This window comes from Pongo abelii, chromosome 19, assembly GCF_028885655.2.
Source record: "Pongo abelii isolate AG06213 chromosome 19, NHGRI_mPonAbe1-v2.0_pri, whole genome shotgun sequence".
NCBI lineage: Eukaryota > Metazoa > Chordata > Mammalia > Primates > Hominidae > Pongo > Pongo abelii.
In genome coordinates, this window is record NC_072004.2 from 20,407,584 (window position 1) to 20,685,000 (window position 277,417).

The 277,417-nt window shown below is 49.2% G+C and overlaps 6 protein-coding genes, 2 long non-coding RNA genes, 1 other non-coding gene and 1 pseudogene across 42 annotated transcripts in view; 6 read left to right on the forward strand and 4 right to left on the reverse strand.

Moving 5' to 3' along the window:
• Positions 1-652, forward strand: part of GRAPL (GRB2 related adaptor protein like) — a 29,685-nt gene extending 29,033 nt beyond the window's left edge. For both annotated transcript variants that reach the window (XM_054535529.2, XM_054535527.1), the window contains exon 4: positions 518-652. In XM_054535529.2, coding sequence (XP_054391504.1) covers positions 518-644 — 127 coding nt within the window. In that variant the 3' untranslated portion in view covers positions 645-652. The remainder of the gene's footprint in view (positions 1-517) is intronic.
• Positions 653-4,113: 3,461 nt separating this feature from the next.
• LOC112131446 (small nucleolar RNA U3) lies at positions 4,114-4,329 on the reverse strand. The gene has a single exon (XR_002913516.2). It is a non-coding gene; the product is annotated as a small nucleolar RNA U3 (small nucleolar RNA).
• A 16,822-nt stretch (positions 4,330-21,151) lies between these two features.
• LOC112131428 (kynureninase-like) lies at positions 21,152-23,931 on the forward strand (annotated as a pseudogene).
• Positions 23,932-28,897: 4,966 nt separating this feature from the next.
• LOC134760521 (uncharacterized) lies at positions 28,898-36,863 on the forward strand. Its single transcript, XR_010138082.1, has 4 exons — positions 28,898-29,073; positions 32,655-32,748; positions 32,907-33,067; positions 35,511-36,863. It is a non-coding gene; the product is annotated as an uncharacterized LOC134760521 (long non-coding RNA).
• A 12,934-nt stretch (positions 36,864-49,797) lies between these two features.
• On the forward strand, positions 49,798-149,244 carry EPN2 (epsin 2). 13 transcript variants are annotated; one of them, XM_054535118.2, is made up of 12 exons: positions 49,844-49,963; positions 86,291-86,558; positions 94,237-94,359; positions 95,234-95,998; positions 97,917-98,087; positions 122,421-122,533; positions 124,582-124,674; positions 125,628-125,802; positions 141,278-141,454; positions 142,124-142,210; positions 144,403-144,618; positions 146,473-149,244. In XM_054535118.2, the coding sequence occupies exons 4-12, from the start codon at positions 95,404-95,406 to the stop codon at positions 146,769-146,771; spliced, it is 1,926 nt and encodes a 641-aa protein (XP_054391093.1). In that variant the 5' UTR covers positions 49,844-49,963; positions 86,291-86,558; positions 94,237-94,359; positions 95,234-95,403; the 3' UTR covers positions 146,772-149,244. The 13 variants fall into 13 exon arrangements, with proteins under 13 accessions (XP_024097250.1, XP_054391093.1, XP_063573909.1 ...); XM_054535120.2 differs by lacking the exon at positions 49,844-49,963 and adding an exon at positions 85,373-85,515 and having other exon boundaries at positions 86,291-86,670; XM_063717836.1 differs by lacking the exon at positions 49,844-49,963 and adding an exon at positions 85,373-85,515.
• Positions 149,245-150,201: 957 nt separating this feature from the next.
• On the reverse strand, positions 150,202-175,371 carry B9D1 (B9 domain containing 1). 6 transcript variants are annotated; one of them, XM_054535546.2, is made up of 8 exons: positions 174,965-175,371; positions 172,748-172,816; positions 170,268-170,379; positions 160,321-160,417; positions 159,807-159,869; positions 157,262-157,321; positions 156,302-156,369; positions 155,680-155,971 (listed from the first exon to the last, which is right to left on the reverse strand). In XM_054535546.2, the coding sequence occupies exons 1-8, from the start codon at positions 175,025-175,027 to the stop codon at positions 155,829-155,831; spliced, it is 675 nt and encodes a 224-aa protein (XP_054391521.1). In that variant the 5' UTR covers positions 175,028-175,371; the 3' UTR covers positions 155,680-155,828. The 6 variants fall into 6 exon arrangements, with proteins under 6 accessions (XP_024097290.1, XP_054391521.1, XP_054391522.1 ...); XM_054535547.2 differs by having other exon boundaries at positions 155,680-155,951; positions 174,965-175,135; XM_024241520.3 differs by lacking the exon at positions 157,262-157,321 and having other exon boundaries at positions 155,680-155,951.
• A 14,803-nt stretch (positions 175,372-190,174) lies between these two features.
• Positions 190,175-224,408, forward strand: MAPK7 (mitogen-activated protein kinase 7). 12 transcript variants are annotated; one of them, XR_010138083.1, is made up of 9 exons: positions 190,965-191,435; positions 191,701-191,937; positions 192,583-192,748; positions 193,288-193,305; positions 193,412-194,490; positions 194,585-195,264; positions 195,611-195,744; positions 195,876-196,118; positions 224,285-224,408. XR_010138083.1 is itself a non-coding variant. In XM_063718426.1 (8 exons), exons 2-8 carry the CDS (start codon positions 191,706-191,708, stop codon positions 196,027-196,029), a joined length of 2,463 nt encoding a protein of 820 aa, XP_063574496.1. In that variant the 5' UTR covers positions 190,175-190,906; positions 191,701-191,705; the 3' UTR covers positions 196,030-196,339. The 12 variants fall into 12 exon arrangements, 11 of the variants coding, with proteins under 11 accessions (XP_063574496.1, XP_054391505.1, XP_002827175.1 ...); XM_063718426.1 differs by lacking the exons at positions 190,965-191,435; positions 224,285-224,408 and adding an exon at positions 190,175-190,906 and having other exon boundaries at positions 195,876-196,339; XM_063718427.1 differs by lacking the exon at positions 224,285-224,408 and having other exon boundaries at positions 191,605-191,937; positions 195,876-196,339.
• On the reverse strand, positions 196,243-202,652 carry MFAP4 (microfibril associated protein 4). 2 transcript variants are annotated; one of them, XM_002827131.6, is made up of 6 exons: positions 199,968-202,652; positions 199,576-199,654; positions 199,126-199,280; positions 198,152-198,248; positions 197,893-198,075; positions 196,243-197,503 (listed from the first exon to the last, which is right to left on the reverse strand). In XM_002827131.6, exons 1-6 carry the CDS (start codon positions 199,971-199,973, stop codon positions 197,256-197,258), a joined length of 768 nt encoding a protein of 255 aa, XP_002827177.1. In that variant the 5' UTR covers positions 199,974-202,652; the 3' UTR covers positions 196,243-197,255. The 2 variants fall into 2 exon arrangements, with proteins under 2 accessions (XP_002827177.1, XP_009249662.1); XM_009251387.4 differs by having other exon boundaries at positions 199,576-199,597; positions 199,968-199,988.
• LOC129051038 (uncharacterized) lies at positions 218,281-224,112 on the reverse strand. Of its 2 annotated transcripts, XR_008514985.1 has the most exons (4): positions 223,921-224,112; positions 222,515-222,680; positions 219,532-219,628; positions 218,281-219,370 (listed from the first exon to the last, which is right to left on the reverse strand). It is a non-coding gene; the product is annotated as an uncharacterized LOC129051038 (long non-coding RNA). The 2 variants fall into 2 exon arrangements; XR_010138084.1 differs by having other exon boundaries at positions 218,281-219,628; positions 222,515-222,792; positions 223,921-224,093.
• On the forward strand, positions 224,385-237,883 carry RNF112 (ring finger protein 112). 3 transcript variants are annotated; one of them, XM_054535534.2, is made up of 16 exons: positions 224,385-224,500; positions 224,668-224,708; positions 225,534-225,819; positions 225,979-226,185; positions 226,321-226,452; positions 226,618-226,722; positions 227,135-227,185; positions 227,495-227,551; positions 227,632-227,706; positions 227,816-227,933; positions 228,084-228,253; positions 228,332-228,385; positions 228,565-228,639; positions 228,750-231,908; positions 231,984-232,085; positions 237,065-237,883. In XM_054535534.2, exons 1-14 carry the CDS (start codon positions 224,447-224,449, stop codon positions 229,218-229,220), a joined length of 1,896 nt encoding a protein of 631 aa, XP_054391509.1. In that variant the 5' UTR covers positions 224,385-224,446; the 3' UTR covers positions 229,221-231,908; positions 231,984-232,085; positions 237,065-237,883. The 3 variants fall into 3 exon arrangements, with proteins under 3 accessions (XP_054391509.1, XP_054391510.1, XP_054391511.1); XM_054535535.2 differs by lacking the exon at positions 237,065-237,883 and having other exon boundaries at positions 225,982-226,185; positions 231,984-233,337; XM_054535536.2 differs by lacking the exons at positions 225,979-226,185; positions 237,065-237,883 and having other exon boundaries at positions 231,984-233,337.
• Positions 237,884-277,417: the final 39,534 nt, after the last annotated feature.

Genomic DNA, 277,417 nt, shown 5'->3' on the forward strand with positions numbered 1-277,417 from the left:
GGCGTGAGCCACCACGCCCGGCCAGAAGTATTTTTTTAAGGAACGGGGGTGGGGGGGGGGTTCTCTATTCCCCAGGCTGGTCTCAAAGTCTTGGCCTCAAGTGATCCTCCCATCTCAGCCTCCCGAGTAGCTGGACTACGGTCATGCACCACCCAGCCTGATTTATTTTTTGACTTTAAAGAATCTACCATCTCAAAGGGAAAGTTAGACTGAGGTTGGCTGGGTTGTGGCTCACTGGAGTGTGACTTTTCTGTTTCCATAAGGGTGTGTGTTTGCTGGCATGGTAGGAGAGGCTGGCCTCAGGAGCTAAAATGCTGGGATTGTGTTCCAGCTCCTGCCTGCCTCTGCTGTGTGACTGCGGGTGTATTGCTTCACGTCTCTGTGCCTCAGTTTTCCCATCTGTAAAATGGGTGCAATCACATCTCTCTTGTCTCAGACCTTGAACACCTGGCACCGGGTGGGAGGCTGGCTGAAAGCCTGGTCTCACACTGCCTTCACCAGCTCCCTCTCTCCACAGGTGGTACTCGGGCAGGATTTCCCGGCAGCTGGCCGAAGAGATTCTGATGAAGCGGAACCATCTGGGAGCCTTCCTGATCCGGGAGAGCGAGAGCTCCCCAGGGGAGTTCTCTGTCTCTGTGAAGTGAGCTCTGGCCCTTGGGGGTGTGTGCAGAGGAGGGTGGGTGGGGGGTGGGCAGCATTTGAGCTGAGCCTTGGGGCCCGGGAGGGGCTCACAGAGTGAGGGTGGAAGAATGGCATCCCTGCAGAGGGAGCAGTCCGGGCAGAGGCCTGGACACAGGCGGTGGTCTGGGCACCCCAGGGTGCAGCCCAGAGCAGTGGGGTGTGTTGGGAAAGCAGGCTCAGGCCAGCTGTGCAAGGCCTCGAATGCCAGGCTGAAGGTCCAGGCTTCTATGAACACAGGAGCCATCATAGGTTCTTCATCAAGAGAGGGCGGTGTCCAGGGTGGTGATGTGGCAAGGGACTGAGGGCAGGAGAGTGCTGAAATGCCCAGGGCGGGTGTCCAGGATGTGCTCCGCACAGGGTCCCACTCTATGTGATATAGTTGGGAAGATGCACCCTGAGGCCAGGCTGCCTGGGCTCAAATGCTGGTTCTGCCACTTCCTGGCTGTGACCTCGGGCAAGTCACTTACCTTCTCTGTGCCTGTTTCTTCACATGTAAAATAGGCTATTGCATGGAAGAAACAAGTTGGTATATTTAAAGCAATTAGAATAGTCCCTGGCATGGAGGCAGGATGACCGTGCTGGGGAACATTTGGCATTGTATTAGGGTGGCCCTCACCTGTGGTGTGGCAGCCGCTGGGCAGCACAGAATCCAATCCTAAAGGGCCACCCTGGGGTGATTGAGGAATCCAGGCTGGAAGGTAGCAGCAGGAATGGGTGGGGATAGACAGGGTCAGGCTCCTAGTTGGTCTCCGTCCTTCCTACTCTTAGGCCCTGGTAGAATCTAGACGCATTAATTCAAGGAATATTTATTGACTATGTGCCATGTGCCAGGATGCTCTAGGGGCTGGGGAAACCAAATGGGAAAAAAAAACAAAGTTGCTGCTGTCGTGGGTTTCAGTCTTTGTGAGTGAACAAGAAAACATGTTAACACAGAATGAACCAACGTGGTCAGGAAAGGGCTCTCTGAGGAGGTGGCATTGCAGCAAAGATCTGAACTAGGAGGTGGAGGCTTCCCAGGTGCCCAGGAATGAGGAGGACCTGGGAGGAGAGGCTTCTAGGCAGAGGGAATAGCATTTGCAAAGACCCTGAGGTGGGAATGCGCTTGGGGCGTGTAGGAACCCGGAGGAGGTGATGTGGCTGGAGCAGAGTAAGCGAAGGGCAGGGGCTGGAGTTCCACCCACATCCAGTGATCACAGAGGGCCTGAAAGGAGGTCGGGTTTTCTCTCAGAGCAGTAGGGAGCCATGGAGGGTCTTGAGCAGGGGAGAGATGTAACTGGACTCCATTTTTAGCAGATGACTCTGAGTGCTGTGAGGAGAAAGAACTGTTGGGGGAGAGCATGGTGGCAGGGAGGCCTGTGGGGAGCCAGGAGGTAGATGATGGCCTCTGGGACTGTACGGGTAGGGGCTGATGAGGGGACACAGAGAAATGGCTGGGCCCAGGCGTGGAGGTGTGCGGGGGGACCACCAGCAGTACCAGCTCTCAGGGCTGCTGTGGGCACAGAGCCCGGAATGGAGGAGGCGCTTACCATGCTAGCTCTTACTGCCACCAGCGGAGCTAGCACTGGGGTGGTAAAGAGGCCAGCTGGGAGGAAGGGATGAAGGAAGGGGTGGCCCCAGAGGAGGGCAGAGTGGCCTCTCATGATCTCCTAAAGGATGAAGAAGGCCAGGTGTGGTGGCTCACGCCTGTAATCCCAGCCCTTCGGGAGGCCAAGGCGGGTGGATCACTTGAGGTCAGGAGTTTGAGACCAGCCTGGCCATCATGCTGAAACCCCGTCTCTACTAAAAATACAAAAATCAGCCAGGCATGGTGGCGCATGCCTGTAATCTCAGCTACTCGGGAGGTTGAGACATGAGAATCATTTGAACCCGGGAGGCAGAGGCTGCAGTGAGCCGAGATTGTGCCACTGCACTCCAGCCTGGGTGATGGAGTAAGACTCTGTCTCAAAAAATAAAAATAAAAATAAAGGACAAAGAAATACAGGCCTGTGTCAAGAGCTAACACTGGGGCCGGGTGTGGAGATGCAAGCTTGATGGGGCTTGGAGTCAGGGGATCCCAAAGAAGCAGACAAAGGCAGACTCAGACAGGCTGGGCCAGGAGCCCATGAGGGCTCCTGCTGGGGGAAAAGCATTCCCACCCACCTGATGCCTTCCAGGCTCCGACGGGTCAACAAGAGCAAAACTCCATCTCAAAAAAATAATAAAATTAAATGAAAAATATGTCTTCACTGGCCGAGCGCCGCGGTGGCTCACCACTGTAATCCCAGCACTTTCGGAGGCCAAGGCGGGTGGATCATGAGGTCAGGAATTCAAGAACAACCTGGCCAAGATAGTGAAACCTCATCTCTACTAAAAATAAAAAAACTCGCCGGCTGTGGTGGAAAAAGGTCAGGCGCGGTGGCTCACGCCTTTACGTAATCCCAGGACTTTGGGAGGCCGAGGCAGGAGGATCGCTGGAGTCCAGGAGTTCGAGACCAGCCTTGGTAAGGGCGAAAATCCATCTCTACTAAAAACACAAATAATTAACCAGACATGGTGGTGGGCACCTGTAGTCCGAGCTACTCTGGAGGCCGAGGTGGGTCAGGATTGCTTGAGCCTGGGAGGTCGAGGCTGCAGTGAGCTGTGATTGTGGAGGCTGAGGCAGGAGAATCACTTGAACCCCGGAGGCGGAGGTTGCGGCGAGTTGAGATTGCGCCCTTGCACTCCAGCCTGGGCAACAAGAGGGGAAACTCTGCCTCAAAAATTAAAATAAAATAAATAGTGTGTCTTCACTGGCCGAGCGCGGTGGCTCACGCCTGTAATCCCAGCACTTCTGGAGGCCGAGGCGGGCGAATCACCTGAGATCAGGAGTTCGAGACCAACCTGGCTAACATGGTGACACCCCGTTTCTACAAACAAAACAAAACAAACAAACAACCTGGCTAACATGGTGACACCCCGTTTCTACAAACAATTAAAACAAAACAAACAAACAACAAAAAAAAGCAGCCGGGCGTGGCGTGCGTAGCCCCGGCCACTCGGGAGGGCTTAGGCAGAAGACTCGCTTGAGCCCGGGAGGCAGATGTTGCTATGATCCTCCAGATCGCGCCATCGCACTCCAGGCTCCCTGGGAGCCAGGCAGAACAAATGATCCCGAGACCCCGCCTGGGGGTAGGGGTGGCGGGCGGGAAACGACGACGAAAGACGCAGCGAAAAGCACAGAATGCGAAGTGCAAAAAGAGACAACAGGAGGTACACACGGCCTCCCCACGCCAAGACTAAAATTTGGAAAACCCCCCGAACGAAAAAAAGACAAGAGCCACCGCTGACAGTGCGGAAAACGAAAAAGTTTCTTGGGGACACGCCAGCCCGCCAGCCGTAGCAAGGAAACCCCAGCAGAAAGCATCCGAGATTCACACACCCTGTTGCCTGCTATTGAACTGTCAAGAAAGAAAAACCACTCAGACCGCGTTCTCTCCCTCTTACTCTCCAATAAGAAGAGAAGAACGATCATCAATGGCTGACGGCAGTCGCAACGAAGCGACACCAAAAGCCGGCTTCACGCTCAGGAGAAAACGCTACGTCTCTTCCTCATGGTTTTCGGTGCTCTACACGTTCAGAGAAACTTCTCTAGTAACGAACTATAGAAATGATCCCTGAAAGTATAGTCTTAACGGCCTCCTCGCAGCCTCTGCTGGGTCTACATCAGCCGCACACTTTTAACTGATGGCGAGATACTTTCGCTATTTCCGATGCCATTAGGAAACAAATAGGAAAATAGTTTGGCAATAACATCTTTTAGAATATTATCACTTGACAAATTTTGACGTTTTAGGTGGAAACGTAATTTTAAAAATTGTTTTAAGACGTTTAAAAGCAGGCATGCTTAATTAGCATAATACTGAATGACAGCCAATCACAAACTGAATTTTTGAAGCAGGAAGTGTTTGCTTCTGGTGCGGTGCGCCCGCCTGTAATCCGGGAATCCCAGCGTTTTGCGAGCCCACGCCCAGGCCCAGGAGGGAGGATCCTTTGTTCTATGAGTTCGACACCAGCCTAGGCAATATAGCGGAATCCCGTCTCTACCAAGCGCGGGGGAAAAAAATCAACAATGACCTGGGCGTGATGGCAGCGTCTGTAATCCCAGCTACTCGGTAGGCTGAAGCGGGATGATCGTTTGAGTCAGGGAAGCTGGCTGAGTTCAAAGCTGCAGTGAGCTCTGATCAGTCACCCCACTGCCCCCCAGCCTGGGAGACAGAGTGAGATCTTGACTCTTAAGAACAATTTTTTTTAGGGGGGATGGTATAAAATAGATACAAAATTTACCATTTTAACCATTTTTCACATATACAACTCAGTGGCATTAAGTACATTCATGTAGCCATTGGCATGTAACCATCACCGTTATTTATCTCCAGTACTTTTTCGACATCCCAAACTGAAACTCTACCCATAAAACAAACTTCCCTTTCCTCCCTCTGCCCAGACCCTTTTAACCACTATTCTACTTTCTGTCTCTATGAATTTGATTCTTGTAGGTACCTCTAAAAGTGGAAACATGCAATATTGTCCTTTTGTGTCTGGCTTATTTCACTTAGAATGACGTTTTCCAGGTTCATTCATGTTGTAACATGTTGCAGAATTTCACTCCTTTTTCAGGCTGGAGTGCAACGATGCATGACGTGACAGCTCACTGCAGCCGTGACCTCCAGGGCTCAGGTGATCCTCCCACGTCAGCCGCCTGAGTAGCTGGGATTATAGGCACATGCCATCACGCTCGGCTAATTTTTTGTATTTTTTGTAGGGAGGGGGTTTCACCACATTGCCCAGGATGGTCTTGAACTCTTGGGCTCAAGGGATCCACCCGCCTCGGCCTCTCAAAAGTGTGGGACTACAGGCGTGAGCCACCACGCCCAGCGGTTTTCTTAATTACATTTTTGAATTGTTCCTTGCTAGTGTATAAAAACACAACTGGACCAGGCGCAGTGGCTCACGCCTGTCATCCTAGCACTTTGGGAGGCCGAGGCGGGTGGATCACCAGGTCAGGAGATCAAGACCAACCTGGTCAACATGGTGAAACCTCGTCTCTACTAAAAATACAAAGATTGGCCGGGCGTGGTGGCGCGCGCGCCTGTAATCCCAGCTACTGGGGAGGCTGAGGCAGGAGAATTGCTTGAACCCTGGAGGCAGAGGCTGCAGTGAGCCAAGATCGCGCCACTGCACTCCAGCCTGGGTGACAGAGCAAGACTCCGTCTCAAAACAAAACAAAAAAAACACATTGACTAGCAGACTAGCAGACTAGCAGTGGTAAAAGTGAACCTCTGCGTCTTGTTCCTGAACTTAGGGGGAAAGCTTTTAGTCTTTCGCCCTTAAGTGTGATGGTAACTGTGGGTTTTTCACAAATACCTTTTATAATGTTGAGGCAAATCCCCTTGTTTCATAGTTTTCTCTATGTTTTAATGATGAAATGTCAGAATTTCTTGGACGCTTTTTCTGTGTCAGCTGGAATGACTGTTTTTTTCCCTTTGTTCTAGTAATGCGGTATATTACATTAACGGATTTTCTTATGTTGAACCACCCCCTGCGTTCCTGGGATAAATCCCTCCCATCCCCTCAGCTGTAGCACCTGGTTAACGCCTTCTTCCTTGGCAATAATCGTTGTTTTATGGTATGAGGCCACCACTTCTCCTGTTGTCCTTCCCAGTTTCTCCCCAACCTCCCCTTTTCCCTAGTTTATAAGACAGGAGAAAATGGAGAAAGCAAAAAGTTGAAAAGAAACAGAAGTAAGATAAATAGCTAGACGACCTTGGCGCCACCACCTGGCCCTGGTGGTTAAAATAATAATAATATTAACCCCTGACCAAAACTACTGGTGTTATCTGTGCATTCCAGACATTGTATGAGAAAGCACTGTAAAACTTTTTGTACTGTTAGCTGATGTATGTAGCCCCCAGTCACGTTCCTCACGCTTACTTGATCTATTATGACTTTTTCACGTAGACCCCTTAGAGTTGTAAGCCCTTACAAGGGCTAGGAATTTCTTTTTCGGGGAGCTCGGCTCTTAAGACACGAGTCTGCCGACACTCCCGGCCGAATAAAAAAACCTCTTCCTTCTTTAATCCGGTGTCTGAGGAGTTTTGTCTGCGACTCGTCCTGCTACAGTTTCAGTGATTGGCTTTCTGTGAGGTGAGCAGCAGGCCCTAGATGGAACCCCTGGTGTTTGAGTAACACCAGGATGGCCAGTAGCCTACAGATGCTGGAGGAGTCAAGGAAGGATCCCCCTTCGAGGCTTCAACAGTTTGATTCCTGACTTTGAGCCTTCATAACTGCGAGAGAATAATTTCTGTTTTGACAGAGTTTCACTTCATCACCCAGGCTGGAGCGCAGTGGCATGATCTGGGCTCACTGCAACCTCTGCCTCCTGAGTTCAAGTGATTGTCGTGCCTCAGCCTCCTGAGTAGCTGGGATTACAGGCACGCGCCACCACGCCTGGCTAATTTTTGTATTTTTAGTAGAGACGGGGTTTCGCCATGTTGGCCAGGATGGTCTGGATCTCCTGACCTCAAGTGATCTGCCCGCCTTGGCTTCCCAAAGTGCTGGGATTACAGGTGTGAGCCACCGCCTGTGGCCTTGGGAGATGATTTTTTTTTTTTTTTTTGAGATGGAGTATCGCTCTTGTTGCCCAGGCTGGAATGCAGCTCTTGGTGTCTACCCAAATGAGTTGAAAACGTATGTCCACACAAGCCTGCACAATATGTTTATAGCAGCTTTACCCATAATTGCCAAAACTTGGAACTAAGATGTTCCTAAATAGAGCCGGGGGCGGTGGCTTGTGACTGTAATCCCTGCTACTTGGGCAGCTGAGGCAGGCAGTCACTTGAGATCAGGGGTTTAGGAGCTGCCTGGGCAACAGAGGGAGACCCTTGTCTCTAACAAAATAAAATAAAATACAATACAATAAAATAAAATAAAAAATATGTCTTTACTTTGGGAGGCCGAGGCAGGTGGATCTCCTGAGATCAGGAGCTCAAGACCAGCCTGGCCAACATGGCGAAACCCCACCTCTGCTAAAAATACAAAAATTAGGCTGGGCTCAATGGCTCACACCTGTAATCCCAGCACTTTGGGAGGCTGAGGTGGGCAGATCACGAGGTCAGGAGATCGAGATCATCCTGGCTAACATGGTGAAACGCCGTCTCTACTAAAAAAAAAAAAAAAATACAAAATATTAGCCGTTCATGATGGCAGGTGCCTGTAGTCCCAGCTACTCAGGAGGCTGAGGCAGGAGAATGGTGTGAACCCTCTAAGTGGAGCTTGCAGTGAGCCGAGATCGCGCCACTGCACTCTAGCCTGGGCGACAGAACGAAACTCCATCTCAAAAAAAGGAAAACAACAACAACAACAACAAAAATTAGCTGGGTGTGGTGGCACACGCCTGTAATCGCAGCTACTCAGGAGGCTGAGGTAGGAGAATCGCTTGAACCTGGGAGGCAGAGGTTGCAGTGAGCTGAGGTCGCCTCACTGCACTGCAGCCTGGGAGACAGAGCAGAGTGAGACTCCATCTCAAAAAAAAAAAAAAAAAAAAAAAAAGGTCCTACATAGGTGAATGGACAAATAAACTGTGGTACATTCAGAGACTTAGATATTATTCAGTGCTAAAAACAAATGAGTTATCAAGCCATAAGAAACATTCAAGAACCTTAAATGCGTATTAACTAAGAAAAAGAAGCCAATGTGAAAAGGCCATATACTGTATGATTCCATACACATGACATTCTGGAAAAGCAAAACTATGGAGACAGTAAAAGGCTCAGTGGTTGGCAGGGGTTGGGGGAGGGAGGGATGAACAGGCAGAGCACAGGGGACTTTCAGGGCCACAAAACTACTCTGTATGACATGACAATGGTGGATATGGCATTACACATTTGTCCAAACCCACAGAATGTACGACACCAGGAATGAGCTGTAATGTGAACTATGGACCTTATTTAATAATTCCATATGCATATTGGTACATCAGTTGTAACAGAAGTATCACGCTATAATGCAAAATGTTACTAATAGGGAAATGAGTGTAGGGGTTTGAGAGAGAGGATGTATGGGGATTCTGTTCTTTGTGCTCAATTCTTCTGTAAACCTATAACCGCTCCTCCCAGAAAAGTCTACTAATTAATTCTTTTTTTTTTAAGACGGAGTCTTGCTCTGTGTCCCAGCTGGAGTGCAGTGGTGCGATCTTGTCTCACTGAATCAAGAGATTCTCCTGCCTCAGGCTCCCAAGTAGCTGGGATTACAGACATGCATCACCATGCCTAGCTAATTTTTGTATTTTTAGTAGAGATGGGGTTTCACCGTGTTGGCCAGGTTGGTCTTGAACTCCTGATTTTAAGTGATCTGTCCACCTCAGCCTCCCAAAGTGCTGGGATTACAGGCATGAGCCACTGTGCCTGCCCTCTACTAATTAATTTTTTAAAACACACAGGCATACATACATAATGACAAGTCACTGGCTGTACACACACAAACAAAATAGCATGGATTATGATCCCAGTCTTAAAAAACTTCACCTGTCAGCTGGACGTGGTGGTTCACGCCTATAATCCCAGCACTTTGGGAGGCCAAGTTAGGAGGATCTCTTGTGCTCAGTAGTTCAAGACCAGCTAGGGCAACAGGGTGAAACCCCGTCTCTACAAAAAATACAAAACAATTAGTCAGGCATGGTGGCACGCATCTGTAGTCCCAGCTACTTGGGAGGCTGAGGTGGGAAAACGGCTTGAGCCCCGGAGGTGGAGGTTGCAGTGAGCCAAGATCATACCACTGCCCCCCAGCCTGGATAACAAAGCCAGACCCTGTCTCAAAAAAACAAAAAACTTGCCTGTCCATCCATTCGTTCATCTTATATAGATAGATTGAGGCTGTGTGGAGAGAATTCTATGATGATATTCATGAAATATAAAACCCCACAGATAGGGGGAGATTTGTTGCTTTTTTTCTGTATACTTTCTAAGTGGCTTGGATTTTTTCTGTTGAGCATGTTTATAAAACAAGTACTTAAAATTTTTTTTAATTTAATGAAGTAGTGTGACATTTCTTGCACCTTTGAGTTTGTGAGCAAATATTCATAAATTTATATTTGGATGTATGAGTTTGTTGTGAGAAAAAGACCACAAATCCATGTATGAAGACCCAAAAACCCAATATGGTTATTGATGAAGGGTAGGATAATAGATAGTTTGTTTGTTTGTTCATTTGTTTGTTTATTTTTTCAGAGATAAGAGTCTTGCTCTGTCACCCAGGCTGGAGTGCAGTGGCATGATCACTGCTCACTGCAGCCTCAAACTCCTGGGCTCAAGTCATCCTCCCACCTCAGCCTCCCAAGTAGCTGAGACCAGAGGTGCTCGCCACCATACCTGACTTATTTATTTATTTACTTATTTATTTATTGTAGAGACAAGATTTCACTATGTTGCCCAGGCTGGTCTTGATCTCCTGGCTTCAAGTAATCCCTTCCACTTCAGCATCCCGAAGTGCTGGAATTACAGGTGTGAGCCACCATGTCTGGCCCCTGGATTTTTTTTTTAAGTGCATTTTATCATATTCTTTTTCCTCTTCCCCCTCCTCTTCCACTCCCCCTCCTCCTTTTCCTTCTATTTCATTTTCTAATCATGTCATTCCCTTGCTCACTGCTTTCAGTACCAGGCACTAGGGAAATAAAAATTCCTTAAATTGTATGACTTATTAAAAGGTCCCAGCCCCTGTGGGAGGTCCACAGTTCCCCAACCAAACGGGAAAAATAGGTTCACAAACTAGGTACCTTATATTCACATTATTTAATGCTTACAGTAACCCATTTTACTGGTGGCAGGATTAAGAGCCTTAACCTAGGAATGGAGGAGCCCGGGTTCGAACCCGCATCTGGGGCGCTGGGAGTGTGGTTCCTCCCAGGGCTGCCGGGTTTCTTAGTCGCATCTCAAGGCAGCCCCAACGGGCAGCGCCCCATCCTATGGCCGCCTCTGCCCTCTTGCGGCGGCTTCCGGAACTACAGGTCGCATTCCGGTCCCAGAAGTGAATGAGGGGTCCCCCGGGGGCTGTGCTAAGGACGGCCTGTGGCAGGGCCACTCCACACCCCTCAGCGTCCAGGCCACACAGACACAGAATGCAAGAGAGAGACTGACCCACCCACGCACCGGTACTCATAGACGCAGAGACCGAGGCAGAAATGACGGGATTGCCGCAGACCGGCCAGGAGCAGGGGCAGACCGGCCAGGAGCAGGGACAGACAGCGGCTCCGCAGACTCTGGTGGGACTGGGCTGACGCCACTCTCGTGTTTTCACCACACCCTCTCTCAACTATAACTACCTAATAAAACTTAAAATTGTTCTATAAATAGATGGGGGGGCGTGTTTGTTCGTTTGTTTGTTGAGATAGGGTCTCGCTCTGTCCCCAGGCTGGAGTGCAGTGGCGCAATCTCGGTTCATTGCAACTTCCCCCCTCCCGGGCTCAAGCAGTCCTCCCACCTCAGCCTCCCAAGTAGCTGGGACTACAGGCTTGTGACACCACTCCCAGCTAATTGATGTATTTTTTGCAGAGACGAGGTCTTGCTATGTTGCGGAGGCTGGTCTTAAACTTTTGGGCTCAAGCCGTCCTCCTGCCTCAGCCTCCCAAAATTCCTGGGATTACAGGCGTGAGCCACCACACCTGGTCAATACATGTACTCAAAGGGGGACTTTATCTATTGCTACTCTTAAGTGGAAAATTTGTGTCACTTTCATAGGCAATAACAATGAAAGTGAATAGGATAAAAACAAAACAATGTTATTAAATGGTGTTGGATGCTTCCCCACAGAGGCTGTGCAGGCTGAGTGCTCTGTTCAAAAACGAGTTTTAGCAAAGTGTGAGGACAGTTTTGCAACCATGTTTCATATTCCAACTCAGTAGACACAATTTTTCACAAAGTAACATTCTTCCTTTTCTGATATTTTCTATTGTATGTTATTCCATCTATTTCGTTTTATTTTTTAAAGCACTCAAAGGTGGGTAGAGGCAAGAAGTACAGAAACAGGTGGGGGTCGAGGCTGAGTGGCGGTAGTGAGGGCTCATACCTTCCACTTTAGTGCATGTTCAGATTTAATTTGCAAATTAAAAAGAAGTTGTGTTTTTTTCGTTTGTTTGGTTTTTTTTGAGACGGAGTTTCGCTCTGTCGCTCAGGCTGGGGTGCAGTGACGCGATCTTGGGTCACTGCAAGCTCCGCCTCCCGGGTTCACGCCATTCTCCTGCCTCAGCCTCCCGAGTAGCTGGGACTACAGGCGCCCGCGACCACGCCCCGCTAATTTTCTGTGCTTTTAGTAGCGACGGGGTTTCACCGTGTTAGCCAGGATGGTCTTGATTTCCTGACCTCGTGATCCGCCCGCCTCGGCCTCCCAAAGTGCTGGGATTACAGGCGTGAGCCACCGCACCTGGCCTTAAAAAGAAGTTTTAAAAAAACTAGTTTGGATTCAGTATACTAACTTTATAGCTCACTAAGCGGTCACACCCCATAATTGGAAAAACTGTGTGCAAAATACATAAAGCCCTAATAACACTGTGCAGAGATTTTACCTGGGCATAATCAGCAGATTGAAAGTGAATGAAGAAGGAAATTGCCTTCCCACTGTAGTTGATTATCTACTGAGGTGGCCACCAAGAACTTCTCCCCGCCCTGTGCACTCCGCCACACCCACATCCAAAGCTGAAGTCTATTTCCCCTCCCCTTGCATCTGGCCTGGCCTTGTGGCTGTTTTCACCCCTAGAATGCACCCCCACTAGAATGCACCAGAAGCAATGTTCTGGGACTTCCGAGTTAAGACCTCAGGAGGACTAGCAGCTTCTGATTGTTATCATTTGGGATGCTCCTTCTGGAAATGAGCCACCACATTGTGAGGAAGCCCAAGAAGCAACACAGAAAGACCCATGCAGAGAACTGAGGCCCTGGGCTAACAGCTCTAGCTGGCAGCCAGCAGCAACTGCCAGCCACATACTTCCTATCCACGCCTATGGCTTCAAACCACGAAAACACAGGATGACCGGGCGCGGTGGCTCACGCCTGTAATCCCAGCACTTTGGGAGGCTGAGGTGGGCGGATCACGAGGTCAGGAGATCGAGACTATCCTGGCTAACACGGTGAAACCCCATCTCTACCAAAAATACAAAAAATTAGCCGGGCGTGGTGGCGGGCGCCTGTAGTCCCAGCTACTCCGGAGGCTGAAGCAGAAAAATGGCGTGAACCCGGGAGGCAGAGCTTTCAGTGAACCCAGATTGCGCCACTGCACTCCAGCCTGGGCGACACAGCGAGACTCTGCCTCAAAACAAACAAACAAAAACAGGATTCCCAGTTAAAACTGATTTTTGAAAAAATAGTGAAAAATTATTATCACTATTATTTTTATTTTTTTTGAGATGGAGTCTGGCTCTGTCACCCTGGCTGGAGTACAGTAGCATGATCTTGGCTCACTGCTACCTCCGCCTCCCAGGTTCAAGCGAGTCTCCTGCCTGAGCCTCCCAAGTAGCTGGGACTACAGGCAAGCGCCACCACTCCTGGCTAATTTTTATATTTTTAGTAGAGACGGGGTTTCACCATATTGGCCAGGCTGGTCTCGAACCCCTGACCTTGTGATCTGCCCACCTCAGCCTCCCAAAGTGCTAGGATTACAGGCGTGAGCCACTGCGCCTGGCCTGAAAAATTATTTAGTATAAGTATGCCCCAAATAACATGGGACATTCTCATACCAAAAAAAAAAAAAAAAAAAATCATTCATTGTTTTCTAATTTAACTGGGAGTCCTGTATTTTTATTTGATATATTCAACAACCCTGCGGACTTTCTCTGGCTTCAAGAGAATGCTCAGCCTGGGCGAAGGGCAAAGGAGCAATGAGGACAAGTGCCACCCTCTCCAGCCCTTGTTGGGACACTTCCGAGCTGTGCTCGCCCAGGAGCACTGAGCCTCTGCTGCCTGCAGCGGTGACCTGCTCCTTCTTGGTTTTCACCCCTTAATCTCACTTCTCCACACGCCTGCTGGTGCCTCCTAGGGTTACCTCCCAAAGAAACTCCCAGTACCAAAATTCTTGTCTCAGGGTCTTTTTTTTGAGACGGAGTCTCGTCCTGTCGCCCAGGCTGGAGTGTAGTGGTGCAATCTTGACTCACTGCAACCTCCACCTCCTGGGTTCAAGCAATTCTCCTGCCTCAGCCTCCTGAGTAGCTGGGAATAACAAGCGTGTGCCACCACGCCTGGCTAATTTTTTGTATTTTTTAGTAGAAACAGGGTTTCACTATGTTGGCCAGGACAGTCTCGATCTCCTGACCTCATGATCCACCCGCTTCGGCCTCCCAAAGTACTGGGATTACAGGGGTGAGCCACCGCGCCCGGTCTATTTTAGAACTCAAACCAAGACAGGAAGAGCTGGGTAAATGCTAAGTTTAATGATGGCCATTATTCCAATTATTCACTCGCATCTCCTCTTACTGTAGAGGAAAATAAACAGGAATGTAATAATCACAGCTAACATTAATTAAGCCCCTACTGGATATGATACATGTTCCAGATGTACTAACTCACTTCTCACCAACAACCGTCTGAAATATCTTTAAGTCCATTTTCCACACAGGGAAACCAAGGCATAGAGAGCCTAAGCAACTTAACATCTCATTGCCAGCAAGCAACAGCAGCAGAATTCACACCTAGAAAGTGGAGCTTAATAAAATGTAAAATTGTTCTATAAATAGATAAAGTGTTATTAAAAAGAAAAATAGAATGAATTTTGAAATGTCAATTAATGTACTTATTTATTTATTTATTTATTTATTTGAGATGGAGTCTCGCTTTGCTGCCCAGGCTGGAGTGCAGTGGCGCAATCTCGGCTCACTGCAAGCTCCGCCTCCCAGGTTCACGCCATTCTCCTGTCTCAGCCTCCTGAGTAGCTGGGACTACAGGTGCCCACCACCATGCCCAGCTAATTTTTTTGTATTTTTAGTAGAGATGGGATTTCACTGTATTAGCCAGGATGGTCTCGATCTCCTGACCTTGTGATCCGCCCGCCTTGGCCTCCCAAAGTGCTGGGATTACAGGCGTGAGCCACCGCACCTGGCCTATTCATTTTATTTTTAAGACAGGGTGTCACTCTGTTACCCAGACTGGAGTGCAGTGGTACAATCATGGCTCACTTCAACCTCAAACTCCTGGGCTCAAGTGATCCTCTCACCTCAGCCTCCTGAGTAGCAGGTGGGCACCACTCAGGGCCCATGTGTTCACATTAGCTTAGGCCACAGTGCCTCTCCAACCCCCAGAATGAAATCCAAGCCCCTTGGCCTGGTCCTCAAGTCTTTCTCTGACCTGGTCATCCCTGCCACCTGCCCTCTCTTCTCCAGCTACCTTGAATCACTTGAAGAATCTCCATGCCTCACACCTTTCATTGCTGTTACTTTTGCCTTGAACACCCTTCCTCCTTGTCATTCCCACTTTTCAAGTCTCACATCAGCGTGCACTGCCTCCTCCAGGAAGCCTCTCAGCACTCACCCCAGAGTCTGTCAGGCTCCTCTAGGTTCCCATGGCCTCCCAGCTGTCCCCTATTTGATCACAAATGCTGGCTCTGGAAGAGTTGATAGAGGAGCAGGCAGCTGAGTGACAGGCACCATGAGGAGTGGGCGGCTGAGTGAGAGGCACCGTCCTGCCCCATGGTTAGCTAAAAAATCGATAAACCAGCATCCAATGGGCACCTACTGTGTGCAAGGCACTGTTCTCAGTGCTGGGGCTACCCATGGAAGTAGACAGACAAAAATCCCCGCACTAACAGGCCGACTTTCTCCTGGGCAGGCAGACAATAAACACAGTAAGTAGGATGGAGAGCTGGGAGGTGGCCCAAGGAGAGCACACAAGGGAGGATGCTGGGCGTTCGTGTCATTTGCATGGCTACGACAGCGTGCTGCGGGGGCATCGATGTTCCCACCTTCCCATGAGGCCTCCCCTCGCATCCTCCGATACACACTGGCCACTCCAGCTTCACTTCTTTTTTTTTTTTTTTTTTTTTTTTTGAGATGAAGTCTTGCTCTGTCGCCCAGGCTGGAGTGCAGTGGCCCAATCTCGACTCACTGCAACCTCTGCCTCTCGGGTTCAAGCGATTCTCCTGCCTCAGCCTTCCAAGTAGCTGGGACTACAGGCGCCCACCACCATGCCCGGCTGATTTCTGTATTTTCAGTAGAGACCGGTTTTCACCGTGTTGGCCTGGCTGGTCTCCAACTCCTGACCTCAGGTGATCCTCCCGCCTCAGCCTCCCAAAGTGCTGGGATGACAGACGTGAGCCACCACGCCCGGCTTTTCTTTTTTTTTTTAAGACTGAGTTTCGCTCTTGTTGCCCAGGCTGGAGTGCAATGGCATGATCTCAGCTCACTGCAACCTCTGCCTCCCAGGTGCAAGTGATTCTCCTGCTTCAGCCTCCTGAGTAGCTGGGACTGCAGGCATGCCCCACCATACCTGACTCATTTTTTATTTTTGGTAGAGACGGGGTTTCTCAATGTTGGTCAGGCTGGTCTCAAACTCCTGACCTCAGGTGATCCGCCCGCCTCGACCTCCCAAAGTGCTAGGATTACAGGCGTGAGCCACCGCGCCCGGTCCGGCTTCACTTCTTTAAGCACTCACCCTGTGCTAGACAACTGACATTCCGTGTTATGTTTATTGTTTATTGCCTGTCCCCTCTGTGTCAGCTTCCTGAGGCAGTGACTTTGCTCATCCTTGTCCCTGCGGTATCTCCGGTGCCCAACTCAGTATCTAGCACACGGTAAGTACTCAGGGAAGAGTTGTGAAGGATACATTTTGCGGAAGGGGAAACTGAATCTCAGGGAAGGAAGATGATTTGCTCGAGGCCACATGAAAATTAGAAGGCAGGAGAGGGATTTGAGCAGGGTCTGTGGCTCCGAGACCGAGGCTCCTCTCCGGGTGACTCTTCCCGGGATTCTGGCCTCATTTGGACCTCCAGGGCCCCCGACCTGAGCCTGGGGCAGAGCTGGGACCCAGGCGGCGGGCGAGGCTGAGCGGCTAGCTGAGAGTCGCCAGCAGAGGGCGCTGTCTACACGTGTCCGGGCGCAAGGAGGCGCCAGTAGGGCTGAGCCGGGGGAGAAAGAGGGAGCGGCGGGTTGTGGGGTGGTGGGGCAGTGGGGCGACAGGATGGGGAGGAGACTGAGGCAGGGGGGGCTGTGGGAACCTGCAGGAGAACTTTACCAGCTGGATAAAGGCAGATTTCCCAGGAGTTTATTTTTTAACTGTATGCGGAAAAATAAATGGGAGGTGGCGTTTGAGAAAGCGAAATGTGTTCAGGTGGAGAGAACAGCATGTGTGAAGGCCCAGAGCCGGCCTCCGGATCTTTTCAGTATGCATCTTGGTCAGGGGAGGATGCTCGGCCAGGACACATGCATGGCTCCCTGGAGTCGTGCAGCGCTGGCCTTGGTGAGTCTTCAGGCACAGATTGAGGCGTAAAGGAGGTGCTCCTGCCGAAATTTAATTACGCCCAGGCATGGTATCCCAGCACCTTGGGAGGCCAAGGTGAGAGGATTGCTTGAGGCCAGGGGTTCGAGACCAGCCTGGGCAACATAGTGAGATGTGATCTCTACAAAATTTTTAAAAATTAGCCAGGTGTGGTGGCATACACTTGTAGTCCCAGCTACTCTGGAGGCTGAGGTGGATGGATCACTTGAGCACAAGAAATGGAGGCTGCAGTGAGCTGAAGGGGCCACTGCACTCCAGCCTGGGTGACAGAGCAAGACCCTGTCTAAAAAACAAACAAAGAAGTAAATCCCCTAGTCTCAGGTATTCTGTTAGAGCAACACCAAACACACTAAGACAGGGAAGAAGGGGCTGGGTGGGCTCCCACAGTCCTGTCCAGCCACTGGGCCCGTGCAGCACAGCACTTCCTGGGTGCATCAGCATTGAGCCTTTCCTGAGTGCTGCTGCCATCTGTCCTCCAGTTATGAAGGGAACAAGAGACCCAGAAAGGGGTGGGGCTGGCCCATGGTCTCCCTTGCTCACAGCCCTGGGCTGGAGCCCTTGTACAGAGCTGCCTCCTGGTCAGCCAGGAAAGGCTCACTGGAGGAGGAGGGGTAGGTCAGGCCTCTTCCTGGCCTCAGAACAGGATATGGGTGAGGGATGTTGGTGTCTCCTACACTGGGGCCTGCCCACCTTCTTCCCCCAATGTTCCTCCATCCTGCTCTGAGTGTTGTGCAGAGGACCCTGGACTATGGGGTTCATCCTTTCCTAGGGAGCTTTCAAGAGCCCACACGGCCTGCTCCCCGCACCCCATGGAGGCGCAATGATAGCAGAATTACTGGCACTGTTAACCTGCTGGAGTTGGAACCTGGAGTCCTGGAAGGTCAGAGGTCAAGCTGGGGGGCTGGGGGGACTGCTTGCACTGGCCACTGCAGTGCAGAGAAGCTGAGGTGACCTCATTCTGAGAGACTGGAGACCAGGGCTGGGTGAGGGTGCATGGGAAATGGGTGGATGGGGACTGGGTGAATGGGTACTGGGTGGATGGGGACTGGGTGGATGGATACTGGGTGGATGGGGACTGAGTGGATGGGTACTGGGTGGATGGGGACTGGGTAGATGGATACTGGGTGGATGGGGACTGAGTGGATGGGTGTTAGGTGGATGGGGACTGGGTGGATGGATACTGGGTGGATGGGGACTGAGTGGATGGGTACTGGGTGGATGGGGACTGGGTGGATGGGGATTGGTAGATGGGGACTGGGTGGATGGGGATTGGTGGATGGGGACTGGGTGGATGGGGACTGGGTAGACAGATACTGGGTGGATGGGGACTGGGTGGGTGGGGACTGGGTAGATGGGGATTGGTAGATGGGTACTGGGTGGATGGGGATTTGTGGGTGGGGACTGGGTGGATGGGGATTGGTGGATGGGGACTGGGTGGATGGGAACTGGGTGGATGGATACTGGGTGGATTGGGACTGGTGGATGGGGACTGACTGGATGGAAGGAGGGCAGGGGGGCCAGGTGTGGCCAGGCAGCCTGCCTGCTCTGCTGAGCGGCCTGGACCCAGGGGCTGCCTCTCCCAGGCCTCAGTCTCATCGTCTATAGAATGGAGTTTCCAGAGATGGTCTGAGGCCCCTTCCAACTGCCTGCAATGTGCTGGGTCCCAGGTCCACAGGAAGGACTGGTTCCTAGGGTCTTCCTTCCCAGCAAATTGTCCCTCCTGCTTCTGGCAGCAAAAGCTTCCCAGGATAATATTATCAATAATAATATTGTCCCCCCCCCTCCTCCTCTGCCTCTTCTTCTTGTGTTTCTATATTCCAGGAACTTTCCTAAATGATTCATTTATTTATCAAATAATTCAATCCCCCACAATCCCATGAGTAAGAGACATTTACTGATCCCTTTTTATAGAGGAGGAAACAGACTCAGGGAGGGGAGGTGACTTGCCAGAGCCACACAGCTGGCAATCTGGCTCCTGTACCTCCGCGTCCCTGAGGTCACTTTAGTGCCCCCGCCGCATGCCAGGGATAAAGAGACCCAAGACCTTACCGCAACTCACAGAGACCTATGTGGCTGCATGTGTCACCCCCAGGCAGAGTGACTTGAAGGGCCCAGGGAGGGGCCTGTTTTCATCCTGGGGACAGCCAAGCCCTGGAGTCCAGCTGGGAATGGGCAGTCAGTCCGGGCTGGGGGATGGTGCCTGGCTGCTAGGGTGCTGGTCCTAGCATGGCAGACATGGTTTAAAATCCCAGCTGTGCCACTTTCTGGTGTGTGATTCCAGGCACGTGACCTTTCTGCTTTGTGCCTCAGTTTCCCCTTCTGTGGAACGGGGATAATAGCAACACCTCTTTTATAAGGCAAGGTGGTTGTGAGGATTCAATGAAGCAATACAGGAAAGCACTTGCCTGCTTTGTCCCATGGGTTCTCCATGGGATAGGGAACCCATGGAAGCCACGCCCAGCTAATTTTTTTCTATTTTTTTTTTAGTAGAGACAGGGTTTCACCATGTTGGCCAGGCTGGTTCCAAACTCCTGACCTTGAGTGATCCACCCACTTCAGCCTCCCAAAGTGCTAGGATTACAGGCCTGAGCCACAGCTTCTGGCTGTTTGTTTTTTGAGACAGGGTCTCACTCTGTCGCCCAGGCTTGAGGGCAGTGGTGCTATCATAGCTCATTGCAGCCTTGATCTCCTGGGCTCCAGTGATCCTCCCCCTTCAGCCTCCTGAGTAGCTGGGACTACACGTCCACACTACCATGCCTGGCTAGTTTTTTATTTTGTAGAGGTGGGATTTCATCATGTTACCATGGTCTTGAACTCCTAAGCTCAAGTGATCCACCCATCTTGGCCTCCCAAAGTGCCGGGATTTATAGGCATGAGCCGCCATGCCCAGCCTGAATGGCCGCTTTTGATGGAGCGCTTACTATGTGTCGCTAAACCCCTCTGAGCCTCAGTTTCCTCCTTTGTAGTGTGGGACTTGCTCGAGGACTCACTGCTGGCCTTGGGGAGCAGAGAACTCAGGTCTTTGTGATTCCGAAGTCCAGGTTCTTCCACCTGCAACTGCAGTTTCCAGAATTGGTCCCACCCCAGGAGGATCAGCCAGGTGATATGAGATCCTGCTCGGGGCTGTGAAAAGGGAATGGGAAGTCAGGGCACCCTGCCTGGTCCCACGCTGATCCACCTGGGGTACCCATCTGAGAAATAGGGGTGGAGACCAGACTGGGTGATGCAAATGGCATGTGGCATTGATCACTGGCCCCCTCACCCTGGCCACGGCCTCCAGATGGGCAGAGTGCACTCCCTGTCTCTTGACTCTGGGCTCAGCCACGTAACTTGCTTTGGTCAATGGGATGGCAGTGACTATAACAAGACCAAAGGCTTGAGGTGCACTTCCACAGTAGGGCTGTCTTCTTGTGCTTCTGCTGTGAGAAGATTGTCCCCCTGAATGGCTGCTGGCCCTTCAGCCTTGCCCCGCCAAGAGACACATGGAACAGCCAGAGCCCAGCCTAGAGCCTGTATCCCAGACTAGCCTGAGGCAGAGCCGCCCAGCCAAGACCAACTGACCTTCAGCTAACCTGCAGATGCATCGGGGGAATTAAATGATTGTTCTAAGCCACTGAGTTTTGGGGTGGTTTGTTATGTGGCATTATTGCAGTGATAGCTAATACAAGCCTGGTATCACTCTACAACTCTTGGACTCTGAGCTGCATTTACGTCCTGAATCCATCACTTACTGCGAATCAGGTCTTTATGATTATTATTATTAATTTTACTCCATCAATTTCAAGTTTTCCATAAGAGACATAGATAATGTAAAGGTCAAAGATTTTGGGTGACAAAACAGAGATAACTACAAAATCTCTGGTAAACAACAGTTGCTACCTTTGCACCAAGCTGAGCTCTGAGCTTCCTGACAGGCATGGCAAAGAGAGGAAGAAGATGCACTACTCATATGCTGGGGAGCGTTAAGGTCCTACGGGCTGCATCCCATGGGCTGGCGACCTCCCACTGGGGCCCTCTTCACATTGCTGTGGGATCCCAGCATTTTCCCCAGCTTTCCGCCTTCCAGACCCTGCTCCAGTATCACCCCAACTTGAAGCCTTCCTGGCTGTTAGAATTTCTTACAGCAGATTGCCTCCGTCACTCATTAGTTCATCCCGTATCTGCTGGCATCAACCTATGTTGTGCTTAGAAAAGACTTATAGAGGCCGGGCGTGGTGGCTCACGCCTGTAATCCCAGCACTTTGGGAAGCCGAGGTGGGCAGATCACGAGGTCAGGAGATCGAGACCATCCTGGCTAACACGGTGAAACCCCATCTCTACTAAAAATACAAAAAATTAGCCGGGCGTGTTGGCGGGTGCCTGTAGTCCCAGCTACTCGGGAGGCTGAGGCAGGAGAATGGCGTGAACCCAGGAGGTGGAGCTTGCAGTGAACTGAGATCGCACCACTGCACTCCAGCCTGGGCGACAGGAAGAGACTCTGTCTCAAAAAAAAAAAAAAAAAAAAAGAAAAGACTTATCGAGTGAATAATGAATAAATGAATGAATGAGGAAATGAATTTACAGATGGGGAAGTGACTTAATGAAGTTAAAAGCAAGTACATGGAAGAAAGTGTTTGTTTACCTGATTCTGATTAGGAGAAGGAGCCCTGAGTGGAGGCACTGTCGTTTGAGGTGGTCTTGCCTATACATTTGTAAAGAATGCTTGAGAAGTTTCTTGAGGGGTTCTGGGAGCTGAGGATCACATCAGAATTCTAGCTGAGAACAATTTGTGAGCTGTCACAGTGCAGAGCATGGTGGTTGAACTCAAATGCCACCAAGCAGATGACAGGGACACTTTCCACCTAGTTCAGGAACATAAGCTAAGGCACTTCAGGGAGGTTTTTTTTGTCTGTTTTTAATTTTTTTGAGACAGGGCCTCACTCCATCACCCAGGCTGACTGCAGTGGTGCGGTCTTGATTCACTGCAGCCTGGAACTCTTGGGCTCAAGGGATTCTCCCACCTCAGCCTCCTCAGTAGCTGGGATCACAGGCTTGCACCACTATGCCTGGCTGATTTTTAAATTTTTTTCCAGAGAGGGGGTCTCACTTTGTTGCCCAGGCTGCTCTCAAACTCCTGGCCTCAAGTGGTGCTTCCACCTCGGCCTCCTAAAGTGCTCAGATTATAGGCATGAGCCACTGTGCCCAGCTGGGGAGTATTTTTATGTCCCCAAAATGCAGGATCTGCCTTCAGTTGATTTATCTTTAGTGAATAAGGATGAAAATGCCATCTATTTCCTGGAAAATTCTCTTGGCCTTCAACCAAAAATGGTTAAAACAGATCTTGAAGAAGAGCTAGTTGAGTGGGGCAAAATGGGAGCCTATGGTCACGAAGAAGGCAGCATCCTTGGGATACAGAGATGAGAGTATTGTAGGCCTACAGAAGGACTATAGGAGCCTATGAGAAAGAAATAGCCCTAGTGAATGCGCTGACTGTTAATCTACATCTTCTACTGTTATCCAGGGTCTCGCTCTGTTGTCCAGGCTGGAGTGCAGTGGCACAATCACAGCTCACTGCAGCCTCAACTTCCCAGGCTCAGGTGATCCTCCCATCTTAGCCTCCCAGGTAGCTGGGACTACAGGCACACACCACCACGCCAGACTAATTTTTGTATTTTTTTGTAGAGATGGGGTCTTACCATGTTGCACAGGCTGGTCTCAAACTCCTTGGATTATAGGTGTGAGCCACCGAGCCCAGCCTTAGTCCAGTTATTGTTTAAGCCTATACCAAATGGTATAAAATTCTTATAGAAGCCAAAGCTTTCTCTTTTAATCATTATACTCTTGAGTCACAGCTACAACTCCATGGAGTTAACATTGAGGAAAGTGGGGATTATAAAGCCGAGAGGGGGGAAGAAACCTTAAGAATAAAGGATATTGGCCGGGTGCGGTGGCTCATGCCTGTAATCCCAGCACTTTGAGAGGCCGAGGCCGGTGGATCACCAGAGGTCAGGAGTTTGAGACCAGCCTGGCCAACATGGTGAAACCCCATCTCTACTAAAAATACAAAAATTAGCCGGGCATGGTGGCAGGTGCCTGTAATCCCAGCTACTCTGGAGGCTGAGGCAAGAGAATCGCTTGAACCCGGGAGGTGGAGGTTGCAGTGAGCTGAGATCGCGCCATTGCACTCCAGCCTGGGGGACAAGAGAGAGACTTCGTCTCAAAAAAAAAAAAAAAAAAAAAAAAAATTAGCTGGGTGTGGTGATGCATGCCTGTAATCCCAGCTACTCAGGAGGCTGAGACAGGAGAATCACTTGAACCCAGGAGATGGAGGTTGCAGTGAGTCAAGATAGCGTCACTGCACTCCAGCCTGGGTGACAGAGCAAGACTCCATCTCAGAAAAAAAAGATAAATAAATAAAATAAATAAAGGATATCCCTGAAGCAATTGAGAAGGGAGGAGGCTCGATTACAGCAATCCTGTTTAGTGGGCTGCATTTTTATATTGGGCAGCTCTTTAATATACCTGCTACCACTAAAGCTGGACAAGTGAAGAGATGTTTTGCTGGCTTGATCTAGCATGTACAGTTGGAAATGCTGAACTCCACTTACATGACCGAAGAGTTGACTTTGCCCACTGGTGTTCCCGCAATAATTTGAATGCAGGAGCAGGAGGTCTGGCAGGTGCTTTTTCTATGAAAAGCAGCCCGTATGATTAAAGCTGTGCTGGTGGGTGGTTTGGCTGTGAACTCAGCACCAGATTTGAGATGGATAACCAACTGCAGTTAATCCCTGGGGTTAGTGGATTCCAAATTTCAAATCCTTCCATTTTGTTGGTCTATTTCTTACACACTAGTTTAGAGATCTTTAGGCAGGCAGCGATTAAAGCATTGTGGAGAAAATCTATTTTGCTGACTGGTTATCTGGAATACCTGATCTAGCACTGCTATGGCAAAAATAAAGCAGAATCTAATAAGCCAATGGTGACCATTACTGCATCCCATATGGAGGATCAGGGCTGCCAGCTGACACTAACATTTTTCTGTTCCAAAGAAAGATGTTTTCCAAGAGGTAGAAAACAGAGGAGTGGTTTATGACAAGTGGAATCCAAATGTCATTCAAGTGGCTCCAGTTCCTTTCTATCATTATTTCCATGATGTTTATACATTTATCAATCTGGGCTGCGTGCGGTGGCTCACACCTGTAATCTCACCACTTTGGGAGGCCGAGGCCGAGGCCAGAGGATCACTTGAGCCTAGGAGTTTGAGAACAGCATGGACAACATAGTGAGACCCTGTTTCTACAAAAAAACAAACAAAAAAAAAGTATTTTTAACTAGCCAGGCATGGTGGCACACACCTATAGTCCCTGCTACCCAGAAGGCTGAGGCAGGAGGATCACTTGATCCCAGGAGATCAAGGCTGAAGTGAGCTGTGATGGCACCACTGCACTCCAGCCGGGCCAGAAAGTGAGACCCTGTCTCCAAAAAAAAAAAAAAATTATCAATCTGCTCACTTCTGTACTTCACTCTGCAAAAACAAAAAATTAGCAGTGTTTTCTAGAACAATTTAAGCAAATTATACTGAAAGCTGATGTGTTTTTTTTTTTTTACCATTATTCAATTTTTAGTTATTGAAAGTATTTTACAATTGATTGCATGCACCTGGCAGTAAGTAATATACTTTACAGAAAAGAAAAATAAGTAAATGAAACAACAAGTAAGACTAAGGAGTGATGGGTGAGCTAAGGAAATTGCTTTTATTTTATACAAGTTTATTGAAAACCTCCTGTACTTATCCCTGAGAGAGGATGCAGATATGGCCCCTGCTTATTAGAAGCACAGGTCTGAGTGGGGGAGGCAGATCCAGACCCAGCCAATCATGGCTGAAGGTGATCAGTGCTGTGACAAAGGAGTCCCAGGGACTGAAGGGCCCAAGAAAGCCCCAGTCCATCCTGGAGGTCAGGGAAAGCTCCCTGGGGATGGAAAGAAATGGGTTGTATAGGAATTTGCCAGGGGAAGAGGTGGGAGAAGATGGAGCAACATGAGCAAAGGGTGAGGAATGAGAAGAACTAAGCAAATGTGCAGGAGAAATAAATGGAGCTTCTAGACATTTAACACCTAGTAACATATTAAAAACTCAATGGAGAGTTTAAATGACAGTTTAGACAAAGCTGAATAGAGAATTCATGATCTGGAAGATGGATTTGAAGAAATTATCCAGAATTCAACCCAGAAAGAAAAATAAATGGAAAATGGGGGGGGGGAGGAATTCAACCTGAGAAACTGGAGGAGGAGGAGGAGGAAGAGAAGGAGGAGGAGGAGGAGGAGGAGGAGGAGGAGGAGGCGGCGGCAGTAGCAAGGAGAAGGAGAAGGAGAAGAAGGAGGAGGAGGAGAAGGAGAAGGATGAGGAGGAGGGGGAGAAGGAGAAGAAGAAGAAGAGGAGGAGGAGAAAACAAAGAAAAAAAGTGGTTAGGAGCCAGGGAGAATACAACAGGAAGATCTAACATAGGTAGCAGTTCCAGACAGAAAAGGGAAAACGAGACAAATGGAATATTTGAAAACATAAAGTCTGACTTTTTTTTTCATATCTAATAAGCACCACCAAATACATAGATTCTAGAGAGCCAACGAATCCCAAGCAAGATAGGTAGGAAGAAATTCATGTCTGGACATATTGTAGTGAAAATATAGAACACTAAAGTCAAAGAGGAGATCCTAGAAGCAACCAGAGAGAAAGCAGAGGAGATTCTTTAAGTGTTTCAGTGTTGCAACAGTGACATATTCAAAGGCAGGGAGTATAGGGAAATGGGGCTCCAGTAGAGCCAATTATTAAGGGTGATTTTGAGCCAGAGGAGTGATACGATGAGATCTGTGTTTCAGAATCTGAGTATGGAAAGCCAGGTGTGCTGCTCAAACCTGTAATCTCAGCACTTTGGGGGGCCAAGGTGTGTGGATTGCTTGAGACCAGGAGTTTGAGACCAGCCTGGGCAACAGAGTAAGAGACCCTGTTTCTTTTTCTTTTCTTTTTTTTTTTTTGAGACAAGAGTTTCACTCTGTCACCCAGGCTGGAATGCAGTGGCGTGATCTCAGCTCGCTGCAACCTCCGCCTCCCGGGTTCAAACGATTCTCCTGTCTCAGCCTCCCAAGTAGCTGGGACTACAGGTGCCCACCACCAGACCTGGCTAATTTTTGTATTTTTAGTAGAGACAGGGTTTCATATTGGCCGGGCTGGTCTCGAACTCCTGACCTTGTGATCCACCTGCCTTGGCCTCCCAAAGTGCTGGAATTACAGGCGTGAGCCACCGTGCCTGGCGAGACACTGTTTCTACAAAAAAAAAACAAAAAAAATTAGCTGAGCATGGTGGCATGCACCTATAGTCCCAGCCATTTGGGAGGCTGAGGTAGGAGGATCACTTGGGCCCAGGGCGTCGAGGCTACAGTGTTCGCACCACTGCACTCCAGCCTAGTGTGCAGACTGGAGTGATGGAGTGAGACTCTGTCTCAAAAAAAAAAAAAAAAGAAAGATGCAGTTCTACTCAGCGTCATCTGATTGCTACCCTGTAGAAGTGCAGCCCCAGAGTTCTGAGCTTCTGATATCCCGAAAGAAATGGAAACAGGTGGCCCCTAGATGAAGGAGGAGGTCAGGGGTGGCTGGAAGGCAGGTCCTGGGGAGTGGAGGGGCTGGAAGAAGACGGAGGGGGAAGGTGTGGTAGACACTATTATAATAGCTGACTGACCCTTGTGTACCTTTCCCAATTCCCCTCTTCCCTGCTGCTTTCCACTGTGGAGGCTGGAAAAGAGAAACTACTTACCTTCTCTGCCTTTGTTGCAGCTAGGAGTGACCATGTGACACAGTTTTGGCCAATGACATCTAAGGAGTCTCATTAGATCTCATTGTGTGTGTGTGGCAGGGGTGGGGGTGGGGGGTGAGGGGGTGGGGTGCCTGGGAAATTATTGACAAAAGTGACAAATGCTTTCAATTAACCCTGAAAGTAACCATTCGTTTTCCTTTCTGTCTTAAATGCGGAGGCAGATGCAATGCCAGGAGCAGCATCAGCCACGCTGTAAACAAGGGGGAAACGCCAAGCGCATTACAGAGGACGTCAGCCCTGCCATCACTGGGCTGGGGAAACAATGCCAACCATGGCTGGTCTCCAGGTTCACAGTGATGGGGGAAATAAACGCTTATTTGTCTAAGCCATTGTGATCTGTTTTCCTTTTTTTTTTTCCAGCCACTTTACAGAAGAGGGATATTTGTTAAAATTCAGAAGGGGAGGGAAAAGGAGAGACTGCGCAGGTTGAAACGGTGGTGGGTAAATGTCAAAGAGAGACTTTGTTTGCAGGTGGCAGGGGCCTGAGCACGATTTTGTCACAATAGCAGATTGAGCACAGGATGTGCCAGGCACAGCGCTTTATACTGATCGACGCGTTTTAAAAAATATTTTGTAGGCCGGGCGCGGTGGTTCATGCCTGTTGTAATCCCAGCACTTTGGGAGGCTCAGGCGGGCGGATCACGAGGTCAGGAAATTGTGACCATCCTGGCTAACACGGTGAAACCCCGTCTCTACCAAAAATACAAAAAATTAACCAGGCGTGGTGGCACGCGCCTGTAGTCCCAGCTACTCGAGAGGATGAGGCAAGAAAATCGCTTGAACTCGGGAGACGGAGGTTGCAGTGAGCTGAGATCGCTCACTTGAGATCGCGCCACTGCACTCCAGCCTGGGCGACAGAGCGAGACTCCGGCTAAAAAAACAAACAAAAAAAACCACAACTTTGTAGAGACGGGGGGGGTCTCACAATGTTGACCAGGCTAGTCTCGAACTCCTGACCTCAAGCCGTCCTCAGGCCCGGGCCTCCCAAAGTGCTAGGATTAAGGCCTGAGCCACCGCGCCCCGCAGAACGCATTCAGTTCTCACTGCAACTTTCTGAGGCAGGCTGTGCTGTTATCCCCACCACACAGGGAACTGCGGCTTAGACAAGAAAAGCGCCAGCCAGCAGGTGGTGAGGCAGGATTTGAACTCGAGCACACGGAACCCATCCAGTCCCGATGGACTGACTCCTCCGTCAGCGGAAGAGGGAGCGAGTCGTTTGGTGAAACAATGAGTGTCTCAGGGTCCTGAGTGTGAGGTGGGGCGCCTGGTGTGTCGCGGGGTCCTGCCTGGCCGTGTCCGGGCCTCCGGGAGGGCCGACGCAGGGGAGGACGGTCCGGGGCAAGGCGGCCAAAACTGCTCTCCCTGAGGGCCGGGGCTGTGAGCGCTGCGCGGTCTGTGCGCGGGATACGCCGGGCCCCGCCTCGCCTTCCCGCCCCGTCTCCCAGTCCTCCGCCCTGGCCCTGCAATAGGGAGCCCGGCCCGGGGGTTCTGCGGCTGCCGCAGCCCTGACAGGGGCCGGGGACGTGGAGGGAGCGGGCCGGCGCTGGCGCAGCCGCAGAACTGTGCAGGAGAGACTGTGACCCCGGTGGCCCTCTCTTGAGTCTTGGTTTCTTCCTCCGTGAAATGGGGCTTGAGCAGCGCCTCCTCGACGGGGAAGAGGGCCGGCAGAGACAGCGCGCCAGAGTCCAGGACAGCGCTGGGAAGGAGCCTGTGCCTCCCTCCCAGGCCCATCCCACCGCCGATCCAGCCCAGGGGCGGCCCCGAGCATTTCCTGAAGGGCCTCAGGAAATACCAGGCCCCCGCCCCCAACCCTCCCGCCGCCCCCGCCCGTCCGCTAGCGTCCAGCTCCCTGGCCGCCCCTCCCCCGCCTCCTTCCGGCCGGGCCCCTGCTTGCATCTTGGCTTGCTGAGGCTGCGGGTCTTGGCCCGGCCTTCGAGAATCCCCCGCCGCCTCCCCTTCTAGATGTATCTGCGCCGCCTCCTTTCTCCCTCCCCTTCCTTCCAGCCCTTCATTCCCTCGGGGCGGGCAGGCCGGCAGGCCCCGCGCAAACCTGGGGAAAGGTAGGTTGAGGGGGTGGGGTCCGATAACTGGCAGCCACACCCAGTAGTCCAGGCAGCTGCAGGAAAGAGGTTAAAGGAGTTGGAAGAAATTCTGGGAACCCAGGAAAGGAATCAGGGAAAGCTGCCTGGAGGAGGCGACATTTAAGTTTGGACTGGAAGAGCAAGGCGGGTCAGACAATAATTCATGTATTTACCAAGCATTTATCGAGCACTTATTGTGTTCAAGACCCTGGGGTTGGGGCAGGAGGCAAGATAACTGTGTCCTTATGGGTTTTGCAGTAGGGAAAACAGTGGAGGCAACCATCCACAAACTGCTGGAGCTGAGACCACCAGAGGGGACAATAGAACGTTAGTTCCATTTGATCAATGAGACCAGAGAGGACTGGGGTGAAATTACTTTCCCATAGTCACAAGTGGTAGAACTGGGATTCGAACCTATGCTACTGTAACATGAGCCCCTAACCACAGGAGTCTCTGTGGCTTTTCAAAGCAGACACGCTGCTGCACACAGGAGCAGCTGCCAGCCTGCCCTGCAGCAGCCATGGCCATGCTGCAGGGCCCACCCGGGGCAGGTGCTGGCAGAGGGGACAGCCAGCCACTGGTGGGAGATCTTGTCCTGGGAGAGGCAGCAGCGGAAATTGCTGTGGGATGGTGGAGGCTGTGGTGGCCATGATGTGGTTGCTTCAGGGCCCCTGTGGTTCCAACCGGGGCACTGTGCCTGCCTTCTGTGGCTTCTTCACCCACAGAGAACCCTCATTGGGGCCATGTCCTGCTTCCTGGAGCTGAGATGGAGTCTGGGAGCCCAGTTGGAACCCTTCTCACTCTCTGGGGACCTCCCACCCTTTATCTCCTGGGAGGCTGGGCTAGCATTCCTGCTTTACAGAAGAGGAAACCAGGGTCAGAGAGGCATGATGGCTGGTCCAGGGCCACACAGCAGGAGACCTGTGTCTGCTCAATGACTGAAGATACGCGGCTCTTTTCTTGATACTCCATTCATTCGTTCATTCACTCACTCACTGGAACATATGCACATATCCTCTGGGTACTCACTATTCCATTGCACAGCAACCTGAAGGCTTCCAGCTAAGCTTGAGCACCTGAGGACCAGCGACTCTGCCTGGGGGCTTCATCCAGCAGCTGCAGCTTGCTGGCTCCTGCCCCAGAAGGCCACCGTAGTGCTAGAGTAGGCTGTAAAGTGCTATCCCCCCAGTAGCCTTGATGCACGACTGACCTGGTGAGAGTTAGTGATAAACAGTTCTGCATCATCGCCCAAGGTTCCCCAGCTGTCCATAGTGTTATGTGCTCATTCCCATACCCTTTGTTGTCTCCTTCCCTTCCCTGTGTCATTTCCCTGACATCCTAAAGGTAATTCTTGGGATCTCATTCAAGCCAAAAACCTTGCACTGGAATTTTTGTTCCAGACTGAGCTTCTGAGGGTAGCAAATGAAGACATTCATTTATTCAGTCTTCAAACATGATTGACCTAACCTGAGCCCGCCCCATGCTGGGCTCTGGGGATGTGGGCATGATTCATAGGCATTTTCTGGCCTCCAGAGCCCCTTGCTTGATGGAAGAGGCAGGAACAGCTTCTGATGATTCTAACCCAGTGTGGTTAATGACGTGACTACATCTCCAGGGAGAGTGACCCCTTCGGCCTGGGAGGTCAAGCGGCATCTCCAAAGATGTTCCCTTCCAGCTTGGCTTTGAAGGATGAGGAGGCGTTCCCCAGCGGGACCAGGGGGCTGGGTAAATGGCATTCTTGGCAAAGAGAACAGCATGTGCAGACCAGGAGCAGGAGCAAGGAGGGGCTAACAGATGGTGGCACTAGCGATGTTGGCAAGGCTGACCGTGCCAGCCTTGAAGGCCAGGGGAGACCCTGGGACTGTGGTGTGGTCATGGGAAACCGCCACTGAAAGTTTTGGAGCAAGGGCAGGATTTGGTTTTAGGAAACGCACTTTCTCTGGAAAGACCTACAAGTTTAATGGTCTTTCCTTCCTCATTGTAACTCCCAGCAAGTCAAGGGAGTCCACCCTGGTGCAGCTGAACAGCAGCATTGCTATACGTGGAGCTCTTATTAACACTTAATTCACTGGGTCTTCACACCCGTGAGTGAGGCATCCTTTTTAGTAACCTTTTTATAAGTGGGGAAACTGAGGCATGGTACAGGAACTCAATCAAGGTCCCATAGCTAGGAAGTGGGAGCATTGGGATTAGAACCCATGTTTCTTGGCCAGGCATGGTGGCTCACGCCTGTAATCTCAGCACTTTGGGAGGACGAGGTGAGCGGATCACCTGAAGTCAGGAGTTCGAGACTGGCCTGGTCAAGATGGCAAAACCCTGTCTCTACTAAACATACAAAAATTAGCCAGGCGTGGTGGCACACGCCTGTAATCCAAGCTACTCGAGAAGCTGAGGCAGGAGAATTGCTTGAACCCAGGAGGTGGAGGTTGCAGTGAGCTGAGATCGTGCCACTGCATCCAGCCTGGGCAACAGAGCAAGACTCTGTCTTAAAAAAAAAAAAAAAAAAAAAGACTGGGCGCGGTGGCTCATGCCTGTAATCCCAGCACTTTGGGAGGCCGAGGTGGGTGGATCATGAGGTCAGGAGATCGAGACCATCCTGGCTAACACGGTGAAACCCTGTCTCTACTAAAAATACAAAAAATTAGCTGGGCATGGTGGCAGGTGCCTGTAGTCTCAGCTACTCGGGAGGCTGAGGCAGGAGAATGGCGTGAACCCAGGAGGCAGAGCTTGCAGTGAGCCGAGATCAGGCCACTGCACTCTCGGGACGGAGGGAGACTCTGTCTCAAAACAAAACAAAAACAAAAACCCATACAACAACAACAAAAAAAGAAGAAGCTGTGTTTCTTTGGCTTTAAGCCCATCCTCAACGTTGTGCCACTGCTATGCTTTTCAGAGGCTAGAGGGCTCCAGGAACCACCTTCTCTCCCCAGCACAGCCCTGGGGGGCGGGGGTGGGTGGGCAGAGAAGGGACAAGCAGCCCAAGTCACAGCCAGGGATGGAGACAGCATGGCTTCTTTCAGAGAAATGAAGAAGCAGGAGTGTTACTTTTGGCCAGGATGGGAAACGGGATGGAATCTTGGCTCCTATGCTCACTAGCCATGTGGTCTGTGGCAAGCCACATCCTCTCTCTGTGTCTTGACTTACCCATCTGTAAAATGGTGGCTCCTCATAACCCCCACCTCATAGGGCTGTTGTGAAGATTGAACGTACTGAAGACTCAAATTGTTAGTACACTGCCAGGCACGTAGGAAGAGCTCTTAGAGTGTTATTTTATAGCCCTCATTTGAGAGAGTGTGGGCAGGAGCACAGCCTCTGGGCTCCAATCCACAAACTGCCATCTACTAGTCCATTTGTGAGCTGGCTGGTAAATTCACCTTCCTGTGCCTCAGTTTCTTCATCAGTAAAATGGGATAATGATGGTGCCTTCCTAGTTGGGTGGTTGTGAAGGTTAAATGAGATGCCATGTGGAAGTGCAGAGGAGAAGGGCTGCCATAAGGGGCTCCATGTGGGTGCTGCTGTTATTATTGGGCACCTACTGCATGCTGTGTCCCTGCATACAGGAGTCGACCTTTGAGACCTGCTTGTTCATGGCTGTTTCACGGATGTCAAAGTGGAGGCTCAGCAAGGTTGGAGGTTCCTGGAGTCTCCCAGCTGGTAAGGGCGGTGTCAGGACTGGAACCCCAGCCAGGCTGACTCAGACATCCCTGGGGCCTGCGCCCAGCAGGGCAGCTGTGACTCAAGTTTGCAGGAAGAGGAGGAGGAGGGTGGGGTAAATGGGTGCTTGACGGAAGCCACGACCTCTCTTCCCTCAGAAATGGAAGTGCTTGCTGAGGTTTGGTGTGTCCGAGCCAAAGAGCAGCCAATGACAGGCCTGAGGATCATCTGGCACAGCCCACTTGACAAGGCCTTGGAAACTTTTGGTCTCTGCAGCAGCAACCGGATTTCAGCCTGGGCCTCGGACACCTAGGCCTGGGTACAGATGCAACTTGGATGCAGTCCTTCCCTGGCAGTGGAGGGGATGCCCAGGCTGGCACAGGAGTCTCGGGTCCCCTCTGGCTCTACTCCAATCTGCTGTGTGATTTTGGCCCAGGCAGGGACCCCTCTGGGCTCTGTTACTGGAGAAAAGGCAAGTGGCTGGGACAGGCCGGTCCCCAACCCTCCTTGCCTGGAGGTCTGCGAGTTGGAAGGCTCTGGGGTAAAGCCAGAGCCAGGCCCGGGGAGAGCCTAGGCTCATCTCTGGTGAACAGGGTACCCTCTAGCCAAAGCAGGGGCAAGGTAAGACACATGCCCCTCATATGGGAGCTGGGGCTGACCCCCTCTCCTAGCCCTGCACACCTTGAGCACATGGCCTTGGCCCATCTGCCCTGTGGGTGGACACTTTCCAGCCCTGGGTCCTGGACTCCACCAATCAGCAGGAACCTAGATTCCTGAGGGGTGCAGCCTGGACGGGAGGTCAGGGAACTGGGTTCCTGAGGCGTCTCTGTGCCATTCATCTCTCCATTGGTTTCCCAAATGTGGACTGAGCACACACTGTGAGTCAGGCCTGAGCTAGGTTCTAGGGATGCTACTGTCAACAAGACAGATGGAGGTTCCTGCCCTCATGGAGGGGAGGGAGACAATAAGCAAAGAAATAAATGCATGATGTAATGTCAGCCAGGGAGCGATGCTGCAAAGCAGGGCAGGCGTGGGGAGTGATGCAGGCCGGGGTTGGGGAGGCACCGTTGTAGTGGTCAGGAGGACTGCTCCGAGAGGCAAACTGAGGGAAGGAGGATGGACATCTAGATGTCTGAGGAAAGGGCCATTTGGGCAGAGGGAAGAGCACAGGGCTCAGTGTGTGTGGGGGGGAGGTTGGAGGGGGCTCCGTGTGTAAGGGGGCCAGTGGGGAAGGGAGGCAGGCTGCGAGTGGACAGGGCTATAGACTTCATTCTAACTGTGACACAAAGGTCTTGCAGGGTTTGGGAGGGGGACATGATCTCATTTGGTCTTCCCAATAACTCCCTGCCAGAAAGAGGCAGAGCCCCAAATTGCAGTGAGGAAGCTGAGGCTCAGAGGACATCCCTGCACATGTCTGGGGTGTCATATCATCATCGGAGGAGCTGGGACTCAAACCTGGCTCTGGAACCTGCTCTGTCCTCAGCTCCATGATAACATTGTGTGAGGTGCTGGGTGCAGCTCCCAACTCCTCCCTGCTCAACCATGCTCTGTTAGCCTGTGATCTACAGAGTGACTTCCACCAGGGATGTCTTGCCCTTTTTTTTTTTTTTTTTTTTTTTTGAGACAGGGTGTTGCTCCATTGCCCAGGCTGAAGTGCAGTGGTGGGATGATAACTCACTGCAGCCTCAACCTCCTGGGCTTAACTGATCCTCCCACCTCAGCCTCTCAGGTAGCTGAGATTACAGGCGCACACCAATACGCCTGGCTAATTAAAAAACAAAAAACAAACAAACAAACAAAAATATATTTTTTTTGTAGAGATGGGGTCTCATTGGGTTGCCCAGGCTGGTCTGAAACTCTTGCCCTCAAGTGATCCTCCCGTCTCAGACTCTCCAAATGCTAGGATTGAGCCACCACGCCCATCTGGGATGCCTTGTCTTTTATACCTTTACTCCACAAATATGTGCTTAGGCATTGCTCGCTGTGGCCAGAACCTTGCAGGGGTGAGAGACACAGGTAAATGAGAGCTGGTCCCAGCCCTCCCTCAGAAAGCTGCTGGACCACAGGGTGACAAAACTGAAGCTGTCTGTCACATCCGGGAGCAGGTGCTATGAGGATAAACAGCCAGAGAAGACCCCTAACTTGATCTGTGGCCATCAATGAAGGCACCCAAGGCAGGATGCCTCCCTGAATCCTAAAGCCAATTAGCAGTCAGCCAGGACAGCTGCTAGAGGGGGTCTAAGGGGGAGTGGAGAGGATGTTCCAGGCAGAGGGAACAGCAGACAGGAAGGCTCAGAGGTGAGTGTGAGCAGGCAGTCTCAGGGACCCCAGACAGTTGGTGAGGCTGCAGTGCTCAGGGGAGGTGTGCCGACAGGTAAGCTGGCAGGGCCAGGTCCCTGGGGGCTGGCTTGTCCTTTCTGCCATTGTCTGAGAGAGTCGGTGGCTGGTATCTAGTGGCCCAGATGAAGATAATGGAGATGCAATTGTATTCTTCTTTCTGCTCAGTGCCTCTCAGTTAAGGGCATTTGCAAAAATTAATAACAGCATATGCTTTTACGTCCTCCACTTAAATTTCCTTTGGATTAAAGAAAGTAATGGAGGGAAAGGAAGAAAAGCAGGACGGAGCAAGAGAGGGAGGGGAGAAAGAGACAAAAGAAGGAAAATAATTTGGGGAAAAAAAATTTGTCCTTTTCTGGGCTAAGATAGCCCCAGCCTTTGCATTTGCTCACCCACTGAGTCACCAGCCTCCTGCCCTCTTTCAGGACTGTACATCTTGGCCTCTTACCTACTATGTCTGCGTCAGCCTCCTTCACAGCCTGATGGCCCCTGCGGCAGCCCCAACCCAGTTTCAGGGGCTAAGAAAACTACAGTTGCATGAATGAGTGGAGGTGAGTGGGAGGCAGAAGCAGCGGGGCAGAACCAGTCTGTTCCGAGATCTCTGGACCAACCAGTGGATCCTGATGGTCAGCCTTGTCTAGAGCCCCTTCCAGCACGGAGGCCAGTCCTCCTGGCATTCTTCTAATTACACTGAGCTGTGAGTTATGTGTGCCAAGTATGTGCTGGATTTTGTACCAAGTGCTTTCAATTCATCAGTTCAGGGTAGTGATGCAGGTAGCTCCAGGCTCAGAGAGGAACAGTGACTTGTCCCAGGTGACACAGCTGGAAAGTGGCTATGTCTGGATTCAAACCCAGACTTCCTTGTTGCTAGGACCTGTACTTTCAACCACTGCCTATGCCTCTATAAGGAGCCAGCTTATGGCTATGTTCACGCAAAGAGAAAAGCATCCAAATGGGAAGGCTGGAGAATTCAAGCAATTTTCCCACATGTCAGACAGTCCTGTTTCCCTCTCCCTTCAAAAAATGTCCTGGATTCTCTCTGTCTCTCTCTGTCTCTTTCTTTTTCCTTTTCCTTTTCCTTTTTGTCTTCTTTTCTTTGTTTTTTCTTTTTTTTTTTTTTTAAACAGGGTATTACTCTGTTACTCAGGCTGGAGTGCAGTGGTGTGATCACAGCCCACTGCAGCCTTGATGTCCCTGTGTCCCTGGCCTCAGGTGATCCTCCCACCTCAGCCTCCCAAGTAGCTGTGACTATCCCGAGAAGCTGAGACTACAGGTGTGCGCATGCCATCACGCCTCACTAATTATTTTACTTTTTGTAAAGACAGGTTTTTTTCGCCATATTACTCAGACTGGTCTTGAACTCCTGGGCTTGAGTGATCCACTGGCTCCCAAAGTGTTGGGATTACAGGCATGAGCCACTGCACCTGGCCTCACATCTCAGTCTTGATTTGCACTTTTTGCCCAAAATAATCGAGTATAAGGCAGGCCAGAAGTGGTCAGGGGGCAGGGACAGTCCCCAGCAGGGTGGCAAGTCTTTCTGCAACATTTTTGGAATACAAGCAGAAAGTGATTTGCTATTCCACACAAAACATGATTGGGAGGGCACTGGATGAATACAACTAAGATTTAAGCATTACTTCAACAAATATATACACAGAGCTAAATCAGTATCAGGAAGTAGTGGAGAAGCACTCAGAATAGGCACAGATCTCTACAGCTGTAAGAGTCTTGTTACTTTTTTTTTCTTTTTTGGGATGGATTCTTGCTCTGTCGCCCAGGCTGGAGTGCAGTGGCGCGATCTCGGCTCACTGCAACCTCCGCCTCCCGGGTTCAAGTGATTCTCCTGCCTCAGCCTCCCAAGTAGCTTGCCTTAAGGAGCGTAGACACAAAGCAAGGGAAGGGTCCCCAGAGAGATCCTGGCCCACAGGGTCAGTGCCTCATCCCCACATAACATAAAAAACAGCCTGGGACAGGCGCCCACCACTACGCCCGGCTAATTTTTGTATTTTTTAGTAGAGACAGGGTTTCACCAAATTGGCCAGGCTGGTCTCGAGCTCCTGACCTGGTGATCCACCTGCCTTGGCCTCCCAAAGTGCTGGGATTACAGGCGTGAGCCACCGCGCCCGGCCACATTCTTTTTTTTTTTGAGATGGAGTCTCCGTCTGTCGCCCAGGCTGGAGTGCAGTGGCATGATCTCAGCTCACTGCAATCTCGGGCTCCCGGGTTCAAGCAATTCTCCTGCCTTAGCCTCCCGAGTAGCTAGGATTACAGGCGCACACCGCCACGCCCAGCTAATTTTTGTATTTTTTAAGTAGAGACGGGGTTTCACCATGGTGGTCAGTCTGGACTCGAACTCCTGATCTTGTGATCCGCCCACCTCTGCCTCCGAAAGTGCTGGGATTACAGGCGTGAGCCACTGTGCTCGGTCAGCTGTTTATTGATTTTGAGTATGTTATTGATTTTGTGAATGGAGAAGGGATCATCGGGTGGGGTTCTTTGATCTGGAGCAAAAGAAATGGATTCTGATTAACCAAGGGGGAAAAAAGAGGGGGGTGGATTTAGTGGAAAGAAGTGGAGTAGTTCAGAGAATCAAAGGCAAGCCAGCATGGTGGCTCATGCCTATAATCCCAAATACTTGGGAGGCTGAGGTGGGAGGATCGCTTGAGCCCAGGAGTTTGAGGTTGCGGTGAGCCATGATCACGCCACTGCACTCCAGCCTGGGTAACAGAACAAGACTGTCTCAAAACAAATAAACAAAACAAAACAAAGGCCAGGCTTGGACAGGCCACCACCCAAGGTAGCTCCAGGATCTCAGAAATGAGAATTAACAGGCAAGTTTTTTGTTTGTTTGTTTGTTTTTGAGATGGAGTCTCGCTCTATCGCCCAGGCTGGAGTGCAGTGGCACGATCTCGGCTCACTGCAAACTCCGCCTGCCAGATTCATGCCATTCTCCTGCCTTAGCCTCCTGAGTAGCTGGGACTACAGGTGCCCGCCACCACACCCGGCTAATTTTTTGTATTTTTAGTAGAGACGGGGTTTCACTGTGTTAGCCAGGATGGTCTCGATCTGACCTCGTGATCCACCCACCTTGGCCTCCCAAAGTTCTGGGATTACAGGCGTGAGCCACCGCGCCCAGCCTGTTTGTTTTTTGAGGTGGATTCTCGCTCTGTCACCCAGGCTGGAGTACAGTGGCGTTATCTTGGCGCACTGCAACCTCTGCCTCCCACGTTCAAGGGATTCTCCTGCCTCAGCGTCCCAAGTAGCTGGGACTACAGGCGTGTACCACCATGCCCTGCTAATTTTTGTACTTTTAGTAGAGACAAGGTTTCACCATGTTGGCCAGGCTAGTCTTGAACTGCTGACCTCATGTGATCCGCCTGCCTCGGCCTCCCAAAGTGCTGGGATTACAGGCATGAGCTACTGTGCCTGACCAGCAGGCAAGTTTTTGAAGGCAACACTGCTGTGGGTGGTCCACAGGGTGGACAGATGCTGGGCAGTTAATTCAACAGAGGACCTCTCCAGGTGGCTAGGGTGTTGGCTGACAGCATGCAAATCCCCAGAGCTCTCACCTGCAGCTGGCATGTGAAACCCCACTGAACATGAAGCAGTTTTGTTCTTTAAAGCCTACCTTTGGATCTGAGAACCAAATATAGGTTGAGATACCTGGCCTACCAGTAACCTTTAGTCTAGACTATGGAATTTCCCTTCTAGAAACTTACCTTGCGGATAAATTTGCGCAAGAACATATATGAGAAACAGAATGCAGGATATAATGTACGTCATCTGCTGGGGACTGGTTACATATAGGAAGGCTTTAAGAATGAGGTTGGGCACGGGGGCTTACGCCTGTAATCCCACCATTTTGGGAGACCAAGGTGGGTGGATCACCTGAGGTCAGAAGTTCCAGACCAGCCTGGCCAATGTGGTGAAACCCCATCTCTACTAAAAATACAAAAATTAGGGGCCGGGAGTGGTGGCTGACGCCTGTAATCCCAACAATTTGGGAGGCCAAGGTGGGTGGATCACTTGAGGTCAGGAGTTTGAGACCAGCCTGGCCAATACGGTGAAACCCGATCTCCACTAAAAATACAAAAAAGTAGCTGGGCATGGTGGCACATGCCTGTAATCCCAGCTACTTGGAAGCTGAGGCAGGAGAATCGCTGAACCTGGGAGGTAGAGGTTGCAGTGAGCCAAGATCACACCACTGCACTCCAGCCTGGGCAACAGAGTGAGACCCCGTCTGAGAAAAAAAAAAAAAAAATTTGGGCCGAGTGCAGTGGGTCACCCGAGGTCAGGAGTTCAAGACCAGCCTGGTCAACATGGTGAAACCCCGTCTCTCCTAAAAATACAAAAATTATTTGGGCATGGTGGTGCATGCCTGTAGTCCCAGCTACTCGGGAGGCTGAGGCAGGATAATCATTTGAACCTGGGACGCGGAGGTTGCAGTGAGCTGAGATTGTGCCACTGCACTCCAGCCTGGGGACAGAGCAAGACTCCGACTCAAAAAAAAAAAAAAAGAGCCTGGGTGCGGGGGCTCACACCTGTAATCCTAGCACTTTGGGAGGCCGAGGCAGGTGGATCACCTGAGGTCAGGAGTTCAAGGCCAGCCTGGCCAATATGGTGAAACCCAGTCTCTACTAAAAATACAAAAGAATTAGCTGGGCATGGTGGTGCATACCTGTAATCCCAGCTACTCGGGAGGCTGAGGCAGGAGAATCGCTGAACCTGGGAGGTAGAGGTTGCAGTGAGCCAAGATCACACCACTGCACTCCAGCCTGGGCAGCACAGTGAGACTCCGTCTGAGAAAAAAAAAAAAAAAATTTGGGCCGGGTGCAGTGGGTCACCTGAGGTCAGAAGTTCAAGACCAGCCTGGTCAATATGGTGAAACCCCGTCTCTCCTAAAAATACAAAAATTATTTGGCATGGTGGTGCATGCCTGTAGTCCCAGCTACTCGGGAGGCTGAGGTAGGACAATCATTTGAACGTGGGACGCGGAGGTTGCAGTGAGCTGAGATTGTGCCACTGCACTCCAGTCTGGGTGACAGAGCAAGACTCTGACTCAAAAAAAAAAAGAATCAGGGTGCGGTGGCTCACGCCTGTAATCCTAGCACTTTGGGAGGCCGAGGCAGGTGGATCACCTGAGGTCAGGAGTTCAAGACCAACCTGGCCAATATGGTGAAACTCAGTCTCTACTAAAAATACAAAAGAATTAGCTGGGCATGGTGGTGCATGCCTGTAATCCCAGCTGCTTGGGAGCCTGAGGCAGGAGAATTGCTTGAATCCGGGAGGCGTAGGTTGCAGTGAGCCGAGATCTTGCCACTGCACTCCAGCCTGGGCGACAGAGACTCCGTCTCAAAACAAACAAACAAACAAACAGAATAAGGCAGTTCTCTCTTGGTGAATGTGCAACAATCTCCAAGAGTTAACACTGTTAATGATATAAGCATGAGGTAGTGTGTGGAGGGAGTTACTGTTTGCATGTGTGGGGGTGAAGGAGATACATACAATAAGATTGTGTCAGAATCTCTGTTACACTGTAACAGTGATTGCCATTAGGGAGGGGAACTGCAGATCGGGGAAACAGTAGGAGGGAGACTTGTTGCATATGTCCTTATGCACTGATTGAACTTTTTTTCTGTGCCTGTATTTTTTTTTTTTCTTTTTCTTTTTCTTCGAGATGGAGTATTGCTCTGTCACCCAGGCTGGAGTGCAGTGATGTGATGTCAGCTCACTGCAAACTCCGCCTCCCGGGTTCAAGCAATTCTCCTGCCTCAGCCTCCTGAGTAGCTGAGATTACAGGCATGTGCCACCACGTCTGGCTAATTTTTGTACTTTTTTTTTTTTTTTAGAGATGGGGTTTCCCTATGTTGCCCAGGCTGGTCAAATGCTACTCGTTTGAGCAGACTTCTTTGTATTACAGTTTGGAGTGGTTATGTTTTAACTCTCAAGCCAAGCTGAAAGTTTTAAGGGTGTGAAACTTGTCTGTAAATTTTCTGAAGAAGCAAGCACCGTGCCCTTCTGAGGCAGGAGAGGAGCTACGGCTTTCTCAGACCACACCAAGAGTCTGTTGTAGAAAGGCACTATGCACATTTCCAAAGAAGGGGCGCTCTGAGAGAGGACAGCAGAGAATAGTGGATAGATGTTGGTCCCTGGCTCTGACTGACATGTGAAAATCTCAGCCTATCAGCTGGGCCACCAGCTATTGCCCCTCTCTGCACCTCAGTTTACTTTGCTCATCTGTTAAACAGTGATAAGTGTGCCTGTCCTACCCTGTTGCAACGATCTGTCAAAAAACAAGCCAAGACCGGGTGCCGTGGCTCACGCCTGTAATCTTAGCACTTTGGGAAGCTGAGGCAGGCAGATCACTTGAGGCCAGGAGTTCAAGACCAGCCTGGCCAACATGGTAAAACTGTGTCTCTACTAAAAATACAAAAATTAGCTGGGCATGGTGGCCTGCACCTGTAATTCCAGCTACTCTGGAGGCTGAGGCAGGAGAATCACTTGAACCTGGGAGGTGGAGGTTGCAGTGAGCCGAGATCTCACCACTGCACTCCAGCCTGGGCGACAGAAAACAAAAAAGACCTGAAGCCAAGGTTGTATCTGTTTACTAAAACAATGCATGTGAAATGTTTAGTCCATGTAGTTACCATTTCTTTTTCTTTGGGTGGGGGAGGGGTGTTGTTTGCTTTTTGTTGTTGTGTTTTTGTGTTTTGTTGGTTTCATTTGTTTTTGAGACAAGGTCTCGCTACTGGACTCAAGCGATTCTCCCACCTCAGTCTCCCAAAGTGCTGGGATTACAGGTGTGAACCACCAGGCTCAGCTTATGATAACTATTTCGAGTCAGCATTTGACAATTTGAAGAAAACTTTTTTTTTTTTTTGAGACGGAGTCTTGCTCTGTTGCCCAGGCTGGAGTGCAGTGGCATGATCTTGGCTCACTGCAACCTCTGCCTCCCGGGTTCATGGGATTCTCCTGCCTCAGCCTCCAAAGTAGCTGGGATTACAGGTGTGCGCCACCATGCCTGGCTAATTTTTGTATTTTTAGTAGAGATGGGGTTTCGCCATGTTGGCCAGGCTGGTCTCGAACTCCTGACCTCGTAATCACGCCTGTAATCCCAGCACTTTGGGAAGCCAAGGCGGGTGGATCACGAGGTCAGGAGATCGAGACCATCCTGGCTAACACGGTGAAACCCTGTCTCTACTAAAAATGTAAAAAATGAGCCGGGCATGGTGGCGGGCGCCTGTAGTCCCAGCTACTCAGGAGGCTGAGGCAGGAGAATGGCGTGAACCCAGGAGGTGGAGCTTGCCGTGAGCCGAGATCACGCCACTGCACTCCAGCCTGGGCTACAGAGCGAGACTCCGTCTCAAAAAAAAAAGAAAAGAAAATGCAAGTGGACTGGCCAAAGGAGAAAAGGGAATTCATTAGTGTGGTGGGCACTCCTGGTCAGCATTTGTTCTTCTTGCAACTCCGGGAGTGAGCCCTGATTTGACTATGCCAATTATCATAATTCCCCACATCACCCTCCCGTGATCCAAGCTCTTCCATTCAGAGCAAGCCTAGGATTTTAGTTTGCTGAGCTGGGAGAAAGAGATGCTCTCTCTTCCTTCCTTCCTTCCTCTCTCTCTCTCTCTTTCTTTCTCTCTCTCTCTCTCTTTCTCTCTCTCTCTTTCTCTCTTTCTTTCTGTCTTGCTCTGTCATCCAGGCTGGAGTGCAGTGGCGTGATCTCGGCTTACTGCAACCTCCGCCTCCCGGGTTCAAGCGATTCTTTTGCCTCAGTCTCCCGAGTAGCTGGGACTACAGGCGCATGTCACTACGCCCAGCTAATTTTTGTATTTTTAGTAGAGATGGGGTTTCACCATATTGGCCAGGCTGGTCTCGAACTCCTGACCTCATGATCTGCCCACCTCGGCTTCCCAAAGTGCTGGGATTACAGGCGTGAACCACTGCACCCAGCCTGCTCTCTGTTTTCCATGGCGTGGCCACAGATCTGAGACATGGATGTGCCACAGCCAATTTGCAGCTAGTCAAGACACCAGCCAAGGAAAATGGCCACATGTCCAAGAGGCATATGTCAAAGAATGGAGCCAGAGCCTTGATCACACTGCACTTGAACCCTAGCTCTGGAAATTTTGGTTAAATGAGTCAATTGATTTCAATTATCATTTAAGCCAGTTTGAGTGGGGTTTTTCTCTTTCTTTCTTTTTTTTTTTTTGAGGTAGGGTCTTGCTCTGTTGTCCAGGCTGGAATACAGTGGCACAGTCATGGCTCATTGCAGCCTCAACCTGCTAGGCTTAAGGGATCCTCCTGCCTCAGCCTCCCAAGTAGCTGGGACTACAGGTGAGCACCACCATGTCCAACTAAATAAAAAAAATTTTTTTTTTTTTTAGAGACAAGGTCCCACTATGTTGCCCAGGCTAGCCTCTTACTCCTAAACTTAAGTGATCCTCCCATGTGGAGCACCAGTAGGATTATAGGTGTGAGCCACCTCACCTGGCCTGGGTTGGGTTTTCTTTTTTCTTTTTTTTTTTGAGAAGGAGTCTCACTCTGTTGCTGGAGTGCAGTGGTGCAATCTGGGCTCACTACAACCTCTGACTCCCTGGTTCAAGCAATTCTCCTGCCTCAGCATCCCGAGTAGCTGGGATTACAGGCACGCGCCAACATGCCCAACTAATTTTTTGTATTTTTAGTAGAGACAGGGTTTCACCATTTTGGCCAGGATGGTCTCGATCTCCTGACATCCTGATTGGCCTGCCTTGGTCTCCCAAAGTGCTGGGATTACAGGCGTGAGCCACTGCTCCTGGCCTGAGTTGGGTTTTCTATCACAATAGTTCCAACAAATGTATTGGCTTGTGTGCTGCAAAGTCTATGATTAAAGCTTCAGGCATGGCTGGTTGGCTGGTTCAAGGTGCTTAATATCAGCAGGAATCTATCTTTTCTCTCATCTCTGTTCCCATCTGTGTTGGCTTCATTCTTAGGCTGGCTCTCCATTATGGAGCTACTCCAGGCTTATGTCCCACTAGCTCAGTAGCCTGATAGGAAGAGAAGCTTCTTTTTTTCTTTTTTTTGAGACGGAATTTCACTCTTGTTGCCCAGGCTGGAGTGCAATGGCACAATCTTGGCTCACTGCAACCTCTGCCTCCCGGGTTTGAGTGATTCTCCTGCCTCAGCCTCCCAACCAAGTAGCTGGGATTACATGTGCCACCATGCCTGGCTAATTTTTTTTTTTTTTGAGACGGAGTCTTGCTCTGTTGCCCAGGCTGGAGTGCAGTGGCGCAATCTCGGCTCACTGCAAACTCCGCCTCCTGGGTTCACGCCATTCTCCTGCCTCAGCCTTCCGAGTAGCTGGGACTACAGGCGCCCGCCACCAGGCCGGCTACTTTTTGTATTTTTAGTGGAGACGGGGTTTCACCGTGTTAGCCAGGATGGTCTCGATCTCCTGACCTCGTGATCCGCCCATCTTGGCCTCCCAAAGTGCTGGGATTACAGGCATGAGCCATCGCGCCTGGCCAATTTTTTTTTTTTTTTTTTTTTTGAGATGAAGTTTTGCTCTTGTTCCCCAGGCTGGAGTGCAGTGGCATGATTTCGGCTCACTGTAGCCTCCTCCTCCCAGGTTCAAGCGATTCTCCTGTCTAAGCCTCCTGAGTAGCTGGGATTACAGGTGCATGCCACCACACCCAGCTAATTTTGTATTTTTAGTAAAGACAGGGTTTCACCATATTGGCCAGGCTGGTCTCAAACTCCTGACCTCAGGTGATCTGCCCACCTCAGCCTCCCAAAGTGCTGGGATTACAGGCATGAGCCACTGCACCCTGGCCCCTAGAAGCTTCTATTTTCAATGATTTCTGTAGAAGTCCTGGGCTTGGCTTGAGACTCGTTGGTCTGCTATGAGTCAGGTGCCCATTCCTGAACCAATCACTGACCAGAGAGAGAAAGCTTTGATTGACTCAGGCTCAGAGCTGGAAGGGAGAAGGAGTCGCTCCCTTCAGCCTATTCATATTCTTCCCAAGAGTTTAGTTTTAGGCATGGTGGCTCATCCCTATAATCTCAGCACTTTGAGTGGGTGGCTGCGGCAGGGGGATCAACTCCAGGAGTTTGAGACCAGCCTGGGCAACATTATGTGACCCTGTCTCTACAAAAAAATTAGAAAAAATAGCCAGGTGTGGTGTAGTCCCAGCTACTTGGGAGGCTGAGGTAGGAGGATTGTTTGAGCCTAGGAGATTGAGGATGCAGTGAACCATGATTGTGCCACTGCACTCTAGCCTGGTTGACAGAACAAGACCCTGTCACACACACACACACAAAAGGCTGGGCATGGTGGCTCACTCCTGTAATCCCAGCACTTTGGGAGGCCAAGGTGGACAGATCACCTGAGTTCAGGTGTTCAAGACCAGCCTGGCCAACATGGTGAAACCCTGTCTCTATTTAAAAAAATAGAAGGGCCAGGTGCAGTGGCTCATGCCTGTAATCCCATCACTTTGGGAGGCCAAGGCAGGCGGATCATCTGAGGTCAGGAGTTCGAGACCAGGCTGACCAACATGGTAAAAAAATACCAAAATTAGCTGGGCATGGTGGCACATGCCTGTAATCCCAGCTACTCAGGAGAATCGCTTGAACCTGGGAGGCGGAGGGTGCAATGAGCCGAGACTGCACCACTGCACTCCAGCCTGGGCGACAGAGTGAGACTCCATCTCAAATAAATAAATAAATAAATAAATAAATTTAAAAATACAAAAGTTAGCCAGGTGTGGTGGCACATGTCTGTAATTCCAGCTACTTGGGAGGCTGAGGTAGGAAAATTGCTTGAACCTGGGAGGCGGAGGCTGTGGTGAGCTCCGCGCCACTGCACTCCAGCCTGGGCAACAAGAACGAAACTTCGTCTAAAAAAAAAAACAAAAAACTTTAGCTTTGGAGTTTAGGCTTGGGTTTTCCAGGGTTACTACTTTTTAGCTGTGTTATCTTAGGCAAATAATGGAAGCTTTCTGAACCTCATCTGTAAAATGAGGATAACGGTAGTCTCAACCTCTTAGGGTTTTTATGAGGAGGAAATGAGGTACTCCATGCAAAACATTTGCACAATGCTCACTACTTTGTTGTCATTGTTATTATTACTATTTCCTTCCTCCAGCAGCTGCACTTCCAGGATGTTGGCACAGGCCCTTCCTTCCCCATGAGCTAGAAGGAAACTTCCTCCTGTGAGAGCTGTCATAGCCCTTTCTCTTGATTGTCTATGTGGCATTTGGTTTCTGCTCATGTTCATGCTGCCCAAACTCATAACTTCTCTGTCCTTCTAGACTTCCAACCCCTAGAAGGGAAAGGATGGCTCCATTCCTTTCAATGTCCTTAATAAGAGAACTGCCATCAACACCCATCCAGTGCATTTACAGTTTCCAAAGCATCTCCTCCTCTGCCTTTTCACCTGAGCCAGAATGCAATCCTAGGGGGTGGGAGGAGTTATTATTCCCACTTCACAGATGGAGAAACTGAGGTCCAGGGAGGGGCAGTGACGTCATGGTCAAGCAGCAAGTCGGTGGACAAGAAATTAGGTGTTTCTGGATTGCCAACACAAGTTTCTTTTTGTGGGACAAATAGTTTTGAATATAGAGTTCAAGCCTTTGGTGAAGATCCCGGGGAGCCTGTTCTGCACCTGTGCTAAGTGATTCTTTTCATTCAGCATGCAGTCTGTCCCTGTCTGCTGCCTGCCAGTCTTTCCCCCAAAGTCCCTTCCTGCTTGAAACCCTCCTTCCCTAACCCCAGAGACACCCCTGTCCTGCACTGCCAGCTCTTTCTTCTGAAATACACCTCTCCAACCAGCCCCCATCAGTCTGCCCCATTATCCACCTGGAACCAACCTCCAGACCTCTGCAAGGGCAGATGAGAGTGTCTCCTCCAGCCCTGTTTTCCATGGACTGCTTTGGGCACAGATGAAATTGTTCAGCGTATCCTGCAAGTTCCTCTGCAAGACTGCTTATGTGCTCTAGACTCATAGAACCTGGAATTGAATCCTAGCCCTGCCACATGCTGCCTCAGTTTCCACATCTAAAATAGGAATAGGGCTGCTGACATCAAAGGATCATCATGAGGATGAATTGAGAGAGGAATGCTAGGGGGCTGATACGCTTCAAGGAGGGGGTCCAGGAAAGAGAAATGACTTCGAGGAATGCAAGAATGTCCCCTCTGACCTTGCACGTCGGTGGTGGTCTTCCGGCCTCAGGACACCCTCCCCCACTTCCCAAGCCTGGCCTAATCTAGTATTCTCCAACTCACTTCCTGTCCTGTAGGTTAGCTCATCATCTCATTATCTGTATCCAGTTCTCTTTCCAGGCTTGCATATTATCTGTGCGGCTACACACACTTGCTAGGTGGGTGGTGAAGGGAGTATTAGGCTCTGCATACGGAAAAGTGGGCCTGGGTGGCCAAGCCCCAGCATCTTTCCAAACCTCAATTTCTTGTCTGTAAAATGTGAACAGCAAGAATGTGCACCTTGCTGGGCACGGTGGCTCACGCCTGTAATCTCAACACTTTGGGAGGCCGAGGCGGGAGTATCACGAGGTCAGGAGTTCGAGACCAGCCTGGCCAACATGGTGAAACCCTGTCTGTACTAAAAATATAAAAATTAGCTGGGTGTGGTGGTGGGTGCCTGTAATCCCAGCTACGCGGGAGGCTGAGGCAGGAGAATCACTTGAACCTGGGAGGTGGAGGTTGCAGTGAGCTGAGATTGTGCCACTGCATTCCAGCCCGGGCAATAGAGTGAGACTCCGTCTCAAAACAAATAAATAAAAAAAGAATGTGCACTTGTGGAATTGTGGTAAGGTTTTAGGCCAGCACTGGTCAGCATGGTAGCATCTAGCCACATGTGGCTATTTACATTTAAATTAATAAAAGTTTAATGAAGTTTAAAAAATTCAGCCCCTCAGTCTCACTAGCCACATTTCAAGTGCTCGCTGGCCTCCTGTGACTCGTAGCTATCCTACAGACAGCACGCAGAAAAAACATTTCCATCGTGGAGGGAAATTCTGCTGAACAGTGCTGATTTAGAAGCATCACGCCTGTGCTGTGCATCAGCTATGTGTTATAACTCATCTGACATTGTAAACTCAGGGCAGAAGCATGATTGCAGTGTAAAGTTCTGCTTTCCTTGGAGATGGGGTAAAGAGGTGAGGCTCACAAGGAATGTTGGACTGGTTGAAGGCATTCTCTTGGATGAGGGTGGACCAAGTTCAAAACGGGGAGCTCCGACTTCTGCTGCAAGGCAGGCACATAGGGCATAATTCCCTCTGCTGGTGGAGAAGGGACACCAAGCAGTGGGAAGGGTGGTTAACTGGAGAGTGTTTCTGGCATCTAGAACTACCAGTGTTTGATTTTTCAAAGGAAAAGTGGCCATGTGGTTTTGCAAACGTGTTACAAACTCTCTCCACTTTTATTGTATTTATTGTATCACTAGCTAGACAAATAAAAAAGAGAGAGAAGATACAAGTAAACATAATCAGAAAGGGCAAAGAGGACATTACCACCGACCCCATAGAAACACAAAAAAGCCCTCAGAGACTATTATGAACACGCCTATGCACACACACTAGAAAACTTACAAGAAATAGATGAATTCCTGGAAAGATACAACCTTTTTTTTTTGCCAGAGAATGGAATTCCAGATCCCGGGTGGTTAGAACCTTAAAGGATACTTTCATTCCCTGGTTCCTGTATAGGGAGGAGGAATCTGAGGCTCAGAGAAGTACAGTGACTTGTTTAAGGTCCCTCAGTGGGTTAGGGCAGAGGAAGACTTCTGGCCACAGCTTCCCTGAAGCCAGGGCTAGGCACAGTGTTGATGTCACCCAGGTAACAGGGATGGTGCCCTCTGCCCACCTAGCAAGGCCTGACTCATGCTCCGCGCCCCTGCTGTGAGAGGTCTCTGCTGACTCCCACCCTGATTGGAGCAGGTTAGTCAGCTTTGAGGTGCAGCCTCCAGTTCTGGCCCCTCCAGTTCCGGGACTCTCATTGGAGGCATTTGGGGCTGTCTCATTTCTGTGCCCAGCACAGGGCTTGGCACAGAGGAGGTGCCTTGTGGGTGCCCGCCAGTCAAGGGTTTCCGTTTTCGTGCCCTTAGGTAACCCCTTGAGTAGCCTAAAGAAGCCTATAGACTTCTCCGAGTCGTTTTTGAGTATATTTTATTGACGTGAAATACACGCACGAAAAAGCGCACAAATCCAAAGTGTACTTCCGCGCATCTTCATAAAGTGAACACACTTGTAGCTTAAGAACCCAACCCTACCAGCGCCCGGCAGGCCCTGGCCCCCTTCCAGTCTCTCCTACTGAACAAGGTTTTTGAGTGAAACCGGCGGGCCGGAACGTGAGTGTCTGCTTGACGGGTCGGGGCCTGCGCGTGCTGCCCGGCCGTGAGTGTGGGGGGCCGTGAGTGTGCACGGGGTGGAGTGGCCTGAAGGGGATCAGAGTGCGCGCGTTCGGGTATTAATTTGGCAGGGTTTGTGTGGCGCTCGGAATTGGGGTTTGTTTGGGGGCTCGGGGGTCGACTGTGGGGCGCTGCGAAAAGGTGGGCCGTCCGCGTGGGGTCCTGGAGCGCAGGAGGCGGAGGGGAAGCCGCGCATGGGCCACAAGGGCGGGGCTCGGGCGGGGCTCTGGCGGGGTCGCAGGGGCGTGGCCTGCGGGAGTGGGGGCGGGGCCTAGGCGGGCTCGGGGGCGGGGCCTGCGGGCGCGCGCACGCGTCCGGCGCGCCCCCTCCCGGCCGCCATGTTGTCTGGTGTGTGGGTGTCAAACGGAGCCAGACGCGGCGGTGGCGGCGGCTCTGCTGGCTCCGGTCGCTCCCGCCTCCCCAGCGCTGCCGGCGGCCGCAGCGGCGCACCCCCGCCGGCCCGGAGGAGCAGAGGTGAGCCAGAGCCCGTGGGGCTCCAAGGCCAGAGCGAGTCCCCCAGGCGAGGACCCTCCCCCTCTCCAGGGCGCGGACGCCCCCAGAGCACAGGCTCCCCTACCTCACCAGCCCCGCCAGGGCATGCGCCCCTGCCGCCCCGCTGGTCGCTACGCCAGGCTCTGGGGCATCACCTTCTTTCCAACCAGGCCCCGCCCCACGGACTGGAGCATGGCCCCTTTCCCATCTGGATCCAGCTTTCCGCTGCAAGGATCTCCCCCCTTACCCGTCCCTATCATCGAGCATCTCCTTTTATGTCCCCAGAGTCCAGGGCGCCCCTTACTCCTACCTCGGATCCTGGAGCCCCGTTCATCTTCGAACAACCCCGCCCCCCTCCCCAGAGCACGTTCCTCCCCTCCCTGGGCCCGGCGCCCCTTCCTCCTGAGCCCAGCCTGGTCTCCCGCCCGCCCCCGTGCAGAGCCCGGTCCGGGCGCTCTCCGGGAATCGCGGGAGGGGTCCTTTTCTCTGTCCCGGATCCCGCCCGTCTCACCTTTCCTGGGGACTGTAGCAGGGCCCCCTTCCGTCCTCGGGGACCGGGCTCCCCACTCCCCAGCCCCCACTCCCACGGAACAGCGGGGACGGGGGCGGAAGAGCCAGGCTCCAGCTGCCTTTTGTTCCGCGTGGGATGGCAGAGACCCACCCCGCCCGGCGGTCCTGCTCGGCTGATCCGGGTGGGTGAATGGGTGCGTGGGGTCTGGCCTCTTCCAGGAGAGATTTCTTCTCTCCCTATGGGGCGGCTCCCCGAGAGCCGAGCGCGTTGGGAGGCTGGCCTTTGCTAGAGGAGTCGGTGCCAACAGGTTTTTGTTTGCGACCTGAAGTTTGCCCAGTGGCTTTGCCTGGGGCAGCTTGAGCTCCTTGTGAATCCCCCCGCAGGAGCTTGTGGAAGGCCATTTCTCCGCCCAAGGACTCCGTCTGAGCGACTCCTTCACAGTTGTGCTGCCCTGGGGACGTATCTAAAATCTGTGCTTTAAGAGCGGAGAGGGCTTAACCATCATTAGGGTTCAGATGAGGGAAACTGAGGCCCAGAACTACAGTAATTTGCCCAAGGTCACGCAGTGATACTGTGTCAGTGCAGAACTGGAAGCTAGGTCTCCAGGCTCTGTTTACCACATTTAATAACTTTTTTATTTTTTAGGGAGATGTTCAGGACCCTATCTTCCCCTTTATTTTTAATATTTATGCAACAAAGTGGGCAGGAAAATATGAGAAGTAATGAGTTATTCCTTTTCACCTCCAGAAAATACCCTGTGAAAGAAGGGATTGGAACAGGGTGTTAAAATGATGGGAAAAGGTGAATTTTAAGAATCCAAGCTTCCTCTCATTATGTAATATAATGAAGATTTGGCAGAAAACGTGTCTCTTGTAGCTCTAGATACAGAATTTTAGGTGCTGACAAAATCTTACGCTGAATCTGGCATAGCAGTGATCGAGTTAGCACTGATAATTAAGTTTTCATCTGTATTTAAATGAACATCAAAAGGGACTACAATTTGCTTCTGAATGGTACTTGTTCGGTGCTTGTTTTTGGGACAAGTGATTGTTTTGGGGAAGCGCACCTAGACTTTTAAATCTTTTATTTATTTATTTTTTTGAGACGGAGTCTCTCACCCAGGCTAGAGTGCAGTGGCACGATCTCGGCTCACCGCAACCTCCGCCTCCTGGGTTCAAGCGATTCTCCTGCCTCAGCCTGCGGAGTAGCTGGGATTACAGGCGCACGCCATCCACCATGCCCGGCTAATCTTTGTAGGCTGGTCTCGAACTCCTGACCTCATGTGATCCGCCCACCTCGGCCTCCCAAAGTGCTGGGATTACAGGCGTGAGCCAACACTCCCGGCCTAAATCTTTTATTTGTCTGTATTTTTACTTTTACATTTTAAAAGCTTATTTATTTCCCTAGTTTTAAAATTGGGCTAGTAATCTTTACCAGTCTCACTGGGCTATTTTGTAAGCAGGGAATGAGATACTGGTTATTAAAGATTTTGGTAAAGTGTAAGTTACTTTAAGGCATGATTCAGGACTGCTTCCCACAAGTCCCTGGACCAGGAGCCAGTTCGGATTGTCTTGTGGGATGTACCAAGTTCCCCTGGTTTACAGAGGCTTTTTGCCTGTCAGAAGCCTGAGCTGGCCAGATGGAGAGCTCTGTGGAAAACTCTTCCAGCAGTGTGTGTTGGGCCAAGCACTCGAGGTGTGAAGAAATGTAAAACTTTCAAGTGATAATATCTAGCATCGTGTATGCAGCCTTGAAAAATGACCCAACCTTTGTAGAAATTCTCTGTTATCACTAACCCTCTTCCATAATGAGCGGAGGATTTCCCAAGAATTGGGATTCTGATAAGAGTCCTGCAAAAGTTGAAAAGTTTGGGGACTTTTTTTTTTTTTTTTTAACTTTAATTAGGAGGAGCGGCAACTTTCAGTTGTGAACTGAAGTACTAAGAGATTTTTATGCATGGAATTGTCCTTGTCATACTTTTGGAAAGTGCATTAAAATTTTCTAAGTTCTCTGGCAGTTCTCACTGTTCCCCATAACCTTTCTCTCTGGCTTATAGCGTGTGAAGGACCACGATTGTTGTCATTTTATGGCGTGTATACCTGGTGACCCTGACCTTGGAGAAGTCAAAGGGCTTGGATTTGGGGAATTTTTTTTTTTTTTTGAGACGGAGTCTCACGTTGTTACCCAGGCTGGAGTGCAGTGGCGCAATCTTGGCTCACTGCAAACCTCTGCCTCCTGGGTTCAAGCGATTCTCCTGCCTAACCTCCCGAGTAGCTGGGACTACAGACGTGTGCCACCATGCCCAGCTAATTTTTGTATTTTTAGTAGAGATAGGGTTTTGCCATGCTGGCCAGGCTGATCTCGAACTCCTGACTTCAAGTGATCCACCTATCTTGGCCTCCCAAAGTGCTGGGATTACAGGCGTGAGCCACCATGGCCAGCCTTGGATTCGGGGAAGTTGAGGCTGGAAAAGATGTGAGGAATTATGTAGTTTGTATCCCTTTTTTGTCTGCTGGACTTTTAACTTATGTATTCGGTGTAAACAGACCTCTTCTGTCAATACTTTGCCGGCTAGCTCGCCCGATGTTTGGCCCGTTTTTCTCCGCTATCCTGCCTTCACCACCCCACACAGTTTGCTGGTGCACTTACGACATTGTCCGTGTGTCTGGGGCTCTTGTGACACTGTGACGTCTTTGAGGCCAGTGGTCAGCCTGTCTTTACTTCTCCAGTACCAGGTTCAGTCTCTGATAGATGGTAGGTGCTCAGTAAAGGTCTGTCACCAGTATTCCTCGAGGCAGGGGAGCACATTTTTATGGCTCCATTACTGCAGCCTCTACTGTTCTGTTGCACTGTTGCTGAAATCACTACTGTTGGTCCAGCAATTGTGTGTCAGTTGCATAGGTTTATCCACCTCATCTGCAGGTGAGGAGACTGAGGCCTAGGGAGCTTAAGTTACATGCTCGAGGTCGCACAGCCAGTAAGTGATTTGAACAGATCTGTTGGACTCCAAAATATTATTATACCTGTTACCTACTTCGAGGACCAAGTCTCGTGGGGATGAAGAGACACACTGCAAGTTAACAGTGGACTGAGGGAGGTGGGGTGATATGATTAAGGTGGTTGAGGATGGGAAGAGCGCATTTGTTTTTTGTCAGATGCATTGTGAAATGAATGTTTAAGTCCATCTGTTGAGTTTTTGAAAATTGACAAACTTGCTGGGCGTGGTGGCTCATGCCTGTAATTCCAGCACTTTGGGAGGCCAAGGCGGCTGGATCACCCTGAGGTCAAGGGATTGAGACCATTCTGGCCAACATGGTGAAACCCCATCTCTACTAAAAATACAAAAATTAGCTGGGCGTGGTGGCGCACACCTGTAGTCCCAGCTACTCGGGAGGCTGAGGCAGGAGAATCACTTGAACCTGGGAGACAGAGGTTGCAGTGAGCCGAGATCGCGCCACTGCACTCCAGCTTGGTGACAGAGCAAGACTCCGTCTCAAAAAAAAAAAATTGACAAACTTTTTCTGATAAGTTCGTCAATGGAATTTTATTGCATAACTAGTTCATTCAAGTTAACTAAAAATAGAAACTTAGAAAAACAAATACAGTGAAATAAATACATGTTGAAAGCCATTTCAGCAGCCTTTTTTTTAAACCACCGTAATTTCACATCAATATTTAACATAGGGATTACCACCAATTTGTGAGTAGAAAAACTGAGGCCCAGAGAGGTTAAGTAAGCTGTGAGGAACTGGCACAGCCAGGATTCAAAGTGAATCTGTGTAATTCCCAGGCCTGGGGCCCTTCTGCTCCACCGGCCTCTGTGGAAGGCCCCAGAAAATGATAGGTATTCATTTAAATAATAGGATAAATTTGTTGTCTGAAAAATCACCACCAAGTTTATTTAGAAGGTTGGGAATTGCGAATAACGAGATTTCTTCTGGCTCTTTCCTAACCTTAGAACCTTTGAAAACACTGTGGTTTGAATGTCAATAATTAATGGATCATTTTAGCTGAGAGACACTAGATTTGGTGTTTGATTTGAAAAAAAAAAAAAAGCCTAGGCCAGCCACGGTGGCTCATGCCTGTAATCCCAGCATTTTGGGAGGCTGAGGTGGGCGGATCACTTGAGGCCTAGAGTTTTTGAGACCAGCTTGGCCAGTGTGGCAAAACCCCGTCTCGACCAAAAAAATACAAAAATTAGCTGGGCATTGTGGCATGCACCTGTAGTCCCAGCTACTCAGGAGGCTGAGGCAGGAAAATCACTTGAACCTGGGAAGGGGAGGTTGCAGTGAGCTTCCAGCCTGGGTGACAGAGCAAGACTCTGTCTCAAAAAACAAAAACAAAAAACCTGCCTTCTTTTGAACCAGATCCGCAACATTGTTAAAATGCTGCCTATCCATGCATTGGATTCTTTCTGTGACTCATTCCCCTAGTACCTTAGGTGCTGGAGCCTGCTTTGTTCCTGGGCATAGAAAGTCCTTTTCCTGGTTCTGTTTCCTGTTGGTCCTGGTCTAGGCAGAGTGTGCTTCACTTTCAAGCCCTCTAGAGACAGAACAGGTAACTTAATTCTCTTTCCGTTCAAAGCAATACAAGGAATTGGACATGCAAAGGGCTGTAAATAAAGGGACTCCCCATCTTCTCTTCATGGTAACCCTGCTGATACATAGAACAGGGAAAAGTAGGCTCATCCTGGGGGATGGCTGATCGTTTAGGGCTAATGCATGATGTGGATTTAAAAGCATTTATAATTAATCACTTCTGAGTGCAGGCTTCATTTTTCCTCTTGGTCCCACCCCTCTTAGGTAGTTGCACGTTGCAGCAGCTCGATAGCTGAGAACACCAAGTGGTACAGTTAATTTGGCTTCAAAGGCCATGTGGCAGATAGCTTTGGAATGAGGTGTGGGTACTAATGGGCCTCCTGGCTGGGTGGCTTTGGGCACTTTAATCACTGAGCTTTGGTTTCCTCATCTCTAAAGGTGGGCTCATAATCACTACTTCATGGAATAGACTAACCTTGTTTCTCAAACTCCTGTGTGCAGCAGAAGCACCCAGAGGGCTTGCTGAACACGTGGCCGGGGCTCTACCCCATTGTTTCTCATTAGGGAGGGGAGGCCTGAGAATGTGTCTTTTTTTTTTAAGACAGAGTCTTGTTCTGTTGCCCAGGCTGGAGTGCAGTGGCGTGATCTTGGTTCATTGCACTCCACCTCCCATGTTAAAGCGATTTTTCTGCCTCAGCTTCCTGAGTAGCTGGGATTACAGGCGCGTGCTACCATGCCCGGCTAATTTTTTTTTTTTTTTTTGAGACGGAGTCTTGCTGTCTCCCAACCTGGAGTGCAGTGGCGCAGTCTCGGCTCACTGCAAGCTCCGCTTCCCGGGTTCACGCCATTCTCCTGCCTCAGCCTCCCGAGTAGCTGGGACTACAGATGCCTGCCACCACGCCCGGCTAATTTTTTTGTATTTTTAGTAGAGACGGGGTTTCACCGTGTTAGCCAGGATGGTCTGGATCTCCTGACCTTGTGATCCACCCACCTCAGCCTCCCAAAGTGCTGGGATTACAGGCGTGAGCCGCTGCGCCCGGCTATGCCCGGCTAATTTTTTGTATTTTTAGTAGAGATGGGGTTTTACCATGTTGGCCAGACTGGTCTCAAACTCCTGACCTCAAGTGATCCACTTGTCTTGGCCTCCCAAAGCGCTGGGATTACAGGTGTGAGCCACCGTGGCTGGCAGAGAATGTGTATTTTTAGCCAGCTTCCAAGTGCTGTTGATGCTGCCGGTCTAGGGACCAAATTTGGGAACCTTGGCCCAGAGGACTGCATGAGAAGGTGTGTAAGATGTCTAGCACCTGCTGGCTGTGCAGTAGAAACTCAAAAATGACACTGAAATGTTTCTAAATATTGGTCTGAAGATGATGGATGGCGTGACATTTGGAAAGGAAATGTGGGTTCTCAAAGAGCGTTTTCACTTCATTCTTTTGTGATTGTAAGTTAGACTGTGGTCACAGGGATTATCACTATTGGGTTAATTGAGATGCTTTCCTTAATGAAGGGGACAGAAGATGTCATTGTCCTTCAAAAAGGCTGTAAATCTTGGAATCTGTTGAAAAGGCATGTTCATCATTCTCACACATCATGTAAGAAGTTTGCTGTCTAGGCCTTTTAGAATTGTAACTTGGGGGCTGGGTGCGGTGGCTCATGCTTGTAATCCCAGCACTTTGGGAGGCTGAGGCTGGTGGATCACTTGAGGCCAGGAGTTGGAGACCAGCATGGCCAACATGGTGAAACCCCATTTCTACTAAAAATACAAAAATGAGCCAGGTGTGGTGGCGTGGGCCTATAGTCCCAACTACTCGAGAGGCTGAGGCACGAGAATTGCTTGAACCTGGGAGGTGGAGGTTGCAGTGAGCTGAGATTGTGCCACTACACTCCAGCCTGTGTGAGGGAGTGTGACTCTTCTCAAAAAAAAAAAAAAGAATTGTAACTTGGAAAGGTTGAGGGAGTAGTGTTGTTGGGTCCTCGATTCCCACGGGGCCACTTGGCATGGACCACTGGTGTTAATGGAAGTTGCTTCTCCTCCCTGCAGCAATTCAGATTTAATATTCTTTCATGTTTACAGTTCGAATTTTTTTCTTCAGTGGTAATTATCAACTTGTCCATCAAAACTGAATGTGCAGGGAGGTGTGTGTGAGCCCTGATGGTTTTTGAATATTTCCTGTGTGCCAGGCCTTATATTACTAATTTTATGCACTCTGTTTAATTTTCATGGTGGTCCTGCAAGCCCTATCACCATTTCTCATTTTGCATTTTAAAAAACTAAGAGGGGTTCAGTAACCTGCCCCAGGCCATACAGCTTGTATGAACTGCTGCTGGTATGCCCCAGCTGGTATTTGCTGCCACCTGTGTCAAACTCAGAACTGCTTTATTTCCACGACCTCATTTGCAGCTGTGCCAGGTGCGCCCATTACCTCACTGTACCCTCACAACAGCCCCAAGAGGTAGGCTGAGCAAGCTGAGGCTCGGAAGAGGCAAGCTTGGTCATGGGGACCTGGCCAGTGGCTGGCTGGACCTGAATTCAGTCCCATGCCTGTCTGATTTTGGAGCTTTATGAAGTTGTTTCTATGACAACAGTTTACCTGTCAGGTGACCCTAAGCTGCCTGGATGTGTACAGCAGGGACCTAGGGCTACCCTAGCTGGCTTGACTCCAAGGAAGTCTGTGTGGGCTGGTAAGGATTTTTGTGTTTGCAGAGCTGTGTTAAAATAATTGGCCAAATTTTTCCTTGAGCGAAGGGGATATTTCTTTTTACTTTGTGATCCTGCAGCTCTGCACACTGGTGTGGGTACTAAGGACTGAAAACCCTCTACTAATGCTACTTTGTTAAAAGGGGGTCAAATATGGAATTTGGTAGTTTTTTTTTTTTTTTTTTGAGTCGGAGTCTCTGTCGCCAGGCTGGAGTGCAGTGGCGGGATCTCAGCTCACTGCAACCTCTGCCTCCCAGGTTCAAGCAATCCTCCTGCCTCAGCCTCCTGAGTAGCTGGGACTATAGGCATGTGCCACCACGCCCAGCTAATTTTTGTATTTTTAGTAGAGAGAGAGTTTCGCCATGTTGGCCAGGATGGTCTTGATCTCTCTCTTTTTTTTTTTTTAAAGACGGAGTTTCGCTCTTGTCGCCTAAGCTGGAGTGCAATGGCGCGATCTCGGCTCACTGCAACCTCCATCTCCTGGTCTCAAGTGATTCTCCTGTCTCAGCCTCCTGAGTAGCTGGGACTACAGGCACGCGCCACCACGCCTGGCTAATTTTTTTGTATTTTTAGTAGAGACCAGGTTTTACCATGTTGGCCAGGCTGGTCTCGAACTCCTGACCTCAGGTGATCTGCCCGCCTCGACCTCTCAAAGTGCTGGGATTACAGGTGTGAGCCACCATGCCCTGCCCTTCTTCATCTCTTGACCTTGTGATCCTCCCGCCTCGGCCTCCCCAAGTGCTGGGATTACAGGCGTGAGCTATCGCACCCAGCTGGAATTTGGTAGTCTTAAAAAGTTACATGTGGCCAGGCGTGGTGGCTCATACCTGTAATCCCAGCACTTTGGGAAGCCGAGGCAGGTGAATCATGAGGTCAAGAGATCAAGACCATCCTGGCCAAATGGTGAAACCCCATCTCTACTAAAATACAAAAATTAGCTGGGCGTGGTGGCGCATACCTATAGTCCCAGCTACTTGGAAGGCTGAGGCAGGATGATCGCTTAAACTGGGAGGCGGAGGTTGCAGTGAGCTGAGATCGTGCCACTGCACTCCAGCCTGGCGACAGAGCGAGACTGTCTCAAAAAAAAAAAAATAATTCCATGTGAAGTATCTCCTTCCCCGGTAGGCAATTAACACCTGGGTTCTAGCCAATGGGTAATTTTCGCTCTGGTCTTAAAATGTCCTGGGGAGGCTGGGGTGTGAGCATTTTCCCAGGGTTTGAGCACTCCTCGCAGCTCCCCAGCCAAGGAATGGTAAACAGCTATGTGCTGGTGCCTGTCCTGCACTTGTGGGAGGCCCTGGAGGCTTGGACTTGAGTTTGTTTTGTGAACTCTTTAAGACTCTGAGGTGAATAAATCAATGTGAGCAAAAAGTTGTATTAAAAGGCCCCTTCCCCCCACCAAAAAAAAATCCTAGCAATAAAGGGATTTTTTTTTTCCCCTGAAAGCAAGTCCTCCCTGTGTGCCTTTTTTTTTTTTTTTTGAGGCGGAGTCTCGCTCTGTCACCCAGGCTGGAGTGCAGTGTCACGAGATCTCAGCTCACTGCAGTCTCCGCCCCCGGGTTCACGCCATTCTCCTGCCTCAGCCTCCCAAGTAGCTGGGACTACAGGCGCCTGCCACCATGCCTGGCTGATTTCTTTTTGTATTTATGGTAGAGACAGGGTTTCACCGTATTAACCAGGATGGTCTTGATCTCCTGATCTCGTGATCCACCCACCTCAGCTTCCCAGAGTACTGGGATTACAGGTGTGAGCCACCGCGCCCGGCCCCCTGTGTGCCTTTTTGATACTCAGAGCTGTCCTGGGATATAATGACTATACTATAGATGACAAAATTTGGGAAACATCTGATTGGAGAAAGAATTTGTATGTCACTTTATGAGAAGCAGCTAGGAGATGTAGAAGTATGGGCATTTCAAGGACAGTTTCATGACTGAGGCCAGTGTCAACCTGAAAAATATGGAACACGTGATCTAGAGGCAAATATTGGTTATAAATGAAATGCCACCAAGAACTTAATCTAATTGAGAAGACAAAGTTACTGTTTGTGAGACAGAAGCTAGCAGTTTGTTGAGCCATGATTTTGATTCTTTGTCATGGGGTCAAGAATGGAGAAAAAATTTAGAAGAGTCAGGGAAGGCATCAGGAGAAGGTAGGATTTGAGCTGGACCTTGAAGAACAAGAAATAGTATCCCTAAGTGGAAGGCAGATGGGAAGGTATTTTGGATCTCAGGAACAGCAGGAGTTAAAGCTTGAGATGGGATGGAGTAGGTGCTTGAGTGTGTGCCGGCTCCTGCAGCTGGTGACGGGTGGATGCCTGCTGGGAGCAGTGAGCTCCCAGGTGGCCAGATGGCCACTGGCTCTGATGAGGCAGCAGCCTTGGGGTTTGGTTTTCTGGGTAGTAGGGAGCAGGGTAGGTCTTGAGGAGTGCGTGCCACCTCAAGGGTTTGAGAAGGGGGCCCGGCGGAGTAATCTCTGTGGGTGGGGGCCTGGCCCAGACTGGCTTCCTGAGACTGGCTAGATAGCAGTTCTAGAGATGGAGAATGAAGAGAAGCCAGAGTTGAGTTGTGTTTAGGAGTAAAGGGGGCCTCAGTGCTGGCTGGGAAGTTTGGATTTGACTCCCTGGGAGCCTGCAAATCATGTGGCCTGGAAAGCTAGAAAAATGCCCGTGATGGGGCCCCACCCCAGACCAATCAAGGGGGAGCTAGTAATTTTTAGAAGTGCCCCCAGATAGTTCTCATAGTCTGTGTGGGTTGAGAAGCTGAGCTGTGTGCTTGGAGGAGCCTCTGGGAGTGTCAGGGATTGGAAGGGGAAAATTGGAGCCAGAAGAAGCTTTTGAAGTAATGTGGTGTGGGGACTGGGCTCCTGAGCTATTGTAGAATGACTGTGGATTGGCTGGTGGAATCAGGGCTGGAGAGGAACTGGCAGAAATGATCACCGTGGCTGAAATACGCCTCTAAGCTACCTTGGTAAATAAAGAAGGACAGCTTAGCAGAAAGTTTAAACAAGGGACGGGCAGAAGAGACTGTGATCCACCTATTTGGCAAGCCTCCCTTCAACCTGCATTTTAGCCACAGAGCAGGCACAGCAGGTTCTTATCTGTTCTCTCAAGCTGGCTAGCCAAGTTCCTCCCCACCCCCTAAATTATAATGACTGCAGCAGATGGTACATGTAAAATTTTAAATTACATTTCTTTAATTTTATTAAAGATAGTTGTAGAGTTACTAATTTAGATAGATTCACTTTACTAGTCAAAGTCTAGAAGTGAGATTTTACATGGTACAGTTAATGCATGTCACAGTGTCATTGTAATATGTGGTATTTCAGTCAAAAAATGAGTTTATAGTCCACTTCATTTATTCTTTACTTAATGCTTATTGAGCACATATGTATTATGTGCTGTTGGCTGGGAACGTGTGAGTGAATAAAATTTAAGTTCCTCTTACATTTCAAAATAGTTTTTGGTCTGCAGATGGTGGCTCTTGCCTCAGTAACAAGTAATATTAGCTTTGGGAGATAGCTGGGGGAGGGAAGTTTAGAAAGTGGTGTCAAACACTAGAATGGAACCTGGGAACCAGAGAAGGCTTCGAGGAAATAGTATGTAAGTTGAGTCTTGAAGGAAAAGTGGGAGTTCTCAGGGACAGAGATGAGAGGATTCCTGGCCGAGGGAGTTGCATTATGCAGAGGCCTGAGCTGAGCAAGGAGGGTGCAGAGGAGGAAGAGCTGGACATGTGGCAGAGGCCCAGCTGCCTGCTGACCAGACTGTCCAGGCAGGACAGGTGAGCTTGGTGAGGTTTGACTCATGGGCTGTGGTTTTCACATAGCCTTTTGGTGGTGAGTGGGCAGGACTGTGGGCCTTCCACCCCACCTCTAATCAGAGCATCTCTGTGCTGGTGAAAGTGGGGAGCTAAAAAGAGCCCACTTGAGAAGTGTTCCTCTGCTGTTGAAGAACAACTGAAGTTATCTGGAGCTGCAGTGAGCAAGCTGGTATCCTGAGGGTGGCTGGGAGGGAGAGATTGGAGATTTCTTCCAGAGGACCTGAAGAGCCCTCACTTTTTTCTGTTTGCAGTGAGATGGATGTTCCCTCCTCTACTCCAGGCCAGTTTCCCAAGGCATCTGGGTAATGTCTATGTGATTAAACAGTCTCTTGGGAATAGAACTCCTTTCAGTTAAGCAGCTCTGTTTTCCAGAAATCCCTGGATAATTTTATGACCATGTGGTAAAGGTAAGGGACCTTGCGTTAACTTGGGGTGAATGTCAGAGAGCTGCTGTGTGCTAGGCTCTGTGCTGGGCACCCAGGAAATGGTCCTTGCCCTTGACTCTGCCCAGTCTGGACTAGAAAAGTGGTCCTTAGGTGGATTGAGCTCACAGATGTGTTTTGTTTGTGCCTCTTTCTAAACATTAAAATTGCTTGCTCTGTCAGTTTCCTATGGCTGCTGTGACAAACTGCCACAAATGCAGTGGCTTAAAACAACACAGTTGTATAGGCGGGAAGTCCGACACAGGTCTTAATGGGCTGAGGTCATGGTGTAGTTAGAGCTGGTTCCTGCTGGAGGCTCTCGGGGGGAACCCGTTTTCTCTGCCTTTCCAACTTCTTGAGGCCTTCTGTGTTCCTTGGCTCGTGCTCCTTCCATCTTTAAAGCCAGCTGCGGTTTTCCACTCTTTCCCACGTGGTTTCTCTCTGACCCTGACTCTTCAGCCTCCCACTTCCACTTTTAAGGATCCTTGTGATTACATTGGGCACACTGAATAATCCAGGATACTGTGTTTTAAAGTCAGCTGATTAGAAACTTAAATTCTTTTTTTTTTTTAGACGGAGGCTCGCTCTGTCTCCTAGGCTGGAGTGCAGTGATGCCATCTCGGTGCACTGCAACCTCTGCCTCCCGGGTTCAAGGGATTCTCCTGCCTCAGCCTCCTGAATAGCTGGGATTACAGGTGTGCACCACCATGCCCGGCTAATTTTTGTATTTTTTAATAGAGATAGGGTTTCACCGTGTTGGCCAGGCTGGTCTCAAACTCCTAACCTCAAGTGATCTGCCTGTATCAGCCTCCCAAAGTGCTGGGATCACAGGCGTGAACCACTGTGCCCTGCCTAGAAACTTAAATTCTAACTGCTACCTTAATTCTCCTTTGCCACAAAACCTAACATATTCACAGGTTCTGAGATTAAGATGTGGTTATCTTTGGGAGGCCACTATTTGCTGGTCATAGTTGCCAACATTAAAAACAGGAGATCTTACATAGCCTCCTAGTCTTGCAGCTTCATTGACAAATCAGAACACTTGGCAGCCTGGGGCCTGTACTGTTGCCTGGCAACAGTGGGTCAGAGCCAGTGTCGGCGCCATCTCTAGTTGGGGTTTGCGGGTGCCAGTTCTCCACAGACTTCCACCCTCCGCATGGTGCCTGCTTATTTCCCGTGGTTGTCTGGTCCCTGCTCTGGGGACACGGGCTTACACAGAGTCCAGTCAGGGCAGAATCCCCAACGCAGGGTGGCTGAGTTTGTCTGCCTCTCTCTCTGTTCATACCCTGCTACTTGCCCCCCTGCACCTCCCCCCTCACTTACTGCCTCTATACCCTTTCCCTGAAGCCTCTTCTGCCTCTGCCTGGCACACACTGTCCCTCCTCCTCTCTGTGCCCTTCTCTCTCTGACCCAGGGCTCTACATTCCGCAGCATCTCTGGTGCTATTTTAGGTGGGATTGTTTGTGCCATGATTCCTTGTCTCTTGTCCCCTCCTTTTCTGGCACCCAACACTAGTACATTCTGATGCATTCCCTTTTATGTCTTGCATTGGTGTTTGTGAAAAGCAAGTCTTTATAATGTACCTTTAGAGCAATATCCATTAAAAACCAGGATCACACAACAAGCATGTAGTTGAACATCTGTGTGCCTTGCATTCTCCTAGACATTGGGAACACCATGGGGACTGCTGCCCTACCTCTAGTTGTAGAAGAGGGATAGGGGAAACAAATGGATAGGAAATCACAGTGTCAGCTTCTTACTGCATCTGGAGAGGCAGGATCTTGCTTCCTTCAGCTCCCAAGCCTGGAGGTGAGCTCTGTTTGCATTGTGTGTTGGGTGGGGTTGTTTGTGGGGCTCTGTTAAAAGCGTTTCAGTGGAAGATCCCTGAGTTTGCAGACATCACCTGGACCCCCAGCTTGTAGTTGAATTTTTTTTTTTGAGAAGTGCAGTGGTGTAATCTCAGCTCACTGCAACCTCTGCCTCCCAGGTTCAAGCGATCCTCTTGCCTCAGCCTCCTGAGTAGCTGGGATTAGAGGTGCACGCCACCACTCCTGACTAATTTTTGTATTTTTAGTAGAGACACAGTTTCACCATATTGGCCAGGCTGGTTTTGAACTCCTGACCTCAGGTGATCTGCCCACCTTGGCTTCCCAAAGTGCCGGGATTACAGGCGTGAGCCACTGCACCTGGCCAGGTAGTTGAGTTTTGAGCAGGCAACTTGGAAGCTTGCATATCATACAAGTTGAGTATCCCTTGTCTGAACTGCTTGGGACTAGAAATGTTTTAGATAGTAGAACTTTTTTGGATTTTGGAGTGTTTGCAATGCATAATGAGATATCTTGGGGATGGAACCCAAATCTAAACGTGAAATTCATTTATGTTTTGTGTATACCTTACACCCATAGCTTGAAGATAATTTTATATAGTATTTTAAATAAGTTTGTGTACAAAACAAAGATTTGACTGCGTTTTGATTGTGACCCGTTGCATGAAGTCAGGTGTGGAGTTTTCCACTTGTGGTATCATGTTGCTGCTCAAGAAGTTTCTGATTTTGGAACATTTTGGATTTTGGATTTTCACATTAGGGATACCTAATGTGAGAGAGACTAGGCCACACAGCTCCTTGCACTGCTGCCTGGTGGTCTGAACTGGGGCTCTGATTGTTTTCTGAGGGGCCTTTTGTGTGCCTTCTGTGAAGGGGCCTGCATTGAGTGAGTCTACACTGTTGGGCTCAGTGTGGAGCATACCTGGTTGAGCCACCAGAGTTTGACAGCTTAAGGGCAGCCTGTCATTTTATCTACAGAGTATATTAACATGATAAAGATCTTTGGAAACTTACTTAAAAACAAAATGAAACATTTCATGATGGAGGATTTCAAACAGAAAAATAGAATAGTTTAGTGAACTCCCATCACTTAGCTTCAACAGTTAATTCTAGGCTCCCCCTATCTCAGATGATTTTAAAGCAAATCCCAGTATTCACTTTATTGGCAAATGCTTCAATACATATCTCTAACAGATAATGGACTCTTTATATACTTATTTTTAAGTGAAGACTGACCACCAGCCTTCCTAATTGTGATTTTCATATTTCTGTGTTTGAAGCTGATTTTTTAAAATTATGGAATAATGATTATATTTACATAAAATCTTGATTGATCGACTGAGATAGGGTCTCACTCTGGCGGCCAGGCTGGAGTACAGTGGCGTGATCTCTGCTCACTGCACCCTCCGCCTCCTGGGCTCAAGCCGTCCTCCTACCTCAGCCTCCTGAGCAGCTGGGGCTACAGGTGCATGTCACCATCGCCGGCTAATTTTTTGTATTTTTTGTAGAGATGGGGTTTCACCATGTTGCCCAGCTCCAGACTGGTCTTGAACTCCTGAGTGCAAGAGATCTGCCTGTCTTGGCCTCCCAAAGTGCTGGGATTATAGGCATGAGCCACCACACCCAGTCACCATGCTAAGGATTTAAAAGTGAACAATTCTGTGGCATGTGGTACATTTATAGTGTTGTGCCACTATCTAGTTTCAGAACTTTTTCATCACTCCAAAAGAAAATCCATACTCATTAGGTAGTTGCTCCTCAATTTCCCCAGCCCCTGGTATCTGTTAACCTACTGTCTGTCTCTATGGGGTTTGCCTATTCTGGACCTTTCATATAAATGCAGTTATACAATATCTGGCTTTTTGTATTGGCTTCCTTCACCTAGCATGTTTTCCAAGTTCATCCATGTTGTAGCATGGATCCAAACTTGATTCCTTTTTATGACCAAATAATATTCCATTGTATGGATATACCACAATTTATTTATTTAGTGGTAGACACTTGGGTTGTTTCCACATTTTGCTGTTGTAAATAGTTGCTTTTTTTTTTTTTTTTTTTTGATACAGGGTCTCACTCTGCCACCCAGGCTGGAGTGCAGTGGTGTGACCATGGCTCACTGCAGCCTTGACTTCCTGGGCTCAAGGGATCTTCCCACCTCAGCCTCCTGAGTAGCTGGGGCTACAGGCCTGGCTAATTGTTGTATTTTTTGTAGAGACAATGTTTCAGTGTTGCCCAGGCTGGTCTTGAACTTCTAGGTTCAGGTGATCCCCCTGCCTCAGCCTCCCTCAGTGCTGGGATTATAGGTGTGAGCCACTGTGCCTGGCCAATAGTTGCCATTTTAATTTAACTTGTCATTGCTTAATTTGAAATATGGTGATGTGCTGCCTGGATCAAAAAGAAAATGTCACATGTGAGAGGGCAGGACAGTGATCTGCTCTTGACTCTATTTATTGCAATAAACACATTTTGAAAGAACTTATAACAGTCAGTCGTGGTGGCTCATACATGTAATACCAGCACTTTGGGAGACTGAGGCAGGATCACTTGAGGTCAGGAGTTTGAGACCAGCTTGGCCAACATGGTGAAAACCCTGTCTCTACTGAAAATACAAAATTAGCCAGGTGTGGTGGTACACACCTGTGGTCCCAGATACTCAGGAAGCTGAGGCGGGAGAATCACTTGAACCCAGGAGGCGGAGGTAGCAGTGAGCCATGATCACGCCACCTTACTCCAGCCTGGGTGACAGAGCAAGAATCTGTCTAAAGAGAAAGAGAGAGAGAAAGAGAAAGAAAGAAAAAAAGAAAGGGAGGGAGGGAAGGAAAGGAAAAACGAAAGGGAAGGAAGGCAGGCAGGAAGGAAGGAGAACTTTTAACTGAAGTATAATAAATGTAACAGAGGTCACACCTGTAATCCCAGTACTTTGGGAGGCCAAGGCCGGTGGATTACTTGAGGTCAGGAGTTCCAGACCAGCCTAGCCAACATGGTGAAAACCTGTCTCTACTAAAAATACAAAAATTAGCCCGGCGTGGTGATGCACGCTTGTAATCCCAGCTACTCGGGAGGCTGAGGCAGGAGAATCCCTCGAACCCAGGAGGCGGAGGTTGCAGTGAGCTGAGATCGCACCACTGCACTCCATCCTGGGGGACAGAGCGAGACTGTCTCTCAAAAAAAAAATAAAAATTATTAAAAAACCCAGAAAACTGTACTATGTATAATGTTAGTACATAAGGGACTTAGAGGCCTCTTCTGATTGTTTCTGGTGACCATTAGTCCTGCTTAACAGATTGGTAGTCTGATGGGCAAACCCCACCCTTCTTGGTCTTGAGAGGGCACTGCTCCAGGTTTGAGGATGAGTAGTGGCCTTTCTGAGCACTGGAATGGAGGTGGGTGATCAACAGCCTCTGGGACTTTGCCCCACTCCTGAGTTACAGGGACAGACTTCTGTTTTCATGAGACTCATTGACAAAGGAGCTTGTTTTCCTGGATACTAAGTCAGTGTCTTTGTTTATGTACCTCAGTGACATAGGCAAAGAGTCTGTGCCTTTGTCTTAGTTTGCATTGTCCTGACGGCGTGGTTGTCAATGTGGAAAGTGAAGTGGATTTGGTGGTATGTTTCATGTGCAGGGCATTGGTTTCAGCTAAGAGTTTGTTTCCAGCTAGGAGTTAGAGGGCAGCCTCTAATGAGTGGCCAAGTGCTGACTGGTGGGCATCCTTCGCAAGGGCTACTTCTGTGGAACTGTGCTTTGAGAGATGCAGTAAGAAGTGACCTGTGTCACGTCTTTGGTGGATGTGGTCACAGCGTTGGGGTGCATACTCTGCCGCATCATGCTGTATGTCTTCTTTTGGAGGGTGCGAGGGAGGCATTTATCTCAGGTCCCAGGCCAAGGAGAATCTTCTCTAGTGAATCTGGTTTGTTTTTTATCTTGTGGACAGTGTGAATTCTCTGGCCACTAGGAAGCTCAGTTCAGAGCCATCATTTCCCAGCTGTAATGTGACCTGCACTTTGGGTTCTAACCTGGCATTCTGGCTCAACTCCTCCACCCTCTGTTTCCTTATTGCTTGAGTTTCTTCATTTACTTTATTTATTTATTTCTTATGTTCTCTGGATTTCTTTAACCCAGTGAGTCTCAACTTTGACTGTACCTTAATCAGCATCCTCTAGGGAGAGTTTTTTTTTTTTTTTAAAGTGCCAGTGCTTGGCCCCCATCCCTTATGTTTGATAGACTGGATTGATTTTTTTTGAGACAGAGTCTTGCTCTGTTGCCCAGCTGGAGTGTGGTGGCTCACTCATAGCTCACTGCAGCCTCCAGCTCCTGGGCTCAAACAGTCTTCCCTCCTCAGCCTCCTGAGTAGTTGGGATTACAGGCATATTCAACCACATGTGGCTAATTATTTATTTATTTGTAGAGACAGAGTCTCATTTTGTTGCCCAGGCTGATCTTGAACTCCTAGCTTTAAGCGATCCTTCTGTCTCGGCCCCCCAAACTGTTGGTATTACAGACATGAGCCACCAAACCCAATCCCTCCTGTTTTTTATCTTTTATTTATTTTATTTTTTTTGAGACGGAGTCTTGGTCTGTTACCTAGGCTGGAGTGCAGGGGCGTGATCTCAGCTCACTGCAAGCTCTGCCTCCCGGGTTCATACCATTCTCCTGCCTCAGCCTCCCAAGTAGCTGGGAGTACAGGTGCCCGCCACCACGCCCGGCTAATTTTTTGTATTTTTAGTAGAGACGGGGTTTCACCGTGTTAGCCAGGATGGTCGCTATCTCCTGACCTCGTGATTTGCCCGCCTCGGGCTCCCAAAGTGCTGGGATTACAGGCGTGAGCCACCGCGCCCGGCCCCAATCCCTCCTGTTTTAATTGTTCTGGGATGGGGCCTGAGCAAAAATGTTTCCAAAATTCTCCAAAAGCTGGACGTGATGGCTTGCACCCATTATCCCAGCTACTCAGGAGGCTGAGAGGGGAGAATTGCTTGAGACCAGAAGTTTGAGGCCAGTCTGGGCAACATAGCAGGACCCTGTCTCAAAAAAAAAAAAAAAAAGTTCCTTAAAAATTTGGATGTGTGGCCAGGTTTGAGAACTGCTGCTTTAGGCCATTTCATGTCTTTTTAGCATCAAGGCAGGGATAAGTAATCAAAAAGGATGGAGTCTGGGAGGATAGCGGGCCCAAAGGCCAGCGGTATGAGCTCAGAGAAGCCTCGTAAAGGGGATTATACAGCGTCCAGTGGTTTTCGGCTGGTGGCACCCAGTGGGAAAGCTCTGAGGGGCTCCTCTCCTTGTCTAGAACCACAGGAGAGAGACTCAGCTCCTGGAGCTGAGTGACTTAAAATTTAGCTGTGAAGTCCGTAGGCCTGTCTAATGGTGGCACAGCTTTGTAACAGGGTCTTCTGGGCCTTTCAGGACCCAAGTCCCACACTTGGAGCCTGATTTGTGCTTAATACCATTTGCTGTGTAATGTGATTGCAGAGACTTGACAAATAAAGAGAACATTTAAAACATGGTCTTTGCAACTAATCTGGTCCTTCCTGTGCTTTAAAAAAGAAAAAAATTCCCACTGTCCCTGCTTTAAAGAGAAACAAGAAATTACAAAAGAAAACACAGACTTTCTTGATTTAAAAGAATATATTTTATTGGGAGAAGAAAATAGCAAGTCGCACAAGAAATTACTATGTAATCTGACTGCAAAGTGTTGGGTAGGTTTTAACATTTGAAGAAAAATGTTTCTTTAAGCAAATGAAACCCTAATTTCTCCCTTCCCCCTCCAAAAAACACCCTAGATTTTCATTTAGCTATTTTGTCTTTGAACAAAAATCTTGCTTTTCCCCCTTTCTTTGGCTTTGCCCTCTGATAATCAGTAGTTTCCAAAGACTGTGTAAAAGTCAGGTCTACCAAAACAGAATATATGCAACATGGTGTTTGTAGGCTGTGTTTCTTTTTTGTACTAGGTCCCATGGAGATTGTTTGGAATGCCTGTTTTAATGGTCATCAGAGAAAATTCGGCAAGTATGCCTAAGTAGGATGGACCAAACTAGACCTTGACCTATAGCCTTAGGACCTATACGTCAAGTCCTAGTTTGTTCTGTAATCACTGTTAATATTTTGATTTATTTTCTCTCTCTCTTTTTTTTTAAACAGGGAGTCTCGCTGTCACCCAGGCTGGAATGCAATGGCGCCATCTTGGCTCACTGCAACCGCCGCCTCCCGGGTTCAAGTGATTCTCCTGCCTCCACCTCCCGAGTAGCTGGGACTACAGGCATGTGCCACCATGCCTGGCTAATGTTTTGTATTTTTAGTAGAGACAGGGTTTTGCATGTTGGCCAGGCTGGGTTCAGGTGATCCACCCGCCTTGGCCTCCCAAAGTGCTGGGATTACAGGTGTGAGCCAGCACACCCAGCCCGGTTTGTTTTCTCTAGGTAGATTGTGTTTGTTTAATCCTCAGAGGTCTTTATGGCCTTTGTAGCCATCATGGGATGGCTCAGAGCTTTCCCTTGACTGGCTATACTGGGAAGAGGTCAGCTGCCGCCTGTGATTTGTTTTCTATTCAAGGAAGCTTTTGGTCCCAGTGTCCCATGTTCCAGGTGGTAGGTGTCCCGCAGCCCGTCAGAGGTTTGGGAGGCCAGGAGGGAGCTGTCTAGTAGGGGAGAGGCTTTGCTGGACTTATAGGGCGTGTTAACCAGTTAGATGTGGGTGAGGGAAGAGGAATAAACACTGACTCAGGTGGCTGCTGGTGCTGGTGCTGATGCTGATGCTGAGACATTGTGGAGGAGAAAATTGGTCTGGTGAGGAAGATGATTTCAGTGCTGGACAATGGGACCAAAAACTGCTAGCCCTGTGTGCACTTCAGAGGCTTCCAGAATGGGGCAGAGACACTTACTGCTCTCTGGGCTTCAGTCTCCCCATCTATGATACAAATGAGAGAGTGGGATTAAGTGGTCGCCAGGTCCTTCCCAATGCCAGCGTGCTTTGATTCTGTCTTTTAAGACTCTGCCTTCCTGGGTGAGAGTCGCATTCCTGTCGGCAGCTATTTGGTTGTTTCTGAGCAATTCTTCTCTGTTTGGTGACGTTGGGTTGGATTGACAATGGGAAATTGGCAGTGGGTGTCAGCATATTCTTTCCACACAGTTTATTGCCTCTCTTTTCAGGAGTTTTCAGAAGGGAAAACAGGCCAATTCCTCAGGAAATGTGTTTGCCTGAGACTCAGCAGCTAACTGTGATTTAACCTAGAGAGCTAGTCCAGGCTGTGGGTCTAGCCAGTCAGTGTCTAGTAATTTCCTTCTGGGGGCCCTTGGCATCGATGCTGCATGTGGACAGCGCGGTTTGTGAGACCCTGTGAGCAGGGTTCCCACACAGGGAAAGGTCTCTGGTTCCCTGCCCAGTGGTGTTAGGCCCACCTGACTGGTCACAGAGCCAACCCCAGCCTTCCCACAAGAGTGCAGCCACAGGGGTGAGACCGCTGTGTCAATGAGTCTAGCCGACGGCCCGCCACATGTGTGGCCCTGTATGTATGTGCCACATCATATTACCAACTGGTGGATATTTAAGAAATCCATTTGATAGAATTAAAAGGCTACTGTGAAGGAATTTTTTTTCCATTTGGAAGAAAAAAATCAGTTTATAATTTGGAATGGGGAAACAAATGTTATCTGCCTTAAAAGAAAAAAATTCATTATATAACATAGCGGCTGCTGAATCAAGTCTTGGAAATTTGTGATTTTTTGAAAACCGCCCTGTAAGGCTTATGGAAATACAATTTGGAATCCATTAGCTTCAGGTGTTTCTCCTTTTGGTGATGGGGAAACATGGTTTTGCTGCTGTTTTTGTCAAATGTGAGAGTCGTAGCTTATTGATCTGGCATCTTTTGAGTGTTGGGTCTTTTTTTTTTTTTTTTGAGATGGAGTCTCACTCTGTCACCCAGGCTGGAGTGCAGTGGCATGATCTCAGCTCACTGCAAGCTCCGCCTCCCGGGTTCACACCATTCTCCTGCCTCAGCCTCCTGAGTAGCTGGCACTACAGGCGCCCGCCACCACGCCCAGCTAATTTTTTGTATTGTTAGTAGAGACGGGGTTTCACCGTGTTAGCCAGGATGGTCTCAATCTCCTGACCTTGTGATCTGCCCGCCTTGGCCTCCCAAAGTGCTGGATTTACAGGCATGAGCCACAGCGCCCGGCCGAGTATTGGGTCTTTAGGGGTCAAAACTTTTGATCTTTGCTTGCAGTTTTTTTTTTCTCTTTTACACTCTCCCTGTTCCCTGATTAAATGAAGGCCAGGCTTGCCTAGTTCCGGGGAAAAGGCCAAGGGTGCCTAGAGCAAGGTGGATGGGACTTTGTTCGCAGATGGGCCTTGAGAGAGCGACCCCTCGCTCCTAAATGCCCGGAGGAAGGGACGGACTTCTTTATCTTTACCACGGGCATTCCGCCTTACTGCTTTGGCCTGTGGCCTTTCTTCACTTGCTTTTCCTCATTTTACTTGGAATGTGCTTTGCCTGTTGTGTACCCACCTCGTCTGCCCCCTTGCACACTCCGTGGCTGGCCTAAAAGCGCAGTCTGCTGTCCTGTGCCCTTTAGACTTCCACTGTAGGATTATCATGTTTCCACACTCCCTGTGGACTGTGCCACTGGAGCTCTTTGCAGGCAGGAACCATGTCAGTTTGACCTCCATCCTTCAGCACCAGCCCAGTGCCTGGCAGGTAGCAGGAAAGCAGAAGCTGAGGAAGGGCTTGCTGCACAAGTGGATGCCAGGAGCTCTGGTTCTTCCCTTCTTGAATCTGCTACCTTATGATGGGAGGGACACAGGGCTGTGCTGGATTTGTGCACGATGCTTTGGGCAGCCCATGGGAGAGGGCCAGGAGGAAGGAAACCCAGACTGAGTGGATGGCAGGCTGGATGGGGGCATTGACAGTGGGGGAAGCATTAAAGGCCATTTGCAGCCTTCCAAGTGTGAAGCTGGAGGGGCCTGGAAGAGAGTCACAGAAAGGAAGGGACAGACGTGGGAGGGTGCGGGGTCCCTCCCCTCCAGCTTCACAAGTCTTGGTAATGGGCTCTTACACGGGTTGGTGGCGGAAGGACACAGGTGGACCTGGGCTGGTGGTCACTCCTGGGTTGCTCTTGGCCCTGGCATCTGAGACCTTTTGGCCAAAGGCTTTGATGTGGCTCTGGTATTTTTTCTTTTTTTGAGAATGGAACTTTTTTTTTTTTTAATGAAATGCTCTTTTGAATAGGTAATACAGTCACATTTCTGAAATGAAAATATATTAAAATATATTTTAAGAAATTTTGCCCCTCACTCCTGATCTCATCTCTGTCCTCCCTCCTCCCTGATAACCTACCTGTAGCGGTTTGAATACCCTTCTAGTTTTTCTTAATGCAAGTACAACAAACACAAATTGTGTATTATTATTTCTCCCTTTTCAGTAAATGAAAGATAGCATTCTGTGTGTACTGTTCTTCACCTTGTGCTTTTTTTAACTTATTGTAGAGATTTTTCCGTATCAGTGCATGGAGAATGGTTGTCATTCTCTTTCAGCTGTGTTGTACTGTGAAGTTGTCCCTGTTTGAGTGCTCACCCCTGAGGAAAGGCGCCTGGCTGTTTCCAGCTTGTTGTTTCATGACATGCTGGTGACAGTTGTCTCACATGCACATCGTTTCCCACATTGCAGTGGTCCTGCAGGGTGGCATCCTGCAGGCACATTGCTGAGTCAAAGAGGAAACACAGTTGTAATTTTGACAGATATTGCCTAGTTGCCCTCTACAGGGCTTGTTCCATGTTGCACTCCCACTGGCAGTGTTGATGCCTGATTCCCCACTGACTTGCCAACACAAGATGTAGTCAAATGCTTGGAGTTTTGCCAGCCTGATGCTTGTAAATAATATCTCAGTATAGTTTTAATTTGTATTTTTCTAAAGAGGAGCTGATCATGTTGTCATATGTTTAAGGACCATTTATAGTTTTCTGTGGACAGTTCTTCGATTTTTCTCTTGGGTTATTGATTTTTTCTCAATTTCTGAAGGTGTTTTTTATATTTTTGGAAGGTTAGTTCATTGTCTTATGACTTACAAATTTTTTTCAGGCTAGGAATTATTCTGATCTAGGCAGAGTCTTTAAATAATTCTATTCCTCCCCTTCCCTCTGCCCCATCTCCTTATGTTTAAAGATTTGGACAGTGGCTTTGGGACAGAACCACACCTTTGGCTTCCTTCCAGGATTTAAGTTAATTGGCCTTAGACACATTTTCGGTATGAACTTATGATAGCGTGGATGTGTTTGAGCTGTATCAGGATGGGCTACATGATGTGAGAACAGCCAACCCTCTCACCTCAGTGGCCTAACAGCAGAGGCTCATTTATTTTCATGCTGCATGTCCAGTGTATGTAGTCAGGAGACTTCACTCATAGTCACTCATGAACCTAGGACGATGGTGGCACAAGCCTTTTGTTTTGTCTTATTTCGTTTTGTCTTATTTTGTTTTGTTCACAGTTTTATTGGCTGGGAGTGGTGGCTCACACCGGTAATCCCAGGACTTTGGGAGGCCAAGGTGGGTGTATCACTTGAGGTCAGGAGTTTGAGACCAGCCTGGCCAACATGGTGAAACCCATCTCTACTAAAAATACAAAAATTAGCCAGGCATGGTGGCGCATCCCTGTAGTCCCAGCTACTTGGGAGGCTGAGGCAGGAGAATTGCTTGAACCCAAGAGGTGGAGGTTGCAGTGAGCTGAGATTGCGCCACTGCACTCCAGCCTGAGCGACAGAGCAAGCCTCCGTCTCAAAAAAAACAGGCCAGGTGCAGTGGCTCATGCATGTAATCCCAGCACTTTGGGAGGCCAAGGCGGGTGGACCACCTGAGGTCGGGAGTTCAAGACCAGCCTGACCAACAATGGAGAAACCCTGTCTCTACTAAAAATACAAAATTAGCTGGGTGTAGTGGCATATGCCTGTAATCCCAGCTACTCAAGAGGCTGAGGCAGGAGAATCGCTTGGACCCAGGAGGCGGAGGTTGCTGTGAGCCGAGATCACACCATTGCACTCCAGCCTGGGCAACAGGAGCGTTAAAACTCCATCTCAAAAAAAAAAACAAAACAAAAACAGTTTTATTGATACATAATTTATTTGCCATGCAATAAAGTTCACCATCAGCATAATCTTATTTTAGAACATTTTATTACCCCCAAAAGCAACCTGTACCCATTAAGCAATCATTTCCCTTCCCATTCTCTCCAGCCCCTGGCAACTATCAGTCTGCTTTCTGTCACTATGGATTTACCTGTTCTGGACATTCCACATAAATGGAGTCATACAGTATGTGGGCTTTTGTGTTTGGCTTCTTCCATTCAGTGTAATGTTGTCAAGGTTCATCCGTATGATAGAATGGACCAGAACTTCCTTTTTAAGGCTGAATAATATTCCATTGTATGGATAGATCACATGTTGTTGATCTGTTCATCAGTTGGACAAAGTTGTTTCCAGTCTTTGGCAGTCGTGAGTAACACAGCTGTGAACGTGGTACACGAGTCTCTGTGTAGACATGCTTTCCTGTCTCTGGATAGATAAGGAGGCTCCATCCTGACATAGGCACCCACTGTCACCACCGCAGGGAATGTGGCACCTGCCTTTTACTGTTCAGCAGAGAGTGACACACATCATTTCTATGTCATTTCATTGCAGTGCCATGGCTAACTTCAGAGGAGGTGGGAAAATGCACTTCTGTCATAGGCCTAGAAGTGGGTGAACTGGAAATACTTGGTGACTAGAATCAGTACTGTAGAAGAGAAGAGAAGTGGACATCCCTGGGGCCCAGGAGAGTGGTTTTGTTTGGACAAGTCATTCCAGAAAGCGTTCACTAGTAAGGAGGGAGTTCCAGGATAGAAATTACATGGGTTGGCCTTGAAAGCTGGTTGGTAGAAAAACCTCACATCTTCCAAGGAGCGTCTTAGATGGGTATGATGATATTGGAACAGAGAAGGGCAACCACATAGAAGTAATATAAGTAGAATGGAGGTTTAGGATTGAGCACTTCTGAGTTTCACAGGAGACATTGTGGCCGAGAGCTTCATCCCAGTTCTGTGATTTGCTGTATGTTACCCTCTCTCTTGTGTAATGCCTCCCTTGCAAAAGTGCGGCAAGATCAGTGCCATGAAACCCCTGGGTCAGTGCCTGGCACATGGTAGGCACTCAGTAAATTATAGCTGTCACCTTGGTGCATTTGACCAGCAGCAGCTGAGGCTGCAGTCACTGAGTCACCAGACCTGGCCTTCCTGAGGTCTTGGGCTTATGTTTTCCTTGTGAGGCATAAATGTGCTGAAGAACATCCCTTTTTCTTGGCATGGTCATCCCTGTGGTGGCTGAAGGAAAGGGGGCTGGAGCGAGAAGGGGGGTTAGGGGCACGGATGTAGCCAGTGTATATTTGGAGGGCAAGTAAACAGTTCTTCCTTGGCCTCTCGGCACAAGTTTCTAAAGTAGAGCGATTTCTGAGTTTAGGAGCAGCTGGGCAGATCTGCACACGCACTCAGTTGTCAGTGCTGGAAACGCGCCCCTTTATTATTATTTTTCTAAACAAAGCAGGACAATGGCAGTGTAAACATTGTTTGAACAAAAAGCATTTGGCCAATGGAGATAAAACCAAAAGGAAAATAACAACTTTGATTTCCTTTTGGTTTTTGTGTTTTGACATTTGGTAGCATACTTCTAATCTTTTAGGAATTATAAAAATTATATGGTATGCGAACTCCTGTTTGTTTATGCTGTTAAATTTAGTGCGAAGTAAACTAAAAAATTCCCCTCCTGTTGGGATGTCAGCTTGCTCCCATTTTTGTTTTTCTTTGAGAGGCATGGTCAAAGGACCAGTGGGACCTGAAGAGGGCCCGTCAAAAGCATGTGAGGCATGTGGGGAAACCTGTAGTGAACCAGAAAGTGCAGCCTTATTTCCTACAGCTCTCTCATGTTCCTTATCTTGCTGATTCTCGCAGGCTGCCATTTCCATTTTACAAATGAGGAAACTAAACTGAGATTCAGTGAGGTGACTAAAAGATGCTGGGTAGAGCAGTGATCTTTTCATTCTGCCAGGTAGTTATTTTAAAACTTAACCAATATTCATAGGCCATGTTTTATGTTCAGTGAGGGCATTTGTGGTTTGGTAAGGGTATAGAGAGGATCAGAGAGCTTGGAGGAAGGGAGAGAGAAAGGGGGGAGTGTGTGAGCAGGTGGGGCTGGACTCGGTGCCCTGTAGAGTCATTCATTCTTGCAGCAGATGTGTGCCAGGCACCGTGCCAGGCCCAGCATGCAGCAGCAAGGAGACAGTCGGGGTCTCTGTCCCTTGAGAGCCTGCAGTCCAGAGGTCGTGGGAGGAAGGAAGGAGGGTGGAGGGAAAGCCGGAAGCCCAGACGAGCTCCAAGGCCTCTGGCTCAGTCCGCTGGGCAGCAGGTGGTGGATCCTGGGCAGAGCATCCCTGGAGAGAAGGAGAAGGGGGCAGGTGTGGAGTTGGGGGTGATGGGTTCGGTTTTGTCCTGAAACTGGAGGGGAAGGTGGCATGGTGCAGAGGTGTGTACCAGTGACCAAGAAGGTCCAGTGGCCAGGCATGTTGGCTCACACTTAGAATCTCAGCACTTTGGAAGGCCGAGACAGGAGGATTGCTTGAGCCCAGGAGTTCGAGACCAGCCTGGCCAACATAGGGAGACCCCATCTCTACAAAAAATAATAAGCTGGGCTTGATGGTGCATACCTGTGCTTAGGAGATTGAGGTAAGAGAATCACTTGTGCCTGGGAGGTCCAGGCTGTAATCAGCTATGATTGTGCTACTGTACTCCATCTTGGGTGACAGTGAGACCCTTTCTCAGGGGGAAAAAAAAAAAAAAGAACGTCTAGGAAGTTACATGTGGTCTCACACAAAGGTGTCTGAACTATTTGTTGGTGGTCATTAGAAGGTGAAGACACTTCCCAAGCATGCACTGCTCTGCATGGGGCAGAAAAGCATGATCTCTTCATTCTCTGCTTCCCTGGCACTGGATGGTTCTCTTGTGTCCCTGCCCTGCTCTTGGCCCTTTCTTGGACTTGGCCGTTGGCTACTTGCCTCCTCCTTAATTGCATTCTTGTCCGCATCTTCCTCTGCTCTCTCTGTCTCTCCCTTAGTCCTCTCATATGCTCCTCTGAGATGAACATGTTGGCCACAGTGCCTCTCCTGTGCCCTGGTCCTAGGCACCAGCTCTACTAGGCCGTTTTCATTCTCCAGGCCTGTCCTGCCAGCACCTCCAGCCATGTTTGTTTGAAATAAAACTAAGTATGCTGCCTCTTGCCTTCGTCTGGAACCTCTCCACCTTCCCTTTCTGTTAAGGGTGCCTCCGTCCTCATGGCTATTCCACCCCTTCTGCCCCACCCACACTGATATTTGGTTGTCAGGGTTCATGTTTCCACTCTGTTTATGTCCATCGCCTGCCTTTCCCATTCCCCCGCAGCTGGATTCAGGCTCTGGACTCTGCTCATTGTGTTGTGTGGCTTCTCAGTCATCTTTCTGTCTTCCTCCTCCCGCCTCTGCCCTAATCCTTTCTCCCACTGCTGCTTGATCAAGATTCAGAAATACCATCCTGAAGACGTGAGTTCTCTGCTCTAAACAAAAATAAAAAATCAACCTTAGTAGCTTTGCCTTCCCCAGTATTTCCCAAAATAATTTTAAGTGGCATACAGTTGAATGTTCTTAGTTTTAATCTTTGTCTTAGAAATGCCATAGTATTTTGGCAGTTCCTGAAAAAGTTAAACGTGTAGTTACCATATGACCCAGCAGCTTCACTCCTCAGTATATACCCAGGAGAACTGAAAACTTGTCCACACAAACACCACATAGATGTCCATCTCAGCATTATTATTTATTTTATTTTATTTATTTATTTTTTTGAGACGGAGTCTCGCTCTGTCGCCCAGGCTGGAGTGCAGTGGCGCGATCTTGGCTCACTGCAAGCTCCACCTCCCGGGTTCACGCCATTCTCCTGCCTCAGCCTCCGGAGTAGCTGGGACTACAGGCGCCCGCTACCGCGCTCGGCTAATTTTTTGTATTTTTAGTAGAGACGGGGTTTCACCGTGTTGGCCAGGATGGTTTCGATCTCATGACCTCGTGATCCGCCCGCCTCGGCCTCCCAAAGTGCTGGTATTACAGGCGTGAGCCACCGCGCCCGGCCATCTCAGCATTATGAATATGAATATATGAATATTCTTCATGGCATGATAGCCAAAAAAATTAGTAACAACCCAAATGTCCATCAACTGATGAATGGGTAAACAAAATGTGGTCCATCTATACAAAGGAACATTAGCCATAAAAAGTAATAGAATACTGGTACATAATGCAACATGGATGAACCTTGAAAACACTGAACCTGCCGGGCGCGGTGGCTCAGGCCTGTAATCCCAGCACTTTGGGAGGCTGAGGCAGATGGATCATGAGGTCAGGAGATCGAGATAGCCACCACGCCTGGCTAATTTTTTGTATTTTTAGTAGAGACGGGGTTTCACCGTGTTAGCTAGGATGGTCTCGATCTCCTGACCTTGTGATCCACCCGCCTCGGCCTCCCAAAGTGCTGGGATGACAGGCGTGAGCCACTGTGCCTGGCCTAAAAGTTCACATATTATATTATTTCATTTGTATGAAATGTCCAGAATAGGGAAATCCGTAGAGAGGAGATTTGTCATTGCCAGGGGCTGGGAGTGTGGACATGGGTGGTGACCACTAATGGATGTTGGGCTTAATTTTGGAGTGTTGAAAATGTTTTGGAATAATAGTGAAATAGTGATGATTGCACAACATTGTGAATATACTAAAAAAAACTCCGCTGAATTGTATACTTTAAAATAGTGAATTTAATGCTATGTGAATTATATCTCAACAGAAACAAAACAAAAAGATCCCCCCATATGCCATAGCAGTAATACCTGATTTTATATATGTTACTTAAAGTGAATATTTGAATTTAAAAGTAAGTTGATATGAAGAAAAATATGAAGCAAGCAGTAGAGCAGCTTTTTTTTTTTTTTTTTTTGAAGACAGAGTTCCACTCTGTCGCCCAGGCTGGAATGCAATGGCGCAATCTCAGCTCACTGCAACCTCTGCCTCCCGGGTTCAAGTGATTCTCCTGCCTTAGCCTCCTGAGTAGCTGGGATTACAGGTGCGCACTACCACACCCGGCTAATTTTTGTATTTTTAATAGAGATGGGGTTTTCACCATGTTGGTCAGGCTGGTCTTGAACTCCTGACCTCGTGATCCACCCACCTCAGCCTCCCAAAGTGCTGGGATTACAGGCAGGAGCCACCGCGCCCGGCCAATCAGCTTTTATAGTAAGGATTTGAATGGGCTAATTCCCGGGACAGTGCTTGCACATAGTGGGTGCTCTGTAAGTGTTAGTCATTGTTGCTATTGAGAGGAGATGGCAAAAATCTTGACAACTCAAGTTGGCAAGTGCAGATTTCTTTTGTGCCTAGTGAGGCCCTGTTGGTGCAGCCTCAGCCTGCTGCAGCCTCTGCATTCCCAGCTACCTTAGTGGCAGGCGTGTCTCCCTGAGGGTTCTCACTCTGCCGACAGAGGCCTCCTCTTCCATACTCAGGCACTCATCCCTCTCATTCTTCATTGCAGTGCCCTTGATGGCCCCAAGTCTTGTCCTCGTCTTCTCAGGAGCTGCCTGAAGCACCCAGTTGGAGTGTTTTGTTGCTCCCCCAGTCCAGACAGGGTGCCACATCTGTGCTTGTTTAGATCCCCTGTAGCTGCTGGCATGGGGATCTGGACACACAGTGAGTGTGTGAAAAATACTTGTCAAACCTGTGTCAACTAAACTATGAACACATCTTTTTTTTTGAGGCAGGGTCTTGCTCTGTCGTCCAGGCTGAAGTATAGTGGCATGATCATGGCTCACTGCAGCCTCAAACTCCTGGGCTCAAGCGATCCTCCATCTCAGTCTCCCACTCCCAGAAGTGTTGGGATTATAGGCGTGAGCCACCACACCTGGCCTTAATACATCTTTGTAATGACAAAACAATGTTATAAATCAGGCAAAAATATTTTAAAAATATATTGCAGAGTCTGTAAATCTTAGAATGAGCTGTTCTAGGAACAGACTTTAGAAAAAGCTGGCCCATGTGTCCCGGGAGACATGCATGGCTATAGAAGCACTTTTCACAGTAGCAAAAATCTGGAAATAACCCAGATGTCCGTGGACAGGAACACGGGTAGGGACATTGTTAAATATTGGCATGATCACATGGTACACAGCAGTGACAGTGGGTGAGTGGCAGCTAGCTGTGCATAACAACAGAGAGAACCTCAGAAGCAGTATAGAATGCCACAGGCAGGCTGGGGAAGACGGCATACTGTTCAGTTTTACTAGTGTGTGATACAATTATGTTCTTTTTTAAAAAGTGAGGGACTGAAAACCCAATACCAGGGCTGTTTGCCTTGGGGGTCAAGGAGGTGGGGAGAGGGAAGTGAGGGGGAGCCAGGTGGCTGGACATGGTGGTCATGTTCCAGGCCTTGAGGGGACTGTGGAGTCATGGGGACTTATTTTGTTTGTCCTCACATATGGTTTGCACATATTCTCTTATGTGTACCTAATGTTACATAATAAAACATTTAAGAAAACAGAGGAACAACAAGAAAACATTAGGGCTGGCTCATGCCTTTTGTGGGGTAGACTCTGACATTTAAGAGTTGGGAAGGAACATTTCCTCCTAATGTATCCAGTCAGTGTTGCACAGTAAATAAAACACTGGGAATGTCTCCAGCAGAGGAGGAAAGAGGGAAGTAATATTTTTACTCTGCACCAAAAAAGGAAGTTTACCTTTCAACATGAAGAGACTTTTTTTCCTGAGTGGTATTTCAGATGACAACAGCTATTTCAAAGGAACAGTACAGGTTTCTCAGGGTGTTAAAGTCGGTGTGACTGATTTAGTAGAAGACACTGTTAATAGCCAAAGAGGCATCATTTCTTAAGGATGTGAGTTCTGAAGAACACGTTTTTAAGAATAGTTTTAGAGTCTCTGTGTTGTTATTTTGGACTTCCACCCTGACTGACTCCATTGAATTGCCAGTGTGTAGAACCTTCCTCATTTCAAGGTAAAAGTTTCTTTGAATAGCGTTAAAGCCTCTTCCCTTTGCTGGCTGCACTGAAGGAAGCTGGGAATGCCAGGTTCTGTCCTGGCTTAGCAGTGAACGGCTCTGGGTCCTGGCATCTGCACGTGGTTGACTTCCAAGGCCCTTCTAGCTGTAGCATCTTTGCTCCTGCTTGTTTGACTTGGTAAGAGACTGGGGAAAGGATCCATTATGGCCCACAAAACATGAGGTCGGAAAACAGTTGTTTCCATGCCATCTTTTGGCCTCAAACATCTAGACAAGAGGGACCTTTGTAGGCCTGCAGATTCAGCAAAGGAAAGTTTCTTGTTCTTAGGATTTTGAGCACTGAATTTGTCTAAAGCTACAAAGAATGAGAATAAGAATAGGGATTAAGAGGATGGGATCAGAAGTCAGAGTCTGAGTGCAAATCCTAGTCCCACCTCTTGCTGGCAGTGCAACCTTGGGTCAGTTACTTAGCCTCTCTTTGCCTCACTTTCCTTCTCTGTAAGATATGAATAAGAAGAATAATTCCTCCATAGGATTGTTATGAAGATTCAATCAGTGGACACATGTGACCTGCTCAGTTAGTATTCACTAGCCTCTGCTTAGAGAGCCCCTTCTGTTTCTTACTGCTCTTTTAATTCTGTTCTGTTACTAGTATCAAAGAGCACATCTGAGACTTTGCTTGGAAATAACAGCTGCAGAGGAGAAGGGCAGGCAAGATTGGTGATGGTTTTGAACAGGTTGTGTGTATAGTCTAGAGAGAGATGCTTGTGGACAATGCCACCCACCCCTCTGGTAGGTGATTCCCACCCAGTGTGTTCTCATAGGGATGCCTCTGTAGGCTTTCATCTCCTGCCGAGCTGTCCTGAGGAACCTGCTGAGAAATGTCCCTGTAGACATTGCACCTTGGCAGGACACAGTAGAGGAGGCAGGTATTTGGACACCTCTTATTTGCCAGTCCTACTCTTACCAACCCTCACAGCCATGCTGAGCAGCACCTGTTACCTCTATTTGAGAGGTGTGGAAATAGAGGCTCAGGAAAGCTCAGCTTGCCTTGGACCATGCACCTGGAAAGGCAGGACATAATCCCTGTGGCCGGAGTGAGAACTACATATTTCAGCCCTAGGCTGCTGCCCAGGCTGCTGGTGTCGCTCCTGAGTCCAGCTGTAAGGGGCATCGAGTGGATTCTCAGGCCCCGTGGTGCCTGGGCTTCGGCAGGTGCTGGTTCGTGTGGAGCATGTGTTAAGCACCAGGTAGGGCTGTTCCTGTTCCCAGGCAGTTTATTGTTAGGCAGACAATACGGCACTTGCCCTTTAACTCAAGAAATGGAGACCGAAAGGGAAACAGGAACTGGGAGAACAGCCTCAAGGTGTGAACTCTGGCAGTCTCTGAGTAGAGAGATAATGGATATCTTTAACAATGTTCTTATTTTTTGCTTCTGTGTCGCATGGAAGGTGTTTGTTGAGGGCTGAGTGTGTGCCAGGCACTGTTCTAGACAGTGGCAAAGAGACAGGCTGGGCCTTGGTCTTGGGGGTGGTGCGGGGCAGGAGAGAAACAGATAAACAGGCACATAAGAAATGTCAGATAGAGGAGGGGCTCTGTTCCAGATGACAGCTGGTGACGTTGATAGAGAGTGCCTGATGGGTTCTGTGGAGGCCATGCGATCTGAGTGACAAGGAGCCAGTCTAGTGACAGATAGAGGAAGGACGCTGGGTGGGGGAAATGGCAGGTGGGTAGAATGCAAGGCAGGAGCTGGTTCCAGTCATAGGGAAAATGACCGGAAATGAGAGTGCAGCATGTGGGTGGCACATAAAGAGTTAACCCTCAGGGATTGCTCTGCCCCAGAGCCCACCTTTGGGATGAAGGAGCTCATCCTTTGAGCTTCAGCTAAGGTGAGCCTGCTCTTGTGGTCTCTAAGACCCTGGCTCACCGCCCATCCCACAATGCTGCTTAGATGAGGCTCAGCAGACATCAACCATCACTACCACCAGTCCCTGCAAGTAACTCCCTCAGAAATCTGCCTTGTTCAGAAATCTGCCTTGTTCCTCCGAAGCTACTATGGGAAGAGTTAGATGTGACCTCCTGGAGGCACAGGTGGGAAGGCAGAGGTGAGCAAACCACTTGTTTTTCTCACAGCTGTGGTCTTGCACTTGTACACGCACAGTGTGAAAATACCTGTTTCTTGGCCAGCATCTGGAGCTCTCTTTGAGAAAATATGTTACGTCACTACTGTGCCCGAAACCCAAAGTCAGCAGGCCCTGCCTGAGGGGATCCACTGCCCCTCCTTTACTTCCACACTCTCGCAGGCTTCTTGCGAGATGGCGACAGCCCAGCAGTTAGCACCACCACATCCACCAGCCAGGTCTAAATTAAGCACGAGATCGTGGGAATGTAGATTTTCCCATGCAGCTCTGCATGTTTTTCAGATGTCTCAAGCTGGAAAATTATGCTGATCAAATGGTAATCCATAGCTCGACCTGTCCTGTGGGGTGGGGGCGAGTAGCCATCAAAGGCTCCCGTTCACTGCACCCAGTCTCTGGTTGGCTTCATCGTCTCCCATCAGCCAGTGTTTTCTCTAGCACAGCCACAGTGTGTGAGAAATGGGGAATCTCTGCCTAAGGGTCACAGCGGCCATCCTCAGAGGAGGGAAGGGTTCTGAAGGCTGCTTTTCACATTTCCAAAGGCTGAAGGGAAGCCCTACTTTTTTGCCCACCATGAAGCCCCACAGGCTAACAAAAACATCTGCTGCTTGGCTGTGGCTAGAATTCTACTCCCTCAGTTGGTGACCTGTGGCTGGGCTGATCAGAAGCTTGGGTTTCTCATGACACCATGGAGATGGCAGGGAATTGAATCAGTGGTCAGAATGGGGGCCTTTGGGACTGAAGGATTTGGGCTGAGCTTCTGGTTTAATCCCATCATTTTAGAAGCGAGGACCCTGGGTACTGGCTTCTTGGTGCCACAGAGCGGTCACAGCATTGGCCCTGGTCCCTGGATTCCCATCTCCTCTCACTACCACATCACGTTATTTGCATTTTGGCATGATTTTTAAAAGAATGCTTTTCATAATTTGGTCATTTGTAAGACTGCTTTGAGGAATAGGAGAGGTAGGGGAGCATTCAAGAATTCTCATTTGCCTTTATGGAGCATTGCTGCCTGCCCTTTGTGCAGTCACAGTGTTTGATCCTCTACACTGAGGGGGAGGTGCAGCTCCTTGCCATACCCCTGTTTTCCTGGATTGGCAGAAACAGCCAAAACCAGGTCTCCAGATCCCATTTTTTCTTCACACAGTCTTTAAAAAGACTGCATTTCCCCACCTGCCTGTGTAGTCTACACCCACAGGCTGCTCCTCCCAGAGACTAAATGATAGGGGCATGTTGATAACAAGAAATTAAGTTCCTTGTGTATGTTTTGGTACTTGCTTTCTGATTTTAGAAAATTGAGTACATATCAAGTTCTAGGAGGCCAAGTGACGTCTAATTTGAGCTCTGCTGTGTCTGTTCCAGTGGCTCTTAGATCCTGGGAGAAGCTGCCTAGGTGGCTTCTTGAGGGTGGACCTCCTACTCCCCTTCAGAAGCCTCTGCCTGGTCATCTCGTCCTGCAAATAAAGTGGCCATTCTGTGGAGCCTGCTCAGCCTTTTTTTTAGAGGTTGGTTCTTCCTATGCAGTCAGCCCTTCCTGGCTCGCCTCTGGCAGTAGGTTAACTGACACCTGCAGGGATCTTTCTTCCTTAGAAGAAAGTCCCAGGGGAGACAAGTAAGCACATGGGCAGTTTACCTTTTCCTGCTCTACTGTCTAGAAGTCAAGTCTGAAATGTTTGTTTTTCTTCAAAATTCTTTAAGTATATGAGTATAAAGGTTTTTTAGCCCACTTTTTGGAGACTGATAAATTTTTTATTAAAAAAAAAAACTATTCATTTTTATAGACAGGGTCTTGCTAGGTTGTCCAGGCTAGATTTGAACCCCTGAGCTCAAGTGATCCTCCTGCCTCAGCCTTCTGAGTAGCTGGGAATACAAGTGTGTAGCACCCTGCCCAGCTGATATAAAATTTGATTTCTCTAACCAACAAGAAGTCATCAGAATATAGATGCCCACTTTCAGTTAGTGAAGTGTTTATTTTTGGCTGAATCTCACTGTTTTTCTGGTATGAGGGAAATAAAGGATTTTTTTCTTTTCATTTCTCTACGGGATGAGCAACAGTTATTAGGCTTTAAGTTATTGCTAGCGTGGCTGAAACAGAGTCATAATAGTCTTTTCTCTTTTGGCTGAAATGATGACTGTTGAAAAGAATGTAGCACTGTCCATATTGTCCTAACTGGCCTGTTGTCTTCTGGAGAGCCCGTGTGGTTTGGTCATGTGGTCTGTGGTCTCAGCTACCCCAACTGGGCCTCCTTGTAATGATCGTTGTACCCTTTTCTCCGGTAGGAAGATGGAGATGTTTCCTCACTCGTGGACTGCACCTCAGGAAAGATAAAGCCAGTGAATTGAGGATTGCGGAGTATTGCACACATTCAAGTGTCCTGCAGTGGACACCATGACACTGACTCCAGCATGCCTAGAAATCACCATGGGGGCTTAAGAGAGTGGCAGCCCCTCAGCTCTGCCCCCAGAATGACTGGATTTTTGAACAGACTCCCAGGACGTTCTGATGTATCTGGTTGATGGACCACACTGGTGGAACACTGTGGGAAAGGTGGGGTGTACCCCTTTCCCAAGCATTCTGTGTCATCTGCTTTTAGAAGAATAAAGTACATGTAGAAACATAGGAGGCTGCCAGACATACATAGGTGGAGCTGCCATGTGAGGTGAAGATGTTCAGGTCAATTAATTTACCCATATTTATTGATTGGGATTGGGTTTTCACAATGTTGATTGACCTGTGATTGTTAGGTTTGGGGAGGGGAGTGGAAAGACAGCTCCCTGACAGCCGAGCGTGATCTTCAATGATGGCTGCTCCCCATAGTTTCCTTAGGGACTTGATGTAGACCCCAACTGAAAGGTGAACATCCTCCTCTCAGCACACGATCAGCCACACCTTGGTGGCACAGAGGCACGGGGTACAGAGATGTGTGCCTTCACCACAGGCCCACCTGCGCTGCTTGGAACTGTGAAAAGCCTCTGTCTCCCATGATGGGGAACTCTAGATTTGGAAAGAATTTCCCCACCAAGCTCCTCAAGCCTTTGGAGCACATTTTTATGGAATACTTTTTACTTCCTGGGGCATAACCCTAGCCTTGGAAATTTTTTTTCCAGTTTTGTTCTGTTTGCTGTTTTGTTTAGTCTCTTTTCAGTCTCTACTCTCATTTGAATTCTGACTGTGTTTTCAAGTTTCCCAGAAAATTTTCCCCCAGCTTGTCCCCTGCATGTATGGGGATCTAGTTGTTATTTTGTGGTTCCCGTCATGAGTCACTCTCAAAAAAGAGCAGATGATCCCAGACTTTGGTTGGGGGTACCTCATTCACAGGGAGTGCCGAGTCCTCCTGGGGAGGATGCGGTTCTTCCTTGGTCAGTCTTGGGCTGTGGGTCAACTGTGGCTGGGGAGAGCCTGACTGATGTCTCTGCACTCCTACTTGAGGCCCTGTTGGAGGTTCAGGGGAGCGCCCATGCTCTGTCCTTCTGTTATTTGGCTGTTGCTGCTTTTCTACCTCTGGTTCTCTCAGGTGCTTTATGCACAGGGTTTGCAGTTGCAGGGGTCAAAAGCACACATTGCTGTAGATTACAGCATGAGAATTTCAGGGGATAAATGGCTCCACGCACAGGTAGACATAGAGGTGCAGACCATGTGTTGTTATGTCTTGTGCCTTCTCCTGTCCTTGGCTTCTTGCTTTCTTCTGTGGCTGCTTCAATCATAGGTAAACTCTGACTCTGCCTCTGTGGTGTGTTCCAGCAGCTTAGCAACCCTGCTGGTTTCCCAGAAGTTTTAGGAACCATCCAGAGGGGTCTACAGGTGGTCCAGTCTGGATTCTTAACATATCACTGATCTAGCTGCTGGGCGGGGGAACTGTGGGGCTTTGATTGGCCTGGTCTGAGTCCTGGGCCTACTCCTGGCCAGCTTCCCAAGGATGACTGAAGTACTCTTTCCAAGAAGGGGGGGATTATGGTTGTTACATAGGCAAAACCAATGATTCAGTTTTCAGAATGGAAATGAAATATTATTTGATTTATAGAACCTTACCTAGTTCTGGGGACTAACTGTAGAAAAGTGAGTATTCGCTTTCATATTGAATAGATATGGCTTTTTACGTGGAGGCTCTGAAGCTCCCAGGGCATTTCAGAAGGCCTGACAATTTCTGCATTGCTCATGGTGCTACTTCCCCAGGCCACCTCAAGCATTCAGTTTCTTTGCTGTTGGTTGGAATTTATTGACTCTGTGTGGTTAACAATTGTTATCTGACATGCGTCAGCACCCTGATTTCTTAGTAAAATGAATTATTAATTAATACAATTTCAAAACAGGTTTTTAGGGCTAGGGCTGGAGTGGGGAAGGTGTGGCTGGTGGGGTGGTGGCCAGGAGCTTCTGCCTGGTCATCTCGTCCTGCAAATAAAGTGGCCATTCTGTGGGCCTGCTCAGCCTTTTTTTTTTTGAGACAAAGTTGCTCTGTCACCCAGGCTGGAGTACAGTGGCATTATCATGGTCCACTGTAGCCTCCATCTCCTGGGCTCAAGGGATTCTCCCATCTCAGTCTCCTGAGTAGCTGGGACTGCAGATGTGCACCACCATGCCCAGCTAATTAAAAAAAATTTTTTTTTTATTTTTTGTAGAGATGAGGTCTCACCATGTTGTCCAGGCTGGTCTTGAACTCCTGGGCTCAAGTGATCCTCCTGCCTTGGCCTCCCAAAGTGCTGGGATTATAGGCGTGAGCCACTGCACCTGGCCCTATTCCTGTGACAGCTCTCTTGGAAGGTACAGAAAGGTTTGTTTGCCTTGAATAATGAATCTCACTTTACACCTTGCTGTCTTCATTTAAAAATATTTAAAGTTTTGACAGAATTGTACAAGTTCATGTACTTTATCACTTAGCATCAAATAGTTCTGGGTAATAACTGATGATATGATGCTAGAACTGGATTTCTAAAGGCGTTTCTAGTTACTGAGGATCCTTTCAATTGTCAGTATGTAATTTATGAGAATAAGTTTGGTTTTGTTTTTGTTTTTTGTTTTTTGTTTTTGCTGTATTGGGTCTAAACTTTTAACAGAGTTTAATACTGTTTTTCGTTGTTTTGACAACCCTCCCACCTCCACCTCTAACATCCATATCTGGCGTAGAGGGAACTAAGAAATGATTGTGAGCTGATCACACACTTTCTCAGGTTTGAGTGAGGAGCCCAGAAGGTAACAAATGATCCTGTTTTAGTTGCATTTGCATGTGCATTAGTTCAGTCTCAGCAAGCTGGAAACAAGAAAATTGGAAAATTGAGAAGGAAAGTGTGGAAAGTGGAGCGTGCAAACTATGCGAAAAAGAGGGAGAACAAAACAAAACTCAGATTCTAGAAATAACAGAATGTGCCCAGGCACGGTGGCTCACGCCTGTCATCTCAGCAATTTGGGAGGCCAAGGCGGGTGGATCACTTGAGGTCAGGAGTCCGATACCAGCCTGGCCAAAATGTTGAAACCCCATCTCTACTAAAAACACAGAACTTAGCTGGGTATGGTGGCAGGTGCCTATAATCCCAGCTACTTGGGTGGCTGAGGCACCAGGATCACATGAACCTGAGAGGCAGAGGTTCCAGTGAGCCGAGATTGCGCCACTGTACTCCAGCCTGGGCAAAAGGGCGAGACTCTGTCTCAAAAAAAAAAAAAAAAAAAAAAAAGAGAAATAACAGGATGTGCCATGGAGGGTGGTATAAGCTTGGAGCTTGCTCTTGGGATGGACTCATGGTAGATGTTTGCTGGGAGAGGAGATGTTTAAATTTACAGGCAGTCCTGTGGTTGAGGGGAAACAGTGAAAAATGGGGACCTGAGGTGTACAAGGTCAAGTGTGTCAAAGTAATGGAAGTCCAGGTGTTCAACTGGAATAGCTGGAGCTTTGTGCCCACTGGCACTGCTGGAGTCCTGCTTCATGGCCCACGCATCATGGGCTGTCTCACAGTTGGAATAATTAGTTTCAGCCTCCAAAGTCTCGCTTAGGTGAGGTGCGTAGTCCAGTTGGCCTGGAAAATTAAAAGCCTTGGCCGGGCGCGGTGGCTCACGCCTGTAATCCCAGCACTCCGGGAGGCCAAGGTGGGTGGATCACAAGGTCAGGAGATCGAGACCATCCTGGCTAACACGGTGAAACCTCGTCTCCACTAAAAATACAAAAAAATTAGCTGGGTGTGGTGGTGGGTGCCTGTAGTCCCAGCTACTCAGGAGGCTGAGGCAGGAGAATGGTGTGAACCTGGGAGGCAGAGCTTGCAGTGAGCCGAGATCACACCACTGCACTCCAGCCTGGGCGACAGAGCGAGACTGTGTCTCAAAAAAAAAAAAAAAAAAAAGAAAAGAAAATGAAAAGCCTCCAGTGACTTTTCTCCTAGTGAGGATTATTTGTTTGTTTGTTTGTTTTTTTTAGAGACAGTCTCGCCATGTTGCCCAGGTTGGTCTTGAACTCCTGAGCTCAAGTTATCTGCCTGCCTCAGCTTCCCAAAGTGCTGGGATTACAGACATGAGCCACCACACCTGGTCCTAGTGAGGTATATTAGTCTGTTTTCACATTACTGATAAAGACATACCCGAGACTGGGAAGAGAAGGAGGTTTAATTGGACTTACAGTTCCACATGCCTGGGGAGGCATGTGGTGAAAGGCAGGAGGTGAAAGGCACTTCTTACATGGCAGCAACAAGAAAAAAATGAGGAAGAAGCAAAAATGGAAACCCCTGATAAACCCATCAGATCTCATGAGACTTATTCACTATCACAGGAATAGCACAGGAAAGACTGGCCCCCATAATTCAATTACCTCCCCCGGGTCCCTTCCACAACACATGGGAATTCTGGGAGACACAATTCAAGTTGAGATTTGGGTGGGGACACAGCCAAACCATGTCATGAAGATTTCTTTTGGTTTTTCTCTTTTGAGACAGAGTCTTGCTCTGTCACCCAGGCTGGAGTGCAGTGGTGCCATTTCAGCTCACTCCATCCTCTGCCTCCTGGGTTCAAGCGATTCTCATGCCTCAGCTACCCAAGTAGCTGGGATTCCAGGTGTGTACCACCACGCCTGGCTAATTTTTGTATTTTTAGTAAAAACAGCGTTTTGCCATGTTGGCCAAGCTATTGCTGAACTCCTGGCCTCAAGTGATCCTCCTGCATCGGCCTCCCAGAGTGCTGGGATTACAGTCGTGAACCACCACGCCCGGCCCCTAGTGAGGATTTCTTAGCTCCATACCTCTCACTTCTCACCATCCGCCTGTGCCGAAAGATGCTCCTGTCTATAAACTTCAAGAAAATAGCAGGCAGCATGCAAATTATATAGGCCTTATTTTATTTTTTTGACTATAACCAGTATTTTATTATTTTATTAGCTTTTTCCTTTTTCCTGAAGTTTAAGTATTTCAGAGACCATCAACAGATGTCCTTGCAAGTTAGTCTGTTAGAGAAAGCCCCTGCCTTGGTCAACAGCCCCTGTTTCTTAATTGTTTGGAGTTCCTTTCCCAGCTTATGTCTGGTGGGGCAGCGGCACCTTGGCCCTTGCTCACAGGAATCACTGCCTTTTCTTTGCTGCCAAAGGTTTAGGAGGCTCATTGGGAGCCCTGGCTGGGCCTCACAGCCTCCCTGGGAGGACACTGGGCCCAGCTGGAGGTCTTCTGCTTCCACCCACAAGGTCACCAGATAGGGGAGGGCAGCAGAGCCCAGAGCATTGTTTCTTACTTAGGAAAGTGTTCCTTTTTTTCTTTTGAGATGGAGTCTCGCTGTGTCGCCCAGGCTGGAGTGCAGTGGTGCAATCTCAGCTCACTGCAAGCTCTGCCTCCCGGGTTCATGCCATTCTCCCGCCTCAGCCTCCTGAGTAGCTGGGACTACAGGCGCCCGCCACCACGCCTGGCTAATTTTTTGTATTTTTAGTAGAGATGGGGTTTCACCATTCACAGAATGGTCTCGATCTCCTGACCTTGTGATCCACCTGCCTCAGCCTTCCAAAGTGCTGGGATTACAGGTGTGAGCCACCATTCCCTGCAGGAAAGTGTTCCTTTTTTTTTCTTAGGACATTCTCAACCATTTGAGACCATTTTGCTGGGAAGGAGGTGGCCGAAGTCCTCTTTTTTTTTTCTTTACTTTTCTTTTTTTTTTTTTTTGAGACAGGGTCTCACTCTATCGCCCAGGCTGGAGTGCAGTGGTGCAATCTTGGCTCACTACAGCCTCCACCTCTTGGGCTCAAGCAATTCTCGTGCTTCAGCCTCCTGAGTAAGCTGGGATTACAGGTGCGTACCACCACACCCAGCTAATTTTTTGTATTTTTAGTAGAGACGGGGTTTCGCCATGTTGCCCAGGCTGGTCTTGAACTCCTGAGCTCAGGCATCTGCCTGCCTGGGCCTCCCAAAGTGCTAGGATTACAGGTGTGAGCCACCATGCCTGGCCAAAGTCTTTGTCAGTGGTGAATCCTAGCTCTGCCCACTTCTCTGAGAAGCTGAAGAGTCATACCTGCTCTTCATCAAATGGAACAACAAATTGAAGGGCCTGGTGGTCCCTGGCACATTGTAAGCCTCCTGAACATTAAGTACCTCTGAACATTACTGTTGATTTTGACACATATTTGTGCTTTAAGCTGGGAAATATTCATTAAAAATTAAAGTGCTCTTTTTTCTTTTTTCTTTGTGAGGCCCATTGTATCTTTGCCAGCAGTGAATGTTGCATCATGAATGAAAAACCTAATTACATCAAATGTCCAGGTCACAGTGCAAAAGTTTTTATCCCTGGTCGTTTCACAGCCTTTGCAGAATATGCCTGCTTTTAGCTGAAGCCCTGTTCTGTGGCTTCAGATAGAGTCAGATTCCTTGACATATTTGAGGGTGGAGAGAAGGCCTCCTTGGCCAGAGCAGATGTATGGGTTATTACCAGGGTGAAATTTTACGAGCTGTCCCCTTTTTGTGTGTGGAAAAATCATACAAAGTGCTTTTTCCTATTTTCTCACTTAACAGCAATCAATACAGATGACTTCTGTAACTTTCTCCCCACGTAACAAGCAAGCAGTCAGTTTTGCAGGACACCAGCTAGGTGTCCTTCAGTTCAACTCTGATATTTACCTGGAGATAGCTTCAGATCCCGTATGTTGAGGGCTCAGTCCCACAAGACCACTCCCTCCTTCCCAGCAGTGCAAGTCCAGGCCTCTGGAACTTCTGACCAGCCAGCTTCAAGTTGAGACCCCTTCTTTGGGTTCATTTAATTCGGTAGAGTGGCTCACATAACTCAGCGAAATTGACTTTTATTTACCTATTTATTATAAAGGATATTGCAAAGGATACAGATGAAGAGATGCATAGGCCAGGTGTGGGAGAAGGAGTGCAGAGCTTCCATGCCATACCTCAGTGCCACCCTTCAGGAACCTTTGTGTGTTCAGCCATCCAGAAGCTTCCTGAGCCTGTCCTTATGTCTTTTTATGGAGGCTTCATTATGGAGACATGATTGACTAAATGATTGGCCATTGGTGATAAACCTAATCTTCAGTCCCTCTCCCCTTCCCGGGACTGATCCTGCCTTGGTCTTTCTGGTAACCAGCCCCGTCCTGAAGCTGCCTAGGGACTGCCAGCCCTCAGTCAATCATTCACATTCAAAAAGACATCACTGTGGAGATTCCGAGGATTTTAGGTTTGGAATCCCTGCCAAGTGACAGGGTTGAAGACCAAATACATATTTCACAATAGCAAACCCTTCTTTTTGTGTGATTGATTGTGATGAGTAGTCATTGCATTTCTTGTGGCTTTTCCTTGCTTCTGCCACCTTTTGTTTACTTGCTTTTTTTTTTTGATGTGCCCATTACCCATCTGAGGCTTTAGATGAGGAATGTAGGAGCTACCTGTTGTTTCTGTGGCAGAAACATCTTGAGAGTAAAGACCACCACAGGAAGAAAGGGAGGCGCAGGTTCTGGGCCTGGAGTGACCTTAGTCAGCTGACTGTGTGATTCCAGGCTTAGGTTCCTCACTTGTATAGTGGGAAAAATAATCCTTCCCCTGAGGGTTTGAGGGTGGCGGGGGGACAGCCAAGCAGGTGGTCAGAATGGTGGGTGGAGCCCCTTGCTTCCTATCCGGGCCCTAGCTGTCCTAATCTACCTGGGGCAATCCCTGGAGACTTCTAGGGCCTCAGTTTTCCCATTTTATAGGTAAGGAACCTTCATCCCCTGCCAGACTGTGGCCTTCTTGAGGGCAGGGACTCTGTTTTTAATCTGTAACATTCATTTATTTAACAGTGTTCATTTCTGTGTCGGGCACAGTGCTAAGTGCTGGGTGCTCACTGGTGATGAGGCAGATGAAGGTTACCAAACTTGTGGACAGGAGCCTCATGTCAGAGACGTGGACCTCACTGTAGCCTGGTAAGTGAGTGTTATCTGGAGGAAGAAAGGGGATAGATGATGTGTTTGGTTGGAGCAAGTTAATGGATAGCCAGGGGTCTCAGTTTTCTTTGTGAAATGAGGGGCTGGGCTATAACCAGATTAGTTTTAAGGCTGTATTAGCTTGGGCCAGATGCTGGAGGCTTCTGAAAGCCAAGTGGAGGTCTTTATCCTTTTTCTAGAATTGCTGTTAGGAATCTTTATAAATTCTTGAACAGGGAAGGTCAGGCGAAAAGTGGTTGTCAAGGAGAATTTTCTGACATTCGGAAGCACAGTGGACCAAAGCAGTTTTGAAGGTATTGACAGGCATTTTTGAGTTAAGATAGACCTGAAATTAGTCTCTTTCTTGTCCTCATGTGTATTTTTTTTTTTTATTTAAATAAACTTTAAAAAAATAGAGATGGGGGTATTGCTATTTTGACCAGGCTGGCCTCAAGTAATCCTCCCATTTCAGCTTCTCAAAGTGCTGGGATTACAGGTGTGAGCCGCCATATCTGGTCTCACATGTAATTTTAAATCTGCCAAGATCAGCTTCCCCCAGCGTTTCCAATTCTTCCACAGCTGGCTTTTGCCAGGCAGTGAAAAGACAACCCATAAAATAGCCATTCCAGTGGAAGTGTTTTGAAAATAGAGCAATAGTCATGATGTTTACTTCTTTTCTCCTAAAGGCTTAAACTTGAGTGTAAGTTTTATTCGTTGTTGACTGGTGATAGTGATTTTATCTTGGGTTCGTCCTAAGGAGGCTGGGTATGTCCACTCAGCTCCCCAGTTTTACCCAGTACCTGCTGCTGGACCAGAGTCTCCCATCCTCACAGGGGGCTTACGTCGCAGTGGAGTGGGTTTTCTCTTTCTCTAGGTCATGGCTTCCAGCTTTTCGAATCTGAGGCTCCAAAGGAGGAAATGACCATTCAGGGATCTTACTCCAGCTTGATTACGGAAACTGAACCTTCATAGGGTGCGCACTTACCAAGGACAGGAAGGTTTCTCTCTTTGAAGGGCTTTAAACTTATAACAAAGAAAATAAAAATGACGACTTCGTCTATCAGACGGCAGATGAAAAACATCGTGAACAATTACTCAGAGGCAGAAATCAAAGTCCGGGAAGCCACCTCTAATGACCCATGGGGCCCGTCCAGTTCTCTGATGACCGAGATTGCCGACCTGACCTACAACGTGGTGGCCTTCTCGGAGATCATGAGCATGGTGTGGAAGCGGCTCAATGACCATGGCAAGAACTGGCGGCATGTGTACAAGGCGCTGACCCTGCTGGACTACCTCATCAAGACAGGCTCCGAACGTGTGGCCCAGCAGTGCCGGGAGAACATCTTCGCCATCCAGACCCTGAAGGACTTCCAGTACATTGACCGAGATGGCAAGGACCAGGGCATCAATGTGCGTGAGAAGTCAAAGCAACTGGTGGCCCTCCTCAAGGACGAGGAACGGCTGAAGGCTGAGAGGGCCCAGGCTCTCAAAACCAAAGAGCGCATGGCCCAGGTTGCCACTGGCATGGGCAGCAACCAGATCACCTTTGGGCGAGGCTCCAGCCAGCCCAACCTCTCCACCAGCCACTCGGAGCAGGAGTATGGCAAGGCTGGGGGCTCCCCGGCCTCCTACCATGGCTGTGAGTAATGGAAGTGCTTCTCACCCTTTGCCAGAGCAGCAGCAATGGGTGACAGGCGGGGTGGGTGTCCCTGGGCTTAGGGAGTGGTGGCCACTGCAGAGCTTGAACCTGTCCTCAGTACCCAGCTTTTGGTGGCCCAGGCAAATTGTCCTTGGTCTGGATCGAGTTTTGATTATAAAGGGACTTTTAGTCCCTTGGCTGCTCTGGTTCAGGGATCTCTAATGCCTTTTGCTGCTCTGTGGGTCTCATTCTGTACATCTGGGCAGAAGGTGGGCAGAGGCAGGTCTTTTCTGCTTCCTTGTCAGAATGGGTCTGGCAGCAAAGGAGTTGTCCTGCTGCACATACAATGGGGAGTTGACTCTGGTAGCCAGGAGGAAACAAATGCTCTATCTTGATAATCTTGTTTCTGTAATCTCATAGTAAGTGTTTTTCTGCTGACTGAGCTTCAGGTCTCTTGAATGGCTCAGTATTATTCTACTTCAGCAAAAAAACTTGTACAGGTTGCTAGTGTGAACAAGGCCTCCCTGCCAAACATGCAAATGAGAGTTGCTAGTGATCTGGTTGCATGGCTGGGTCTGCATTGAGTGGGGCCGGTCTAGTTCTGGTTTTGCATGTTGGATTAATTTGGGTCTTTGCCTTATGGTCAGAAGAGGTTTCAGGGAACAGAGTGGAGTTCAGGGCCTGATGGAAGCTGGTCTCTGTGAGCCACATTGGCATCCTGGCTGTTCATTGGAAGTGGTCCCCCAACAGGTGTTTCTCCATTTTCACAGTGCTATTCCAGCCACATGTGGACCCCACACTCAGAGAGACAGGTGGCCCTAGTAGCCTTTGGGGGACAGGGTGAGGATGGAGGTGGGGATTGTAGAAATTATATCTTCTGGCTGCTAAAACAAAAGTGCAGATCCCTAGTAACACTATGTCAGCATAGCAGAAAACTTCTTTTTAAAGGAAGTTGTTTGTAGTTTGACAGACCTCAGTCAACCCTTGGCTTAGTCAGTGTTCTGTTACCAGACCATTTACTAACATTTCCTGCTTTTGCAGGTTTCGATTTGACATTGTACTGCCACCACTAGCATTTTGAGAAATGTGTTAAATGAGAGATTTTCATATTAAAGTCAGATTTCCTGCTTCTAGGAATTCTGAATTATTACCGAGCTTGGAGCAGGTTAACATATTCTTGTCCCGTATGTAGTTGTCATTTTTCTTCTTAGTTTGAACTGTTTTGCTTAAGCAAAGGTTGTGACCTTGGTTAAACCACTTGAAAACAATTTAACCTTAATCTCCAGAAGCCTCAACACAGGGTTAAATTGCACCAAAAAAAAATGAAGATTGCCCTTTAAGAAGTGAAATTGTTTTATTTCTCTCAAGGACCCTCTTACCAACCCCCAGAGAGGCTCTCTTTGGATAGAGTTGGTCCCAACCTGCCTTGACTTCCTCTGTTCCTGTGACTGTGGCTGTGGCTTTGATGCAGGCCAAGGGGAGCTGCCATTCTCTTTATGTGCTTTTCATGGTCATTCTCAAGAAGCCAGAGGATGCTAAGCAAGGAGCTGAAACAGCTTCATGTTCCATGAACAATTTGTGGAACTTTGCAGATGCAGGGGTGGGACAGTGGGGATGCAGAAGCCCGGTTTGATCCACCCCTCCTCCTCATACCGAGTCCAGGGCCTGTAGCCATAGGTCCTGCTGGGCTAAATGATACTGCTGCAGTTCCAGCTCTGACGTTTTTGGTTCCCTCAGACCTTACGCTTGAGCTGCATGTTCAGGGTCAGAATGTGGTCAGTGGGCTTTTCACAGCTTCCACCGCAGTGGGCTGCGGGGTTGACCCCGAGCGGCCTTGGCCCGTACCTCCTGCAGGGGCTGCTGCGCACCCTCTAATGGCGTGTCTCTCTCTGTGTGTGTGTGTGTCCCTGCCCCACAGCGCCTGAGGCCTCGCTGTGCCCCCAGCACCGCACAGGGGCCCCGCTGGGTCAGAGTGAGGAGCTGCAGCCACTGAGCCAGCGCCACCCCTTCCTGCCGCACCTGGGGCTGGCCTCCCGCCCAAATGGCGACTGGTCCCAGCCCTGCCTCACTTGTGACCGCGCAGCCCGAGGTGGGACGGCGGTTTGCTTTTTTCCTTACTAGAAATGCTGGGCAGCTTGCTGGGGGTGTGCTTGCCATGCCAGTACAGCCAACTCTCTCCCTGTCTCCTCTGGGCCTGGGGGTTTGGCCTCCAGCAGGCCCAGGAGCCCTTTCTTCCTCTCTCCTGGGAGCTTGTGGCCTGGTCATGCTCCCCTTCCAGGATCACATGTCACTTGCTAGAAGTTCTGTCAAAGGTTTAGCAGGGGAGCTGTTCTTTGGGTAAGGCATGGGGTGATGGCCCATGCTCTCCCCATGCTCCCATTCCCTGACAAACTGGAGGGGCTCTGCCACCTGTCAGGCCCACCCATGGTGGTGGGTCAGACAGCTTGGCTTGTTGGACCGGAAATGTGTGATTTAAACCTCACAACACCAGACAAATATAAGATCCTCAGTGATGGTCATTGGAAGCCATTATCCTTAATGCAGTAACGTATGCCTTGCCCTGAATAAAATGGGATTTTTTTTTTTGCTTCCCAATTAACTGCTGTTCTTCCTGAAATCCCCGTTACCATGGAAAACAGAGAGTTAGCTGTACTGTCAATTCTAGGTCACGGTGTTTGAAGATACCTAATTCAATGGGTAACTAAAAATGGGGCTTCTCTTTCTACTAATTAATAATGTATCCTGATCAGAGCCCTACAACTGTAGCAGGTTAAACTGAAAACAGATTTTCACTGTTGCCTACAGGAAAATGCTCTCAGTCTACCTTTGGTCCCAAGTGGGGTCTCTGCTACAGGGAAGAAAGGTGTCTGTTCTCTTCTACTCTTCTTACAAGAAGGGGCATGACAGAGAGCTTTTGTGCGACTTCCCTGATAAGGTGGCCAGCCTTTATTCAGCCCTGGAAACAGTTACTGTTCATTCATGCCTCATTAATATTACAGCTTGTTTGACTTGGGTATTTGTGTAATAACTATATTTAACTCTAGGATATTTTCCTTCATGTCCCTGTTTTCCCCTAACAGTTTATACAGGATTTTGGCTTCTTCTAAACTGACATTAGAAAACGTAAGGAAGGCCAGCTCTGCACTGTAAAGAATGTAAATGATAAAAGCATTCGTTAAAGGGTCACCCAGAGGCATTGGAGTTATATGCCCATTTCACCGCTCCCCCCCCCCCCCCCCCCCCAGATAGTCAGGGGCTGCTGTTCTCAGCAGGTCCCGCAGAACTCTCCATGGAGTTCCCTTTTTGTTTTTCCCATGTTCTACCCATTTGGTAACTGACAAGGTCTGTTTTGAGCCTTGGTGGCTAATTTTGTGTTACCCTGGCCCTCTAGCTCTCCCGCTGGCAAACTGGCTTTCCTGGGACGTTTGCGTGTTAAATACGGCCTGGCAGGGCTGCAGGCTGGCCATCTTCCCCCGCTGCGGCTGTCTCTGGCCCTGCCTCTGCACCTTTGCCTGTGCCATTCCGTTCTCTCTGCTTGGGTATCGCTCCCACCACCTGCCCCCTGTTCCCACAACCTGGCAAGTTGCTTAAGGTATCCACCCCGTGTGGATTTCTGTTGTCCTTCAGCCCTCATAGGAGTTGAAGATAAAAATGAGTATTTTTTTCTTCGAAGATTTCTCATGCCCCAGATGAGTTTTGAGCAAACAAGTGTTATATGGATTGCATTTCATCCTTTAACTGTTGGGTGTGGCATCCTCTCCACATCTCACTCTCTCCCCATCAGAGGGTAGGGGGCTGTCGGAGTCCAGGGCAAAGACCCTGGCCATGTTTCTTCTCTGTTCTTTCTTGATGCTTCACAAAGGGTTGAGTATAAGGTAAGTGCTTAATCTGTCACACCAGTGGATTTGTTTGGAGCACACCTTCTTGGAAATCGGCAGTGGAAAAGTCAGAATGATGCCGGCCATTCAGAAAACTGTCAGGTGAGATGCAGGCTGTGATTCAGGAGAGATGTTTGTGAGGGGTGCTTTTGGGACCGCAGGCCCCACAGAGGCAGAGGAGGCAGACTGCTCAGAAGCCCTCTTCCCATGAAAGCAGCCACAGCCGGGAAGGCCTCTTGTGTGACTGGCGATAATCGTGAGGATGTCTGAGGAGAGCTTTCTTTCATGTGCCATATGTCATCTCATCCTCCCTGTGCCCCTCCCTCTCTCTTACCTCCCACATAGATCTGTAGATCTGACCTTGGAAGTCTCTTGAATTGTCCATCTTGTTCCATGGCCTCAATTCAGTGCCAGTCTTCTGACCAATTTCCTGCTGTCATTATCTCTCAGTCTCACCCACCCTCCATCTTTATAAAGGATGCCCTGGTCCTCAGTCTCAGAAAGCCCCTTTAGATGCCAGGCCCTGCAGGGCCATCTCAGAGCCTTTGACATTGCAGACCTCAGTTGCTTCCACCAGCTGTGTCCCCTGCCGTCAGTCTGGGGGTCTTCCTGTTCCCACAGAAGCATTCCAGACCTTCCCAGGCCTGCCAACGTCTGCCTGCAGGCACAGCTCTGGGCTTTCCTTTTGAAGCCTGCTCTACCTGCCCTCTGCTCTGTATTTATTGCGTTCCCATGGGGCACCAGGCACTGAGCACAGAACAGAGCCCCTTGCCCTCATGGAGCTTATATGGTAATGGGAAAGAAAAACACAATATAAATTATTCAGCGTGTTATGTAATGAGTGCTCTGGAAAACAGCAAAACAAAAACAGTCTTGCTTGAGTGTCTTTGGGGAGGTAGGAGAGGGTGGCTTGCAGTATGAATGGATCAAGGATTGAAGGAGTGTGGGGGTGAGCCTTGTGGAGGTTGGAAAGAGCCTTCCAGGCAGGAGGGCAGCTGTGCAAAGGCCCTGAGGTGGGAGTGTGCTCAGGGTGTTTGAGAAAAGGCAGCCAGTGAGGTGGCGATGAGTGACGGAGCATGGCCAGTGCGTGGGGGTGGAGCGTGGCAGAGGTGGGCCTGGAGGAGGTGTGGGGCAGGACCTCTCAACTCTGTCTGGCTGGGAGCATTCCTTGAATTCCTAGTCCATCCATACGGGTACTTTTGTGTCCATGTTTAGATGTTGTGCCGATGTCATTGCTAGGAGCTTTTGGAACAGTTTCACTGTGCTTACCTTGCAGACTATGCACTCAGTGGCCCGGTGTTGGGCCTTCTAGGTTTATGTCAGAAATTTCTTTGACTTTTACTCACAGTGAGGTGGGGGAAGACGAGGGTTAGGAGGATCCCTTGGGCTGTGTATGGGCAGGGTGGGAGCAGGGAGCCAGGTCAGGAGGCCACTGTCCCCATCCAGGTGGGAGATGGTGGGGGTCTGGACCCGGCAGGGCTGCAGAAATCTGGGCAGTGGCCAGGTTCTGGGTATGTTTTTCTTTTTTTTTTGAGACGGAGTCTCGCACTGTCGCCCAGGCTGGAGTGCAGTGGCACGATCTCTGCTCACTGCAAGCTCTGCCTCCCGGGTTCACACCATTCTCCTGCCTCAGTCTCCCAAGTAGCTGGGACTACAGGCGCCCGCCACCACGCCTGTCTAATTTTTTGTATTTTTAGTAGAGACAAGGTTTCATCATGTTAGCCAGGATGGTCTTGATCTCCTGACCTTGTGATTCACCCACCTTGGCCTCCCAAAGTGCTGAGATTATAGGCGTGAGCCACCGCGCCTGGCCGGTTCTGGGTATGTTTTAAAGATGACCTGACAGACCTTGCTAGAGGACTGGGCAGAGTGAGAGGGGAGCTGAGGACGACTCTGAGGGCTGGGAGCAGAGCAGCTGGAGGCAGAGCTGCCATCATCTGAGGTGAGGGCGGCTGTGGGTGCAGCAGGTTAGTGGAGGGGTTGAGTTCAGGACATATGGAAGTGTCTCCTAGACACACAAGTGGAGGTGTCAAGAAGGTCTGAGAAGTCTGGAGTTGGGGAGAGAATTCTAGGCTGCAGACACGCTTTGGAAGTTGTCAGGGCATGGACAGTGCTTATGGCCGTCAGCTGTTCGGCCTCACCTGGCGCTCATGGTTTTTTGTTTTTTTTTTTTTTGAGATGGAGTCTCACTCTGTTGGCCATGCTAGAGTGCAGTGGTGTCATCTGGGCTCACTGCAACCTCCGCCTAGCTGGCTTCAAGCTGTTCTCCTTCCTCAGCCACCTGAGTAGCTGGGATTACAGGCACATGCTACCATGCCTGGCTAATTTTTGTATTTTTAGTAGAGATGGGGTTTCATCGTGTTGGCCAGGTCTTGAACCCCTGACCTCAAGTGATCTGCTCAGCTCGGCCTCCCAAAGTGCTGGGATTACAGGCGTGAGCCACCGTGCCTAGCCTCTGGCGTTCATGTTTACTTGGTGGTCTTGTAATTTCAGACACACCAGCTGCCGTCCCAAGGCTGGGTCCTCTTAAGGCTTACCCGTGTTGGCTGCCCTCACGTGATCCTGGCATGTAGTCAGTGCTCAGGACAGTTGTGTGTGGGCAGAAGCTGCGCAGCACAAAGGAGGACCCTCAGGCCCAGGGGGTTGAGGGATTTGCCTAAGATCACACAAAGATGGCAGCTGGCCTGAACTGCAACCTGGTGGGGGTGAGCAGCCCACATGTTACCCGCCCCCCGGGCTCTTTCCACCATTTGCTGTTCTGTTCTGCAGAACTGGCCACAGTGTCAAAAGGCTTTGGAGAAATTACAGAAGTTCTTGGGGTAGACAGAACCTACATCAAAGGGAGGCAGATGGGGATGAGAAAAACATTCCTGAGTCAAGGTGGAGGCCTGGAAAGAAAGATTGCTGCTGTCCTCTCACCAAGGACACTCTAAGGCCAGGGGCCAGATCTTCTGCCCTGGCTGGCCTCTGTTGAGGGTGGGTAAGGGAAGGAAGGAATGCCCAGCTTGGTGTTCTCAGCCCCCTTGCTGAGCTCCCTGAACTACAGTCTGCAGAGCCAGAGCTACAGCTGTCTTGATGCTCCCTGAGCAAGTCCCAAGTTGCCTGGTACCTTGCAGTTCTTGGCGGGAGTTTAACTGCCCAGCATTCCTGTTCTCAAAAAAACAAAAAAAAAAAGAAAAAGGAAGGCAGGCAGAATAGAAATCTTCATTGCTTTCTGATTCACTCAAGTGAATCAGAACCAACTTAGGTCCTGAAACCAAAGTAAGCAGCAGTGGGCTTTGTACCAGGTGGGGGCTGCTGCCTGCAGCCGGGTCTTCTTGGCTCTCCTCATGGCCCCTCCGTGTTGCTGATGCCGCTGGCCCTGGCTGTAGTATGCTTCAAGTCTGCTGCCAGAGAAATGGCAGGGATTCTTTTGGGCTACTGGTCCTCTGGGCTGAGAGCCCCTTGTGCTGAGGCTGCTCCTCTCACACCCCACCCGGAAAGCGTTTGCCAAGTGATTACTAGAAAAGATTTGCGTTGGCTTATAAAACACATGCAATGCCACAGGATTAAATAGATACCAGAAGAAACTGGGGCAAAAGGAAAACAGAGGTGAGAAAGAAAAGCCAGGATTGTATACAGTGGCTAGAGATGGATCCAAATTTGGTTTGATACTGTGCAGCTGGGAAGGCCGGAGTGTCAAGCAGCCTGCCCAGGACTTCATGGAGCAGTGGCTGTGATCATTGTCCTGTGGCATCACCCCAACAGCTGCTGCTGCTGTCCGCCAGGCCTTCGGGCCATGCCTTCACTCTCTAGTGGCCTGGCAAGAATCTAAGGGGAAACAGGATTTCTCAGGGAGTGGAATGGCAAGGCTATCCACAGTTATCAGCCATTCATTCTTTTTTTTTTTTTTTTTTTTTTTTTTTGAGACGGAGTCTCGCTCTTTCGTCCAGGCTGGACTGCAGTGGCGCTATCTTGGTTCACTGCAAGCTCCGCCTCCTGGGTTCACGCCATTCTCCTGCCTCAGCCTCCCGAGTAGCTGGGACTACAGGCGCCCGCCACCGCGCCCGGCTAATTTTTTTTGTATTTTTTGTAGAGACAGGGTTTCACCGTGTTAGCCAGGATGGTCTCGATCTCCTGACCTCGTGATCCACCCGCCTCGGCCTCCCAAAGTGCTGGAATTACAGGCATGAGCCACCACGCCCAGCCTCATTCTTAAACCCGATGGGGACTTGGTAGAATTTGAAAGCTTTCTTGTGCACTGTTTCATGAGTATGTCCAGGAAGTCCCCAGGCACAGTGGGCCCTCAGAGGACTCTCTACGGAAGCTGTCTTCATAACAGGGGAACCTCAGGGGTGAACCAGAGTTGTCATGGCCTCAGCCCTGCTTGCCCAGCTCTGAGAATGGAGCTGAAGCATGCACACACACAGACACTTGTGCACGTACACCAGACATGTACACACGAAGGAGGGTGTTTTGATAAGAAGTAGGCATCTGAAAAGGGAGTCCTCCATGGGTCTACTTCTGAAAACTCAAAGATGTGGGAAAATATATTGTTAAAAAAAAAAAGCCAAACCCAGCCAGCGTGTCAGAAGTGCTTCTGAGGTGGACCTTGGAAGGATCCTGGGCCAGCTGAGGTCTCCTGAGAGCGTGGGAGGTGACTGAGCTCCGAGGTGCAGGGCTGAGTGATGCTGCCAGCAACTGGGGGGCAGCAGGGCACGCCCGGGGCTGAGAGGTGGTTGGTGGCCGCCAGCCAGATATTTCCTAGTGTCAGGCCAGGGATAGCTACCTGTGGGAAGTGTGTCTAGCCCTCAGGGCCCTTCCATTGGGTTTTGGGGATGGGCCGGGAATTTGGTGGGAGATGAGACTCATTTGGCATCTTGTTTTGGTGGAACAAATGTGTTCTGTAAGTCAGGGGAGCCGTGCATCTTCGGCTGGCAGTTAGTCCCAGGGGCAGAGGCACAGCAGAGCTGTCAGCGTTAGCTTACTCTAGAGAGAGTTAATCTCTTCAAGTGGAAAATTGAGTCACGGAGGAAGCTGATCAGTAACATGAACACACCCTCAGAGGCGGCAGATTTATTGACACATCTATCCAAGTATCAGGTATAAAAGATGCTCATTCTTGCCACAAGGGCTTGAGTTTTAAGTGGGATTTGAATGTGATTCGTGAAGGCTGTTGAATGGCTGGGCTGCTAAAGTCAGACAGTTGCGCAACACAACCAGAAGGCATCTGGATCACCTCTCCTGGGCCTTTGCCTTCTCTTAGGAGGAGTCCATTTGCTTCTCACAGTTGTCTGGAAGGTAGGCAGGGCAGATGAGGTTAATAAGGAAACTGACATGAACTTGCTCCCCTAAATCCTCTCATTTGTAAGTGAAGAAGCTAGAATTAGAACTGGGATTTTGAAGAACTCTGGTTCTGTTTCCTCTACTTGACAGTGTTTGAAATTGCTTTAAAATTTTTTCTGCAAAATAGGCAAATATGGTGTACACCTATTACAATTTTAAGATTATGTGGTTCATCTTATATAATGCTTTTTTCTGTATTATTTTTTTTTTCTTTTTAAGATGGGATTGGCTGGGCAGGGTGGCTCATGCCTGTAATCCCAGCACGTTGGGAGGTTGAGACGGGCAGATCACCTGAGGCCAGGAGTTCGAGGCCAGCTTGGCCAACATGGTGAAACCCATCTCTACTAAAAATACAAAAAAATTAGCCGGTCATGGTGGTGGGCACCTGTAATCCCAGCTACTCAGGAGGCAGAGGCGGGAGATTCTCTTGAACCTGAGAGGCAGAGGTTGCAGTGAGCCGAGATCACTCCAGCCTGGGTGACAAGAGCGAAACTCCATCTCAAAAAAAAAAGGGTCTTGCTCTGTTGCTCAGGCTGGAGTGCAGTGGTGTGATTGTGGCTCACTGCAGCCTCTGCCTCCCTGGGCTCAAGTGATCCTCCCACCTCAACCTCCTGGGTTGCTGAGACTACAGGTGCATGCCACCATACCCAGCTTTTTTTTTTTTTTTTTTTTTTTTCTTTCTGTATTTTGTAGAGATGGAGTTTTGCCATGTTGCCCAGGCTGATCTGGAACTCCTGGGCTCAAGCTGTCCTCTGGCCTCGGCCTCTCAAAGTGTTGAGATTACAGGCATGCAGGCACAAGCCACCACACTCAGCCAGGAATACCTAATTAAACCATTATTTAATTGGGCCCCAGATCTTAAGGAGCTCCTCTGATTGTCAGAATATGGGATTGTTCTCAGAATTGAAACAGTGCTATCAAGGCTGGGCGCGGTGGCTCATGCCTATAATCCCAGCACTTTGGGAGGCCGAGGCTGGTGGATCACTTGAGGTCAGGAGTTTGAGACCAGCCTGACCAACATGGTGAAACCCCTGTCTCTACCAAAAATACAAAAAATTAGTCGGGTGTGGTGGTGGGCGCTTGTAATCCCAGCTACCCAGGAGGCCAAGGCAGAAGATTGCTTGAAGCCCGGGAGGCAGAGGTTGCAGTGAGCCAAGATCGCACCACTGTACTCCAGCCTTGGCAACAGAGCAAGACTCTGTCTTTAAAAAAAAAAAAAAAAAAAAAAAAAAAAGAAACAGTGCTATCAAAATTGCTGATTGGGAGGCCGGTTGCAGTGGCCCATGCCTGTAATCCTAGCACTTCAAGAGGCTGAAGCAGGTGAATTGCTTGAGCTCAGGAGTTTGAGACCAGCCTGGGCAACATGACAAAACCCCATCTCTACAAAAAAAAAAAAACAAAAAAAAAAACCAGGCATGGTGGTGCGCACCTGTAGTCCCAGCTACTTTGTGGGGCTGAGGTGGGAGGAATCGCCTGAGCTCAGGAAGTCCAGGCTGCAGTGAACCAAGACTGTGCCACTGCATTCTAGCCTGGGTGACAAAGTGAGACCCTTTCTCAAAAGAAAAAAAAAATTGCTGATTGGGGATTATTGATTAAATGATTGACATTGGTGTGTGCCATAGAAAATGGATCAATACAATATTTACCTGTTTTTTAAGGATCCTTTGTAGTATAGGTAAACAAACTATTGTTTATAAACTGTCAATAAGTGTAGGCGGTTTCTCGATGCTTTAAGGTTGAGTTTAGCAACAGTATGATTCATAGTTGTTAGTTTTTGTTTAGTGATAGAAGGCAGTTCCTCATTTTGACAGTTGCCTTTTCTTTTTTCCCGAAATCACTAGCTCTCAAGCTTTTAAATCTCCCAAAATGTCCCAAATCCTGGTCCACACCTTTGCCACACCTCTCAAATGAGAATCTCTGGGAGGGCCCCAGGTACTGCGGTGGCACTGACAGCAGTGTGCTGGGAGCTGCTGGTTCCCTGTCAGATGTTTTAAGTCAGATTGGCTAGCATAGTCACAGCTGCTGACAGTGTCTTTATTCATGGATGCCCAGTACAGCAGTTGCTAGTTTCAAATAGCCAACTTCCAGGAGGCATTTAAAAAAAAATTATATGACTAGAAACAGGAGGGAAGGCATGCAGATTTGTCTTCGCATGGGAAAGTAGGCCATATAATTTAAACCTCTCCCTGTATCATATCCTTTTTTACTATCTTCAGAGTCTTTTTCACTACCTGAAATTCTCTTATTTGCTTTGTTTTGTCTCCCTGCACTAAAACGAGCTGTTAGAGCAGGAGCCCCGTTCATGCCCCGTGCTGTATCCCGTGTCCTTAGCACCACACCTGAACCAGGAAAGGTGCTCAGAACATACTTCATGCATGAGTGCCTCACCTGAGGTCAGGAGTTCGAGACTAGCCTTGCCAACACAGTGAAACCCTGTCTCTATTAAAAACACACACACACACACACACACAGCCAGATGTAGTGGTGCACGCCTGTAGTCCCAGCTACCTGGGAGGCTGAGGCAGGAGAATCACTTTAACCCAGGAGGCGGAGGTTGCAGTGAGCCGAGATCGTGCCGTTAGACTCCAGCCTGGGCGACAAGAGTGAAACTCCCTCTCAGAAAAAAAAAAAAGAAAAGAAAAAAGAAAATACATTTGAGGTCAATTCCAGAAATATAGGAATGCCTTATATATTTGTGTGGTTTCTCGATGCTTTAAGGTTGAGTTTAGCAACAGTATGATTCCTGGTTGTTTTTGTTTAGTGATACAAGGCAGTTCCTCATTTTGACAGTTGCCTTTTCTTTTTTCCCTAAATCACTAGCTCTCAAGCTTTTAAATCTCCCAAAATGTCCCAAATCCTGGGCCACACCTCTCCCACACCTCTCAAATGAGAATCTCTGGGAGGGCCCCAGGTGCCGCGGTGGCACTGACAGCAGTGTGCTGGGGGCTGCTGGTTCCCTGTCAGGCTTTAATCAGTTGAAGGGCTCTTCCTCCCCTCTCTCCTCAACTCATGGCCTGTAGCAGTGTCTTTTTACAGAGTTACAGGCAGCTAGGCAAGACTCCAACTTGGAGCAGCTTGGAAATTGATATTACACATCAAATTAGTCTCCTCCTGCTGACTGCTAATGGAAAGCTTAGTCCGGCTTGCGGTGGGATAACCAGAGCGCCTCCCGCGAGTCCACTCTGTGACCTGCTTCTCCAGGTACAGTGAGGGCATGAAGTCATTCATTCTATTTTTTTTTTTTTTTAAACTGGGACAGAGTCTCACCCTGTCACCCAGGCTGGAGTGCAGTGGCCTGATCTTGGCTCACTACAACCTCTGCCTCCCAGGTTCAAGCAATTCTTCTGTCTCAGCCTCCCGAGTAGCTGGGACTACAGGTGTGTGCCACCACGCCCAGCTAATTTTTGTATTTTTAGTAGAGATGGGGTTTCATCATGTTGGCCAGGCTGGTCTTGAACTCCTGACCTCAGGTGATCCACCCACCTCTGCCTCCCTAAGTGCTGGGATTACAGACGTGAGCCACTGCGCCTGGCTCCTGCTAGATTTTTGGTACAAATGTAATGTATGTCCGTTCATGATAGTTGGGAAAATGCAAAAAAATAGAAATAGAAAAAGAAGAAAAAAATCCTTCAATCTTAACTATAATATACAAAGACAACTGTTATTCACATGTTGGTGTATTTATTTTTATTTTTATTTATTTGTTTTGAGACAGTGTCTTGCTGTTGCCCAGGCTGGAGCATTGTGGCACAATCATGGCCCATGCAGCCTCGAACTCCTAGGTTCAAACGATCCTTCTACCTCAGCCTTGCCTAGTAGCTGGAAGTACAGGCACACACCACCACACCCAGCCAAATTTTTAATTTTTAGTAGAGACAAGGTCTTCCTATGTTGGCCAGGCTGGTCTGGAACTCCTGGCCTCAAGCGATCCTCCTGCTGTGGCCTCGCAAAGTGTTGGGGTTACAGGACTGAGCCATCATGCCTGGCCACGTGTTGATGTAGTTCCTTCTGGACTTTTTCCCAAGCATTTTCTTTTTTGCACCGTGAACGCAACTTTGCATTCCTGCTTTCTGTCTTGTGACATTAAAACAGAAGCATTTTCTGTGGTTCCTACACACCCTGTAAACATCTTAACAGTTGTACATAGTATTCCTCTGGGTGAACATCTTAACAGTTGTACATAGTATTCCTCTGGGTGAACATCTTAACAGTTGTACATAGTATTCCTCTGGGTGAACATCTTAACAGTTGTACATAGTATTCCTCTGGGTGAACATCTTAACAGTTGTACATAGTATTCCTCTGGGTGAACATCTTAACAGTTGTACATAGTATTCCTCTGGGTGAACATCTTAACAGTTGTACATAGTATTCCTCTGGGTGAACATCTTAACAGTTGTACATAGTATTCCTCTGGGTGAAGATCCCTAAGTCATCCTTGCCTTGACGTTGGACTGTCAGTCACTCCTCATCTTCACACTGAACAGCCTACAGATTTTAGTTACAGGGCCCTGGCTGCATAGACTGACCACTGGCAGTTGGGATCCACAAAGTTGTGCAGTTTTGTTATAGCCATCTATCTGTGGGCAAAGCATGCAGGTTCTTAATCTGGAGAGGAACTGAAGGCCAGGGCAAGACCCACATCCCCAAAAGTGCTGACAGATCTGAATCATAGATCTGAAAACAAAGCAGATCTAACATTTTATATTATGCAGATAGTATAACAGTATTATGGACATGTCATTCACAACCATGTGACATTTTCAAAACATATTTTCCAAAAAGTTGGTTCGTGTGCTCACTTTATGTGCTCATGTGTGTGAGGGCCAGCCCTAAGCTTTCAGGGGCTTGCAGCTGGTAGCTGAGACCTTGTTTTTGGTGGGCCCCATTTAAGAGAGGCAGACATACCGACACCGTGTGGCGCTGGGTGTGGGGGAAGGTGGTGTTCAGGCAGGCAGTGCAGAGTGGCTGTAAACTATGGAGCTGCTCTAGCCCTTCGCTTGTCATCATCCCAGTTTGCGAGGGAGCATGAGGCCAAGGGCAAGCCACTGGGGGGCCTAAACTAGGAGGGCAGGAGCAGTGACCTTGGTGCACTTGGCCACAGAGGGTGCCTCTCATTTCCATGAGAAATAGGACAATTATGCAGTTTGATTTTTTTGAAAAAATCTAACTATGCATTTTCCATGTTGCTAGATAGTTACTTAGTTTTATTTATTTATCGATTCATTTATGTATTTTGTTTTATTTTGTTTTGGTTTTTTGAGACAGAGTCTCACTCTGTCGCCCAGGCTGGAGTGCAGTGGCACGATCTCAGCTCACTGCAGCCCTGCCTCCTGGGTTCAAGCGATTCTTCTGCCTCAGCCTCCCGAGTAGCTGGGAGTATTTTTAGTAGAGATGGGGTTTCATCATGTTGGCCAGGCTGGTCTTGAACTCCTGACCTCAGGTGTTCCACCCACCTCTGCCTCCCTAAGTGCTGGGATTACAGGCGTGAGCCACCATGCCCAGCCTCGTTTATGTATTTTAAATTTATTTTTATTAATTTATTTTTTTAAGACAGAGTCTTGCTCTGTCGTCCAGGCTGGAGTGCAGTGGCACGATATCTGCTCACTGCAAACTCTGCCCCCCAGGTTCAAGTGATTCTCCTGCCTCAGCCTGCCGAGTAGTTGGGATTATAGGTGTGCGCCACCATGCCCAATTAATTTTTTGTATTTTTAGTAGAGACGGGGTTTCGCCATTTTGGCTAGGCTGGTCTCGAACTCCTGACCTCATGTGATCCTGCCCACCTCAAGGTCAGCTTCCCAAAGTGTTGGGGTTATAGGTGTGAGCCACGGTGCCCGGCCTATTTATGTTTTTTTTAGAGGGGGTCTCGCTATATCACTCAGGCTGGCTGAAGCGGTGTTGTGATTCTACCTCACTGTATCTTCAAACTCCTGGGCACAAGGGATCTTCCCATCTCAGCCTCTTGAGTAGCTTGGGACTACAGACACCTGCTACCGAGCCCAGCAACACTTAGTTTTGAAGGTTAAACCTTTGGCAGCTTACTTAATTTAACTTGGAGAAGTTGTAACTTGTAAAATGGGCGTAACCATAGTGCTTCTCTCCTGGGTTATTGTGTACATTATGTATGCTAATAATGTATGCACTTCACATACTAGCTTGCACACAAGAAATGCTCCAGAAGTGGCCCTGTCACTGTTAATTCTTATGATCAGACTTGTTTCAGATTTTCACCAGTGTAAATAATGCTGTGGTAAACTTCTTTGAACAGAAAGCTTGTTTTTTTCTTTTTTTAAGGATTCTTTGGATTATTTCTTCAATGTGGAATTCCCAGAAGTGAGATTAGTGGGAAAAGTGTATGAACATTCTGTTTCTTGAAGCATGACAAATGTTTTCCAAACAGACTGTTTCCAAACAAATGCTTTCCCCCCAGCAGTGGAGGAGGGTGCTCAGTTGGGAGCCCCTGAGCCCATAGCAGGTGCTATAATTTTGTAGTCGATTATTTCCAATTGAATAGATGAAAATTACTATCAGAATACTAATTTTAAAAATGAGTCCTGTTTATAAGTATTACTTTAAGAAATTGTTGCAGGCATTTAACGTCTTTGAAGTTTATGATTGAATTAAAAAAGAGATAAATGATCATCTTTGTTGAAGTGCCTGCTCACCTCAGATGGCACTGCCTGGGCTTCAGAACCCCTCCTCCCACTCTGGCTTATGCCTGGAGAGCTGGGGGTGGCTCAGGGTGAGGCTGCAGGTCCTCTTTTCCTTACTGCTGGTCCCCAGCCATGGTGAGACCCCTGCCCCAGCACTCTACCTGGAGAATGACAGGCTGTAGCTTTGTTACTTTCACTGTGGACAGAAGCAGCAGGAACCTCAGGGACTCCTGAGGTAAATGAGAGTGAGAAAAAGCTGCTTAGTGTTTTGGCTAAGTCCTTCCTTTCCCACCCAACAAGCTGGTGCTCTTATTGTAGGAGAGAGTTTAATAACAGCCCGAAGAGAATGGCACAACTTGCTTTTTTCTGACTGAGGATGGGATTTGACTCATGCAGACAAATGAATGGACTGCCTTTTGTCTCTGCGTTACCCTCCCCCCTCTTTCACCAGCCCTGCATTGGGGCCTCAACGTGGTCATTGTTGGGGCTCTCTCTTTTTTCACCTGAGATTTCAGCTTCCTTGTCTGTAAACTGAGGCAGCGGTACCAGTGTTGCAGAGGGGTAGTGGAGAAGTTATAGCCATTATTTGTTTTCACCAGAAACTAAACTTGACCATTATCTGATGGGTGTTTGAGCACCTACTTAGTGCCAGAAGCAAAGCTGACGTGGCCCCTGCTTTCCGCCCACTAGGGCAGATGGCTGCCTGGAAGCAGTTGAACGGATTAGAACATGCAGCTACAGGTGATCAGGGCTGCAGCCTAGGTGCCACCTAGCTGCCCCACGGTTCCGTGGTGGGCAGGTCTATGCAAATCTACCCCCAATGTCCGGAGAAGCCGAGGGGCCAAGGAAGGAGGCTGACAAATCCAGTTTCTTAGAAAGAAACAGGGACTTAGGAGCAGAAGCCATGTTTCTCTCAGGAAGTGGTGAGACAAGGTGTCAGATCCCACGCCATTAGCCCCCAGATCCAGGGCTTATATGCCATAGGGAAGGAGTGGTTCAGAAGGAATGTGCAGGATATTTGAAGTATGATAACATTAAGGTAGTTTGACCTAAAGACAGGGTTTAAGGTAAGTATGTGCTCTTACATAAAAACAATAAACTGTAAATCTTTTTTTTTAAGACAGAGTTTCGCTCTTGTCGCCCAGGCTGGAGTGCAATGGTGCAGTCTCGGCTCACTGCAGCCTCCGCCTCCCAGGTTCAGGCGATTCTCCTGCCTCAGCCTCCCAAGTAGCTGGGATTACAGGCGCCCGCCACCACGCCTGGCTAATTTTGTATTTTTAGTAGAGACGGGGTTTTTCCATGTTGGTCAGGCTGGTCTCGAACTCCTGACCTCAGGTGATCCATCTGCCTCGGCCTCCAAAAGTGTTGGGATTACAGGCATGAGCCACCGCACCCGGCAAACTGTCAATCTTGGAGGCCTTCCTGGAACTGGGATTAATCAGAAGCCAGCCTGGTGAATTAGCCTCCAAGATGGAGCTGCTTTGGCCTCCACATCCACTAAGTGCTCTCTGTGCGCCAAGGCCAGCTCCAGGTATCAAGGTGTTAAATAACAAATAAAACGGATGGACCCCCTTCCCTGTGGAGCTCCCAGTCTGATGAGAGACTGGCCTGATAACACAGTCAGGGGAGGCGCAGTGAGAAGATGGCCTTAGAGCTGATACTTAGGGATGAGGATGCGGTTCTCCTTCCCATTTGAGGACCACAAGCAGCATACACAGTGTGAGGGAGCAGCAGGCAAGCAAAGGCTCGAGGCAGGAAGGAGCCTGCATGGCAGGTGCCCAGGGAGGATGGGAAGCGAGCAGGGCCCAGTGTTACTTGGCTAGCTGCTGTGTCACCCCAGTCTCTGCCTCCATGGTCGCATGGCAGTCTCCCCTGGTGTGTCTGTGTTTCTGTCTCTTCTAAGGACACTAGTTCTATTGACTCTAGGGCCCATCTTGCTCCAGTATGACCTCATCTTCACTAATTACATCTTCACTAATTATATCTGCAGCTACCCTGTTTACAAATAAGGTCGTGTTCTTCATCCTACTTTATGGGGGACCCAGTTCTGCCCATAAACCCTGGTCAGAAGAAGGCAGTGTAAGTGCTGAGTCCACACCATGTGGCAGCACGACACACCAGCTGATTCAGGAACCAGGTATCATACATAGGATCCCAATTAAATGTGTCCAGACTCTGGCCACTTCTCATCCCCTTCATAGCTACTTTTCTGGCCCAAGTTCCCTAGACCAGTCAAGTGGCATCACTGCCCCACTTAAGACTCTCCAAAGCACCTCTGAGGGCTTCTGAACCCCCACCACTCTTTGGTCATGTGCCCTTGGGTGCCTCTGCTGACACTAGCCTCAGAGCCTGTCCCCTCCTCTCAGAACAGAAGTGCCCCTGCCCTTTTGCCGGCCCTTTCAGGGCTCTGTGCCATTGCCTCCTGTCAGAGCATAGCTGAGCAAGCTCTCCTCTTCCCCACCCTGCCCTGCCCTGTCCCTCCTTTTGAGATTTGTTTATGGTCTCTCCTTACTAGAACACAAGCTCATGGGAACAGGAACTTTCCTCAGGCCCAGAGGAGGCCGTGCTTGTTGTGGGTATGCGCATGTAACTGACTGAGGGGGCAAAGCCCCTTTAGGGTGCTAGGAGCAAGCGTGGGGCATAGGTCCTGAGTCTTGGCTCTGAGTTCTCATCCTGCCCCTGAGTGGCTGTGAGCCGCAGCCATTTACCCTCTCTGGGCCCTGGTGTCCGCATCAGTGGGAAGGGTTGGTAATGAAGAGCCAGACCTTCAGGGTCAGACTCCACCTGCCCCAGCTGGGTGGCATTGGGACAGTCACTGCACCCCTAGGCCTCAGCCTGGACTGTAAGTGGGGCAGCACCCCCTTATGGATGGAGGGTTCCTCGAGAGACAGTGTTGCACAGGTGGTGGGTGATTTTCACATCGCTTCTTGTTTGTTCCCCACAACAACCGTGGGAGACGGTTTCCCGTCCCCATTCTGCAGATGAGAAAACAGGCACTGAGAAGGTAATCACCTAGGCCAGGGGTCCCCAACCTCTGGGCCACAGACCCAAAGCTTCATCTGTATTTATAGCCGCTCCCCATCACTTGCATTACTGTCTGAGCTCCACCTCCTGTCAAATCAGCAGTGGCATTATATTCTCATAGGAGCGCAAACCCTATTGTAAATTGCACATGTGAGGGATCTAGGTTGTATGCTCCTTATGAGAATCTAGTGCCTGATGGTCGGTCAGTGTTTCCCGTCAACCCCAGATGGAACTGTGTAGTTGCAGGGAAAGAAGCTCAGGGTTCCCACTGATTCTATATTATGGTGAGTTGTAGAATTATTTCATTCTATATTACAATGTAATAATAATAGAAATAAAGTGCACAATAAATGTAATGTGCTTGAATCATCTTGAAACCATCCCCCACCCCACTTCTGGCCGTGGAAAAATTGTCTTCCACTAAACCAGTCTCTGGTGCCAGAAAGGTTGGGGACAGCTGACCTAGGCCAAGGTCACGCATTAAGAAGTGGCAGAGCCCGGATCTGAGCCCAGGCATGGACTCAACAGCCCGTGCTCTCGTCTGCCACACTGGGCTGCCCTCTCAGGCTGATGACACTCGGCCTGGGGTCAGGCCCAGGTGGGAGAAGCACATAGGGCAGGGAGGAAGAGTTCCCTATGGGCGAGTGTCAGAGACGGAAGCGCACTACAGGCATCCACGCACAGAGTGTGCGTTCAGAAGCTTTTCTGGGTGGAAGCACAAGAAAATGTGAACAGCTGTTTACTCTGGGGAGAGCAGTGGGGCAGGATGAGAGGAGTAGCTCTCACTTCCTTTTATGCTGAAATATTTAAGGATAAGTTGTGGGTATCCTCACATTACTCCCCTAAATACTTCTGTAGACATCTCTTCCTGGAGAGTCACACAGCCGCTGTCACACACACAGTCACACACCTCACAAAATGGGAAATTAGCAGCATCATCCCACACTGAGGTCATGGTCACATTTTTCCAGTTGTCTGAAAGTGTCTTGCTGCTGATGAGCCTAACGTGAGTCCACCCCAGGACCCCAGGCTGAGTCTGGCCATCCTGTCCCTGCAGTCTGTGTCATGGCAGCACGTTCTCCATTTCTCCAGGCCAGCCTTCCTTCGGGATGTGTGTCCCTGGCCTGGATCTGTCCGTCTGCTGCCTCTCACCATGCTCAGCCTGGCCCTCACCCTGAGCTTCCCGAGAACCGGAATCACGGCTAGAGTCTGGATTCTGTGCACACCAGCGTTTTGCTGGGACTGTCATGGATGGGGGTATGACGTCACCTGACAGGCAGCCCTCCCACCATTGATAGCGCCAGTGTTGGCCACAGCACAAAATAACTTTGTGGTTTGTCCCTGTGTTGTAAAGTCACATCCACCTTGTGGCTGGACAGTGATCTGGCTGTGGTCATGCTTCATTGCATTTTTCATTATACACCTTTTTGTCTTTTGCATCACATATATATATTCCTGTTAAATATTACCTGGTGTAGGCTGGGTGGGGTGGCTCACGCCTGTAATCCCAGCACTTTGGGAGGCCGAGGCAGGCGGATCACGAGGTTAGGAGTTCAAGACCAGCCTGGCCAACATAGTGAAATCCCATCTTTCCTAAAAATACAAAAATTAACTGGATGTGGCGGTGCGTGCCTGTAGTCCCAGCTACTCAGGAGGCTGAGGCAGGAGAATAACTTGAACTCGGGAGGTGGAGGTTGAAGTGAGCCGAGACCACTCCATTGCACTCCAGTCTAGGTGACAGAGTGAGACTCCGTCTCAATAAATAAATAAATAAATAAATAAATAAATAAATAAATAACCTGGTGTAATCTGAACTGAACTTTTTAATAATTTGCCTCGTTAGACTAAAAGCAGCCTTCCCAGCATCTCCCTGCGAGGAGGTAAAGTAAGGGCCTTGGAGGCTCTCCTGTGTTGAGAAGTGGCGGGAATGCCCTCAGTAGCCAAGGTCATTGCTGATTCAGGAAGTGGCCCCTGGAACCACAGGATGATGTCACCACCTTGAGGAAGCGTTTCGCTGCTGTTCAGTAACAAGGAAGGAACTTAGCTTGAACTAGAGAACTGGCCACTGGACAGTGGACGCTGACCCTGTGCTCAGCGCTGGCTCCCTAGCCCCTCCCTCGAAGTAGGCCAGCCCAGCAGAAAGCAGCCCCAGGCCTGTTCCTCGGAGGCCTGGGAAGGGCCATGCTTTCTGTGTGTGACGTGGAGGGTGGAGTGCCTGACGGAGCTTAGCCCTCAGGTGGTCTGGTCCCCATGGATGGAGGATAGAGCACCAGCTCAGGACAGGGCTGGAATCCACAGGGAAGAGCCACCTGCATCCCAGCACTCCTGACCCCTTGGTAGGTCAGTTGCTTACCTCCTCCCACAGGCCCCACTGTCTTCATTTCACTGATGTGAGAGCAGAAGCTCAAAGAGGTCAGGCTATCACATGGACTCACACTGCTCGTCAGCGGTGGGGACAAGATTTGCCCGTCCAGTGCTCTTTCGACTATTTGGTCTTCCCTTGGCTGACATGCACAGGGTGTGAGAGGTGGTAGCAGTGCTTGGGCCCACATGGGGTCTTCTCACGCGCCCAAGGCCTGGCAACTTTTCATTTTTTCTGAGTTGTCAGACATGCCTGTGTACCCAGCATTGCCACACCAGGCCCGGGGACATACGAAAACCAGGACCTCACCCTGCCTTCCCCACAGGGTCTGTGACGCTCACGTACCTGTGCAGTCACGCTGCCCACCGCACAGAGCCGTTTGATGGTAGAATCCTGTCCCATGTGCTGTAAAATGTAAAAATAGACTTGTGTGGTGTTGTTTTGTTTTGTTTTGTTTTTTTGAGACAGTCTTGCTCTGTTGCCCAGGCTGGAGTGCAGTGGTGTGATCTTGGCTCGCTGCAACCTCCACCTGCTTAGTTCAAGTGATTTTCATGCCTCAGCCTCCTGGGTAGCTGGGACTACAGGCATGTGCCACCACACCTGGCTAAATTTTGTATGTTTAGTAGAGACAGGGTTTTGCCCTGGTTGGCCAGGCTGATCTCAAACTCCTGACCTCAAGTGATCCGCCCACTTCGGTCTCCCAAAGTGCTGTGACATCATTACAGGCATGAGCCACCATGCCTAGCCTACATTTGTGTTTTTTGTACCTGCCACTTTCTTTTTGACCTATCCATGCAGATTAGAGGAGGCTTTTTAATCAGCACTATGTGACTGGAAGATGCTGCTTCCGTACTTTCTAGGAAAATTGCAAAATGTAGCTGATAAGAATCAATTTCCTGTTTTTCTACCAACTTGATTGCCTTCTTTCACAGTTACCTGAAAGTGGCCCACTGAAGCATCTTTATTAGAAAATCTTTCACCCTTTGTTTTAGGAGCATATTTGGGAAAGGGTGTCTCTCCCCCAGCACAGAGTACAGGCACCCAGGCTCTGCCGGGCAGTCCCTGGAGCAGACAGGGTAGACTCAAGTGGGAGAGACCCTTGTCTGCCTGAGTTGGGAGAGTTTTCTTGGTCTTCTTTTTAGATTGTATTTTGAGGGAAATGTTGGGCTTTTCTAGCCTTCCTACTCAGCCTCTCCCCCTTAGGCTTTTTCTCAGCTGGTGTGACAGACTGGAAAGGACAGAAATAAGGCCTACCTGTGGTTACAGTTCTTGGCCACAGCAAATGAAGACTTGGAGCTCTTCCAGTGGGGTTCATAATGCAAAAGGCCGCCTTCCTGGGAGAAGGTCTGTGCATTTGATGCGACTTTAGTGATGAGCTTAAACTAACAATTCCCGTTCTTCCCTCCAGTGAGTGTCTGAGAAAGCAACCTGCAACAATGAGAGAGTGGCACATCCCCCAGCGCTTGCTTTTTCCCTTGGTCCCTGTGAGCTCTGAACCTTCAGATCCTCAGAGTAGAGCCAAGGCTAGGCTCAGGTGGTCAGAAGGGCCCATTCAGGCCTGTCTCACAACGACATCTGTGTTCACTGTCATGTGCATGGGCACAAGAGGCCCTTTGTGGAGCTGAGTTGCTGTCACCAAGGCAAGAATATCTCTGCTGGAATCCTCCCTCGAAGCTCAGACCCGTTGTGTGTAGCTCAGCTGATGTTCAATGGTTGGTGGCCAAGAATTCTGCCATCTGCAGAACTGAAAGCTGTACATCCGTTTATGAAAACCACCACATTCAGGGGAATACCCTTTGTCTTTAATTTCCACATTGATGTGGTGAGCTATGATGTGGTGAGCCAGTATGTGCCAGCTGTGCGTTATTCTAGCAGTGTCAGTTATGGTAGACATAAACGTGTACATTTGCATTTGAAGCTATTCTGGCCTTGCAGATGTGCTGGAAAGCTCAGAGGACAAAGGATGCCTCACTTCTCCAGCAGGTCCAGTTCAGAGCCCCGTGCCCACTCTCCCCCTCCAACCTGGCTGTATCAGGCACTGTAGCTGTGCAACCCAGTACCAGCTTCCCTGCCAGGATGGGGCTTGTTTTCCAGAGCACTTTTTTGGGGTGGGGTGGGATATGAGCCTTCTACTTGATTCATTTGTGGTTTCCATTTGGTAGTAAATGAAAGATGTCGTAAGTGCAATATTTGCTTTATAGGAAGGGTTTTGTGAACCAAGCCTCAGAGATTCCTTATCAGGAAAGAGGCTGGGAACAGGTGGCTGGAGTGGTTAATGATTTGGATGCGAGTGTCCTGTTCAGTTGAGAAGAGTCCCCAGCAACTGTCTGGCTTCCTTTATTCTGTTCCATGTGGGTGGTGACATCTTTTTGAACATAGGAAAGCCCAAACTTGAGAGTTCTGATTGGCATAGGTGAAGTTTAGAAACAAAACGAACAAAAAAATATACTTTTTGTTTTGGTGTATTATTAAGAAATCAAGTTGTTAAGGTGAATTGAGGACTTTTCTTTACCCTCCTCTAGCTTTATTTCTGAAGAGATACTTTGGGAAATATAATTGGGTGATAACACTAGGATGGGATTTGACTTGATTTTATTTAGAAACATACATTTATGTTTTTATAGCTGCAACTTTCTTTTTTTTTGGAGATGGAGTCTTGCTCTGTCACCCAGGCTGGAGTGCAGTGGCGCGATCTCAGCTCACTGCAAGCTCTGCCTCTTGGGTTCATGCCATTTTCCTGCCTCAGCCTCCCGAGTAGCTGGGACTATGGGCGCCCACCACCATGCCCGGCTAATTTATTTTGTATTTTTAGTAGAGATGAGGTTTCATCATGTTAGCTAGGATGGTCTCGATCTCTTGACCTCGTGATCTGCCTGCCTCGCCGTCCCAAAGTGCTGGGATGACAGCCATGAGCCACCGCGCCTGGCCTGTTCCAAAGTAAATTTATTGCTGTATGTTTTGTGTGTTTTTAAGAATTTCATGACAAGGTGATGCCTCTGCTTGGCAACCTCACATGGTAGAGAAGTTCCCAGTCTCCTGCCCGGCCCCACCTCAGCCCTCTGCCCAGAAGCAGCCTCTTTCTACCTCCCCTGGTTCTTCTGTGGATCACGTCTGTGGCCTGAATTGCATTTAGGCCTCTTCCCCTATTTTATTCACCACAGCCGTGGCCCAGCCATCTGAAAGCCTCCTTTGTCAGGAATTATTCCCAACCTTTTAGTTTCTCTCAAAGAGGAAAACCCTAAGAAGCAAATTTAGATTGGAAAGTAAGGCAGAAGCAACACCTAGGTGAGTGAATCCTGCTAGTTAGGTTTCCTAAAATAGATGTAATGAAAGAAGGAAGTAAACTAATACACAATTAGAACATTTATTTATTTTTTGAGATGCAGTCTTGCTCTTTTGCCCAGGCTGGAGTGCAGTAGCTTGATCTTGGCTCACTGCAACCTCTGTCTTCTTTGTTCAAGCAATTCTTCTGCCTCAGCCTCCCAAGTAGTTGGGATTACTGGCGCCCGCCACCATACCCAGCTAATTTTTGTGTTTTTAGTAGAGACCGGGTTTTACCATTTTGGCCAGGCTTGTCTAGAACTCCTGGCCTCAGGTGATCCATCTGCCTCAGCCTCCCAAAGTGCTAGGATTACAGGCGTAAGCCACCATGCCTGGCACAATTAGAACATTTTAAAATGACCCGTTAACCATGAAATTGAATTCTGTAGTTGTCCATCTGTCCATCTGTCGACCTGTGCATGTACCTGTCTGTGCATGCATGTAAGCCTCCACCCAACAGGTGTTTGTCAGCCAGGGGTGAGTGCTATAAGGGAGAGATGCAAAGGTGCAGAGTCTGACACAGCATCAGGATGGAGGGGAAGGACCCGGTCAGGGAAGCTGAGCTCTGAATACGAAAGAGGAGGTGGGTGCGCTGAGGGAACAGCCTGCACGGAGACCGAGGAGGAGGACAGGGCAAGGAACCATCTAAAGCAGTAGCTCCAAATCTCTCAGAGGGCAGGTCTTGCTCTGAGAGTTTTAGAGAAGCTATGGACCCTTCCTGAAATGGGGGCAGAGGTGGGCACATACTTCTAAAACTCTACAATAATTTCTGGAGGCATTTAGATTCCCTGATCATGAAACATCCTGATGGCTGTGTAAGCCCCAGCACCCAGCACCATGGTTTATGGTGTGAATGTCAAGACTCCAGCGGGGTTTGTTACATCAGCTAGGACTTCACATCTCATTCATTCAATAAAAACTGTCTTTCCAGGAGCTGCTTAGAAGTAATTAAACTAGCTAAGTACACAGCAAAAGTGTCTGCATGTGTGTCTGCATTTTTATCTGCATTTCTTTCTAATCAGTGTACAAAGCTGCTTACAAAACGAAAATGTTTGGGGTCACTGCAGAAATGCGCGGGCTTCATTTTCCATGATCTCGTAGTAACACTACGAGAGACAAAGGTCAACTCTTTTTTTTTTTTGAGACGGAGTCTCGCTCTGTCACTAGGCTGGAGTGCAGTGGCGAGATCTTGGCTCACTGCAACCTCTGTATCCCGGGTCTCTAAGCGATTCTCCTGCTAGCTGGGATTATAGGCACATGCCGCCACGCCCAGCTAATTTTTGTATTTTTAGTAGAGATGGCGTTTCACCATGTTGGCCAGGATGGTCTCGATCTCCTGACCTTGTGATCCGCCCGCCTCGGCCTCCCAAAGTGCGAGGATTATAGGCGTGAGCCACCGCGCCTGGCCTCAAAAGTCAACTCTTGAATGTTGGTGTGCCTGGAGTGGAGTCTTTGGTCTCCAGATGCCCTCCACCTGTTTGAAGGATGCTCTTTGGTCCATCTGTTCAAGAGCTATACTTTGGGTCTTTGAGTTAGGTCCTTTTTTGGAGCACTGCAGATCTGCCGTGAAGACTGAGGTTCTGATCCTTGTGAGGCCTGATGGCTGGGGCTTGCATACCCAAAGGCATCTTCTCTTGGTCGGTACCAGGGGACTTCTGTAGTTGGGAAGCTATGTTTGACTGTCACTTGATTTTAACATTCAAATATTTGTAAGCCTTTCCTTTCCTCTGCATTGTTGGGCTACTGCTGGACCTTGTGGGTTTGAGATGGGAATGGAATGTGGTCTGCCCAGGAAACTGCTGTGCAGGAGGTGTATCAGCCTTGTCTTTTGCATATGATGACTTGGTCTTCCCCAACAGCCACCTCCCCGCGAGTGTCCTCCGAGCTGGAGCAAGCCCGGCCCCAGACTAGTGGAGAAGAGGAGCTTCAGCTGCAGCTGGCACTTGCCATGAGCAGAGAAGTGGCTGAGCAGGTCAGTGCCCCAGGCAGGGTCTGCACTGCATTGACTGCCCATGCTCGGGGTGGAGTGTGGCTCACTGGGAAGATGATGGCGGACACAGCCCTGTCTTCAAAACATTTCAGATATGCTTGCTGAGATGGCATTTCATGCTGCCGTAAGTGTGTATTCTTGTCACCCAGTGTCCCTCCCAGTGAGGGAGGGATCCCATGCAAAGTTACATTTAGGAAAGATTTTCTAGGAAGTCGTTGCCAAGGAAAGAAACCAGTTAAAAATGCTTCCCAGAAACACTTGTGCAGACACGTGTCTGGGCTTCCCCTGAGTGAGCTGAGCCTGCACAGGCTCCTTGAAGAGTGGCATGCAGGGTGGGCGCAGGGATGCAGGCATGAGGGGCAGGAGCCAGCCCAGCCCCCGCCAAGCACTTTGACCTGTAGCAAGAGATTTGCAAAAAACAAAGGCTGGGAAAAAATGCTCCCGAAATGAGAGTGTGCTTGTGTTTTGATGATGAAAGTATGTATAGTTTTAATTTTTTTCAATTCCCATTTTTCTTTTCTTTTCTTGTCTTTTCTCTTTTCTTTTCTTTCTCTCTCTCTCTTTCTTTCTTTTTTTGATTCAGAGTCTCGCTCTGTCACCCAGGCTGGAGTGCAGTGGTACAATCTTGGCTCACTGAGACCTCCGCGTCCTGGGTTCAAGTGATTCTCGTGCTTCAGCGTCCCGAGTAGCTGGGATTTCGGGCACGTGCCTCCATGCCCGGCTAATTTTTGTATTTTTGGTAGAGACAGGGTTTCACCATGTTGGTCAGGCTGGTCTCGAACTTCTGACTTCAAGTGATCTGTCTACCTGGGCCTCCCAAAATGCTGAGAGTACAGTCGTGGGCCACCGCGCCTGGCCCCCATTTTTCTTTAGTAAGCATGCATTACTTGACAACAGGGAGAAGGGAAAGGAGCAATTAGAGTGGCCTTACAAATTGTCAAGCCTTTGGTTGCAGTTATCAGGGCTGTCTCCAATGACCTTTGGTTAAAAAAAGTAGATGGGACCAGGGGTAGCACAGGGATTCTCTCCTCTATTAGAAGTTGGTGTTCAGAAGGGAATACTAGGGATAGTTAGATTTGAGTACTGACAAGTTCATCCCGGCATTGTTTGTGTGTCTACAACTGGCAACATTCTAAAGTTCAGTAACAGTGGGCAATCTCAGTTGTGGCCTCTCTGTCCCTGCAGTGGGAAACAGGCCACCAGTAACTGCCCATGTGGATGCATGTGGCTCCATGGCCAGCAGCCCAGGAAGAAGGTGCATGGTAGCATCCACTGAGAAACATAGGGACAGACGGACGGTTTGAGCCCATTTTAGTTAATATTTATAATAAAATATAAGGGAGCAAGTTCAAACTCCCGTGCTGATCAGTAGTGGGATTGTCCCTGTGAATAGCTACTGTGTGCCAGCCTGGGTAATACCATGAGACCCTGTCTCTTAAAAACAAGAAAAGAAAAAATACAAGGAATATATTATTTATATTTAATTATTATATAAACGCTTAGGACAGCCCTGTCTTTTGCATATGGTGACTTTGCCTTAAATAAAGATAGTGAATCATTTCTGTTAGGAATCATAGAAATATGCAGCCATTTTCCGGAAGCATACACAGTGGAGGTGGAATGATACGTGATTTTTATCTTCTTTCTAATTCCTTTTTGGGTTGTCAGATTTGTGTTTTATAAGGACACACATTGCTTCTATAAGTAGAAAGAATTTATAAAGCCAGTTTCATTTTGAGAAAAAAATATTTTAAATTAAGCATTCCCTTTCCCCAGTGTGGTGGTACCTGAGCCATAGTCTCCCTGGTGTGACCCCAAGGGGGTCGAAGTCACAGGAGTCGCAGTGAGGGAGGGGCCTTTTGGGTACACACACATTTGGGATTTAAAAGTAATTGTGTTTTACGAGTAGTTTTGAAATCTTCCTTTGAAATACTGCATCATACAATGTGCAATTCCTGTTTCTGGCCAGTGTGGCTTTGTTCTGTACAGTGATGTTATTACAATTACCAGTTCGCATTGTCCCTCTACAGGAAGAACGCCTCAGGCGGGGTGATGACCTCAGATTACAGATGGCCCTGGAAGAAAGCCGAAGGGACACAGTTAAAATTCCAAAAAAGAAAGAGGTAAGAGCTTGCTGGGAGGGTAGATGTTTCACCCTGTCCTGTAGTTGTTATCCTCCACCCAACTTGCCTGGATGGCATGTTGCACAGTGAGTTCTCCAACCTCAGCAAATAACCTTCATGCCTGTAGTGAGCGAGAGCCAGGTGAGCAGGCGACTGAAAACACACCTGAACTAACCAGGAGACACTTAATGTCCCAGTGCCTCAGTCTGCTCGTTTGTAAAATGGAGGTGATGATAGCGCCTGCCTCCTGCGGCTGTGGCTACGGCAGCTGTCAAGTGAGCTACATGCCAGGGGCTGCAGAACACTTTCCTGCGGTAGGGTGTGCCCCTAGTAGTGCTGGTTGCCTCGTCAGCTCTGTGCCAGGCTTCCTGCTTTGATGTAGAGATGACCGGGACATGGCTGGGCTCTTGACAAGCTCATCATCATCCAGTCAAGACCCAGACCCCTCCTCACACCACAGGCCCCGGGGCTCCATTGGCCTCCTCTGTTACAGTGCTACTGAGGCCGGTGGAGCCCCTGGCTCCTGACTGGTTGATGTTGATGATCCCTGATGACACTTGGGGTGGTCTTGAGAGTGGGGAGCATGCAGGCGACCCCAGGAGGAGGGCCCTCAGGCTGGCCCTGGATAGTGGCTGGCAGGTGGGAGGGATGGCGTTCTGGAGGAGGTCCACAGCCCAGGCAGAAGCCAGTGTTAGCCTGGAAAAGTCTGTGGAGCCCTGAGGTCTGTGAAGTCTGGTGGGGGGGTTTTGCAAACAGTAAATAGCTTGTTGTGACTGGAGAGCTGGCTGGACAGGGAGGGAGATGGGACGGCTCAGTTTCCAAGTTCTTCTCAGCCCCTCCTAGAGGGCTTCACTGGAGGAAGAGGACAGGTGGGTGATATTTATGGCTAGTTCATGGGTATTTGCTGTAACTGTAGCATAGTAAAACCTGTCCCCTTCTCTTTGTCTTAAAAGCACGGCTCTCTCCCACAGCAGACTACGCTGTTGGATTTAATGGATGCTCTTCCCAGCTCGGGCCCTGTGGCCCAGAAAGCGGAGCCCTGGGGCCCGTCAGCCTCCACTAACCAGACCAACCCCTGGGGCGGGCCAGCGGCTCCTGCGAGTACTTCAGACCCCTGGCCATCATTTGGTAAAGACCCCATTACTGGTCTCCTGTGCTTGCCTGCTGGATGGGTGAGGGGCAGGGCAGTGCTTCTTGCTGTCTCTCACCCACTTGGGTCTGGTCGATTGTGGTGGGTGTCCAGGCTCCTCCACCCCTCAGCGGTGATATCCAACTGGCCCTTGCCCTCCTCCTTGAGGATGGTGGCATGGTGTTCCCTCTTTGTTTTGAGTGGTTTTCTGCTTTGGGAGAAGGAAAGTCGACTTCCCCTCAACCTCCCATTTGCATCAGAAATGCCTTGTGCCTTCTCTGGGACATGTTTCAACTCTCGCAGCCTCAGCATTACACCCAGCGCCCCAGCTGAAGGAACCAAAATACACAGCATGGAACATCCAAATCAAGCTGCTGTAATTAGCTGGAAATTATGATGTGCTTACCATCACGTCTGATGAAAAGGGGATACATTTGCTATAATTCTGCTTGTTACTTAAAGCAATAGAAAATCCATTTAATAGGCTAAATGAATATTTTAAAGTTTTGCTTAACGTGAGATGTAAGAGGAATTGTGGTGGGAAGTTCAAATTGTGAGCATGACACAACTGGTTTGATCTGGGTGATGATCTTGGGCCCACGAGTTTCTTAATCACTGGGCAGGAGCATGGCCCAGCAGGCTTTATGAAGGCTTCCTGGCCTGTTGCCCTGGGAGGCCCCTCCTGGTGTGCTAAACCCTACTGGGCATGACTGACCTGTGGGCTTTCTGTTTGGGAACTTTGTATATTTTGTGGCATCTTGCCTGTATCTCCTGGAGTCTCTGTTTCTCTCGGGAACTGTCTGTTGTGTTCAACTCGGTTCCCTGGGTGTTTGCTAAAATGTACCAAGTGACAGGCTGTGTTCTGCTGTGCATGACCCCTGAGACAACAGGTGATTATTGTCCCTGTTGTCTGTTGTCAAGGCCCTGCTCAGGAGCGGGCAGGACAGGAACACAGCATAATAGCAGTACTGTGTAGTCCAGGACTCGATGGAGGTTATTTGAGAGCATCCTGGAATGAGATGAGACTCAGTACAGGAGTCCAGGGAGTGTGAGGCAAGCATTTTGGAGGAAGGCTACTTCCGTTGAGTCCCCAGGGAAGAGAACAGGTGTCCAGGCACCAAGAGGCAGGGAGTTCCCTGCAGAAGACTCAGCGTGTGAGAAGCAGAGGGGTACGGAGTGGTGGAGTGGGTGCAGATGCAACCAGCTGGTGTGAACCGGGAAGCAGGGAAGAAGGGCCCTGATCACTCGGGGCCTGCACTCAGCCTTACCAAGTGCTTGGACTTGGGTCCAGAAGACACTGTCAGCCCGAGATGCCCTTTAGCATCTGGTGAGTTCCGATAGCTTGATGGTGGCCTCTGCAACCCAGGCAGGGCCTCATACCCCGTTTGGCAGGAGCCCTCTGGGCCTTGGGAAAAGCCCCAGGCAAAATTGCCCACAGCTTTCATTGACTGAAGGCCAGTTCCAGGGCTGCTCAAGAGGTTGGTTCACAAGGTTTGTCACCTGTGTGCTGTACCCCCAGGGAGCCTGTGGTATGGTTTTACTCACCACACATGGGGACTGTGGTGCCCCAGGGCTGGCAGACCCTTTTAGACAGTGGCTTTGGCTTTATTTTTAAATCTGAAGAATGATTAGTCTGTAAAGTGATGGCTACCGGAAGTTATGGTTAGGATGTTTTCAGGAAAGACTGTTCATTAAACTGTTGGATAGTTGTCTTAGTGCCCTGTAAAGAAAGTGGTCACACCAGGAGCCAGGTGGGTTTAATAGAGTTAAATTCTGGGGAGGGGTTTGGGGATCAGAGTGGTGGGAAGGAGACTTAGTTTTAACACTTTACCTTTTTATATTGTTTGACTTGTTTACCAGGGGTAAGTTTTTCCCAGTCAGGAGAGACAAAAATCTCAAAATATCTTTAAATGACCAAGTTATGCCCAGCCCCTCCTTTGGCTGGTGGACAGGGCTGTGCCCTGGACCCAGTATCCTGGGCTGAGCCAAGGACCTGACCTGACCCTCTAGGAACACAGCATAATAGCGATACTGTGTTGAGAGCACCCTGGGGTGAGACTCGGTACAGGAGTCCAGAGGGTGTGAGCGGAGGAGTCTCCCCTGATGAATGGGGGTAGCTTGGTGGGCTTGATGGGCTGCTGCTTCACCTAGGAATGCTGCCCACATGAATCTGCCCTCCCAAATTTTAAGAACTTGAGATAAAATACACCATTTCAACTTTTTTTTTTTTTTTTTTTTTTTTGAGACAAGTCTCACTGTCGCCCAGGCTGGAGTGCAGTGGCACCATCTTAGCTCATCTTCGCCTCCCAGGTTCAAGCAATTCTCCTGCCTCATCCTCCTGAGTAGCTGGGATTACAGGCACACGCCACCACACCCAACTAGTTATTTATTTTTAGTAGAGACGGGGTTTCACCATGTTGGCTGGGCTGGTCTCAAACTCCTGACCTTGAGTGATCCGCTCGCCTCGGCCTCCCAAAGTGCTGGGATTACAGGCATGAGGCACCATTCCTGGCCCATTTCAACCATTTTAAAGTGGACACTTGACTGGTTTTCAGCACATTCACAATGTTGTGCAGCCACCATCAGATATCTAATTCCAGAACATTTCCATCACTCCAGAAAGAAACCGCATACCCAGCCCCTGGCAACCACTGATGTGCCTTCTATCTCCAGGGATTCGCCTCTCTGGACATTTCGTAGAAACGGAGTCATGCACTGTGTGGACTTTTGTGCCTGGCTTATTTTGTTTAGCATCATGTTTTCAAGGTTCATCGATGTTATAGCTTGTGTCAGTCCTTCATGACTTTCTGTGGATGAATAATATTCCATTGCATGGATATACAACACTTTGTTTAACCATTCAGCAATTGTTGGATATTTGGGCTGTTTCCACATTTTGGCTGTTATGAATCCAGTTTTTTAAAGAGAAGACAGAAACCTGGATTTTTGAAATCTATTTAGTGTTTAAATGTTGGCTGTGAATTTTAAAAATTAAGAATATGGTTTGAGCTAATTAAAAGCTATCTGAGGATGGGCACATGTGGCTTGTTGACTGCCAGTTGGCCATCTCTTGCCACTTGCCCAACCTAGGATCTTCTTGGTTCTGATGCACTTGGCATTATTACCAGTGACTTGGGGAGGAGATAGGCCACCAAAGCCCAGCGACATTGTTAGTAGGTTTGGGACAGGCTCAGTGCTTATGGCACCATGTCCTATACTTGTCACACCATCCTGGACTGCTGCGAGGCCCTTCTGTGGCCCTGGCATGTCCTGGAAAAGTCACCACAAATTCCAATATGGAGAGATAGCCACTGTTAAAATGTTAGCTTGTCTGCTTCCTGTCTTTTTTCTGGGCATTATGTTTTTACTTAGTTGAAGCTATATTGTATATATAATTACGTGTGTGTGTATGTGTGTATTTCAATTTGTAGTGTCATGAGCATTTCTAGGCATCATTAGAAATTCTAAACAATACCACGCTGTACCATCATTTACTAAGCAGCCTAGTGATGTTCATAGGGGTGTTTTTGCAGTTCTAGCACTCTGCTTTCAATAGAAAAATACATTAAAATCACAGTGATTTCTTTTAATTCTGAGATTCTTTTCTCAGTGGTGGTGCTGACCAGCTCTGCAGGAGAATGGCCCTCTGCTAGCTCCTGCATTCACTGAAGTGTGTTAGCACACCCTGTGCTTCCACATTCCATCAGCATAGCCTCAGAGCAGGAGTGTGGTATTGGATTTATTGTTTAGCATCTAGTTAAATCCAATAGTGCACATTTTCAGGGTCACCCCTCCATCCTGAGATGCATTCATAAATTAGAAAGATTGGAGTCCCTTCCCATAACACTGTTAGCTGTGCCCTCTGGATGAAAGAAACACTGTTTTGAAAGCCACCATTTGTAGTGAGCCCCATCATTACCAGTTTTTTCCAAGCAGCACTAGGAGCAGCTTGGCCAAGTGGCCTTGGGAGGAAATGCTCAGGGCTGAAAGGAGGGAGATTGGAGCCTGCCAGGTCAGTGGGGCACTTCCTCCTCTGTTCCAGACACACAAAGCAGCCACCTGGTCTGAGGAGGGCTTACAGCCTGCTGATTCAGAAGACCTTGGCTGGCTGGAGCCCTCTCTCTGTACTCCCGCCCACAGCCTGGGCTGGGACAGAGGCTGTCTTCTGCCCTGGCAGCAGCAGGTGGTGCTACTGGCTTCTTGGTGACCTCTGCACAGCTCAGTTCTTCTGTGACGCACCCCCCCGCGTTGTGACTGCCTCCCTGTGCACATGAATATTCATCTGTGAGGCTCGGGATGCGCCAGGCTGGCGGGTGGGAGGCGACCGGGACACAGGCTCCCTGTGAATGGGCCCCACAGAGGAAGAGGCCGGAAACTGCTTGATCTTTCAAACCTTGATTCCATCTTCATTTCCTCTCATTCACTTGAGTTTTCAACAAGCACTTACTGATTGGGTATGTGGCATGGCCTGGACCCTGCCGAGGACGTGGAGAGGGAGAGCACAGAGAGAAGCCTTGCAGCGGATCTACTGTCCATTCATAGAGGGGGAGCATGCCCATCGCCTCCCCGAGCCAGCAGGCGTTCCCTGAGGGTACACCTGGCCCTCAGGGAATGCTTGTGACTTTGTGACTTTGTCTCCAAGTCACGTTTCAAGAAAGCAAGGTGCCACAGTGTGTGGCCTTCCATGACTCCCCCGCACACAGCAAAGAAGGAGGTCACACTGGCCATGGGACTGTGTATGTGTCTGGGGGGCTTTGCCCATTTGTATAGTTTGAATTCAGCGCAGCAGTTTGCAGTGTCCTGTACACACACAGGTCCCCAGTGTCACTTACAGAATGCAAACTAGACAGAGCCCACCCATGCCAAACAGCTTGTCCATGATTACCTGGATGATTTGGAGGTGGTCAGGGTTTGATCCAAGCACAGAGTTCACTCTATGTTCAAAAGCTGTCTGAGCTGTGACCAACTTTGTCTGTGAGGGCTATAACAGTAGAGGGTTCTTGGCTGGACACGGTGGCTCACGCCTGTAATCCCAGAATTTTGGGAGGCCGAGGCGGGCAGATCACGAGGTCAAGAGATGGAGACCATCCTTGGCCAACATGGTGAAACCCCATCTCTACTAAAAATACAAAAATTAGCCGGGCGTAGTGGTGGGCACTTGTAATCCCAGCTTCCTGGGAGGCTGAGGCAGGAGAATCGCTTGAACCCGGGAGGCAGAGGTTGCAGTGAGCTGAGATCACACCACTGCACTCCAGTGTGGGCAACAGAGCGAGACTCCATCTCAAAAAAAGAAAAAAAGTAGGGGGTTCTTTCTGAGCCAAAACTTGTTAAACGTTTCAACATTGTGCGTGATACAGTTGCAGAGTTTTAAAATTCTTAGCAGTGCTGTTGTTTGTTATTTTAATAGCAGATTCTAAAGGGGAAGCAGGGCCCATAAGAGCTAACTGGAGGTGTCAGAAGAGTCTCTGGAATAGTTTCAGGTGGCATTCCGCTGGAGTGTGGGGTTCTCACGTGGAAGCCTGGCCCATGAGTCCTGGATGGTGGGTCAGCGTGCTGCTGGCTCATGGAGAGTGCTTCAGAACCCGTGCAGTGGAGACACTGCACATATTGCAGAGTTCACGGTAGAAAGAATTCTTCCATAAATGTTGGCTGGGCATGGTGTCTCACGCCTGTAATCACAGCACTTTAGGAGTCCAAGTTTGGCAGATCACAGGAGGCCAAGAGTTCGAGACCAGCCTGGCCAACATGGTGAAACCCCGTCTCTACTAAAAATACAAAAAATTAGCCAGGTGTGGTGGTGTGTGCCTGTAATCCCAGCTACTTGGGAAGCTGAGGCATGAGAATCACTTGAACCCGGGAGGCAGAGATTGCAGTGAGCCAAGACCATGCCACTGCACTCCAGCCTGGGCAACAGTGAGACCCTGTCTCAAAAAAAAAAAAAAATTTTTCCATAAATGTTAAAATGCCTTGTGTTAACTCTTAAAGATATAAACCTATTAGTTTAAACTGTGTTTAGAACCTCACTGTCTGAGAGTACGTCTAGATGGAAGGACAGATTCTACTTTTTAAATTTTTTTTTTGAGACGGAGTCTCGTTTTGTCACCCAGGCTGGAGTGCAGTGGCGCGATCTCGGCTCACTGCAACCTCCGCCTCCCAGGTTCAAGCGATTCTTCTGACTCAGCCTCAGCCTCCCGAGTAGCTGAGATTATAGGCGAGTGCCACTACGCCCAGCTAATTTTTTTGTATTTTTAGTAGAGACGGGGTTTCACCATATTGGCCAGGCTGGTCTTGAACTCCTGACCTCGTGACCCACCTGCCTTGGCCTGCCAAAGTGCTAGGATTACAGGCGTGAGCCACTGTGCCTGCCCCCTCCCCCCCCCTTTTTTTTTTTTTTTTTTTTTTTTTGAGATAGAGTCTCCCTCTGTTGCCCAGGCTGGAATGCAGTGGTATGATCTGGGCTCACTGCAACCTCCGCCCCCCGGGTTCAAGCAGTTCTCCTGCCTCAGCCTCCCAAGTAGCTGGGACTGCAGGCATCTGCCACCACGCCCAGCTAATTTTTCTATTTTTATTAGGGACAGGATTAGTGACCAGGCTGGTGAAATCCTGACCTTGATCCGCCAGCCTCGGCCTCCCCAAGTGTTGGGATTACAGGCGTGAGCAGCGCTGGGATTACACCATGCCCGGCGACAGAGTCCACTTTTGCAGGGAGCCTGGGTGTGCAGTGGCTGAGGCCAGAAAGGCGAAGCCTGAGAGACCTGGGGCTCGGAGCAGAGCTCAGAGACTCCTCTCTGGTGAGGGCCTCTGCAGGGGCTCAGGCATCCTGGATTCCCTTAAATGCCTAATCTTTACATTGTGTCTCATTGTCTGCCTGGCAAACTCTTATGTGTTTTTGAAATCATGGCTCAGACATCCCTACTCAGGGGATGTGGTCACCCCGTCCTCACGCCTGCCTCTTGCCCTCTCGCCATTGATGCCTGCCTGTGACCCGCATGCTGGCTGTAGCGGCTGTCTGTTTCTCTATCTCAGAGGGAGGGGCCATCCTGGGGCCAGGCCTGGGGACTGCTGACCAAATGTTGCTTGGATAGAACAAGGTGACTATGGGAGGCCAGAGCTTGTCTCCACCACGCATCTGCCCACTCAGGCCTGTGAGTCTGAGCTGGGCCCTCACATGGGGCCTCATTTTTGGGGAGGGCTTGGTGAGAGGTCTGGGTGCACCCAGAGCTCAGTGTTTCTTATGCATCCTGGCTGCCCATTTGAGTCATCTCAGTAGCTTCTAAAAATCCAAATGCTCAGGCCCACCCTGGAATCTGTGTGTATGCAGAGGACAGCATCAGTATTTTACTAAAATCCCTAAGAGCTTCCCAAGAAGAACCATGGTTGAGAACCACTAGTCTGGTGCCCCCTGGCCCAGGGTGCATGAATACCACTCAGTCTAAGACACTTGAAAGCTCCATGTCTTAGATAATCAGGATGGAGATTATGGGCCCACTCTAATCTGGTTGTGTTTCTGAGCCCCTGAAGTGGACATTTATCCAGAACCTGTTAGAAGTGGTCACTGAACTCCAGTGTGCAGAGATGCAGATAAACTGCAAAGTCCCTGCCAGCCTGAGGTCCTGTGGGTCCCTTGATCTTTGTGACCTCTCTTCAATCCCTAGTTAGTGATGGAGTGCACCCTCTGTGTGTCAGGCTTGGATCTCGGGGACGGGGAGCAAAGCAGACCCAGCCCATGTTCTCATGGAGCACATGCTTTGGCAAGGGGGACAGATGCAGTCTCACATGCATACAAGCGGCATGAGTGCCCTGAGAGGGGTTTTGAGCTGGGTTTAGAGTGGGAACTGCATGGCGGGCTGGCATGGAGGCTGCAGAGTGGGGGCCGGGCTTTCCCAGCAAGTGCCCCACATACAGTGTGTCAGGGGAGCCAGTTTGGTCGAGATATGATGCTGCCCTCAGCTTGACCCAGTGGCTAGGAGGTGACCACCAAGACTCAGACCCCCTTTGCTGTGTTGTTCACCTCAGAAGCTCAAGCCTTTGCTCTGGCAAGCACAGTGGCTGCCTCTGGTGCCCACCTCATAGTCCCAGTTAACACAGCCCAGGGAATAGAGAGAGCGGATTTCTCTGTAGCTCCAGTACCATTTCTGGGATTTAGGGATGGGGGACTAGAGTTGGGGACACTTTGCAGATTGATTTTAACCAGTGAGAACCCTTTTCTGTTGCCAGGGCAGGATCTGTCCCTTTCGAGACTGACTGGAAGTGGGTGAGGGGAGAATTCTCCCAAGGAGAAACAGGGCATCCTTGCAGGAGAAAGCGGGAGTGGGGGCTGCAAGTAACCGGGGCATGTCCCCTGACAGAGGCAAGTGGGAAGGGATAGTAGCTGGGGAGTGAGATAGTGTGCAGGGGAGATGATGCACGGTCAGGGCTGCAGGGAAAGCGAGGCTCCAGTCTGTGTCATCCAGGCACAGCTGGGCTGCTGAGCATGGGCAGTGAGGAAGGCATGTTGACTCCCCCAGGCTCCACAGGGGGTCAGAATCAGCTTAGCACTGGGCCTCAGGTCTCCTGTGTCCTCTGTGTTGTGTCACGGCAGTCCTGAAGTCACACCACAGCTCTTCGGCTTGCAGTCAGCTCTCTCCCTGATTTGTCATTTCCACCATGCCACTTACCTCCAGCTGGGACAGAGAGCTGAGGACCCACAAGGTGTCCTGTTGCAGGGGGTTAGAGTGAGGGCTTGTCTCTACAGTGTGATTCCAGCGGGGCAGATTTAGTTTCCTGATCGCCCCTTCCCCGTGTCGAGCAGAGGTGGACCTGGCAAGGGCAGCTTCAGTCCTGGGGGAGGACGATCTGCATGAGACACTGGAAGATGAGGAGTGAAGTGTCAGAAGGAGCTTCTGGATGGAAACAGTTATTTCTGTAGCCTCTAGAAGGTTGTGGGTTCTGGGGCAGTAGCAGGAGAAGCCCTAAGTCCAAACAGGAGTGGACAGGCCATGAGGAAACGAAAGGCACAAGTGTCCATGGGATGTTGAGAACAAAGCTTGCAGATTGACATCTGCTTTGGCCTGGCCAGGCCCCCATCACTGGGGCAAGCTTGGGAAGGAGTGAAGGCAGCACTCTCCTCCTCTCCCTCCTTGTGCTGCTACAGCTAGCCAGTAGCTGATCCTGGCCAAAAGTGAAAAAGGCCGCCAAGATAGTGGCTGGTGGGCCAGGTGCAGTGTCTCATTGCGCCTGGCCAATAATACATTTTTACGTAAGAATTTGTGGGACAACTGAAGCCTGTGAGACCAGCCTGGGCAACATAGGGAGACCCCATCTTTACAAAAAATAAAAAATCAGCCAAGCATGGGGGTGTGTGCCTGTGGTCCCAGCTACTTGGGAGGCAGATGTGGGAGGATCACTTGAGCCTAGGAGGTTGAAGCTGCAGTGAGCTGTGATTGCACCACTGCACTCCAGCCTAGGTGACAGAGCAAGAACCTGTCTCTAAAAAAAAAAAAAAAAAAAAAAAAAAAAAAAAAAAAAAAAAAAAAAAGATAGTGGCTGGTGTGGCTTAATAGGCCCTTACTAAAGCTATTCAGCATTTCAGAGACAAGAAGGCATGAAGCTGCATGTAGGATGCCTAGCAGTTGGTTCATCTTTTTGAAAGCCAAGGAGTCTCCTCTTCACCTGTCCATCCTTGAGCAGTAGAGCTGGGGCTTTTAAGAGAAGCATTTGTAGAATTGAGAGTAGGAATGAGGGAAGAGACTAGTTGTCTCAGAGGCTCAGGGGAGCATTCCCTGGTCTTCTGAGATTGACACATCACTGCCACCTTCTGCTGCCTTTCTCTAGGCCTCAGAGCTCAGCCAGGCTGTCACAAGCTTGCTGGGTGCCACCCTCATGTCTGGTGCCAGGGCTGAAGGTAGCCCTTACCCCAGGGAGTTTACAGTGCATGAGAGACTCATAGTTAAATAATAGTTATGGTGCTGTATGATAAGTGATCTAAAAGAAAGTCAAGGGGAGGATTCCAGAGGAGTCAGAGAAGGCAGGAAAAGAAAATAAGAGGGCCGGAGAGGCCCAGAAGATGCCAGGCATTTGGGAAGCAGTTGGGAATCAGTGTGGCTGGGGGTAAACATGGGAGCAGAGTGAGGATACCTAACACATATCTGTTTGGAGTTCCAGAAGAGCTAATATTTGAAAGATGACAGGGTTTTCAAGAATTTTGGAAAGATGCTACTTCTCAGATCCAGGGAGTCTGGTGAATCCTAAGCAAGATAAATCAAAGAAATCCCCACCTAGACATATCATCAGGACACTGCAGAACACCAGAGAAAGAAAATACCTTAAATAAACCTACAGATTACAGGCCATTCATTACAAAGAAATGGCAACTAAATGGATAGCTAACTTATTGACAGCAATTGTAGATGTCTGAGTGGCATAGTGTCTTCAGTGTGCTGCAAGAAAAACACAGTCAACCTAGAAAGCCATTGCTAGCAAAATCATCTTTCTTCCAAGAATTGATAATTTTTTAAAAAAAGATATTTTAAGTTTGGAAACAACAGCAACAAAAACTGCCAACCCCCAGAATTCTGTATTCAGTGAAAGTGTTCTTGAAGAGTAAAGGTGAAAGGATGACATCTGTTAATAAAACACTAAGAGAATTTGTTGCCAGCACATCTGTACCACAGAAATGCTAAGAGAAGTTCTTCAGGCTGACAGGAGAGAAAACCAGATGGAAACTCGGATCTTCAGGACAGAATGAAGAGCATCGGAAATGGGAAATAATTTGGGAGAACATTTCAGAAGTAATAAGGATATAAGAAAATTTAAGTGGCACAATCCATAAGCTTGTGAATTTGTTGTTCCCAGCAATTGGAGAACACACATTCTTTGCAGTCACATGCAGAATACTTGGAAAAAATTGATGATGTCCTAGACAGAAAAGCTAGTCTCAACAAATTGCAAAAAATTGGTATCACATATAACACAATTTCTGATCACAGTACACTTAAGTAAAAAATCAGTTAAAAGGATAAGTAGAAAAACTTCATACACCTAAACGTTTAAGAACACTTCTAAATTCTTGAGTCACGGAAAAAATTATAATGAAAATCAGATATATTTAGAACCAAATTAAATATATATTTAGACAGAGTTTTGTTCTTGTTGCCCAGACTGGAGTGCGATGGCATGATCTCAGCTCACTGTAACCTCTGCCTCCCGGGTTCAAGCAATTCTCCTGCCTCAGCCTCCCGAGTAGCTGGGACTATGGGCATGTGCCACCATGCCCAGCTAATTTTGTATTTTTAGTAGAGATGAGGTTTCTCAATGTTGATCAGGCTGGTCTCGAACTCCCGACCTTAGGTGATCCACCCATCTCGGCCTCCCAAAGAGCTGGGATTACAGGCATGAGCCACCTCGCCTGGCCAGTAGTATATTTTTACATAAGAATTTGTGGGACAACTGAAGCAATAGTAAAATAAATTTATAGCTTTAAATGTTCACATTAGTAAAGAAGAAAGATACAATGAGGTTAGAATAGCATTACACTGACATAAAGTAAAAGGAAATTATAAGGATAAAGATAGAAATTAATGAAAAGAACATAAACACATAATAGTATCCATAAAGACAAGTCAGTAATTGAAAAGAGTAATAGACAAATTTCTGGCAAGAAATTTTTTTAAGAGGAAGGGCACAAACAGCATTAGGAATGAAACAGCATAACTGCCGGCACACTCAGGATTTAATGTTGGGTGAGAGGCTGACTCTTTGATCAGCTCTGTGCTTACAAATTCAAAAACTTAGATAAAATGGATAAAATTAAAAAGGAAACAGCAAAGCTAACTGAAGAATAATAAAAAACCTATAAATAGAAATCTATAATCATGGAAGGTATAGAATCGGTATTTAAAAATCCTCCCCTTCTGCAAATCCACCCAGAGGGCTTTGCTGGTAAGTACTAATAACAACATTCAAGAAACAATCCCACTTTCATACAAACTCCTTTAGAGAACAGGAAAATAAAGAATATTCATAATCATTGTATGAGACTAGCAGAAACCTAATGGCAACACCAGGCAAGGGCAGTGCAGTGAGAACAAACATTTCAGGCCAGTCTGGTTATGAATATAGATGTAAAAATCCTAAGGAAAGAAACAATTACAAAACCCAAGCCAGGGAAATATTTTAAAAGATGTACATTATGAAGTACTTTGTTTGCAAGAACCAACTCATTAGAAAATTTACAAATGTACCATATTAACAGATTAAAACAGAAAAAATGTGGTCATCTTAGAGGCAGAGACCATTTGATAAAATTCATTAGCCATTTATTTCCAAATTCTAGCAAACTTGGAATAATGGCAAACTTCCATAACCTGATAAAGGGCTTCTAAAAGGAAAAAAACCTATAGCTAACATTGAACTTAATAGTAAAATATTAAAAATTGATTCTGTAACATCAAGAGCAAGACAAGGATACCGACTACCAGCACTTCTATTTGATGATTTAACTGGTGATCCTAGCCAATGCAGTAAGACAAGAAAAAGAAAAAGTATAAAGGACTAGAAAGAAGACACTAAATAGTCATCATTTGCAGGTGATGGGATTGTACATCGAATATGAAAAAATTTCTACAGATAAGTTATTAGAATTAAGAGTTATTTGAATTATTATTAGAATCAATAATTGGAGTGACTTCTAATTAATAGTTTAGCAAGATTGCTGGGTACAAAAGAGTATACAAAAGTTTCTCTGCATAACAATAAATAGATTTCTATGAAAAGTTTAAAAGATACTAGTTCCTAGGAATAATGCTTAGTTCCTAGGAATAAATCTTACAAAAGTTGTACAAATCTCTGTGGGAGATAAAGGGTAAAAATTAAAAAGATTAAACTTTACCAAAAGATATTAAAACTTAAGCAAATGCAGAGATAACCATGTGATCTTGGTTTGGAAAACTCACTATTGTAATGATAACGCTTCTCCCCAAATTGATCTGGGATGCAATGCAATTCTGGCCAAAATCCCAAAAATATTTAATTTTTGTTTCTTCACTTTTGTTTTTTAACTTGACAAGATGATTTTGAGATGACTACAGAAGAGCAGAGGGCCAAGAATAGCCAAAACAAGATTGTGATTTGCTGTATCAGATATCAAGAATTCTCATAACAGTGTTTGTGAGGATAATTAAGAAGGTGCAAGTGGCCAGGCACGGTGGCTCACGTCTGTAATCCCAGCACTTTGGGAGGCCAAGGCGGGCGGATCACAAGGTCAGGAGATCGAGACCATCCTGACTAACACAGTGAAACCCCGTCTCTACTAAAAAATAAAAAAAATTAGCTGGGTGTGGTGGTGGGCGCCTGTAGTCCCAGCTACTCGGCGGGGCTGAGTCAGGAGAATGGCATGAACCCGGGAGGTGGAGCTTGCAGTTAGCCATGATCGCACCACTGCACTCCAGCCTGGGCGACAGAGCGAGACTCCGTCTCAAAAAAAAAAAAAAAAAAGTGCAAGGACGGAAATAGGTAAATGTAGAGAGCCCAGTAATAAGCCCACAAAGACTTGACTTACAACAGAGGAGGCCCTGCATACCATGCCGTAAGGAGTGGATGGACTCTAGTCCATGCTGCTGGGATGAGTCAAGAAGAAGGTAACCATAAGGGACGATCGATAAAAGACTCAAATTGGCACCTCATAGGAGAGGAATCATGAGTGATCCATGAGTATATGAAAAGATGCACAGCCTCATTAAAGAACAGGGAAATGCGTATCAAAACCACAGTCAAATAACTTTTCAGCCCACCAGATTGGCACACATGGGAAAGTAAGCTAATACTAAGCATCAGAGAGGTTATGAGGCAACTCCTGGGGCAGCAAGACTGGCACCCACTGCTGGATGGAACATAAACTCGTGCCACCGTGTGGAAATAGTTGTAGCATTCCTCGGTGAAGACAGAGGTACCCATGACCCAGCAACTCGTGTATACATGTGAACAAGAACAAGCAGCAAAACCAAATTAGTATCCTTCAACAGAGGAATCATGACTTTTTTTTCATAGAATGGAACAAAACAAATTCCAGCTCCACCTCAACACAGATGACTCTCTCAAATAAAATGTGGAGTAAACAAAGCCAGCCACAAAGGAATGTGTACAGAATGCTTCTATTCATATAAAGTTCGGAAAATAGGGACTTGGCATGGTGGCTCACACCTATATTGCTAGCACTTTGGGAGACTGAGGCAGGAGGATTGCTTGAGCCCAGGAGTTTGAGACCAGACTGGGCAACACGGTGAGACCCCATCTCGACGAAAATTAGAAAAAAAATTAGCCGGGCGTGGTGACATGCCTGTAGTCCCAGCTACTTGGGAGGCGGAGGTGGGAGGATCGCTTGAGCATGGGAGGTGGAGGTGCAGTGAGCTGTGATTGCACCACGGCACTCCAGTCTGGGTGACAGAGTGAGACCCTATCTGATAAATAAATGAATACACACACATATTTAGACACACATACATATACATAATATATATGTGTGTGTGTATTCAGAAAGTAGGCACAACTAACTAAAGGTATCCCTACAAGATAAACTAGAAGGAGAAACGAGAAAGGCTAATAAACAGTTCATAATGGTTGGGGTAGGAATGTCATTAGGGAGGCACTTTCTGGTCCCTGAGAGGTGGCAGTGGTGTCTGAACACTTGCGGTGCTCCGCAAGAAGGAAGAAGATGTTGGTTTTATATGTACTCATGTATACACAAATCTGTGTCTATACATAAAGATGCACATCACGGCATTGACACTTAACATTAGATGCACTCAGATGTTTTAGATAGTTTTTTTGTGTGTTTTTTCTTTTTTTTATAGTTTTTTATTTTTATTTTTTTCTCTGTTCTTTTTTTTAAAGCCAGTTGTGACCCACTAAATTGATTTTGTCACTCCCTGTTTGAAAGTGTTTTATTGCCTAAGTTGAGTGGTAAGTATGTAGCTGTTTGTTTTATTCCTTTTTATACAGGACTCATCCATTTTATGTATGCTTCTGTCAGAAAGCAGAAACCACTCAAAGCACATGGGGAGAGGATGCCTCTGGGCCGAGCTGGGAGGGCTGCTTGGGGCCCCTTGTCTAGGGAGGGAGCCTGGATTCTGTGGGGAGATAGGTTTGTTTCAGATAGTCCATCGAAGTGGGGTTGAGCTCAGGAGCCCTTTGCAAGCCCCCTGTATGGTGGGGAGCTTGGAGAGAACCTCTTTCAGCTGCTTCCTCTGGTCATTACCAGAGGACAGGGGGAGGTTATCCTGGGACATCCTGGCCTAGCATGCTTCCTTCCCAGGGTTGTTGGCCCTGGGCCCCAGCTGTGTCCCTCTTTGCTGGCATGGGACAGTACCCTTTCGATGGCTGTCTCACCTGGCACAGGGCACAGACCCTGGTGTGGCTGGCGGTATCCTTTTCCCTTCTCACCCCAGCTGCCCAGACCCTCTTAAGGCATTTCTGAGCCGTGACCCTGCCTTCCAACAGGTACCAAGCCAGCTGCCTCCATTGACCCATGGGGGGTGCCCACTGGAGCCAGCACACAATCTGTCCCCAAGAACTCGGACCCTTGGGCAGTTTCACAGCAGCCTGCCTCCAGTGCTGGGAAAACAGCTGCTGACGCATGGGGCGCAGTCTCCACTACCAAGCCCGTGTCTGTCTCTGGTGAGCCCTTCACTCACCCACTTTCCTGCCTGGCCTCTGAGCGCTCATGGGCCCTGCAGCCGCTCCTGGCTCCTAGGCATCAGCCCTCTTGCTTTGCTTGCATTTGCTCCCCTCCTCCCCCTTAGCCTTTGTTCCTGATCCCCAGATCCCAGGTGCCCCAGTGTGAGAGTGAGTGCGAGTTCCCAGTCTTTGTGCGCTGGTACCTCCCTCCAAATTGAGGGGGCTTCCAACTGGGTGTTGAGAGAGGAGACTGCCCTGGGCCCACAGCCTGTGGGTCCTGTCCTCACCCCTAGGGGGCTGGGCAGGCTGGCCTCCAGGCACTCCTTCTGGTGACTTCCTATAGACCCTCATCCAAGCAACCAGACCCAGCTTGATGCACCTCCACCACTGCCAGCACCCCTTTCCTTTTTGGGGTGGGGGTGGTAGAAGCAGTAGCAGGTGGGCATCCCACACCCTGTCCTGGGAGGCCAGGCTCCCTGTCTCCCCTCCCAGCGTGCTGGTGACCCCAGGCTGTCTTGCCTCTTTGGCTCTCAGCATTCTCCTCCATGAGGCAGGGTAAGCGGGGAGAGGCCCCTGTTGCCAGCTCATCCTGAGGGTGTGCACTGGGCAGTGGAGTTGCCATGAAGTCCTGTGAGATGCCCCCAGTCACTGGCCTCTGTGTCCACCCAGGGTCCTTTGAGCTCTTCAGTAATCTGAATGGTACAATTAAAGACGACTTTTCTGAATTTGACAACCTTCGGACTTCAAAAAAAACAGGTATGTACAGGTGATGAGGGTTTCCATAATCCTCCTTGCATTTGACCAGCTCAGTTATTGCAGAAATAATAATCAGCTTTCAAAACCCTTCAATTTCCTGCATTTTCTTTGTATTTTGATCTTGGGAGCCTGAAGCTTCTAATTCTAAGAATTCATGCATCAATAGTTAAAAATCACAAGGTAGAGTCCCCCAGGACTATGTCTCCAGGTTAGGATCCCCAAGGCTTCCTGCAGATTCCACAGCCCCGTCCTCCTCAGCTCAGAGTGGGCCTCACCTCTGGCCTGATCCAGCTTTCCATTCACCCTCCTCCTGCCAATTTCCACTCCTCAGAGGGCCTCCTTTTCCCAGACAGCCACCTTTGGGCATCAGTAGGGCCAGCCTCTGCCCTGTGTTGTCACCTCCCAGGTGACCGCTCCAGCCCAGCAGACCCACAGTCCAGTCTCCAGACCTGTTTTCCTTCCCTGTGTGCCTCTGGGATGGGAGGATATCAGGTGGATGCAGAAGGAAGGGGCCAGTGGGCCAAGATGGGCCTGGAGGGGTGGAGGGAGAAGGCCTGGGATGCATTCTTCACACACCCTGTTTGAACTGGGGTGTAACAGCCTCTGTCCATCTCTGGGCCACATCTGCCAGCCACGCATGGCAACTTCTCTCTTTTTTTCTTTCCTGTCTTGGCTTCTGCTGCTTGCCTCCCCCAATTTCCCTACCACTTCTCTCCCAGTCTCTTCTTTTTATCCCTTCTCTTTTATCCCTCCCTACCAACTGTAGCCACAAGCCTGGCTAGGCCCTGGTATGAGGTACAAGCAGCCTGGCACCGTTGACCGTGCTCGACCCCCTTGACCTCCTCTAACCCCTCTCAGTTCAAGAGCTCCCAGCCGGGAGACCAGAGGCAGCTTTGAGAATGTGCTGCTTTTTTGGGTCTTTCCTTTGCTGCATTAATAAGATTCCATGTGTCTTCTCTGTAGGCCAAAGTATAGCCTAACCTGTCCTTGACTCCCGCTCTGTGCCTCAGTGAGAAGGCAGCTTGGCCATTGTTACATGTCAGCTTTTGAAACATTTATCCTCTGCCGGTGCAGTGGCTCACACCTGCAATCCCAGCACTTTGGGAGGGCCAGCGTGGGAGGGTTGCTTAAGCCCAGGAGTTTCAGACCAGCCTAGGCAACATAGTGAGACCTCCGTCTCTACAAAAAAATTACAAAAATTAGCCAGATGTGGTCGTGTGCACCTGCCTGTGGTCCCAGCTACTCAAGAGGCTAAGGCGGGAGGATCCCTTGAGCCCAGGAGATGGAGACTGCAGTGAGCTTTGATTGCCCAGGCTGGAGTGCACTGGCGTTACTGCTGTTTTGTTTTTTTGTTTTGTTTTGAGTCTTTTTTGCTCAGCTCGTATTGTCAAATAGAGTTGTCCTGCCCCTTGCCTCAACTTTTATGGATTAACAGATTGAAAACATTTTCTCGTGACTTTAAAACTTGTAAAAATACTTTGTTGCTATGTAATCTCTCTTTATATGGCTCAGCAATAATTCATTAATTTGGGGGAGGACATTTTAGGTTGATTTCAGGTTTTGCTACTGTAAATGATGCTGTTGTGAAGCTCTTTGTGCTTACAACCCTGTTCACATTTTACATTATTTGCTTAGACCAGATTCCTAGAAATGGGGTTACTGAGTGAGAGAATGACTGTTGTTAAGAACTCCTGTACCATGAAACATCCCGTCGTGGCAATCACATTGCTACCGGCCTGTCTCAGCACAGCCTGTGTCGCCTCTATGGGCTGAATTTTAAAAGAAACAATTTGCTTTCTTTTTACTATCAAGAAGTTCATGTTTATTGTGGAAAATTTAGTAAATGGAAAATGTAAGGAAAAAAAAAAAAAGTAAATTGCCCATGCCTAGCTTCCAACCCAAAATGACATCTTGGTATTCTGGAGGAATGAGCTATACACACTCTTTTGTAACCTGCTTTAGTATTTTGATAAAGCTTTCTTTGCTTATCATTAGGTAGTCTTCTGTTCCTGCATTCTGGTGTTTGGTTATGTGGACACTTGATTTATCTAACCCAGCCCATGACTGGCTGTGTGTCGTCACGTGGCGCTGTCAGGCAGGCATGTCCCCAGGAGGCCATGTTTTGTGTTAAGTACACAGTCTTAGGCTCTCCCTGCCACACTCACGCTGCCATATGTGTCCTTGTCTTGTAGCCGAATCTGTGACCTCTCTGCCATCCCATAACAATGGAACTACCAGCCCTGACCCCTTTGAGTCTCAACCCCTGACCGTCGCCTCAAGCAAGCCCAGCAGTGCCCGGAAAACACCTGAGTCCTTCCTGGGCCCCAATGCGGCCCTGGTGAACCTGGACTCACTGGTGACAAGGCCTGCCCCACCGGCCCAGTCCCTCAACCCTTTCCTGGCACCAGGTAGGCTCTCATCCCAGGCTTCATCCATTGCCTGCTGTGCCTGGGAATGAGTATGCAGCAGGCCTCTTGGGGGCTCTTCCCACTGTGTGACGGGGAAGGGGTGGGACTAGCTGGAAACTCTAGATGATTACATATGCCCTCGCCAGTGCTGCATGGGGTGGGGTGTGGAAGCTGTTAACAGTTATGTGGGGAGGGTATGGGTAGGAAATAGCTCCCCTCCTCTCAGTTGAGACTACCAAGCAGAAGCTGTCCCTGACTTGGTGCCCCCCGGTTGTGAGACCCTCGAGGGAGTATCAGTTCTAAGACAGATGGGGTAGGGTGGGCTGCTGGGGGTGAGGAAGAGCCAGGGTTTGGCGTGTAGCATTCCTCTCTTGGGAAAAATGTAACTTAGCCCTTGGGTACAAGTCTTCCTCCAGGTCCCTTGCTTCCACTTCTGGTGCCAGAGTCTGCCCCCTGTCCTCAGGGCTCCATGTTGGCTGCTGGACAAGCCCCCAGCTGTTCAATTGGGTATCCAGGGCCATTATGGCCTGGTCCCACCCTCCTCTTCCCTTTCTGTGTGTATGAAACCCTTGTGACATCCAGCCCCTTGGTGCCCCTCAGCCTGTAGAGCCCTTCCTTAAGCCCAGGCTGTTACACACTCAGTTTCCCCTGCCTGGAATGTCCTCCCTCCTCTTCCCTAATGAAAGCATCTTACTCATCCTTTGACACCTAGCTCAGATGACCCCCTTCTAGGAAGTCCCCCCAGCCCCCTTCCTCACGGGTTTCCCCAAGGCCTTGGGCTTCCCCCAGGGCAGGAATGTGTCACCCTCAGGTGTTCAGCCCCAGACTGGCCCCACCATGTAGGGATCTGAGGATCTTGGGCCACCGTCCCTGACAGTACCTTGCAGAGGAGAATGACCACTGAACTTACAGAGGCTGAGGTTGGGGACCCTTGGGCAGAGGTGAGGTGTGTGGAGTTCCTGGGTCCTGGCCAATCCTGAGGTCCTGAGATGGGTGAGGACATGGCTGCCCCCAGGGGAGGTGGTTCCCCGGGTGGAACTAGATTAGCTTCCAGGCTCCTCAGCCAGCCAGGAGTCTGTGTCTGCCCCAGGAGGCCTTATGCCTCTTCTGCCCAGAGAGCCCTTGAAGGCCCTGCAGGAGCTCCAGTGGTCATCTGTATCTGTCAGCTCTTGGTGGGCACCTGGCTGGAGGCCTGAGGCAGCTTTGTTGGCTGCACACCAGTCATGGTCCCTGGGGGCTGCAGCCAAGATGGAGGAGGTTTGGGCAACTCTGCTGGACATACAGGGCCATTCTCCAGGCCACACAGGGTAGGGCCAGGCTGCATGGGAGAGTTGGTGCCGGCAGCGCACACACTTTTGCAAAGAAAAGACTTTCTGGTGTGAGGTAAATTCTGGAGACACTGGGAAAGACAAGGCTGCATCAGCTTCTTGACTGCAGGATTTCTAGCCTTCGCGGGCACTGCCACATGAGCCACACACTGCCAGTCCCATGTCCCCTTCAGCAAACAAAATGAGGGAGCAGTGGCAGCTGATGGTTGGTGAAGGTGTCCTGGGTGCCAGCCCTGCAGAGGAGCCAGGGTGCTCCGAGATGGGTGTGTTCCTGGCACGGCCTTGTTCAGCTTTGTAATGCTAGACAAATCACTTGGCTTCTCACAGCCTCAATCTCCTCATCCTTAAAGGGCAGATTCATGCAGTCAGCAGATATTTGCTAGTGTCTGCCATGGACTCGGCCGGCACTGTCACGGGCTCTGAGGGCACAGCAGGGACCAGAATACCCGCATGCAGTCCCTGACCTGGGAGCTCAGAAAGCCGCACCCTGACGGCTCAGCCTCTGCCCCTCCTTCTGTCTCCCCAGGTGCACCCGCCACCTCGGCCCCTGTTAACCCCTTCCAGGTGAACCAGCCCCAGCCGCTGACGCTGAACCAGCTTCGGGGGAGCCCAGTCCTGGGGACCAGCACATCCTTTGGGCCTGGCCCAGGAGTGGAGTCCATGGCTGTGGCCTCGATGACCTCCACGGCCCCACAGCCAGCTCTGGGGGCCAGTGGTTCCTCTCTGACACCACTGGGCCCTGCAACGATGAACATGGTGGGCAGTGTGGGTATCCCCCCATCGGCAGCCCAGGCCGCCGGCACAACCAACCCTTTCCTTCTCTAGTGCCTGGGCCTGGGACCTGCCCAGAGCACCTGTGCTGGAGGATGCCGAGCAGGGACTCTCGTCTGTGGGACGGGATCCAAGAGTTTGGGGATTTAGGGGTATTAGGGCTTTTCAGCTCCAGCTTCCTGATGAAAGGGCTGTCTTTACAGCCCCACCCCTCAGACCCTCGCCTTCCAAGGCAGGCCCCTCAGCCTGGCCTGCTCTCACCACCTCCTCCAAAGCACTCAGGTCCTGGCAGGGCTCCTCTGAGGCCTTGGATGAGGAGGTGGAGCCATCAGTGTTGCCCTTGCCCCCAGCCTCAGCCCGAGGGTCTCCAGGTTGTTGCCTGGCCCAGGACTTGGGACGGTGGCCTTGTCTTTGTCCTCCCCACCCCCCAGCCCTAGGGACACCCCAGGCAGTCCTGGGTGTGGACACGATGAAGCACCGGCTCCATAAGACACCTTTTGGGGAAGTGGTTGTGCATATTTTATTTTTCTTTGACTCGTGTGAGTTCAAAGTAAACACCACCACCGTGGACAACTCTTGAATTAAATCCACTAGAGCGAGCTTTAAAACTAATCTGAGCATAACCCCCAACGTGGCTCTATGCTTGTGTACCTTTGCACATATTTTGTTTAGTACAGTTTCATATTTGAGTTTGCAGAATTATCTAATAGTCTTTTTTTGGCTAATATTTTTATAACGTGGTTCTTATTTAACTGTCTAGTTTTGATAGAATTTACCAGGTCTGGCTGAATGAAGATATTGGCACGTGTCATTTTAGTGGTTTAAATCCTCTTATTTATGGTTTTAACTCTAAGAAAATTTTAAAAGGAAGAGATGTTTGGATGACAAAAAAAAATGCCTTATTGAAAAACTAAAGCAAATTCTTTATAGGAAGAAAATATGGGAATTTGATTACACATAGATGATGATGTTTATTTAAAAAGAAAACTACAACAGCAACAAAAAATCCTAGCCTCCAGTTGCCTTTTCCTTTCTTTAGCTCCTGTTTTTGGTGAATTACTAAACTGATTGACTTTCAGCCTTTTTGGCTAGATCCTGAGAGAGAGGCTATTTTTCTTACGAATATACCAACATCCTGAAAGTTAAAAGAAAAAAATCGAATGTATGAATGTGACTCACCAATTTTTATCAACTAATTCCTTTTTTTTATTAAAGGCATGCAGGGATTAACAGGACTTCTGTTTACAATGGAAATCTGAAATGGAAGAACCATCTTTAACCTTGTGTCTGTGATCTCCTCTGTCTTAATCCACGCTCAGGCTAAAGATGGGGATAATGTGGAAATGGCAGTTGTCCCGAGGGCGTGGGGCGGGGGGTGCTTCTGTGCCCACGGGTCCCTGGGCAACAGTCCCTAGGCTAAGACAGGGGTGGGGGGCTAAGGGACCAGGGCTGGCCCTGATCCACCTACCTGCTAACTCCAAACATTATTTTTAAGTTGGAGACCTAAAAATAATTCTCTTGTATTTTGGAGATGAAGAAAAAAGTCATTCACCTGGGATGGATTTTTAACAAACATGCACTAATATTACCTCCCTCTTCCAAACTCCTCCTGTCCTCACCTCACCCACCACTGTAAAAGTATTACATCATGCATTAAAGACCAGGAAAGACTTGCTTTTACCCAGGGAAGGGACAGTCCCCCAATCCTGTGTCTGGGCAGCTTGCCTGGTGGACGTTTCCGGCCCTTTTTCCACCATGGGAATTTCTCACCTCTAGCTCTAAGGGCAGCTGACCACCTGCCAGCCCCTCTCTGGTTCCAGAAGATTACCCTTCGCACTGGCACAGGAGAGATCTTAAATGGACTCTGGGCTGCTGGGACATGCAGGCTCCGAGTGGGGACTGCACCCACTTATGCTGTTCCTAAGGCCGCTCTCTCCAGTCCCAGGAGCCGTGTCTAGAGTTCCTGACCAGCCACCTTCTGCCAGAACTGCAGGCCTGCGGCTGGGCCTTAGGCTCCCGCTGCCATTCGGGTAAGCCGGTGGCTGGTCTTGTCTGCCGAGGGAAGGGTGGGGAGGTGCAGTGGGATGGGAGGCAGGATGCTTGCCCAGAAAGGTGCTTTCCTTCAGACGGTGCAGGGCCTGGGCCAGCCTTACAGGTCAGTAGACCAGACTCGACTACTTGGGGTCAGTGATTCTTTTATAACAAGAGCCCTTCATGATGCGACTTTGAGGCCCCAACATGACAGCCACTGGGCCACCAGGACCCAAGAAGACAGCCCCCCTGCCCCATCTTCTGGCACAGGCCATCCCGAGTGCATGTCCCTGTTGCCCACTGCACTGATCATGAAGCCACCGGCCACTGCCACGCGTGTTGCATCTGTGCCATCGTGCTCCCTCCTGATGGGCACCGTGGTGGAGGAAGTCACCCAGCTGTTTCTCAGTCCCAGAGGCCGGTGGCTGGTTTTGAACTTGTGTTGACTGTTGATACTTATTTACTGTATAAATATAATTTATCATTTGTACCATGATGCGGTTTCTGGCTGTGTCCTTCTCCCACCCCATCTTCATCAGTCCTGTGCCACTGGAGAGGGGTGGGAGATGAGGGAGCCAATTCTTGTGGAGCTTGGTCTGCAGTTACTGAGGCCACCAGCCTGGTCCTAGTGCCCGTGTGAGCTGGGCATTTTGTTGCCCCTGAACCTCAGGGAAAGGGGGTGGGAGGCCTGCCTTTTGTGAGGTGCTGAGACTGGTGGCCTGCACAGGTGTGCTGGGGGAAATGCTAGCCACTGCCCTTTACCCTTCCTGCGTCCGCCCTCTTAATGCAGCCTTGTCACTGGTGGAGGCTGCTTTGGGTGAGGTGGAAGTGACAGTGTGCTGGGTCCCCAGAGGCTTCCTGTGCTCTGCCTCCTCTCGTGTCCATGCTGCAGAAGAGCTGCTCTGGGAAGCCATTGCCTGTCAGCTGGGGCAACAGAGGGAGGGAGTGCGTGAAGCTGCCCAGCCAACTGCGTGTTCCTGAGAGGAAGGGCCTGTTGGAGCCACTGGTTCTTAGGTGGCTTGCTGTGCAACAGCTGACCGACACAGAGGGCCTGTGCCTCAGAGCCACCAACCAGAGGAGGGCAGCGGCGGGAGGACACGTGTATCTCTAGGCAGCAGAGGTGGAAGAGGTGCTCCGGTCACGGGAGGAGGCAAGGCTGAGGCAGAGGCTGCTGGGAGACACTGATGGGAAGGGTTGGAGAGGCCTTGAGATGAGCCTGGAGGGAGGCCTGGGGCTGCCCTGAAGCCCTCTGCTCTGTGCAAGTGCCTGGCTCCCAGTGTCCACCCAAGGATAAGCAGACAAGCTTGACTCAGAGCTAGGAGGCTAGGGACTGGTGGCAGGAGGTACCCGTTCAGTGCAGGGGACAGGAGAGAAAGAAGGGTGTGTGGGATGCTCTTGGTTACACTGCAGTAACACATCTCCAGGTCTCAGCGGCTTCCCGCAGAAGTTTGTCACAGAAGTCAGTGACTCAGGGACTCAAGCCACTTTCATCTTGAAACACTGCTGTCTTTGACAGACAGCCCTGAAGGTGGCTATGAAGGGAAAAATGGACAAGGGTCAAGCATAGATTTCTTACAGCCAGGCCTGGAATTGCCTCACTGCCACTCACACCAGTGCCAGAATTAGGCCCTCGGCCCCCATCCAGATGTGGGGGGGATGGGCAAGTGCAGGCTTCCTTAGTGGCGGAGGGCGGGAGGTGGCGAAATGGGCTTGGTTAACATTGCCAGTCCCGATCACAGCAGACTCTCTGGCTCCTAAAGAGTTATTTCAGTCTTCTTCTCAAACATAGACCGTAAGGTCCTGTGTCCTGGGCTCTGTGGGGTACAGAGCCTTCTCCAGCAAGGCAGACACAGCCTATAAACTAGAAAGACCTATGATCTGTGCCCTTCCCCCAACAATAACAACAAAGCGGGGCAATAGTCAGTACCCACAGTCCAGCTCCATTTGGAGGAGCAGAGAATGGGAGATGCCCCACGGTGCTGGAAGCAGCCGCACAGACGGAGGTCGCCTTGCGGTGAGGAGGGAAAGGACCTGATGGTGCCCTGCTCTGGGCTCTGCCCCCTGGTGGGGAGCTGGCCTTTTTTGTATTCCCTTGGCTGCAGCTCTTGGGCCAAGCTCAGCTTTCTCACCTGCTGCCTGTGGGTGGATGGTTCCAGGCCAGGACCTGTTTTGAGTGAGCCAGAGGCTCCAGTCCAGGCTCATGGGCCTTGCACACTTCCATAAAAAATGTGACAATCTTTGTACTTCTAATCAGTTCCATGTACAAACAACTGCATTATTTTGGTCAGAGTGTTACTTTGGTGGCCCCTGATGGACCTTGTCTCCCAGTGTGGTCTCTGTCACCTGATGGGCGTGGCCATATGACTAGATGGGGCCAGTGGCATGATGGCAGGAGGGGCTTGATAAATGCCTGCACATGGAGCTTGACCTCTTAGCATGTTCTGCTGGCAGCCCACATGTCGTGCTATGAGAACTTCAAACACATGGAAATGCCACATGGGGGAGAACAGAGGTGTTCTGTCAGTAGCCCCCATAGGCCCCAGACAACAGCCCACCATGTGAGTAATCATCGTGGTCAGCTCAGTGGAATAGCTCTAGCCAGAATCAAGTGTAGCACAGCCACCCAGCTGAGCCCAGTCCCCTGTAGGATCATGAGTGATAAATGATAGTGGTTTTAAATGACAAAGTTTTGGAGTAATTTGTTACACAGTAATGGACAACTCAAGCACACATAAAATTCTTTCCTAGACATAAGCTGCCTTATTTCCTTGCTGCCTTACCTCCATGCTTCTCTCAACTTAATGGTAGCTACCATGAGGCCATCTGGGATCATGATGGGAGAGCCACCCCCTTAATTCCATATTTACCAAAAGACCAAGTTATTTTGTTCAGATGAGAAGTTTTATTATGCCTTTATTGCTGAAAGCAATTTTGAATCTTATCTTTTCTCATTAGAGTTCGAGAAAGTCTTTTGCAACCTTTTGATGCTAATTTTTTTAAGATTCTTTGTTGCCTTTCATTTCTGCTTGCAAACTAGCCAGTTCTTTCCTCCTTACTGTCATAGCGTTCCAAAATGCAGTCAACAGTAGCCGACTCACACTGCACATCCTATCTGGTCTGTCCCTTTCCCCTAGAGCTGCTGTCTCTGGGGCACATAACCTGCCTCCCAAGTTAGCATGAGAGTCTTAGCAAATGTCTTGTACTTGCATAATATAGATCTCCTGCTGTCCAGCTTATGAGCTGTATTCTTTTTGCTTGCCACGCAGCTGCTTAGCCAACAACAGTTTGTTTTTTCTGTTTTTTTGGCTACAGCAGAAACCCACTCCTGATGTTCATATCATTTGCAATAGAATAGGCTATGCAGGATCAAATAACCCCAAGGTCTCATTGGCTGAGCACAGTATCTTATGAGTGTTTCTCACTCACAAAAAGCCTAATGGAGATGTTCCTGGCAGTGCTCTGCAAGCTGGGGTGCCCAGACCCAGGCTCCTCCCTTATGATGCTGCTGTCTTCAATGTGTGCCTCAAAGGGTGCCATGGACAAGAACGAGGAGCAGTGCTTGTGCGACCCTGAAGTGGGTCAGACCTCTCAGTGGTGAACATCCTTTTCATACTTTGCTTTGGCTAGAACTACTCAAATGGACCCACCTTGATACAAGGGGCCTAGGAAATGTAGTCTTCTGGTGTGCCAGGAGAAAAGGGAGATAGGCTGGTGAACATGCAGCTTTGTGACACCGACAGCATGGACAGCAAGTGAGCGTGGACCTGCAGGCCGTATGCCTCAACTGTCCTCATGGAGGGGGTCCCACATGCCCAACCCCCCCGGACCCCAGCTTCCCGGGCACTTGCGCCTTCAGCCTCTAAATCTCACTGCATCATCTCTTGCCTTGACTGGGCAGGGACGCAAGGAGCTTTGTGAAGTGACAGTGACATTTCTGTGCCTTTGGGGCTGGGTTGTGCATTCTTTTCTTTTTTGAGACAGAGTCTCCCTCTGTGGCCCAGGCTGAAGTGCAGTGGCGCAGTCTTGGCTCACTGCAACCTCCGCCTCCCGGGTTCAAGCGATTCTCCTGCCTCAGCCTCCCGAGTACCTGGGATTACAGGCGCCTGCCACCATGCCTGGCTAACTTTTTGTATTTTTAGTAGAGACGGGGTTTCACCATGTTGGCCAGGCTGGTCTTACAGTCCTGACCTCAGGTGATCCGCCTGCATCAGCCTCCCAAAGTGCTGGAATTACAGGCGTGAGCCACCATGCCTGGCCTGGTTGTGCATTCTTAAAGTATTCTGGGCCAGGCGCGGTGGCTCATGCCTGTAATCGCAACACTTTGGGAAGCTGATGCAGGCGGATCACCTGAGGTCCGGAGTGCAAGACCAGCCTGGCCAACATGGTGAAACCCTGAAACCCTGTCTCTACTAAAAATACAAAAATTAGCCAGCTTCAGTGGCAGGTGCCTGTAATTTTAAGCTACTCGGGAGGCTGAGGCAGGAGAATCACTTGAACCCGGGGGGCAGAGGTTGCAGTCAGCCAGGACCGTGCCACTGCATTCCAGCCTGGGCGACAGAGTAAGACCCTGTCTCAAAAAAAAAAAAAAAAAAAAGTTACGCATTTTGTTGTATGTAAACGTCCCCTCAAAAGAACACACTAAAGCCAGACACTGGATTCTGGTTAATGGTAAGTGTGCTGAAATATACAGAAGGTGGAGTCCTGATGTCGCAGTTTATTTTGAAATGCAATAAAAATAGGATGGATTGAAGCAGGGATGAATAGTTGGATATATGTGAATATACAAGTACGGAACAGGAAATTGGTAATGGTAAAATCTAGGTGGTGGGTATGTGGTGTTCACTGTAAAATGATGTCAACTTTTCCATGTTTAGACATTTCAGTAATGTTGAGAAAAATTGGAAAATTAAACATAACCAGAAGAGGGTGACTTAGTATTTCCCAGCTGCTGACGGGCTGGAAAAATGGGGCCTGAGGCTTGTATGTGCACGCCACAGGCTAGAGGCTTCAGGGAAGCTTCAGGTCCCCTTGATGTGGACTAAGGGCCAGTGCCCTGGGTGAGGTGAGGCCATGGACAGAGAAGACAGCTTTCCGGGGAGCTGTGATAAAATGGGGCAGAGGACAGGAGCAGCTGAGAGTGCTGGGCTTTTGCTCTGTGTCGTCCCATAACACATGTGGGACACAGGTGGAGGCTGGCATGAAGGAGCCGGCGCAGGAAAACTCACGATGGAGGGAGAAGGGGAGAAGACCCTTGAGAACACTGTATCTCCCACACACCCGAGGCATGTCCTCAGGCAGGGTAAGGAAGGCAGCTAATGTGGGGTGGTTGTGGGAACAGAAGGCAGCGCCTTAGCTAAGCTGGCAGGGAGGGTGCTGGAGGTCTGAAGAGACAAAGGTTGTAGGTTTCCTCAGAGAATGCATGAGGGAGTTGTCTAAGGAAACACAGACCTGGGCCATGGATGGAACATGAGCCGTTGCGGCTCTGGGGGGCTCAGGCAGGTGCAGGGAAGGCGAAGGAACAGCTGGCTGTCACCAGGGCGGAGACCTTGCCAGGTGAGCATAAACGAAGGATGGAGGGCACTATGGGAAGTGCATGCAGATGACCAGGAGTTCTAAACTGGGTTGGGAGGAAAGCAAGTAAAGAGGGGCTGATGGTTGGCAAAAAGGGGCTGGGCCAGGAGCTTGGAGGGCCTGGTGGTTTGAAGAGCACAGGGAAGCGCCACATGAGGGAGGGCCTGGCCTGAGGGAGGGATGCATCAATCCAGACTTCGGAGGCAGTGCCTTCACCAGTAACAAGAGATATGCCTGGCTGTGAGGGGTAGAGGTGAAGATTGTTCCAAGTGAGGAGGTTGAGGAAGAGGCAAGGACACACCCCTGCTCTAGGCTCACCGCACATGGGGAGTGGGAGGAAAGAGATTCCACTTAAGAGGGCTGCAGGGGACTGAGTGGGCCTCAGTAACGCCAGAAGGCAGAGGGAACTTCCTATTCCGAGAAGATGGTCAGAATCACAGGAATTTTGCTGACAACAGACGATGAGTTTCAGAACGCACAGTGAGTTGGGGGGAGGGCACGGGAGTGCTCGTGAGATAAAGGGCAGAAGAGGGTCGGCCCAGATGGTCTCAGGGCAAGTGCCATGACAGTCCAGGGCAACATGGGCGAGGCTGGGAGGTGGGGGTTTGCCAGGAGCCTGTGGTTTCTCTTGGATCCCGCTGAGGGCAGTATCTAGGCTGGGGCAGCATGTCTGCTGAAAGCTCAGTGGCAGGGCAGAGAGGGCCCAGGGCTGCCTCGTGAGGTGCCAGGGGTTCTTGTGAAGGTGGGGAGGCCCAGGGCCAGGGCCTCCCAAAGTAATGCTGAAGGGGCTTTGCTTCCAGAAGGGCCCGGGCAACCTCAGAGGTCAGGTGTTGAGCCAGGGGGCTCACCTTCCTCTCCTGCCAAGGGGCTGCCAGAAAGCTGGACCCCAGCCAGCGGCCTCCCACCTCTGAGAGGTTTCCAGCCTCCATCCTTGGACTGCGGGTAGGGGGGCAAAAGAGGGGAGTGGGCAGGCTGAGGGTCTGCCATCCCCCAGGTACCTCACCATCCAGCTCCCAATAACAGGGTTCTCTCCTTGCCAAGGGAGGCTGGCGGCCAGGAGCACGGCTGAGCGGGTGATTCTACTTAACCCCAAGCCTCTAAGGAGGGTGCCATGCCCAGTTAGTTCAAGGAACAATGTGTTGAGGTATAGAAAAGGCCACACAGCTTTGAGTGGCAGAACCTGGTTATGTCAAAGCTCCCATCCCACATGCCATCCTGCTGCACGGTCTGGTCTCCTGGCAGCTTCCACGGCACAAGGGGTAGGGATGGGGAGAGCCCTGGAGGTGGGGCCAGGAAAGGCCCAAGAGCCCCCAGCTCCTGTGGGGGAGGGGCTAAACAGGAGAGAAGGCAGCCCCAGGCCTAGGCTCTCTGAAAATGAGACTTTATTATATAAAACTATTCTGTGTGCCCCCAGCTCTGGCCACCAGGCTGCCCTTCAGGCCGATGGCCAGCGGCTGACTCCGGGAAGGCAGCCCTTCATTATCAGAGACTGGGCAGCCTGTGGAGCCTTCACTGGGGGAAGCGCTGGGGCGGGTTGGGCCCCGACACACCCTGTGTGTCAGAAGGCCCAGTGTCGTAGCCCAGTTTCCTCATGTCCTTGGTCACCACGTTGAAGAGGAGGGTGACAAAGCCCTGAGAACGGACACGGGTCACTGGGGACAGAAGGGCAGCATCAGCCAGGCTGGGCTGGGGCAGAGACAGACCCAGGTTGATCTGGGAATCTCTCAGCCTCAGCGTTCTCATCTGTAAAATGGGGACAACAGCGCCTGACCCAAGCCCCTCACTGGGAGGTAAAGGGGCTGCCGGGACAGGCAGACATGACAAACCCTCTGTGCTCCAACCAGGCCCTCATCTGGGAACATTTGTGGGCTAGCTCCCATGTACCTGGCAGGTCCCCGGCATTCACCCCAACCCTGGGCCCACCCACTCCCAGGCTCTAACCTGTCTCGGGGCTGGGGGTAAGAGAGGGGAGGGAGCTTTACCTTCCCGGCCTTCACCCTGAGCCACCACCTTGGGGTCTGTGTACTCGGGCCGCCGCCCCATGAACCAGCTGGGAACACAGAAGAACACAGGTGAGCAGGGCCCCACCTGGGCATTCCTGGCCTTGGACGACGCTGGATGTGGGATCTCCTCGGTTCAGAAACCAGCACTCCTGTTCCAACCGCACCCCACCCCCACCAGGAGTCAGGCCCTAAGCAGAGCCTTCCCGGTGGCTGGGCTCCAGCGTGGGGTGTCCCTTGCTGGGGTCACACAGCCTAGCCAGGCCTCGTGCTCTGCAGCCATGCTGCCTCCGCTGGCCGGTTAGGCTTTTCCATCTCTGGCTTCCATGGGTTTGGTTCACTGGGAATGAGAGCTCAGGGAGATTCTGGGGTGGGGGTGCTGCCTGAACCCCCAGAAATCCCAGAAAAGTGACAGCAGCTGAGGTGGGGGAAGGGAGGGGACAGTGTGACCCTCCAGCCTCCCTGGAAGGGGGTCCTACCCCACAGAGTCTGTGGGGTGGGCAGAAGGGCCAGAACTGGGCTCCTCAGCCTTACCTTCCACTAGTGTGGGGTCCAGGGCATGTCACTTCCTATCTTGGCACCCACCGCAGGCCCCGCCAGGGGCGGCACACAGCCACCAGGCTGAGCATGCTCCCTCCCCAGCCCCAGACCCCAGTTGGGCCAGGCGGGAGGCCAGGAGGCCGGGGGTGTCAGGCCCCGCCGCCGACACACCCACGCGAGCCGGAAACAACCAGGAGCACTATTCCCGGCCGGGTGGGTCCAGCAGCCGCGGGCTTCGCCCCGCCGGGACTCGCGGCCGTGCCTCCTCTGTACCACAGCTCCCAAGGCCCCCCGCACGGACACACCCGGCCCCGAGGGTCGCTGGCAACCATGCCAACCCAACAGCCCACGCACCGCCCTCCCCGTGGCCTCTCCATCTCTGAGGTGGGCACCAGCGCTCACCTGGGGCTGCTGCAGAGGGGCCCTGGCCAGGGAGGGGCTCTCGGCTGCCGCAGAGTTGGCCTGTGGAGACCACAGCCAGGGAGTGCTGCCCACCAGCCCCCAACCCCAAGGAGGGAGCCAGGGAGTGAAAGCCAGCAGGCACTCCCCAAGGGGAAGGGATGAGCAGCCACAAACCCTGCGCCTCAGTTTCTCCTTTGGGAGAGCAAGACTCTCACAGCACCCACCTCACAAGAGGCTGTGTGTGAGGACTGGGGCCTGGGAGCATCCCCACTGTGCCCAGCAGATCCCATCCCGGAGCTCACATAGAGCTCCCATTCCCACCGAATTTCTTTCCTGGGGTCCACCCGGGTGGTCTGCTTAGCTGGCTGGGGTGGGGGAGACAAGACAGGCTGTTCTGGGAGAGCGTTCCAGGCAAGGACCTGAGGCAGGGAAGGACCCCTCAGACTGCAGGAACTGAGGTAGACGGGCAGCAAGTGGGCAGAGGCCATGAGGCAGGCAGGGCCTGGCCACCAGCCTGGCAGCATTCTGGTTGAAGTTCATCCTGACAGAGGCGGGTTCTAGCAGGGGAGGGGTGTGGCCCCAGTTGTGTTTTAGGAACACCGTTTTTCTTGCTGTGTGAAGACTAGACTGGAGGGGTTGCAGCAGGCTGATGACGGCCCCTCAGAGATAGCAGATCCTAGTCCTGGGAAACCATGCACGAGACCTAATTGAGAAACAGGGTCACGTGCACTTTGCACAGATATGATTAGGCTAAGGATCTTGAGGCGACTATCCAGGTGGACCCCAAAGGCTGGGACTCGAGTGATGAGGCCACAAGCCAAGGAAGGCTGGGGCCAAGAGAAACTGAAAGGGCAACAGAGTCTCCCCTACAGCCTTGGGAGGGAGCACAGCCCTGTGGTGCCTTTTCTGGGCCCAGTGACCTGGATTTTGAGCCTGGCCTTCAGCACTGTGAGGACATACATTTCTGCTGTTTTCAGCTATCACATTTGTGTGTTTTGTTGCAGCAGCCACCATGGGAAACGAATACAAGGGCCAAGAGTGTTTGGGGCAGGCCCTAGGCCAGCGCTGGAGGATGTGGGGAGAGGCTGGGAGAGGAGTGGGGATGACCGAGGTCTCAGCCTGAGCAAGGAGCCTCCATATTTGGGAAGATTCTGCCAATCAAACTGCTTTCACTAATCAGAACTTTCTCCAGTTTTTGTAATCCAAGCACACACTGCCTTGCCCAGTTGCGAGCCCCTCTACAGGGGCTGTGAAACCCTTTCCTCAGTGAGCTGTCCCCTGGAGGCCCAAAGTCCTCCTTGGAGCTGTGGGCGGTAGAACAGGGTGAACAACCCAGCCTGGATGGCTGTGTGGGTCCCCAATCTCTTAGGCTTTCCCAACCCACTGATGGGCACTGCCTCGCTGCCTCCCTGACAGCCTGTGGCATGGGGATTGTCACCTCCAGGTGATACTGGCCCAGGTCATCTGGGAAAGAAGTCCTTTGCCACAGGGTGGCCTCCCAGAAGGACTCCTGGGGCAGTGGGCACACAAATTCTCAGGCTGAGGCCAGCAGAGACCCTGCCCTTCCTCTCCTCCACGGCTCTCAGAGCTCAGTGAAGCACTCTCAGCCCTGGGGCGCGATGCTGTCCCTCCACCCAGCAGGGCTCTGGCCTGGTCTCACGCCCAGTACTGGTCAGGCTTGCAGGGGCTGCTTGCCGGCTGCTGCCCTGGAACCCAGGGAGTCCTCCACGTCCCACTTGTGCCTCACTGATCTGCCGGGGGCGGCAGAGGCTTGCTGCCCAACTGCACAAATGGGCCTCGAGTCAGAAGGCCAGGGCCCAGCTGGCCTTCTAAGCTCCCACTTGGATGTGGGCAGGGGTAAGAGGCCTTCCTGCTGGGGCTGCATCCAGGCATCCCCTGGGCCCTCCCTGCAGGCCCTTGTGTCCTGGCCCCTGCCTGCCTCCCTGATGTCTCCCTCATTCTGCCTGGCTTACCACTTACTGGCCACACTGCCGTCCTGGCCACACCACCGTCCTGGCCACACCACCGTCCTGGCTTCTTCTAGCATGCTAAGCTCACGCTCTCCTCAGCCTGGCAGGCACTGTTCCCTGTGCCTGATGTTCTTCCCCGGCTCTTCCCTCCACACTAAGCCTCTGCGCAAATGTCAGCTCCGGCCAGAGACTCCCACATGTAAAGGCATTTATCATGATTACTGTTCCAAGGTGTCTGACTCATACTGCTATATCCTCTTGTTTCCCACCTTTTAATGTCACATTATGTCATGAGCATTTTTCCCATCTGACAAGAGTTTTTCCTCTGCTCCATCTGACACAAAGATTTTTCACAGGGCACAGGGTAAAATCGCCCGGCCTTCTGCTGCTGGAACAGGGCTGAAGGGAGCCCCGTGACTCAGCACTCCCAGGGGACCTGTTTCTATTTGTCCTCAGTGGGTGGAGCAGCTTGCAGATCTGAGGAGGCGACCAGGCACAAACTGAGGGGTAGAACGGGACATCCATTCATCCAGTAGATCAGAAGGAGGGGCTGGGGTTATGGGTACAAGACTCACCTTGTAAATTTCTGCAGTTTAGATGTAGATTCTGGGACAAACATGGGAATGGTCCTTTTGTGCCTGAAACAAATGTTTTTGCAGACAGAGATGCTGAGTAACAGACCTTTCTGAGCCTCCAGGGAGAAGAAACCCTCAGATCAGGCCAGTGCAGCTGCAGTGTGGGCCAAGTCAGGGCCAATGTCAACAAATCCAACCTGTGCTAACTGAGCACCCCTGTGCCTGGGCAAGGTGCTGAGCGCCAGGAGACAGCCTCATGGAGGTCAGAGTCCCTCAGGGTCTTTTCTTTTCTGGGTCCCATTACCTCCCCAACCCACCTGGTGTGTGGCTGGCACCACCCATCCGAAAGGTTCTCCTCCCAAATACAGGCTACAACCCCCCTGGCCACCAGGCTGAGCTGCCCAGGCCCCTGGGGACCCCAGAGCATTCCCAGCCTGAACCTAAGACAGAAAACGAGGTGAGGTCCGTCCTAGGACAAGCCCTGCCCAGGGCCCAGGTCAGAATGAGGACCTACCGGCCAGGTGAGAAGGGCACGTGCACAGCCCCATAGCCGCGAACCACATCGTTCCCGAACACATCTGGTCCATACACGCTGAGCACGATCTGTGGCCCTTGGGAAGGACAAGGCAGGGGGTGGGCACATGAGGACACACGGGGGAGGTGCAGGGCAGAGAACAGGGCGTGTCCAGCTGAGGGTGCTCAAAGGATGGAGCTCAAAACCCTGGGGTGGCAGGCTTGAGAGGGGACAGAAGCAGGCATGGGAACCCAGACTGTGCCAAAGACTTCTGCCCACCCTGGTACTTCCTGTGTCTCCACTGAGGCCTGGGCACACACTCCATACCCCTTATCACCGCTGTGGAGTCAGTGCCCACTCAGTCACTCCATGTACAAGGAGGCACTTCCAGAGGCCTTATTCTGGGCCCAGGGCCCCAGCTATGATCACGGCTGACTAAGGACCTCTGCTCTCTGGGTGCTCCCTTCCTGATGGAGGCGGGCTCATGGGACTGAGGTGGCAGGGGCTCATTTTGGGGGTGTCTAGAAGTCAGAGAGAAAACAATAACCTTCTGGGCATTTTCCTTTAAAATATTGTAGGTACTATAATAGGTGTGGCTGTTTTTACACCTGCTTCATGTTGCCATTGAGGCGCATGAGGCACTTTCACCTTGCCAGTTTCAGGTGAGGCCCAGGGAGGGACTAGGAGCCAGCCTGCCAGGCTCTGATCCTGCAGCCACGGCTGAGGCAAGTTAGCCAACCTCTCTGCCCCTGTTTCATCATCTCTAAAACACATGAAATAGTACCTAATGCATAGTAAGTGCTCAGTAAATGTTAGGGAGAGGTTTGTGCCCTTCCCATTACTACCTTCCACCAAAGGTAACCATTATTCTGAATTTTATGAAACTACCTGTTTACTTTTCTTTAAGACTTCACTGCCAAAGAATGCATCCAAACCTGGTACTTTACCTTTACCAATGTTTTTGAAAGTTTATACAAAAGGAATTATACAGTATATTTATTTTTGTGCCCAGCCTCTAATCCAAAATTATGTCCATGAGATTTTCTCAGATGGTTTCCTGTAAAGGGGTGTGTTCATGTTCAATACCATATAACATTCTGCGTGGGAATCTGTCACAATGAGTGTTCATTCTAGTGCTGATGGACACATGGGCTGCCCTTCCTCTGGGGGCCACGCACCCAGTGCTGAGCACCATGGTGCAGGCTCTCGATACTCGCGTGCACACATCTCTGGTGGGCACACACCCAAGAATGACACTGCACAGGGCCCATGTATGTTCCCTCCCAAAAGGTAACACCAAGCTGCCAGCACGGACCTATCAGCCAGCACTCCCCCAGCAGTGGTATCTGATTCCTGCTCCTCTGTACCTCACCAAAACATGGCATTACCAATCTTTTAAATTTGAGCTGTCCTAGTGAGAGAATAGTGGTAGCTCACTGTAGCTTTAAATTACATTTTCCTTCATTTTAGATTTTTCTTACTGAAATAAGGTTGAGACCTTTACCTGTTTCTTGGTCACCTGGATGTCCTCTTTTGTGAAGAACCTACTCAAGTCTCTTGCCTGGTTTTCTACTGGATGGTCTTTTTCTTTTTTCTTCATTAAAAACATTTTTTTTTTTTTTGAGACAGGGTCTTGCTCTGTTGCCCAGGCTGGAGTGCAGTGGTGCAATCATGGCTCACTGCAACCTCAACCTCCTGGGCTGAAGTGATCCTCCCACCTCAGCCTCCCAAGTAGCTGAGACTACAGGCATGTGCCGCCACGCCTGACTAATTTTTAAATTTTTTGTAGAGATGGGGTCTCACTATGTTGCCCAGGCTAGTCTCAAACTCGGGCTCAAGCGATCTTCCTGCCTCAGCCTCCCGAAGTGCAGGGATTACAGGTGTGAGTCACCTTGCCTGGCCTGGCCTTTTTCTTATTGATTTATAGTGTGTATATATGTGTTTATCCTGTGACTTTTCACTTTTAGTGATGTCTCTGGATGAATATAAGCCCTTAATTTTAATATAGTCAACTTCATTGATCTTCTCCTTTATGGAGTCCTCCGAGAAAATCTTCCCTTACCCTGATACCATGGCTATAGTCCTCTGTGCTACATATCCATCTGAAATTGACTTGTGTGTATGAGGACAGGCTGAAGTTTTTTCCTATGTATATCAAATTGTCCCAGCACCATTTATTAAAAAGACCAGGCTGGGAGCAGTGGCTCATGCCTGTAATCCCAGCACTTTGGGAGGCTGAGGTGGCAGATCACTTGAGGCCAGGAGTTCAAGACCCGCCTGGGCAACGTGGCAAAACCCCTTCTCTATGAAAAATACAAAAATTAGGCGAGGCACGGTGGCTCACACCTATAATCCCAGCACTTTGGGAGGCTGAGGCAGGTGGATCATCTGAGGATGGGAATTCAAGACCAGCCTGGCCAACATGGTGAAACCCCATCTCTACTAAAAATACAAAAATTGGCTGCATGTTCCTGTAGTCCCAGCTACTCGGGAGGCTGAGGCAGAATTGCTTGAACCCAGGAGGCAGAGGTTGCAGTGAGCTGAGATCGTGCCACTGCACCCCAGCCTGGGAGACACAGCAAGACTCCATCTCAGAAATTAAAAAAAACAAACAAAAACAAAACCAAAAATTAGCCGGGCGTGGTGGCGCATGCCTGTATTCCCAGCTACTTGGAAGGCTGAGGCACCAAAATCACTTGAACCCAGGAGGCAGAGGTTGCAGAAAAATCTTTCAACATTTCACCAGTAAAAGTGATGTTTGCTCTAGCTTTTCAGAGATAATCTTGATCAGGTTAGGGAAGCTTCCTTCTATTCCTAGTTTACTAAGCTTTTATCATGAATGGGAGTTGAATTTTACCATGTGTTTTCTTCATTTATGGGGATGATCATGATTTTTCTTTCTTTTTTTTTTTTTTTTTTTTTGAGATGGAGTCTTGCTCTGTAACCCAGGCTGGAGTGCAGTGCTGCACTCTTGGCTCACTGGAACCTCTGCCTCCCAGGTTCAAGCGATTCTCCTGCCTCAGCTTTCCAAGTAGCTGGGATCACAGGCGTGTGCCAGCAAACCCGGCTAATTTTTGTATTTTTGGTAGAGACGGAGTTTCACCATGTTGGCCAGGCTGGTCTCAAATTCCTGACCTCAAATGATCTGCCTGCCTCGGCCTCCCAAAGTGCTGGGATTACAGGTGTGAGCCATGATGCCTGGCCTGACTCTGACTTTTCTTCTTTTTAATGTGGTGAATTATTTAGAGACAGGGTCTTGCTACGTTGCCCAGGTTGGTCTCAAACTCCTGGACTCAAGCAATCTTCCCACCTCGGCCTCCATATGAGCCACTGTGCCTGGCCAACTATAGATGTCATAAAACCTTTGTATTTTTGGAATAAATCCTACTTCTCATGATGTATTATATTATCCTTTTTTTATCTTGCTAGTTTCTGAATATTTCATTTGGGAGTTTTGAATTCAGTTTCTGAATATTTTGTTTGGGAGTTTTGCAACTGTGTTCAAGAAGGAGTTTCTTCTTTTTAATGTCCTCAGCAGGCTTTAGAATCAAAACTATGCTGACCTAAAAAAGTTGGGGAATGTTTAATCTTTTCAGTTCTAGGAGTTTGTGTAAGTCTGCTGTTACTTTCTCTTTTTTTTTCTTACACTTCTGCCATGGAAGGTGTCATTCTTTAAATGCCTGGTGGAACTCAGTGATGAAGACACTTGGACTTGGAACTTGCTTTGTGAGAACATTTTTAATTATAGATTCAATTTAATAGATACAGGACTACTCAGATTCTTATTCCTTTTTTGCAGTTTTGGTAGTTATCTTTTTCTAGGAATTTGACCATTTCATCTACCTTGCCAAATGTATAGCAAATGGCTGTTCTTTATATCTTATCTTTTTACTGTCTGCAAGATCTGTAACATGTTCCTTTTTCATTCCTGCCATTTCTGTCTTCTGTTTCTTTTTCTTCTCTTTTAGAGATAGGGTCTAGCACTGGCACCCAGGCTGGAGTGCAGTAGCATGATCATAGCTCACTACACCCCCAAATCCCTAGGCTCAAGCAATCCTCCCACCTCAGCCTCCCGAGTAACTGGGACTACAGGTGTGAGCCACTGTGCCTGGCCAATTTTTCTATTTTTTGTAGAGACAGGGTCTCACCATGTTGCCCAGGTTAGTCTCGAACTCCTGGGCTCAAGCGATCCTACTGCCTCAGCCTCTCAAAGTGTTGGGATTATAGACGTGAGTGACCCCGCTTAGCCTGTTTTCTTTTTCATCGTCTTAACTTGGGGTTTTCAGTTTTAAAAACCAACTTTTGCCTCTTTCATCTCTTCTGTTGTAAGTGTGCTTTCTGTTTAATGAATTAATTCTGCTGTGTCTCATTCTATTCTGCTTTCTTTGGGTTTAACTTGCTATTCTTTTACTAATTTCTTTTTTTTTTTTTTTTTTTGAGATTGAGTTTCACTCTTTCGCCCAGACTGGAGTGAAGTGGCACAATCTCAGCTCACTGTGCAACCTCTGCCCCCAGGATCAAGTGATTCTCCTGCCTCACTCAGCCTCCCCAGTAGCTGGGATTATAGGCACCTGCCACGGGCCTGGCTAATTTTTTTTTTTTTTTTTTTTGAGATGTTGTTTTGCTCTTGTTGCCCAGGCTGGAGTGCAATGGCATGATCTTGGCTCACTGCAACCTCCACCTCCTGGGTTCAAGTAATTCTCCTGCCTCAGCCTCCCGAGTAGCTGGAATTACAGGTATGTGCCACCACGCCTGGGTAATTTTGTATTTTTAGTAGAGACAGGGTTTCTCCATGTTGGCCAGGCTGGTCTCGAACTCCCGACCTCAGGTGATCTGCCCGCCTTGGCCTCCCAAAGTACTGGGATTACAGGTATGAGCCACCGCGCCCAGCCTATGCCTGGCTAATTTTTAATATTTTTAGTAGAGATGGGGTTTCACCATGTTGGCCAGGCTGGTCTCGAACTCCTGACATCAGGTGATCCACCCGTTTTGGCCTCCGAAAGTGCTGGGATTACAGGCGTGAGCTACCACACACAGCCTTCTTTTACTAACTACTTCTTTTTTTTTTTTTTGAGATGGAGTCTCACTCTGTCGCCAGGCTGGAGTGTAGTGATGCGATCTCAGCTCACTGCAATCTCTGCCTCCTGGGTTCAAGCAAGTCCCCTGCCCCAGCCTTCCGAGTAGCTGGGACTACAGGAGCGCACCACCACACCCGGCTAATTTTTTGTATTTTAGTAGAGATGGGGTTTCACATGTTGGCCAGGCTGGTCTTGAACTCCTGACCTCGTGATCCACCCGCCTCGGCCTCCCAAAATGCTGGGATTATAGGCATGAGCCACCGCACCCAGCCACTAATTTCTTAAGATGGATGCCGAAATCATTAATTTTTCAGCCTATTTTCTTCTCTAATATGCATTTAAAATTACAAAATTGGCCAGGTGCAGTGCCTCACGTCTGTAATCCCAGCACTTTGGGAGGCTGAGGCAGGTGTATCACCTGATGTCAGGAGTTCGAGACCAGCCTGGCCAACATGGTGAAACCCCGTCTCTAATAAAAACACAAAAAAATTAGCTGGGCATAGGGGCAGGCGCCTGTAATCCTAGCTACTTGGGAGGGTGAGGCAGGAGAATCATTTGAACTCAGGAGGCAGAGTTTGCAGTGAGCCAAGACCGCATGCTATTGCACTCCAGCCTGGGCAACAAAAACAAGACTTCATTTCAAAAAATAAATAAATACGGCCAGGCATGGTGGCTCACGCCTGTAATCCCAGCACTTTGGGAGGCCGAGGCGGGCAGATCACCTGAGGTCAGGAGTTCGAGACCAGCATGACAAACATGGAGAAAACCTGTCTCTACTAAAAATACAAAATTAGCCGGGCGTAGTGGTGCATGCCTGTAATCCCAGCTACTAAGGAGGCTGAGGCAGGAGAATCGATTGAACCCAGGAGGAGGAGGTTGCAGTGAGCTAAGATCGTGCCACTGCACTCCAGCCTGGGCAACAAGAGCAAAACTCTGTCTCAAAAAATTAAATAAATAAATAAAATTTAAAAATAAAATAAAATTACAAAATTTCCCTCTATCCATGACTTTAACTGCCCTCTGCAAATTTAAATAGCTCAGTATTTTTATTGTCATTCAATTCAAAATTCCATTATTCCATCAGTATTTCTTCTTTGACATATGGGTTGTTTTTAGAAGTTATTTTCTTATTTTTCAAACATATGGAGATTTTTCTCATTATCCTTGCTATTGGTCCCTAGCTTAACTTCACTGCGGTCAAAGAATATACTCCACTCCTCCTGAAAAGCTAAAAGAGTTCCAATGTACTGGCGCTGACTCACTACCGGATCACCACTGACAGCTGAGTCTACTTGCTTTACTGCCTCTCCCCATGCCTCAGTCAACTCATCCTACTTGTGAGGAATTTAAAAGTAAATTAGATCTCTGGACACTTTCCCCAAAATACTTCACTCTGCATGTCAGCAAATAGAGCTCAATATTTGTTCACAGTTCTTTCGAGATAAAATTTATGCATAATGAAACATAAATCTTAAAGTGTACTATTCAATGGATTTTGACAAATGCATACATCTGTGTACTAGCTGCTTTCAAGATTTTCTTTTTGGCTGGGTGCAGTGGCTCATGCCTGTAATCTCAGCACTTTGGGAGGCTGAGGTGGGTGGATTATGAGGTCAGGGGTTCAAGACCAGCCTGGCCAAAATGGTGAAACCCCATCTCTACTAAAAATACAAAAATTAGCCAGGCGTGGTGGCAGGCACCTGTAATCCCCAGCTACTCGGGAGGCTGAGGCAGAGAATTGCTTGAACCTGGGAGGCAGAGGTTGCAGTGAGCCGAGATCACACCACTGCACTACAGCCTGGGTGACAAAGCAAGACTCCGTCTCAAAAAAAAAAAAAAAAAAAAGATTTTCTTTTTGTCTTTGGTTTTCAACTGTTTGATTATCATGCACCTAGGGGTGGGTTTCTTCCATTTATCCTGCTTGAGGTTTGTCTTCTTGAATTTGTGGCTTGATGTGTCTCATCAGTTTTGAAAAGAATTGTAGCTATTTATCCCTTCCAATATTGTCTCTATCTTGTCCTCTCCCCTCCTAGCAGGATTCCAATTCCATATGGCAGACTTTCAGTATTCTCTGTCTCCTACCTTCTCGTCTATATTTCCTATTCTTGGGTTTCACTGTCGATATTTTCCTTTGACCTAGCTTTCAGTATATAATTATCTCTTCAGCTGTGTTTAATCTGCTGAATTCCTGCTTTTGGTTATCATATTTTTCAATTCTAGAATTTCTATTACAATGTTTAAAAAATATGGCCAGGCATGGGGCTCAAGCCTGTAACACCAGAACTTTCTTCGGCCGAGGTGGGAGGATTGCCTGAGCTCAGGAGTTCAAGACCAGCCTGGCCAACATGGTGAAACCCTGTATCTACTAAAAATACAAAAAATTAGCTGGATATGGTGGTGCATGCCTGTAGTCCCAGCTACTCGGGAGGCTGAGGCGTAAGAATCGCTTGAATCCAGGAGGTAGAGGCTGCAATGAGCTGAAATGGCGCCACTTGACTCAGAGAGACAGAGCAAGACTCTGTCTGCAATTAAAAAAAAAAAATCGGCTGGGCGTGGTGGCTCACGCCTGTAATCCCAGCACTTTGGGAGGCTGAGGCAGGCAGATCATGAGGTCAGGAGATCAAGACCATCCTGGCTAACATGGTGAAACCCCGTCTCTACTAAAAATACAAAAAAAAAAAAAAAAAAAAAAAAAAATTAGCCAGGCGCGGTGGCGGGCGCCTGTAGTCCCAGCTACTCGAGAGGCTGAGGCAGGAGAATGGCATGAACCCAGGAGGCAGAGCTTGCAGTGAGCTGAGATCGTGCCACTGCACTCCAGCCTGAGCAACAGAGCAAGACTCAGTCTCAAAAAAAAAAGTCAGGCTTCCTAGTTCTCTGCCATAATTCTCAGTCTGTTTTATCTCTTTTGATCATAGTAAAAATGTATCTGACAATTTCAGTGTCTGGAGATTCTGTTTATCTCTATTGCCTTATTGTCTTATTTTTGCTGGTTATCATTTATGTTGTCTTGATTCTTGTGTGCCTTATTATATGCCACATATTACATTTGAAAAAATATATAGAAATAATTTTATGTCTATGAGATGTTATCTTTCTCCAAAGAGTTTTCTTTTTTTCTTTTTTTTTGAGACAGGGTCTCACTTTGTCACCCAGGCTGGAGTGCAGTGGCATGATCTCTGCTCACTGCAGCCTTGACCTCCTAGGCTCAAGTGATCCTTCTGCCTCAGCCCCCCAAGTAGCTAAGATTACAGGCGCCCACCCCCATGCCAAGCAAATTTTCGTATTTTTAGTAGAGACAGATTTTCGCCATATTGCCCAGGCTGGTCTTAAACTCCTGAGTTCAGGCGATCTGCCTGCCTCAGCCTCCCAAAGTGCTGGAATTACAGGCATGAGCCACCATGCCCAGCCCAAAGAGGTTTCTAATTTGTTTTTGTCAGGTGCCTTGACTGTAACAATCTTGGAGCTGACTACAAGAATCAGGAGGTTGAAATCATCAGGGGCTGAGCTGAAATCCCTGTGAGGCTGCTCTGCTTCCATCCCTCCCTTATTCCTAGGGCAGCTCTTTGGGGTCTTAACCCAGTTTGGTGAGATTTACCTGAGGCCCTCCTCCCAACCCCTTGGAAGGCTCTGAACATCAGTTTTTTTGTGTCCTGGGCCCAGAGAGGCTGTCAAAAGTCTTGATCAGTCTCTCAATCACCTCTATTGAAATCAGCAAACACTCCCAGAGGAGATGGGATTGGGGTAACCTCTCTGGATTTCTGTTCTCCTGGATCTTGCCTGGTAAATCTCTTCTATTTTGCTAACTCTCTGATGCCTCTGAGGTAGTTGCTTTTTGTTTTTGCTTTTGTGTATTACATTTACCTCTCCTACCTGTCCTTGGCAGGAGGAGGTTGGTCCAGTACCTACAGTACCTATTGCACTGTTCCAGGAAGTCTATTGAAACTTCCTACTCATGGATGATGACAGCAGGATGGAATTCCCTGCTCAGGAGGACCACCAGGCATTTTCTGCTCCAGACCCTCCACACCGTGGTGAGCCTAGGCCCAGGCCACGTGCAGTAGAAAGGCCTAGATTGTGAAATCAGATGGGCCTAAATTAAAATCCACACTTGGTCACTAGATGTAAAACAGAAGGCAAATGATGTCAGTTTTGAGTGTCAGTTTCCTTATATGGGAAAAGAAATGGAGAGAAATCTCTCCAGCAGGTATGATTGGGAAGCTCGGATGAGTCCACACAGTGAAAGTATTCATAGTCCCCATGGAGACTAAGCCCAGGCTTTGTGCACAGTAGGCACTTATGAAGTGCAAGTGAACGATCAGAATGGTTAATAACCACCAGCCATGGTAGAAAGTAAGCAATGCCAACCAGGAAGCCCTTGGGAAAGAGGTTAGACTTAGGACGTGGGAATGGTATCCAGACAGACGGATCGACATGAATAAAGCTCAGATGAAGAAAGTTGAGGGACTAGCACAGGAGGAGCAAGTGCCAGGGTCTAGCCAGAACACAACACGCCATGGGAAGTCAGCAGGCACAGAGTCAGGCCTCCAAGCCAAACAGCCGCAGTCCTGCACGCAGTCCTGCATGCCAGGGTGGGGAGCCTGCCTTTTACAGGCATGGCCACTAGCCCTGATGCACTCTGAACTTCCAGAAGGCCAGCTGCACAGCCTGTAGCAGACGAAGGGGGTGAGTGGGGATGAGGAAGAAGAGGAGGGAAAGGGACAGATGGCAAGAGAGAACGTTGAGGGCTGCTTCAAGAGCCCAGGTGACAATCTGAATGTGAACAGTCATGGGCTGGATGAGGCAGAGGCTGTCTTGGGGGTGCTTGTGAAAGCTCTGCCACCCTACCCCGCAGGGCCCCTGCAGACTCACAGCCGTAGGGGTTGGTGCTTTTAAAGGTGACATCAATGGGGAAGTTCCACACCAGTGCTTGCCGCACATCTTGGCTCTTGGATGTGATCTGTGAGATCCCCTCCTCCAGACCCTGTGGGGACAGTGACACAGACAGCTGGATTCAGAGCAGAGCCAAGCTGCTGCAGCTCCTCCCCTTACCTTCAGCAGGCAGTTGGGAAGGCTGTTTTCTCAGCTGTCTTCTCCCAAGACACTAACTTCCAAACAAAGAGGACTAAGAGATGATGGAGTACCTCTTTAAGTCTGGTACTTTAACACCGTAGCTTGACAACCCTGGGAGGCCAGCCACTCTCCCGGGCACAAGGGCACGAGATCTGGTCCCAAGCTCTTGCCCCACTGAAGGAATGGTCCAGTATGCTTACACTCTCCTGCATCCCCACCCTCATCAGTATCCCCATCGGTATCCCCATCGGTAAATACGTAAATGTGTTTTCTCCATCAAAAATAGTCCTCTTTCAACTCTGCTGCTTCTTCCACCCACCAACCCTTTCTCTGCTCCCTTTATAGCAAAACTGCTTCAAAGAGCTGCCACACTCACCGGTTCCAATTCCTCCCCTGCTATTCTTTTGTGACCCCACTCCAATGTGACTGCTGGCTCCAGCACTCTACCAAAGGGTTTTCTCCATTAATGCCCGTGACCAACATTGCTAGATCCAATGGTCATTTCTCTATCCTTGTGTTACGTGACCCATCAGCAGCACCTGATGCAGCTGCTTACTCCTTGATACACTGTCTTCCCTTGGCTTCTGGGTCTCTCCACCGCACAGGGTGGCCCCTGCTCGGTGGCTCTTGCTGGTTCCTTCTCAGTGTTGCTGTTCTAAGGCTGAATCTTTGGCCAGCTCCTCTACCCGTACTTGGTGATTGCATCCATCTCATGGCTTTCAATGTGCTCTAGATGTCAATGATTCCCAAATTTATGTCCCCAGCCTGGTCCTTGCCTCTGCACTCTGGATCAGCACCTCCTCTTGGATATCCAGTGGGTGCCTCAACCTTAACCCACACCAGGCTGAGCTCCAGGTAGCTCTCCCCAATCTGTTCTTCTCACTGAAAGGTAGCTGCCTACCTCTAAGTGCTCAGGCTAAAAGCCCTGCTGTGAATCCTAACTCCTCCTTCTCTCAGACCTCACATCCATCAAAAGAACCCAGCGGCTCTATCTTCAGAGTATACTTGCAGTCCAGCCCCTCCCGCCACCCCACTGCTGCTGCCCTCCTCTCCCATCTCCACTGCTGTCAGAGTCAACTGGGCTGCCCGCTCTTGCCCTTTCCCCCCGAGTCTATCCTTCTCATAGAAGCCAGGGAATCTTCTAAAGACGTAAGTCAGATCACTTTCTCTGCTGAAAGCTCTCCAACGGGATCCCATCTCCCTTTGAGTAAAGGTCACAGTCCTTACTCTGACCTTCTAAGTCCTACAAGACCTGCCCAGGTGCCTCTCTGCTCCAGCCACTCTCCTGCTGGCTTGCTCTCCAGTGGCCACATGGCCTCCTTGCTAGTCCTCAAACATGCCAGGCAAGCTCCTGCTCCAGGGCCTTTGCACTATCTGCTCTTTCTGCCTGGACAGTTCTCACGGGTTTCCACATGGCTTGTTCCCTCACTTCCTTCAGGTCTTTCCTCAAAAGTTACTTTCTCGGCAAGGCCCTCCCTGGCAGCCTTAGCGAGATCGCAGCCTCCGTCTCATCACTCATCCCTGTCACTTCCTGGCTTGGTCCCCCCTCGCACTTCTGGCTTACTAACATCCTAGAATATGCACTCCTTATTATCTGACCCCCCAGCAAGAACGTGCGCTCTGGGAAGGCAGGGTCTTCTGGTTTGGCTTTGCTCACCCCTGCATCCCCGGCACCCAGAAGACAATCAGTAAAGGGAAAAGAAGGATTATCATCTCAGTTGTACAAATGAGGAAACTGAGGCTCAGAGAGCTTAAATAAGTTCAGTCTCCTTTTCTTAAACTGCTGTGAAGATGAAACAAGTGCTTTGCAAACAGCAGAGCACAGAGCGGGCTGAAGTTGTCACCATAGTCCCTCACCTGGTGGAGGCAAGCTACCCCTTGGGAAGTCCTGGAAGGAGAGCTCCTACTCTTTTTACTCCAGGTCCTCCCCACTGGCTGAGGAGAGGCCAAATGGTGAGTGGACTGGCCAGAGTGTCCACAGCTCAGCCACGGCCAGGCTGGCTCACTGGGGCCTGCCTCCTGCTGCAGGTGTTGCTCTTTGCTGCCCCGGGGAAGCTCACAGGGTAGGGCGTGTGAGTGCAGTCTTGGTGGATGGATCAGGGAGTCCAACCATGGCTGTGTCCTCTGCTCCCGCTTTACCAGGAACACTCACGTTTGGGCTCCCCTGAACTCAGTGTCTACCTCTTAACTGGTTCTGAATGGGGAGGGGAAGGGTATGACACCTTCAGAAACTCCAAAAGTCATGAGGGCAGCCAGGGAGGCCCAAGAGCCCAGCTTACCGCTGTGGGGTCCCAGTCCTGGCCGTACACAAAGCAGTACTTGCAGTAGAGGTCATCATACTCTGGAAACTGAAAAAAGCACAGACAGATTCTGTCGACTGGTATTCATGCTGAGGCCAATGCATTTGCTAGGCAGGTGCAGCCAAGGGGAATTCTGAACGTGAGACACCTGCGAGTGGGTCTAAGAGACGGCTGGAGATGTGTTCAGAAGACAGGCTGAGGACCAAGAAGCGGGAGTTCACGGGAGACTCCCAGGTGCCACGGCCCCTGGCTTTTGCTCAGGCTCTGCCTTCTGTCTGATTTGTCCTTCCTACTTCATCCGGAAAACTCCTGCTCACCCTTCAAAACTTACCCTTCAGGGAGCCTGCCCTAACTCTCAGGCTGGTTTAAGGTCTCCTCTTGGCTCCCTTAGCCCTGTACTTCCCTCCATAAAAGCAATGGTTGCCTGTGTCTAAGTCTGTCTGTTCCTCTAGACCACGAGCAGAGAACAGATTTAATGCTTTTCTGTGTCCCCACTGCCTGGCACAGGGCTGGGCACAGATAAGGTCTAAGGCAGGGGTCCCCAACTGGTACCAGTCTGTGGCCTGTTAGGAACGGGTCCACACAGCAAGAGGTGAGCAGCAGGCAAGCAAGCAAAGCTTCATCTGTATTTACATGCTCCGCACTGCTCGCATGACCACAGGAGCTCCACCTCCTTGTCAGATCACTGGCGGCATTAGATTCTCATAGGAGCGCAAACCCTACTGTGAACTGCACATGTGAGGGATCTAGGTTGCATGTTCCTTATGAGAATCTAATGCATGATGATCTGTCACTGTCTCCCATCACCCCCAGATGGGACCATCTAGTTGCAGGAAAGCAAACTCAGGGCTCCCACTGATTCTACATTATGGTGAGTTGTATAATTATTTCATTATTATTTACAAGGTAATAATAGAAATAAAGTGCACAATAAATGTAATGTCCCCAGATCATCCTAAAACCAACCCTCGCCACCTCCTGTCCGTGGAAAAATTGTTTTCCACGAAATCAGTCCCTGGTGCCAAAATGGTTGAGGACCACTGGTGTAAGGGAATGGTGCTGAAGTGAAAGGTCTGAGAACCCAGGAGGCCATCATATGCAAGGCTGGAGCTGAGGCCCTGAAAAGAGGGAGGTGCTGAGAGCAGAGCAGGGAGGAACAGCGTGATTGTCAGTGTGTGTGTGTGTGGTGGGGGGGAGTCGATGATGCTGAGAGCACAGACACATGTGACTCAGCCCAGCCGCGAGCCCCTAATGGGAAAGGACAGGAGAGTGGGGAAAGACGGTCTTAGGCACTAGGCTAAGGCAGAGGCGGACAGGGTGGGAGCATGGAGTAGTATCCCTGATGAAACAGGAAGGCAGGAGACACCTACAAAGCATCAGGCCCTGTCAGAGCCTTACCCAAACCGTCTCAGTCAATCCTCACAATAATATAATAAACTAATAATAAACACCACCTCCAACAGACTGGAAGGACAGTGTAGTGAAGCTTTGAGGTCAGATAGGCGTGGGTTCAATTCCCAGACAGGCCAGTTCCTTTGGTATATTTCCCCAGCTGTAAAATGGGGGTGTTAATAGTGCCTATCTGGTAAGGCTGTAAGGATGGACCAGTGCCGAGCACCGACTTTGGGACATATTGAGGACTTGGTGAGTGTTGGTTTATATTTACAATAAATGATTCCTCTAAAGTGTAGGGGGATGGAGAATAGCGTCCCTCGGGCCTGGCAGGCACACCTTCCTTGGGTCAGTTCCAGGCCACCACCATCGTTGGATGGTTGGATTCGAACCCGAGTTCAAGGATCTGGGGATTCAGAACGCGGGACAGTAACTCCACACGGGACACGGCGCAAATGCTGGAAACTCGGCCAAGCCTCGGCTCCTCGCGTTACATCCCCGGAGGCTCCTGCCAGTGATCCAACCAAGTGGGCATGATCCGTGCGAGGGCCCACAGGCTTGGCCGAGTGTGACCTCGGTACTAGCTCAACATCTCGAGGTCTGCTTCTATTCCTGCACATCGGGACTCAGGATCCGGGCAACCTCGCCCCAAGCTCTCCAATGCTGGCTCCCCTCCCCCGCCTAACCGAGAGGCTCAGAGGAATGACGTGGCTCTCCGGGGGCCACAGGGCAGCTCGGGGGGTTGAGGGAAGGGCCCCAGGGGATGCTGGGGGGCGGGGCCCGGCGGGGTCCACGGCCGCTCACCTGGGCGCTCTCCACCTGCCCGTTGACCATGAGTAGAAAGACGCTAGGACTCGCGGTCGCCATAGCAGGGCTGGGGGTTCCGGTGGGACCCACCTAGGCCGCGCGCTGTTGCTAAGAGACGCCGGCGTTGCCCTAGAAACAGACGGCGTAGCGCACAGGACACGTTTCTTGACAGCGACACCTTCGCGAAGGCCACGCGAGTGTGTGTGTGTGACATGCGCAGGCGCAGTGAGCGGGTGCCGTCATAAGGGGGCGGGGCTTGTGTGGGGCGTAGTACAAGGGGGCGGGGAGCCACACCGAGGCTCCACCCCTCCTTAGGGCAGGTATGACCGAGACCTGGGGCGGGAGCGTTGACCTGTCGGGTAAAGCCAGCCCTACCGCTTGACTCAGTTGCACCTGCAGGGAGTGTGTGTTCACTCTGACTCAGCCCGGCTCCCCCTCCTCGCCGAAGCGCGGAGGCGAATGAGAGCTGAGTCCTGGGGAGCAGCACCCCGATTCACGCCCGCAGCAAGCCGAGTGTTTAAAATACATTCAGCCACTAGATGTCGCTGTGGCCCCACCGCGAGGACGCGGAGGAAGGTGCTGCGGGGCACTGGCGGCGTGACCACAGCTGTCGGGGCTAACTCTGGAAGGCCGGGTGCTCGGAGGAGGCTCCCCAGCTGGGGCCAAGCAGCGTCCAAGCAGGTGAAAAGGATGCGCCCTTGTGGCTTGGAGATCCTTGCCCTCGAAAAAGTTTATTAAACAAACTTGGGAGGGAACTCAAGAATCCTTACATCCAAGCCATCGCTCTTTAGTTCGAAGCTGGGGAAACTGAGGCCCGCAGCGGGTGGCGCCTGGCACCCCAATCAGCCAGCGCTCAGGGGAGTTGCTAGCCAGAATCCACGAATCTGTCAAGATACAGTCTTGTATCTTAGTGGCGGAGGAAGGTGCTGCGGAGCACGGGCGGCGTGACCACAGCTGTCGGGGCTAACTCTGGAAGGCCGGGTGCTCGGAGGAGGCTCCCCAGCTGGGGCCAAGCAGTGTCCAAGCAGGTGAAAAGGATGCGCTCTTGTGGCTTGGAGACCCTTGCCCTCGAAAAAGTTATTAAACAAACTTGGGAGGGAACTCAAGAATCCTTACATCCAAGCCATCGCTCTTTAGTTCGAAGCTGGGGAAACTGAGGTCCGCAGCGGGTGGCGCCTGGCATCCCAATCAGCCAGCGCTCAGGGGAGTTGCTAGCCAGAATCCACGAATCTGTCAAGATACAGTCTTGTATCTTAGTGGCCTGTCACATAGTAAGCACTTGGTAACTACTAACTTGTTGATAAATGAATAATTGAAGACATCTCCATTTTACAGAGGAGGAAACAGATTCAGATGGCAAAAGCAGGTAAGTAGCTAAGTCAGGATTCAAACCCAGGACTCCAGAGGCTAACAACCCTCATTGCCTGTGTCTTGTCCTGGGCCAGCCCCAAGAGCATCTGTTGGCAGACGTGTCAAAGGAGACGTTGGAGACATTATCCTGGATCCAGGAAATGAAGGGATTCACAGGTGTGTAGACTCCCGGGAGGCCAGGCTCCGGGCAGGGACCCCAGGTCATCACATTCTGCAGCTCCCAGCTTGGGAGCAGACTAGGGGAGTCCCATCAACCATCTGCATGAGGGAGAGAAGGAGCAGTCTCAGCCCAGCCTGCACCCACTGAACCACCCCCTGCCTGGTGAGCAAAGATATTTGACCAGGGGAGGGGGGCAGTGGGTAACCAGTTCACACATCTGACAAGAGCAGCTGGGGGAGGGGACGGGTGGGCTGGTGGCCCAAGTGCTGCACCCAGAGCCCAAGACAGAGCCCATTTCCCCTCCTGGAGAGGGGGTCATACTCCCTTCTTCCCCCAATCTGTCCATCTCTTTCCAGTTAAGGTGCTTTCTCCCACATATTCTATCAGTCTCACCCAATTATTTCCTCCCTTTGGCCTTTGAGGGTTGGTATTGCACAAAAGTTTTCAGCAAAATGCTTGTAGTTATCGAATAACTGGGGGCTCCCAATAGTTTAAGACCTGGCTATACCAAAGGCTGCCCCACATTCGAATAGGACATAATGGGGGAGTCTCCCCAAGGGGTGGGAAGTTCTAGGGTGGCCTTCAGGGGTACAAATAAGCCCGACCCCTGGGTGTTGGGGAATGGAAGGCTCCAGGATAGGATGAGAGGGTGACCAGGCCTAACTTTAACAAGTCTAGTAGCATTAGAAGTGACTTTGGGGGAGGGTGTCTCAGAGGCTTGCATAGGGGCTTGCATAGGACCTGCTGGAATCCTTAACACCAGTTCAAGGGCCCAGTGGAGAGCCTGGTGCACTAGAAGTCCTTGGGCAGGCTATCCTTCAGGTCAGGACAGTCAGGTTGGAGGAGAAGGTAGTCTCTGCAGATGCTGACATGCAGCGATCTCAGCAGGACACTCTGCAGCTCTTGGGGTGGGATGTAGGGATCTGCAATGGGATGGGGCAGACCCTCAGCCTGGCTGACATCCAGCAGATCTGCACCAGTCCAGCCATGCTGGTTGTTAACATATATTGCCAAGCTTCCCTGCCTGTGCCTGTGCCAAGTCTCTCCACCCCCAGATGCCTTCCTGGGCTCCTAGACATTCCTCGCTCCCACCTCACTCTTAGTACAGCTCTGTCCTCTGGTGCACTCCCACGCAGTCCCTTCAGGAAAGCTTCCAGCACATTGGGCGGGCGGGGCTGTCAGCCATTGGGCAGGGGTGAGGCTGGAAGCCAGCTCGAGCAGAGCAGGTGTCAGCACCAGCCCTCTTCCCTGCATGCCTACGGCCATGGTGCTGCCGGACAGCTGGCCAGAGCCCCTGCAGGGTCCCAAGCTCCACCCTGGCCATCTGCCTCCCCCAGTCTCTCAACCATCCCAGGCTTCTGCTCCCATCCTTAACTGAAATCGGTTCAAACCCCTGGCCCCAGCAGAGCTGTCTCAGGAAGAGGGAACAGTGGGATTGGGTGGCCAGGGGGATGGGCTGCACAGCACTTGTGAGTGACGGAGGCCTTGCCCCTTGCCAGTTGTGCCAGGACCAGGCTACCAAACCCAGAGCCCTCAGGCCCTACTGAGGACAAGAGCAGCTCCCCCATGGTAACTTGATCTCACAAGAGTCCATCTGCAGTTGATCTGGACCCAAGGTCACACTGAAGTGGGACCAAGGCCAACTATGGAGAGAGAAGGTGAAGGGGAAGTGGAGAGGTGGAGAGGCTGGGGGCCACCCTCCTGGAGCCCCTCTCCACCACCCCTCCTGGCCGTGCACCCACCTGTCAAAGCAGTTGGTGCCTGTGAGCACCCACTCTTGGGAGATGAGGGCCCCCTCACAGCGGCACCAGGTGTCCAGGAAGATGCTGGCCTGGCCAAGCCATTTGTCTGGGCCCTTCTTGCTGGAGGCCTCAGCCAGCCTGGACCCTGCACCTCAGGAGACTGAGGCCTCAGAGCTCAGCTGGGGGTCCCAGGGCCTTGCAGGTCTACCATGCATCTCTTTCCATCCAGCCCTGCGACCTCTGCAGCCCAGCTTCCACCCCTTGCCCCTCCAGCTCAAAATCAGACTGTCTGCAGTGGAATCCTATGTGACTCAGGGAAAGTCCTTTAACCTCTCGGAGTCTCAGTTTCCTCATCACACCCAGGGGATTGTTGTGAGGATTAAATGTGATAATATATGTCAAAGTTCCATACATTTGTAGCTATTCTTTTTTTTTTTTAATTAAAAAGTTTGTGGGCACATAGTAGGTGTATACATTGCAGCTATTCTTGTTGCTAAAGTCGTTCCTGGGGTGCTCCTGCTTTTTCATGCCTCCTGGTTTGCACATGCTGTTCCTTCTACCCAGCTCATCATCTCCTACCGTATCCGCCCAGAGAACTCCTTTGTAGCCTTCAGAGCCCACTCTTGTGAAGTCTTCCTTGAAGCCTCTCCCCTTGGCCCCACAGTCTGCTGCCCACTTCTCACCCAGAAGCTCACTATAAGTGGGTGTCTGGCTCTGCTTGCTTTTCTGTCTAGACAGGGAGCTCACTCATCTCTAAGGAAGCTGGGCCTCCTTGAGGACAGCCCTCCATCTGCTCTGCCCTGGTCATCGGGGTCCACCCTCAGCACCTTCAAGGGGTGGGCAGCCCTGGGGTGCACACTAGGGGCAGGCATCCTGCATACAGACTTGGCACTGGGGTCTCCAGATCCTCCTCCCAGGAACTTGTCCTGGGTCCTGGGGCAGGGGACTTCTCAGAGTCCTGCTCTGCCTCCTGTCTCAGGTAAGAGGCAGAGAGGGCAGCTGGCTGAGACCAACAGTAACAATATATATAATCCCATCTGCCCTCTCTTTACACCCCACGAAGTCCTGAGCACCTGTGATTCTGGGGTCCTCACAGTGACCCCCCCAAGACCAGTGCTCCTAGCCCCTTTACAGATGGGGAAGTCAAGGCTCACAGACAAACCGACTTCCTAAGATCACAGTGAGTTGGAAGCAGAGTTGGGATTCAAATCAGGGTCCCTGTGACTCCGAGTCCCCAAATCATTTCTCTCAAAGGCCTTATAGGTCTTTTCTTCTGTCTTTGCCTCTTGGCTCTTCAGTGGAGGGGCCACACTTGGAATGCTAGTTGCTTGAAATGCCTGGTGCAGGCACTCGCCTGAATTTCACAAATGGTGCCAAGTCAATACCCTTTGTGGCCTGTCCCTGACGATTCCTTGGGCCTCACGTCACCCTTCCCCTCAGCCTTGAAGTAGTGTATGCCTGCGGTTCTACGGTGGGCAGGTCTATGCAAACCAGAAGGCACGGGGGCTGAGAGGCCAAAAAGGCAGACAAATCCGGTTTCTCAGAAAGAAGCATTTAATAGAGGCATATGAACAGAAGCCATGTCTTGGGCGGTCACGAGACAGGTAGGTCTCTGCACTGTTACCTCTAGAGCCAAGGCATGTATAGCATAGGGAAAGGGCATAAGTGCTTCAGAAGGGGTGTGTAGGACAATTGATCAGCATTGCCAGTGACGGTAGATAAAGTAGAAATCTTAGAGGCCTTTCTGGAACTGGGGTCAATCAGAAGCCAGCATGGCAGATTCGCCTCTGAGATGGAGCCGCTTTGGCCTCTGCACCTGCACATGACGTTCTCAGCAATGTTGTGTGTTTATTTTTTGAGAGGAAGTTCACATAACCTAAAATCAATCTTTTTTTTTTTTTTTTTTTTTTTTTTTTTTTGAGACAGAGTTTCACTCTTGTTGCCCAGGCTGGAGTGCAGTGGCGCCATCTTGGCTCACTGCAACCTCTGCCTCCCGGGTTCAAGCGATTCTCCTGCCTCAGCCTCCCAAGTAGCTGGGATTATTGGTGCCCGCCACCATGCCCAGCTAATTTTTGTATTTTTGGTAGAGACAGGGTTTCCCCATGTTGGCCAGGCTGGGCTCGAACTCCTGACGTCAAGTGATCCACCTGCCTTGGCCTCCCAAAGTGCTGGGATTACAGGTGTGAGCTACTGCACCCGGCCAATCAACCATTTTTTATGTGTCTAATTCAGGGGCATTCTGTCTATCACCTTGTCTTTGCAAATGCTGTTCCTTTGTTCTAGAAAGTCCTTCCTGCCATTTCTGCCTGGAAGCTTCCTGTTGAACTTCAAGAGCCAGATAAATGCCCCTTCCTCTGGGATGTCTTTTTTCTGATCCCCAACTTGGTCTAGGGGCTCTCCCTGGGCTTCCTCAGCCCCTTGGTCACAGCCCTTCCACACTAGTGGTCTGACTTGGTCTCCCCAGCCAGACTCAAAGTCCCGGCATATGCAGTGGAGGGTGGGTGCACTGGGATCATTTACTAAATGCTTGTTGAGTGAATGCATGAGTGGCGGTCTTTGGGGAGCACTCTGGGGGGCCCTGAGGCCTTGTGGGTAGGGCTGGGCCCTCGGGTTCCAGCCACAGGGAGGGCCTAGAGTCTGACATGGGGGGAGACAACTCGGATCCAGCCTCCTGCAGCATAACAGAATAACCCGGTCTGGGTCTGAGGCAGAGCCCGAGGTGGGATAGAGGGCTCTCAGGTTCCATCGACAGCCTTTCCTCAACTTGCAGTGTGAGCCCAGGCCAGTCACTGCCGTATTCTGGGCCTCAAAATCTTCATTAATGAGAAGAGGGCATTGCCTGGACTATCTCACTCTCCTGTTAAGTCATTTGAAGGGCTGCGGGAATCCCTGGCCTTTCTAAACCGTGACTCAGGGGCTAGGCACTCCCCCTTTACCCCTGAAGCTCACGGGAGAAAGTGCTTGGAGTAGCTTCTTCTAGGAGTTAGTCAGCAGACAGAGCTGAGTTCCAGTCCAAACTCTTCCCCCTCACTGGCTATGTGACCCTGGGCTGTTTGCTTAACCTCTCTGAGTCTCAGCTTCTGGGAAAATGAGGATCATAAGGTCCCTACTAGTAGGGCTCAGTAAATGTTAGCAATGGTCTCCACAGTGAAGATGATGACATGATTGGAGTCCAGTTTACTTGTAGACAGACAAGTTGAATTGCTGGCCAAATTCTGAAAAAAAATTGTAGGTCTTTAAAAATCATTCATTTTGGGGTGGGGCACAGTGACTCATGCCTCTAATCCTAGCACTTTGGGAGGCTGGGGCAGGAGGATCCTTCGAGCCCAGGAGTTTAAGACCAGCCTGGGCAAATAGAGACCCTGTCTCTAAGAAAAATACAATAAATAAATTAGCCAGGCGTGGTGGTGCGGGCCTGTGACCCTGGCTACTTGGGAGGCTGAGGCGGGAGGAGCGCCTGAGCCAGGGTTTGAGGATGCAGTGAACTGATGGCGCCACTGTATTTCAGCTTTGGTGCCAGAGCAAGACCCCATCTCTTACAAAACAAAAACAAACCCAGAACCATGAGTTATGTTTCTTACACTGGATGTTGCTGAGTATAAGCACCTCTGACGGTTCTAGGATGCTTGTTTCTAAGAGCTACATTTTCCTCCTCTGAGAAATAGTGAAGTGGATGACATTCTTTTTTGTTTTTGAGAACTGCTATGAAGAAAAAACATGAATCATGGCAAAGAGCTAGCGAGGGATGCGGGGGCGTATAGGGTTATGGTAGACAAGCAATTCCCTCTCAGGAGAAGACATTGGAGCAAAGTCCAGAAAGAAGTGAAGGGTTGAGTCATGCACGGATCTGGGGGTGTGCACGTCCAGGCAAAGAGCATAGTCAGTGCAAAGGCCCTGCATGGAGGGAGGGGCAGTCTGGAGCCTGCCTGCACTGAGACAACTGTGCACCTCTTCCCAGCTCCGCATTCGGTGTGTCATGCTGGCAGCTTGCAATCAACCACGGAAGGAATATTTACACCAAGGAAATTGGCCAATGCTACAATCAGGGCTTTACTATTTTATATTTTATTTTTTCTCAGAAAACGGGATGTGCCACTTTACCAGCCCATCACTGGGGGTAGGAGATGAGGTCAGATAACTTGCCAGGCCCAGATCACCCAGGGCCTGAGTGGCTGGAGGTTAAGTGACTTGGGTTTTTACAGGATCCCTCTGTGTGGGTGTCGGGGGAAAGCTGAGAGGCCGAGGAGCAGGCAGACGTGGTCATCCAGGTAGGTTTGCCAGACTTAGCAAAGAAAAATACAGGATGCATGCACTACTTGGGACATACCTAACTAAAGAATTATTTGTTGTTTATTTGAAATTCCAATTTAAAACACTGGATATCCTGTGTTTTAGCTAGCAACCCAGGTGGCAGGTGGAAGATGGAGATTCATGATTGCTTCTGGAAGACTCGCTGTGTGATTCCGCCCACCCCATGGCCATTCCCTCCTCCTAAGATGTTCAGAGCAGGATTCCTACCTAGTGCCCTGCCAAACATGGCCCACACCCCAACTCACTCTGGACCACACCTGCCCCTCAGTCATTTCCTACAGGCTTTTCCTGCAGATTGAGAGAGGAAACTGGGCAGGGAGCACATCACTGATGGGTGAAATGATGATCTCAGAGGAAACCAGACAAGCTAGAGTTGTTACCACACCCTGGACTCAGAAAACTTGGGCACTTCACCGACGGCCACCTCCCATCTCCCTTTCATTCTTCATGGGCAGGGCCTTGCAAGCCTTGGTGATGGATTTTATTCCATGAGATGGGGCAGCAGTTGCAGGAACACGATTTGAGTTGTTTTTTGAAAGATTGCTCTGGCTAATGTGCAGAGTGGCTTCTCAGGGTGCGCACGGGGGAGATATCTTAGGACAACTGGGTGTTGGATCTGGAGCTCAGGGAGAACAACCCTCAGAGGAGAGATGCCACCATTCCAGAGAAGAGCAGAGGGCCAGGAGGAGGGGTGTGTGGCCATGTGGTTGACATCTCGGTGACATGTGCTGTGTGTGTCCCTCACAGACTTGGGATCTTTCTGGCAGGCAAACATAGGCCTTGGGGAATGTTCTGGGATGGGCGATGTCAGCCTCAGTGTGTTTGCTCAGCTGCTGGGCTCTCTTGGGACCACAGAGGACTGCAGCACCAATGGTGGAACTCCAGGCATGGTGACAGGATGTGACCAGGTTCCCCCACCCAGGTCTGTGGTCAGCCTGGCTGTGCTGAATGGTGGAAGCAGGGGTGAGGCCCCAAGAGGTGTTTGGAGCCATCTGGCTGTGAGGTCAGCCACCCAGCCCGGCCTCTGGAAGCCATGGGCAGCCACTTCCCAGATGCGGCTTCCTGCCCTTTCCTCCACCAAAACCACACTCAACTCATAGGCTGGCCTCAGGGGCAGTCCCTTTCCCAAGGGGAGGGCCACATGCAAATGCCACACTGGGCTGAGCCAAGGCAAGGATCAATTCTGGAGGCCTGGATCCTCCACGTCCTATGGGCAGGTCAGCCACAACAAAGCCCACCCTGCCCATCAAGCCCCACTGCTTTCCACTGCTTTGGTGCCTTCGCCTCTCTGGGTGAACCCTGCTCACCTTGAGCCCCTGCATGTAAGGCACTTTTAGATGCGATCATCCCCTCCAATTTTCCTGATACAGGGAGAGGAAGGCAGGTGGCCCTGGCCACTGTGTGTGCAGAGGCAGAGCGAACAGGCAGCAGCACTGGAGGGAGGGAGGAGTGTGTGTGTTGCTGTGTGTCCTGTGTGTGGATTTGTCTTTGTGTGCAAGTCCCGTATGTGTACCTAGGGTGTATGTCCCAGTAGCTTGTGTGTACCTCTGCCCTTTGTGTGTACTTGTGCAAATCTCTGTGCGTGTTTGTGGAAATCTTTGTGTGTGAATGTAAACATGTACCTAAGAGTGTTGTCTGTGTGTGAATGTGTGTGTATAGGCACCCGGAACCAGTTATGATTTAGATCAACATCCCACTTTCAGCCTTGGGGAGATTCCTTCCTGCATGACCGGGGAACAGATCACTACTCCCATTTTGCAGAAGTGAGACTGAGGCTCAGAGAGGGCCGAGACTTGCCTAAGGTCACCAGCTGATGGGATTACAATTCAGTCCTCACCTCTATGGTGGCTTCTAAGGGCTCATGGGTGTTCTTGGTCCCAAATTCTCCTCCCCAACCTGTCCCATTGGTGCCTGCAATACCCCTGTTGGGAAGAGACAGTGTCCTTGGCAGATTCATCTGTTAAACTGGCCTCCCTTCCTGACACAGGGACAATCCATCCTTCCCAAGACTGCCCTAGCAGGTAGATGGCCCCTGGAGCAGAAGGGCCTGCCAAAGAAGGCAGGGAAGGGAAGGGGTGGGGGTCCTGCAGAAAGACAACTGCCTGCCCTTCAGAGTGTGGGCTGTGGGAGAAGCTGCCACAGACATGGGTGTGGGTTGTGGTTTGGCCACTTGGGCTTCCTCCTACACCCCAGCCACGCACTGGGTGACTGAACCGGATTACTCGTGGCTGCTGGCACTAATCAGAGAGCTGTGTGTGTGTAAAGAAGGAAAACCCTGGTGCAGGGAGTCCTACAAACAGAGGCCCCTCCCACAGTTGAGCCCATTTTGTCACCTGTAACCAGGGACAATGATGCATCACCTGAGTCCCCCTCGGAGAAAGATGAAGGTAGAAACGCTTACACACTGAAGATGCTGCTGGAACACCGCAGGGACTGGGCGGAGCGGGGACAGCGTTAACAAGGGCGGCTGCTGCAGCGCTGGTGAAGGGCCAGACCCTGTGTCAGGTGCCCCTGCAGATATAATTCCTCGAGTCCACAAAACAATGCAACCAGGTGGATCTGAACATCCCCACTTCACGGATGAGCAACTCAAGGTCAGGGCTGTCAGTCTTGGCTACCTCCATGGCCTTGGGGCCCTGCATGGTCTCACCCCTGCCTAACTTTCTAGTTTCCATGTCTCTGTGTGACCCCCTCCCTCCTGCCACTTCCCTCTGGCCTTCTTGTGGCCCTGAGATGTGCCACACTCTCACCCGCATCAGCTCTGTGTCCTTTGCCCCCACTGTCCCTCTGCTGCCGCATGCTCGTCCATTAGGTCCTGACTTACATGTCACTTCCAGGGCCCCTTCCTGACTTCCTGTGCTGGGCAAAGGGCCCATTCTTAGCTCCCCAGGGCCGGCCCCCCATCTCGGTGCCTGTCACAGATTTCCCTCATCAGAGAAAGCTGGGACTTGTGCTCATGGCTCTGACCCCAGCACACAGCACAGACAAGAAAGGATGCCCTGGCCTCCATGTGATGGAGCTGGATTCAAACCCAGGTGTTTCTGAAACCAAAGTGTGCCTTCGTAAAACTTAAGAGCATGGGATTGGAAGGGAGGCAGTAACATCAGCAGAGCGGCACCCCACTCGGACAATCCACCTGCGCTCCTCAAAGTTTTTAACCACACCCGCTCTTGCGGCAGAGGGGTGCGAACAGTCGAGCACATCTATTATTTCTGCTGACCCACGTCCATCCACCTTCCTGAAAGCTCAGGTTTCCTGTGGGGAAATGGCCCTCATCCATACCTGGTCTGAGGAGTTTGGCTGAGCCGGACTCCCTGCCCCACTTCCAGAGGTGGACAGGTGATTCGGGTCTGGCCAATCAGCATACCCCCTCTTCCCCACGCTGAGTCTGTCCAATGGGAGGCTACCCTGGAACCCATGCTGGGACTGACAAAAAGGGATGCCCACTGCCGTGATAGACGTCCCTGAATGAGGGTAAGGTTCTGGGGCTCAGGAAGGTCTCCAGGGCTTGGATTAGAGATAATAATTACCATGTCACAGATGACTAAAAGAGTCTCAAAGCACATCGGCACCCCCCAACCTGTTCTGCTTCTTGGTTCCTCATCTTGGTGACATCTCCATTGCTAGAAATGGACACTATCACATGTCCTGCATTTACCCCTTTATATACCTCTTTTTTTACCTTTTTTTTGAGACAGAGTCTCACTGTGTCACCCAGGCTGGAGTGCAGTGGCACCATCTCGGCTCACTGCAACCTCCACCTCCCGGGTTCAAGCAATTCTCCTGCCTCAGCCTCCTGAGTAGCTGGGATTACAGGTGCCTGCCAACACGCCCAGCTAATTTTTGTATTTTGTATTTTTAGTAGAGTCAGGGTTTCACCATGTTGGTCAGGCTGGTCTCGAAACCCTGACCTCAGGTGATCCACCTGCCTCGGACTCCCAAAGTGCTGGGATTGAGACACCGCGCCCAGCCTAATTTTTGTATTTTTAGTAGAGACAGGGTTTCACCATGTTGGCCAGGCTGGTCTCAAACTCTTGACCTCAGGTGATCCCCCAGCCTCAGCCTCCTAGAGTGCTGGGATTACAGGCGTGAGTCACTGCACCCAATCCCACGTCTGTCTTTTAATCAAGGCATGCTCTGCCTTCAAGTACACCCTCCATGATGTCTGCCAGAAATACTTTCAGGAAGGCAGCTGTGAAGGGCATTTGTCTACTCAAAAATCCTAGGTAGACATTTAGATTAGTTCAGAGGGTTTCGGTAACCTAAACCAGAAATCTTGAACTCAAATGCCCGCCGTGGCCGTGCAGGAAACGTGAGCCAAGTGAGTGGAGCATCTGTATACAACACATGAGATTGTCTTTGTTCCCACAAAAAGATATACTTGGTCTTTCTTTTCCTGAAACACATGTCATCTCAGCCTCTTTTGTTTTCCTGCTTTTAATAAGATGTAGAAAACAGTTGTGAAAGCACAATGATAAGTAGCATCTGACCCTCAGCCTGTGCTGGGGAGGCTGTCAGGGAGTGGCAGGGACTGTGGTGAATTAGAGAGCACATGTTCTTTCAATGGCGGGGTCACAGTTCGATGGCTACGTAGAAATGCTGATCTGATTTTCCAAAAGAAAGCAAAAATCAGGATTCTTATGGCAAATCTCCCCATTTTTGACGGGCAAATAATTCCAAGCTTTTAAAAAGCACCATGTGAGTCATTCTCTCATACCACTGGTGGGTGTCTAAATCAGTATAATCTCTAAGGATAGAAATTTGACATTAGCTACTAAAATTGTAAGAACAATACTCTTTAACTTGACACTCCCACTTCTGGTATTCTTCCTGCATATACACTTGCTGTGTGCAAAATGATATGTTCAAGAAAATTTATTGCAGCATTGTTTGCAATAGTGAAAAAACTGAACTAATCTAAATGTCTATCTAGGGGGTCTTGGTTAAACAGGTTACATTTGTAAAGGAATATTATGCAGCTGTAAAAATGAGTGCATTTTTTTTTTTAGATATGACAATAGCACAAGTGACAAAAGACAAAATAGATAACTGGACTTCATCAAAATTAAAAACTTTTGTGGAACACAGGACGTTATCAAGAAAGTGAAAAGACAACCTGAGAAATGGAAGTAAATATCTGTAAATCATGGGAAGTAAATATCTGTAAATCATCTAATAAGGTAATATCTGTATCTGCAAATCATCTGATAAGGGATTTTTATTTAGAATATATAAAGAACTCTAACAGCTCAACAATAAAAAGGCAAATAATCCAATTAAAAATGGACAAAGGGCTGAGTGCGGTGGCTCATGCCTGTAATCCCAGCACTTTGGGAGGCTGACGTGGGCGGATCACTTGAGCTCAGGAGTTCAAGACTAGCCTGGCCAACACAGTGAGACCCTGTCTCTGCTAAAAATACAAAAATTAGCTGGGTGCAACGATGTGCACCTGTAGTCCTAGCTACTTGGGAGGCTGAGGCAGGAGAATCACTTGAGCTTGGGAGGCGGAGGTTGCAGTGAGCCGAGATCCTGCCACCGCACTCTAGCCTGGGCTGGAGTGAAACCCTGTCTCAAAAAGAAAAAAAAAAAAAAAAGGTCAAAGGATTTGAATAGATATTGAACAGACATTTCCCCAAAGGAGACAAATGGCCAATAAGCCGTGAAAACATCCTTAGTCATTAGGGAAATGCAAATCAAAACTACAATGACGTATCACTTCACACCCACTAGGATGGCTATAATTAAAAATAATAATAATAATAATAAGGCTGGGTACTGTGGCTCATGACTGTAATCCCAGCACTTTGGGAGGCTGAGGCAGGTGGATCACTTGAGGTCAGGAGTTCGAGACCAGCCTGGCCAACATGGTGAAACCTCATCTCTAATAAAAATACAAAAATTAGCTGGACATGGTGGCAGGGACCTGTAATCCCAACTACTCGGGAAGCTGAGGCAGAAGAATTGCTTGAACCTGGGGTGCAGATGTTACAGTGAGCCGAGATCGTGCCACTGCACTCCAGCCTGGGTGATAGAGTGAGACTCAGTATCAAAAAAAGAAAAGAAGTGTTGGTGAGGATGTGGAGAAATCGGAACTCTTAAATATTGCTGGTGAATTTGTAAAATGGTGCAACTGCTGAAGAAAACAGCTTGGCACTTTCTCAAGAAGTTTATAGTTTACCATGTGACCCAGCAATCCCACTCCCAAGAGAAATGAAAACATGTCCACAAAAAACTTGTACACAAATGTTCTCAGAAGCATTATTTATAATAGCCAAAAAATTGAAACAACCCAAATGTTCATGAACTGATGGACAAACAAAATATGGTATATCTAAACAATGCAATATATTTGGCCATAAAAATTAGTGCTAATATGACAACATGAACTTTATACTAACTGAAATAAGCCGAACACAAAAGACTACACAGTGTGTGATTCCATTAGTATAGAGTATCCACAACAGGCAAGTCCATAGAGACAGAAAGTAGTTCAGTGGTTGCAAGGGCTCAGGTGAAAGAGGAATGAGGAGTGACCGTTAATGGGTATAAACCAAAAATAAAATTAGAAGGCCCTTTGCAACCATCTGAATGGACTCCCTCCTTGGCCAGCACACCCTAAAATTTAACCTGAAAGACTGGTTCAGGCCACGATGGGAGGTGGGAGTTGGACATGCCTTATTATATCCCTCCAACATTAACATCAACATAGACCTTGAGTCTGATAAGAAACATTTGTCTATTCTCTCTATAGCCTGCTACTGGGAGGCTTCAACTGCATAATAAAACCTAGGTCTCCTGGCCAGGTGCAGTGGCTCACACCTGTAATCCCAGCACTTTGGGAGGCCGAGCGACGTGGATCACTTGAGGTCAGAAGTTTGAGACGAGCCAGGCCAACACGGTGAAACCCCATCTCTAATAAAATACAAAAAAAAAAAAAAAAAAAAAAGCCGGGCTTGGTGGCTCATGCCTGTCATCCCAGCTATTCGGGGGGCTGAGGCAGGAGACCAGGAGGGGGAGGTTGCAGTGAGCCGAGATCGCACCACTGCACTCCAGCCTGGGCAACACAGTGAGACTCACTCTCAAAATAAAATAAAAAACCAAAAAACCCTAGGTCTCCACAACCCCTTATCATCACCCAGATATTCCTTTCTATAGATAATAACTCTTGTAACCAAGTGCCAATCAGGATATGTTTAAATCTACCTGTGACTTCGAAGCCCCTCCCCTTTGAGTTGTCCCGCCCTTCCAGAATAGACATTGAACAGACATTTCCCCAAAGGAGACAAATGGCCAATAAGCACATAAAATCAATGTCAATCTTGCATGTATTGACTTATGTATTATGTCCTCCTAAAATGTATAAAGGCTGGCTGTGCCCCGACCATCTTGGGCACATGTTGTAGGACCTCCTGAGGCTGTCACCACTATGTCCTTAACATTGGCAAAATAAACTTTCCAAATTGACTTGAGACTTGTCTCAGATACTTGGTTCACACAGGTTTCTTTCAGGAGCGATGAAAATGTTCCATAAACCACTCTACCTAAAATTAGGTAGTGATGATGGCTACTCAACTGTGAATACACCAAAAAACACTGAATTGTACACTATAAAAGGATGAGTTTTATGGTATGTTATTAAAAGTTGTTTAAAAGTGAGGGACCCCTCCAGTTATTGATACGGAATGATCTTCAGGAAAAGAACATAATATGCCACATTTTGTACACGAAAGGGGAGGTAGGTACGAATATGTATACGTATTGCTTTTTTCTAGAAGCCGCCTAGGAGTGAAACCAAAATTCTTCACTTCTTTTCAGCCCTACCTCGAGCTCCCTTTAGAAAACCTTTCCTTCCAGCTCACACTATCCACCATGTCCACCTTCGCCCCCCGGCACTGAGCCTTAGAGGGGCGGTGCTCCATAAACATCTGCTACATGAATGAACGAATCAACTATCGGATTTTGGGGTGGGTCGGGGCACTCCGGTTCCAGCGAGGGCTCCGCCTACCCGCGGGCTCCGCAGAGGGGCAGAGGTTGGGCGGCCGCCTCGGTTAACTCCGCTGCAGCCCAAAGCACGGGAATCGCGGGACAGACAAACGAGCGGAGGAAAGACACCTGGAAGCCAGGAACCCGCGAGCTGCGGTCCAACTTGGCCGGAAGCTGCGGAAAGGCTCAGCCACCGGAAGTCAGTAGAGGTTTCGGCCGGACGCTCTAGAATCCCGGAGGACCGGGATCTCTGTGGTTGGCCGTGACGGGCACCCTCTACCGGGGATGACACATTCCCAGAGCTCCTGGGACCAAGAAAATGGTGGGCACAATTCCCTGGGCGGAAGGGGACTTCGGGAGACAGTAGCCAAGGTAACAGTCCCAGTCCTGGGCATCTCAGGCCGGGCAGTTCCCCGAGCTCACGGGACTAGCTGTGATTGGCCGGATGAGGTCGAGCGCTTCATGGGGACGCGCGCGCTACGTGCAGGGGCGTTGCCTTCCATTCACTTGGCGCCCGACTACCAGTGCGCATGCGTTTGAAGGCGGTGCAGGGCGGGGAGCACACCCCTGCGAAGTGCCGGGCACCCTTTGGGCGGCTCCCGCCGGCGAGCTGGACAGCGGCGCGCGCCAGGCGTGGCTTTCTCGGCCGGTGGGCTAGGATTGGACGCAGTAGGTAGAAGGGGCAGGACCCTCCTCAGAAGTAGCTCAGCGATTGGCGAGGAGCTGGAGGGAGCGTGGTCTTGGGAGGCGGGGCGGAGGGGGACGCACAGGGCAGCTCACGACGCTGAGGTGGTGGCTGCGGCCTTTGAACAAGTAAGTGAGCCACCCTCGGAGACCCCCGCGCTGGGGACGGAAGGCCGGCGAGCCTCGGGACCTCTGAAATCCTTGAGGAGGCGCGGGGGTGAGTGCGGCCCTGAGGAAACCCAGGTGCCCCGCCCCTCCCTTTCTTCCTGGCCCGCGCCTCGCCTCCCCCTCCCCCGACCCTGGCGGGCCCCCGGCTCTGGGCCCGGACCCCTGGGGTAGCGAGTCTGCCCCAAACCAGCCGCGCGCTTCTGCCCTTGTCGGTTTAGGAAACTGGGAAGTTCCCTGGTCCTGCTCCCTGGCCCGCAGAGGGGACACTGAGGCCCACGGTAGGTGGTCCTCTCCTCACCCGAGTCTCCACACAGACACCATGGCCGAGCCTCTGAAGGAGGAAGACGGCGAGGACGGCTCTGCGGAGCCCCCCGGGCCCGTGAAGGCCGAACCCGCCCACACCGCTGCCTCTGTAGCGGCCAAGAACCTGGCCCTGCTTAAAGCCCGCTCCTTCGATGTGACCTTTGACGTGGGCGACGAGTACGAGATCATCGAGACCATAGGCAACGGGGCCTATGGAGTGGTGTCCTCCGCCCGCCGCCGCCTCACCGGTGAGCTTCCTGAGCCGTCGCCTCCCAGATGTGGCAGCGTCGCAGGGAGTGGGAAACCGGCCTGTCCCAGACAGCCGGGAAGGAAAGCGGGGTGCGAGTTCTGGCTCCGGTCAACACACACTGACCAGGGCCCTCTGCCTGCCAGGCTCCGGGGAGGCTTGGTTCTCTGAAACTCCGGCCTGGTGGTTTTGCCATCCTGCCTGCCTACTTCCTCCTTAGAAAAATGACAGTCCCAGTTAGACCAGAATGTAGAGCCAGTCCTTCGTGTCTAAGAGAGAAATGTGTTCTGGAGCCAGACACTGGCATAAGGAACTAACTGGTGGTGGAATGGGTGAGGTCTGAGATGGAGAGCGTGTAGGCATAAGAGGCTGAACTGGGCATCCGTGCAACCTCCAACAAGTTACTAAGCCATATTTCCTTCTCTTTAACGTTGACCTATTGGGACCTGCCCCGTAGGGGAGTTGTGAAGGTAACATTTAATAATGTAGGTAGCATGCTTAGCACAGGGCTTGGCACATAGTAGGTACCCAGTATTTGGTAGCTGTTGTCATTTGCATCCTAGAAGGGAGGTGTTGATAGGGGCTGAGTCGACTCTGCAGTTTCTCCAAGGTATCCTCTGGTATGTCCCTGTTCCCTGCTCCTCAGGCCAGCAGGTGGCCATCAAGAAGATCCCTAATGCCTTCGATGTGGTGACCAATGCCAAGCGGACCCTCAGGGAGCTGAAGATCCTCAAGCACTTTAAGCACGACAACATCATCGCCATCAAGGACATCCTGAGGCCCACTGTGCCCTATGGCGAATTCAAATCTGTGTAAGAAGCGGGATGGGAGAGGGAGCCAGACTTGGGACTTTTCTGAAGGCTGCAACCATGTTGCTGAAGTTCTGGAAAGGCAGCTGAATCTAATCTGAAGCAGGCTGGGAAAATTCCCGCAGTTCTAGGACCAGTTCTCCTTTAGAGTTTTGCCAGGGACAACTGTTATTCCTCAAGAAGTGTACAGATGATTTTACAGTTTTATAGAATCTTAGTATATAGGATGTCAAATGTAGGACATTCCTACTATGACCACATCCTCCTATTCCCATAGCAGACTTCACTAATCAATCACAGAACACTTTCCTACAGACAGTGGACAAGCCTGGTCAATTTTCATCATAGTTCTTCAAGCTGCCACTACCAAACAATGGAGATAGCCCCAAAAGGAAACCTATTGGCCAGCCCTGGTGTAGTCCAACCCCATCTTTTATCTGATGGGGAAACTAGGTCTGGAGACAAAAGTGATTTAACCAAGTTCATGGAAAAGTCGTAGAGAATCTAAAACGTGATGCTCTTCTTCCATACCATGCCGTCAGCCCCTACGGGGTCCCAGGGTAAGGCTGTTACCTGTCTGGAATCGGAAGGGTGTGGTGAGGATGGGACTTGTCCCTGGAGTGTGATCAGGCCAACCCATGCTTCTCTCCTTCCTTCCCCTTCCAGCTACGTGGTCCTGGACCTGATGGAAAGCGACCTCCACCAGATCATCCACTCCTCACAGCCCCTCACACTGGAACACGTGCGCTACTTCTTGTACCAACTGCTGCGGGGCCTGAAGTACATGCACTCGGCTCAGGTCATCCACCGTGACCTCAAGCCTTCCAACCTATTGGTGAATGAGAACTGTGAGCTGAAGATTGGTGACTTTGGTATGGCTCGTGGCCTGTGCACCTCGCCCGCTGAACATCAGTACTTCATGACTGAGTATGTGGCCACGCGCTGGTACCGTGCGCCCGAGCTCATGCTCTCTTTGCATGAGTATACACAGGCTATTGACCTCTGGTCTGTGGGCTGCATCTTTGGTGAGATGCTGGCCCGGCGCCAGCTCTTCCCAGGCAAAAACTACGTACACCAGCTACAGCTCATCATGATGGTGCTGGGTACCCCATCACCAGCTGTGATTCAGGCTGTGGGGGCTGAGAGGGTGCGGGCCTATATCCAGAGCTTGCCACCACGCCAGCCTGTGCCCTGGGAGACAGTGTACCCAGGTGCCGACCGCCAGGCCCTATCACTGCTGGGTCGCATGCTGCGTTTTGAGCCCAGCGCCCGCATCTCAGCAGCTGCTGCCCTTCGCCACCCTTTCCTGGCCAAGTACCATGATCCTGATGATGAGCCTGACTGTGCCCCGCCCTTTGACTTTGCTTTTGACCGTGAAGCCCTCACTCGGGAGCGCATTAAGGAGGCCATTGTGGCTGAAATTGAGGACTTCCATGCAAGGCGTGAGGGCATCCGCCAACAGATCCGCTTCCAGCCTTCTCTACAGCCTGTGGCTAGTGAGCCTGGCTGTCCAGATGTTGAAATGCCCAGTCCCTGGGCTCCCAGTGGGGACTGTGCCATGGAGTCTCCACCACCAGCCCCGCCACCGTGCCCCGGCCCTGCACCTGACACCATTGATCTGACCCTGCAGCCACCCCCACCAGCCAGTGAGCCTACCCCACCGAAGAAAGAGGGTGCCATCTCAGACAATACTAAGGCTGCCCTTAAAGCTGCCCTGCTCAAGTCTTTGAGGAGCCGGCTCAGAGGTGCCTTGTGGGCAGGTCGGGTGGGCAGAGGGGAGACTTGGACTTGGACAAGGCTTCAGGCTTTTACCTTCTCCCCTGCCCAACTTCCCCGCAGATGGCCCCAGCGCACCCCTGGAGGCTCCTGAGCCTCGGAAGCCGGTGACAGCCCAGGAGCGCCAGCGGGAGCGGGAGGAGAAGCGGCGGAGGCGGCAAGAACGAGCCAAGGAGCGGGAGAAACGGCGGCAGGAGCGGGAACGAAAGGAACGGGGGGCTGGGGCCTCTGGGGGCCCCTCCACTGACCCCTTGGCTGGACTAGTGCTCAGTGACAATGACAGAAGCCTGTTGGAACGCTGGACTCGAATGGCCCGGCCCCCAGCCCCAGCCCCCACCTCTGTGCCGGCCCCTGCCCCAGTGCCAACGCCAACCCCAGCCCAACCTACCAGTCCTCCTCCTGGCCCTGTAGCCCAGCCCACTGGCCCGCAACCACAACCTGCGGGCTCTACCTCTGGCCCTGTACCCCAGCCTGCCTGCCCACCCCCTGGCCCTGCACCCCACCCCACTGGCACTCCTGGGCCCATCCCTGTCCCTGCGCCACCCCAGATTGCCACCTCCACCAGCCTCCTGGCTCCCCAGTCCCTTGTGCCACCCCCTGGGCTGCCTGGCTCCAGCACCCCAGGAGTTTTGCCTTACTTCCCACCTGGCCTGCCACCTCCAGACGCCGCGGGAGCCCCTCAGTCTTCCATGTCAGAGTCACCTGATGTCAATCTTGTGACCCAGCAGCTATCTAAGTCACAGGTGAGAGGGAGGCACAGTCCATGGGGACACCTGGGCCTGGGCCAAAGGAAAATGGGTTCAAGAAGTGGTCCGTGTTCCACAAAAACTGAGCAGCAGATGGGGCTTTATCTCTGAATGTGTCTCCTTGCTCACAGAAGGAGCATAATGGCAATGAAGAGGTTGTTAGGAGACAAGTTAGATATGGCCTGGAAAGTGCCTAGCCCAGAGATGGGGCCAGCCAGCACTCACTGACTGCCGAGACTAGTGTTAGCACTCCCAGATATCCAGGTGGAGTAGTCAGCAGCATTGGGACAGGGTAGCCTGCAGACCTCAGTCTGTCTGCATTGTAACCTGTCATTCCCTGCAGGTGGAGGACCCACTGCCCCCCGTGTTCTCAGGCACACCAAAGGGCAGTGGGGCTGGCTACGGTGTTGGCTTTGACCTGGAGGAATTCTTAAACCAGTCTTTCGACATGGGCGTGGCTGATGCGCCACAGGATGGGTAAGGTGGCTGGACTGAGCTCCTAGACTGGGACTGTGGGGAGAGGTTCCTGGTGCAGGAGACGTGCACCTGTGGGATGAGTGAGGGTCCAGCCTAGGCTAATAGTACCCCTCCCTTCCCTTCCCCTGCAGCCAGGCAGATTCAGCCTCTCTCTCAGCCTCCCTGCTTGCTGACTGGCTCGAAGGCCATGGCATGAACCCTGCCGATATTGAGTCCCTGCAGCGTGAGATCCAGATGGACTCCCCAATGCTGCTGGCTGACCTGCCTGACCTCCAGGACCCCTGAGGCCCACAGCCTGTGCCTTGCTGCCACGGTAGACCTAGTTCCAGGATCCATGGGAGCATTCTCAAAGGCTTTAGCCCTGGACCCAGCAGGTGAGGCTCGGCTTGGATTATTCTGCAGGTTCATCTCAGACCCACCTTTCAGCCTTAAGCAGCCACCTGAGCCACCACCGAGCCATGGCAGGATCGGGAGACCCCAACTCCCCCTGAACAATCCTTTTCAGTATTATATTTTTATTATTATTATGTTATTACACTGTCTTTTTGCCATCAAAATGAGGCCTGTGAAATACAAGGTTCCCTTCTGCACCTGACTCCAGGTGTAATTTTTGGAGTTCGGGGTAGGACACCATCAGTAGGGGAGCAAGGAGGAGCCAGGTGCCTACATTTGGGGGATAAGCAAATATGTTCGTGTGTATGAAGCCAGTTCATTCAGGTTCTGAAGGTTTATTGAGACCTTCAGTCCCTACCCACTCCCAGCCCTGCAGAGATTGTCCTCTGCTCCCTCATGTGGCTAAACCTCTCAACCCCCAGAGGGTATGGGGAAGACCTCATATGCATGCCTACCTTGGCTGTGGCTGTTTCAGGGTGGTGTGCGGTAGCTGTGTTCTTGGCATAGAGCTTCAGGGGCTGGGATGGGCCATCAGGGAAAGCTGAGTATGATAGTGAGGTGAGCTGGGGTTCCACGGTACTCACCACAGGGGAGTAAGTTGGTGGGAGGGAGGCTGAAGATGGGACATGGTTTGAGAGTAGCCAGAAGAGTGCTGGGCTGTGGCCTAGAATACACCATGGGCCCTGTTCACACTGCACTGCTCAGCTTAGCACACTAGGGTGGCCCAGACAGGGGTCCACAGTGAGGAAGCGGGACAAGATGGACCACAAAGGCCTGCAGCTGGGAGAGTGGCTCCTGGCTGTCAGCTGTTGGGACAGGGTGGAGGTAACTCATTCTCATGGAGCCCAGCCAGGTCCAGGCTAGAACCATGTGCCTCTCGGAAGAGGCCTGGGGAGCTGCTGGCAGCATAACTTCAGGTGTAGGGGAGCCGGGTCTGGCTTAGGAATGGATGCCCTGGGTGTGTGACAGGGATGAGGCATGGCTGAGAGCCACAAGGCCCCCTTGTAAGGAGTTGGTGCTCAGGAATCAGCAGAAGCATGCATCACGGGCAGCAGAGGGAGCACTCATGGAGACCATGGGTGTCCAGGGGAGGAAAGGGGCCTGAGGGGGCCAGCCCCTCAGGCCCGGCGGATTTTCATCTCGGTGCGTTTGAGGGAGTAGTAGAAGCCCTTCCACTGGGCCCAGTTGATGCCATTGGCATAAGAGAGGTGGGAGCCACCTAGGTAGAAGCCATTGAGGTTGGCGAAGTGGCAGCTGCGGAACCAGAAGGCTCCTGAGGAGAGAGCTGCGCAGTTCTGCACAAAGAGGTCCTGGTCCCGGTCGAAGGTAGAGAACTTCTGGCCACTGTGGTAGGACAGGGAGTCACCTGGCAGAGGAGAGAAGGGTTGGGGCTGCTGAGGCAGGGAATTGAGCCCCGAGCTGGCCTGGAGAGGGTGACAATGACGACTGTGAGAGATATCATGTGGCAGCCTGGAGGGATGGGGGCACCCTCCCTGAGCCAGATGTTGGGTAGATGTGCTTCTGCAATGAAGAGAAACAGCTGCTCCGCCACAGAGTTGCCTGGAGCAGGGCCAGGATGGCTGCTCCCCAGGGCTGAGGCCCAAGCTGGTTTGAGCTGGTTTGGAGCCAGCTGTGGCCCTTCCAGACCCAGGAGGGTTGAAGGAGGGGCCTGAAGGAGGTTGGGGCTGACTAGGCGGGGCCAGCCCTGCCTTCTTTCCCCTCGCAGCCCCTCCTAAAGCTAACAGCGGGTTATACCTGCCCCGCCATCCTCGAAGCCTGCCACAAAGAGGCTGTAGCCATCCTCCTCTGCGCTGACCGCGTTCGGGGAGATGGAGAAGTCAGCATACTTGGCATAGGCTGTGTTGTTCTCAAAGTCCTCCAAGTCCACTCGCAGCTCGTACTTCTGCTTCAGTGTCAGGAGGTGCATGTTCTGCAGCCCTGGGGAGGAGGGGCAGCTGGTCAACAAGGACCTGGCCCTGGGGCAGCCCCTCAGCCCACCTAGTCCCTGCCTTACCCAGCCAGTACTCTCCATCGGCACGGCCGAAGCCCAGCTTGTAGTCATTCCAGCCGCGGAAGAAACTCACTGAGCCATTGAATCTCTTCTGGAAAACCTGGAGCAGAGAAGATGAGACTGGATCATCAAGGGTCCAATGGGCAGGGTTCTGGTCCTGCCCTGCCCACCTCAAGCATGGACCCTGTGATGCTGTGGCCAGTTTGTTAAAGGACTGAGTTGGGGGGGTAGTGGGAGTAGGGTTGCTAAAACAACATCCACATTGGCACCAGGCCCCCTGTGGAGCAGTTGCCAGCACCCACCTGGGCTCTTCATACCCGGTTTCGTATAGAGGCAGGAAAGAGGCTAAGAGGGAGGCGTTCTAGAGTTCGAGTGCCTAGCTGTGGGATCTGGGCAAGTTACTTCACCTCTCTGGGCTTTAGCTCCTCACTACTTCCCAGGATTATTGTGAGGCTTATGTGCATTAACCTACCTCAGCTGGGCACCTACTCATCTCATGTGCATTAACCTTATGTGCATTAACCTACCTCAGCTCACGCCTATTATCTCAGCACTTTGGGAGGCTGAGGCGGGCGGATCACCTGAGGTCAGGAGTTCAAGGCCAGCTTGGCCAACATGGTGAAACCTCATCTCTACTAAAAATAAAAAAAATTAGCTGGGCATGGTGGCACATGCCTGTAATCCCAGCTACTCGGGAGCCTGAGGCAGGAGAATCTTTTGAACCTGGGAGGTGGAGGTTCCTGAGATGGAGCCACTGCACTCAAGCCTGGATGACAGAGTGAGACTCCGCCTCAAAACAAACAAACACCTGCCTCAGGCACTTAGAATTAAGTGTTGGCAGCTGCTCAGAAGCTGTGCTGTGGATATCATTATCCCCATTTTAAAGATGAAGAAACTGAGGTTCACATATGTGAAGCCCAGGGTCACAGGGCTGGGATTAGAACCAGCTCTGGCCTCCGTTCCCTCCTCCCACTCACCGTCCACTTCCCGCCCTCGGTGGTCATGTCACAGAAGACGGGCACAGGCACACTGGGGCCCGAGGGGTAGATGAGGTACACGCCGTCTGACTGGTAGCCCTGGGCATAGATGTCGTCACAGTCCAGGGGTTGCTGAAGGCAAAACCTCTCCAGAGCTGGGGGTAGGGACATGGGGACAGTGAGGAGAGTGGGATCATGGCATCACTGACACCTCAGCACCCCAAGGTTTGCCTCAGTCCCTGGGGCTGGGGGACTTTGACACAAGGAGTCGTGGAAGATTTCTTCAAGGGAGATGAGCAATGCTCATGTCATCCATCTGCCCCATTTTGTAAAGGAGGAACCTGAGTCCTGTAGAGCTGGGGCTCGGCCCTGACAGTCTGTTCTGACAGTCCAGCCTCTTCTTGCCCAACCTGTGGCCCAGGCCGCGTCTGTGAGTGTGGGGCTGCTTACCATCTCCTCGGATCCCGGAGACCTGGGGGGCACACGGGGGCGTGGAGAGAAGCAGCAGCAGCGGCAGGGCCAGGAGGGCCTGGCGATGGGCAGACAGGGTCAGCGCAGCCCCTTCCCAGCTCCAGAGACCCCCTGTTCTCTTTGCATTTGCCCCCACCATGCGTGCACATAGTGCCCTTGCCTGAATCCCTCTCCTGCCGTTTGGCCCCTCTTCCCCGCCCCCCCACCCCGCCCGCCAAGTAACCCCATTCTCTGGGACAGGCTATGTACTCTCATAGCTTACGAGTTTCAAGAGAACTCCTTGTGCCTTCATAGTCCCCTCTGTGGCCAGGGGCCTCTGGAGTGGGCTCAGTTCCCCCATGCTATGAGTCCCCCCACCCTGGGCCCCGTACCTTCATGCTGTCAGTTCTGCTCAGAGTGGCTGGGTGTCTGCGGCCCCAGACTGCAACCGCCCAGAGTTATGTGCTGGGCCCCCGCCAGCCTCCCCAGCCCCGCCCCCCTTCCCGTAGCTGCAGAACCCCCCTCTCCCCACCCCAGACAACCAGCATCAGTTTACACTATCAGGGGGCTGGGAGGTGGGGCTGGAGCCAGGGGACCACCTGTGTCTCATTAGTCCTGTTGGGCAAAGTACTGCAGACGTTAACTCCCTGCTGGCTCCCACTGTTCCCTGGATCCCGCTCCATCCGCTATCCGCCATCTGCCACCCACCCCGCTAGACCTATGGGCCCCCTGGCACCCCCAGGCAGCCCCAGCCCGCCGCAGCCTGCCCCCTACTTCCTGATGGGCCCCCCCGCAGATGTCTGTTTATTCTTTCCCCTCCTTCCCTGGCCTGTGTTTCATCAGCCATTGAGGGGGAGGGCTGAGGGAGAGTGGGGGTGTCATATGCCTGGCTTCTGGGGAGGGGAGGCCTGCTCTGGGGAAGCAGAAGGCTGAGGGGACAGTTTCAGAGCTCCTGATGTGGGAGCCTGGCTGGGGCTGGTGGGGGGACAGAGGCAGCAGTTTCTTGGCAGGCCTGGGACATTTCTGAGCCATGAGCACAAGGCTGCTGGCGTCCAACTGCTCTGTCTGCCCCAGCTCAGGCCAGGGCCCCTCTCCAGCCCCCCTCCCCAGCCCCCCCTCACTCTGGCCACCTCAGGCCCACTCTTTTCCCCTCCCACAGTTCCCTGGCCCATCTGTCTGGCTCACATGCACCGGTTATGGGACCTCTTTTGTGTCTCCTCACTCCACCCCTCCTTTCTTCTTCCAAACCCTTCACTTTGGCTCCCACACCTCCCAGACTCTACTTCATCTGAATCTCCCTACTTTCTGGGCTCTCTCCTCCTATCCTTGGCACACTACCAGGAGAGTTGTTCTAGATGGCCTCTCAGATTATGTCACCCTGCTTAAGCCTCATGGCTCCCTATTGCCTCAGGGCTGAGGCGAGGTTTTTCACCTTGGACATGAAAGGAATTTCAAGTCTGTCTCTGGCCTACCTTGAGGACCTTGTCCCTTATTGCTGTGACTCATAAACTACAGTGCAGCCACTCCAGACTTTTCACCATGGAGGTCCCCACTCTTTTGTGCTGCTCCCTGTGGTGCCCGCTCATCTGCCTCCTTTTGTTGGCCATAAGGGCCAGTGAGCGGGGTCTGTGTCTCATTTCTGCATGCTTAGTGCCCATCACAGAGCCTGGCACAGAGTAGGCTTGATATGTACATGCACAGTCACTCACGTATTTATATCTATATATAGATAAGATACTAGAGTCAGGGCCTTGCCCTGTTGCCCAAGTGCAATCATAGCTCACTGCAGCCTCAGGCTCCTGGGCTCAAGTGATCCTCCCACCTCAGCCTCCTAAGGAGCTAGGACTACAGGTGTGCCACCACACCAGCCAATTTTTAATTTTTTTTGTAGAGATGGGGGGATCTCCCTATGTTGCCCAGGCTGGTCTTGAACTGGCCTCAAATGTTCTTCCCACCTTAGTCTCCCGAGAAGCTGGGACTACAGGGCCACCACACCTGGCTCACAGATATCTTTTGAGCGCTGTGCTATAGGCTAATGCTGGCTGCTGAGGATACAGTATCTGCCCCACAAGGAGTGGCAAGCACAGATTTTGGACAGTGAATTGCAAATGTAAGGTGTATTACAAAAGGACATTTGTGTTGAATGGATGAACACATGAAATATTCAAAGGCAAAGTGATGAGGCAGCTCTGGCTTAGGTCCCATCTCTCCACTCCTGAGTCAATAGATAAGCCCCTTGGCAAAGCCCCAGTTGGCCTCCCTGACTTGGTTCTGTGATTGCCTCTATTCATAGTTGTGTCTTGTGTCAGGCTACCTCAGTTCAAATCTAGGTTCTGTTGTCTGTTAGCTGGGTGACCTTGCAAAAATTACCTAGTCTCTCTGTGCCTTGGTTTCCTCCTCTGTAAAATGAGGATAGTCATAGTATTTACTTCATAGGGGTGTGGTAAGGATTAAGTAATACATATCAAGTTCCTAGAACAGTGCCTACAAATGGCAGCTATTTAGTAAATATTAGCTATCGTCATCGTCATCATAAACATCATGATTCTCATATGAATGGGTTGTCTTCAACACAGCTTGTATCCTTGCCTGTGGAAGAGACAGTTGGCTGGCTCTCACTACTCATTCTTCCCTTAGTCGTCAGTAGTAAGATCATGATTTTTATCTGGGCTCATTGTCCAGCCTCCCTTGTAGCTAGGTGAGGTCACACATCTGAATTTTGGCCAATAAGATGCCAACAGGTATGTTGTAAAGGTAGGTGGCTTGTCCCTCTTCATCCTGCCCTCTGTCCTGCTGGATGTGATGGCTGGAGCTCTAGCTGCCACCTTGGACAGTGGGGATGAGGAAGATGAGGCCTCATCAGGGAATGGCAGAGGAGGAACTGGCAAAGCCTCTCACGACTTTGTGGTGTCGGTCCAAAAACAGCCCTGGACTGCCCTCCTCTAGGCCTTTTTTATGCAGGAGAAAAAGAAACTTCTATGTACTTTAAGTGTCTGGTGTTTTTTTTTTTTCCTGTTACACACAGCTGAATCTAATCCTGATCTCTTCTTTCAGCAAATGCCAGCTAATTTTAACACAAGTCTATAAAAGGGAAAATAATGAAAAAAAATCAGTCATCAAAACAAATACTAAAATGGTCCAAAGTCAAGTATTGAAGACTTTTGGAGAATACCACTAATGAACAAACATAGAAACTCCTTCTCCCCCTAGAAAAGAGAGAATTAAGATACGAGGTATCAATTACATTTTGCCAATTAGTTTTTCCTTAAAAAATTTAATAATGTGTGTGGGTGCAGCAAAGCAGGCACTGTGTTCACTGGATGTGGCTGGAAATTAGTTTAACTTTTGTGGGAAAGAAATTTGGTAATAGCATACCCAGAGTCGGTAATCCTTCTAAGATGTTGTCTGGAGGAAATACTCTGACATGTTGAAGAGGCTACAGATGCAGCTGGGGGACATTACTTGTTGGCTGCCCAGGTTGGGAAACCTCTTCCCACGTTTGGGGTGTTCCTTTCCTAACTAGAGTGCTGGGTGTTCACATTTCCAGGGTTCCTTGCAGTTTGATTGAAGGCACATGGCCTTGGTTTAGCTGATAAAATGCACAGTCCTGGGCTTCATTTTGGGAGAAAGTGATTTGAGAAGCAAGAGCAGGAAGAATCCATTCCTGGGGCGATGGTGACCCCAGTGCTGTCTGGGTCCTAGTTTCTCTGGGTGGTTGGTGGTGGCTTGGCAAGCACAATGCTGAGTGACACTGGCTTAGGCTCGGGCTGCAAAGCCCTGAGCTTGGTTCTCAGCCCTCCCGGTGATCAGTTTGCTCTGCCTGCTGATGTTTTTGAAAGAGACCCCCAACTCACATGCATGAAGATGTTTGTGTCTAGATTCTGTCATTGCCAACAACAGACACTAACTCTGACTTTGTTGGGAGGCTTTGCTGGGAGTCTAGACTAGGGGTGTGTGGGAGCTGAGGCTGCCCTGGGCTCTGGAAAGCAGGCCCTCAGTGGGGGTCCTGTGGTGGGATAATGTCGGGTTGATGCTGCTCAATGCACAGGGCTATGGCTTTGTCTGTCTGCCAGATTCCAGGAGTGAGGAGGGCCCATCCCACTGGCCTTGCTTGGGTTGTTTTATGCATCCCTTGGCAGGGGGAGTGCAGTTGGACACCTTTCATTTGCCTCCCCACCTTTCTCCATAGTGCCCTGGGCCCCGGAAGGCCAGCCTCACCCTCTGGTTTCTGATTGGGTCCAGCCAATGAGGAGCCTATCAGGATTCAGCGGGAAGGAGAATGAAGTAGGAATATTCATTCCCTTCCTTGTAGAGTCCCCACAGGCTGGTTTTGTTTCTCAGCCAGCAGTCTCAAGTCCTGCCAGGTAGCCATCTCCATACAGCCTCCTGACTCACTGTGGGCGACTCCTTCCTCCTCTGCCACTTCAGGTCTAGGGGTGTTGACAGCCCTGGTGTTACCAGCCCAGAGATAGGGGGCCATCTCCTGCTTACACCTCAGCAAATAGTCCTTTTATTAAATCCTACTCAAGTTGTTTTAAGCTGAGTGTTACTTGATGGAAACTGGACTGATTCAGGGAGAGAGGCATTCCTGATTATAATACAGAAAACGAGTGTGAGATTAGGAGGGGAAGTGGCTGCAGGTGTACAAAAGAGTCTCCACTAAATACCCTCTGTAATAGTCATTGTAATGTACGCTGTAATATTGTCAAACCCAGATGGCTCAGTAAAAACGGATGACCCCCTGTGCTCCCTCGATGTCATTTTGGTAGGATATTTGCTCAAGTTGGTATGGCTTCCGTCCCTGGGTTAGGCCTGTGCTGGTTGTTCTCTGCGTTCCCTGATCCACCCACATCCTCCTCTGTGCCCGGTGGGGGGGCTGCCCTGTAGGGAGGACATCGCTGAGTTTCCATGGCCCCTGGCTTCCAGCTGGGTTTGACTAATGGGAGACACCAGCAGGAGATGGGAGAAGAGAGAGGTTGAAGTATTTCTGCCCGGCTCCTGTCCTGATGAGCACTGCAGTTTTGGCTGTAGCTGTGCCCGCTGTCCCCCCCGCCCCTCCCCCCCACCTCCTGATGACATCTCCTGCCATAACCTCCCTCACTGTCTCCAGTAACTCTGTTTCCTCCCCTTGCCCCTCAGGCTGGGATGATGAGGGCTGTCATCCTTGCTAGCCCCAGGATGCCTCAATGCCCCATGTTGGTTTTCTTAATGTTCACACCCAAGTAAATAGTCCCTTCATTAAATTATCTGAATAAAAAAAAAAAACAAACTCGAACAGCTGAGTTCACCCTTTGTTTCCTGAGAGGACCCTGACTGACTCAAGGTCTTACTTTGGTTTCCTCTAAAAGCACAGCAGCCTGTGGAGTGGAGCATTTTCTGTTGTTTTGGACAACAGCTAAGGACAAGACCCCTATACTCTTTGCAGGTGCAGACACCTCCCTGTGTGTCTTGCTGGCAGGCAGCTAGACTGCTCCTTTATCCACCCTCCTGTATCCGGAGCTAGAGAAGCCTGAGGAGAGTTTTTGAAGGAAACTCATCAAAGCAGAGAGCACCTAGGGAGAAGAGACGGTGGGTCCCCCCAACCCAGGCCAAGCAAAAGGGCTCCAAGACAGAGGGGCTGTGTGCCAGAAGGACAGGCTTGGGTTGACAGGCTGAGCTGCCCAAACCCAAGGGCCCTTTCCCAGAGGCCGCTGCTGCAGCAAAGTGAGAACGACTGTTTGGAAGACAGGGGTGAAGCCTGGGGCTGCCCGAGGTGGAGAGAAGAGAGGGGGCAGGGGCTCGCACAGTCATCATTTGGCAGGACACAGATGTGGTGTTTCGAGTGGGTGCTGTGGAATATGAGGTCAGATTGGAATCAGGCCCATCCTCGTAACCTCATTTTACCTTAACTACCTCTTTAAAGGCTGTATCTCCAAATATAGTCGCATTCCAAGGTACTGCATGGTACAGCTTCAGTGTGAATGTTGGGGTACACGATTCATCCCATAACAAGCATCTTCGAAGCACCAGACACTCTTTAACCCTTTATAGGCAACCGTGCACAAGACAAAATCTCCAGCCCTCCTGGAGCTACAGAAGAGAAAGAAAAGTAAAGTGAAATGATAAGTACTATGAAAAATGAAGCAGGAAGGTGGCAGGAGTGGGGCCAAAGTTTGGAACAGGGCATGTCCAGAAGGCCGTAGTCCAGAAGGCCGTAGTGTGGAGATGGTAATGGCAAACTCTGTGTCCAAGGGCAGACACAGACATTTTGTGGTGGGGAACACTGTCTTATTTCTGTAACATGGGGGAAGGTTTTAGGAGGGATTTAGTGTCTCTCCCCACCTTTTTATAGTTTGGGACAAGATCAGTTGATGGAGCTCAGGATGTGGCAGAGAGAAGAGGCAGATTAGAGATGGGGAGGGTGTTGAATGTAGGCTAAAACATTTGAACTTGATCCCAAGGGCCTTTGGGATTAGGGTATATTGAGATAATGTAACTTAGGTTCCTGATTTTACTTTGATGTGTAGATGCTAGGTAACTGGGGAGAAAGCATACAGATTAGAGGTCTTTTTGTTTTTAAATAAACAAATGCATGTGTGTAATTGGGATAAGAGGGGTACTTGGAGGCCGTATAAGGAGAAACAGCAGTCCCTAGCCCTGTGTTTGATGAGTCCTGGGGTTGAGTCTTTTCTCTTTCACTGTGCTGGCCAGCGAGTGGAGGTTTGTTTCCATCAGTTCTGAGAAAATTCTTTTCTATTACTTCTTTGGCTGTTTCTTTCCTCCATTTTCTCTGTTCTGTTTGTGATAATTTTATTAGTTGGATATTGGATCTCTTAAATTGATCCTGTATTATATATTGCCCCAAAAATCCTCTGTGCTCTGCCAACCATCTCTTCCTCCTCCTAACCCCCTGGCAACTACTGAACTTTATAATTTTATCTTTTCCAGAATGTCATATAGCTGGAATCATATAATAATGTGTAGCCTTTTCATATTGGCTTCTTTCACTTAGTAATATGCATTTAAGTTTCCTCCATGTCTTCTCATGGTGTGTTAGCTTACTTCTTTTCAACACTGAATAATATGCAATTGTCTGGATGTACCACAGTTTATTTATCCATTCACTTCATAAAGGACATCTTGGTTGCTTCCAAGTTTGGGTGATTATGAATAAAGCTGCTATAAACATCTGTGTACAGGTTTTGTGTGGACATACATTTTCAACTCACTTGGGGAAATACCAAGGAGCATGATTGCTGGATCATATGGTAAGACTATGTTTAGTTTTGTAAAAAACTGCCAAACTATCTTCCAAAGTATCTGTGCCATTTTATATTCCTACCAGCAATGAATGATTGCTGTTCCATATCTTTGCCAGCATTTAGTATTGTCGTTATTTTTTACTTTAGCTAGTCTTATACATATGTAATGATGTCTTGTGATTTTAATTTGAATTATTTAATAGCAAATGATGTTGAACATCTTTTCATGTGCTTGTTTGCGATCTGTATATCTTTTTCAGTGAAAAATCTGTTCATGTCTTTTGCCCATGTTCTTTTTTTTTGAGACAGGGGCTTGCTCTGTCACCCAGGCTGGGTGTAGTGGTGCAGTCTCAGCTCACTGCAGCCTCAACCTCCTAGGTTCAGGCCATCCTCCCACCTCAGCTTCCCAAGTAGCTGGGACTACAGGCGTGCGCCACCACACTTGGCTAATTTTTGTATATTTTTTAGAGACGTGATTTTGCCATGTTGCCCAGGCTGGTCTCTAACTCCTGGGACTCAAGCAATCCTCTGGCCTCAGCCTCCCAGTGTGCTGGGATTACAGGCATGAGCCACTGCACCCGCTCCCCCAACCCATGTTCTAATTGGACCACTTGCTTTTTTTACTGCTGGAGTTTTGAGAGACCTTTATGTATTCTAGATACTAGTGCATTGTCAGCTATGTGGTTTGCAAATATTTTTACCCATTCTGTGGCTTGTCTTTTTATCCTCTTAACAGGGCCAGTCTTTTATAGAGCAAACATTTTAAATTTTGATTAAGTTGAATTAATCAACTTTAATGGATTGTGTTTTTGGTATTATATCTAGCAACTTTTTGCCTAGTCCTAGGTCCCAAAGATCTTCTATTTTTTTCTAGTTTTATAATTTTACATTTAAGTTGGTGATCCACTTTGAGTTAATATTTATAGAAGTCAAGTACTTTTTTTCCCCCTTCTTTTTGTAGATTCCTTAGGATTTTCTACATAGATAATTAGGTCATCTGCAAATAGGGGGAAGTTTATTTCATCCTTTCCTATTTGTATATCTGTTATCTCCTTTTCTGGTCTTATTGCACTGGCTAGAATTTCTAATCCTACGTTGAATAAGAGTGATGAGAGGAGATATCATTGCCTCGTTCCTGATTTTAGCAAGAAAGCATCCAAGGCTAGGTGCGGTGACTCACGCCTGTAATCCCAACACTTTGGGAGGCTGAGGTGGGAGGATCACTTGAGCCCAGGAGGTTGAGGCTGCAGTGAGCTGTGATTGTACCACTGCACTCCAGCCACGGTGACAGAGTCAGACCCTGTCTCAAAAAAAAAAGAAAAGAAAGCAAGCATTCAGTCTTTCACTGTGAGGAATAATGTTACCTGTAGGTTTTTTGTAGGTGCTCTTTATCAAGTTGAGAAATTTCTCCTGTATTCCTACTTTTCTGACAATTTATCATTCATGGGGTGTTGAATTTTTTCAAATACTTTTTCCACATTGATTGATATAATCATATGGGTTTTCTTCTTTAGCCTATTCACTTGGTGGGTTATATTGATTGATTTTCAAATATCGAACCAACCTTTCATTTCTAGAATAAATTACACTTGGTCATAGTGTAGAATTATTTTTATATTGCTGAATTCTATTTGGTAATATTTTGTTAAGAATTTTTGCACCTGTTCATGAGGGATATTAGTCTGAATTTTTTTTTTTAGTACCATCTTTGGTTTTGATACAGGGTCATAATAGCTTTGTAATGAATTGGGAAGTATTTCCTTTTCTTTCCTTCTATTTTCTGGAAGATATTGTATATAACCAGTTTTAATTCTTTTTTTTTTTTTTTGAGATAGGATCTTACTCTGTCGCCCAGACTGGAGTGCAGTGGTGTGATCATGGCTCCCTGCAGCCTCACCCTTCTGGGCTTAAGCAATCCTCCGTCCTCGGCCTCCCAAAGTGCTGGGATTATCGGCATGAGCCACTGAGCCTGGCCCTGTGTTAATTCTTTTGTAAAAGTTTGGTAGAATTCTTCAGGGAAATCATGTGGGGCTGGAGATTTTTTTTTTTTTTTTTCCCGAGAAACATTGTGATACATCTTTTAGGCCTCCATGGTTTTTGAAGAGATGTTTGTTGTCGTTTAAATTGCTTTCCCCCTATAAATAAAGCATTTTTGCCTAGGTGCTTTATACATTATTTTCTTAGTTTTTAGTTTTCAGAAATTTATAATGTGTTTTGCCATGAATTTTTGGGAGTTATCCTGATTAGGATTTGCTCACCCCCTTTTTTTTTTTTTTTTGAGACAGAGTCTTGCTCTGTCACCCAGGCTGGAGTATAGTGGCACAGTCTCGGCTCACTGCAAGCTCTGCCTCTTGGGTTCACACCATTCTCCTGCCTCAGCCTCCTGAGTAGCCAGGACTACAGGCACCCGCCACCACGCCCGGCTAATTTTTTGTATTTTTAGTAGAGACGGTGTTTCACCGTGTTAGTCAGGATGGTCTCGATCTCCTGACCTCATGATCCGTCCGCCTTGGCCTCCCAAAGTGCTGGGATTACAGGCATGAGCCACCGAGCCCGGCTTGCTCACCTTTTTAATCTGTTGTTGGCTTATGTCTCTTATCAAATTTGGGGAGTTTTCAGCCATTATTGATTTGAGTACTTCTTTTTGCCTCACCCTCCTTCTTTCCTCTAAGGACTCCAGAGACACAAATGTTAGATCTTTGTTGTACGATAGTTCCCCAGATCCATGAGTCTGTTCATATTTTTTCCAGTCTTTTTTCTCTCTGTTGTCAGATTAGGTAGTTCTATTGTTTTGTCTTGGAATTCACTGATGGTTCCCTCTGTCCTCTCCATTCTGCTCTTGAGCCCATCCACTGAGGCTTTTATTTTGATTATTGTATTTTTTGGTTTTAAACTTTCCATTTGGTTCTTTGTAGCTCCTTCTTTTTTTTTCCTTTTACTTTTCTTTCCTTTTTTTTTTTTTTTTTTTTTTGCTGAGGCTTTCTGTGTTTTCATTGTTTCAAGTGTGTTTACAGTTGCTCATTGAAGCATTTTATCACAGCCATTTTAAACCTTTGTCAGCTAATCCTGACATCCCAGTCATCTCAGTGTTGGCGTCTATCAGTTATCCTTTGTCATTCGGTTTGAGATTTGCTGGTTCTTTATATGATTAATACTTTTTGATTGAAACTTGGACATTTTGTATTATGTTATGAAATGCTGGGTCTTATTTAAACCTGGTTTTTGTTTGTTTGTTTGTTTGTTTGAGACTGAGTCTTGCTCTGTCACCCAGGCTGGAGTGCAGTGGCGTAATCTCGGCTCACTGCAACCTCCACCTCCCGGGTTCAAACTATTCTCCTGCCTCAGCCTCCCGAGTAGTTGGGACTACAGGGACATGCTATCATGCCTGGCTAAATTTTGTATTTTTATTAGGTTGGTGCAAAAGTAATTGCGACTTTGCCATTAATGGCAAAAACACTTACTTTTACGTCAACCTGATAGTAGAGATGGGCTTTCACCATGTTGCCCAGGCTGGTCTGGAACTCCTGGCCTCAAGTGATTCACCCACCTTGACTTCCCTAAGTGTTGGGATTACAGGTGTGAGCCACCACACCCAGCCTAAACTTGTTTTAGCTGGCGTCCTCTGACACCCCTCTGGCCGGGAAAGGGGTGGCACTGCCTCAGTACTGCCAGGTGGGGGTAGAAGTCCAGGTTCCTCACTTTGCTTCTGTTGACACTTAAGAGGGGGATTCCCTGTTACTGTTGGACAGGGTGCAAGTTTCAGCTCCCCACGTGGTCTCCACTAACACTGCAAGGTCAGGGAGAGCACCTGTAATGGCTGGGATGCAAGTCCTGGCTCCCTACTTGGCCTTCTCTGTTACCACCCAGCTGGGGATGTTGGGACGCCTCGTTACTGCCTAGTCAGGGGGAGGTCTAGGCTCCCCATTCAGCCTTTGTGGCATGGGTGGGTGGGGCTGCATACTTTCCTGTGGCATTTGACTGCAGTAAGGTGTTTATTGCCTAGGAATTTTCTGTCTTGCCAGGCCTCTCTTTTCCTGGTCCTTTGGCTACAGATAGCAGGTTTTGTTGAGGGTTTTTTTTTGTAGTGGCTGTTGGCATTTCCAGACTGCCAGCTTCTCCAGTACCCATTCTAGGATAATGAGACAAAAAGAAAGCCCAGGAGAGTCGCCACCATCCTCAGTCCTGATGTCCCTGGCCCTCCTGCCTTCTTTTCTCCACCTTTCAGAGTCTTCTCATGTTTGTCTTGTACATGATGTCCCAGGTTTTTAGTTGTACTTAGCAGAAAATCAGGAAAAAATATACCTACTCCATCTTCCCACAAGTGGAAGTTCCTTAAAAAGAATTATGAGGCCTAAGTTACATAGAGTGACGTAGACCAGTCTTTACAAACGTGTACCTGGGAACTACCACCCAGATTCCTAGCACCACAGCAGGCTTCCTGTGAGGAGGGACACATTTTTATTTGCATCTTTAAAAAATTGGGCTGGCTGCCAGGTGGAAAATGGATTGGTGGGAGGCAGGGGAGGGACTGATGGCCTGAGTGTTCTCAGACACCATCATCTGTCCCTGATGGCCCCTGTGGGTGGGGTGGGATGGCCTGGGCTCCATGGGTCACCTCCCTCCTCTTTGGCACTGGGTCATCAGTCAGGGTCAAGCAGTCCAGGGCTGCCTGATGTGGGTGGGGAACCTCTGCTCTTTCTGGCATCAGACTCATTGTCAGGAAGCAGAAGCACATTTCAGCTTTTGTACACCCTCTTTCCTGACCTCTGGGGTCAGCTGTTAATTTCCTGTTGCCTAACTGTACTCCACATTCATTTTGTCAGCAAACATGCTGTATTATGGATTGCTAAGGACATGACTGCTGTGGCTGCTTTGCTCTGCCCGGCCCTGGATTATGGTGTTGTGATAGGGAGAGCAAATGGGGTTAGAGAGAGGAAGAAGAAACACCGTGTGTCTGCAAGAGAAAGAGAGACAGAGAGAAACAAATGCTAGAGACTAGATAGGAGATAGGCTTGGCTAGCCTCAGTTTCCTCATCTGTAAAATGGAGCCAATATTTTCACCTTTAGAGAAATGTGGGGAGGGTGGGAGATTCTGTTGTTAGAAGGACTCGGCATATAGTAGGAGCCCAGTAAATAGACATTATCATTATTATCATTGTAATAAACTAATGGAAAACTGTACTTCTTTATCCGTTGGATGTCTGTCCTCAGGCCTACTGTGTAAAAAGCCCTTCTTCTGTAAGAATCTCTTGGATTTTCCTTTGACAAAGAAAAAGAGGCGAGGCCTTGTGGGGGTTGGTCTGAGATCCAAGTTGGGGCAGGACTGATGTTTGGGGACATCTGGGCACACTGAGGTAAGTGGCCCAGACTTGCTTCCAAGGCTGATTAACAGGCTAGCATTGGCTGGGCGCGGTGGCTCATGCCTGTAATCCCAACACTTTGGGAGGCCGAGGCGGGCGGATCACAAGGTCAGGAGTTCGAGACCATCCTGGCCAACATGGTGAAACCCTATCTCTACTAAAAATACAAAAATTAGCTGGGTATGGTGGCGTGTGCCTGTAATCCCAGCTACTTGGGAGGCTGAGGCAGGAGAATCGCTTGAACCAGGGGGTCAGAGGTTGCAGTGAGCCAAGATGGTGCCACTGCACTCTAGCCTGGCAACAGAGCAAGACTCCGTCTCAAAAAAAAAAAAAAAAACAGTTTAGCATTTATTGAGCACCTACTATTCACCAGGCTTTCTGCACTGACCCTACGTGGGAGTAATTATATCTTCAGTTTTACCGCTGAGGAAACTGAGCTTGAGTGAGAGAGGTGACTTTGCCTAGTGAGTTGAGTGGAACCAGTATTTGAACCAAGGCTTGTTTGGTGCCAAAGCCTGGGTGCTGCCCAAGACGCACATAACCTTGCCAGTCAGGTTGAAGGATGGCATAGGTCAGCGGGCCAACAGAGGCTTACATGCAGAGGCCTGGACTGCAGCGGGCCTCTGGCTCCATTCAGTCTGCCTATCAAACCAGCTGCGTGGGGCTGCCTCTCACTCCAGAGGGGTCTATGGGTCCTGGATCCAGTTGGGCATAGTCTGTGGGGGGAAGTTTGCTCCACAGGGGCCAGCTGGCCACATCTGTCAACTTCCTGGCTGACTGCCTGGATACTCCAGTCTCAGGGTCCTAATGGGCAGTATGCAAGTTGGAATGGGGGTGGTACAGTGGAGGAGAGGGGTCTGGAGCCTGGTCTCGATTCTGACTTGGAGGAGGGAAGGTGATACATAATGGTAGGTTGGCTGCCAGCAGCCAGGGATTGCTATCCAGTGTGGACATCCAGAAGGGTGCTCAAGGTGTCTTCTAACTTGACTCTTATGACTTCCTTCTTCCCTGTTGTCCTCATCAGCTAGTGCCTCCCAACTTGTATGTCCTGCTTCGAACCTGCCTCTGAAGCCCACCTTCCTGTCCTCACCCTCCCACCCCCACCCCACCCCTTGTGCCCCATGCTTCATAGCTCTGGAGAGGCAGCCCCTATTTGAATTTTGTCTTTCCCACTTTTGTCAATAAATCCAGCAAATGTTTATTGGCCCCAGGCCTGACTGTTTTCACTGTTGAAGCTTCAAATGATATATTGGTATGAGGTTTGGGGAAATAATTTAACTTCTCCAATTCTCTGTTTTCTCATCTGTAAAATTGCATGTGTGCGGGGTAGTGGGCGGCTTATATCCACCTCAAGGGTTGTGAGGGTTAAAAAGATGGGGCTCCAGTCTCCAGGTGCCTCCTACCCCTCCTTCCTCACCCTCAGCTTCTTTCTCCCCTTTCTGATTTCTCTACTGTGCCTACTGCTCGATGAGCACCTGAAAATTCTCCTACAAGGCCAGGCACGGTGGCTAACACCTGTAATTCCAGCACTTTGGGAGGCCGAGGTCAGTGGATCACCTGAGGTCAGGAGTTCAAGACCAGCCTGGCCAACATGGTGAAACACCATCTTTACTAAAAATACAAAAAGTTATTTGGGCTTGGTGGCAAGCGCCTGTAATCCCAGCTACTTGAGAGGCTGAGGCAGGAGAATTGCTTGAACCTGCGAATCAGAGGTTGCAGTAAGCCAAGATAGTGCCACTGCACTCCAGCTGGCGATAGAGCAAGACTCCATCTCAAAAAAATAAAATAAAATTGGCCGGGCGCGGTGGCTCAAGCCTGTAATCCCAGCACTTTGGGAGGCCGAGGCAGGTGGATCACGAGGTCAGGAGTTCGAGACCAGCCTGTCCAATGTGGTGAAACCCCATCTCTACTAAAAATACAAAAATTAGCTGGGCGTGGTGGTGCACGCCTGTAATCCCAGCTACTCAGGAGGCTAAGGCAGGAGAATCACTTGAACCTGGGAGGCGGAGGTTGCAGTGAGCCAAGATCCCACCACTGCACTCCAGCCTGGGTGACAGAGCGAGACTCCATCTCAAAAAATAAAAATAAATAAATAAATAAAATAAAAATAAAGTAAAGCTGTTTTTGACATGGCAGATAGATAACCGAAAAACTCCCTGAATAAAAGATAAAAATCATCCTTTAACATTTGTAGCCAAAATCAGCAAAGATCAATATGTATGATTTTGCTCTGTGTTGGTGAAGATATCCTTAAATTATACTTACCCAAGTGGAAACGGGGTAAGAATAGTAATATGTGCTACAGTGCTATTTGTTATAGCAAAATGTTAGCAATGCTCTAGATGTCTGTCACTAGAGGCCTAGCTCGAGGATGTGGTCAGTACTCAAAGGCGCCTAATGCAAAGTGGCTGTTGAAAGTAGCAAGGTGTCTCCTCCAGTCTGTCCCAGTGGACGCTCAGAGTAGTGGTTCAAGAACACAAATCTGTTCACATGTATGCCTGCTTAAAATAGTTTATGGCTCCACTGACATGCAGTGAAAATCCAAAAATCTGCCACATGGCCCTCCATCATCTGTTCCCTGCTAACTGACCTTAGTCCCCTTACCCTGCCTCTATCCTTCCTTCTTGCCAGCCCTCACCCTGTGCTCCAGCCGCACCCACACTGAACCTGCCCTGCCACCTCATTGCCAGGCCTTTGCATGTGCTGTCCCCTGTGTCTGGAGTCCCAGCCCCCAACAACGTGTACCCTGCTAACTCCCTTATCCTGCAAGACTGAGCCTTGCTGACTCCCAAGTCTGAGTGAGGGGCTTCCTCCGGGCTCCCACATTTCCCTGGGCAGCTCCTATACAGCAGGGGCCATGCTGCAAGGCAGCTGCTTCCTTGTTTGCACATAGTGTTTGAGCTCCTCGGGGCAGGAACCTATCAAAAGACAAAATGACAATAAATTTAGTTTAAAGACCTAATTGGCTTTTATTTGAAATTTTAGAATTGGGCAACACCTCATTCTTATAAAATAGAATGATTGTTTGATGAGCTGAACAGAGGAGATTGGTTTTACAGGCAGAAAGGGCTGAAGTAAGCAGACAGAACAAAAAGCAGACTGATTTCAAAGTTACTTTCCTTGTAAAGGTTAAAGCAGAGGGGACTTCCTATCATGCTGGCTAAAAGTGGCCTGTTTGGGGATTTGGCTATTATCTCTTTGTGTCCTGATTTCTTGGAAGATCAGATAAACAATTTAGTTTTGGCTTTGTAGCATGGAACTTCAGCATGAGTGAATCCATTTTGGTTTGGTCTGTTGGAGTTTATCCAGGAGCTCAATCCAGACCAATAACCTCCTATAAATCTTATTTAACAGACCACATCTTGGTATTTGTTGTAGTCTCTGCATCCAGCATCACTCTGGGTACATGCTTGGTACATAGGAGGCATTTCATAAGTTTGAAGAGCAAAGGGGAGGAGAGAGAAGGATGAGGAAGGGTTCCCTGTAGAAACTCTGAGCCAACCTGGGCCTGGGTGATGGGTTTCATGAAGGCAGGCAGAGATTGGCAAGGGCATTCCAGGCAAGGAGAGTGGCTGGGGCAAAGGTGTGGAGGTGTGAATGTTGGGAGACCACAGCACACAGCAGGCCAGAAAGGAGGGGACGGCCCGGGATTGGGAGTCAGGACATTTTATTTCTTCCAGGGCTGTCATTGAAAGGTTTCCTTAGCGCTCTAAACCTCAGTTTCCTCATTCAGAAAGCAGGGCTAATAGTCACTGTATTATGAGAATCAGCAGAGGTAGTAGGGCACATGACAACACATTGTGAACCCTAAATTGCTGAGCAAATGTTGGATAATTGTACTATTATTAGTTGTTTCAGGATGCCTAGTACCAGATTGATGATGGGGGGCTTCAGAAGTAAAGCTGGGGAGCTCTGACTTCCTTCCAGCTGCTGATGGGAAGGCCTGGCCTCTGTTGCTCACACAAGGGGACCTGGCACAGACACAGCCGTGGCGAGAGCAAGGAGGGCCACTGGGCCTGGGGGACAGGAGGAGGGCAGCCACAGGGAGCAGATGCTGCTGCACCTTGGGGCCAGGGTCAGGACCCAGATGGGGAAGGCAGCCATGTTGGCGTGGATGCCAGCTCACCACAGCCAGCAGCACCCAGAGGCCATTGGTTCAGCAGGACAGCAGGTGTCCCAAGCCCTGCAAGAAAGCAGTGTACAGGCATGGACTAAGGGATGACACCAAGGGAGGGCTTACACACCTCTCTGTGACTGGCCCATCACCCTTACCTCTCCTCGCTTCACATGCTGCATTCCAGGTGAGCTGTTTATCTTGCAGCTGTGTGTTGTTGCATGGGCTGGTCTCTTTGCCGCACATGTTGTTTGCCTGTCCCCATTCCTTTGCCTGGCCACCTCATATTCATCCTTCAGATGCAGCTTGTGTGGGAAGCCTTCCTAGGTGCCCAGGTCTGAGCAAGGTGCCTTTGCTTATTCCTTGTGCGTCTCCCCTCACTCTACCTAATCAGAGAACTTATCACCCCGTACTTGTTTATTGACCTTTCTGTCTCCCCAGTAGACTGAAAGCACCCTGAGGGCTCATCAGTCTACTCCCAGAGCCTAGTATGATGTCTGGTGTGTTGCTCAATAAGTGTTTGTAACATGGACAGATGGATGAATCCATGCATGGATGGATAAGTGTAAGAGTAGATGGTGGATGAGTAGATACACAGATGGTGGAGGAGTGATGGATGAAAAGATGTGTGCATGTGTGGGTGGATGGATGGAGCAAATCATACATGTGTGCATGCATGGATTGGTAGTTGGAGAGTGGATGGATGAAAGAATATAAGAAATGAGGTCGGGTGTGGTGGCTCATGTCTGTAATCCCAGCACTTTGGGAGGCCGAGGTGGGCAGATCACTTGAGGTCAGAAGTTCAAGACCATCTTGGCCAACATGGTGAAAACCTGTCTCTACTAAAAATACAAAAGTCTCTACTAAAAATACAAAAAAAAAAATTAGCTGGATGTAGTGGCACACACTTGTAATCCCAGGTACTCGGGAGGCTGAGGCAGGAGAATTGCCTGAACCCGGGAGATGGAGGTTGCAGTGAGCTGAGATTGAGCCACTGCACTCCCGCCTGGGTGATAGAGCAAGACTCTGTCTCAAAAAAAAAAAAAAAAAAAAAAAAAAGGAAAAGAAAAAAAAAGAAAGAGAAATGAATGGTGGATACATAGATGAATTAATGGATGGATAATGAGTGCATGGGTGATTGAGTGAGTGGATGGTTAAATAGGTAGATAATGCATTTATCTTGATGGATAAATAGGTAGATAATCAGTGCATGCATGGATAGATGGTTGGAGGAATGGAGAATGAATGAATGTATGGAGGGGTGAGTGGGCAGAAGATGAACAAGATGGTGACTGTGTCTCCCAAAGTTCAAGTGCTGGAAACTTAATCCTCAATGCAATGGTTTGAGAGATGGGACCTTTAAGAGGTGATTAAAGGTCACCTCAGGAATGGATTAATGCTGTCACCTCGGGAATGAGTTCTTTTATAAAAGGATGAGTTTGGTCCCCTTTCCTCTCTCTCGTCCCTGTAATTGCTTCTGCCATGTGATGACACAGCAGTAAGACCCTTATCAGATGCAGCCCTTTGTTCTTAGACTTCCCAGCCTCCAGAACCTTGAGCCAAATACATTTCTGCTCATTATAAATTACCCAGTCTGTGGTATTGTTATTGCAGCAGAAACAGGCTAAGACCCCGTGCTTACTAGGGCAGTGCCCACAGTGCCAGGCTTCATGAAGGCCAGCTCCCAGGCTAAGAGGTGGGAGAGGACTGGGGGTGTTCCACTCAAAGGGACCTCTGATCTCATTGCCCTTGCCCCCCGACGTTTACACATCAGGAAACAGGCCCAGAGAAGATCAGGGACTTGCCCGAGGTCACACAGCAAGCTGGGGTCAGAACCAATCAGAACTCAGTTGCCTGTTTCCAATATTCTGCATAGATAGAGGCTGGACTGATTTTTATCCCCCTCTGAGGCAAGTGATGGCAAACTGAGACACAGCAAAACTACAAACTCTTTCCAAGGCTTATTGTAATAACTAACTTTATTTCTGCCACCAAAGAGACCATGGAATGTAGTGGCTAAGAGCTTGGAGTGGGGAGCCTGATGGCTTGGGTTTGGATTCCAGCTCTGCCATTAATAGCTATGTGGTGTTAGACAAGTGACTTAACCTCTCTGTGCTTCAGTTCCCTCATCTATACAATGGAAGTGATATAGTACCTCCCTCATAGGTTGTGTTACTCGGGGTGAGCTTATCACATAAAGTGCTTGGAACAGCGCCTGTTGAGTAAGGATGTATGATGTGTGCCTGTGCGTGTAAGGCAGTAAGAGTGAGCCTGTGTGTAGATGTGTATGAGCATGAGGCCTGAAGGTACACACATGTTTGTGTGTGAGTATGAAGGAGTGAGCATGTGAATGGATGTGGATGTGCAAGTGCGGTTGTGAGGGTGTAACTGTGTATGCGTGTTTGTGTGTGTGTGCGAGCACTGTGGGTCTATATCAGGCAAGGTGGAGTCATGGATGTGCATGTGGCACAATGTGTGAGCACAGAGTGTGGGATACATGGAGTATTTTGACCATATGTGTGTGGTATGTGTGAGAATTTACATGGAATGGTATGTTGGGGGAGGGCTGACCAGGTGTGTGCATGCATGCATGTGTGTGTGCGTGTGCGTTTGTGTGTGAAGCTGGCTCTTGCCTACATCAAGGGACTCAGAAACCTCCCCAAACAGGGTCCCAGTCTGGAAAACTGTATTTTTGACTCTTGAGGCTGGTTATTCCAAAAATGAGTCCACCTCCACTCCAACTCCCAGCCTGGAAGCTAGAGCCAGAGGTCAGGAAGTCAGGTTAGTGGCCTGAGCTGGGCCACCTGTTCACAAGGATGGAAGAGACAGAGGGAGAGCAGGTGCTGGGAGCTTTCAGCTTCAGGATCTGGAGGCCAAGGGCTGGATTTGGGCAGAGATCTGACAGGGTGGATGGCATGGAGCTAGTTGATGGTGCAGGGCCAGCCCAGCGGGCACTGGAACTCCCAGGTTCATACTCCTTGAGTCTGTGCAAGGTCTCGAACGAAGGTAGTGATCCTGTCTGGGTGAGTTATGGCCATATTCCTGGCATTTCTTTGCTGGGTAGAAGCACCTCACACCAACTTGGCCAATATTTGTTGGTGAATGAATGGACAACAGATGAAATGAGAAATAAGTCTGTCCCTAGGGCCTGCAATTCGCTCCCTCCCACAGTTCAAGCTCCACCCCCGAAACCCAGGACCTCCCCTCCCACCCCAACCCTCTCTGTGGACTCCATTCTCACTCAAGTCACTGCTCAGCCCCCAGCAGCACCCTGAGGGTCTGTCCACCTTGCAGGACCAGGCCTGGCTCAGTGTGGCTCTTCCTGTCCCGTTGAGTTCCTGGGGAAGGTCAGAGGCCAGTTAGGGGCACCATGAGAAACCTGTGTGGTAGCCTCATCATGGTTAGAAAGCAAGGAACTAGGCAGAGTGGAGTTTCTTCCGTTCCTTTTCAGATTCGCTGAGGTCCACACAGGGTAGTCATCCTCCTATGAGGGCCTTAGCTGCCAGGCTCAAGAACTTTGCAGGCCCTGGGCCCTTTGACTGTCAGGAGGATTCTCTAATCAGAGCAAAACACATTAAAACATGTGGTATCCACAGCCCAGGTTGAGTTGAAATTTTTTGCCATTAATATTTTTCAAAGGATAGGATCATCTTTTGATAAGACACGTTATTTATTTTGATGTCTGAACACTTTTTTTTTTTTTTTTTGAGACAGGGTCTCACTCTGTCACCCAGACTGGGTACAGTGGTGCAGTCTCGGCTCACTGCAACCTCCACTTCCTAGGCTCAAGTGATCCTCCTATTTCAGCCTCCTGAGTAGCTGTGCACCACCATGCCTGACTAATTGTGTGTGTGTGTGTGTGTGTGTGTGTGTGTGTGTGTGTATGTAGAGACAGGGTTTCACCATGTTGCCCAGACTGTTCTCGAACTCCTGAGCTGAAGCAATCCACCCACCTTGGCCTCTCAAAGTGCTGAGATTACAGGTGTGAGCCACCATGCCCGGTCGATGTCTCAACACTTTACTGCCATTACTTTCTCTGTTTTGGTCACCCTGACTTCTCAGAACCTAGCACTGTGCTCAGCACTTAGTAGGTGCTCAGTAAACATTTGTTGAATCAGTGCACTTATGACTTGAATCTGACTTTACAGATGATAACTCGAGCTGGGTTTACCAGCTAACATCATGTAAGGGGTACTGGGACATTAAACTAAGTGGGTGTTACTTTTGATTTTGAAATTTTCTTTTTGTGGTTTGGAGACCCTCATTTTTCCATTAGGTTTCAAACATTCTCATAGACCGTAGACTCAGAGACTCATGGAGCATAATGGATAAAGCGGGGCTGCCCATAGACATGGACCCAGGACCACCACAGCTGGCCTCCCTGGGCCAGGGGTTCCCCTTGGGGCCCTAGATAGTATCAGAGGCCTCTGGCTGCAAAGGAGCAGGGCCCATCCTTTATCCCATCCTTTATCCAGGAGCAGGTCTGGTGTTCCTCCCGTCTCCTATCCACCTGGTCGGCCTGTACCGTGCCTTGGGGAGTGCCCTCTTTTAGGTGCCTGGGTATGATCCCAAGGGGATCTGTATTTCCACTTGTAGCCTTGACTTCCCCAGCAGCACCCTCAGCCTCCCGGCTTGCCCCTCTAGTCTGTTGTCCATACAGCAGCCAGAGTGGGAGGGGCCAGCTTCGCAGGTATGCATTCAGTGCAGCCACTCAAGGCGAGAGCTCAGAAGGGCCGTGTGCTTGGGCTTCAGTGCTCTGGTCACCATCTTGAAACAATCATTTTAGCATTGAATTTGTGCTTTGTGAGTGAAGTCTGATGGGAAAATGGCGCCTTCACTGGGAATTTGGAAGCTGGTTTGTGTGTGTCCCATCTCCCACTGCCTCCCCAGCACAGGCTCTTGGCTGCCTACTCCCAGGCTCCCAGTGTCCCCACCTCTGCCCCACCATGGCTGCCCCCCTTCATCTGGAGGGCTGAATGCAGGCTCAAGGAGGACTGGGGACTGCTGGATTGGCCCCTGGCATCTTAGGGTGTGACAGAGTGGTGGCTCTCCCCTCCCTGGGCTGAAACTTAGCATAGGCTTCTCCCTGACCCCCAATCCAGGTATTGAGCATGTCCTAAAAATGACTGTGGCAATCTGGAGGGGCTGCCTGTTGGCCATGGGTGGAGGCAATGTGCCGTGAGAAGAGGTAATGGACTTTCTTGCCTCTGGTGGAGGCTTTGCAGTTACATTTTTCACCAAATCCACAAATTGTATAGCTAGCCTGGCCAGGCACTGTGGCTTAGTCTGTAATCCCAGGACTTTGGGAGGCCGAGATAAGCAGATCACTTTGAGCTCAGGAGTTTAAGAACAGCCTGGGCAACATGACGAAACCCCGTCTCTACAAAAAAATACAAAAAGTATCTGGGCATGGTGGTGTGCACCTGGGGTCCCAGCTACTGGAGAGGCTGAGTCTGGAGAATTTCTTGAACCCAGGAGGTGGAGGTTGCAGTGAGCTGAGATCACACCACTGTACTCCAGCCTGGGTGACAGAGTAAAACCCTGTCTCAAAAAAAAAAAAAAAAAAAGCCAGGCGTGGTGGCTGACACCTGTAATCTCAGCACTTTGGGAGGCCAAGGCAGGCAGATCACCTGAGGTCGGGAGTTCAAGACCAGCCTAACTAACGTGGAGAAACCCCATCTCTACTAAAAATTCAAAAATTAGCCAGATGTCATGGCACATGCCTATAATCCCAGCTACTCAGGGGGCTGAGGCAGGAGAATCGCTTGAACCCGGGAGGCGGAGGCTGCAGTGAGCCGAGATCATGCCGTTGTACTCCAGCCTGGGCAAGAGTGAAAATCCATCTCAAAAAATAATACTACTAATAATAATTAATAAATAAAATTATATAGCCAGCCCTAAGAGTGAGGCTTCTACCATACATGTTTGCCCTGCGGGATCCCTCCTGAGATACTGACTGGTGAAGTCCCCATCCCCTCCTTTGGCCCCTGAGGGCCTACATGACCCAGGCCTGCTCTGCCCTTCACCTTGGTGCACCCATCTTGGCATCAAATATTCCTGCCAGGCCAGCCGGACCTCCTTCGTTCCCCAGAATGGGTTCTGTGTCCCCTCTCCTCTGGGCCCTGTACCTGTGGTTTGCCCTGCCTGGACAGCCTTTTTCTACCTCCTTGCTTATCAGGACAGCCTGACACCCCTCCTCACCCTCCCCGCATCCAGGTTCTCACCCAGATCATAGCAATGCCTTTTCATTGTCCGGTTGGGATCTTGGGGAGGATGGAGCTTTGTCTCTCTTGTTTCCAGCTGTACTGCAGTGTGAGACACAGTGCCTGGTGCTCAGTAAGTATCGTTAAGTGAAGACTGATTGTCCCATCTGCTTCCTCACATCTTTGCCTAGTGATGAGCAAATGGAAGCTCAGAGAGGGCAGTGACTCACCAGCATTTCATGCTGGGATGGAGGCAGGTTTAGAGCTTGAATCTGAGTCCAGCGCCCACGCTTTCTCTCCTGCAAGGATGAAAGGCTACAAGGCTTGAGAAAACCCTCCCTTCTGCCCTGAAGGCAGAGCTTTGGCACGGCTTTGCTGCCAACACACAGGGGCTTGTCCCACCTGGGGCAGGAGGAGGCAGAGTCTATGGCATTGCTTCTCTGAATCTGATTGATTCAGCCCCACAATCTCAGGCCCTCCAGAAACCAAAATGAACAAGATCCAGCCCCAGCTTCAGGGGTATCTCCACCTGCTGAAGGTGGTCTCTGCTGAACTTTTCTAGGTTCTGAATCCCACCTCACCCTAACCCTTCTGCATCCTAGCTCATAGGATGTACGAATGACTCCCGTGCCTGGACTAGTGGCTTTACGTAGGTAATGGTGGCTCCTCAGAGCACAGAGAGGTGCAGTGGAGTCCCAGAGCCCCTGAGCCGAGAATCAAGCCCAGATCTGTCTGGCTCTGAAGCCTGGGCTGCGCCAAGCCTATCACATATCAGATGTCCCAGCCCTGAACTGCCTGAGAACAAGACCGCACCCAGTTGGGAGGGGTGAGGCAAGGAGGCTCTAGGGAGGCCACAGAACCTGCACTGGGCCTAAGAGGGTGTCCCAGGAGGGATGAGAAGGAGCAGAGCAGCCAAGCCAGGGTGTAGAAGCAGGGAAGAGTGGGGCAACAGAAGGGTGGAAGGAAGGTTCAGCCCAGACCGCAGGCCGGAGAGTTTGGATTTTGATCTGATGGTAGTAGGGAGACACAGAAGGTGTTTGAGCAGTGTGAGGTCATCTGTGCTTGGGGAGCCTATGCTGGCTGTGCACTGGGGAGTGGAAGGGAGGCAAGGAGCCCAGTCAAGAGGCCATTAGAAGGTCCAGAGGTGGCTCATAGTTTTGATAGATTTCACCCTGCTCAAGTTTGAGGCAGAGTGAAAGCCATTGGGAGGGAAATACACCAGAGGACATGGAGGGTCCATGAGTGCTGAAGAAGGCTGCAGCTGGGTTGGGCATCAATGACATAAACCTGAGGGAGGGCAGGAGGATGTGCAGGGCCACGTGAAGTAGAGTGGCATTTGGGGGCTCTGTACATAGTAGGTACTCAGTAACTGTTCATTGAATGAATGGATGAATAACTCCTTGTCTCTGGGTCAGCTCTGGTCTTACCGTCTCCTGTTTCCCACACCTCTTCTCTTTGCCCACCGTGTCCTGTGGCCCTGGGGAGACCTCAGCTGGCCCAGTAGAGGCAGTGCTGGCCCATGGTTCCGCCGGAGGGCGCCTCCATGTTTGCGGGTGCACCGCACGCCTTCTCCCTCTCTGTCCCCCTCCCCCTCCCTGTCCTTATCTTTCCCTTCTGTCTCCATGGCGACTCACCACCTCGGCTTGCCTGCATCCCAGCCTCTGCCAGGGATTCTGAGCCGGGCTCCATCCCTCCCTCCTCGGAGCCCTGCTACCCGCAGCCCTGTCTCCTCCCCCTGGGGTGAGTCCAGCAGCAGCCTCCTCTTTCCCGACTGTCACATTTCTTTTCCAGCTCTGACCGGGAGTCAGCTCCTCGGGGATACCATCCCCCGACCTCACCTTCCACCTGCCGCAGCCTGCTAGCCTTTCCGGGAGAAAAGGCATCCTTACCTCTGGTTGAAGGTCTCGGGGCCTCCCCCTCTGCATCCGGACCCTCTCCCCATCCCAACCTCCCATGCCGAGGCCCGCCTTGTCAGTCACTTCCTTTTGTCATCGGCTTGGCAAACGGGCAAGTCTTCAGTCCTAAGATCGGGAAGGAGAGTGGGGTGGGAAGGGCCCTCCTTGGGCTGGGGGATGGGCCGGTGGTGGGGAGGATGAGGGGTCCCTGGAAACCCAGGGTGAAGATAGAAGTCTGGATTCTGTTCTAAATCTTTTTTTTTTTTTTATTTCTCCAAGGAGAGAAAACAGAGCTTCATGGGAAACAGTGGCAACAGTTGGTAAGTAGCAGGGCCTTCCAGGCTGGGATGGGTGCAGTGAGGCCAGGCAGGTCAGTTGAAATGGCCGGTCCCGGAACACAGAGCCTGGCAGCCCAGCCGGGAGGGCTGTCCGCCTGAGGCTGGATTTGCCAGGCTGTGGAGGGAGGGACAGGAAGAAGCAGGTGGGTGCTGCAGGGAGGCAGATGCCAGCTCAGAGCAGAGAGCGGAAGGAATCTTCTAAGATCCAGAGCCATCTGCCCAACTGCAGCACAGGCTCATGCCTTCTCCTCACTGTCCCTGCAGCATGGGGTTGTGGAGGGTATCATCCCTGGGGGCCTGGCTGAAGTCAGCACCTCATGGAGGGAGCCCCGCTGCAGAACGCCGGGAGAGGCTCTTCCCAAGCATTTGCACCAGGCACTGTGCAGACAGCTGCACATGCCTCCTCTCGGATGGCCACCCCAATGGCCCCATGAGGGGTATTGCTATCCTCTCCATTGGGACAGTTAGGAAATTGAGGCCCAGAGGGGGAAGGAACTTGCTCGCATTTGCATGGCTGGGATGTGGTGGAGTCTGTTCCACTCAGATTTTCTCCCTCTCAGACTCTCTCACCATTGCTCTGCTGTCCCCACTCTGAGGCCCCTACGTCCTAGGACACATGTCAGTGAGGAACGGGCAGAGCTTGGCCTCTCTGGGAGCAGCTCCGCCTGTCCATGGAGGCACCGATGGAAATTGGGTTGGCACAAAGGGACCTCCACTCCCAAGCCATCAGTCTTCCACCACAACCCTGGCCGGTACCCCCGTCCCCAATAGACATCCTGCTTTTCAATGGCCTGTTTTGCCCCGCAGGTCCCATACGCCTTTCCCCAAGTTGGAGCTGGGCCTGGGGCCCCAGCCCATGGCGCCCCGGGAGCTCCCCACCTGCTCCATCTGCCTGGAGAGGTTGCGCGACCCCATCTCGCTGGACTGTGGCCACGACTTCTGCATACGGTGCTTCAGCACACACCGTGTCCCGGGCTGTGAGCCGCCCTGCTGTCCTGAGTGCCGGAAGATATGCAAGCAGAAGAGGGGCCTCCGGAGCCTGGGCGAGAAGATGAAGCTCCTGCCGCAGCGGTCGCTGCCCCCTGCACTGCAGGTCTGGGAACTGGGCCTAATCAGTCAGACCCAAGAGGAGGGGGTGGCTTTGGCCCTATTCTAGAACATCAGGACAGGACCCAGAGCTCCAGGCTGAACACATTCCAGGGTCAGGAGCTGGTCCTGGATGCTCAGGGGCCCCTCTCTTCTCCTGGCCCAGGAGACGTGTCCTGTGAGGGCGGAGCCGCTGCTGCTGGTTCGCGTCAATGCCTCTGGGGGGCTCATCCTTAGGATGGGGGCCATCAACCGCTGCCTGAAGCACCCTCTGGCCAGGGACACCCCGGTCTGCCTCCTCGCTGTCCTGGGGGAGCAGCACTCAGGGAAGTCCTTCCTCCTCAACCATTTGCTTCAGGGCTTGCCGGGCCTGGTGAGGGCGGGGCGGGGCAGGAGGGGGGCGGGGAGCAAGGATGGGGGTTCCTGCCTGGGGGAAGCTGGGTCTGGTATTCTGGTCTGTGGGGACAAGGAACCGACCAACTGATGCTCTCCCTTCTCTCCCCTGCAGGAGTCTGGTGAGGGCGGCCGGCTGAGAGGAGGAGAGGCATCCCTGCAGGGCTGCAGGTGGGGCGCCAATGGCCTCGCCAGGGGCATATGGATGTGGAGCCACCCCTTCTTGCTGGGGAAAGAAGGGAAGAAGGTGAGGGGGGAAGTGGCAGAAGGAGGTCAGGGATGGGAAGGGGAATCAAGAAGGGCATCTCTGGGGTGAGGATAGAAGATGGGGATGGGAAGGGGCAGGGTTGGGAAGAATGTGGGAGAACAAGGCAGGCCTGGCCCTTTGGGTCTTCCCCTACCCCTTGCATAGGTGGCGGTGTTCCTGGTGGACACAGGGGATGCCATGAGCCCTGAGCTGAGCAGGGAAACAAGGATCAAGCTCTGTGCTCTCACCACGATGCTGAGCTCCTACCAGGTGATGGGGGGCGCTGATGTTGGCATCCCCACCCCACACACCCTTCTCCAGCTCAGCTTCCTGAAGGCCAGAGCATCTCACAGGCTTTGGTGTCTGGGGTCCTCATAGGTTCTGGGTCTGCCTCAGAAGGGGGAAGGTGCTCCTAGTCGGTGAAGGTGGGAACGTGGGTTATCCCTAAAAGTGGGCTGATGGTCCCAAGGCAGCTAAAGACCTGATAGATCACAATACCCTCCAGGCCTGTCTCCGGCCTTGAGGCCAGCCCAGCCCTGCAGCCTTCGAGGTCCCCATACTGGCCTCTCCCATGCTCTGAGGCCCACAGGCTGCCTGCGAGCTCCCCACTCACCAGGGCCTTCCCCAGTGAAGTCCCCCGGCCTCTGTAATCCCTCGTACATGTTGTTCTTTCTGATTCCAGATCCTCAGCACCTCCCAGGAGCTGAAGGATACAGACCTGGACTATCTGGAGGTACAGAGACCTCTGATGTTGGGGCATCCCCCACCCCCACCCTCCCCACTAGGCCAGGGGCTGGACCCAAAGGAACTAGGTGCCCTCCTGGTCTGGCCTAGGGTTTTATGACACTTGAACAGTGTTGAAGGGGGAGGGTGGAGAGTAAAGCATGAGATGTGTGGTTTGGGGAGAGGCAGGAGAACCCCAGGCTGCAAAAGGGGAAGCCTAGCTCCTATAGCAGGCGTAGGGAGGTGGGGAGACAGGCTTGGGGTACACCATAGTCCTCAAAGTGGCCCAGCCCTGATGCTGTCTGTGTCCCACCCCCAGATGTTTGTCCACGTGGCCGAGGTGATGGGCAAGCATTATGGGATGGTGCCAATCCAGGTGAGACACCTATCTCTGGATTCATTGGCCCCAGGCCCCGCCACCCCCAGTTGCTGGTGTCAGGACCCCTTCTCTTCCAGCATCTGGACCTCTTAGTTCGTGACTCATCCCACCCCAACAAGGCAGGGCAGGGGCATGTAGGCAACATCTTCCAGGTGAGTGGTGCAAGTGGATGGGGTGGAGGGGCCATGGACAGGGCAGAGGTGGGGAAGGCATGGGAGGCTGGACCTCCTAGCTCAGAACACTCCTCTTGCTGCCTCACAGAGATTGTCTGGCAGATACCCCAAGGTGCAGGAGCTGCTGCAAGGGAAGCGAGCCCGTTGCTGCCTCTTGCCTGCCCCGGGGAGGCGGCGGATGAACCAAGGCCACACAAGCCCTGGTGGTGAGTGTCCCTGAGAGCTGAACCTCTCTTGCGCTGCTCCCAGCTCCCCTCCAGCAACCGAGCCCCTTGAAGCACCCACCTCTCCTGGCCTCTGACACCCCTTCTCCTCCCAAAGCCCGCAGTCTCTCAGCATGCACATCTCTCCCTCAGACACAGATGATGACTTCCGTCACCTTCTGGGGGCCTACGTCTCAGATGTGCTGAGTGCGGCCCCCCAGCACGCTAAGAGCCGCTGCCAGGGGTACTGGAACGAGGGGCGCGCCGTGGCCAGGGGGGACAGACGCCTGCTCACGGGGCAGCAGCTAGCTCAGGAAATCAAGGTGTGAAAACTCCCTGGAGACCCAGGCGACTCGGCTGGGCCCCTGCTCTCCCTGACCCCAGCGATGGTATCTCCGCAGAACCTCTCAGGATGGATGGGGAGGACAGGGCCCGGTTTCACCTCTCCGGATGAGGTATGAGCCCCTGGGGGATCCAGTATTCTGGTAGGGAGGCAGGGGAGGCAGGGAGGTGGGGGCTGTGCCGAGGCCTCTGGGGTAGGGGTCTGTGTGCCCTGGGAGTGGAGATGAGGAAACAAGCAGCACCCCTGGCTGAGGAAGAAGGAAGGAGGCAGCCTGGGTTTTCCCGTGGACAGATGGCTGCTCAGCTGCATGACCTGAGGAAGGTGGAAGCTGCCAAGAAGGAGTTCGAGGAATATGTGAGGCAGCAGGTGAGCCCCGGGGCCTGCATGGGAGGCAGGTGTGGGCCGGGCAGGGTCCAGGTCAGGGAGAGGATACCTGGGACTCCTGGTCAGGGCACCTTTTTCCCTCCCTGTCACAGGACATAGCCACGAAGCGCATATTCTCTGCGCTGCGGGTCCTGCCAGACACCATGCGGAACCTCCTCTCCACCCAGAAAGATGCCATTCTGGCCCGCCATGGTGTGGCCTTACTCTGCAAGGGGAGAGATCAGACCTTGGAGGCACTGGAAGCTGAGCTGCAGGCCACGGCCAAGGCCTTCATGGACTCCTACACGATGCGCTTCTGTGGCCACCTAGCTGCTGTGGGGGGTGCTGTGGGGGCCGGGCTCATGGGCCTGGCAGGGGGCGTGGTGGGTGCTGGCATGGCAGCAGCTGCACTGGCTGCAGAGGCTGGGATGGTGGCTGCTGGAGCTGCCGTGGGGGCCACAGGGGCCGCCGTGGTTGGGGGTGGCGTGGGCGCTGGGTTGGCTGCCACAGTGGGCTGCATGGAGAAGGAGGAGGATGAGAGACTTCTGGAAGGGGACCGAGAGCCCCTTCTCCAGGAAGAGTAACAGCCCCAGGAGGTATTGAAGGACAAGAGAGATGTCAGGTGGGGATGAAGAAGAGGGGCAGGTGGGGGGAGGGTGATGCCAGGGATTCCAAGGTACCCCCATGTACTGCACTGCCCTGGTTGGATGCTCGGTGTCTGGGTGGCAGCTGAGCTGGGACTCAAGGTGGCTCTTGGAACCTGAGAGGCAGCATCTGGGAGCAGTGGATAGAACACCCGGCCTGTTTCTGGTTGCAGATGGTTGCTGATCTGCCCTTGTCACAGATAGGCTACATCCCAGGGTTTCTGGCTGCAAGTGAGGCTCCACCCTCCCCACCTGGCTCATTTCCCCGATGACCCTGGATCGTGGGAAAGTTAAGCAGGCACCATCCTGGAAGTCTACCCCTAGGTGGTCGAGAGACCTGTTCTTTCACAGATGTGAGAAGCCCCAGGATGATTGACCATGGTGTTCAGGAGCGGGGAGCACTGATGAGGTGCTGGGGATGACAGGAAGGAAGGAACACTGGGCAGAACCAGAGAGATGGGACATGGTAGGCTGTGGCCCAGACCCCAGAGCAGAGAAACTTGCTCCCATGACCCTTCCCAAATCTGCTCCAGCAGGACTAAGGTGGCTTCCCCACTCCTGGCCCATAGCCCCAGAGAGCCTGTCTGTGCATCCTGAACCACTCTGTGCTGGGCCTCCGCAAGGGCCTCTCTTGGGCCTGTGTCCTTTTTCAAGCCTGTTTAGATGGGGGAGTGCCCATGCCCTCTGTGAAATGCCCAAATGCCAAAGAATAACACCTTTTCTTGCATTCTGAGCTAAGCCAGACAGCCTTTATACTAGATTCTATCAAAATCTTGCAAAGGAAAACAAAATGAACAATTTCTATCCTTAAACACATCCTTTCTCCCCTGGGCTTGTAAGAAGATGCAGCTTGATGCAGCTCCTCAAACACCAGGCCCCCTGGGAACTGGGGGTGCGGGAGTTCTCCCTCTGGGGGACAGAAAATCTGACTACTAGGAAGACTTCTAGGCTATGAAACTGACTTCTAGGCTATGAAACTTACAGGGTATGGGTGGGCACATTATCCTTTATTTTACGAAAAATAAAATGTGTGTATGTGAATGTCAGCTTCCCAGTATATTATTGAAACAGAATTTGACCCTCAGATGACTTCATGGTGGGAGCAGGTGAACCAATGAGATCCATTGCTGGAATGCACATATGGGAAGGGGGAGATTGGAATTCAAGAGATCCAGGGAAGTGAACATCAGAGGTCCCCATTCAGTGGCTGCAAGAGGCCTCAAGCCAAGGCCAAGTGGATATGGGCACCTTTGCAGGCTCTTCCACTAGGACTTGGGGTTCCGCTCCTCTTGTCTCCTCTCTGAGAAACTGCTTCCCATGATCCTGTCAACAGGCAGTCAACAAGCACCTGTCCCAGCAAGAGGACAGAATGGAGACATAAGCAGAGAGAACTTGGTCAAGCTTTGAAGGAAGGAGGAGCCCAGGACCACTTCTGCAGGGCTCAGCCAGCCAGGAGTTCACCCGACTGATTCTCCTCCCAGCCCTGCTCCCCAGCTCCCCAGCTCCCCGTCTCAGAACCACAACAGCAGTCACTGCATCCAATCCTGGCATTTTGTAGGTGCACACCCAGAGAAAGTCTCAGATAAGCCTGTGCAGCTGCTGATGACAGAAGCAGGGGAACCCCGAAGTCCTGGTTCCCAAGCTGGTGCACTTCCCGAAGTTATTTTGTTAAGGTCGACTGTGCTGAAATTGAGATGCTCCTTTTCAGATGCTTCTTCTGGCTGATCAGGTCCAGCTCCAGGGAAGTGTGTGGTGGGCAGAGGCAGCAACATGGTCTAGAACAGATGGCTCAGCAGTGAAGCTATAGTTAACAGGCTGGGGACAAAATACAGAATGTAGAGAAATCCCAAAGCCAGGGTGGGGTTGAGTGGGGTAAAGACAAATGAGAGTGACTCTCTTTTTTAGGGTCTGAGCCAAGGGTGGGAACAGGGTCTTAGCTTTGTGTAGTGTTTGTGGAGAAAGGCTTTCTGGAAGCATCTTTCTGAGCCCTTCCACTGTCATCTGGTGGACACATGAGCTATGAAACCTTTTAGACTTTGGAGGCTCAGGATGAGGGGGCCCAGAGACTCAGCGAGGGAGGGTGTTACATGGCTAGAATTCCACCCGGCAGCACTGGAAGGAACAACAGTTCAGTGTCTACCTCTCCCGACTCTTTGCACAGATGGGAAGAGGTTGGCCCAGTGAGGGATGTCTCTGCAGAGACAAGATGAGTAATATTAAGTGGTGTTTGTCTTGTGCCTTGTAGCTTTCAAAACATTTCCTCAAACATTATCTCCCTTAAGCCTTGAAATCATCTCAAGCAGTATGTAGAACACACATTTTTACAGAGGAGGACACTGAAGCTGAGAGAAATAATGTGTCTCAGTGGAAGCAGCTAGTCAGAGATAGGCCAGGACTTGACCCCAAGAGTTCTGGTGCCAAATCCCTGGCTCAGTGGAGCCTTCAAGCCTCTCCAGACTCCAAGACGACCAGGCTTCTGGGTTCCAAACCTGATTAGTTGGCTTCCTAGGCTTCCAACATTGATTCTGTAATTCGCAAGAGCCCAGGTGACTCATTGACCGAGGTCTCAGCAGCGTGCTGACGTCTGGCTGGTTTCCCTTCTGTGACCCACTGCAGATTCCAAGATTGGTAGGTTCCAAGATTGGGTTAGAGGTTTGGTGACTTGCTGTATGGTTCCTGTTTCTGAGGCCTCCCTCGTTGCAGATGGCAGTACTGCAAGACAAGAGGAACCTGCGACCTGAAGGCCCTTGACTGCTTGGATCAGGAATAAGCCCTCGACTCCACTGGCTCTCATCAAACCACGCCGTGAGCAAGGAATAAACTTTTACTGCATGAAGGGGATGCAACATCTAGGTTGACTTAGTACACTATTGCCCACCCTACTCTAACACACACAGAAATGGGTTCTTTGAAATGGAGTGATGCTGTAACAGACAGGTAAAGTATCACCAGTTGGGGGCTGGGCAGTAAGGAAAAGCATTTTATGTCACAGCAGAACGTTTGCTAAAATTGTTGCCTACGGCAACTTGGAAGACAGACCTTGTGCTATCGAGGAAAAACATTATTTTAAATAAAATCTGCCAACCCAGAATATTCTCTCCACAAATGTGGAAAATAAAGAAAATACTAGTTCTGTGATTGAATAAGCATTAAACACATGGATGTATTATCAGCTAACGCAATCATAAAGACAGTCAGAAATCCCCCTATTTATGTAGTCAAGCAGCTACAACCCGTTACACACATGCTGTCATGTGTGAGGACTTGAACTCAGGTGAGAGAGAGCTCCACAGCGTCGTTTGCTATACGTGCGCTTACAGCTTACCTAATTCACCTGGTGATTGGGGTGGTCATCTGTGCTAATTAGTGCCTTTTTCTGTAGGGAAAATAAAGCAATTTGAATCTCTAGGAAATGCAGGTTGTTGGCCGGGCGCAGTGGCTCACGTCTGTAATCCCAGCACTTTGGGAGGCCGAGGTGGGCAGATCATGAGGTCAGGAGTTCAAGACCAGCCTGGCCAACATAGTGAAACCCTGTCCCTACTAAAAACACAAAAAATTAGCCAGGTGTGGTGGTGGGCACCTGTAATCCCAGCTACTTTGGAAGCTGAGGCAGGAGAATCGCTTGAACCCGGGAGGTGGAGGTTGCAGTGAGCCGAGATCACACCGCTGCGCTCCAGGCCAGGCGACAGTGTGAGACTCTGTCTCAAAAAAAAAGCAGGTTGTGCAAGGCACCTAGGTGCGTCTTGACACACCCTTGGTGACAGCAACATGGGGCACTGTCGTCCTTGATGTTACACTTACGAGAGGGGGCTCCCAGGCTTTTCAGAAAAACAGTTTTGGGTTTTAATTCTGGTAAAAGATTTATTTAAACTTTAAAAAGACTTGCATAAGTATCTGAAGGAACAGAGGAAGGATTTACAAATACAGGCTTTCTCAAGGAAATGTTCTAAGAAAGGGGAGGGGAAGAAGGGGTCTCTTTTCCTTTTGGAAACAAAACAAATGCCATCTTATTTTTATTTACCTTTATAGTTTCCCCCCCTTTGTTATCATTATTATTATTATTATATTTTTGAGACGGAGTCTCGCTCTGTCGCCCAGGCTGGAGTGCAGTGGCGCGATCTCAGTTCACTGCAAGCTCTGCCTCTCAGGTTCACACCATTCTCCTGCCTCAGCCTCCCGAGTAGCTGGGACTACAGGCGCCCACCACCATGCCCGGCTACTTTTTTTGTATTTTTAGTAGAGACGGGGTTTCACCGTGTTAGCCAGGATGGTCTCGATCTCCTGACCTCGTGATCTGCCCGTCTCAGCCTCCCAAAGTGCTGGGTATTATTATTTTATAATAATACTGTAATTTATTTATTTATTTATTTATTTATTTATTTATTTATTTATTTTGAGATGGAGTCTTGCTGTCCCCCAGGCTGGAGTGCAGTGGCATGATCTCAGCTCACTGCAAGCTCCGCCTCCCGGGTTCACACCATTCTCCTGCCTCAGCCTCCCGAGTAGCTGGCACTACAGGTGCCTGCCAGCACTCCCGGCCAATTTTTTGTATTTTTAGTAGAGATGGGGTTTCACCGTGTTAACCAGGATGGTCTTGATCTCCTGACCTCGTGATCCACCCGCCTTGGCCTCCCAAAGTGCTGGGATTACAGGCGTGAGCCACCATGCCGGGTCAGTAATGCTATAATTTACTAATGATCTCCATTGCTTTTTTTTTTTAACCTTTCTCTGGGCAGTTTGCAGCCATTAAAATACTCAGCGAGCCCACAGTAAAACAGCAAAGCTGATCAGACTGTTAGAACAAAACATCATAGACTGACTGGCTTATAAACAACAAAAATTTATTTCTTATAGTTCTGGAAGCTGGAACTCCAAGAACAAGGCTCCCGCAGATCTGATGTCTGGTGAGGGCCTGTTTCCTCATAGACTTACATCTTCTCACTTTCACCTCACATGCTGGAAGGAGTGAAGGGTGTCTCGGGGCTCTCTTCTACAAGGCCACTAATCCCATTCATGAGTTCTCTGTCTTTATGACCTAATCACCTCCCAAAGACCCCACCTCCTGATACCATCACCTTGGGGTTAGTTAGGATTTCAACATATGAATTTTGGGTGTACATAAACATTCAGCCTGTTGTAAAAGCAATGATCAGGATCTCAATGGGATGAATTTAACAGTCAGTAGAATATGCACCTCGGGGAAAAACCTCTAAACACATCATACTAATGGTGAATGGTTAAAGCAAACTTGATTAGCAATGTGCAAAAATTCTCCTTCGGCACACATTAATGTTACAAACTGCTGTGCTGTCTTTATCACTTGCTCTTTCATGCAGTTAACTATTTGAGTATCATTTTGTAGTTGCTTACAAAGTCTTACCCAATCTAAGACTAAGGAGTGGCTTACCTGCAGCACCTATCTAAAATTTTAAGACTTTTCTTTTTCCTTTTCTTTTTCTCTTTTTTTTTTTTTTTTTTTTTTGAGATGGAATTTTGTTCTTGTTGCCTAGGCTGGAGTGCAATGGCGTAATCTCGGCTCACCGCAACCTTTGCCTCCCGGGTTCAAGCAATTCTGCCTCAGCCTCCTGAGTAGCTGGAACTACAGGCATGCACCACCACGCCCAGCTAATTTTGTACTTTTAGTAGAGACAGGGTTTCGCCATGTTGGTCAGGCTGGTCTCAATCTCCCGACCTCAGATCTGCCCGCCTCGGCCTCCCAAAGTGCTGGAATTACAGGTGTGAGCCACCATGCCCGGCCATGTGCGTAGCTCTTATTACGTTAAGTCTTGAGGACAAACCCACCCATCGGCCATTTTCCACATCAGTCCAATCAATAGTTTTATTATGATAGCAGTATGTCATGCTGAACGAGTGATGAAATCTCAGAGCTTTTTTCTAGCTAATTGCTAAGCTGCTTTATTGCCAAATCCCTCTGAGATCCTTGTGGTGAATTTTTGTTTGGGCATTACATTACTTCTCAACAGTCCAATTCTGAATTTTTGGCCGTTGCCATTGCAATTGTATTATGTGTTTTTGTAATTGTCTCAAAGCATTAAGTTTATTATTGAAAGTATCAGTATCAACAAGCATTAGCTACGCTTGTCTATTTCTATTCCTCCAAGGACTGTATTTAACGTTTCCTTTTGTCCTTGTATGGCCTCAAATAAGCCTCTTAATAATCAGATTTCATAATGGGAGAGCCTAGGGGATGCAATTCTGGTTATGCAAACTACTTAGCCTCAGACATTTCGTGTCAAACGTAGGGCTTGAGTATTGTGATGCATATTAGTTATGTTAGTGTTCCCAAAAATGCACTTTGGGAGGCCTAGGCAGGTGGATCACTGAGGTCAGGAGTTCGAGACCAGCCTGGCCAACGTGGTGAAACCCTGTCTCTACTAAAAATACATAAATTAGCCAGGCGTTCACGCCTGTAATCCCAGCGCTTTGGGAGGCCAAGGCGGGTGGATCACGAGGTCAAGAGATCGAGACCATCCTGGCCAACATGGTCAAACCCTGTCTCTACTAAAAATACAAAAATTAGCCAGGTGCAATGGCAGGCATCTGTAATCCCAGCTACTCGGGAGGCTGAAGCAGGAGAATTGCTTGAACCTGGGAGGTGGTGGTTACAGTGAGCTGAGATCAGGCCACTGCACTCTAGCCTGGGTGACAGAGCAAGACTCCATCTCAAAAAAAAAAAAAAAAAAAATTAGCCGGGCATGGTGGAGGGTGCCTGAAATCCCAGCTACTCGGGAGGCTGAGGCAGAAGAATCGCTTGAACCCGCAAGGTGGAGGCTGCAGTGAGCCGAGATCGTGCCATTGCACTGCAGCCTGGGTGACAAGAGCAAAACCCCGTCTCAAAAAAAAAAAAAAAAAGATGGTCCCACCTTCACTCTGACGACAATCAGATTGTTGGTCTTATAAATTTGGGCCATATCTATCCTGAAAACACAATATAGAGCAGATGGGAAATAAATAATTGTGGGGACCATTACTGGGAGTACAGAAAGAAAAGTAGTGTTGCAAATAACATGTTTGTTTCTAGTAAATTATGAGTCTTAAAGTAATTGAAATCATCACTGCTGTGAATAGGCCAGCAGGGCTGTTTATGATAATAGTAATAATAAGTTCACAAAAATAGTTCTTTTCAGTTGAATTCAGTACCAATATCATTTATTCTAGAAGATTTAAGTTTCAAGTCCTTGTGGGAATCCAAATCCAGTTGAAAGCATGAATCCAGATGGATTTTTCTTTCACCTTGATAATCATATCAGAACATGTGAAAGGGTCCCTCGCAGGGTGGTGACAGCCATCTTTCCTCTAGAACACCCTTATGTACATGAAATCATCGATCGTTGATGGGGTGGCAGATTTCCTTTGGCAGATCCTTCTGAATCCTTCTGGTTTTATGTCTGCAGGGAAGAGAGAAGCCCTTTTAAGTACAGAACATGATTATGAGAGGATTCAGTTAAATTGGGCCCAGGACATGGTCTCAGACCCAATTCCTAGGACTGCCAAACATAATTTCAAAGGGAGCAATACTGTGCTTGCTTGCAGGGTTGCTCTCATTTTTAACAAGGCTAGCACTAAAGCATGAGGCCATTTTAGGCCAGCAGATTTCTAAATGAGGTTTTAGAGTCCAATTCATCTGCTCTGTTTGTCCAGAGGACTGAGGGTAACAGTGAGTATGACAGCATGATTTGCATCATTCCTGAACCACAATAGACTATGGGCTATGTGGACATCCTAGAAAACATAACGTGGCAAAAATATTTTGCCTTCCACAGGCCTTAGTTCTACAGAATCCAGCTGCTGTGAGGTCCCTGGTGAAGCTGGTGGAAGAGAACCTTCTGTATGTACCTGGGGAGTGGCCTTAAGAGAATCCCATCAACAACCTGCACATCAACGTTTTGGATGATGCTACCTGCTCAGCAGGCATAGTGAAGTGGAGTGCCTTTAAGATCCCTTTTCACTGGGGGATGGTTTTGTTGATGACACAACATTACTAATCAAGCAAATGGGAACCATGGTACAATATTATTTTGTTAGCTAATTCCCATAGTCCAGTCAGATTTTTTTAGCCCCTTTCTTATTCCATTTGTCGATTTCCTTTTGTGATGCATAGTTTTGAGAGTAAATAAAAGTTACTTATGTTAAAAGTGAGACTTCTGGCCGGGCATGGAGGGCCACACCTGTAATTCCAGCACTTTGGGAGGTGGGGGCAGGCAGATCACTTGAGTCCAGGAGTTCGAGACCAGCCTGGGCAACATGGCTAAACCCCATCTCTACCCAAACTACAAAAATTACCCGGGCTTGGTGGCGCATGCCTATGGTCCCAGCTACTTGGGAGGCTGAGGCAGGAGAATCTCTTGGACCCAGGAGGCAGAGATTGCAGTGAGCCGAGATCACACCACTGCACTTCAGCCTGGGCGACACAGCAAGACCCTGTCTGAAAAAAAAGAAAGAAAAAAAAGTGGGACTTCTAAGTTTGGGTCTGCCGTATTTGAAGAGCGGCCTTTGCTGCTCTTCAGCAAAATTATTTCCTTTAGAAATGGCATTGTTTTGCCCATGTGAATGCTACAGTGTAATGTCTCTAAACACTCAGGTCTTAATTTTCTTTTCTTTTGCTTTTCTTTCTTTTTTTTTTTTTTTTCCTTTAAGACGGAGTCTCTTTGCTCTGTTGCCCAGGCAGGAGTGCATTGGCATGAACACGACTCACTGTAGACTTGAAATGGGCTCAAGTGATCCTCCTACCTTGGTCTCCAAAGTGCTAGGGCTACAGGTGTGAGCCAGCTCTTAATTTTCTGAGATAGTTTACTTCCTGTCAAAGTCAAGAATCTCCTATTTTTCAGAATCTTCCCTGTTGCATGACTGACACTAAACAGACATTTACTATATCAGTACGTCCATTTGTTTGAAGTCCTGAGCCAAGCCCTAGTAAATGTAAGCTATTCATTAACTTGAATTGTGCTGAACTGATTCCAGGCAAAATAAGCTCCCACAATTTCATGAGCAGCTACCACAGCATAGGAAGCCTAAGTTGGCTGTTTGCATCCTGTATGTGACCCATCAGCAAATGTGATCTGTCAAAAGACAAAAAGCACAAGTTTAAAAATCTTAATCGGCTTTTATTTGTGACTCAAGAATTGGGCAATAACTCATTCTTGTAAAACAGAATGAGTGTTCCGATGAGCTGAACGAGGAGGTTTGGCTTGATAGGCAGAAAAGGGCTGTGGAAAGCAGAAACAGAGAACAAAAAGCAGATGAGTGGTTTCAAAGTGACTTTCCTTGTATGATGGTCCCCAACTTAAAATGACTTAATTTGTAATATTTTTAATTTAGGATGGGTTTATTGGGAGCATCTGCAAAGTTTAAAGCAGAGGGGATGTCCTATCATGCTGGCTAAAACTGGCCTGTTTCGGGATTTGGCTATTATCCCTGTGTGTCCTGAGTCCCTGGAAGGTCAGATAAACAATTTAGTTTTGGCTTGTTGGTGTGGAACTTCAGCATGAAGAATCCTATTTTGGTTTGGTCTTTTCGGCCTAGTGCAGAAGCTCACTCCAGACTAATTGCATCCTATAAATTTTATTTAACAGGTCAAAGCTGAATTTTTAACAGAAAAGTCAGATAAATCACATTGGAGCCCAGTGTCTTCTTTTATTACCATTTGTGTTAGGCTGTTCTTACACTGCTATAAAGAAATACCTGAGAATGGGTAATTTATAAAGAAAAGAGGTTTAATTGGCTCATGGTTCTGCAGGCTTTACAGGAAGCATGGTACTGGCATCTGCCTGGTTTCTGGTGAAGCCTCAGGAAGCTTTCAATCACGGTAGAAGGCGAAGGGGAAACAGGCACATCACATGGCAAAAGCAGGAGCAAGTGAGGCAGGTCGTGGCATGGGCGGGCAGTGGAGCGGGGTGGGGGGAGGTACCACACACTTTTAAGTGACCAGATCTCGCAAGAACTCACTATCAGGAAGACAGCACCATGCCATGAGGGATCCAGCCCCAAGATCCAAACACCTTCTACCAGGCCCCACCTCCAGCATGGGGGATTACAATTCAACCTGAGATTTGGGCAAGGACAAATATCCAGACTAAATCAACATTGTACAACCATGATCATCTATTTGATCAAAGTCTGTTGAGATAGCAGAGTTTAGGAGATTGCATCTCCCAAGCACAATATAGGCATTGGATAATAATGCTTGTTCACAGCTAGTCCCATGGCACACCTACAAGTGCCAGGTTTATGCACTGGTAAGATAGCTATCACGGTATGGGGGACATAAAAATAAGTCAAATGACTCTAGGGGCCAAGGGAAAACTTCCCCTTCACCCTCTGAATGTTTACTGAAAAACCAACTCACAAAAGGCAGATTAATATGAGGAATAACATAGAAATTTACTAATGTGCACAAAAGGAAAATCGCAGTGATTATCCTAACCCCTCAATGGGATTCAGAAGCTTACTTACCCTCTTGAGGTTACAGAAAGAATCAGGGCTCAGAGCATGAGCCAAACCAGATTACGGTGGTAGGGTGGTAGATCAGATTATGGCAGTTATGGAGGGGAAGAAGAGGAGGCCTGGCTAGCAAAGAGGGTCTTGTTATGTAGATGAAGCCTCACAGGTAGCGGCCCTCGAGAGAGAATAGATGGTGAATGTTTCTTTTAGACTTAAAGGTGTCAGACTCTCAGTTAATCTTTCCCAGATCTGGATGAGGGAAGGCCTCAGAGACGGCCCGGCTTCATCAGTGCAGATTTCTCTACAGATCAAATCTCCCCCACAAAAGGCAGCTTTTTAGTTATTTTTGTATTTCCAGCCCTTCTGAATAGCCATCTTAAACTATATCAAGGAAGTATAGGCTGGGCGCGGTGGCTCACGCCTGTAATCCCAGCACTTTGGGAGGCCGAGGCGAGTGGATCACGAGGTCAGGAGATCGAGACCATCCTGGGTAACACAGTGAAACCCTGCCTCTACTAAAAATACAAAATAAATAAATAAATAAATAAGCCGGGCATGGTGGTGGGTGTTTGTAGTCCCAGCTACTTGGGAGGCTGAGGCGTTAGAATGGCGTGAACCCGGGAGGCGGGGCTTGCAGTGGACCAAGATTGCACCACTGCACTCCAGCCTGGGCAACAGAGTGAGACTCCGTCTCAAAAAAAAAAAAAAAGGAAGTATATTTTGGGGTGAAATATTTTTATTTTCTTCAGTCCCCACTTTGAGACTTTTACCTCCAGATAATTTCACATATGGAAAGGCAAGTTGAAGCCAGGTGCAATGGCTTACGCCTGTAATCACACACTCTGGGAGGCCGAGGCAGGTGCATTTCCTGAGCTCAGGAGTTTGAGACCAGCCTGGCCAATATGGTGAAACCCTGTCTCTACAAAAAATACAAAAATTAGCCAAGCGTGGTGGTGCATGCGCCTGTAGTCCAGCCACTTGGGAGGCTGAGGTGGGAGGATTGCTTGAGCCCAGGAAGTGGAGGTTTCAGTGAGCCAAGATCGTGTCTCTGCACTCCAAACTGGGTGACAGAGCAAGACAGTGTCTCAAAGAAAAAAAAAAAGGCAAGTTGATAGCTTTGAAGAGATTTAAGTTAGAGGTTGTTAGATAAGAAATAGGCAAAGGAGGGGAAAAACAAATTGAGATAAGCAGAAAAGAGCAAATTATATACATTTTCCCATATTCTTTTAAATCACTCTTCATACTGAGAATAAGTCAGTTTGGTTAAACAGCTTTGTCTAGTTTTAGGAGGTGGCATTGCAGATGGGATAGGTCTGGAGTGCAGTGGCACAATCTTGGCTCACTGCAACCTCCACCTCCCGGGTTTAAGCAATTCTTCTGCCTCAGCCTCCTGAGTAGCTGGGATTATAAGTGTGCACAACCATGCCTGGCTAATTTTGATATTTTTAGTAGAGACCAGGTTTTCACCATGTTGTCAGGGCTGGTCTCAAACTCCTGACCTCAGGTGATCCACCTGCCTCAGCCTCCTAAAGTGCAGGGGTTACAGGCTTGAGCCACTGCGCCCGGCGTGTGGTGGCATGCTGACAGATTTTTCTGGACTGTAGTTCAAATCAGGTGTTCAAGTAACCTTTCTGAGTAGCCCATACACCAGCAGGCATGAAGGCTATTTACATTAAGTTGCTCTGGTGATTTATCCCAAAGTTTATATCAAGTTGTCTAGCTTCAGTATGCAGGGCTTCAAGAAAAACAGTTTTAATTTCCAGTGAGTCCAAGTCAGAAAAATGGGAGAAAAATGGAAAAACGCTAGTCTGGAGACTTGTAGCTGGAAAGATTTCAAGATTCAGCCCAATAATAATAATAGCAGGTGTACTGTGGTTTTTTTCTGAAACATAATTTTTCTGTCTCTAGTCCCCCTTTTCTATCACAGACAAATCATAGTGGGACCATTTTATTTGTAAAATACAAAACAGTGCAAAAAATTAGCCAGGCGTGGTGATGCACACCTGTAGTCCTAGCTACTCAGGAGGCTAAGGCACGAGAATCGCTTGAATCCGGGTGGCAGAGGTTGCAATGAGCTGAAATTGCACCATTGCACTCCAGCCTGAGTGACAGAGCAAGACTCCATCTCGATTTAAAAAATAAAATAAAATGAATAAATAAATATGTGAAAAGCAAGCACAGCTGGAAGGCAGAGCATCTAGATCCCCAAAAATCAAGGATCTCTTTTTTTTTTTTTTTGCAACGGAGTCTCACTCACTCTATTGCCTAGGCTGGCGTGCAGTGGCTTGATCTCGGCTCACTGCAACCTATGCCTCCCAAGTTCAAGTGATTCTCCTGCCTCAGCCTCCTGAGTAGCTGGGATTACAGGTGCCTGCCACCATGCCTGGCTAATTTTGGTATTGTTTGTTGAGATGGAGTTTCACCGTGTTGGCCAGGCAGGTTTCAAACTACCGACCTCAGGTGATCCGCCTGCCTCGGCCTCCCAAAATGTTGAGATTACAGGCGTGAGCCACCGTGCCCAGCCAAGGATCTTATTTTTACATTGAATCCCAGGTCCCCCTAAAGAGGGACACTCCATAGGACTAAGTCTTTTTTTTTTTTTTGACACGGAGTTTTGCTCTTGTTGCCCAGGCTGGAGTGCAATGGTGCGATCACCTCAACATACGCCTCCTGGGTTCAACTGGTTTTCTTGCCTCAGCCTCCTGAGTAGCTGGGATTACAGGCATGCACCACCATGCCCAGCTAATTTTGTATTTTTAGTAGAGACGGGGTTTCTTCATGTTGGTTGGGCTGGTCTCAAACTCCCGACCTCAGGTGATCCGCTCCCCTCGGCCTCCCAAAGTGCTGGGATTACAGGTGCGAGCCACTGTGCCCGGTCAGGACCAAGTCTTGTACAATGCTTCCACAGTGCACCTTACTGCAACAGCAACCCAATGCCAATCAGCCCATTCTGTGCTGAGCTCATTCTCTTGAGAGTCCTGTGCCTTGATGGTGAGTGTTTCCACAGCCTCCAAGTGTCCACACTGCACCTTTCTTATCTAAACACCCAAAGAAATGAGTAGTCCCTTGCGAACAGCTGCAGTCAGCCATCTCCAAAACTGCAGCCCTCACCAGTGACCAGCCAGCTATCTCACACACACAAAGGTTGTGTTCCCTCATAGCACAGAGTAATCCCTGCTACCCCCACAAAGCCGAAGAGATCATGCAATGCAATGCAAGAGGGAGCAGAGATTTAGATGGAGGGGAACCTGCCTGCAACTCTTTGGAGGAAGAATTTCTCAAGGAAAACAGAAGACTTTAGAAAGGGGGTGAGTGGAGCCTTTTTCTGTTTTCCTCAAGGGTCTCAGAGTCATTAGAAGTCCCTTCTAGATGCCTTTATGTGGCACTGAAGATGACAAAACAAGGAGAAGCAGGGAGGATTAGAAGTAAATGGGAGAGGCTGGGCACAGTGGCTCATGCCTGTAATCCTAGCACTTTGGGAGGCCGAGGCGGGCAGATCACCTGAGGTCAGGAGTTCGAAACCAGCCTGGCCAACGTGGTGAAACGCCGTCTCTACTAAAAATACAAAAATTAGCCAGGCGTGGTGGTGCATGTCTGTAATCCCAGTTACTTGGGAGGCTGAGGCAGGAGAATAGCTTGAACCAGGGAGGCAGAGGTTGCACCACTGCACTCCAGCCTGGACAAGAGAGCGAGATGCCATCAAAAAAAAAAAAAAAAGAAGTAAATGGGAGAACAATTCTCAAGGAAGGAAGCACATAACTCAAAAAGGGGTTTCAAAAAAGAAGAAGAAGAAAAAAAGAAACACACACACACAACACAACACACACATACACATACACACACACACACACACGTGGGGTTTCAGTTGACTAGAAAAAAAAAATCCCTAAAACAGGATCCAAAAAGCAGAAAGGCCTTTAAAAAAAAAATGTATGTAGCTTGAATATCAGCTTTTAATTAAGCCCACTTCTGACCATAGAGCTCTTTAGGAAAATATTTGCAAATCTCTTATTATCAGACTTTATTCAGAACAAGTAGCTAATACTCCTGGCTTTTGAACTCTTTTACCAAAGGTACCCTCCTCAATAAAAATTGGTCGCTCCCAAAAGTAAAAAGTCACACAAATGTCAAACCAAATGAGACTGATTCCCTGACTGGGAATTGAACATTGAATCCAGGCTATGGTGGTTAAAGTGTGGAATTTTAACTCCTAAACTGGAAGATAGAATGCAGTCATTGTAAATCCTACAGGGGATCCAAAGCAGGCAGTTTGAGCATACAAAGGATTTTAACTTTGTTTTAGGTCAATTTTTTTTTTTTAGGTGGCGTCTGACTCTGTCACCCAGGCTGGAATGCAGTGGCACCATCTTGGCTCACTGCAACCCCTGCCTCCTGGGTCCAAGTGATTCTCATCCCTCAGTCTCCCAAGTAGCTGGAACTACAGGTGTGTGCCACCACGCCCAGCTAATTTTTGTAGTTTTAGTAGAGACAGGGTTTCGCAGTGTTGGCCAGGCTGGTCTCGAACTCCTGGCCTCAAGTGATCCACCTGCCTTGGCCTACCAAATGTTGGGATTACAGGCATGAGCCACCATGCCTGGGTAGGTCAAATTTTTGATTGTTAATTTTCTCAAGAGAATTTCTAAATCTAGTCATGACAGCACTATGCTGTCTTTCTTTTAATTTAATTTTCTCATAAATACAAATAAGGCAATTGTTTAGAATAAGGGATCTCTAAAATCCTTTTTTTAAAAAAAAATTAGAAATGTTTCTAATTTAAAGGATCCATCGGAGGAGGAGATCAAACAATATGAATACTTATACCAAAAAGTACACAAGAGTCGCTACACCCAAGACTAGACACAAATCCTTTTCTCCCATTAATCAAGATTTCGCAGAGGAAAATAGAGACAGTGACTTTTACCTTCTGCTTGACTGGATTCTGCAGAAAGAGAGGCAGGGAGCCTGGCTGGTAAGAATGTCTAATCCTTCTACAGGCTGGTCAGGTGCTGGGTTCCCTAAGCTGTGGCTTCAGAAGAGCAGAGCTTTGGTTTTGTCAGAAAAAGGAAAATCTTAAAAGTGGCCCAAGATGGCTGCAAGTTGGACATATGGGTAATAGAAACTGGGCCTATGGACTAAAGCTGAACTCTCGCCTGCAAGGCTTGAGTTTGTCAAATACTTCACTGGATTATTGATTACAACCTTGCCTATCCCACGAAGCACAAAGACAGTATAGAATCAGTCATCTCCTAAGATGCCTACATGCTCGTTAACCTTTTACCCTTGTCAACCTGAAATAATTGAAAGGATCAGCATCCAGTTTTAAAGAGTTTATTCAAGTGAAAAACTGGCAATTGCCATCCAGAAAACACAGACTCCAGTGCTCCGAAATTAAAAGTTAAGGTCTCGGCCGGGTGCGGTGGCTCACGTCTGTAATCCCAGCACTTTGGGAGGCCGAGGCAGGCAGATCACAAGGTCGGGAGATTGAGACCATCCTGGTCAACATGGTGAAGCCCCATCTCTACTAAAATACAAAAAATTAGCCGGGCATGCTGGCGTACACGCCTGTAGTCCCAGCTACTCAGGAGGCTGAGGCAGGGGAATTGCTTGAACCCGGGGGGCGGAGGTTGCAGTGAGCCGAGATCGCACCACTGCACTGCAGCCTGGGCAACAGAGCGAGACTCCATCTCAAAAAAAAAAAAAAAAAAAAAAGACAAGTTAAGGTCTCACTTATATTGGCAGAAAACAAAAAAAATCTAGTAGGATTATAACATTTTCTACACAGGGCTGGTTTATTAGTTACAGTTTAATTAGCTGCAGCATGTTTTCACTTCCTTTCCATTGTTAGATGTTAAATACACAAAAAGTGTATTTAACATTCCATTTTAGACAATGTGATCCTCATGAAATCTTTGTGTGAGAGAGGAAAGAGGGAAGTTAATCTATGATGAAGATCAATAGTTGAGAGGGAAGGGGTCTTCCCTGGCATCCTTCATTCATTTACAACATTTTACAAAATAATTTAGGTAAGAAAAAAGACTAATGTATAATCAGGGAAACAAAAGTTACAGCTTCCTAGGTTACAGCTGCCAGTTTATGTGACTCAGGTCCCATAATCACATTCCCTTAAGGCTCAAAATATTTTAAGGTTCCAAAAGCTTAGATTTTGAATTACTTATTTTCACACCCTATATATGTTAACCACGTATTTGCTTTATCTTATGTACAACGTCACTGAGCACCAATCAGAATTGTAGGAATGTCACCTTTGCTTCTCCATTTCCATATAACAGAATGTATAAATACTATCTCGTGTAGCCCACTTGGGGAGACATTTTTGGTTTGTTCTGAGTCTGTATTTCCCAGAGAATTAGTCTCCAAACTTCACTCGGGATAAAACTAACTTTAAATTTCTTTAAGTTACAGTGCCTGTTATGTAACCTTTCTGTCAACAGTATCCTGCTCACAGCACCAAAACTGTAGAGGGCAAGGGAAAATTCTGCTGAAAAATCAACTCACAATGGGTAAATTAATAGGAGAAATGACATAGAAATGTACTAATATGCACAGAAGGAAAATCGCAGAGTGATTACCCCCACTCCCCAGTGGGGTTCCGAAGCTTATGTACTATCTTGAGGTTACATTAACAATGGGGGCTCACAGCATGGCCAAAACCAGATTACGGTGTTAGATCAGTTTATGGCGGCAACACAGGTTATGGAGGGGAAGAAGAGGAGGCCTGGCTAGCAAAGAGGGTCTTGTTATATAGATGAAGCCTCACGGTAGCAACACTCAGAGAGGATAGTTTGTGAATGTTTCTGTTAGACTTTAAAGGTGTCAGACTCTTGGTTAATCTTTCCCAGATCTGGATGAGGGAAGGCCTCAGAGACAGCCTGGCTTCATCACTGCAGATTTCTCTACAGATGCAAATCTCCCCCACAAAAGGCAGCTTTTTAGTTATTTTTGTATTTCCAACCCTTCTGAATATCTGCCTTGAGCTATGTCGAGGAAATATATTTTAGGGTAAAATCATTTGATTTCCTTCAGATGCTTTGATATTGTGACTTTGGTTTTTGTTCCTGGTTCCTGACATACCAGCTCCTAAACTCTTGGGATGTCTGGAGTGATTAAGTGTCTTTCTGTATGCTAGTGAGATGATTAGTGGCTGGGGGTTCCCAGATAGACTTAGGATGGGGCTGGTTGTCAGGGAAACCAACCATACAATTAGAGGCTTGGCACTTTCAGCCCCACCTGCTAACACTGGAGAGTAGAGAGGGCCTGAAGCTTGAGTTGATTACCAATGGCCAATGATTGATCAATCATGCCTACATAATGAGCCTCCAGAACATTCCAAAAAGATGGGGTTCAGAGAGCTTCTGAATTGCTGAATAGATGGAGCTGTCTGTAGGGTGGCATGCTTACAGGATGCCATGGGGGTGTGCTGCAGGACAGGACATGGAAGCTGGAAGCTTATTGCCCCTTCCCTTCCATACCTTGCCCTATGGATCACTTCTGCCTGGCTATTCATCTGCATCCTTTATAATATTCCTTACTAATATAATAAGCTGTTAAACATAAGTAAATGTTTCCTTGAGTTCTGTGAACTTCCTAACAAATTAGAATGGGGTTGTGGGAACCCCAATTTATAGCTGCTCAGTTAGACGCATAGGTGACAACCTGTTACTTGCAATTGGTGTCTGAAAATAGGCCAGTCTTATGAAAATAGAACTAAGCCTTAACCTGTGGGATCTGACACTATGCCCAGGTAGACAGTGTCAGAATTGAATTGAATGGGAGGACTCCCATTTGGTATCCACTGTAGAATTGCTTAGTGTGTGAGGACAAGCCCACACACATCTGGTGTCAGAAGTGAAGTGTTGTGTTGAGTGGTGTGAGTAGGAAAAGCAGTTTGTTTTTTTAATCTCTCTTATTAAGACCCAAAGTAAGGGCTTGAGCCCCTATAATAAGTGTAGCAGCTCCTGCCGTAGCTCGAAGGCATCCAGGCACCCAGAAGAACTGAGAAATATGCTACTGGTCTATCGTCTAATACCAACTTTTGAATTAAATTCTACTGTGGCAGGCCAGGTCTCACTAACAGCTGAACAGGCAGGCCTTCATGCCAACTGCTTCGGCACTGAGTGGTTAGGTTAAATATTAAAAGCTGAAAGACCCAGTGCCCCTATGCAAAGGCTGGAATATAACAGAAGCCCACCCAGAGTCTTGCCTAGGCCTTTTCTGGGCCTTGAAGCATGACAGGATAATGAAGGAATTCTTAACAGGACCTGTTTAGAATTAAACAAGTTTTATTTTTTATTTTTTAAATGGAGTCTCACTGTGTTGCCCAGGATGGAGGGCAGTGGCACAATCTCAGCTCACTGCACCCTCCACCTCCTGGGTTCAAGCGATTCTCTTGCCTCAGCTTCCTGAGTAGCTGGGACTATAGGCACATGACACCACGCCCAGCTAATATTTGTATTTTTAGTAGAGACGGGGTTTCACTATATTGGCCAGGCTGGTCACAATATCCTGACCTCAGAAGATCCACCCACCTCTGCCTCCCAAAGTGCAGGGCTTACAATAGGCATAAGCTGCCATGCCCGGCCAAGATTAAACAAGTTGGGTTTTTTATTTTGTTTTTGTTTTTTTTTGAGACAGAGTTTTGCTCTTGTTACCCAGGCTGGAGTGCAATGGCATGATCTCGGCTCACTGCAACCTCCACTTCCTGAGTTCAAGAGAGTCTCCTGCCTCAGCCTCCCAAGTAGCTGGGATTACAGGCGCCAGCCACCATGCCCAGCTAATTTTTGTATTTTTAGTAGAGATGGGGTTTCACCATGTTGGCCAGGCTAGTCTTGAACTCCAGACCTCAGGTGATCCACCTGCCTTGACCTCCTAAAGTGCTGGGATTATAGGCGTGAGCCACCGTGCCCCGTCAGATTAAACAAGTTTTGTTGGGGGTCTGAAGGATCTCCCAAACCTCCGTGATTTAGCAGGAGACAAGATAAGGGTAATCACGCCTGACATCTGGACCCATTTAGATTAAGTAAATTTACTGAGGTTCTAGAAGAAGGTCTTCATGACTCAGACCTTAGTTATAGACTAGAAATTAATCACTTATGTATTTAAATGAATACACACTTACATGCAGACATATATAACTTAGAAGGTATATAAGCTCTAGAAAACTGCAATTTTGGGTTGGTTTGGTGATATTTTCCCAACCTTTTCCCTGTACCCGGTTACAGAAATAAACTCTCTTCTTTCCCAGTTCATCTGCATCTTCTTATTGGGCCATGAGAGTAAGCAGCCAGACCCTTGGTTTGGTCCAGGAACACTACCAGCAGTGCCTTTCATGGCAAATCACTTGGAAAGGTTTTTCAAAATTTGGAATTCTTGAAGCACGGAGAGAGACTATAGCCAATTTCAGTTGTTCAAAAGGCTCTTCAGGCTAGGCACGGTGGCTCACGCCTGCAATCCCAGCACTTTGGGAGGCGGAGGTGGGCGGATCACTTGAGGCCAGGAGTTTGAGACCACTCTGCCCAACATGGTGAAACCCCGTCTCTACTAAAAATACAAAAATTAGCCAACTGTGGTGGCCTGTGCCTGTAGTCCCAGCTATTTAGATGGCTGAGACATGAGAACCGCTTGAACCCAGGAGGAGGAGGCTGCAGTGAGCCAAGATCATGCCACTGCACTCCAGCCTGGGCCACAGAGCAAGATTCTGTCTCAAAAACAAAACAAAACAAAAAAGGCTTTTCAGGTTCTAAGTCAGAGATTCTGGAATATTGTCATGTAATGCTCCATCAGAGGTTTTTGCCTGCCCTGTAAAAGCTGGTGTTAAGTAAAGTAAAATTATGGGAGATCATTGTTTTGGATGAAGCTCCTGCACTAGGCCCCAAAGGACCAGACTAAAAATCAAAATAGAGTCACCTATGCTAAAGTTCCAGGTTACAAAACCAAAACTAAGTTGTTATCTGACAGGAGAGAGATTTCCCAAACAGGCCAGTTTCCATTTTTAAGCAGCATGATAATGAATTCTCTCTGCTTTAATCCTCACACAAAAGCAGCAGCCTGAAGCAACCTGAGAATAACCTAGTCAGTTATTCTCTATTGTTCTGTCTCCCTGTGCCCACCTTACCAGAAAAGTAGCTTTGAAACCAGGGATATGCTCTTTGTTCTTTGCTTCTGCTTTCTTCATCCCTTCTGTCTATAAAGCCAACCCCTTCTGCTCAGCTCGTGGGAACACTTATTCTGTTTTCTGGAATGGAGTGTTGCCCAATTCTAGGCTCATAATAAAGTCAATTGAGATCTTTAAATTTGTTGTGGTTTTGTCTTTTGACCTTGGAGTCCACTGTGGAAAATATCCTACTTGTCTCTAAAATTGTCTTTAAGTTATTTTTCCTGTTGTAGACCATTTCATCTGAAAAGTTAGCTAACTCCTAGATTATAACACTTTTGTGTTCTTCAGTGACAAATGTCCTAAATATTTTACCTCAGTTTGGCAATATTACAATTTGTCTAGTAAGGCCTTAAGCCCCTCTGAAGTGAGGAATTCTAACAAAGCCAAAAGTATCAATTTGGCATTGCTCTTTAGTTTCTTAGGCTATCAGCAGATCATCTACATATTGGATTGTAAACCAAAAATAAAATTCTAAGCCCCTTAACCAACTGAATGGACCCCTCTTCTTGGCCAAGGGGATTCCAAAATAAACTGAAACACTACTTCAGGCCATGATGGGAATGGGTGGTTCGATATGCCTCATTATACCTTCCTCCCTTGGAACTCAGGTGCAACTGACCACCATTAATGTTAAAACAAGAGACCTTAACACTGATGAAATAGACTCTTTTTTTCTTTTTTTGAGACAGAGTCTCACTCTGTCCCCAAGGCTGGAGTGCAGTGGCACAATCTTGGCTCACTGCAACCTCCATCCGCCTCCCAGGTTCAAGTGATTCTCCCACCTCAGCCTCCTGAGTAGCTGGGATTACAAGTGCATGCCACCATGCCTGGCTAATTTTTGGATTTAAATAGACCCTTTGTAGCAAAAAGATACCAATATGACAGATAGCAGGCCCCAAAAGAAATAGAAATATTTTACCCCAAAATATATTTCTTTGACATATTTTGAAATGGCCCTGCACAGCTGTATCTTGTGGAGAAAATCTACATTCAGTAGAGAATCCCCTTCCCTTTCCAGGTATTTTTCCTGATGCAGGAGAGAATTAACTAAGAGTCTGACACCTTTCTAAGTCTGATAAAAAACATGTACAATCCATTCTCTGTGAAGTCTGCTACCTGAAGGCATCATCTGCATAATAAGAACCTTGATTTCCCAAACCCCTTATCTTAACCCAGATATTCTCTTCTATGGATTCCAGGTCTTTAGATAATAACTCTTTCAACCAGTTGCCAATTAGAAAATCTCTGAATCCACCTATGACGTGGAAGCCCCCTCTTTGAGTTGTCTCACCTTTCGGGACCAAACCAATGTATATCTTACATGTATTATTATTATTATTTTGAAACAGAGTCTTGCTCTGTCACCCAGGCTGGAGTGCAGTGGCACGATCTCGGCTCACTGTAACCTCCGCTTCCTGTGTTCAGGCAATTCTCCTGCCTCAGCCTCCTGAATAGCTGGGATTACAGGTGCGTGCCACCATGCCCAGATAATTTTTGTATTTTTAGTAGAGATGGGGTTTCACCATGTTGGTCAACCTGGTCTTGAACTCCTGACCTTTTGATCCACCCACCTCGGCCTCCCAAAGTGCTGGGATTACAGGCGTGAGCCACCATGCCCAGCCATCTTACATGTATTGATTGTTGTCTTATGTCTCCCTAGAATGTATGAAACCAAGCTATGGCCCAATCACCTTGGGTACATGTTCTTAGGATCTCCTAGGGCTATGTCACATGTCATTGGTCCTCATGTTTGGCTCAGAATAAATCTCTTCAAATATTTTACAGAGTTTGACTCTTTTTATTGACAGGATAATTAGAAATTTCTCTGGTGGGACAAATTTCCCTAACATTTCCTGTAAATTGCTAGAGAAAATAGTAGGAGAGTCCTGAAATCCTTGAGAAATTCTTTACTAAGTTAAGTATTGAACTCCTTTGTAGGTAAAAGCAAACAAGGATTTGGACTCATTACCCACAGGAACAGGAAGTAAAAGCAGAACACATTACAGACAACAGAAACAAAGTCAAAATAGTTGCAGGATTAGGAACTACAAATTCATTTACTTCTCAAAGACCTTGTACAAATCTACACAGTGGTCAACCATCTTTACCAAATTTACTTTCCTTGCTTACTGGAAGTATGGGAGTATGACAAGGTGAGGCTACCTTTTATAGAGGTATCCCTTGTTTTTCTAATTCTTTTATAATGGGTTTGATTCTCTCAAACCAAGCTCAGGACAAAGGATATTGTTTCACATATGACTATTGTGGCATATCCTTTAGGTAAACCATTTTTGTTGGTTTTATATCTTGAATTAGACTAGCAGTATTATTCCTCAGGGCCCAAAGGGACTCATGGATCTGAGTTAGTTGGGGGGGCTTTTCAGCATGGTGTGAGATTGCCACTCTCTCTCATCACTTTTTTCTTCCAGAAGGCACAGAGTAAACAAGTCAGGGTCCTTTGATTCTCTTTTCCAGGGAGCTTGACAAACACTTCATCTAAGTACAGAATATGGTTGCCTTTAAGTTTTGCAGCAGGTCTCTCCCAAGTGGATTTTTTAGGAGAATTAGGAGAAAATAAGAATACATTGTTCCTCATTCGGAGGGTCTATCTGTATGGGAACCACAGAAAAGAAGGAACGGTTAAAAAGAATTCTAATTGCTGTTGGGTGGAGTCTTAAAAATATCAATTAGGTCAATGTGATTAATAGCACTGCCAAGTCTTAAGTATCTCCCCTGGGTTTTATATCTACTTGGTCATCAATTACTGAGAGAAGAATGTTGAAATCTGTTACTATAATTGTGGATTTGTGTTTCTCCTTGTAGTTCTATCAGATTTGCTTCATGTATTTTGAAATTATGTTATTTAGTTGTATAGACATTTAAGAATGTCTTATCTTCCTTTTGCATGTAGCATTATGAAATTTTTCTCTTTAACATAGGTCATAGTCCTTTTGAAGTTTACTTTGTCTGATATTAATATGGCTATTCCATGTTTGTTTTATTTAGTGACTTTGTGGTATATCTTTTTTTCATTTTGTTACTCTTAACTACCTGTGTCTTTAAATTTAAACTCGGTTTCTTGTTTCTTATAGACAGCATATTTTACATCTTGCTTTCCTTATTCATTCTGATGATATCTGCTTTTGTTCACAGTCTTTAGACCATTTATATTTAAAGGAATTCTGATATGATGTGCAGTGATGTGGTTTTTTCTTTTTTACTTTTTTATCATTATAAAATACAAAAAACATAATGGTGTGTATTTCTTTATGTTTCCTATGTTTAAGTTTTATTGAGATTCTTGGATCTGTTGGTTTATAATTTTCAGCAATTTTGGAAAATTTCATAAGATTATTCTTCATATTTTTCTTTACACTTTCTCATTCTAAAATTGCAATGTCATGTACATCAGATTACTTGATATTATCACAAAAATCCTTGATTATTTTTTCCATCTGTACTTCATTCTTTCTCTGATCTTTTCTTCTCTGGTCTTTTTTCTTTAATACTTATATGGTTTGGATTTGTGTCCCTGCCCAAATCTCATGTCAAATTGTAATCCCCAATGTTGGAAGAGGGGCCTGGTGGCAGGTGATTGGATCATGGGGGTGGACTTCCCTCTTGCTGTTCTTGTGATAGTGAGTTCTCATGAGATATGGTTGTTTCAAAGTGTGTAGCACCTTCCCCTTCACACTTCCCTCCTGCCCCAGCCATGTAAGATGCACCTGCTTCCCCTTTGCTTTCTGCCATGATTGTAAGTATTCTGAGGCTTCCCCAGCCATGCTTCCTGCACAGCCTGTGAAACTGTGAGTCAATTAAACCTCCTTTCTTTATGAATTACTTAGTTTCAGGTAGTTCTTTATAGCAATGTAAGAATGGACAAATACAGAAAATTGATACTGGGAGTGAAGTATTGCTATAAAGATACCTGAAAATGTGGAAGTGACTTTGGAAATGGGTAACAGGTTGGAACAGTTTGGAGATCTCAGAAGAAGACAGGAAGATAAAGGAAAGTTTGGAATTTCCTAGAGACTTGTTAAATTGTTGTGACCAAAATGCTGATAGTGATATGGTTAATGAAGTCCAGGCTGAGGTGGTCTCAGATGGAGATGAGGAACTTATTGGGAACTGAAGCAAATGTCACTTTTGTTATGTGTTAGCAAAGAGGTTGGAGGCATTGTGCCTCTCCCCTAGAGATCTGTGGAACTTTGAACTTGAGAGTGTTGATATAGGGTATCTGGCAGAAGAAATTTCTAAGCTGCAAAACATTCAAGACTTGGCCTGGCTACTTCTAGCAGCCTATACTTATATTTGTGAGCAAATAAATGAGCTGGAACTGGAACTTATCTTTAAGAGGGAAGCAGAGTGTAAAAGATTGGAAAGTTTTCAGCCCAGCCATGTGGTAGAAAAGAAAAACCCATTTTAAGGGAGGAATTCAACCCAGCTACAGAAATTTGCATAAGAGGAGCCATAATAATAGCCAAGACAATGGGGAAAATGCCTGGAAGGGATTTCGGAGACTTTCGTGACAGTCTCACCCATCACAGGCATGGAGGCCTAGAAGGGAAGAATTTTCTGGGCCAGGCCCAGGGCTCAACTGTCCTACACAACTTAGGGACACTGTTCCCTGCATCCCAGTTACTCCAGCTCCAGCCATGGCTAAAAGGGACCCAGATATATCTCAGGCCACTGCTCCAGAGGGTGCAAGCCATAAGCCTTAGCAGCTTCCATGCAGTGTTAAGCTGGCGGGTACACAGAGAGGAAGAGTGGAAGCTTGGGAACCTCTGCCTAGATTTCAGAGAAGATATATGGAAATGCCTGGATGTCCAGGAAGAAGTCTGCTGCAGGGAAGGAGCCCTGATGGAGGACCTCTACTAGGGCAATATGGAGGGGAAATGTGGGGTTGGAGCCATCACACAGAGTCCCTACTGGGACACTGCTTAGTGGAGCTGTGAGAAGAGGGCCACTCCCCAGAATGGAAGATTTACCATCAGCTTCCACTATGCACCTGGAGTGCCACAGGTGCTCAACTCCAGCCCATGAAAGCAGCTGAGGGGGCTGTATCCTGCAGAGCCACAGAGGTAGAGCTGCCCAAGGCCTTGGGAGCCCACCTTTTGCATTGGTGTTCCCTGAATATGAGACATGGAGTCAAAGGAGATTATTTTGGAGCTTTAAGATTTAATGACTTCCCTGTTGGGTTTCAGACTTGCATGGGGCCTGTAGCCCCTTTGTTTTGTCCAATTTCTCCCATTTGGAATGGGAGACAGTATTTAGCTAATGCCTGTACCCCCACTGTATCTTGGAAATAACTAACTTGTTTTGATTTTACAGGCTCATAGGCAGAAGAACTTGCCTTATCTCAGATGAGACTTTGGATTGTGGACTTTTGAGTTAATGCTGGAATGAGTTAAGACTTTGGGGGACTGTTGGGAAGGCCTGATTGTATTTTGAAATATGAGAAGGACATGAGATTTGGGAGGGGCCAGGGACAGAATAATATGGTTTACATTTGTGTCCTTGCCCAAATCTCATGTTGAATTGTAATCCCCAATGTTGGAGGAGGGGCCTGGGGGGAAGTGATTGGGTCATGGGGGCAGACTCCCCCTTGCTATTCGCATGATAGTGAGTTCTCATGAGATCTGGTTGTTTCAAAGTGTGTGGCACCTCCTGCTTCATGCTCTTCCTTCTGCTCCCACCATGTAGGAGTGCCTGCTTTCCCTTCACCTTCTGCCATGATTGTAAGTTTCCTGAGGCCTCCCCAGACATGCTTCCTATACAGTCTGTGGAACTGTGAGTCAATTAAACCTCTTTTCTTTTCTTTTCTTTTTTTTGAGGTGGAGTTTTGCTCTTGTCGTCCAGGCTGGAGTGGACTGGAGCAATCTCAGCTCACTGCAACCTCCGCCTATGGGTTCAAGTGATTCTCCTGCCTCAGCCTCCTGAGTAGCTGGGATTACAGGCATCTGCCACCACGCCCGGCTAATTTTTGTATTTTTAGTAGAGATGGAGTTTCACCATGTTGGCCAGACTGGTCTCGAACTCCTGACCTCAGGTGATTCACTCACCTCGCCCTCCCAAAGTGTTAGGATCACAGGCGTGAACCACTGCGCTTGGCCTAAACCTCTTTTCTTTATAAATTATCCAGTCTTAGGTAGTTCTTTATAGCAATGTGAGAATGAACTAATACAAATACCTACTCTGCTGTTAATTCCATCTAATGTTTCTTTAAAAACATTTTCTATTTATCTCCTCATCTTCTACATTCTTTAGCACGTGAACCATATTTATGATGTCTATTTTCTATATCATGTCTGTTAATTGCATCATTTATGTCACTTATGAATTTTATTATACTGATGGATTTTCCTCCTGATTGTGTGTGATATTTTCTTGCTTTTACCATGCCTATTAATTTAAAATTTTTTTTAACTTATGGTAAAACAAATGTAACAAAATTTACCATTTTAACCATTTTTAAGCATACAGTTCAATGGCATTAAGTACATTCACATTATTGTGCCACCATCACAATCATTCATCTCCAGAATTTTTTCATCTTACAAAACTGAAACTCTCTACCCATTAAACAGTAACTCCCCATTAATTCCTCCCCCCCAGTCCCTCGCAACCACCATGCCACTTTCTGTCTCTCAATTAATTCTGTCAATGTTGCTTCATACATTTGGGTGCTCTGCTGTTAGATGCGTATTTCTCCTTCAGTTTTGAAGGACAGTCTTGCCAGTCATAGTATTCTTGGTTGATAGCTTTTCTTCTCTGAACATGTTGAACATATCATCCCACCCCTTTCTTGCCTATACAATTTCTGTGGAGAAATCTACTTATACTCTAATGGGAGCTCCCTTGTACATCATGAGTCACTGCCCTTGCTCTTTTGAAGACAATAGTTTGATTATAACATGTCTCTCTGTATTGGCCTCTTTGAGTTCATCTTACTAATAATCTTACTAATTTACTAATATTTGTTTTGAGATTGTTGAATTTGGATGTCCACTTCCTTTGTCAGATTTGGGAAGTTTTCAGCCATTATTTCGTTAAATAAGTTCTCTTTCTTCTCTTTCTGGAATGCCTTTAATGTGTATGTTGATCTGCTTGATGATGTCCCATAAATCTCTTAGGCTATCCTCACTTTTCTTCATTTTTTCTTCTTTTTGCTCCCTGACTCAAAGATTCAAATGACCTGTTGTTCAGTCCACTGTTTTGTTTGATCAGGTCTGCTTTTGAACTCTTTTGGTGAATTTTTCAATTCAGTTGCTATATTCTTCAGCTCAAAAATTTCTGCTTTCTTTTTTTATCGTTCTATCTCTTTGTTGATTTTCTCATCTTGTTGCATTTTTTAAAATTTCATTTAATTATCTGTGTCCTCTTGAAGGTCACTGTGTTTCTTTAAGACAATTATTTTGAATTATTAATCCGATAGTTTATAGATCTCCATCTCTTCGGAGGCAGTTTCTAGAGATTTATTTTTTTCCTTTGATTTGGTCATGTTTCCCTGCTTTATTGTGTGGCTTGTGATATTTTTTTTTGTTGAGTTGTACACATTTGAAAAAAATAGCCTTCTCTCTCAGTCTTTATGGATTGGGTTTGTACAGGGGAATTCTGTTCACCAATCAGCCACACCTAGAGATTCTGGGGGCCTCTGAAATCTTTTTAGCAGGACGCAATTCCTCTGAGTTTTGCCTGTAATTTTCCAGTTAGAGAGGTTTGCCAGTTTCTTTTTCAGAAGATCATAATCTTTGGCTCCCTCTGGTGTCTCTCTCTAGAACTGCAGGTTCCCTGGTGCCACAGCAGCAAGCCACTCTACTCTCCTTTGTTTTCAGAGGCCCCATCCAAAGTATGCTGGTTCCCTGTCAACTCCCCCAGATCAGATGAGACGTTCACCGGTCCTTGGAGCAGCTCTCTGAAAAGCTGGACAGCCAGCCAAACAGCCCACTCTTCTACCTCCCTGCCAAGGGAAGACCTATGAGTTGAGCACCTCCCAGTTACCCTGAGTCATGCCATCCTCTGTGTGCAGCACTTCAGGCCTTCTGGTGGCACAGTAAGCCACCCCATTCTCCCTTGCTTTCAGCATCCTCCAGGCATCCAAACTATTCTGGTTCCATTAGTGCCCTGAGTCAAGTAAGACAGAGACTAGTTTTCTGGGCAGCCTTCTGAGAAGCTGGAACGCTGGGTACTCTTCTCTCCCCTCCATCTAACCTAAGGGAGAAGCCATGAGAAAAGCTGAGCTGTGCTAGCTTGGGACAGGGACAATTGCAGATAAAGTGAAATGGCTCTTCTTACTGATTTCAATGCACTGTTCTTGGCTTGGTCTTGCCTTGGGGTACTGCAACTTCCTCACTGGTTTCTAGAGTTCTCATAAAGGTATTTTGGTCTATATATTGTTGTTAATTTGGTGTCACCGTGAAGGAAACAAGGGTGGGGGCTTCCTATTCTGCCGTCTTGCTGATGTCACCCCAGTTCCTCTATTCTTTACCCCAAAAGATCATACCAGATCAAAAGATGTACAGAACCGGGTGTCAAAAAGGTGTTCAACACAAATATATTTAATGAAAAGTTGAACAAGTGAGGCAGAGGTCTTTGTTTAGTGTTACTCTAACAGAATACTGGAGACTGGATAGTTTATGAAGAAAAGAGGTTTATTTAGCTTGCAGTTCTGGTGGCTGGAAAGTTCAAGATTGGGCATCTGGTGAGGGTCTCAGGCTGCTTCAGCTCAAGGTGGAATGTGAAAGGGGAATCGGCATGTGCAAAGAGATCACACATGCTGAAGGAGGAAGCAAAGCAGGGAGGAGGTCCCAGGCTGGTTTGTTTGTTTCTTTGTTTTTTGAGACATGGTCTTATTCTGTCACCCAGGGTGGAGTGCAGTGATGCGATCATAGCTCACTGTAACTTTGAACTCCTGGCTCAAGCTATCTTCCCACCTCAGCCTCTTGAGTAACTAGGCCCATAGGTGCATGCCACCATGCCTGGCTAATTTTTTCCTTTTTTGGTAAAGACAGGGATGTTGCAATGTCTGTGTTGCCCAGGCTGGTCTTGAATACCTGGCCTCAAGCAATCCTCCTGTCTTGGCATCCTAAAATGTTGGGATTAGAGATGTGAACCATCACACTGGCCCAGGCTCCTTTTAACAACCAGCTCTCTTGTGAACTAATGGGAGGACATTAATTCATTCATGAGGGATCCACCCCCATGACTGAAACCCCTCCCACCAGGGCCTATCTCCCACAATTGCCGCATTGGGGATCTAAATTTCAACACGAGGTTTGAAGGGGACCTTTTTCTGATCTGCTGTTGCAAAACCACAGCAGCTGTGGGGACAAGGGTAACTCTATTTCAGATGCTAATCCACCATGTGACTCCTGACTAACCTCGAGTCTGGGAATGCCTCCAAGATGTCTAGTTGATGTATTATTCTTTATGTAGAAATCTCTGTTTACTGTAAGTTTTGCCTTCCCTCCAAATCAACCCTTGATGTTGTTGCATACATCATAGGCCATGACACCCTCAGCATTCTTTCAGCTATCTACACATTCCTTCCGGAGCATGTAGACTTTCCTCCTGATACATAAGCCATGGGTCTCAGGGGTTGCAGTACTCAGATCTGCCTGTCTCGTGGCCATGGAAGACTACACTTCTGTGTGTAAGTTCCCTAATAAATCATCCTTTACTGACAAACTGGATTTGTCTGCCTTGTTCTTTGGTTTCTTATCTCCTTCTGTGTTTGTGGGTCACTTTGCATTTACAGTGCTTTTAGGAAAGAACAACAGACCAGACAAAGATTATACCTCCTTGAACTAGTGAGGAAACTAAAGATCAGGAAGGCTATTGGATATACCCAATGTCAAAGTCCTTAATAGCAAAGCAGCAATCAGAGAGCCAGAAAAGTAAGCAAGAGATGCATCTGTAGTGGATTGAATAGTGTTCCTCCAGGTACTGTCTACCAGGATCCTCAGAATGTGACTTCATTTGGAAATGAAACATCTTTGCAGATGTAACTAAGCTAAGGATCTCAAATGATGTCATACTGGACTTAAGGTGGGCCATAAGTCCCCTGACTGGCATCCTTGTGAAAGAAAGGAGAAGGAAATTTGAGACGAGACACAGAGGGAGATGCCTTGTGAAGATGGAGGCAGAGATTGGAGAGATGTGTCTGCATGACAAGGAATGCCAAATATTGCTGGCACCCACCAGAAACTAGGAGAGAGGCACAGAACAGACCCTCCCTCACAGCCTTTAGAAAAAATACCCCCGCTGACACCTCGATCTTGGACTGCAGGCCTCCAGAATTGTGAGAGAATAAGCTTCTGTTTGTTTTAAGCCACACAGTTTGTGGGGTTTTGTTACAGCAGCCTTAGGAAGCTTCTGTTGGGTTTAAATTTCAGAGCCATAACTTCTATTCCCAGTGACACCACAGGCCTTGAGAAGGGGATGGAGTCCCAGGCACTCTCACACCATGCTGACCGGAGAGCAAATCTGTGAAGTTGTTCTGTAGGGCAATCTGACTATATACATCAAATGTACATTTTATTTTATCAGTAGCAACAATCGTAGTAGCCTCACTCAGATGCAACAGTAAAGGACCAGGGTCTGCAGGAATATTTAAGACATCATATTCTGAACCTAAGACCACTGCCCAGCCTTAGTGGACTTGTGATTTCTCTTCCCCCTAGTTTTACATTTGGGGGGCCTGCTCTGCAACGTGGTCGTTCTGCAATCGAGACCAAATCTTGTTCAGATGCAAGAGAAACAAAACAAAACTAGGTTCCACCCTGGGCTAACATTCACCCCACTCACCACAAAGGATGGTAGTGAAACTACAGAATAAAGCAGAGGCCAGGCACGGTGGCTCACGCCTGTAATCCCAGCACTTTGGGAGGCCGAGGTGGGCAGATCACAAGGACAGAGGTTTGAGACTAGCCTGGCCAATATAGTGAAACCTCGTCTCTACTAAAAATACAAAAATTAGCCGGGCATGGTGGCGGGCGCGGGAAGCTGAGGCAGGAGAATCACTTGAACCTGGGAGGCAGAGGTTGTAGTGAGCCAAGATTGCACCACTGCAAGTGCCACTGCACTCCAGCCTGGGCGACAGAGTGAGACTCCATCTCCAAAAAAAACAGAAAAGAGAAAAAGAAAACAGATTTGGCTGGGTGAGGTGGCTCACGCCTGTAATCCCAGCACTTTGGGAGGCCAAAGCTGGTGTATCACCTAAGGTCAAGAGTTTGAGACCAGCCTGGCCAACATGGTGAAACCCTGTCTCTACTAATAACACAAAAATTAGTTGGGTTTGTTGGTGCACGCCTGTAATCTCAGCTACTCAGGAGGCTGAGGCAGGAGGATTGCTAGAACCTGGGAAGTAGAGGTTGCAGTGAGCCAAGATCACTCCATTGCACTCTAGCCTGGGCGACAGAGCAAAATTCCATCTCTGAAAAAAAAAAAAAAAAAAAGAGAACAGATCCAACTGGGAGGGAAATAACAGGCAAACTGGCATGAGAAAAATCAACCCCATGCTTGTGTGCGGTTATAAATGCCTCTGAAAATTGGGGACTTGCCCATTGCTAGTGGATTTTTTCATCGCTGGATTAAACATAAAGGGGGTTAGATAAAAGATGTGGTCTTCTAGGCACTGGCTTCATGGAACACTATCTGGGGGAACTTTCTCTAACACAAATAATGCAAATGCCTATTTTTCTAATAACAATTTTAAAAATTTCTGTCTTCAATAGTGAGAAAAACAAACAAATAAAAACAGAACAGTAACAACAACAACAAAACAATGAATGAACAGACCGGGTGCAGTAGCTCATGCCTATAATCCCAGCACTTTGGGAGGCTGAGGTGGAAGGATTGCTTGAGCTCAGGAGTATCAAGCCCAGCCTGGGCAAGATAATGAGACCCTGTTTCTACTAAAATAATAATAATAATAATAATAAATAGCCAGGAATGGTGATGCGTACCTATAGTTCCAGCTACTCAGGAGGCTGAGGCAGGAGGATCACTTATGCCCTGGAGATCAAGGCTGCCATGAGCCATTAACACATCACTGCACTCTACCCTGGGTGACAGAGAATCTGACTCAAAAAAATAAGTAAACAAACAATTAATGGACAGATGTTTGGAAGACTGAAAGTTTACCTCCCAGAATTCTATAGCCCTTTCCAGAGATGTTGAATGTTAGCATTTTTGTTTATTTATTTTTTATTTTTATTTATTTATTTATTTATTTATTTTGAGACAGAGTCTTGCTCTGTCATCCAGGCTGGAGTGCAGTGGCACGATCTCTGCTCACTGCAAGCTCCGCCTCCTGGGTTCATGCCATTCTTCTGCCTCAGGCTCCTGAGTAGCTGGGACTACAGGCGCCCACCACCATGCCCGGCTAATTTTTCTGTATTTTTAGTAGAGACAGGGTTTTACCATGTCACCTGGGACTGTCTCGATCTCCTGACCTTGTGATCCACCCACCTCGCCCTCCCAAAGTGCTGGGATTACAGGCGAGTCACCACGCCCGGCGCAATTTTGTTTATATGATTCTGATATCGTCCCATTTATTTAACACACCAAAAAATGCACAAATACATAGTTTAAAAACAGATTCTACAGTTCTTTGACTTTTAAAAAATATCTTTTAAAAATCTTTTAAAGAATGCTTGACATTGTATCTACCCTCTTAACATGCAGACATGTACATGCAGGGTCATGCACACACACACTGGCTGGGACTGGCAGAAGGGGCCACTGTGGTGTGCCTGCAAGCCTAGGGGTGGGTCCAGGTGGCACCATGGCAGGGGCAGATCTTGGTGGTAGTAGTAAATATTCAAATGAGCACTTTAAAGGCCAAAGTGGAGAAGGATTCCATGTGAAAAGTGGTTGAACATGGGTCAGTTGGTCCTGAGACAGGCGAGCATCATCCCAAAGGAGTAGGCATTGGCCTCAATCACCGTCAGTGATAGAAAGGGAGTTGGGTTCAGATTCCCAAATCCAGAGTGGCAGAGATAGGAAACACCAAGTTGCCTCCTCCAGTGCCGTATCCTGGAGGAGCCGGCAGGAGCCCAGGGAGAGCTCTCTTTTTCTTGTGAAGTGCAGGGCGTACTAGAATAAGTTCACAGTTCTGGAGACTTCTAGTGGCACTTAAGAATCCGGGGAAGGGGGTGTAAATCTCCACAGCCCATATCCTAGCAGGTCTCACAGCCTCTGGACAAAGTAGGTAAGGGAAGTCATTGAGCCAATCACTTACTTGGGGATAAAAATTGGCTCTAAGGGCTGAGTCAGGTACTCTTGACTGGTGAATATGGTTTGGATATCTGTCCCCTCCAAATCACATGTTGCAATGTGATCTCCAGTGCTGAAGGTAGGATCTGGTGGGAGGTTTTTGGGTCATGGGGGTAGATCTCTCATGAGTGGTTTGGTGCCCTTCCTGCACTGATGAATGAGTTCTCACTCTGTTAGTTCACACGAGAGCTGGTGGTTTAAGACAGCCTGTCATCTCTTGCTCCCTCTCTCACATGTGACACAGTGGCTCCCCTTTGCCTTTGGCCATGACTGGAAGCTCCCTGAGGCCTCACCATGCTTCTTGTACAGCCTGCAGAACTGTGAGCCAAATAACCCTCTTCTATATAAATTCTCCAGCCTCAGGTATTTCTTTATAGTGAAGCAATATGGACTAACACACTAGATAAGGTGATTAACTTTCCCATCCTCACCCAGGATCCCGTGGACCTTAGATGTCTCCAGCCTCCAGCCCCCAAGAAAGGGTGGATGTACGGCCCTAGTGGGAGAAAGGGTCTTGCAGTGTCATGGGGTCGCTGGGTTCAGGGACTGTGGCTGTGGACAGGAGCTGGGCCCTTCCCATGGATGCCCCCAGCTGCTGTGGGCCTCCTGGCTGCCCAGGGAGCCTCAGTCTCCAGCAAAACCTCAGCCAAGGGAATGTGCTTGGCAGGATCTTGGGGAAAGACCCCAGAGACTGAGCGTGGTCTGGCCTGGTGAGTAGCAGAGGAGTCTGGTATTCCTGTGGTTTTCTCCAGTGACCAGCAAGAGCATCCTGACCTCCAGGAACTTTCACCACCAGCTCTGGGGAGGTCCACGGGTGTCCCAAAGCAGGCCAGGGTTGACAGAACTTCCCCTGGAACAAAAGGGCGAAAGTCCACTTGATTTTCACTTTCAGGATGAACGGCAACGCAGGGCCTCGCCATCCTTCTAACTACTGGGATTTTACTCAGGTGACGTTAGACAAGTCATACAGGGATCCAAGTGAAGTGCACATCCCCATTTAATGCAGAAATACACAAATTGAGTTCCGATCTCCTGCCTGTCAGCACGGCCCCTACTAACCCTGGGACAGCATCCCCAGATTTTTAAAACAAGGGGAACTTGGCTGTCAGCAAACAGCTGTGGTACCCAGGTGCTCTGCCAAAGAAGCAACCAGGAACTTTACAACTGTGCTCTTCAAATGCCTGGCAACCCCTGCACTTTTCTCTGTGAGAGGTGATCAGCCAGGGTCAGAGTGGAAAGGCTGAAGAAGAGCTCCCTGGGAGTGTGGGCCCCACGATAAGTCTCATCCCCAGACACCTCTCCACAGCCACTTTGCCTGAATTGCCAAGTGAATGGCGGTGCTGCAAACCTTTTGCTTTTAGTAGGTCTTTATGCAAGGAAATAAAAAATCTCAGGACCACTCAACTCCTTCCGCCAAAGGGAAAGTTAAGCCTGGAGGCTGAGTCACTGGCAACACCCTCTTCCAAATGAATTGCTGTTACTTCACAACCTTGTGTCAAAGCATTAGGCATTAGCTAGATCCCCATGAAAAGGCCTCAGGCATCTCCAGATGACAGCCCCCACAAAGCACTCATAAGTAAACTCTTATGTCAATTGACTTGACTTACTGTCAATCAAGGAAAATAACCCAGGCAAGTCTCAATCATTCTGGGAGGCTTATTTGCCAAAGTTAAGGATGCACTCCCAGAGACAGGTCTATGCCTTTCTCTGAAGATAATTTTGGTGGCTTCAATATTTAAAGGGGAATGGGTGGAATATTGAGAAATACACAACTTTCATGTGAGAGCGGGGTAGGGAAAAACAGTCATTCATGCCTTTGCCTGGTTCAGTGAATCTGAATTTTTACATGAGATGCCATAGATCATAGGGCAGAGGGAACAGTAAGATATGCATTTGTCTCAGATGAGCAGAAGCATGAATCTGAGCTCTGTCGTATGTCCTGGGACCTGTGAAGATAAGCTATCAATTTACATTGCCATGGTGAACTGCAACAGAAACATTTTAGGGTAAAGATCTTGAGGCCCATAAGGATCTTTACCCTAAAATGTGAGGGAGGTAGGTAGCTTTTCATCTTTGCATCCATCTTATTTGGGACCCAAAATGGGAGGCAGGTTTGCATGAGCCAGTTCCCAGCTTGACTTTTCCCTCTGGCTGAGTGAGTTTGGGAGTCTCAATATTTATTTTCCTTTCACACACCTTTCAAAATGTCTTTCTTCCCATAAATAAGGACTTGAGATGTGCAATCCAAGTCCAGCTCCTAAAACTAAAGTCTGTTGTACTCCACACTGACAATGTCCATTACAAGCTTATCTTCTGAGGGGCAGAACAAAGTCGACATGAGATCAACCATTCCTTCCCCTACCAAGAGACATCAGCATAATTGAGACCTCCTTTACTCCCCTCTTCCTTCAGACATTCACCTTATCTGATGTAAAATGTCGGTTTACTGGACACTAACTAAAGTCTCACAAGAATGTAACATTTGCCTTACCACCTACCTGCCCCTTTTCCTACATGCCTTCCCCCACTTTAAGGAAATGTATACATACGGAAGCGCCTGAAAACTTCTCCACAAAAACACAGCCACAGGTGCATCTCTGGCTTGAGTTTTTCTTCAGATGTGCCCTCAAGCTCTAGCTTACTAAACCTCAAATCATTGAGACTTGCCTCAGTCACTCATTTAGGGTACTATTTATAAACATGTGTGATGAGGCCTCCAAGTACTCCCATTTTTGCTGGAGTGAGAACCTTCCCTCTCTGCTGACAGTGATGCTGTAGCTGCCCGATGGGTTCTTCCTGGCCACTGCACAAAGGAGACCAATGCATTGCAGTAAAGAAAGAGTTGAACAGACGTGAGGCTGCTCACGCCATGTGGGAGACAAAATTATTACTCAAATCAATCTCCTTGGGCTGGGCATGGTGGCTCACACCTGTAATCCCAGCACTTTGGGAGGCCAAGGCAGGCAGATCACTTGAGTGCAGGTCAGGAGTTCGAGAACAGCCTGTCCAACATGGTGAAACCCCATCTCTGTTTTAAAAATACAAAAATTACCCGGGCATGGTGGTGGATGCCTGTAATCTCAGCTACTCGGGAGGCTGAGGCGTGAGAATTGCTTGAACCCAGGAGGTGGAGGTTGCAGTGAGCTGAGATGGTGCCACTGCACTCCAGCCTGGCTGACAGAGAGAGACTCTGTCTCAAAAAACAAAAACAAACAAACAAACAGAAGACCAATCTCCTTGAAGGCTCATAGGGTAGGGGTTTTTCAAAAGTAGTTTGGTGGGCAGGGGGCTAGGGTATGGAAAGTGCTGATTGTTTGGGTCAGAGATGAAATCAGGGGATTGAAGCTGTCCTCTTGCACTGAATCATTTCTGGGTGGGGCCACAGGAGGAGTTGGCAGGTCCTGGTGGGTCCGGGTGGAGTCATGGTGTCAGACATGCAAAAATCCTGAAAAGATATCTCAAAAGGCCAATCTTAGATTCTACAATAGTGATGTTATCTGCAGGAGTAAGTGGGGAAATTGCATGTCTTGTGAGCTCTGGAATAATGGTAGTGATTGTTTATGTGTACTCCTTGGCAGAATCCAGGCTCCTCTTCCTCCTAGCCTGGTGGTCACTCACTAGCTTTACAAAGGCAATTGAGTTTTGGGAAAGGGCTATTAAAATTTAAATTATAAACTAAATATCTCCCTAAGTTAGCTTGGCCGAAGCCCAGGAATAATTAAAGGCTGCTTGAAGGCTAAAGGCAAGAGCGGGGTTGGCTAGATCAGATCTCCCCCTCTGCCATAATTTTCTCACTGTTACAATTTTTGCAAAGCCAGTTTCAATGTGACTGGAGGGAGGAGAGGGTCCTTGTTCTCAGGAAAACAAAGTCAGTCTGTGGAGGGAGATCTGTCCTCCCCTGTGGCTACTCAGTGATTATAGTGCTGCACAGTTGAACCTCGAACAACACAGGTTTGAACGGCATGAGTCCACTTATACGCAGCTCTTTTTCAACCGAATGAGGATGAAAAATACAGTATTCCTGGGATGCAAAGCCCACCTTTACAGAGGGTTGACTTTTCCTGCAAGCAGGTTTGGCAGGGCTGACTGTGGAAGTTGAGTATATGGGGATCTGGTTATACGCCATTGGTCCTGGAACCAGTCCCCCACATAGATCAAGGGATGACTGTATTTGATATTATTTAGGAAGCTTCTGAGCTCAGATTGGCCATTGGTTGAAAGAGTTATTATCAAAGTTCTAGAACCAATAGAAAGGAGTGTTTGTGTTACAATAAGAGGTGGTGGAGACCAAGGTTTTATGCAGGCGAAGCCTCCAGGTAGCAGGCTTCAGAGAGAATAGAGTATTAATGTTTCTTGTCAGACTTGAGAGTCTGTTCTCTCAATCTTAAGGCCTCTGTGTTGATGTTCATGCTGGTCAGCTGTGCCAGAATTCCAAAAGTGCGGAGGGTATAATGAGGCACATCTGATTCCCGCTTCTTATCATGGCCTGAACTGGTTTTGCAGGTTCACCTTGAAATGCCCTTGGCTAAGGGGAGGGGTCTGTACAGATGTTTGGGAGGCTTAGAATTTTATTTTTTGTTTACAATGGTTTTCTGCAGCTCACCACTTAACATTAAATCTGTTTCCTCTGTTCCTAAATTGGCAAGCTGATCTTATCTATTCAAATGCAGAAAATCTTTTTTTTTTTTTTTTTTTTTTTTTTTTTAGATGGAGTCTCACTGTCACCCAGGCTGGAGTGCAGTGGTACAATCTTGGCTCACTGCAAACTCCACCTCCTGGGTTCAAGTGACTCTCCCGCCTCACCTCCCAAGTAGCTGGGATTACAGACACACACCACCATGCCCAGCTAATTTTTGTATTTTTAGTAGAGATGGGTTTTTTCACTATGTTGGCCAGGCTGGTCTTGAACTCCTTACCTCAAGTGAGCCACCCGCCTTGGCCTCCCAAAGTGCTGGGATTACAGGCGTGAGCCACTGTGCCTGGCTCAAATGCAGAAATTCTGAAGCCTGAAGTCCCTGTACAGTTGGAGCTTTTGATAAAACTTCAGGTTTCCTTAAAAGGCCTTCTTCAACACTCCATCCCTAAGCTGTGTTCAAAACTGCAGGGTAACTGAGAAAACGGTGGCAGCCTGGGGTGAATGCAGTCCCTCCTTTTTCGTAATCCAAGAAACTCCTCTACATGAAAACCACTTGAAAGTTACAGACACGGAGGGAGGGACTTTATGTCTTCCTTGGGGGCAGCCAAGACAAAGAGGGATGCTAAGCGGATTATCTTGGTATTCATCATTCATATGCAGGAGTGGAGCCTTCAGGACTCAGGCCTAGCAGGGGAAGGTTGTGGCTCATGAACCCCCGCTTACAGCCTGGCACCCTCCTACTGCAACCGTGCTCTATGGACAGGTTTTCATCATTCATCCTCATGTTCCACAAGGTGTTCCAGAAATCCTCTGCCCCATTCCATACACCCACCGCAGCAGCCTGGTCAAGTGATTTCAAGTGGGTCCTCACCACTAAAAAGAGGAAGATGGACAAACTTTCACTTGCGTCCATGTGAAGAGACCACCAAACAGGCTTTGTGTGAGCAGTAAAGGTTTTTAATTACCCGGGTAGAGGCGGGCTGAGTCCGAAAAGAGAGTTAGCAAAGGGAGATAGGGGTGGGGCTGTTTTATAGGATTTGGGTAGGTAAAGGAAAATTAGTCAAAGGGGGTTGTTCTCTGGCTGGCAGGGGTGGGGGGGGGTGTCACAAGGTGCTCATTGGGGGAGCTTTTGAGCCAGGATTAGCTAGGAGAAGGAATTTCACAAGGTAATGTCATCAGTTAAGGCAGGAACAGGCCATTTTCACCTCTTTTGTGATTCTTCAGTTACTTCAGGCCATCTGGATGTGTACGCACAGGTCACAGGGGATATGATGGCTTAGCTTGGGCTCAGAGGCCTGACATTCCTGTCTTCTTATATTAATACGAAAAATAACATAAAATAGTATTGGAGTGTTGGGGCAGCAAAAATTTGGGGGGTGGTATGGAGAGATAATGGGTGATGTTTCTCAGGGCTGCTTTGAGCGGGATTAGGGGTGGCGTGGGAACCTAGAGAGGGAGAGATTAAACTGAAGGAAGCTTTTGTGGTAAGGGGTGATGTTGTGGGGTTGTTAGAAGGAACATTTGTTGTATAGAATGATTGGTGATGGCCTGGATACAGATTTGGATGAATTGAGAAACTAAACGGAAGACACAGGTCCCAATAAGAGAAGGAGAAAAACAGATATTAAAGGACCAAGAATTGGGAGGACCCAGGACATCCAATTAGAGAGTGCCCAAAGAGGTTCAGCATAGCCCTGCCAGCAAAGATTATTTATTTACTTTAAGAGTTAAGAGTGGCAGTTTGGGGAGAGCACCAGGAGATATCAGCTGTGATGGCTTGGAGAAACAGTGTAAACCAGCAGTGTAAACAAGAGCAGGGCATTTATGAGTAGTTGAGAATGGTGAATAGGAGAATGACTAGACAGAAGATAGTAGGGATGACAAGTTTTTTGGGGTGCAGTCCAAGTTGGTCTGGTATCTGAAATGAGATGGGGGCCTAATAAAAAGGAGCATCCATATAGGAGCTGAAATGGGCTGTACCCTGTAGCATTCTGAGGACAGGCCCAAATTCTGAGAAGGGCAAGTAGGTGGTAAAAGTATTGTCCAGTCCTTTTTAAGTTGGTGGCTGAGCATGGTGAGGTGTGTTTTTAAAAGATGATTAGTCCGTTCTACCTTTTCTGAAGATTGAGGATGGTAAGGAGTATAAAGATTCCACTGAACACCAAGAGCTTGAGAAACTGCTTGGGTGATTTGACTAATAAAGGCCAGTCCGTTATCAGACTGTATAGAGGTGGGAAGGCCAAAATGAGGAATTATGTCTGACAAAAGGGAAGAAATGACCATTGTGGCCTTCTCAGACCCTGTGGGAAAGGCCTCTACCCATCCAGTCAAAGTGTCTACCCAGACCAAGAGGTATTTTAGTTTCCTGACTTGAGGCCTGGGAGTAAAGTCAATTTGCCAGTCCTGGTCAGGGGCAAATCCCCGAGCTTGATGTGTAGGGAAGGCGGGGGGTGGGGGTGGGGGCCTGAACAATCCCTGAGGAGTAGTAGAATAGCAGATGGAACACTGAGAAGTGATTTCCTTAAAGATAGATTTCCACGATGGACGTTTCAGTGGGGAAGTAGGTGGGAGTGGCCAGATGAGAAGAAGAAAAACTGCTGTGAGGGATAGAAGCTGGAATGCTACCTGCTTTTTTAGATACCTTATCAGCATAAGCATTGCCCTGAGCAATGGGATCTGATGCCTTTTGATGGCCCTTGCAGTGAATGACTCCAGCTTCCTTTGGAAGTAAAGCGGCTTTGAGAAGAGTTTTTATTAAAGAGGCATTAATGATGGAGGACCCTTGCATAGTGAGGAAATTTCTTTCTGCCCATATAACAGCATGGTGGTGCAGGATATGGAAGGCATATTTAGAGTCAGTATAAATATATATATATTTTTTTTCTTGAGACGGCATCTTGCTCTGCCACCCAGGCTGGAGTGCAATGGCGTGATCTCAGCTCACTGCAACCTCCACCTCCCAGGTTCAAGCGATTCTCCTGCCTCAGCCTCCCGAGTAGCTGGGACTACAGGCGCCTGCCACCATGCCCAGCTAATTTTTATACTTTTAATAGAGATGGGGTTTCACCATGGTGGCCAGGGTGGTATCAATCTCTTGACCTTGTGATCCGCCCGCCTCGGCCTCCCAAAGTGCTGGGATTCCAGGCGTGAGCCACCGTGCCTGGCCAAGTCAGTATAAATATTATCGTGTACTCCTTTTGCAAGAGTGAGGGCCCGAGTTAAGGCAATGAGTTCGGCTTGCTGAGAGGTAGCGGAGGGGGGCAGAAAGTGTATGTGTCAGATGTGAGGAAGAAAATAGATTTGGGAAGTTATGAGAACTGTAGAGAGTGAGTTGAGCATAGTTTGTGATTTTGAGGGCCTCTAACAGTATTAAGGCAGTGGCAGCTGCTGCATGGAGACATAACGGCCAGCCTAAAACAGTAAGGTCAAGTTGTTTGGACAAAAAAGGCTACAGGGTACGGTTCCAGCTCTTGTGTAAGAATTCTAACTACACAGCCCTGCACTTCGGCTGTGTGTAATGAAAAAGGTTGGGATGAGTTAGGGAAAGCTAGTGTGGGAGCAGCTTTTAGGGCTGTTTTTAAGGAGCAGAAAGAGGAGTGGGGAAAGGATTTAGGATCTATGGGGTCAGCTAGATTTATCTAGAATAGAATAATGGGTTGTGGAGGGAGGTGTCGAGGATAGGAGAGTATATGGGTTTGGCACCACGGGGTGGACAGGCAAGACAATTTGGTTGATAAAGTGCAGATCCTGAACTAACCTGTAAGACTTGTCCAGTTTTTGGACAGGTAAAATGGGGGAATTGTAAGCAGAGTTTATAGGCTTTAAAAGGCCATGCTGTAACAGGCGAGTGATAACAGGCTTTAATCCTTTTAAAACGTGCTGTGGGATGGGATATCGGCGTTGAGCGGGGTAAGGTTGATTAGGTTTTAATGGGATGGTAAGGGGTGCACGATCAGCAGCCAAGGAGAGAGTAAAGGTGTCCTATACTTGTGGGTTAAGGTGGGGGGATATGAGAGGAAGACACAAAGGATGCTTTGGGTTGGGAAGAAGGGTGGCAATGACATGTGGCTGTAGTCCAGGAATAATCAGGGAAGCAGAAAATTTGGTTAAAATGTCTCGGCCTAATAAGGGAACTGGGCAGGTGGGGATAAATAAAAAGGAGTGTATAAAAGAATACAAGTTGGCACTAGAGTTGGGGAGTTTTAAGAGGTTTAGAAGCCTGGCTTTCAATGCCCACAACGGTTATGGAGGCAAAGGAAACAGGCCTTTGAAAAGAAGGTAATGTGGAGTGGGTAGCCTCCATATTGATTAAGAAGGGGACGGACTTACCCTCCACTGTAAGAGTTACCTAAAGCGTCTGTGATAGTCCAGGAGGCTTCTGAGGCAATCGGGCAGCATCAGTCTTCAGCCGCTAAGTCGAGAAGATCTGGGAAGGAGCCAGTTAGAGCTTTGGGCCAGTTGGACAGTCCAGTTTCCAGTGGGGTCCCGCACAGATGGGACATGGCTTAGGAGGAATCCTGGGCTGCGGACATTCCTTGGCCCAGTGGCCAGATTTCCGGCACTTGAAGTAACCTCCTCCCCGAGGAGAGGAACCCCGGCAGCTGTGATTCAGGCATTTGGAAGTTCTTGCGTGCTGGAGATGTGGCTGGGGTTTCTCTCACAGTGGAGGCAAGGAACTGAAACTCAGAAATACATCACTACTTGGCTGCCTCTACTCTATTATTGTACACCTTGAAGGCGAGGTTAATTAAATCCTGTTGTGGGGTTTGAGGGCTGGAATTTAATTTTTGGAGTTTTATTTAACGGGATTGGGTAATAAAATGTATATTGAGAATAAGACGGCCTTTTGACCTTTTAGGGTCTAGGGCTGTAAAGTGTCTCAGGGTTGCTGCCAAATGAGCCATGAACTGGGCTGGGTTTTTATATTTGATGAAAAGAGTCTAAACACTAACTGATTTAGGAGAGGTCGGATAAAGAAAAAGGAGCATTAACCTTGACTATGCCTTTAGCTCCAGCCACCTTTTTAAGAGGGAATTGCTGGGCAGGTGGGGAACGGCTAGTCGTGGAAAGAAACTGTAAGCCAGACCGGGTGTGAGGAGGAGAGGTGGTAAAATGGTGGGGAAGCAGAGGCTGAGGAAGAATTGGGACCTGGCTTGGCCTGGTGAGGAGCAGCCTGGGGAGGAGGGGAGAGGTCAGATTTGTCTGTAGAAAAGGAAGATTAGAAAGACTCAGTGGGCCAGGTGAGGTGGCTCACGCCTGTAATCCCAGCACTTTGGGAGGCCGAGGCGGGCAGATCACGAGGTCAGGAGATTGAGAACATCCTGGCCAACACGGTGAAACCCTGTCTCTACTAAAAATACAAAAATTAGCTTGGTGTGGTCGCACGTGCCGGTAATCCCAGCTACTTGGGAGGCTGAGGCAGGAGAATCGCTTGAACCTGGGAGGTTGTGGTTGCAGTGAGCCAAGATTGCCATTGCACTACAGCCTGGTGACAGAACAAGACTCTGTCTCAGAAAAAAAAAAAAAGGCAAGAAAGACTCAGCGACGCTTAAGGTTGGGACTGAGGGGACAGGCGGGAGGGAAAGAAGGAAGATCTGGGACAAGTTACACTGGGAACAGAGACTAGGGAGGGACCAATGTGTAAAAGAATGCCTGGACGTCAGGCACCTCAGACCCTTTGCCCATTTTACGACAAGAATTATCTAGATCTTGTAGGATGGAAAAATCGAAAGTGCTGTTTTCTGGCTATTTGGAACCACTGTCGAGTTTGTATTAGGGTCAAGCGGTGATGCAGAAGAAAATAAGGTGCTTAGATTTTAGGTCAGGTGAAAGTTGAAGAGGTTTTAAGTTCTTGAGAACATAGGCTAAGGGAGAAGAAGGAGGAATGGAGGGTGGAAGGTTGCCCATAGTGAAGGAGGCAAGTTTGGAGACAAGGGGTGGAGGGTGCTTGCCCCCCAGGAAAGTGGAGAAGGGGTGGGAGGTGCTTGCCCCATAGGAAAGTGGAAAAGGGGTGGAGACATGGAGAGAAGGAGTGGGGGCTGCTTGCCCCCCAGGAAAGTGGAGAAGGGGTGGGGAGAGACATGGAGAGAAGGGGTGGGGGCTGCTTGCCCCCCAGGAAAGTGGAGAAGGGGTGGGGGGTGCTTGCCCCCCAAGAAAGTGGAGAGAAGAGAGGGTAGAGACACGGAGAGAAGGGGTTGGGTAAGCAGCTCTGGGCTGCAATGTGGGTGAGTAGCCAAAGCAGGCATCCCCGCAATTGACTTGACACCAAAGGAATGTGGGTGAATGACCAAGGCAGGTGTCCCCACAGTGATCAGACACCAATGGAGTGTGGGTGAATAATCAGGCAGGCGTCTCCGCGTGATTAAACACCAAGGGAAGACTGTCTTCCTGAGTCCGTGACTGGCACAGGAGTTTTGGATCCACGGATAAAACGTGTCTCCTTTGTCTCTACCAGAAAAGGAAAGGAACTGAAATTAAGAAAAGAGAGAGATTGAAGTGTGGCACCAAAATTGAAAGGAGAAAGAGGTTGAGGGATAGTGAGAGAGGTTGGAGAAGAGAGTAAAAAGAGGCTGCTTACTCATTGTAAAATTGGTGAGATGTTCCTTGGGCTGGTTGGTCTGAGGACCAGAGGTCGTAGGTGGATCTTTCTCATGGAGCAAAGAGCAGGAGGACACGGGATTGATCTCCCAAGGGAGGTCCCCTGATTTGAGTCACGGCACCAAATTTCACTCATGTCCGTGTGAAGAAACCACCAGGCTTTGTGTGAGCAGTAAAGCTTTTTAATTACTTGGATGCACGTGGGCTGAGTGCGAAAAGAGAGTCAGCAAAGGGAGATAGGGGTGGGGCCATTTTATAGGATTTGGGTAGGTAAAGGAAAATTAGTCAAAGGGGGTTGTTCTCTGGCTGGCAGGGGTGGGGGTCACAAGGTGCTCAGTGGGGGAGCTTTTGAGCCAGGATGAGCCAGGAGAAGGAATTTCACAAGGTAATGTCATCAGTTAAGGCAGGAACAGGCCATTTTCACCTCTTTTGTGATTCTTCAGTTACTTTAGGTCATCTGGATGTATACGTGCAGGTCACAGGGGATATGATGGCTTAGCTTGAGCTCAGAGGCCTGACACAAACATGAGTGAACGCCACAAATGGCACCTCCATATGAGGAACTGGGGCAAAAGGAATAGAGGGAGGGGGCTTTTGTTTGGCAAATTGTGCCTCTAAGACCCACTCTCAGGGCTGTATTAAAAAATGGAATGGATCTTTAAAAAGCTAACACAGAGCACAGGTATTTGAGGACTAAGCTCTGATTTTTTTCTTATCTTGCCCAAATTCCTATCTAAGGGGTCTGGAGAGTCATGCTCTACAAACCATAAATTCTCATCACATGGGTTTTATTTAACCCTATGTATCGTGACTTACTTTCCAATCGGACTCTGGCATAACATCACATGACAAAACAGAAAATCAAAATATTTTACCCCCAAACAAGTTTATTTGCCATACCTTGAAATGGCCCTGCAAAGCCATCCTTTGTGGGGGGAAATTTGCATCTGTAAAGAATCTCTATTAACATAGCTAGATCTTTTTGTTTCAGGCCTTCCCAGTTCTGAAGAGATTAGCTGAGGGTCTACCACCTTTTTAAAGGTCAGGATGGGAAACATTAGTCATCTACTGTCTCTAAGGGCAGCCACTATGAGACATCAAAAGAACCTTGGTCTCCACAATCTTTTATCTTAACCTAAACATTTCCTTTCTATTAATCCCAGGTCTTTAGACAAACTCAACCAATTGTCAACCAGAAAATGTTTAAATTTACCTATAGCCTGGAACCCCACCCCCTTCAAATTGTCCTGCCTTTCTGGACCAAACCAATGTATTTCTCAAATGTATTTGATTGATGTCTCATGTGTCTCTAAAATGTATAAAACCAGGCTTCTGCACCCCAGCCACTTTGGACACATGTTCTCAGGACCTCCTGAGGGCTGTGTCATGGGCAATGGTCACTCATATTTGGCTCAGAATAAATCTCTCCAAATATCTTACAGAGTTTGACTCTTTTTGTCAACATATTGTTCTGAGTGATTTTATTGTCCCCACATGAAACTCACAGAACCTCTGTGAGTTGGGTTCCATTGCCTTCCTCTTTGCACGTAGATGATGAGAGGGTGGGAATCTAAGACATGCCCTCAGCCCACAAATGATGGCCAGTGACAGATAGGGGCTCAAATTCAAGTAGTCCAGTGCCAAAGAAACTTGATAACCCCTCTTAGGGTGTAGCCATTATGTACTTTGGCTCATTTTCCTTCCGGGTGACTTCAGATCAATTGTGGAGAAGAAGGAGCTGGATGAGCTTTGGGTGGGTCATTTATGGTGAGCAACACTTACAGAAAGAGCCTGTAAACCTCTGTGTTGTCACTCTGTCTCTTTCCTGCCATACACAGATTCCTTCACAGAAATCCTTTAGGGGACACAGGGTTCAGGTTCTCCTGTAGAGCATACTTTGTAATTCTCTTTAATTATTTATTCACTCCATGGGGTGATGTTTACTTGTGGTTGTAGCAGCTACCACGAATAAGTTTCAGAACCAAAACTCACAAGATTCTACATGCCTCAGCAAATAAGAGTCGACCTCTGAGATATAGAGCCTTTTCCTGCATTCTTAGATTTCCTTTCTAATTTGTTTCCTAAGTCAGCTCATATCTGACATTATGAACAATAGGCATTAAAGGGTATTATTTAAGGAAGTGTTCTTCCCACAACCTTAATTTTTAAAAATTTATCTCTTTTTTGAGACAAAGTCTCACCCTGTCACCCAGGCTGGAGTGCAGTGGTGTGAACACTGCAGCCTTGACCTCCTGGCCTCAAGCAAACCTCCCACCTCAACCTCCCAAGTAGCTGGAACTACAGGTGTGTGCCGCCATGCCTGGCTAATTTTTGTATTTTTTGTAGAGACGGGGTCTCCCCATGTGGCCCAGGCTGGTCTCACACTCCTGGGCTCAAGCGATCTGCCTGCCTCAGCCTCCTAAAGTGCTGGGATTACAGGCGTGAGCCACCGTGCCTATCCTTATTTTCATTTTTAACATGACACACCCAGCTATAAATTCTGTGGGAAACAACACCCTGTGGGATAAGATCATCACTTTCTATTTTTCCTTTAATAAAAGTCACCCTAAATGGGACTCAATAAAAATAATTATTTGCTGCCAAAATGAAAGTCAAAACCGAGAAATAGAAAAATCAAACATAAAAATCCACTGTAATGAAGACTCACAAAAGATCAACTGAGAGAAATGTTTGCCACATTTATGGAAAATATAGAGTTAGTGAACAAATTAAGGAATTAAGGGCTCAAGGCTTATTTACCATCACCGCGGAAACCACTCTCAATGTGTAAGAGGTAGGGTCCAAGGCGGCAGACCTCTGCTGGACTTCTGTAATCCCTGCTACTTTCTGGCAGGGGCACACTGGGTTCAGAGACTTGTCTTACATCCAGTTGGCAGTGTGACCTTGGATAGGTCATCATCTCTGAGCCCTAATAAATTCACCAATAAACTGGAAACATCTCCTGATTGGTCAGGGGTGGAAGGTCAGTGG

What these genes read in the sequence shown, in the direction of transcription:
- EPN2 (XM_054535118.2), top strand. Translation starts at nt 95,404, where the DNA reads ATGACGACTTCGTCTATCAGACGGCAGATGAAAAACATCGTGAACAAT. An exon ending in CCCGGCCTCCTACCATGGCT is followed by an intron (nt 95,999 to 97,916) that starts GTGAGTAATGGA and finishes CCTGCCCCACAG; the next exon opens with CGCCTGAGGCCTCGCTGTGC. An exon ending in CAAGCCCGTGTCTGTCTCTG is followed by an intron (nt 141,455 to 142,123) that starts GTGAGCCCTTCA and finishes GTGTCCACCCAG; the next exon opens with GGTCCTTTGAGCTCTTCAGT.
- B9D1 (XM_054535546.2), bottom strand. Translation starts at nt 175,027, where the DNA reads ATGGCGACCGCGAGTCCTAGCGTCTTTCTACTCATGGTCAACGGGCAG. An exon ending in AAACTGCAGAAATTTACAAG is followed by an intron (nt 157,322 to 159,806) that starts GTGAGTCTTGTA and finishes TGGTCTCCACAG; the next exon opens with GCCAACTCTGCGGCAGCCGA. An exon ending in CCCCTCTGCAGCAGCCCCAG is followed by an intron (nt 156,370 to 157,261) that starts GTGAGCGCTGGT and finishes CTGTGTTCCCAG; the next exon opens with CTGGTTCATGGGGCGGCGGC.
- MAPK7 (XM_063718426.1), top strand. Translation starts at nt 191,706, where the DNA reads ATGGCCGAGCCTCTGAAGGAGGAAGACGGCGAGGACGGCTCTGCGGAG. An exon ending in CGCCCGCCGCCGCCTCACCG is followed by an intron (nt 191,938 to 192,582) that starts GTGAGCTTCCTG and finishes CCTGCTCCTCAG; the next exon opens with GCCAGCAGGTGGCCATCAAG. An exon ending in GCTGATGCGCCACAGGATGG is followed by an intron (nt 195,745 to 195,875) that starts GTAAGGTGGCTG and finishes CTTCCCCTGCAG; the next exon opens with CCAGGCAGATTCAGCCTCTC.
- MFAP4 (XM_002827131.6), bottom strand. An exon ending in CTCCGGGATCCGAGGAGATG is followed by an intron (nt 199,281 to 199,575) that starts GTAAGCAGCCCC and finishes CCCTACCCCCAG; the next exon opens with CTCTGGAGAGGTTTTGCCTT. An exon ending in CGATGGAGAGTACTGGCTGG is followed by an intron (nt 198,076 to 198,151) that starts GTAAGGCAGGGA and finishes CCTCCTCCCCAG; the next exon opens with GGCTGCAGAACATGCACCTC.
- RNF112 (XM_054535534.2), top strand. Translation starts at nt 224,447, where the DNA reads ATGCCGAGGCCCGCCTTGTCAGTCACTTCCTTTTGTCATCGGCTTGGC. An exon ending in GGAAACAGTGGCAACAGTTG is followed by an intron (nt 224,709 to 225,533) that starts GTAAGTAGCAGG and finishes TTTGCCCCGCAG; the next exon opens with GTCCCATACGCCTTTCCCCA. An exon ending in TTCAGGGCTTGCCGGGCCTG is followed by an intron (nt 226,186 to 226,320) that starts GTGAGGGCGGGG and finishes TCTCCCCTGCAG; the next exon opens with GAGTCTGGTGAGGGCGGCCG.